Source organism: Macrosteles quadrilineatus, unplaced genomic scaffold (genome assembly GCF_028750875.1).
Source record: "Macrosteles quadrilineatus isolate MER2022 unplaced genomic scaffold, UCM_ALF_1.0 Scaffold_2__2_contigs__length_208266976, whole genome shotgun sequence".
NCBI lineage: Eukaryota > Metazoa > Arthropoda > Insecta > Hemiptera > Cicadellidae > Macrosteles > Macrosteles quadrilineatus.
In genome coordinates this window covers 48,269,519-48,557,876 of record NW_026542595.1, presented here as the reverse complement: position 1 = coordinate 48,557,876, position 288,358 = coordinate 48,269,519, and the positions used below count along the sequence as shown (strand labels likewise).

General features: G+C 34.1%; 7 protein-coding genes across 8 annotated transcripts; all 7 read left to right on the top strand.

Annotated features, from left to right (window-relative positions):
* Positions 1-144,037: 144,037 nt before the first annotated feature.
* LOC128986799 (elongation of very long chain fatty acids protein AAEL008004-like) lies at positions 144,038-153,184 on the top strand. Its single transcript, XM_054407322.1, has 8 exons — positions 144,038-144,098; positions 144,917-145,001; positions 145,358-145,548; positions 145,854-145,940; positions 147,454-147,510; positions 147,626-147,731; positions 148,125-148,261; positions 152,422-153,184. The coding sequence occupies exons 2-8, from the start codon at positions 144,920-144,922 to the stop codon at positions 152,581-152,583; spliced, it is 822 nt and encodes a 273-aa protein (XP_054263297.1). The 5' UTR covers positions 144,038-144,098; positions 144,917-144,919; the 3' UTR covers positions 152,584-153,184.
* A 1,892-nt stretch (positions 153,185-155,076) lies between these two features.
* Positions 155,077-167,048, top strand: LOC128986800 (elongation of very long chain fatty acids protein 4-like). Of its 2 annotated transcripts, none has more exons than XM_054407324.1 (8): positions 155,077-155,183; positions 157,405-157,468; positions 159,472-159,662; positions 162,539-162,625; positions 163,037-163,093; positions 165,265-165,370; positions 166,082-166,218; positions 166,460-166,642. In XM_054407324.1, the coding sequence occupies exons 2-8, from the start codon at positions 157,405-157,407 to the stop codon at positions 166,562-166,564; spliced, it is 747 nt and encodes a 248-aa protein (XP_054263299.1). In that variant the 5' UTR covers positions 155,077-155,183; the 3' UTR covers positions 166,565-166,642. The 2 variants fall into 2 exon arrangements, with proteins under 2 accessions (XP_054263299.1, XP_054263298.1); XM_054407323.1 differs by lacking the exon at positions 166,460-166,642 and adding an exon at positions 166,670-167,048 and having other exon boundaries at positions 155,084-155,183.
* Positions 167,049-175,282: 8,234 nt separating this feature from the next.
* On the top strand, positions 175,283-183,689 carry LOC128986694 (elongation of very long chain fatty acids protein 1-like). The gene is made up of 7 exons (XM_054407184.1): positions 175,283-175,472; positions 176,266-176,456; positions 177,980-178,069; positions 179,134-179,190; positions 180,344-180,449; positions 182,372-182,508; positions 182,954-183,689. The coding sequence occupies exons 1-7, from the start codon at positions 175,373-175,375 to the stop codon at positions 183,149-183,151; spliced, it is 879 nt and encodes a 292-aa protein (XP_054263159.1). The 5' UTR covers positions 175,283-175,372; the 3' UTR covers positions 183,152-183,689.
* A 777-nt stretch (positions 183,690-184,466) lies between these two features.
* On the top strand, positions 184,467-213,181 carry LOC128984752 (elongation of very long chain fatty acids protein 7-like). The gene is made up of 9 exons (XM_054404106.1): positions 184,467-184,553; positions 189,630-189,723; positions 191,205-191,282; positions 193,232-193,422; positions 194,769-194,858; positions 198,790-198,846; positions 210,711-210,816; positions 211,127-211,263; positions 212,363-213,181. The coding sequence occupies exons 3-9, from the start codon at positions 191,207-191,209 to the stop codon at positions 212,585-212,587; spliced, it is 882 nt and encodes a 293-aa protein (XP_054260081.1). The 5' UTR covers positions 184,467-184,553; positions 189,630-189,723; positions 191,205-191,206; the 3' UTR covers positions 212,588-213,181.
* Positions 213,182-215,599: 2,418 nt separating this feature from the next.
* Positions 215,600-227,527, top strand: LOC128984158 (elongation of very long chain fatty acids protein 7-like). Its single transcript, XM_054403450.1, has 7 exons — positions 215,600-215,922; positions 216,876-217,063; positions 218,107-218,208; positions 220,358-220,414; positions 225,460-225,565; positions 225,973-226,106; positions 227,342-227,527. The coding sequence occupies exons 1-7, from the start codon at positions 215,847-215,849 to the stop codon at positions 227,525-227,527; spliced, it is 849 nt and encodes a 282-aa protein (XP_054259425.1). The 5' UTR covers positions 215,600-215,846.
* A 1,886-nt stretch (positions 227,528-229,413) lies between these two features.
* Positions 229,414-236,393, top strand: LOC128984754 (elongation of very long chain fatty acids protein 4-like). The gene is made up of 7 exons (XM_054404109.1): positions 229,414-229,538; positions 231,841-232,031; positions 232,447-232,536; positions 233,811-233,867; positions 234,538-234,643; positions 235,405-235,541; positions 236,072-236,393. The coding sequence occupies exons 1-7, from the start codon at positions 229,478-229,480 to the stop codon at positions 236,258-236,260; spliced, it is 831 nt and encodes a 276-aa protein (XP_054260084.1). The 5' UTR covers positions 229,414-229,477; the 3' UTR covers positions 236,261-236,393.
* Positions 236,394-251,075: 14,682 nt separating this feature from the next.
* Positions 251,076-269,065, top strand: LOC128984753 (elongation of very long chain fatty acids protein 7-like). Its single transcript, XM_054404108.1, has 7 exons — positions 251,076-251,201; positions 265,324-265,514; positions 266,256-266,345; positions 266,701-266,757; positions 267,456-267,561; positions 267,942-268,078; positions 268,641-269,065. The coding sequence occupies exons 1-7, from the start codon at positions 251,123-251,125 to the stop codon at positions 268,818-268,820; spliced, it is 840 nt and encodes a 279-aa protein (XP_054260083.1). The 5' UTR covers positions 251,076-251,122; the 3' UTR covers positions 268,821-269,065.
* The last annotated feature ends 19,293 nt before the right edge of the window (positions 269,066-288,358 follow it).

The window sequence follows — 288,358 nt, the reverse complement described above, 5'->3', positions numbered from 1 at the left end:
GAAAATTTTGATTATATCGACCTTTTATGTACATCGTGAGTATTTCCATAATCTTCGAGTTGACTCCTTTAAAGTCATCGGAAATTATGACTACTGTAAACGTGATGGCGTGATTTAAATCGTAATCATTAAATTCAATATTTACTGGTCGTTCTAGATGTTGTGTCTTTTATATCTCACTAACACCTTCAAGGATCTCTTGTATACATCTTGAACATGTATTTTAATTAAGACCAAAAAATATTAGATTTACATTGTAAGGGTTTTAAACAGTTATCTCAAAAGTAATGACGAGACATAGCTTAGAGCAATTAATTTTAATAATATGTATAATAGACAATAATAGTATTTAAAGAAGCATTAAACTTGGTAGAATAATTTTGCATAGGTATTGCATTTGAGCTCATAAAGTAATGAAATATTTTTTCATAAAATCTCGTAAAGGTGTTAGGGGCAATAATTTCCCAAGAGGAAAAGATATAAAACAGAATTGAGAATATAAACCCGACTCAGTTTATTTCTTTATCGTTTTTTAACAACGTTAGTCTCTTATCCATCGCTTCAAGGCCAATGGTTTTTTTTTCAATTATAAATTAAAAAGTCATTTCGGAACTACTGCCTATTTTGCAATTGTATTGATTTACACTAAGGAAGTTTGTGGAGTAAATTTAAAGATTTTTAACGTGGTCTACTCCAATAATGTACTTTACGGCTCACCCAAAAGGCAACTTGGAGTTTCTATATTAAATATACATAGGGGTTTGAACAATATGTATGTATGAGTCTTTCAATAAATGTTTAATTTCATTTTGCTGGAGCCTTAATAAGCAAAGAATTACAGCAGTGTGTGCCACTTTAACTTTTTTTTTACCTTTACATAAAAGCAATTTGAAAATCCACCCCAATATATTGTCTACTAGCAGAGTACCCGTCCTTCGTCGTACGGGGTTGGTATATGTGTATAAAATGCTTATTGCAGTTATACTCGTCCTTTGCGTTTGTAATGTGGGAGGATATGGTTTGAGAATATTTTGTTCCTTAAACTAACGGTATGATATAGTACAATACATCGACCATATCCATAATGTTCTACCACTACACCTAAACAATAGAAAAAGTTAATTATGAAACATACGCACAATATCACAAATTATTTATTAAATTAAAAATATAAACATAACTGTAAACAGTCATACTTTCACAGTTATTATTATATATCACATGTTTTTGTTTCTGCTTTCAAATTAGCTGTTGTCATAAATGTACAAAAAAAAATAGTAATGCTGCACCCTGTTGGTAGACCTTATAACTTTTTAATGTTATTGAATATCATAGATCCAAGTTTTTAGTTGAAACAGCTGACAAAGTTCTTAAATTCCTTTTTAATGTTAACTAGAGGTCGTCCAGTGGTCGAGAACTCGACCAAAAATTTGTAATGCGGTTGTTCAGAAAATCTGAGAAATGCTTTGCACCTTGTTTTTATTCTCTAATTTTACCTTTTGAACTATGGTATAAGGTTGTAGTTGGTTGTTTGACGTTTTGGTATTGATAAATGTTTGCTGTTTAGAATAAATAAAAAAAAAAAAGAATTATTTAGTAAATATTTCAAACACGATATAGACATAAAAGAAATAATAAGGAAAAATAAAAGTAAAATATATTTATCTTTACGTTTAATTCACATTAATAAAAATAAACTATATTATTTATCTTCATGTTTAATTCAACCACTGGCCTAGATATATTGAACATAGGATGGAATGCTCTTACCGAAGATCAACGTGAACTAACAAAACATAATATTGCAATTGTACTTAGTATAATAATATAAAATATAAAATACCCCCGCCGCAGCAAACCTGCCGACTAAGCGAATTTCCATTTGTCTGAATTGATTTTCAGTTAAATATATTTTTATAACATTAGGTTTAACGAGTACCTAGGTTTGCTGCTACAAGGAAACTAATAAAGTGTGTTTTTGAGTAAAATATTGATAGCTTAGTACAAAATAAATAAATTTGCCAAGTTTGATCAAAATATATCCATAAACAAGCAAACTACAACATTTCACAATATTCTCCATAAGAATAACATGGGAATTTTAAATTTACAATTTTTTTAATTTTCTCCGTTACTAATAATCGAACAAAAATACTTTTATATACTAAATTATTTGTTTTTTTAAGCTCTTTAAAAATGTCTAAAGAGAAATCGGGAAATTTTTTGTTTTGAGGGTCAAAAGTGAGAAAAACCAATTTTTACCCCATAAAACCCCCCGTAAAGCCCCGTTCCCATGGTCCGATCATGCTGGTTCGCGAACTCATTCAAGTTTATCCCGCTTTACACCTTTAAACCAAATTTCATCAAAATCGGACAAAAATTACTCAAGTTATCGCGTTCACGGACGTATATATATATAAGTCTATATATATATATATATATATATATATATATATACATATATAAAAATTTGAACGAATGGTGTTTTTGGCCTCTGGGGACATCAAAATGAAAAAGTAAATCGGTCCCGGGTCTAGGTCTTACCGTGCCACCTACGGTAATAGCTACTTCCCTATAGGGAAATTCGCTAATAGTGTTATTTTCTAAGAATCTATCTCAATAGTAAAATTTCTTCTGTATCCAGTTTCCGCCATTTAATTTCCTAAGCAGCGTTAGTTTATTTATTCTACGAATAATAAATTGAAAAGGCCTAGATTTTATCATGGCTTAGCAGTTTTCTGTTTATAAAAATCGATCATGTATAATATAAAAGTTATGTATGTAGATATTCAGACTATAATATAAAATGCTAACGTGCATTTTTGTTCAAGGTTGATATTCTCTTTCAATGGAGACATGGGTAAACAAAGCCCTTTCTATTTAACTATATACATCATCATTAGCCTCTCATCTTGAAATGACAACATGTTTCCAGCAAAAATGACCCAAGCGACCTTTTTGCCTAGTATTTAATTGCTATAAATTACATCAATACCACTTTTACTCAAAGATACGATTAGAGTAGTTCTAGAAACAGTTTAGCATTTTTATTGTAAATTGGTTTTGTACAGTCATGAATATAAACATAATAGCCCTGTTAATACTCAGAGACGCTGGGCAACATTTATTTTTTGGAACCATCCATATCATGATATTAAATTGCAGTTGATTTACTAGTAAGACATTATGAGAAGTTAAGGAAGGCCGCACATGTAGACTAAACATGTGAAAACAACAAAACAAAGTTAAACAGTTGTCAGTCACGAGAGGCCATATTTTTCTGGAACTACGTGCTTTGTATGTTGTATCGTGCGTAACGCGTGACACAACAGTTCAGGTTGATACAATAACGCTTTGAGATAAAGATAAAATACATGCGTATACTTTCGTTGATATAAAACTCAATCTCTAATTAATCTTACTAATATTATAAGTGTGAATGTTTGTGTGTTTGTTTGTTCGAAGTTCAATCACGCAAAAACCACGGGACGGATTGGGCTGAAACTTGGAATGATGATAGCTCACATCCCCGATTAACATATAGGCATATTCTTATCTCAAAATCTTTTCGAGCTCCGCCCCAATGGCTCTGTAGTTCCCCATGTTAACCGTATGAGTATTCATATTGTAAAGGGAATTAAAGAATTTAGTCAGCTGTTTCAACTAAAAAAGTTGTAAGCATTAAAAAATTATAATATTTAAAATTTGCAGTACTATAATTTTCTTTTGCATTAATGTAAACAGATAAAGCAACAACAAAAAACTGTGATACGCAATGAGAACTGTCAAAGTAGGATTGTTTACAGATACAGTATGTTTATGTTTTTAATGTCATGAATAATTTGTGATTTTTTTGCGAATGTTTAGTCATTTATTTTTCCTTATTGCTTAGGTGAACATTATGGCTATGGTAGATGTGTAATAACGCCAATTTAAAGAAGCAAATGTTATCAAACTTTCTCCTCCCCCATTGCAAACGAAAAGCTAGAGTATAACTGCAATAAGCATTTTAAATTTATATGCCAACCCCGTACGAAGGACGGGTACTCTGCTAGTTATATTATAGTTTTTGGAAAATTGTTTAAAGTTTTAAAATACACCCACTTTTAGAGAACTGCAGTTCTAGTTTGCCGTAAAATTTATTACTCCATTTTATCTGTGTTCAGCTTAAGTAATATATTTGCATGTTTATGTCGAACTAGGAAAGGAATCAAATACCCCGCCGCAGCAAACCTGCAGACTAAGCGAATTTCCATTTGTCTGATTGGATTTGCACTAAATACAATAGCAGCATTACATTGGAAAGTTTAAATAAATATATATTGCATTTGTGTTTGTTTTCTTATATATATATTATATTCTATATTTGTATTCCAAATTTATGCCTTCAAAGTTTTTCAAACTTTGTCTAACGTGAATGATGGTAGGCTTTTGTTTTTAGCGAATTTCCCCTATAGGAAATAAGCTATTATCGAAGTACTCATGGTAAGACCTGGACCCGGGACTATATATTTATGTGTCCGTTAACGCAATAACTCAAGCAAAAATCATCCGATCTTGATGAAATTTTGTAGAAACATGTAAACCCACGTTTATTGGAACGAGTTCGCGAACCAGCATGATCATATTATGGGAAAATGGGTTTATGGGGGGTTTTATGGGGTAAAAATTGGCTTATCCCATTTTAGACCCTAAAAACTTAAAATTTAGCAATTTCTTTCTTAACCATTTTGTAGAGCTTAAAAAACAAATAATATTGAAGTGTTATTATGCGCCTAATGGTTACGGAGAAAATTCCATAAAACTGTAAATTTAAAATTCCTATGTTATTCCTATGGAGAATAAGTAAACTGTTGTAGTTTGCTTGTTTATGAACACATTTTGATTAAAATTGGAAAATGTATTCCTTTCATACTAAACTAATACCATTTTACAAAAAAAAATCTTGTTACCACTCCTGTTGCAGCCAACGTAAGTACTCGTTAAACTAATGCTATTTAGTTTAATGAGTACTTAGGTTTGATGCAACAGGGAGGGTAAGAAGGTGTTTTTTTTTTAGTTAATAGCTTAGTGAGAAATAAATGCATTTTCCATATTTGATCAAAGCTTGTTCATAAACAAGCAAACTACAACGTTTACTTATTCTCCGTAAGAATAACATGATAATTTTAAATTTACAATTTTATAGAATTTTTGCCGTAACCATTAGGCGCATAATAACACTTCAATATTATTATTTTTTTAAGCTCTACAAAATGGAAAGAAATTGCTAAATTTTATGTTTTTTGGGACAAAAATGGGAAAACCAGTTTCTACCACATAACCCCCCCCCCCCCCTATCCCCCCATAAGCCCCGGTTACAATAGTTCGATCATGCTGGTTTGCGAACTCGTACTCTCTTGAACTCGTAAATAGGTTTACACCTTCATGCCATATTTGATCAAAATCGGATAGTTTTTGCTCGAGTTATCATGCTTACGGACAGCCACACACACACACACAATGACACACACGCTCAATTATTTTGAGTCAATTCCCTTTAGACTTAAACCCACGCGTAAATTGTAGGCCCTCAATTTTAAACAACCTAATTTACTTCAATTACTTATTGCGTCTGTCCGAAGTTCGCCTGCGGTTGAATAAGCGACAACCCCTAAACCCTGTACTGGCTGGGAGTAACGCTGGTCGTCAACGCAGCATCCCCTGGAGTTTCGTGGTTTGCTGTCCTCTTGTCCCTGGTTGCACCCTCCATGTCCTCAGGGGGGTATGTCTGGCGGCAATGAACTCCAAGAAATAAAAAAAAATAACTTAGAAACTCCGCTCTGCTGCCCAGCTATTAGTCCAGTTAGCTATTAGTTTAGTTAGTAGTGAGGCGATTCGCCTCATCCCACGTGAACCTGCACTTGTGCATGGCTATACACTAAGGGCGTCCGCCGGTGTCCCTCTACCTTCCGACCTCATTTTACACAGACACCAAAACTTTATGTTAAGTAACCCGTATTTTTAAAGTCTTTAACCCACGTCATAATATAAAGTGTCCGATAAGGCAAGTAAACAATTATTGCATCTTTTAGGTTGCTTAGTGAGTGGGTCCCGTTAAATATACTTACTACGTACTTAATTACACTTAAGGACTGTAATTTTTTCGCCCCCCTTCCCTTGGGTATCAGATTATTCCTTCTCAGCGGCCTCCTAATTCTTAAAGAACGTCCTAAATGATTTTATTTTATTGCTTAGATAACCAAATTGTTCATTATGGAAAAGGGTTTCTTCTTTTAACTCTTCCATTTTTTCGAGAGGCTATCCAAGTAATATTTTATAGCATCTTGAATAATTTCTAATCTAGGAGATCGGACATAAAATATCTCAGAGAAGATGTCTTTAACTGTCGATTGGTTAGCTAACAAACTTTTTCTTCGTCGCTTTTAATTTTTTCCCCATCATAAAATCTGTAGAATCCTCTGGTGATGATGGTGATGAAGTCGTATTGTCTTTATTTACATGCATGGATTAAGTAAAGAAACTAACCGCTGTTAATTCAGGTCAAGAAAAATCCAAGGCAGACGTATAGTACAGATAGTTAACTGATACAAAAGATGTCATAACTTTGACATATTTTGTTAGCCTTATCGACACAAATAGATCTATAGGCAGACATGGTTATACACTTATTGTTTACCACCTTGTATTTTATTTTCCCCATTGTTTTAGTTTTTAATCTTGTTTTTACCTAATACAGAACTATCGATTTGTAAAGTTCAAGTGGGTAATGTTTGGACGGATGAAAGCTATCTATCTTGTTTACATACACAACACCCGAACAACAGAGAGGCGGTTCTGTTATTTCAGCTGGTTTTGCTTGTGATACATCCGTTTGCAAAACTAGACCAAAATGCAGGAATATGTTTTTCGATGGAGATAATACTCTAGCAAACAAAAACTTATGGGTATGAATAAAAAAATATAATGTGTGTGTTTATTAAACTGTTACAAAGTATTCACCAAGATAAACTTGCATGTAAACATAATAATTAACCTGTTTTAAACCCTTAAGATATCAAAATTACTCTTGTTGTAAACACGTTATTCTTAGTAAATTAGTAAGTATTTAGTAAGTATGTGTATGTTTTACTGTTGTTGAAAATCATAAAAACGAAGATTCCACACTAAATAACGTTACTGTACTTTGAAACCCTTAAAATTGTAACTTAATATATATTTTTTATTTTAACATATGAAATGTTGTAATTGCCCCATTGGGGTATGGGGGAAACCGCTCTATGGCACAACAATTATGGTTTTATTACGTTTGGGAATTATTGCTTTGTGCACAATCAAATGTTCGGCTTTGATTTTGCTATTTAATATATTCGCACTATGGTCAATCTGTGCTTACTCGTCCATGTTGCTCGGGAAACCACACTCGACATATTCGTTTACTAATATTTCGATACCATATTCATCGGTCTTGTAGCAATGTATAAATTATATGACTTTGCAGGGAAACATAAATCAAAGTACAAACACTTAGCTATCCGATTGATATTAAACCGCGGATATTTGATCAAATAGTAACACACATTTGGTAGTTTTTTTTTTATACTGTAAAGGTGGCTACATATATCACGATCCTGTGCCTTTACAAATAATAGGTATTAGTTTAAAGACAACTATTTATCTAAACTAAACCTAGAAAACACATGCGTGTTCGATACGTGTTGCCCGTTGATGAAAAAATAACGACCCTGTTCAGTAACAAACAGATGACGGATTTTAACTATTTAAATTTTGGTCGATTAATTAATAGTTGTGTAAAGATTGAAATACACTATTATATTTGTTTTATTTTAATTTGTACCCATTTCCATCGGCAAGGTGTATTTCAGCAAACAAATTAAATTCACCTTATTCACTTCATTGAAATTTTGGTAGGTTTTATTATTGCGAGTTTGATTGTTTTAACGGGCATTTCTATTCAAATCAGCAACAGAAGATTTACATGTTATAATCTCATAATTATAAATATCTAATCACGTTCTAATGGATGTAAACCCAAAATTTGAAGTAATTCACAAAATAGTTTCACTCTTCCTAATATATTCTATTAATTTGCCCTACACTTAAATAATCAAATCGCCAGTCTATCAAGTTACGAAATTCCTTAGACTAATTGGTACGTTCAGGAAATGTTTGATGTGCAAATACGTATTGTCTTATTTATAATAATTCAATACAACATAAGTAAAGTAGTTTCATGTTAGAAATGGAATAAATCGGAATGGGAAAACTTTACACAGCAACGGACGAGACTTGTGAAATGCCAAGTTAGCCTCTCCCATCAGTCAGGCCGTGTTTGGAATCTTTGATAGGCGCAAACAAAAGTCTTTAGTTAGTTAGCTATAAATGTTTCAAGAAACATATAGTTTCTTGCCTCTTATTTTAAATAACAATTTAAAAATCGTATTTTATATCCTACTAATATTATAAATGAGAAAGTTTGGATGTATGGATGTATGTTTGTGACAAGTGAACGCGAAAAATACTGGTCGGATTGGGCTGAAATTTGGCATGATGATAGCTCACATTCCCGATTAACATATAGGCATATTCTTATTTCAAAAATCCTTTCGGGCTCCGCCCCAGTGGCTCTGGAGTTTCCCATGTTAACCTTATGAGAAATGAAATTATTGAATCTTAACAGCTGTTTCAATTAAACAAGTTGGTTCTGTTCTGTGATGTTCAATAGCATTAAAGTTACAAAAATTACCAACAGGGTGCAGCACTATTATTTCTTTTACATTTATGACAACAGCTAATTTGCAACCAAAAGGTGAGTGAGCGTAGCGAACGAACTTCAACCTGGAGGCAAGTTAGCGTAGCGAACGAGCTAACCTGAAGGCAAGTGAGCGCAGCGAACGAGCTCCAACCTAAAGGTGAGTGAGCGTAGCGAACGAGCTCCAACCTAAAGGTGAGTGAGCGTAGCGAACAAACTTCAACCAGGACGTGATTGAGCCATGCGAACGAGATAATCTTGAAAATTAAGAAGTTAAACGGGGCAAAGCCCGCGGGTTACAGCTAGTAATAATATAAGCTAGCCTTATATGTGAATGTTTACTTGACTATACGTATGTTTTAAATGATAAAACTATTAGTACATGTAGACTATAATTTTCAAATATGTGCCTTCAATAACAGTTATGTCACAGGTTCACACAGTTCGAGTTATCGTGTTATTGTACATAAAATATAGTAAATAAAGACGTTTATTTATTATTGCATTAGTATTAATTTATTTGTGGATTCATACAAGAAAATAACTAAAAGAATGAATTATGATGGTACTTTTGCATAATGACAAGTTTATCACAGTCCGATTCATAAAACTAGTACTTTGACTTCATGATAAATTTCTAGGTAGGGATTTATTCTTTGACTTCATGGTAAATTTCTAGGTAGGGATTTATACAGGATGGTCATAAATTATCGTTTATATTTGACGATTAAATAAATAAACAACCAAGTAACTTAGAATCATAAGTTTCATTAAATAGCAAATTTAAATCAGTTTTAGACAGTAACTGTACATCTATTTTATTGATTTTCTCGAAGAACTACGGCTATACTCTAAAAGAATCCTTCTTCGAACAGCCATTAAAGATCTGCTGTCAAGAAACCAAAGAACACAACTTGCTTTTTCCCGCACACCCTTAATTTTGTACTAAAGCCAGTTTAATTTTATTGATTCGTTAAATGTCATACACAGCTGGTGTAGAAATGCTCACTGTTGGCTATCTGACTATGCCAACCCTTTTAAACATTTTTATTTTTGAAGGTGGTAATTTGATGAAATTACAAAGTGCTAACCCAGTGGCTCTGAAACCTTACAAATATAGCCAGCTCTGGACACCATGTACACGTCAGAGCAAACAAGCTTTATCTCATATTTTAACGATTCTTCATTGTTTGATGGTGCCGCGCGTCGAAAGAGGGCTTCTCTATTCATGTATATGTTCAGCTCATTAACTATTGTTTATACATCTTAATGGTTTTTTTTTATTAAATTATTCATTACATTTTTGTTATCTTTACTGCAGCTCGGTTACTGGCTTTACTTCTTTTGGTTAGCTCCTTATTGTTTAATGAACATACCAATTACCTAATTAATTTTCTCTTATCAAAACTCAGATGTGGTTGATGACGTATATAAGTTTTTTTTTGTAATTTTAAAAATGTATAATGGTGTATTACATTGTTTTTATGGAGATAATTCGTACTTTAAAATTCTGGACTGCTAAGTTTTTTTTACCCAGACCTGCAGTTTATCATTTGTCGAGAAACTAATTCTCTAGGCTGTTCTCCAAATTTCTGTCTTGCTTTCAATATTGAAGTTCCTACGTGGTATTACCCATGTTACGTATTGGTCGGTCGCATGAAGCACATGTTAACAGTCCGGATGCATCACCAAACATAGATGCGGAACGACGACTGAACCGCCTCTTTCGTGTTTTGTGTCTGCGGAAAAAGTTACCTCAGCTAAGATTGATAGTGTATTTGTTTAAGTTTTCTTCTTGCAGTTTTACTCTAAAACATATCTTAGGACTAATATCCCAGCCCTTGGACTGTGGGAACCACTGAAATAAATAAAACATGAATGCTGATCTTTATTATGAGCTAATAAATTCAAGTATGCAATATTCTTTAAGTTGCTGGGAGGTACTTGAGAAACATTAATAGATAAGATTATGAAAATCCAGAACTTTTACTTGTGTATAGATATCAAAACAAAAACCTAAACGAACAAGCTTTTTTTCATTGTAGTAGCAGGTAAGCACTTAACACGTGCAAAAAATTATTATGTTTAAGGCCCTGATATTTGTATTTTATTCGAAAAGGTAATCGAGAAAATATAAAGCCATATCATCATTACAGTACAAAATAAAATCTATACCTATGAAATGCAAAGCTATCACTGACTGACTGACTCACTCACTCACTCATCACCAATTCTCCTACTTCTCATTTATCTAGAAGACTGAAATTTGGTACACTTATTCTTTATGCATTCAATAGAAAAACTAAGTAGTTTTTATTCTGATCTGACTTTTGGGCTTCGCCCCAGTGGCTCTGGAGATTCCTATGATAACTTATAGGTTTTCATATATAAAAGGTATTAATCAATCTTAACAGCTGTTTCAAAGTAAACAGGTTAGATCTATGATGTTCAATAGATTTATAAAGTTACAAGGTTTACCAACAGGGTGAAGTCCCATTAATTTTTTGTGTGAATCATCGATCTCTATTACTACAAAGATGGTGTGAATTTATGATAACAGCTAATTTGAACAAAGCATCAATAAAAATCTGTGTTACACAATGTGATTTTCAAACCCGATATTACAGTCTATATACTGACTGTTGGCAATAATACAAAGAAATATAAAACCGATACCCTTGTCAAACTTTTTAACTTGATACAAAATCAGCTAGATTAACAAAGGAACGCCTTTTTTAAATCCGGTATTTCCAAGAAGCCACACATCAATAGATGATATTTTTCCCCTCAAAGTAAACATGAAGCACAAACAAAACCCCTCTCGAAGTCAACAATTCTAGTCAAAGTCACAGTACACAGATGCAGTACACAGTGTTCTTGGCTAGTTGTAGACTCACCGAGTAACGCTTTTAGCATTGATTGTGTAAGGTCACTAAAGCTTCTTTTAGTATTGTGGTCTCATGTATCAGTTATTCTTTAGACATAACAGTAGACATTCCAGTAACATTCCTTTTATTAACACAAATATTTTTTTACTATGACCTACACATATTTTCCATCATTATACTCACTTATTCTTTTGACTTTGCTACAAAGTAGATATTCCATTTCCATGTAAATTCTAAGCAATTCAAATCATTCCAGTCTAAAAGGGTGGATATTTTCAAAGCAATCGTCGTATATCCTATCAACTATTATGATAATATGAAAATAAAAAAATAAAAAACTAGTGGCTTGTAGGGACATAAGTCCCTAAAAAGCTCAAATGTAAAACAACATATTGCAATTCCGGTATTTAAACAAACTCAGAATAACATTATCTATGTGTTAGAATAGACATCCCTACACCATATCTTTTGTGTAAACACCAGTTTGTTGTTCTTCTTTGTTTGCTTTTGTTGATGTCATTTTCAAAAAATAATTTGAATCACTCCAGTGGTTTTACATGAAAAAGGCAGCAAACATATCATTGTTTGTGAATAAATACTGGTTTACTAAGGTCTTTGGTCTTGTAGTTAATGAGGATAAATAAAAGCTTCCCTGTTTGGAATTTTAAAAATTAATTGGAGGTACACCTTCAGATGAATTGAAGACGCCTGCAATTTCATCTGCAGTAGGCTTATTATACCTAAGACGATCCATATTTATCCTGTCTAGAAACCTAAGTTCTAATTCACTGTCACCTTGTACTACCATTACTTCCGAAGCTCTTTTGTAAATTTGTGTAAATGAATTTTCTAAAAGAATTTCAGCTAGTTTTGACAATATTTCAGGTTTTAAGTCACTATGTTCTCGACGCCTTTGACGAATTTCCGTTGCTGTTGATGTGTCAATAATGTACAATTGGCCATACACGGGGTCTTCATCATGTTGAGGCAGCAAATCTGAGATTGAACGATAATTCTGTCCTTGAATTTTAAAACAGTATGGTCCTTTTCCTGGAATATCTTTCTTACTGGCTGAAAAATAAGCAAAAGCCATCGCACTGTTGCATTGTCGAATGAATTTATACAGTTGTGGGCTCTCTTCAAACAAATTTTTAAGTTCTACATTAGTTTTTGGCTGAGGAAGGTTCGTTATGGGAACGTGTCATAAAATGATTATTCGTTTAGTTCTTCTCTAAAATAAAGAGCACTACATTGAATGCACTCTTGGTCCAGTAATCCTGCATCATGAATATTTACATTTCTCTCGTCTACCATGGGTCTCCAAAAAAGGGGTTGTAACATCTTGGGGGGCTCTATCTTGATTAAGTTCGTCATTATCTACTCTTGCTCTTCTACGCGCACTGTCATTGCTATGAACAGTTCCCCGCCTTTGTGGTCTACCCCTGGCGTTCATATTAATTACAGTACTTATAATGAAAAGAATACATATCCAGCAGCCTACATACCAAAACATCTTGAATCCCTGGTGATTTTATAAAAGTATGATCGAATATGATTACTCTACGTTGTATATTCACTGCACTAAAAAAATATTTACTTACGAAGGAATGCAAATACACAATTTTAGAACCAATAACATTTATAGGTTGTTTTAGTTGTATTAAATTAACACAACCTTAACCTTAAAATGTGTAGAAATATAAAGAAACTACATCATTTAAAATGAACTTGAACATATGATTTAAAAATAAAAACAAAACAGAAGTTAGATTTAATTTTGACTCTTTGATTATTTATAAAGAATATTTATTCTATGTCGTTTATTCCTTTAACACGACAATAACGTAAAAGCATGAAAAAATGAAACTTGAGTATATGATTTAAATATAAACAAAGAATGCAGACGTTTTTCCGATTAATCTTCAAGATTTCAGTTTTATTATGGTATACATTTCATAGTTGACTGGCTAAAAGTAAACCAAATGCGTGTATTGATCACTGTTTTCAAGATATAGCACGATCAGCTGTATTGAAGTAAACAGAAATCAGCAATAAATGACTTCTAATGCTATTCTTATGGAGAACATTTTACGTAATATCTAATTTTGTATCAAGATTTGGATAATTTCACTATTTTTCCCGCCGTCACGGGGTCGAGACCTTTAATTTGAGCCCTCTCCCGTCCTTCTACGACTTCCCAGTCGCCCACAATTTTGACGCAAAGAATCGGCTTACGTAATTAATACATACATAGATTAAATACTATTTCATCAATGATAAAAAATTTATGAGAGGCTTATTTAATAACTATAAAATATGTTTAAAAAATGTAAAATATAAGTGTACAAAGATAAGATAAAAGCAACATTACTTTTTGTAAGTATAGTTTTAAATACATGAAACATAAACTGATATAATATGGCAAATTTATAGAAAAGTACGATTGTTAACCTTGCCCAATTACAAACTTTTTCCAATGGTGTAACACTTGCGCAGCACTATACTGAGTGTGCGAATTTTACAGACGAAGATTTGGTCTTGTGTATTTTACTGTGATATGACCTTGTATGTGACGTTTGAAAGTGTCTGTTTTGTAAAATAGTTCATAATTAAAAATACTTTGTAAAATGCCACGTTTTTAAACGCACTAAAAAGTTGAAAATAATTTATAAATATGTCGAGAGAATAAATACTTTTAAGATTTAAAACAAAAAACGTGGGGCGCATGCTAATTTACAATTAACTTCACCTATTTGAAGTATTATGATCTATTGCATGCACCCCACGTTTTTCCTTTTAAATCTTAAAATATTTATTCTCTCAACATATTTATAAATTATTTTCTACTTTTTAGTGCGTTTGAAAATGTGTCATTTTAAAAAAAGTATTTCAATTTATGAATTATTTTTTATTGTTAGTCTTTAATGTGTAAATATGTTAAATCTATTTTATATGGCCTGTTAATACATAACCAAAACCGTATTATCTGTAATAAGATGTTTAATTTTTACTTTGAAATGCTTGTTTAATATTTTTAGAATATCTCGGGATCAGAACCTGTATCTCTTAACCTCTGCTCTTCTAACTGTCAAATTTAAGTATTTACAGCTGACTTAAATTAGTTGATATTTTTATATTCTTTCAAAATCTAAACATGGAAAATTTGGAAGCCCATGGGGCGTAGTCCAAAGTAAATATAAAAATTAAATGATATTATATTTAATTGTCATCCATTTGTGAGCTATGTTTCAAGTTTCAAGTCTCTAGCTAATCTGGAACTTTGTTTAAAATTTATATCAAAATTTGAAAGATAGCGAGCTAATAAAACAAGCCCGCGTAAAAAGAAGGAGGGGAAAAGTGTTAGATAGTTAAATCTGTAAGTGATTAATTCATCAGCTTTTTTATTATTTTTAAGTTTGTTAGTAAATATTCTGTTTACATTGATGTGTTTAAGAATGAAATAAAATGGTTCTTTTGTATTTTGAATTTCATTTAGTGTAATTCTATAACTTTTTATTGAAAAAATCCAATCTATTGTAATGATACTTATAGCTCCAGATATGAAAAAGGTTAAAGTACTTTGAACGGTGTTTACACGCCTTTTTGATTTAAATAAACCTTTGTTTTCTAATAACACTGCGTTTGGCATTACCAGCAGCAAAATGTCTGACTAAACATTTGAAAACAACAAAACAAAGTTAAACAGTTGTCAGTCACGAGAGGCCATATTTTTCTGGAACTACGTGCTTTGTATGTTGTATCGTGCGTAACACGTGACACAACAGTTCAAGTTGATACAATAACTGGTATACCACGTCAATACTTTTTTCAGTTTGAAATGTGAATCATTTATACTGCGGATTTTTACAAATCACTTTTGTGGAATCGACAAAAACGTTTTTAAACTAGGTTATGTAGCCTCATAAATAAAAAAAAAATTTAATTATTAAACTGAAAACAGGTGCGTAATTAAGATTAGATAAACCTGTACAGCTTAGCCCTACCTATCCATTTTCAAGCAATTGTTAAATACTACTGCAGGAAAGAATAATTGGAAACTTTATAACTTGGATTTTAAATAACGTTTTATTTACTTTTTTACAATAATCTGAGACTAAAACATAAAACAACATTAAACATATATTATTGAGCATATGAATACAACACGATTAGTTCAAATTATTAAAATACATCCAGTCTTTTAATAGATAGTATAATTGAAAAACACTTACCCGCAAATCTACAATCTGAACTATATCCTTTGATCTGACCATAGACTTCTTTTTGTCTATGATCTGACACAGTTGATATACTACAGTAACATAATAAAAATGTTGGTACAAAAAGTCACCAACCTGATTTTCACTTGCAATACACTTCTTTTTTGCTATTAGTTCCTTAATGTAGTGGAATCGCATCAATGTGTTTGACTTCTTTGTCTCCAGAGTTTTCCCCATCTTGATCCATGATTTATTATCTTCACAAACCAATACTGTTAAAATTGCGTTTCTTTTAATGAAATATCATACATGAAGCGGGTGATAAATCGCATTCATTAGCACAAGAGCGATGTACTCCAAGTAGATAAAGTAACGACAGGTTGTTTCTTTGTTTTACATGCAACTGTTGGCACCAAACACCTTAAATACGCAGCCACTAATACTTTTGAATGTTATTGCATTATCAGAGTCGCAGTAGCATTCCTAATCTCTACTGTTAATATTTTCCTCACAATGCCTTTTGGAAATATTGGTAAAGATACTGGTTTTGTATTTTCCATCCGGAAATGTGGATTATTCTCTTAATTAACGCTAATTGATTAATCTTAAAACCATGATGACATTTTAAAATTGAAACAACTAGAAAAATTCGGTGATTTTATTAGTAAATGCCTTAATGTCAAAGGACAACTAAAGGTTAACAATTAATTTTTTTTCGTCTTAAGATAATCATATATTTAACGTATATTACAAGATATAAAAACATGGATCAATCGGCCAAAGTCGTCGAACCTTCCAAAGACGATTGAACGTACCAGTTTTTTTTTTTCTTTTAAAATATTACCATGATAGAACTACCAAACGGGTGAAACGACCAGCTAACCTGATGCGTGTTTAAAATTATGTTGTAGTTTATGATGTTTATAGTGTAAAAATAAATTCTTTCTATTTTGGACTTTCTTCCAAATTCTAAAAATCCATATAAACTGTTACATATATTCATCAATTTATCTAGTTTGAAACTCCTATACATTTATGTACAGTTTAAAACGGTTGGAAATTAATTTAACTACTGGACCAGTACGGCTCGAATGTTTTTATAACTTTTGCTATAATTAAGGCTTTCTTTCCAGATTGAAAGATTTTCTGAATGTACGAGAAGTCTGTGGATAAGCCCTTGCTTACAATTATATAAACTACCTAAGGTTATGATTTTTGAGGATCTTGAGAACCTACTTTACGTCGAATTTCTGTTGACATAAATGAGAATTGTTGTTTGTAGGCAAGGGCTATTGTAAAGGAAATTATGTCATTTCAAGTTACAGCTTACAAAGCTTGTATCCAAACTTGGCCGGTCGTTCCTCTAAAGTAACCTGTTTGAGTCTAAGTTTGCATAAAGCCCTGATTAAGGGAAAACTACTTTTAGCGTATAACTTTATGGAAAAATATGATGCAGCCTATGTACTTATGCACAAACGAGCTTATATTTGTATAATAGCTAAACCTATATTTATTATTATAACCACGTTATCACAAACCTTTTTTATGAGCTTAATGCTAAAGCAATATTTAATTTAATCACCTACAAACATATAAATTCATGTAAAATCAGTTTAATTAAATAACATAAATACAATAAATAAATACGGTAAAACCACATAACTTTCCGGAATGTGTAACATTTATTTCGATGCTGTCTCAGATTATCAGAAATTACCTATTTTTCCTGCAGATGTTTCAGTCAATGCAATCTAATGTATTTTACAGGACTTGCTTTTGCTTTGAAAAGTGCTATAATCTGAGGTGGGAAGCGGAGGAACAAGTACTGTATTTAATAGTTATCTTAATTTAGGAGAATCCGTATTATTTTCATTGGGGGTTTTTATGCTTTCCACACAAGGGCTATTCTAATACAGCATATTCTATTCACAACTAATTGTATACTAGTACTCTCACTTATTCGAATATTCAAAGCAAACTAAAATCGAAGTAACACATAATGGGCTTAAACTAAGAGACTTTTATATAAAAATTAAAAAGTTAGTCATATTGTAAATTTGCTTTAATTGTAAAATATTTTTGACGTCACCCTGACGTAAAATCAAAACTTACTTTAAATCGATGCTGTTTTTACTGATGCAAGATAAGGTTCAAAATCAAAATAAACTTCCATTGCTTCTATTGGTTAGTTCAAATACACTGCTTCTACTGGTTGGTTCAATCCATCTTACTCAAGCGATCAAATTTCCTTGTTCTTGCCAATCAATTTCTCTTCTAATTCTCTCTTCCTCTATTTCATTCAACATGGCTACCAAACCAATCACACTTTCAAATTTTCAAAGGTTTACTCTTCTAATTTAAAAGTCTTTTGAAAAATTCTGAAATCAGTCAAAGAGCTATTTCCCTTGTTCTTTTCTCTCCCTGACACAAATCAAAACTTGAAACAACTTCTTCAACCAATTAAACATGGAAAATGCAACCTATGAAGAGAACCTGGAAAGAGCCTTGGAACATATATCAGATGACTTGGATTTGGGCATAGTGAGTGACACTGAAGCTAAACTACGATTGCTGTCCATCCAGAAAAAAATCTAGCATTGTAGCCCTTCTCCAACCGCAGTCGCAGGATGTTTCAGGAAGAAATAACGACTCATAATAAAATAATATTTTTGTCCTTTAAGTATTTTTCAAATTTGTGCTCAAAATGTTCGTAAATCTAAATATAATAATATCGCAGAGGAAAACTATGATACCACTATGGATTTGTTGGTTAAATAAATAACCAGGCTCTTGTGAACAGAGACCACCAAACATTGACAAATACATGGTCATATAACGCCATGTGATTTATATAACTGATTGTAACGTTCACCATGTGTCCGCGTTTGTGGACTAAAATCCACTTCATCATACTGTTCGTTGCATTACTCCACAAGGCAACAATGTTTTTAAATATTGTTTGTGTAAAACATTCTCACTCTATTTATACGACTTTCGTGTCTCACTTAATATATTGTTTTATTAAAGTTTTTCAAACGAGAAGAAGCCAAGGTTCTTAAATGGCGAGGTTCCCTGTAAATGAGCGAGGGTTGCAAGGACACTTTTGCCCGTGTGACAATAGTTATTTGTGTAACTAGTGGTGAAAGTGGCACTTTGCTGTACACGAGAGCAATGTTTACGAAATGATCTCGAGTGCAGCAAAGGCCTTTTTCACTCGTGTTGCACATTATATTTTTCCTACAGTCACTATAAAGTATATAAATAATTAGTCTTTCAAACATTATACAACACTTTTTTAGGTTCAGCTGGCAACACAAATGGTGCCCTAGAGAAAGTAGTACCCGCGGTCCGTATCACTCCGCTATTTTTCCTCCGCAAGAAATGTGCTCAGCGTTTTGAGAATATAGTTCCGTATGTTTTAGTAATTTGAAGTGGTTTCCGCACCTAAAAAATGCTTTAAATGTATTTTCTTGTTTATTAAGATCGTAGGAATGTTTTAAAAACGTTTAAAAGAAAAGTCCAGAAAGTTCAGAAATACCGAAACTATAAACACGAAATGACAGGTTAAATCGTAGTTATAATAGTCAATCAGCTGCTCATAGTATAATTATCTTTAAGTGTTGCCAACCTATTTCCAAGCGTACACGGATTACGTGCATAATGGAACCACGCTGTTTTGTGTTGTTTCGTTGGAATCCTGATGTGCGGCAAAGTATAAACCGTACGGCAAAGTATAAACCGTAAGGCAAAGTATAAATATGCAGCAATTAGCAGCTTTCTGTACTATAAACAGTACAAGGAAGCCAACTTTGTCGGGTGACTGTAGGAAAACAATATTTTTCACCACACTATGATGTTTTTGGCTGTATTACATACGTTAATTGGTGGCTGAAAGTTACGTTTTGCTGGCCATGCCAGCTGTCATCGTAATTTGGGGACCGAACAGGTTTTTATAGCCCTGGGTCGCAAAATCAGCTGTCCGCTCACTTAAAACATGAATGCATTTTAAATACACAATCAAAATCCATAGCATTGCAATAGAATCGTGTTATTGTCACCGTTGCCTAGCAACTATTTATTTTTATTTTTGCTGATTCCTCAAACTATTTCTTCACATAACCTTAAAGTTGTAGTTGTGTTGACTATCAGTGTGCATTATTATAGTGGTTAATAGTGGTAATAGAGTATAGTGTGGTAAAAAATAGCGTTCGTACCACGGAACGAAATGGTTTAGCAGCTCTCGATTGATTTAACTTCTCGACTTCGTCTCGCAATTAAAAACTATCTCGAGCTGGCAAAACCTCATTTTCAAATGTTACTTTTATATATTGGGAAATACGTTGTCTTCAATCCTTTCGAAAGTCGTTCTATAACCTTCTATTCCAACACTTCTGTGTAACTACAGAAGTTCACGCTCGCGCTCATTACATTTAACAACCAGAAACAAGAACAATTTACGCCAACAAGTTTGTCGCATAACAATTAACCGACAACTTTCCTCTTACGGTGGGATTAGTGGAACAAGGAACAAGCTACATTATTTTGTTTACTCTTAGTTTGCTACAATTTGAATGCATAACTAAGTTTATAGGTGAATATAAGAAAGCCTAATGGATACAATATTTTAGAATGAGACGTGAATTGAGACGTTTTATGGTGGTTAGATCATAAGGCTTGTTAATACATATAGCACCACTTCTTTACCTAAAACATTGCTACTGTCTTCATCAACAAATTTAAATAAAATTTTAAACAATTCACAGTTATTGCAAAAGAAGAAGACAACGTAGATATATTTTTAATATTATATATATTTCTTCTTAATATGATATGTTATGTGACATTGTTCTTCAATATGTTTTAAGTGACCTCTACTCTATTCAGGGTTAAATTTAACACCTGCTTCTTTTGTTTTGTGTCGTTACAAAAACAGTATGGGTAATTCATACGTAATTACATATGCCGTGTTATGAATTCCAATCATTGATATTTATAAAATTATTAATCCTAGTGACGACCATTGGAATAACCTTACAATGCATTCGTTTATGTATATGGCACATAGTTTGATTTTTAAATGTTACAATGTGCATGACCAATTTTACACTACACTTCATTTTATTTCAATGAATGTCTTTAACGAATACGTTTTATAAAGGTCCATCGTAAAAATCTCAAGAATTTCAGTTCAGTCGCAATACCGAAACCAACTGCCTCAAGTTGAAATATGTTACACTTTCACTAAAATAAAAGATATCCAATGCAGGTGAGCTCTAGGAATGAATAGATCATATTTTACATGTGCTGGTACAATTATCGGTCCATAACTCCCGGTTAACATGTGAAGTACGTCCATTTAATGTTGAAATATGTGCTACAAATAACTTTATTGTTATTGATGACACCTCTATGTATATCGTATCATTATTTATAATTCATCTTTTAATTCGCTCTGATAACAAGAGAACGGTAAAGTCTGTACAAAATAGTATTGTTATAAAAATGTGTAAGTCTTTTTTGGCCTCCTACCTTTTTACCCCGGGCTAGGATGAGATATTATGCAGCATAAAGGACTTGTTAAATATTCGCGAGACCTTGGCGGCGGTTAGCCGGACCCGGGTATAAGCTCTATTCAACTTACATCAGCCTGCTTTGTATTGGCTTCGGCCATTTGCATATGTTTACTTTCTTGAAGCAGTCTAACACTTTTCTTCGTAAACCTGATACAAAATGTATTTTTGCTAGTCTTAGAGATATTTCGATATTTCTAAGTTGTAATAAACTTGTAAATGAAATGAATGAAATGAAAAATGAAACTCCGTCAAGGAGTTTAAAACGTGTCCTTTTATTTAAATTGCCCCATTCTCTTTGTAAAATATAAGAGAACGTTGTAATTTCTCTTGCTGATTTTTTATTTGCTCATTTAACTATGTATATCAATAAGACATTTTTATCCGAGCAATATATTTTTGTCTGATATTTGTTGTGAATACCAAAATTGTACAGAATTTGTTTAATTACGTTTACTTGTAAGTGGATAATTTTCCTTTGGCAAGTAGTAAACAAAAAACCAAAATTTATAAATGGCAAACACGGGGACGTGTTCAAGTGAAATTATGGGAAGGGTTACAAGTCGTAGGCTTTCCAGAACAAGGGAAGATATTAAACGGAAAGTATAAAATAACAATACAACTTATCAAGCAATATTTCCCTATTCTGTAGTAAGTAAAGAATGTTTTCTTTAATAGCAACCCGAATTACAAGTACTGTAAGACACTTTTCAATGACAAAACAAGCTCATATTGGTATAAAGGTTTTCTTAATTTTATTTCCCATAAGCTGAGATTAATGGTTGCATAGTTCGTTCTGAGCTTTAGTTTTATTGATAATTTACAGTGTAAAAAGTCACAACATTGTTTCCGCAAGCTCAAAGTATGTGTATCGTATATTAAAAGTAAATCATTGTTTTCATGCCAAGATAGGTTTGAAATTAATTTTCCGTTTGATTGTTAAAATATGTATGCAACAGAGCATTAGCTGATCGGTAAAGAAGTAAATAAAACAGGGATACAAAATATGAGCTGGTGTTTTCGTACAAAATGTCTCACGGTAGTTGTAATTATTTGTGTTGCGTAAAAAAAAATCCTTTATCTAAAGCCATCGGCGTGGCGTCTCAGACACCAGATACTATGGTTTTATACATTTTCATGAATACTTGGAAATATTTATTGTCGCCTAATTAATTATGGTATAAGCTTCTGGAAAAGATTAAAAAAAAATTATTAATTTAATTTAATTTTAACTGTTTTAATTATGATGTTTGTATTTTAAATAATTTTCTTAATACTAACCTATTTGTTTTGTACAGTGGTGAAACCCTCTATGGAGTTGTACTAAGTACTATACACATAGCAAAGTGCTGAGCATTCAACGTAGAATGGTCACCGCCTACAAATCATTTAACCCTATCACCTTCCACTACATTAGAAATACATTAACCTGACCTTTGCAGAAATTCTCTTGTCATTGATCATTACTAAGTCGTAAATCAGGTTTAAAATTCAGATGTAACGTCTATGTCTTGAGTTATCATTGGTAATCATTACTCAAATTTACAAATACCATGCATACAATTTCCCAAATAATATATTTGTAGAGTTTATTCGTTCAAGTCTCAAAACACGCAATTCGTGATCCAGTATTTTACTTAATAGACTCCGTATACCGTAAACTAATCGAAGAATAATGGTAAGTCACTAACCATTAGTGTTTCAATAACATTTTAAGACATATATGATGTATCAAAGAAACACAAAACACTCTTCGTTTGCTACAATCTATATTTATAAAAGAGGAAGTTTGTTATATTTGAACGTTATGGACTCCGAAACCGCTCTACAGATTGTAATGAAACTTTCAGGCATTTTTAAGCATTATTCAAGGATGGTTTTTGTGAAGTTTGGTGCAGATCCGTCAAAAGGGCTCCGCTCCAGTGGCTCTGGAGTTTCCCATGTTAACCAACCTTATGAGTACTCATATATGAAATTAAAGAATCTTAACAGCTGTTCCAACTAAACAATTTGATTCTGTGATGATCAATAGCATTAAAAGGTTACAAAATGTACCAACAGGTTGCAGCACTATTAATTTTCTACAACCAAGCAGCGTGATACAAAATTAGAACTGTCAAAGTAGGATCGTTTACAGTTATGTTTATGTTTTTAATTTAATAAATAATTTTTGATAATATGTGAATAAGGAGTTTTATTTTTAAGTTCGTAATTCATTAAGTTATTGACTTTTCCAAAATGTCTATAAAACCTATTGAATTTGTATGATTTATATCCCCCCAAAAAATGTCTGGGAAACGAAAGTTGCTAGTTAATATTTTAAGTTATTACTTTTAGTGGATTACTAAAAGTTTATCTACATAAAGCAATCTATGGAATAGTAATTATTCTCTTAAGCGTTCTCTTCCCGTTGCGAAGCACGGGTATGGTGGCTAGTTGTTGATAAACGCCGTCGTAGATTTAAAACTCCCTAGTTTTGTGCCAATGGCATGATTATCCTTCCATTTATATTGAGATCATCATAATGAGTAAATAACAGCATACGCTTTCCAAACAAATTTGTTGTGGGCTTAATTAACAGTTTTGAATTTAGTTTAAATTTGTTTTTATAAGGGTTTTCAGTGTAAAATAAAATTTTATTTTAGGTCCAAAGTTTGTATAATTTAAATTAATATAAGCTTAAGTTTTCAACCTTTTTCATTCAGTTGATTAACCACATTTTAATATTATTCTTTATTTACATTTTAATATTTGAAGTGTTATTAATTTTAATCAAAGCTTATAAACTCTCATATCCAGCTCTTATACACTAATTAATGTTAACTACTTCCAGTATATCTTCCATTGTCTGATGCCCTTTTAACTATCATAATAAACGCCCAGGTTTTAGCCAAGATCTAGTCACGAGCTGATATCAGGAATTAAATATTCCTGGTGTAGGCAAATGTATTAATATTGTTAAAGTTTTATGTTTAGCAGGTACAACAGAGAGAGAGAGAGAAACGGCATGAATCGAAACTGGAAAACTTTACACAGCAACGGACATTAAAGATAAGTTTGAGACTTGTGAACTCACAAGTGGAAATGCCAAGTTAGCCTCTACCATCAATCAGGTCGTGTGAGGAATCTTTGAACCAACACACAAGCAAATGTGCTTAGGTAACTAGATATAGGCTACATTTTATCAAACCTCTTTTTTGTTCACCTATTTCAAATTACAAGTGAAAAATCTTATTTCATATGAAATTATTTGCTATGGACGGTTTGCTATTTTTTCATTTTTAACATTGGAAAAGAATGAGTTATGATTGCCAAATTTGCTAAATAAAAAATTAACAATAACCTGATTATTTTATCTTCAGTTTTCTACCTTTATAGGTAAGTGTTTGCAGGGATACACATTTCCAAATACATTTATTTTCAAAAATGTGTTGATGTCACAATCGCTAACCCAGTGGCTCCGAAACCTGATTTATAGAACATGGAAAATGTAATTTTCCGTCAAAAATAATATAACCTGCTCTGACCACAGAGTATATGTCACAAGCAAAAGATTCTTGACTCTTCTCTCAATTATTCTTCATCGTTTGCTAACGACGCTCGTTGAAAGGTCCCTGATTCAAGTCCTCCAAATGCGATTGGTGTTCTTTCTTAGTTGTACGATACGGTTCAGGAATATCTTACTTTTCCTTGTCTTCGTTCCGTAAACTGAAGATAGAGTCTGCATTACAAAAACAAGGGAAAAATATAAATAGTATACATTTTGTGATAATAGTTTCATAATGTAAAAGACGTTTAAATTGATGTGAGACTAGTGATGTAAAATTCCCAGGAATTTAAAATTGAATAAATATTCCCAGCTGTTACTCAATATGTAAAAGCCGTAACTATATGATCAAATTAACCACAAAAACTCAGATATATGTTTTAGTTCAAAAATGTAAATGAAATAAATAACTAAACATTTATAATTTTATAAGCTAAATTGATCAAATTATTAGGCCACTGTGGTAGTTGTCTGATAAAACACAAACACTCTAATGTGTTTAATAAAATTATAATTGATTTCATAAAAAAAATCTGAAAAATAACCTAGTAAATTACCCCGGAAAAAAATTATAGGTTACATATTTAAGTTCCCTGGTCATTTTTTCTATCTATGTCATTTACATTTCCTTTTAATCCTTCTCTTCTACTTATCCACAAAAATCTTCTTCATCTTTATTTGACGTTGACTGGATCTCATCCTCTTTACCTTCTTCGGTCTCAAGGATGTCTTCATTTTCTTCTTGTCCTCCTGTTTCCTTTGGATTGCCTTCTGATTTCTTACTTTTCTTATTCTCTCATGGAAGATTCGTGAGATTCCAGTTATAAGAAATAAATGTCAGTTTTGCTGATCGCTCAGATGAAAGTTGGTTTCTTGTCTTGGAATGCATCTACGAAAACGTACTAAATGTACGGTCTGTGGCAGCCGAAGCCCCTAATACTCCCATACTGGTGCCCCTAATATTCCCATGGCCACAACTGCCAAGTACCTCTCAACCTCCTTCACCATGACAGAGGCCTGATAATTGTATCCCCTTCACCCATCCCTTCCCAAAGAAATTTTCTTGAGAATAAGCCTTCCTTTTCTCTGTAGTCAGCAAGACTTTTTCTTACTTTTAAGACGTTTAAATTCATCTGCTGATTCACAAATTCTACTGCTGAGCACAATCACAAACAAAACCTTTGGCGCCAAGTAGTTCGATAGGGTCAAGCAAACTACCTCTTATATTAGGGTCAAGCATCAATGCTGCGAGAGTGCGAGATGGATCGGCCCACTGGCACATTTATTTCTCTTGATACAGTGATGCAGTTTTCAAGGTAGGGGAGTAAAAGATTCCCTCTTTTGCCTCGTAAGAACTAAATTTCCCCATTTCAGCTCATTCCAATTAAATTACTCTTAAGAGCTCAACTGGGGATATTATAAATTTTGATTCTCATACTTTTCTTTTACTAGAACATGCCTACATTCTGTTCTAAGTTGTAGATAAAATATAGCTTATTTTTACTGATCTGGACTTAACCTCCTTCTTAGAAAATTTTATAAAATCGTCGGTTGTCAATGTTTTAAAATTCCAAGAATCAAGTTAATATTATATTTAGCTTTATTGCCCTTTTGTTTGTTAAACTTTAATGTAATAGTTCTAGTATGACAATGTAAAAAGTTGTGGGCCCAGCTCCTTAACAATACCAAATTGTTTAATATGGATTGTTATCAATATGTTAGACAAAAGAATTTTTAAACATAAGTTCTAAAAGAGTCCTTCGTATATAAATAGGCCTATACCTTAAGTTTTTTTACGTTAGTTTAAGAATTAAATTAATGTTTTTTTAATCTTCATAAATTTCAAAATGTTTATACAGGAAATTAATGCATTGAATAAAATCTCTTAAACGTTAAAAATTAAAAATTGTTAATAAACTACCAATATTTGGGAACCTTCCCGATCCCGGGCCAATGAAATATTCCCGGTCCAATGAAATATTCCCGGTCCACATCACTATGTGAGACACATATTAATGAAAATTTTAGAATAATAATGTGTTTCAACATGAGAAATACATTTACATGTTGGTGATGACTGTGGCTCCAATACATCATCATTGTCGAAATCATCGTCAGGATTATCCAATTCAATGTACCACACATGCTTTACTGCTGTACCCTCTCTTGCATTGGCATGATTTAATGCCTAGTAGTGTTTCAGGGGCAGGTGGTAGTGCGGACTTGGTTGGCTCGAACCCTTTAGGTGTTTATTCCACATAAAATTGTTACGCTCTTGCTCGTGCCCAAGCCACAGCTACAGCTGTATTTAAAGGCAAACCTGCAGCAGATGTTGTCGGGCTGCATCGTGGGTTGGAGGGAGTGACTCCAGGACTTGAATACTGCACTCTTGTTTATTTGGTACCTCTTCTCGTTAATAGTACGTTTTCCATGTTGGTCACTGTAGGCAGCTGCTATGAACTTCTCCCAAGTGCTTAACGTGGTATCCACCTGGCAGTCTTTAAAGGGTGTTTTAAACTATTGTAGGGCAAGAGAAAGCTCCGGGGTTTTTTCAGTACTTTGAAAGACGATTTCTTCATTCAGAGAGGACGTTGTGTCGCACGCTGTGACTGTAATATAAAATATCATGTTTTGAGGTATAATCACGTGAACCAGTTTCTTTGGTTGGTACTGGTACTAGTGTGATGATGATTTGATTTTCTTCTCCCTGGTTTGAGAAAAAAACACGTTTTCGGGGGCTGAGAGGCCAAAAAGCAACTCAATCAGTTCGACATCTTCGTCAACAATAGTCACTGTCTGGTAGACTGGTGATATGTCAATGGTTGGGGTGACAATGAGCCTATCGGCATCTTCTTCAGCTTGTTTGGCCGGCATTTGGGCAGCAGTCAATGTTTCCATAAGAATTGTGATAAAACGGATTTTGTTTTTTCATTCTCCAGAAAATGTTCTTAAGAGGCGCTGGTTATCATCTCCCATATCAAACACCACTTCCATAGAAAACTTGTTGGAAGCAATCCTCCCTCTCTCTACATGCTTCGTGCTACTATAGTTTTCTGGATACCCACCAATGATAACAATAGGCTGGCTATAGTGGCACCTTAAGTAGTAACCATCGTACGAGTCACAGATGTTTTCAAAAGTTTGGTTGTTTGACCAAACAACTCGGTGTAGAAGAAAGCCCCCATATATTACAATTATCGTATATTTTGGAATTCCTGACTCAGGAAAAGGATGGAAAGCTTTGACCGTTCATTTTTGCATCACCTGCAATCCCTGTACTGAGAGAGATTAACTGTTTTCTAAATATATAAAAGGCAAAGCCCTCACTGACTCACTCACTCACTCACTCATCACTAATTCTCCCACTTCCCATTTACCTAGGGGGCTGAAATTTGGTACATTGATTCTTTAGGCATTAAATAGGAAAACTAAGCTGCTTTTATTCTGATCGGACTCTCGGGCTCCGCCCCAGTGGCTCTGAAGTTTCCCATGTTAACCTTATGAGTTCTCATATTTAAATGGAATTAATGAATCTTAACAGCTGGTGCAACTAAACAATTTGGTTCTGTTCTATGATGTTCAATAGCGTTTAAGTTACAAGGATTACCAACAGGGTGCAGCACTATTATTTCTTTTACATTTATGACAACAGCTAATTTTCAACCAAAAGGTGAGTGAGCGTAGCGAACGAACTTCAACCTAGAGGCGAGTTAGCGTAGCGAACAAGCTAACCTGAAGGCAAGTGAGCGCAGCGAACGAGCTCCAACCCAAAATTTAGTGAGCGTAGCGAACGAACTTCAAGCAGAACGTGATTGAGCCATGGGAACGAGCTCACTTATAAAGTTAAATGGGGCAAAGCCCGCGGGTACAGCTAGTGTATCTATAAAGATAGTGTCCCTCCAACCATTTCAACATTTTGATGGTGTGCGGTGTTGTCCGTCTGAACTCGGGATACTCTGCTGTGTACATGCTGCTCATAGGTTTCGAAGTGAACACAGCAAAACCTTTCCACCTCTTCAGTAATGTGAATCATGGATGCGTGCCTTTGTAACCATCTAAAGGATACGCTGTCAGAAATATTACACATTCTAAATCCACCATTTTAGTACTTCTCATGATGAATTGTTCTATTGTTTGGTCTATGAAGGTGTCATACAACGGTTTATCGGGACGATGGACTCCGAATGCGCCTCCACGAGTGAAATTGACGTTTTATATCACGTCTTTGTTTGTAAACAAATAAAAGGAGAATATGTCGCAATTAGCTGTTAATGTTAAACCTGTGTACAATAATGTTATCTTTTTCAACTTACAGTTTAACCAACTATACTGTATAGTTAAAAAGAGATGTCTTTGGCATGTTATGTTTAGCACAATATTTGTTCTTGATTAATTTAGAGTGTTTTTGGTGAAAATAATTATTTGAGAGTGATTTTCTGAAGCTAGAATTAAGTTAAATAGGCTGTAAAATGAGTGAAAGAAGGGAAGTTGAGTGGAAAAACTTGTACTTTCAATAATAAATAAAAAAAATATAAAAAAAACGGGGTTTTACAAAACTCTTTAATTTTTGGAATTTTGGAGTGCATTATAGCCGGCTAACATTGCGTTTGATAAAGAATGACATGAATGTATTTAGTAGGAAATTCCATGACCTTTCATTTTCATATTTAGTAAAATTTAGTAGAACGCACAGTTTCCCAATTATAAGCAAGCAACTGAAAAAAGTGCCAAGGTTTTCATATTTCGTACGTGTACCTCAAAACGCACAAAGAATTATTTTTGAATCCCTTACGATTCAAGTATAGCGCCCAAAAAAACATAGAATCAAGAAAAAATATCGTTGCAGTTATCTTTTGCAACGTTCAACTACAGTTTGATTGGACTAAAACCACATATCAATACGTAAACATTCTTTTCTCGAAATAAACGTTAACACAAACAAAACCCCTCTCAAAGTCAACAAGTGATCGGGCAATTCTAGTCAAAGTCACAGTACACAGATACAGTACACAGTGTTCCTGGCTAGTTATAGACTCACCGAGTAACGCTTTTAGCATTGATTGTGTAAGGCCACTGAAGCTGATTTTAGAATTGCGGTCTCACGTATCAGTTATTCATCAGACATGACAGTAGGATCGTATTATTCATTACTCTTTTATGAACTTGTCAACTATGATATTAGGAGAATCGGAAAGAGCAAATAAAATATTAGTATTTATTGACAATACGACCAGATTGTGATGAGGAAAGTTTATCTACTTGAGTACTATGTGAGACAATTTCGATACCGTAACATTCCTTATAAAATAAATGTTGGATCGGTGGTGGTATGGAGAATGGTGAGTTTATGGAGATTCGGTGGCTCAGACGGTAGCGTCGCGGACTTCGGTCCTAAGGCAACGATGTCGTGGGGTTTGATCTAGGTCACTCCTATAATGAATATAAAATCAATCCCAATATTTGTCCAAGATTCGGTGAAACACCGGAGTAGCTTCCCTGTTTGTAAAGTTGACGGAGGAAGACCGGTGATGTGTATTTCACCTTAATCTGTGCCTTTTGTAAGCTATAAATAAAAAAGAACATTAACGATGTTTTAGCCACTACGTGAATCCAAAAGGTAGTCATACGTCTTATGATTGTCATTTACATTACCATAAAGTGTTTGATTAAGTTTAGAGTTCAGTATTCACTAGCAGGCCTGCTGATCATTGCGTGAGAGAGAGAAAAGGTATATTGCCAAATCCCCACGAACAGTACAAAAATTATTTAATGTAAGCATTCCTAGTTCCAAGTGTATTAGCTTCCTCGTAAATCGTTTCTTTGTGTAGCATCGTTTATTTCTCTCTCTCTTTATATAAGACAATATAAAAGTTTAAATTTAATATTTCTTTTGTGCATTTAATTAGTCCTTTCAATTTCACTGTAAATTGGTTATACTAAATTTGAGAACTTGAAAGAAATCTTCTCCACAGGACTACATGAAGCCAGGGAAACATATGGCCATACAACACTAGATCAGATCTTCCTCCAAGACTCATAGACATTGTGGTAATATAACTATTCAGTGTTAAGATAAAACAACTGTCCACTATATTCTTAAACAAAAATTAAATTCAACATTCCTCTCATATAGTCCACTTTATTTTTAAAGAGCCTTTATAGGCTTACGCAACATTTAGTTTGGTATGAATAATATATTTTTAAATAAAAAACACTATTAATAATTAATATAATTTAACAAACATTTTTTTTTGTTTTAGCTTTTGTGTATTTAGTTTAAAGGTGTATATGAAAAGACAATATCTAAAAAATAAACTCGTTATTTCTTGTTTAAAGACTCCACAATATTTTGGAAACCATCCCTAAATCAAGTTATTGATTATCTTCAAGTACTTTAAATGGCGTCTTCATATTTTCGGATGAATATTGTAAATCCTGCGACCTCCGACTTTGGCATATCGAGATGTACACGTTAGCCTAAACATGTGAAAACAACAAAACAAAGTTAAACAGTTGTCAGTCACGAGAGGCCATATTTTTCTGGAACTACGTGTTTTGTATGTTGTATCGTGCGTAACACGTGACACAACAGTTCAGGTTGAAACAATAACTACCACATCAATCGTTACTGAGGGATTTTTAGTATAAATAATGTTTGATGAATTAATCTTCACAGAGTACTTGTAAGAGAATTGACAAAAAACTGAAGATACTGTACTGATAAAAATTCAGTCACTAAACCAAACACAGGTAATTAATACAAAATTTGCCGTTTTAGGCTAATTGTCCATTTCTTTTTGCAAGCAATTTAATAATGCTTGATTTAGATCAGCATTTTTATGTTATTTAATGAATACTACCAATTGGGTTTAAATACAAATAAAAATGTATTTTACAATATTTATACTGAATGAAAAAAACTACAATTCGAAGATTGGATGAAGAGACAGGGCTACGATATAAAATTTGCATCACAAAAGGTTGTTTTTACTAAATATAAATATGTTTGATACTTATGTCTCATGTGAAACACGTACTGTGCTACAGTAGAATTTACACATAACTAATAACCATGAAACGTATAAGGCATCAGTTATTTAAGCCAAACAAGAATATTAATTAAATATTCACCGCTATAACCGTTTGTTTCAAATGTTTATTTCAACTATACAAATTGCATTTTCACATATAAAACGCTAAATTAAATAACTGCAAATCCAAGAAAGAGCAGAGGAACAGACCAAGCAAGGTGAAATATTGATATCATAATACAAAAATACATCTCAAGAACATATTTAAATGTTTGTTTATCTTAAAAAAGCTTAAATCGGGGTGTTTACTACTGCAGGATACACAGACTACTAATATACAGGGTGATCAACTCAAGTAGGCCACCATTGGGATATCGGAAAAGAAAGGAATTAGAGTCTTTAAATTGGGGACATTCCTTTATTTTTTGTAGAAGTTAAAAATATGAATTTAGTTTTTCGAAATTCTGCCACCATTTCCCGAAATGGCGGCCATCTTTGAAATTTCTTATGGAACACCCTTTTATGTTATCATGTTTTCGGATAGAACATGCAATTTAAAAACTTTTAAATCTTTATCCTTGACATTTTTTCCATTAACTCACTCGTTTAGGAGTTTAGGCCTATGAAAAAATTGCTTCTGGTGTACATTTTGTATCATCTAGCTCCTAAACGATTAGGCTTCTGGCTGCTATTTTCCAAAATGGCAGCAAACTTGAAAAGTGGAAAACTGTGTATTTTATAGTCTTTTTAGAATATGGATGCAATTTTAAGACTTATTTACTCTTAAGCTCCAACGAGCCCCGTTACGTTGGTTGGATATAGTTTTATATCTTTACCGATCTTACTGAACTCCCAACATACCTCCTTAGTGATGCTTTATAACATAAAATATGGTCATTTTTTTAATACATCCACCTTGTATATTAGCTGTCAAAACAAGTTTTTATAGTAAATGTTTTCTTTCCCAAAAATTTACATTAGGTTTACTAACTGCATATTTGGAAGGAAATGACTTGCTTACAATCAAAAGAAGGGAAACATTGATACTGCCGCTGTCAATGTCTGCGGTAAACAGCTTTAACGACCGTGTCAAATGTAGCGGTATTCTCTAGCCCCATTTAGTCCTGCAAATTGCGATTTCTTTCTTTTCTAAGCTATTAAGCAAAGTTTGTGTATTTACTACGTTTGTATTTGGTGTTTGTTTTTAACTGATATATTTTTATCATTCGTTTTTTTTTCAAGCTAACACACCTTCTTTTTCTAACAGCTATTAAAAAAACACACACATTTTATAAATGTCCTGTTTGTGTAGTAGGATATCTGATGAGCGTGCTGTAAGTACAGGTGTGCTACAGGGGTCCATTCTTGGGCTCGTCCTTTTCTTAATGTTCATCAATGATCTGCCTCCTGTAGTCTCAAATTCAAAGTTACATCTGTTTGCTGATGATATTTCCCTCATTGTCTCCAGTCCAAACATGCACAGCTAAATCATGAGCACAACAAATCATTGCATTTTGTTATCCAATGGCTATCCGAGAACTATCTACATGTTAATCCTCAGAAAACGTCACTTTTAGACTTCGTATACGACAGAATTCATCTAACACATCTGAATCTTTAAATTTACCCCTCGATAATGTCAACATTGTTTCTTATTCTTGTGTATCATATTTAGGAGTAGTCATTGTGTCAACCCAGTAGTGAGTAGTCAACCCAGAAAACCTTAATCAAAATTATTCTTCTTAAAAGACCGAAACATTATTCAACGAATTTACTTTTTTCTGAATTCCCAGTTTTAAACATTAGACAATTGTTTATCAAAACACTATTACTTTTCATTAAGAACAACAAGGAAATTATTTTTTCTAACTTACAACACAGTTTTCACACTAGACACAGGCATAACTTTGGATACCGCACTCCACAACTAGCATATAGTTCGTTGAAAAATAACGTGTTTTACATAGCTCACATCCTTTATCGCAACTTGCCGCCCAACATAACTGATGCTGAATCAGGCAGTGTCGCTGTGTATAAAAGCAAGGTCTGTGAGTGGCTGATGACTGTGGGACGAGAGGCTGCAGAGGCTTTAATTCGCTCGCCTTACATTTAAATTAATCTCAGACATCAAACACCGCCATAATAGTTATCAAAATAAATTTGTCTTCATAGATCAATATTTTTATTGTTGCTTAAGGCTGTTTATTGTTAACTAATTCTAGTATACAATGTATTTATATAGCATATATATATATTTATTTTATATTTATATATATATTTATTAGAACTCCTGATAAGTATAGATATACACATTATTCATAAACAGTGTGCACATGTTTTTGACCAATGGACAATAACCAAAACATATTTCCTGCTAGTAAGAGCTCTTCCCTCGAGCACGGACTTGCAGTCCATTCGGGGGAATACTATTCTTACCCTAATAATGTATTCCTGTATTTATAAAGCTGAATAAAGTGATTTTTGACTATTGACAGCAATCTGAAGTTTTCCAAGTCACATCGACAAAATTCACAATAGACTTAGCACAAGTGGTTTCCTTCTTCGTAGGCTCTCCTGTTATCAAGACAGACGCGTCCTTCTGACCGCTTATTACGGTCTTGTTTACCCCTTTCTTACATTTTGTGTGCCCGTTTGGGGTAACGACAAACTTCAAACTAAAAAAATATTCAAACTGCAAAAAAGAGCCATCAGATTAATCTTCAACCTAAAACCTAGAGTAATAATATGCTGGTCCTTCCCATCAATTTCCGTTTTTGAATCTTTGACCTTATAAACAAAATCAACAATGTTTCATATTAGAGAGTAATTTCACACCAGCTTCAATCTTAGAAGGAACTTTGACCTATTCCACCATATCGTACCACTTTTCATAAAAACCAGTCAAAGGCGAACACGATTTTAAATAAATTTAAGCATGGTCGAAGGGAACATTTAGTTGATGAGAAATTTTACAGGATTTCTTCGTTTTTAATATGTAAATAGTTTGTACCTTTTGAAGTTTGTATCTTTATTTTAATCGGTCTGATTTTACTTGTTTATTTTTAGAAACTTTTGCCCTGTACATTTATGTATTATTAGGGCGATAAAACATTCTGATTCTGATTCTGGTTCTGATAACCTTCGCTTTAGCAGTAAACCTAAGTACTTATTACGATTAATGTTATTTAAATGGCAAATAAATTTAAAAATTTTAAAGGAATATTTTAGTGCAAATTAAACCAGGGAAATTTAAATTTCCTCAGTCTGCATGTTTGCTGCCACGGAGGTATTTATTTGTAAAATAGCTAAATTTGTCATAAGGGCTTAATTCATGCCTCGATTTTAACATTAGTTTTGTTTAGCTTTTCTACCAGAGGTCTCTCAAATAGTAGTTTTGAATGAAGTCTTGACATTCAAAGACCGTTAATATTATTTATCTTTTAACAGAACGTTTATCCGAAAATCTTGTCAACCTGGCACAACCTGTCTTATGACCATTATGGCTTTTAAGTGTTCATCTTACTTCATTTAGTTCTTGTTTTACACTACCCCGTACCCCTGTATAGGCCAATCACCGGAGAGTAGGTAGGCAAGATTTAATTTAGAATTATTATCCTTCAACACCAAGCTAACAGCTAAGATGGTGTTTGCTGAGATAACCTATCATTTGGTGATTTCCCTCAGATGGTAGGATGCTGCACAAATTACTCCAATGCATGGTAATAACAAATTATAATTTTATTCTTCAAAATAATGAAAATCCTTTATAATCTTCCTTATAAATGATACCTAATATTACTATATCAGTAATTAAATGGCAACAGTCTTACTTGGTAAAATTCCTACGATTTGACTGGCTTAAATAGGCTGTGATTCCCAGTTCCTACGGACTATGACTGTTTCAAGTACAGTAGGCCTAATGCTTGAACTCGTCTGTAACAATTTCAAAAGAAATAATAACAGGTAAACTAAAGTAATACTAGTTTCACATAATTGAGGCAAACATAATTAATTTAAGGTGATTTTACAATTTATAAAATATTCTCAGAACATGTGCTTTTTCAATCCAAATGTAACATGAAAGTTGAGTATTTAATATTTGACATTTACAAAGTTATTAACTGACAGACAATCAAAAGAATATATATAATCATAGGTAAAAACATGGTAAACAAGATTATTAACAATACAATACCACATAAATCAATTTTCTTATTTTTAAAATGTTTTCTACTTACATTTTCACGAGTTTGTACAATTTTTAAGGGAATCAGCCAACTAAGAAAGATTTGAAGAAACAGCTCATTACAAAAATGACTTTAGTTAATTAACAGCTGTTCTCCAGTTCTGCCAACAAGGTGAAGTGTAATAACAGTCAAACTAGTTAGCCATTGATCATGATATTATATGTACATTATATATTCTGTGAATTAAAATAATTTAAATTTAATTAACATTTCCCTTACATCAGTATATTGTTATGCAGAAGATTATGTTTTTGTTATTAGTTACTGTGTATCATATAGCTTATGTTTGTGTTAAAGCACATTTTCATTTCATTTAAGTCATTTCAATATAATTAGTCTTTACCTAGTAGCCTGCACATCAAAACTGAATTTGTACTACAGTAGTATACACTTACTAGAAATTCTACCAAAGTAAACTACCAAGAAACCCACATTTTGGACAAAACTTGTAGTGTTGTATGGAAATAGATACCTTTTTTGTGCACTAGTTCGAGCAATTACCAAAATCTTAATTTCTAATCGCCAAATAAGTAAAAAAAAAAAAACTAGTAGAGCGTTCAGTATAATGTAAAAAATTTATAAGGTAAAATAACAATGGCCCGAAATCACAGAGAGAACGAGTTGTTTGTCAGACGAATATTGGCGCCAAATGATGAGTTTGTTTACGTGTTTGTCAAATGTTTTCCGATAGTCTGCACAAGTTTAGATCAATATATGTTTTCTACAAAGGATATAATATAAAACCAGAAAATAAAATTGTTTTACAAGTTTTAGAATCACAGTTCTATTATATTGAGTGCATTTCAAACAAAAAGAGCAGAAAAAAATCAAGATTATCTTTAATATTTTTTCGTCATAGACATAATTTGACATAAGTTTATCTCTAATAAGATTTTCTTGATTACAACCTGTTACAAGCTAGGTCTAACACATTTAAGCTTATGTTTATAAAATGTTGTATGTAAAATCAATAAAAGATTGTTGAAGCTCTATTAAAATGGGTATGTGACAAAATACATCGACAGTTTCTCAGTAAAATAATTCTACACATGACAGGAATAGCTTTAAAGTGTTTTTGACAAACCAAAACTTTGTTTCGGTGACACGAATATATTTATATTTGATATGATGATGACCAAAATTTGTTTTCCCACTAGAACTTACGCCCAGGCTAATTTGTGCAGTATTAGGTCTACACAAAGTACAAACAACTGTAAATTTTAATATGAAAGAGATAGTTCTGGACCCATCGCCATTTGGCTATTACTTGATGATGCTATGTATGCTATGATGTCCTATTATATGCATTATTATTACATTTTTAGGTGCTTCGTTTGAGTTAAGCTTTTCGGTCGAGCTCATATAAGGCTACCGTGTTAGGTTATTATCATTTCGGTACTTAATCAGGATACAGTAATATATATACATTTAAGCTAATAAACAAACGTTTGCCCTCATGGATCTATTTTTTATATTTTACATACTAGAAATTGGGTTTTCCTTAATCAATGCCTTTTCTTATAATTAACCTTAACGTGTTTTTTTTTTTTATAAGAAACTAGAGCCAACAAAGTTTTGACACAAGTATTGTTAGCTAAACTTGAAATTAAATAATTCCCATCACAATAGCCCTAACCTTGAGGCAACAAGTCCCAATTATTTTAACAGAAATTGAACGTAAGGTTCGCTAGATTCCAAAAAATTGTATTTTATTACTCTCAAGGTTAACTTACCTCACAGACTTTTGAAACATTTAGAAACGTAAGAAATGGAAGAGAAATTTCGATCATAAAGACGTTTGATAAAAGTACAGTAATAAAGTGACAACACGTTTGAGCCAAACTGTTCTAGTAGTTGAAGTGATTTCTGTCTTAAATACTATTTAAATGTTATAGGAATTGTATACACAATCTATAGCTATCAAGAACTATAATAGTTTTTACAGTTTTGTAAAAGAGTGGAGAACAGTATTGTCGAAGCTCTAAGTACAATATTTGCATGTTTAATTATTAGATAGTGTTGTACTGTACCGATAGCATTGTGTATGATGGAATACGGATGGGTTACATGGAAGTTAGGAACATGAACATGAGTTACCACATAAGTGGGTAACGTGTTGATCAGGTTAAATTAACTGAGGGATTAGGAAGCGCTGCAACTGTTTAATTTAAAAGGATAAGGCTGTATCCTGGGTCTGATCGTACCCATTGTCGTAAACACCCTAAGCCAGCTTTGAAGAGCTGTGATTAAGTAGTTTACAAGATGCACAACTTGTTATCACTACCTTTGATTCTCAGAGCAGCTGCATTGATATAAATAAATTAATAACTGCCTTACTGTTGGCTACTAAAATCTTTACTATGACAGTTTTATCAACTGATTAATAATACCTGGATGGGCAGGAGAGAACTATTGATCAATTTAATAGCATGTGATTTATTGTCCAAAAAAGTTTGATGTCGGTTTCTCTCAAGGGGTAGGCGACGTTAAAAAACCCAAAACTACATCCTAAACCCCTGTTTTCTCCCCGGCAACCCCCGACTAAAGCTAACTATTTCATACTATATAATTTGGCAAACTCAATAACATAATATATCATATTTAGGTATTTATCAAACCGGCGTTTTCGATCGTTCAAGGCAGGAAAAATAATAGGCGAGACGAGGAAGGTTAGATTTTTCCCTATTTGTTTTTGCCAAAATCCGGACGTTCATAATCTTTAGCATAATTGCTAAACAAACATTGGATAAGATGAACTTTTGACCACTTTTCTAGCACTGTTTTAAAAGGTAAATGCGTGAGTAACATTAAAGCTGATTTATAAAGCCGACGTAAGTACCTTAATTCGTCTTTGAAAGGTCCAACGACTTTGGACGATTACATAAACAGTTCTTCTGCAAGAAACTTTAGAAAGTTATTTTATCAGTTCAACAGAGATAATTCCAGATTTATATTTTGGTTAAAAATTTTACTTAAATTGGCCGTAGATTATGAAACTTAATTCAACTGAATGTTGCAATAAGTATGTTTCATTAAGTATGAATTTATGTGTGGTTTGCTCGAGAATGTTTTTAATAGAGTAAAATCTTTGATATGTCTTCTACACTCTGGACGCATATATTGCCAGAAGAACATCATATGACTAAAGTCTCTGCTTTGATATGGTTGTAGATCATGATCTGAAATTTAAAACTATTAATTAACGATTAAAACAACGTTTTTGAAGTGGAATTTAGAGGCTTGAAAGTACACAAAATAAGATATAATTGTCTATACAAATTCTGGTTAGTAGATCTAGTGGTTTTTTTGTAATTTTGAGTGTGCTTCGTATGTTTGGCCTGTTCATGAGTGGACAGATCTATCATGTCTTAAAACTGTCATATTCACTTGTGAGTATGTAGAGAATGCATTTTTAACCAAGCACAAGTATCATTTAGATGTTATTTTAATATTTTATACGATGCGTCTGCAATCGCTTCAATTATTAATTATGAATGCAAGAGAGATGAAAATTTAATGAAATTTACATTGACCAGATTTCCATAAAGTGTGATGAACAAATTATTTGATGTTTATAAAAAATCAATAACGAACACAACATAACGGCCGACGAGTCATTCGACGTGTTATATAATCCATTCTTATTTCTTACGGTATACACGCAAGGGTTATTCCAATACAGCATATTATATTTATCACAATTAATTGTAATTACTTTCTTATTATAATGTTAAAACAAACCTAAATCTAAGAAATATAAGTATAACTAGCAAAGAGGTTTTTATCAAAGAATCAAACAACTAGTCATGTAGCAAAATTGTTATCAAATACAGAATAAAACAGTTTAAGTTGTTTCACTAGTTAACAGAAATGACTTACAATTGTTATATTGCTTTCAATTATTATATAGCACAAAATAAAGTTAAAGAATTGAAAACAAAGGAATATCAAATTAAAATTATTCTTACAATTTCTAACAAAGTCGAATTTTTTCCACTCCATTGTTTCGAGGGGGAGGTGTAAATTATTAAGACTAATTTCGTAACTATATTAGTAATCAAAAATTTCTGAAGCATGTTTTCTGATGTTTTCTGTATGAAATATTACTGCCCGCGATGGTAAGTTACTTTTATTTGCTTACATCATTGATAACTTCATTTTTGCTAGAACGAATTATAGTAAGCAGTTATATTGGAATGGTAAAACAAGATATACAATTTTTATACATATAAAGAAAATCTTTGTAATCTGTTGAAACTAGTAAACGTTCAAACAAGTCAATAAATGATAGCGACAATATCATTTCGTATTACCTACTTTAAGGATCGGCTATAAATTTTGCCAGGCTATTTTGAGGCTAGGCTGAAGGGATGCTATTAATTACGTTCTTAAAGAAACAAGGGTCGTTTTTCAATCGCGCGACAGAAGAGTGGGCAAATGGAGAGAAATGGAGGTGACTGAGCGACATTCCCGCCATTTGTTACTCTGCCTTTGATGACTACAACTCACAGTGTTGTAAAAAATATTACATACCTTAGAAAGACGTGTAGTAATACCAGAGCAAAACTAAGCTTTATTTTTTTTAATTCTTTTATTTAGTATTATTTTGATTTTTTTAATGGATAGTAATTAACCAAAAAAAATTAAAAAATTACCCTTGTCCTAATTTTTTTGTGATTCTTTTACATTCACTTTATTTCTAGAATTAAATTTAAAAAACGCAAGCGGAGCAAGACAATATGTATTTTAATCGATTGTATGATAGGACATATTTATTCTCTAACTAAATATTGTTTTTTGATCCTGGTTCTTTTGTTAAAACCCAGAGAAATTAATAAGCTAAATACGAGTTTATTGATTTGAAGAGCTTCGTTCCTTAAATCTCATTACATTAAGTCAGAGTGCAGAGGGATATAGCCCTTTATCCCCTTAACTTCAATGGAACGTAAAAAATATAACACATTTCAATTAAATTATCATTAATGCTTATCTTTAACCTTATTTTGGTGTAATTTTAACATTTTGCAGCCAAGCAATATTTATACAATTGTTTACTTAATAGAACTTTAAACAATAAATAGGGCCTTATTATTAAATACTTTTAATCGGGCTTAATTTCAATACATACATAATTTAAAACATAATCATGTGTTTGATTATGTTTTAAATTAAGTTGCTAATTTACAGCTTAGTTGTGATTTGGTTAACTACAGTTGCTATTTTATCAAGCTATAGCTATAGATGAGGGATTTACCACTACTATTTATTTTTTAGAAGTTATTGAAGTTCTAACAACCAAACCTGCAACATCTGTAGTAGTACAAAATTAAAAAAATCTCATTATATTTAGGCTGTAATTTAATATTTTGTCCATGTAAATTTGTGATTTTGTAATTTCAAAGTAAAAACAAAAAGGCATCTCACGTAAACAGTCTACATGTAACAAACGTACCAAAACAACTTTTATCTCTCAGTAAATGAATTCAAGTAGGTTGATGCTCAACGCTTTGACTGGTTAACGCGATCAACAGTGTAAGATATGTTATGTACATTTACCCTAAAACGACTCAGCATTGGATTAGATAAATCTTTGACCTTTTTGTTTATCAATACCATTTAGAAATAAATATCTTATGTAACTGAGGAAAAACTGAATCCATCAATTAAAAAATAATGATAAAATTTAAACTTCGCCTGGAACATTTTTACTAGAATTATATAGCTTGTGTGTCTTTTCAACAATGATGTTCTAGTGCACTTATCGAAGGTAATCTAGTGCCTTGTACTTGGCTTGCACAGACTCCCATCATTGTCCAAGTTAGCCAAAGTAATTACCATAATATCTCTTGTCACTGACCCTAGACGTGGCTTGACTATATGTATAACACTTAAACTTGGGGTAATTGCTTTAGTAAGGTACTAAACTTTAGGTCCGTTGTGCAAACATAAAGCAGTAGGGTCGATTAATTAAGCTGATGGATCTTGCAATAAAATACTTAATAACGTAGAAGACAGTTTGTTTTAGTTATTTTGTTTCTACATGATTAAGATTACACCATACTATCGCTGATTACTTCGCCCTCGTTTTGCGATGACCTTGATTAGTTGGAGTCTCTGATTACTTGGAATCATATCGCTTAAGATATAATTTTCTGAGTTTTACCTAGACCCGAGGCCGATTTACGTACGTCTTAAGCACAATATCTTGAACCGAGTGAAATGATCATATTTTAATTTAATTCGGCATAAATCTATAAGGCTGTGTTTATTAAGAACGAGTTGGCAAAACAGCTTTGTAATAGGAATGGCCGAATATTGTGAAGAGGGAGTGTTTGCCATTGTTGTGTAGGTAGGCTAGAAGTTTGTAAAAAATATTAACTACCTCTATAACGTGTTTAAGTTTCCGTTTACAAATAATTGGTACTTTGTCAGTAGTTTTCTTCATTTTGATGATTCCTGTATCTTTCTAAAATACTGCACAAGTAGTTACAATAGTGTCCTCATGATACGTTAAACCTTGGCCGACAGTTTTGTTTTTCTGTTTATTATTTCACACCTTTACCTTTCTGAAATGACAGCACTCAGTACAAGCCTACATTAACCTTGGTCGAGATTTGCGTACGTAGTCATAATTCCTTTGTGATAGCGACGTCAGAAAAGCGGCCTTATGCTCCATTAAACCTTGGCCGGTATTTCTGTTCCTTCTCATGGCACCTTTGTGTTGTGACGCCACAAAGACTGCCTCAAGCTTCATTACTCCCGTTGGTCCGATGTTGAATCGGTAATGACTTGCCTACGTCATTACTGAAATCGTATTTTGAATCTTAACTATTAACATTTTTTTGTTATTAGTAGGATTACATCACTGTACATTCGTTTATGTGTTTGGCTCTTTGTCTGGAAAAAAATGATACAACGTACAACAACATTTTACACTACACATGTGACTATTTTCTAACGTATATCATACATATTCTTACAGTTGCATTAAGGTTGTGCGATTGTAATATCGTTATAGCTTGTTTTTATATGAACGGAAATATAAAGAGATATTACCAACCAGTTTTTTTTAAGGAAGACTTTAAAACCCCGTGACTTTTGTTAGGGAATAAGTTCATTCTGGAGAAGTAATTCAGAATATTTTCTTATTCCTCTTGGGAATTACCCCTAATATTACAAAATATTATAATTGTCTGCAAAGGTATTTATTATGCTTACAATTGAGAAAATAAAAGTAAGGATCCAATATTCATATATCATACCGGTTTAATTTCCAACATAGAAGTAATTTGTAGCATATATTTCAACATTATCAAGACATATTTCACATATTAACCATGAGTTACGAACCCATAATTGAACCATGACATATAAAATGTGATCTGTTCGTTCCTAGAGCTCCGCTGCAATGGACATCATAATGGCAGGTTTTACTGTAATTCTACAAACATCGTGAATCTATTTAACTCGTACGACCATCAGCTTTAGGCAGTAGCTTTATTACCCTGTTGAAATTGGTCGAATTTTGATTATTTACCTTTATAAACATAATCTTTTTATTAAGATTATGCCCAATCCTTCGTACCTTAAACAAGCTATAACGATTTTACTTAATCCATCCTAGTCTAACAAACAGACTGACACTTTTGAACTTAAGACGTAATTGACAGACAGGAATGTTACTGACCTATACAAGTATATCCACTTCTTGCGCGTTTGGTCAAATTTGACACAAGGGTCAGACAGGGGTCCTGCACTTCGCAGGATGTTAAAAGCTCCGTTAACTATAGTCTTTAATACTTTGTTAGACGCGCTCTCTACGACGTACTGACTGTCTCTCAAAAGTTTTAAGAGGTCTGACTTGGTGCCCTCACCATTGGACAGCCTTGCTATTGTGTCCCTAACTGAAAAGTAACAATAAATTTTTATTAAAAAGACAAATACCCCCACCGCACAGTATTTAATTATTTTAATTACAGTATTTTATAATTTAATTTTTCACTCTCTATTCTGACAAATATAGCCTGAAATGTTGAGCTGAAGTCACTTACCAAGAATCTGTTTGGTGATTAAGTCGGGCCTTTTGGTCAGCACATCGTGGCCGTTAACATGTGTGCTTTCGGTTGCTATTATTGACTGCCCTATTACCACTGGTCCGACCACCGACTCGTACCCGTCCGCGTAGTCGGTATGTGAATGCCTTGTCTGGGTTTTGAAACCTAACTCGTTCCTGTAGCAGAGGGAAAATTTCATATTAAAAACTGCAAAAGGGTTCGTAATAGTCAGCATAGTAACACAATTATTACAATAGAATACAATTAGTAAACTTGAAAATTCTCCTAAGGAACACAAAGTAAAGAAGTTTATGAAGCTACTAGCTCCCTTTTCAGTTATATTTTTTAAGTTGGATACACAAATTTAAACAAGATGTTAAGAAATATGAATACAATTTGTTTGATTTTTTTCTGTCAACACTTTACAAACTACGCTCTTTTGAAGCAGAAATGCCTGCCTTCTATTTAACTCAAATCTGTGAATTGATGTAACAAATGTCTGTATTATGTTTTCTTCAACACTTTTTTCAATGTAAATTACCTTGAATTTAAAATATCTCCATTAGAGATTCACACAAATGTATAATACAACAATTTTATATTTCCTATTTTGTTATCAAAGAACCACCAGAATACATATTTCAGGGTTGGTTGAGGTTTTATACAAAGGGTTTTTTAACCATCACCACAGTTTAACACAAATACTTTATTAGCCAGGATCAAAAACCCCAATGATCCAACACAAGCTAAAACAACACTTCATAAAACGTAAACATTATCTGTATTCAGATTACGTAACATAAAATTACGTTGACAAAGCCGCTAAGAGAGTCGCTGCCCTCAGTAGACTTGAGCTAAATGTCGGTGTCCCCCGCTCCTGCAAACGCGCGCCGTCTACTGATGTCTGCTGTCCCATCAGTGCTCTTACACATTCCTGAGGTCTAGCTAGATCCATGTGCTGGAGAAGCGCGTCTTCCGTCACCGGTTTTCCCGCGTTCAGTGTCAGGGGCCTTGTTAGTTCCTTCTGAATACAGCCCGGTATCCTAACCTGTAGTCATGGTGATTGTCTGTGTCATCCTCGTCTTCCATCTCCCGAGGGAGTGACAGGCGATCTACCGAAGGAGACTTGAATTTGACAGTAGGTTTGACAGGGAGAATGCTGCTAGAGAAGAACGCAACTGCAGTATCAACAAGTGGTGGAGCGAATGGGTCGCCGAGTTTATGAGACTTTGGCCCTCGAGGCTCATTCCTAACATCGGACAATGGGTGTGAAATGGGAGCATGGTGAGGTTGGGTATTTAATGGCCCAGTGTTTGTCGGGTCATGGGTACTTCCGAGCCTTTTTGCACGAAATGGGGAAGGCTCTGACTGTCTGTACTTTCCCGGCATTTCAGACACGTCCAAGCACACCACCTTATTTTGCGACTTGTGGAATGTCTTCCAAACCACTTTTTCCTCCTAGATCAGCGTCGACATCACTCCCGACAACATCTTTAGAGCTATGCTCCACGGAGAGGGCACCTGAAACTGAGTCAAGCAGTTCACCGAGGCCATACTTTGGGCTAAGAAGGTCGATCTTGATCGGCCTTTGGAAGTAAATGAGAAGAAAAGCCCAAGTGACATAGTAAAAAAGGCCTAGCCCGAAGTAATGTGTTAACCATTTCCAGTCCTAGGAGAAAAGGGTTGTTTTAGTTGGTAGTTTGGGGACATTGAACCAGCGGGAGTTCGGCATTTACTAAGAGGACATGGAGCATTTTAGTGTGCGTAAATGCAGTTTTACCTCCTTTCCCCCACACCCAAAAATTCAAATAACTTACTGTGCTTAGGGTGATAAGATTAGAGAACACGTAGTCCTGACTAACAAAACGTTTGATTTAAAATCCTGCTAAAGTCTGAACAAATCACCGATGTTATAAAATATTTAAAAGTTTTGCTTTAACCTGCTACCTTTTTACCCCGGGCTAGGATGAGATATTATGCAGCATAAAGGACTTGTTAAATATTCGCAAGACCGCGGCGGTTAGCCGGACCTGGGTATAAGCTCTATTCAACTTACATCAGCTTGCTTTGTATTGGCTTCGGCCATTTGCATATGTTTACTTTCTTGAAGCAGTCACTTTTGTTCGTCAACCTGATACACAATATTATCTTCCAAGTTCTAGAGAGATTTTCTAAGATGTGTTATAAGGTGTAGAAATAGTTATTTGTGCAACTAGTGAGCAATTGCACTTTGCACTCGAGTTGCACATTATATTTTTCCTACAGTTACCATAAAACAAATAAATTGGTAAAGAAACGTAGCATATTTTTACACAGAAGTGAACTTTTAATATGACATTTAATGTGAAGTAACAAATACAACAGTACAACAGCTGACCAGCTGATTTACAGCCAGTGCTGCCAACGTATTTCGCGCGCATACGACCTTGTCTGCGGCTGAAAAAATACATCCTTCATAACTAAGTGAAAATAGGTCAACAATGAATGGTGGTATCCAATGATCTTTATCTAACACTATTTTGAGATTGTGGCCTTAGTTTGTAACTGCACAATGTTATAATGGGCTAAAATTAAAGTTATAAAAAGTTCTCATAACTTTAGAACGGATCAAAATTTTTTTAAACAAATTGCAGCATCGTATTCAGCGTAAAAATCTAATTTGAAACGGTGGGTCACAACCCTACCTTTACGTTTGAAAAAATAACTTTGTATCCAATATGGCGGATCCAAGATGGCGGCCAAAAATTTAAACCCAGTCAAAATGAAGTACTTACTACTCTACAATGATCTGACGTGGTCCTGAGTTGATATCTTAAGAAATGTAGAAAAAAGTAAGGGGGAACTCATTTAAAACTCACCCTGTATATAACTCTTAAATGAGTAGTTTTTCATCTTAATGTATGTATTTCCTTCATAAACAAAATGCATTAAATGTAATAAAATGGCATGTTTTAGTTTGATGTTTACAAAATAAAAATTTATAAATATATTATTTCTTCTGATTCATGGTGAAAACAATTCATACAATGGTCTACAATCATATGTTGTTTACAATAATTGTCCATGTCGGCCAAAATTAAAACCAGTTACATTGACTAGCTTGAATCTTAAAATCACAATTAGGTAAATGTCTGCAATACACTTTTAGATATTGATGTAAATAATTAAATACACGTCTACTTATTCAGTTTTTACTGTCATGTTAGTTTTGATTGTTTATTTTTTAATTTTATCAATTTACAAACATTTTAGTAGTCGGTGTGACTTTAAGCAATGCATTGTTTTACACAAAACCCCTTGCACAGAGTTTGGTTTCCATTTCCCCTGCGAATTAAATACTATTCATCCTGACTAATAATGTCAGGCGGAGTCTTTACCACCAAGCGCCGGCTGCTAACACAAAGCCACTAATTGATCAGACGATAAGCCCAATTAGCCCTAACGCTGGGCTTGCGTCCAATACGATGTACAATGTAGCTGTGCTGTTGAGAGATCATTAGAATAACTTACTTGACAAGACAACGCATTTTAAATGTTCTAACTAAATTATTGTGTCAAATAATATTGTAGGTTTTTTCTTAGGTATTGTCTCTTCTGTCCTAGTATCGTGACATCAACTGTGCAAGTGTGCAATCTTGTTTCTTTTTTAATCTTTGTATCTTTGAATCTTTGTGGTTAAAAAATTACGTAATGCTGAAAATCCGTAGTTAGTAGCCTAAGTTCTAACCAAAATGGCACATCTTTTTCCTAAAAGCCATTTCGTTCACTGCGTATTATGAAAGAGTATCTCACAAAAGTAAGAAAAAAAAACTTTATTAAACACTAAAAGCTAGTTATTCCATCCAATTGATAGACACAAAATACACAAACTAGAATAGGCCAATAGGATATAAGAAGATTTATTAGTTATTGACAAGTTTAAACAATATTTCCTTATCAGAGCGGTTCTTCAATTTAGGTGTATGCCGAGGATCACATTACGCGTTATAACTGTATAGTTTATTTATAAGTTACGCGCTCACTATTTCGTGCCTTCACGTTGCAAATCTGGAGTGAGACAAAGTAATTAGAGTGAGACAATGTTAACATTGTCTCACTGATGAGCGAATTGGCCACTTTGCTTTCTCAAATCAGTGAGAGAACATGTACATTGTTAGGTAACTGTAGGAATAACTAATAATTCTGTAAAAATTACTGTTCAGACTGTTATTGGCCAATCTTTATCTATATTTTTTTTATTTGCAAAATACAAATTAAGTAATGGCTTATTTTGTTAAGATATTTTTGTAGGAATATTAAATAATGAATAAAATATAAGTAAATACAAATAATTACAAATAATTACAGATAAATAAATATTTCAAATTGTTTAGTACTAAAGACAAAATTTACACTTATGTTTAAATGGAGAAAAGTAATTTGCCCTTGTTGAATAGAAACAATCTAAAATGTATAATCTAAAATCTGATCTTATCTTTTTCACTAAGCTACCTTGCCTCAAACCCCAGGTGCTAAACTCGTTTTACTTTCTTAAATCCTTGAAACTATTTAATGTAGGCCTAGTCCAAATACAATAGTATATACCGTTGCACTAAACTTTAAGTGTCAGTTATTCCTAATATTAATGCTATGTTTTCTATATTAGCAATTTTATAATATTCACTTATCTATTTTGTATAATAATCCATTGACGTAGTTGTTATTACAAAAAATACACATAGCAAAGTTCTGAGCATTTAACGTAGAATGGTCACCGCCTACAAATCATTTAACCCTATCACCTTCCACTACATTAGAAATACATTAACCTGACCTTTGCAGAAATTCTCTTGTCATTGATCATTACTAAGTCGTGAATCAGGTTTAAAATTCAGATGTAACGTCTGTGTCTTGAGTTATCATTGATAATAATACCCAACATTACTAGGACGATCTGGCCAATTCGGCAAATGTTTACCGTGCAACTCTCAAAAAACGTAGTTGCCAACATAATTAGTTATTATAACTAAAGACTCGATCTAAAATTAATAAAATACGCCTAGCGCAGCAAACCTGTAACCTAAGCAAATTTCCATTTTTTTATTAGTCTCAGGTAAAACATTCTTTTATTTAAGAAAAATAACAAATGTTATCAATGAGTTCTAATAATTTCTAGCTGATCATAATTTAAGATTCATAATTTAAGCTTTTTAGTGCTTAGAGAAATGGTACCCTTGAACTAAAGTTCATTTCAAATATTCATATTGGCAACCGTGAGGATTGAGAATATTTTTCTTTTTGTGCAATACTACTTACTATTGCTTGTGAGCTACCATGGCTTCATGAGAATAGGTAAAAGTCAGCAAAGTCGTTTGGAAAATGGAAGAACTCCAGCAAGAAACATTATGGCGTAAGGTAAGAACTTGGAAACTGCTAAGAAGTTGGAACTAACAAGTTGGCCTCAGTTAAAAGTCGAAACGTGTGTAGCGTTCGGCATAGAAAAGGGTTCACTTTGATGTTTATTTTTTACTGTTATTATTGGAGTTTTCCATTTTCCCTTTTGTAAATGCCGTGGTTGATTTGAACAAATTTTGAACTCTCTAGTCTTTTTCAACTGTGTTTAGACTTTCGAGGTTTAGAAAGAATTTTAAATAGGTTAAAAATCTCATCGTCTTAGCATGATGATTTCATAAACATGCAATATAACATTTTTAAATATATTATCTTTATCATGTGATAAACGTCATAAGCCTTTTAAATAAAGTAAATATGGGATGAAATGACAGTTTAAAGGTCAATAAGTTTGAAAATACGTGTAATTGGCTTAACAAGGTAAATTTGAAAAAAATAAATGTTAACCTATTTTGATTTGTATACGTACTACGTTTTCAGTTCAATAGGAATATTTTCTTAATTTTGTTTTTAATACTTGGTTGGCGTTTCTTTAATCAAAGACACTCGTAAAAAATTAAAAGCTGTAAGCTACCAAAAGTATAAATTACTGTATATTGTGTTATACTCCCTCAAAAACCCTATAATGCCTTGATCTAAAACTTTTAGAACAGTCGCCATTAGAAGATTACTAAATGAAGTAATTTTGTCTGTAGTAGATAGTTCTGTACTTTTCTGTTGTAGTAACCACACCTCGATTTTCTGTTGAACCGATCTCAGGTATACCTGAAAAAGTTGTTGGTGTAAACTTACTAACCCTAAGGCAATCTAAGGTACTGACAATAAAGGTATGACAGAAACCAATACAGGTACTACAGGATATTTACATGTAAAAACTAACTTTGCATCCCTCAAATTAACTTGAGATTAAAGAATAAAAATATTTAAAAACTAATTTGTAAAAATGTACATATTTTACTATACATGAATAACTTTGAGTTAGGGATAAAGACAAAAACTACTACAAATGATTAGGAAAAAGTTCCAAAAGCTTTTAATTAAAAATTTCCATGTTATTCTTATGAAGAATAGGTAAAAGGTTGTAATTTGCTCGTTTATGAATATATAATGTGATAAAGGCATTTATTTTTATTTTCACTCTAATCTATTGACAATCTACCAAAAACACACTTTATTAACTTTTCTGTAGCAGAAAACCTAAGTACTCATTAAATCTAATATTATTTTTTTAAACAGTATATAATTCTTACATTTTTTAGGAAATATTTTTGCGTAGATCAAATTAAGCAATGGAAATTCGCTTTGTCTGCAGGATTTCTGCTGCGGGGTATCTTATTTAATAAATACAGTTTTCCATTAATATAATAGCGGCAATTTAATTTATTTAATAATAAAACAAAAACACATACACACTTAATTAAAAATAAATCTGGCGGATATGTGTAAATGATCAGTTACTGGGCTATTAATCATTGAAGTAATTCTTGATCTAGGTAATTTATCTATGCCACAACTATTATATCATTGAAGCGATTCATGCAGCCAAAGGTGGTTTGAACTAGTTTGTTTCAAACAAGTTTCAGTTGCACTATAATATCGCTGTTTACGTCATGCAACATTGTTATCGAGAGGAACTTGTCACTATTTAACTACTTTGTACAGGGGTTAGTTTAAGGCAAAGAATAACAAATTACTGGATGTTTGTTCAGTTAAAATTTACAGTACATTATCTTTTCTATTAATAGGAATGAATACTCACGCAGCAAACCTGCAGACCAAGTGAATTTTAACTTGGCTGATTAAATTTTAACTCAAATATTTCTAGATATAAGACAGATTTTACTCTTATTTAAATAAAATTAGATTCAACGAGTGCTTACGTTTTCTGCTACGGGGAAGTTCAAAAGTGTTTTCGACCAAGCGTTAATATTACAGAATGATATAAAGAAAATTGATCAACATATAGTCATAAACAAGTTAACTACAACAGTGTTCATTGGCTCCATAAAAATGACATGGGAATTTTGAATTAACATAATTTTAGAATTTTCTCTGTAACCGTTAAGCATACAAACACCGTAATATACTAAATTATTTATTTTGTAAGATCTACATAATTGACTAGAAATATTGTACAATTTTATATTTTTGGGCTATCGTGTTCATGGACAGATATATATATATATATATATATATATATATATATATATATTTGAACGAATAGTCTTTTGGCCTCTAGGAACATCAAAATGAAAAAGTATATTAGTCCCTGATCTTGTGAACCACCTACGGTAATAGCATATATAAAGCACAGTCTCTTAGAGATATTCAGTAAAAATATTTATGTTATTTATGTTTAATTATAAATATTATTATCAGGTTCTTCAGTTTTAATCAAGTTGAGGATTAAAATGTGTTTTTCTCAATTGACTGTAAACTAATAAAATGTTTCACACTTGACCTTACCATACATACCCTAATATCATGCAAAAAAATAAATTATATAAAAAAACAGTACGATTTTGTCAGTTTAGCTACAAATATAGTGACAGAACAATAGAAGACAGAACAAAATTATAGGTAATATAAAGTTACTTTCTAAGAGAATGATCTCTCGTAAAAATGTTAAGGCGCTGTAATTTCCCCAGGGTGAGAAGCGATAAAACAGAATTGTTAATCTTCAACCAATCCAGTTCATTAATGTATAACTTTGTAAGCCAATTTACCTTTATGAATAAATACATTTTTAATGTAATTTAATGTCTACATCGTGTTTTATTCTTTAAAATACGCCACAGAAACTGACACTTTGTATTTCTTAGCTCCATATGGATGTATTATCTTTTATTTTTAGATACAAATGTTTAATGAATTACTTCTGCAAACAATTGAGGAAAAATACTGATTAGTTGGTACAAAAATGTTTGTATACCAAATAACTGTTATGTTGTGATACACTTGCGAATTACTTTTCCTGCACGGTAGAATATATATGTGCGGTCGCAAACGTTGCTAATATAGCTCAGCCTACCTTGGGTGGGTTTATTTCCAGGTTCTGTCATGAAGAAAACGCTAGGCTAAAACATGGGTTGACTGGTATAGGGCTGGCTCATACACGGGTATTGTGAACAAGTAAAAACAAATCACCAAACAATCGGGCACTAATCACCACCAGAGCTACGCCGATTCTCAACTTAGGGGGTCGTTGCTGACTTTGCAACTCGGGTTTCGTCCTCACTATCGAATAACTAAGCCCAGAGTGCCTAAAAAACGTGAGTGAAACGATAAATTGCCAATAATAGCATCAATGCTCGTTATCACCAGGAGGGGTCTACTCGGCCACTTAAATAAAATAAAATATTGGATGTTTATTAGTCTAATTAAATAGTAGTTAAGTAGTCTATAAATTGTAACCTATGTCTAAAATTGTCAAAACAGTTTTAAAAACTAGATTTTACCGTTTATTTTTGGTTTTATGGGCCCAAGCTCTCAGAGATAAATATCTTGAATCTTGATGACTATTTTACTAGTAACATAATGAATAACATAGTAATATAATGAATCTTTCTTTCGGCTAAAAACTTTTGGAAATATACGTAACGTAAATCCACTCATTTGATTTATTTATTTTACACACCATCAACATTTTCTTTCATACATGCTTATAGTTACATTCGTAATTAGTACTAATGGTTTTGTTATTATGATATCGTAACGCTACATTTGATTAATGTTACCTAATACAGTCGAAGGCGTATTATTAAGCGTATCAATGTTGAAAAATCAATGCACACTATCTAATTTGATAGTTTTTAAATCAAGGGTTTCTCCAAAATAATTGAACAAAAAGTATCGAAATAGTTCATTAGTTACTTAAAATATAAATAAAAACAAACACACCGACTGTCACAATTTAAGAAGAATGTATGGATGGATGCAAGCAAGCAAGAGTCATCTTCATTTCTGTCAGTTGTGTCGCGGTACAAGGAAAGGGCGGACTCGTCGGGCGGGTCATGTTTTGTACTTTGTGAACTGAACAGACAGAAACCAATCGATCTATCAAAGCGAGCTGGAGAAATATTGTCTTCTCAACAAACCGATAGCTCATCCATGTTGATGATGGCTAACTGGCAACGGATTGTAGGAATTGTAGGAATTACAACTACGGTTAGTAAGGTCAGTAAATTATCTAAATTGTATGATTTGCTCACTTAATAGGCTATTTGATTGCAAAAATTATTTATAAAAGTAAATAAATGTATTATATTCTGTTGCCCTTTCGTAACGTTCAAAGACATATGTCTCTAAATCCGTCTGCCAATCCGATCATTAAACGTGTATTTCTTTGTTTTGAATTAATTGATATAATGATATGATGAATTATTATTATCCTATGATTTGATTGTATAGAATTGAAGAATGTATACATAATTTTATTTATTTTTTAAGGCATTTAAGACGATAATGGTTTGTACCTTAAGTTGAGCTTAATACCTTTTAATTTTTATAAGTTAATAGGATATCGATCCTAATTTGTAAATTCAAAAGTCAATAACGTACCTTAAATTGAGGCTGGATAAGTATCCTTTTAAAATTAACAACTTTTTCCTGCGATTCCATAAACAAATTCGAATATGGATACTGGAAACCCAAATGCGAAGGTATAAGATTTGTTTTTATGCTGTGGCCACAAAACAGCTAAGGGTTTCCCATATATCATTTTGAGCTTATCAGTGCATGCTACATTAGGTTAGGTTGTTGTTACTCTCACATCTAATATCCAGGTAACCGTAGTTCGCGCAGTGGGGAATTGAAACCTGACTTTGTGTTAGAAACAAACATTTTTAACTCAAGGCTTGTCTGGTAAACGTTTGTTATATAGCCAACCTGTTAGTTGCTCATTAATGTTCAGTGCTTATGACTTTCAAGATAATACAAACATCTTATTAAATTTTGATTCCTTGTAGCAGAAATAATTTCTGCAATGCTGGTAAATTAGTTCTTTAAATTGTTGACGATGCTCAAAATGAAATGTGTTACAAACCACACACATTTTAAAATCAGAAAAGTCTTAATTACCTTATTACCATCTTCTTGGTCACTGACCCTTCGTCTGACGGGAATCGACTGTGTAAGCGTGATCGATTATATATATATAATCGCATATATATATATTAAAAAATACTCCATCAATTCATAAAGATTATAAGCCGCGTCTTTTTTTTCTCTCACTTCGGCGATTTTTCCTTCTCCTGATCTATCCTGCAAGGAGTTTTTTGAGAATCATATCCCAGAGTTTGAGACGTAGAAGTTTGAGTGAGGCAGACGCTCACTCCCGGCAAAGAATTATATTTTACCAGACGTCTAAAAGTACTTTTTGCCCTGAGAATTTGATATATTAGAACTCCAAGGTTGTATTTTAGATTTTGAGGAGAGAACAGAATTTCGTTATAATTTTTAACCACTTTCTCCAAGTCCTTAGCCCTGTTTATAGCTGATCTCACTCACCGATCACAGGCCATACAGAACTGCCTCATTTTATCAGCAATACAAATTTTGGCGTCTTACTCTTATAGACTCATGTACAGTAAGATACTTATGTAAAGTATCAAATAGACTTTATGTAAAACCACGACCAGCAGTAACCTTCACATTCTAATGCGTTTTCACAGTCTTTTACAGTTAAAGGGTACACTCCACATAAGAATTCATTTTCGCGATCGCCATGTAGGTTTAAAAAAAACTTTTTAAAAGTATATGAGTCATTATATAATAGGTTACATACGTTTGTCCTTCTTCAGTCTTTAAATAGGATCTGAGAATGACAAGTTTTGGGTCAAAGACCCATTTTTAAATCCACGTCAAATTAGCACATGAATCTAAGGGAAGTCTGCATCCTCTTGGTAAACAAATTCGTGCTTTTGGACCAATAATTCTATTTAATGTTTGAGGTTATACAATATTAGGATCATCACATAAACGCACGTCAACACATAAAGTGCACATTTAAACACAGAAAACATTTAAATAAACGGTAGGCCGGCCTCATTTAGTCGTAGGAAACGTCGCAGCTTGTTCGGCGGAAACGACGGAACTAACTTCTTTGTTGTATACTATGATTTTTTTGTTTTCGTTTTATGAATTGTACCATACTAAATACCAAGAGACACTTGGAACGTAATGGTTTATGTATCAAGTACAAAAACTATAAATATGAGTTCACTGTAATGAGCTTGTCAACTCTTTGGCAATCTTCTGGTTTACGATGTAACGACGAGTAAACACCTTCTCATTAGGTGTAAAATTTTCGTCGCTATCCAAAGTCAATCTTAGACGTGACATTTTTCAATTATCATGGTGAATCACTGTTTATCCTAAATATAACTTGTTTTGTATCATATTAACATTCAAAGGTTATCGGTTAAGTTAGTATCTTTATAATCATAGCCAGAGAATGATTTACAATTATTTCCCAGACAGCACACTTGCTCCTCAGGACATCCCACGGATATTGCGTCAGGATATGCAAGATATCCCATAGTGGTCCTATGGTCAACCTGGGATATCCCAGGATATCCACAGGAATGCGTAATGTCCCCGCCCGGGGATGTCCTACGGATAAGCTCACAGCATATCCGTCGGACATCCGAGGTCATCCCAGGGTAGTCCTCAGGACATTCTCAGGACATATGGGACTACTATGGGATGTCCCTGGGATAAAGTGTGGTCTGGGCCTGAACATAAAAAACACAAAATAATATAGATTTAGTATGAAAAGCTTAATTATAAGTTTAGTAAATTGATTAAATAGTTAATAAACACAAATTTTGAAGAAAAAAACGAGAAAAAGGTTTTTGGCCCAGACGGGTCTCGAACCTGGTACCTTCGCCTTATGAGCCTCTTACCTTTCCTCCTGAGCTATCTGCGCTTGATGATTATGGGTGTTTTCAAGTGGTGAAAGAGTAGCCGACAGTTGCGATGGTCGCAATACTTATATTTTTGATACTACAGTATATAATATGATTCTGTTAATCTGTTTAGGCCTCAAGTAGTTGAATTGTTTTTCTGGTAGTTGGAGAGGATACTGGTATTTGAATATAGATTATTTAATTACCATTAGATTAGCACTGTTATAACTGATTGTTATATATGATTAAAATTAGTTTTTGATTATTTTATTAATTTAAAGTTAGAATTAAATTCACATTTCACAAAACTATGATAGAACTCTAGTTTTCCTGAACTCAGTGGTAGTAATATGTCAGTAAAGTTAAGTCAGCCATTGCTAGCCACAGTATTAACAAGACATATTTTCAATCTGGGAAACCTTAAACTTTTAAAACAAATTATAAAACCTCAACATCTTAATGCGTGGGAATCTTATTTTTAGAAAAAAAACAGACCAAAATTATTTGTTAAATAATGAAGACGGCCCAATTATAAATTCGGAATTACTGAAAATAATTACATCAAGAACAACACACATTGATACATCCAAAATTCAAAAGATTATATTTTTCTAATATTATTTTTTATTTTTCCAATATCCTTTATATTATATGTTTTAACTTTGTTTAAAATTAATTTATTAAGTAAATATTTACTTTTTGTACTAGTGTAAACACAGCCTGAAGATGGAAACCTAGCTTCTGAAAGCGCTAGTGAAAAAAACAAATTATTATACAGGGTGATTCGTGCTCAGTGTGACAAAATTTTTTTGATGTAAGTACAAAGTAAATGAAGTGTGATGATGCATATCAAATGTTCCAAGTCTCAAAATTAGCGTCCCAAAAAATTATTTTATGTTTTTCAAAAATAACCATGCTTTTAAACATAATACAGCGATTTCTCAATTACCTGTATATGGATTTGAGTAGATAATGTCATTTTCGTGTTCTACATTAAATTTTGAACAAGAATAATGGAAAATGACGTAGGATCAGTTGTAAAAACTCCATTGTAAATAGGTTCAAAGATAAAAATTAAGGTATTTGATAAAAATTTTAAAAACAATGGTCTATTGCATTTTTCACACCCTGTATACAAAAAGTGTCGGAATATGTTAAAAACTGCGCCATTTTATAAGCTTTTTTTTATAAGCTTTTTTCTTTTTTTTGTGTAGCATACGCTCAATTGAGGTTAAGATATTTTTTTGTTTGTTTTAGTGGTTTGAATACCAGAAAACAGGGAACTTTTTTACTGTTTTTACTGTTCAAGCTGAATCAAAAATACAACTTTTGCTTAATACATGCCGACTTTCTATGTTTTAAATGTTAAAGACACCATGCTTTGTAGTCTTCAAACCATTAAAGCGTACATAAGCAGACATAAACCTCAATAGTGTAGCATATCGTTGGAAAGCTCATAAAATGGCGCAGTTTTTAACATATTCCGACACTTTCTTGTATACAGGGTATGAAAAATGCAATAGACCATTGTTTTTAAAATTTTTATCAAGCATCTTAATTTTTATCTTTGAATCTATTTACAATGGAGTTTTTACAACTGATCCTCTGTCATTTTCTATTATTCTTGTTCAAAATTTAACGTAGAACACGAAAATTACATTATCTACTCAGACCCGTTTACAGGTAATTGAGAAATTGCTGTATTAAGTTTAAAAACATGGTTATTTTTGAAAAACATAAAATAATTGTTTGGGAAGCTAATTTTTAGACTTGGAACATTTGATATACATCATCACACTTCATTTACTTTGTACATACACCAAAAAAAATTTGTCACACTGAGTACAAATCACCCTGTATATTGGCCTTGTTGAACATTTAAATTTAGATATACATTTCATCAGTGGTAGTATTTTTTCTTCAGTTTGTTACCGGGACATTACAGGATATCCGGTGGATTTTGTACATGTCCCGGGATGTCATGGGACATTCTGGGATATCCTATGGCATTCGTACATATCCCGAGACTTAACAGGATATCCTGAGGTTAACTTACAAATCCCGGGACATTACGGTATATTGTAGGATATCCTGTGGATTTCGTACTCGTCCCGGGTTTTTCCGGGATATCCTGAGGATAGCGTACATATCCCGAGACATTCTCAGGACATATGGGACTACTATGGGATGTCCCTGGGATAAAGTGTGCTGTCTGGGTTGTTATTTAAAATTATTAATAAAAAAATATGTAATGGAAGTAAGTTACATGACCATACGCTAAATATCTCTCACAAAATAATTAATATCTAGTATATTTCTTAGTAGTCCGCTTCATTTGTTGGAATTATTCATATTTTTTCCTTTTTAAACGGTCTTTGAAAATCATATAGTTGTTGATACTTTTAAAAACATTTTACCCTCATGTAATGGTCAAAACTATGAGTTTATTCAAATAAATTAGATCAAATTGAATTAATATTGGTCCACAATAAACAAATTCTTATAAGTTAGTAAAGGATCAGAATGCATGAGATGATAGCTGTGTAACCGACGTATATCTGGTCCGTAACCAGGCAATTTATTACAAGCCCAGCAGCCAATCACAGCTCAGTATCTATTCGGATTCCTTCTGATTGAAGTGAGCGTAAGACACATGCACATAGGACGGAAACATAGGACTGGCAGTGTCTTGCTGTAGTAATGGTGCCAAATGACCAGAAAGTTACACTAAATCAAACGGTTTTTTTACCTTGTCTGTATTTCCATATTTATATTTCATAATAAAACCAATTGTAAAAAAATGTCGGATTCAATATTTAATATATAGTGGTTTAGCGAGAAAAGCTAAGGCTGATCCCTATATCGAACCACAGTAACTAGTGCTGTACCTTAATAAAACCCAGAAGCTTTTGTCCCTTACTTTGAGCCTTTGATGTTTTTAGAATCAAATAACGTGTATGAAATTGCAAAGCCGTCAAAAGCAAGGAACAATACATAATCGTTGCCTTGTACTGCCTCTTGGGGTTTATTCTACATGAGTTTTCAGTTCTTTTCCATGCATACACTTTGATCAGAAAATACGTTGGCGTTTTTATACCTAGAATTAATAATAAAAAACATATTTTAAAAATTTCGGGAATTATTATACTGTTGCACGTAGGCTAAATCCACATATCATTATTAATTTAATCTTATAAATATTCAGGGTGTCCATAAAAAAACGTTTCAGAACTTTGGGAAATGAATCATCATACTAAAAGGAAGAAAAAAGTTTATGTGAAGGTATGTCCGAAAATGCATATGTACCCAGTTATCCGCCATTTTGTTTTTTATACAAAAATATTTTTATCTGTAAAGTTTTTCATTTGATGATTATGAAATGTGGTAACCATGTTCACATACACAAGACCTATAATAGAAAAAATATTAAAGTTGTTCCGATCGTAAATTTCAAAATGGTGGCCGTATTCAATGAAAAAATTTAAAGAATACTTTTTTTTAGCATTTTAAATTCCCTATCAAACGATCAAAAGATCAAAAAGATCAGACAAAAGATAACTGAAATATAACGTTGTTTGTGTAAAAATAAGGCAAAGTTAGTCCGGGAACCCTTAATTTCGCCTTATTTTAACACAAAAAACGTTATATTTCAGTTATCTTTAGTCTGATCTTTTTGATCTTGGTATTGTTTGATAGGGAATTTATAATGCTAAAAAAAGTATCCGGGACATTTTTTCAAAGAATTAGCCATTTTTGAGTTATTTAAGTTAGAAAAATTCAAACGGCCGCCATTTTAAAATTTACGATCGGAACAACTTAAATATTTTTTCTATTATAGGTCTTGTGTATGTTAACATGGTTACCAAATTTCATAATCATCGAATGAAAACTTCACGGATAAAAATATTTTTGTATAAAAAACTAAAAGGCAGATAACTGGGTAAATATGCATTTTCGGACATACGTTCACGTAAACTTTTTTCTTCCTTTTAGTATGAGGATTCATTTCCCAAAGCCCTGAAACGTTTTTTTTTGGACACCCTGTATATATTTAACTATTATAAAGGGTGTTTATAAAAAAACTAATTGATGTTAGCCTTGTCTCACGCAACCTGTGTTAGGGCAAGGCCCAACTAGAAAAACAGGCCATGCTGCAGGATCCATGACGCCACACTAGTGGATAGATTTCATTGATAAATTCATTGCCATTGCCATTCCCATATGTTTTAGGTAAATAAACAAGCTGGCTGTTTGTAAGATGTTAATGGTAAGAGTTTATTACAACTATCCACCACCGTGACGTAGTGTTGCGCTGCCCGTGCTGCAGCATGGCCTGTTTTTTTTAGTGGGGCCTGGGTTAGGGCAAGGCCCCACTAGAAAAACAGGCCATGCTGCAGGATTCATGACGTCACACTAGTAGATAGATTTCATTGATAAATTCATTGCCATCACCATTCCCATATGTTTTAGGTAAATAAACAAGCTGGCTGTTTGTAAGATTTTAATGGTGTTGCGCTGCCCGTGCTGCAGCATGGCCTGTTTTTTCTAGTGGGGCCTTGGTTAGGGGTAGGAACTTCTAGTTTTCATTATTTGTTAGGAAAACTCAACAACTTTAATAAACAGCTTTCTTGATAAACAGTATCTTCTTCATTGTTGTGGGATGAACAAAAAAAGTAACATATTGCGATGGATCCTCGAGTGAAGGCGCAGTGTGTCGAGTGGTTTATAGAACCTAAGTTTTCTATTGCTGTTCAGCGAGGATTTCGAAGAAGATTTATCGGAAATTCTCCTTCAAATAACACGATAAAACATAATATGAGAAGTTCATGATCAATGGAAGCATACACCACGGAAATGGGAATAGTCTTCCAAGAGTAAGTGAAGAAAATATTCAAAGAATTCATCAATTAATCTAGAACAAAGACTTGATTATTAAGAGCTAACAATGGAAACGTGTAGAAACAAAATAGTACGAATGTATGATCATTAACTTAAGAAAATTATCTGTAATTTAACAGTTATCTTATAAAGTTGCGATGAAAAATAATTGACCTATGACTAATTAAAATTGATCAGTTTTTTTTATAAACAGTATATATATTTTATTATAACCGAAAAAATATTATATTTGCTTGTTAAGTAAACTGTAAGAGCATTTATAACAATAATAGGTGTGTGTTAGAAACCATTATTGTTTAACTATAATGACATATTATAAGTTTGCTTGTTGTAATAGCCACAAGTTTGGCTCTTGAAGATTAGTTTGTCAAACTATACAAGTAATCGCCTGCATTATATAGTCAATTATTGAACTTGCTATAGAATCGTGCTTCGCCAACATTCTTCTCATATTCCTACTCCACATAAAGTAAACGCCTAAGAGAATCTGCATTTTTGATTTGACTTCACAACGAAGCACCAATAATCAGTTATCAGCATTCGTTGATCAATAATCAGTTGGCAAATAAACAAATATATCAATGATAATATAATAATTATACAATTATAATATAAATGATTACAATCAATAATATGTTGACTCGAAGATATCTTGGAAAATACATATTGAGGCAGTTAGACAAAAATTATTGAAATACATCCGGATATTTTATATGTTGAGGCCAATCTGTAGGAAAAATGTTTTGAAATATATGTATATTATGCTCTGACAAGTTCGAAAATCGAGTATGGGATTGAGGTGTGGGGAGGAGCATATTACTCAAACCTTAAACCAATAATAACCATACAGAAGTATTTTGTCCGCATAATATCAAACAAAACAAAATCCGAACACTCTGAACAATTGTTTAAAGATTTACAAATTCTTACATTTAAAAATTTGTATATTTTTAAAGTTTTAAAAGCTTTCTTTGATAAAAGTGGGGAAGACCGGCACAATATAGGATCTCAGGCGTTGACCCTTCGAAGATGTTTCAATGTGTCAGTCCCTAAACCAAATTCAACAGCTTTTAAAAACTTTTATCTTTATCTTGCTCCAACTTTCTTTAATTACTTGCCAATTGATATAAAAACGTGTTTCAACAAAAGACGATTTTGTTATCTCACAAAAATGTTTCTATCCTCCAACGATTCTAATGCATATTATCGAAATTGTTGCCAAGTTTATCTATGACGTGTATCCATTTCCCAATTTATCATATTATTTTATTTCTATATCTTAATGATCAACATATTACTTCTAAACCACATAGTTTTTATATCCTAAATGCATCTAGTTACTCTCCCTTGTTATTTGTACGGTTTTTTTTCATATTTATCAGGTCTAAGGTATTTAGTCCCATTTTAACAATGAAGCTTAGTAATGTTTTTTTTTTTTGAGTTGCTTTAGAGTGTAACATTTATTGATGTCGGCGATCCCATCTTTTGAGCTGTTTTTATATGTGTTTTTTCGTAATAGAACATTCCAAACAGGTCTTTGACCTAGGGATGAATTGTTTCATAGTTATAAATAAGTGTGTGAGTTAGTTAATCTAAGTTATTCTTAAGTACTCTGTGTAAAAGCTTGTAAACAAATATGAACCATAAAGATTTTCTGATTTTCTGATAATAAGCAAGTCTTGCAATCAATAATTAGTTAAATTTCAAATTATTTCACAATTATCTTTAAACAAATATCAGCCACAAAGAGATTGAAAACGTATATACAAAAGTCATAGTTCGCTCCCATAGCAAAATTACCCAGGTTATACTGATATCACCGCGTCATTTATCTTAACAACATGAAACCCTCCAAGCGTCAAGCAAAAACGCCTTGGCGTCAAGCTGTTTTTGACTGATTTGCAGGATTTCATTAAACATTACCTAGATCCTATTTAAATGTCAGGAACTATGATGCTTTTTATATCATTTTGTTCACAGGTTCATGGGCTACAATAATATAAGCGTTATTTGCAATTTCATAAAAAAAAAAATAAATAAATAAAACTTTTAGCTTCGCGCTAAGTCAAAATAAAATATTTCTAGGCCTACAACTGTTTGAAGATAGCCACATTGTCTGAAATTTTATGTAGATTACAAATATTTAAACATTATTATAGATAAAGTATAGTAACAAAAAGTTACAGGTGTAAAAGTGATTTTCTGCGCCATGCTAATATAGTCAGATTCTCAGGAAGTCGAGAAGATATTCAAAAAAGTATTTGCAAAAACATTTATATACTCCCAAAACACATTATAATACATATTTTTATGCAAGTACATGCTTTATTTAGAAATATAATTCACAATCTTACCTTGTATGGTGTGACATGTTACTCCATGTAAACAGTTGCAAAAACATAAATTTGAAAAAATCTTAGGCAGGGTGCACACTGGAGAAACCCGTTTCAGGAAACTGGTTTCATCAAATTGGTTTCAAGGAAACCATTTCTTTAACAAATGCACACAGAAGAAACGGGATTCCATCAGTTTCTTGATATGAATTCGGATGATGATGATGTGACTTATGAATTCGAATGATGATGATGTGACTATATTGGTGATGGCTAAAGAAAACTAAAAGAAGGAAGTATTGGGTTCACCCGTTGATTAGGGATGGTCAACACAGTACTTACATTGTAGCTCGTTAATTATGCAGTAATCCTGTAATATTTTTAGATTTTTAAGAATGCCAAAGCCTCTTTTAGCGAATTTCCCATATAGGGAATAAGCTATTACCGTAGTACTCATGGTAAGACCTGGGCCCGGGACCGATTTTTTTTTCGTTTTGAGGTCCCTAGAGGCCAAAAACACCATCCGTTCAAATTCATATATATATATATATATATATATTTATATATATAATATATATTTATATACAGGGTTAGGCAAAAGTCTGGAACCTACCAGTTAACTTTTTAACGCATTGCAGTAGGATAACCCAACTCGGCACATATTTACAACATAAGAAATTGCACTTTTTCATCAAAGTGACAACTTTGCTATGGGGTATTTTGGGGGCAGCTCCAAATTTTCGAATGTAAACACCTATCAAGTGACCTCTCATTGAATGGCGCAATCCAGAGGTCAATATCACACCCCTAATCAAAATGGCAGCCATTTTAATTTAAGATGAGCAAGCAAGATAAAGTCTGGACACCCCCAGTTAACTTTATAACGTGTGACAGTGGGAAATCTGAACTCGGCACATGTTTACAACATAAAAAAAATTCACTTTTTCATTAAAATTAGAACTTGTACATGACCCCCAAAATGGGGTATTTTGGGGGCAGCCCCAAATTTTCAAAGCAAAAACCTATCATGTGACCCCTAATTTTAAAGGATTTCTCAAGACAAATTAAATGGCGCAAACTAAAGGTCAATATCACACCCCTAATCAAAATGGCAGACATTTTGAAGTATCCCCTATTATCTTTTTAACAGGTTATAGCAGGAAAAATAAACTTAACATACCTTAATAAAAAAAGAGAATTCACCTTTTGGTCAGTATTAAAATATTAAATTTTTAAAGTTAACTGGGGGTGTCCAGACTTTATCTTGCTTGCTCATCTTAAATAAGTAAAATGGCTGCCATTTTGATTAGGGGTGATATATTGACCTCTGGTTTGCACCATTCAATTTCTCTTGATAAACCCTGTAAAATGAGGGGTCATATGATAGGTGTTTACATTTGAAAATTTGGGGCTACCCCCGAAATACCCCATTTTGGGGGCTGGGTCAAAGTTGTAACTTTGATGAAAAAGTGAAATTTCTTATGTTGTAAATATGTGCCGAGTATGGTTTTCCTACTGCAACGCGTTAAAAAGTTAACTGGGGGGTTCCAGACTTTTGCCTAACCCTGTATGTGTCCGTTAGCGCGATAACTCGAACAAAAACTATCCGATTTTGATGAAATTTGGTACAAACGCGGAACCTACGTTTATTCGAACGAGTTCGCGAACCAGCATGATCGGACCATGGGAACGGGGGTTTATGGGGGGTTTTATGGGGTAAAAATGGGGTTTTCCCATTTTTGACTCAAAATACATAAAATTTTGGAATTTCTTTCCAAACTATTTTGTAGAGCTTAAAAAAACAAATAATTTAGTATATTGAAGCGTTATAATGCACCTAATGGTTACGGAGAAAATACCAAAAAAAGTAAATTTAAAATTCCCATGTTATTTTTATGGAGAATAAGTAAACTGTTGTAGTTTGCTTGTTTATTATCATATTTTGCCCAAATTTGGAAAATGTTTTTATTTCTTACTAACTATTAACATTTTACATAAAAAAACACTTTTACCCTCCCTGTTGCAGCAAACCTAAGTATGTGTTAGACTGATTCTATTTAAATAAGGAATGTGATATTTTTAAGGAGACATTTTGTGTAAATCCAATCAGGCAAATGGAAATTCGCTTAGTCTGCAGGTTTGCTGTGGCGGGGTATTTGAACTTTTAGTGGAATTACTTAGCCCACTAATAAAAAAGAAGGACACCAACCGGAGGTTAGCTCTGTGAGCTGAGGAAAAATAACAATACATTGAGGTAAGTCAAGAAAACCAATAGAAACGTGAAACTTAAGCCTATACGAAATCTGTTTTTTGGATTTCATGTAAACCAGTTGCAAGAAACAAATGAAATTACAGTTTCATGCAACGCAGTGTGCACTATCCTTTGTTAAACTAATCCATCTGTTGCGAGCAACTAAAGTTTCACGTTTCATGAAATTGGTTTCCTGAAACGGATTTCTCCAGTGTGCACCCTGCCACTGTGTTCCAAAAGTTTTACACAAAAGAAAAAGTGTATAAATGCACTTTTAGGTGGTTAAAACTGTTCAATTAATCACTAGCAATAGTTGTAATCTAAATATTTACATGTAGAAATATAAAAAGGGTCTATGTACATCAGTAGGCCTACAGATAACTAGGCTAAGTCCTCATCACTTTCGTCACGTGTACGGGGCATCCTCTTGTTTCCCCGATTAGGCCTGCAGAAATGCTGCATTTTATGATAGTATTCTCTATGTACCCCCTGCATTACATCCAGTGCACCAAAATCTTGACCTGCTCACTTTTTGGTTTTCTTTGTGACCACACATGACACATAGCCTTTGCCTTTTACCGGATAACTTTTCAAGACGGTGCTCTCCGCAGTCACCTTGGGGTCCAGTTACAGGTAGAGAAACATCTTCATCAACATTATCCACAAGTGCTTCTACAACTTGTTCGTGAAACTTCCTTCGTGATAATAGTCTGTCTGTATTCTGTTTGTACAACAGGTAGGCGTTTCATAGGCAGATATCGACAAAATTGAAGAATAGTTTTTTCCAATACTTCGAAGTCTGCCTATTGCATGACATGTGGTAGCAAGCCTTATCACTTACATCGACACCTCCCATGCACGGATTATAATGGTGAATCAGCAGTGGTTTGACGCCTCTTAATCCCTTTTTACTGGTGATCATCTTATCTTCTGCATGATAGGCCGTTGAGAGAATATATACAGGTTTTCGACCAACTTTCTGTTTAAATCCAACTAGCAACATTTCTCCCTTTCTGTAATAAATACTCTCTCTTGTTTCAAGTGTGGCATTCTTTACCGATTTACTCAGGTATTTGGATCTTTTATTAATTGTACCAGTGAGGAAAGTTTCCCGTTGAATTAAATGCTCAGCCAGGGGAATCTTCGTGTAGAAATTATCTGTATAAATGTGATAGCCTTTGTCGAATAGCCCACACTTTCCTACTAGGTTCATAACAACCCTCTCTGTAAACAATTCCTCATCATTATTTGCCTCCACAAGATAATCCCTCCCACTATATACCTCTATGTGCAAAACATAACTTGATAGGCTATCGCAAATTTCAAATTTTTTGATGCCGTATTGATATGTTTTTTGTTCGGCATATATTGAATAGGTATAGGCACATCTGTTCTTCATGCCTACAACACTTTCGTCGATACAAACGTTTTGCGATGGTACAAAATGTCGTTTGGAACAGGCATTTACATGGTCTAGCAACCATCTAATTTTAACCCAAGGGTCATGGCCAGGTTCTCCTCTGGCGATTGGTTCAGCTGATGTTAGGTGGAGAAATGATGTGATTGCATAAAACCGATTTATTGACATAGTTTTGGAATAAAATGGGATATATTGTGTTGAACAAGTGCTCCAATAGTCCCTCACATTCTTTCGCACAGTCATTCCCATGTTAAAAAATATGGCAAAATACTTTTTCATTTCTTGAACCGTCACATTGGTCCACTTTTTTAGTCGAGATTTCGGGCTCAACCTATTCCTCTTTGTTCTAAGGATTTTTTGGGCATATGCATTCGTTTCTCTAGTGATTAAATTCCAAAATGCTACATTCAAAAATAGATAGAGATAGTCAATGGGTTTGGAATTTCTAGCTGGGAGATCTTTAGGCCCAGTAACCCTAGCTGGAATCTGGGTACCGTACAATGTCCTTCACTTGCTCAGGAGGATATACTCTTACCCAGGGTATAACGTTTTGTCGTATAGGCCTACCTTCAACTGGTACATCTAAGTCCTCTTCATGTTCGACATCTGAGGTATCTAGTTCATTGAAATCTGGCTCGAAGAGTTCGCCACTGCCAGATGAAAAGTTTATCAACGATTCCTCTGAATCTGATATTGGAGGTTCATTTATTTCTAAATCACTGTCTATGTCCACTTCATCAGGATCATCTAACTCATCACCACTCTCAAATAAACAATCACGAATGTCACTACTATCCATATTTAGGAACTAACACGACATCTAAAACAACAATCCACCATTTACCATTTATTTACCATTTATTTCATAGTGGCAGTGGTACGCCCACTACATTGAGCCAGTAAGACAATGATCACATAGGCAGTGGCAGATGAGACGGAACGATGTTTACCTCTGCTCAAGAGATCGTTAGCGGTGTTGACGCTCCCCGATTGTAAACAAACTCGTAAATCTCTATATTTTTCATACAATTTCTCATAAAAGTGCAAATGACTCGAGTATTTATTATTTTTAGACACTATTTATAATCCATTTAAAGGTAAGTTTGTGTTTTATAATTTGATTTTAAATGACAAACTACAATTTGTCAATAACACCTATTTATCCTCTTTCAATATAGTCAGTTGTGGAATCTTGTACGTGTGGTGGATTACTAGATCTGCATTCTATTTTAATATGATAGGTTGAAGGTTTTTAAAGTCAGTTTTTTAGCATTTTATCCTACCCTTATCTCCTAATCATTTACTTAAGGAATATAACCTATTAATAAAAAAAAAACCTGTTACCTGACTGTAACTATGTAATTGTTAACAACTTGTAAGCCATTCGAAATATTTTTATACTACCAAAGTGATAATACTATTGTATATAATACTGTATACATTGTACATAAATGTTATCTTACTGCGAATGGTTATTCGTGCATGGTCAATGGTATTATGAGTTTTTTTTTTATTTAACATTGTGTTATCCAAATAAATAGCTAACCCACCATGTAATCTTTTCATGAATAAGTTTAGCATTTAAATTAATTCTATCTCTGGAGGTCTTTGTCGAACTCGTTTGACATTTTAAAATATCAGTTCACCCACTACGTCAAATTTATTTGCCTCAGAGTAATTTACCAACCAAATAATTCATAAAAGCGTTTAGTTTAATTATTGTATAGTAAACAAAAACCGTAAACTTGAAATAAAATGGATATGTAGGTGGTTCTTGCCGATATCAGTTATGAAATTTTGGCCACATATAGCTTTGTTCATATGTTGAGGTATAGTATGGGGTTGAGTTAAAGCGAACACAGGGTAACTTAGGAATGGTTTATCTACCAATACTGAGTAATTTGATCGATTCAGCAGAGGTCAGGATGATGCCTTGCTAATGTAGCGGAAACTAATAGTGTTAAACGACGCGTGAACCGATGACCGGTCTGGACTGGAAGTATTGTGTTCGCTTAACTAACAGTTGTGTACCATCATAAATAAATTTATATCTTAGTTTATTATGCATCGATCTTTCTCAAGCTTACACCTGTATGAAAAATTCATCTTTGTAGATGCATACAAGTTTAGTAAAAACACAGTTGTGTAAATCTCCTTCTGCCGTTACGAACTCCTTAATAATTCTAATTTATAACAAGTTGAGAAAAATTAATTTATATCGTCTTCTTCTTCTTCTTCTTCTTCCGCAGCTCTACAGGCCTTAGTGTCATTTGGCTTCCGCAACAAATCGCTTCCAAATGGCTCTCAACGTCCTCAGGTCATCTTCCACTTCTTCAAGCCATTTTCTTCTCGGCCTACCCCCTTAAATATCATTTCCTTTTCTGTTTTTGAGACAATTAAGCATTTTCAAGTCCGGAACCTGTATTTCCATCCAATCTTCGAGACTCATTTTGTTGATTCGTACCAATGTTGTTTTTGGCAGGGTGAGGTTTGTCAAGCCCAAACCCCAAACTGGAGGACCAGGAGTTTGGTTAGAGGCCTCTTTTCCTAGGCCGTTTGCTTCCACCAAAGCTTCCAGACCCCGACCTGGCCGAGGTTTGGCTTGGGAGTGTACTTCTCCTAACCTTTGTGTACTCAAACTTTCTTTTACTTCAGTACGGGCAGTGCTTACTTGATGGCGGCACTTCCTCGCCTTGACACAGCACTAGCATCAGGCTCATGAGGACTTGCTAAAAGCTACCCTCCCACACCCTCGTGACGTTGCCACATCGGTCCGGGACGGGTGGCGTCGTCCTTTAATCCAGCTACTAGGTGGTCACGAATTGTGGATATTTATAGGGATGCACTGTGGATGCGATGCTCCCTGGTGTAGATTAACGTCCGCGCTAGTGAGTACTACGACTATCCGCAGTACTATCCTAATAATTAGACCAATTCATTAATTACTAGGAAAAATGTGGTTCGGATTCCATAATAAACTGTAGGTCCCTTAGTTGCCATTAGCTGTATGGGCTATTAATTAACAGCTGTGTCTAAGGAAGATGTCGGCCTTAGTCACTAACAAGACTATAAGATCGCACCATTCATCCTACACTCATCCTTCACTCATATTTGGGTTAAAATACGCACATAGTGGCGTCCCCATCTTAAATAATTGATAATTGATTGATTGATAATTGACTGCTTACTTGGGTTACCCCTTATTCGCAGCTGTCCACCACTGTCGTGCCAGATGCGACGGTTCTAGATGCGACCCGTGCCAGATACGACCCGGTAATTTTCTATTGTGCCGCTAGCGACCCAAGAATTTGGACTGGGATGTCAGAAATGAAAGCTATTCTACAAGGACATATAAGATTTTTTTACACAGTGTAAACTTCTATTCTTAACAATAACTTAACTTAATTTCACTCTGAAAAAATTAAAGCAATTGTCTGTAAAATAAAATGCACAATAAAATACACCCCTCAACAAAACTGCATTCCCATTTGTCTGATGGGATTTTTGCTCAAATATTTCTTTAAACATGTCAGATGAATCCCTGTGAGAATCAGATTAGGTTTAACGAGTACTTAGGTTTGCTGCTACAAGGGAGAAGATTTGAAGAAGTTTTATGACGGGCATACATAACTTAGGGATTCAAGCTTGAAATGTTTAAATACACATTTTAACCTTAACAGAAACCTAAATATAAAATCAGTGCTAAGTAGAATGTTCAGATTAATAATGTATATTTGATACATAGCAGTTTTTGGAGTGAAGATTTGATTGAGCATGTGTAACACTTATAAATGTTGTTCGTGAAGTTAGTTTTAGAAATGTATGGCGACGAAAATACCCTTCAATCATAGAAAGTCGGATTAGTTACTTCTCCCCTACAATTCCACACACGTAGTGATTTATGACAAAGGCAAACTTTGTATTTCCACTTCTGAGACCCAAACTTATGGTTAATGCCTTTGGCCAAAGTTTTCCCATTCCATTTAGGCACATTTTCTCGCAAACACCAAACCTCTTTGAATATTGTAACTATTAGTCAACTAGACTAGTGACATTTGCAAACATGTTGGCACCTTAAACATGCTAATAAATATATTTTTTAAGCCATACAAATGTATGGATAATCTATGTTGCAGGGCCAATAAGCTTTTTGGACAGCATTTTGTAAAATGTGTTATGACTAATTTTTAATTGTTACGTATTAATAGCCATACAGCATAAAATCTAAATATGATATAACATAGTTACAACTCAACATTCGTCCCTATAAATAATTGTATTGCTAACATTGGTTTCGCCCATAATTATGTAGTATGCTCGTTGAAGTCAGTTACATAATTATAACTTGGCTACAATCAATCCAAATAAATGTGTATAGAATAACCCAAACGCATGCATAGGTTACGATACAGTCTTAAGTAAATTTAGATTTGTAAAAGGTAGTGATTGTACAAATCACACACAAAAAATGTATTAATAAGTATAGACGGTGAAAGACGATTTTTTAAGTTAGCATCCTTCGATAAATTCTTTTTTTGATAAAACTATTTTTGTAACATTAAATACTAAGTAGCTCGTTCATGGAAGCATGGAGTCCTCAGAAAAGCCTGTCTGGCGTTTATGATGTTTTATCGTATTGTTTTGATTTAATATTTATTAATAATCCTCCCCTTAGTTGCTCTACTGCCCTTGCACCTTCATATGTCAGTCTAAAGACTCACACAAAAATCACACAACTGCACGACTCATCATTACTTATCATCGGGACAAGTGGATAGCAATTATATACTGTACCTCTCTGGTTTAAATTGATGTGTGCTACGAACTAAACCAATAAATCGCTTTAGATGACGTATAATATTATCATTGCTATTACTATACATACAATTAAGTGGCCTAATGGAGGTTTAAGCGTTTTAAATGTCCGTCAGTGCAATTGTGGGTGAATTAATTAATCACCGTCCCAGTTTTCCTCTTGCGAATACAATAGACGGTCTATCAGGAGCAGCCGAGCGGCAAGAAGCTGGTTTGCGCCCGGTAATCTATTGTGGACAGTTGCTATTGGCAGGTCCGTCATGTCCGCTTCTTGTCTCCTAAACCATGGGACATCTGCAGCGTACACAATAGTATTAGTCTGAATAGCAACAGCATTCCTGAATATCGGATCTGTTGTAGGTGTAGAAAAACTGAACAGAGATACCTTAGTTCAAGGGTTGAGATTTCTTAGACCTTTTATACTCCCTTCGGGGTTGACCCGTTTTGGCCAGTATAAGCTATGGAAATATGACTGTTTGGGTATTAAATGTAACCAATTAATTGAGTTTCCAACGATATATATCAATATACGAGAGGTGTCATATTGTATCTGAGAACCCTTAAAATATGATGTATACAGTGGCTTGAATATTGGATAACACAGGGAATATTTTTACTGTTTTGAATGTTCAATATAAAACAAAAATAAAAGTTTTGCTGAACTCATGTCTACTATCTATGTATTAAATGTTTAAAAATCTGTGTTTAGTGAAACCACTAAAACAAACAAAAGCGGATCTAAACCTTAATAGTGTGGCATATGGTTGGAAAGATTTTAAAAAAGCGCAGTTTTCAACATATGTTGCTACCTTCTTGTTTACAGGCTGTAGAACAATCTTTTAATTTTTATCAAAAACCTTAATTTTAATCTTTGGAACTATTTTAAAGGAGTTTTTAATATTGATACTCCCAACATTTTCAATGGTTCTTTTTCAAGAATTTAATGTAGACACGAAAATGACATCATATACTTAGTAAAAATTTAAATAATTCTTTGGGAAGCCAATTTTTATACTTGTAACCACTGTGGCGTCAACTTAGCCACAGCTGTGTTGCCTTTGGTCTATGCTTTGTTTTCATATTTGTTGTGTAACAGCTGTTGCTTGTTTTTGTACAAATGTTCAGTTTTGATTATGTTATGATTCCACACACAACTTAATTCGTTTGTCAATAAAACTTATCTAAATATTCGTTCATATAGTGTTGATATTATTTCATACAGAATAATCATCACTATATATTGGTGACCCTGAATAACGACAACAAGAAGCACGACATTCCTACATCAATATTACCAATGTCGCTAGAAGAAATCGAAGCTCAATTGGCGAATCTACGAGAGCATCAAAATGAACTTTCGACCAACGTTCAGCAACGCAACGAACCTGGTAATGTATCAGTTAGTCGAGTAGCAGTAAAGCTTCCACCATTCTGGGCCGATCGACCTAGTCTATGGTTTGCTCAGGTAGATTCCCAGTTCGCCATCTCAGGCATCACAAATGATGACACTAGGTTTCATTACGTCGTTTCTCAGCTTGAAACACGTTACGCAGTGGAAGTAGAGGACTTAATCACAAATCCGCCTGCAACGAATCGCTACGCAGTACTTCGTTCGAAGCTAATTGAGAGGCTGTCTAATAGTGAAGAAGAATGTGTTCGCCAGTTGATAAGTGACGAAGATATCGGAGATCGCAAGCCATCGCAGTTCTTGCGCCACCTACGTTCTCTGCTCGGTCCAGCCCAACTACAGGACAACATCCTTCGAGCACTCTGGCTACGTCGTCTCCCTGTTAACATTCAAGCGATTCTCACAGCTCAAAATGAACTTCCACTTGATAAACTTGCGGATATAGCGGATAAAATCATTGAGGTTTCACCACAAGTATCAGTAAATGCTACGGCAACTCGTGAACACACAAAGTCAAATGACGACCTCAGTGCTGCTATTGCAAGACTGGCGCAGAGGATTGGCGCACTCGAAGTATCCCTACGCATCAGAATACATCAAAATACGCAAATCAAGATCAGCACAAATCTACAAGCCATATCTGCTGGTATCATGCCAAATTTGGTGAGCACGCGTCAAAATGTACATTTCTCCTTGTTCTTACGCGGGAAACTCCAAGGACGGCCAGTAACAGCGGCGACTGACTGTCAAGCACCCATCCGCAGAATTTTTGTCTCGGATCAAAAGTCGAATCTCCGGTTCTTGATCGATCCCGGCTCTGACGTATCATGTTATCCCAAACGTCTTCTACGAGACCGTCGCACATCTACAGACTTTGAACTAAGTGCCGCCAACGGTAGTACTATCAAGACTTACGGAACCTGTTCTATGACATTGGACCTAGGCCTTCGCCGTAGTTTTGTATGGCAGTTCACAGTTGCAGATGTCAGTGTTCCAATCATTGGCTCAGACTTCCTCAGTTACTACCATTTGCTTCCTGACTGTCGATTGTTGCGACTTCACGATGCCACAACTGGACTTGTTACAGGAGGACAACTTTCCGTTACGACTCAAAGTAGCGTAAAATCCGTAGAAATATCACAGAATGGCAAACAAGTGCGAGTGAGCTTAGTTAGACAGGGTGAAGCATGCATATATGTTACCCGAAAAGTGTAATCACCCAACAATCAAAGAGCCTCAAAATATACAACCTCCAAACACATCCCTCAACCCTCCAAACCCGGCATCATTCAGAAGCTATATAACTCGGTATGGACGAAATGTTAAGCTCAAGCTTCCTGGACTTCCAGTCTCTGCGGGGGGCTGATGTGGCGTCAACTTAGCCACAGCTGTGTTGCCTTTGGTCTATGCTTTGTTTTCATATTTGTTGTGTAACAGCTGTTACTTGTTTTTGTACAAATGTTCAGTTTTGATTATGTTATGATTCCACACACAACTTAATTCGTTTGTCAATAAAACTTATCTATATTCGTTCATATAGTGTTGATATTATTTCATACAGAATAAACATGACTATACCGCTTATATGCATCATCACACTTAATTTACTTCAATTTTCATACTTGTAACCTCTTACATGCATCATTACACTTCATTGACTTCAATTTTTATACTTGTAACCGCTTATATGCATCATCACACTTAATTTACTTCAATTTTCATACCTGTAACCTCTTACATACATCATCACACTTCATTTACTTCAATTTTTTACTTGTAACCGCTTATATGCATCATCACACTTAAGTTACTTCAATTTTCATACCTGTAACCTCTTACAAAAGTCTCTATGCCTGCAATAAATTAATGAGCTCAAAATTATTATCCCACACAACAAAATTACGTCTGTATAAAACAATAATCCGACCAGTAATTTTATATGGCTCAGAGACTTGAATCCTGAACAAAAAAGAAGAAAGAAAAATAATAGTTTTTGAAAATAAAGCATTGAGGAAAATTTTTGGCCCAACGCTAGAAAATGGAGAGTGGAGGAAGAGGCACAACCAGGAAGTAAGAGAAATGTACAAACATGCAGACATCATCAGAGAAATAAGAAGTAGGAGACTAAAATGGGCAGGACTCATACTAAGAAGAGAAGAAGAGTCAAATCTGAAGAACATTCTGAGGGGAACACTAGAGGGACGAAGACCCGGGGGACGACCAAGGACTAAATGGTGGAACCAGGTGCAACAAGACATGAGGCGGCTGGGAATTGGAGAGGTGGATGCTGAAGAAATAGACGGATGGAGGCGCTGTGTTGCTGAGGCCAAGTACCGACTGGGGTACAAATGGCCAGGGCAGTAAGTAAGTAAGTAAGTAACCTCTTACATGCATCATCACACTTCATTGGCTTCATTTTTTATACTTGAAACCGCTTATATGCATTTTCACACTTTATTTACTTCAATTACATGGATAATCACACTTCACTTAATTTGTACTTAAACCAAAAACAAATTTGTAACACTGATGGTTAGCCACCCTGTATGGATGATTTAACCATAGGATTTTGTGGTGTTTCAATTTCCCCCTAAACCTAAACTACCTAATTTACCTCACTAAACATAAGTTTTAACAACGACACAAAACTGTACAGTTTGGTTTTCCGAAATCAGCATACTAAACAGTACTCAGCAGCTACTACATTTGTTTTAAAATCGGCTTCCACAAATTAGTTCTCGGTACCCCAGACCACTCTAAAACGTTAAATAACTCACTGAATTAATCGGATTTTTTTTATTGTTTTCTAAGTCAGTATTAAACTAAATGCATACTAATTTACGCCTCTCATTCATTTTTGTATATGATAGCCTAACTAGAACTTAGATAAGATAAAACAAATACGATATTTATTCCAAAGGTAAAATAATTGAGTGAAAAGATATTTAACAATACAGTGGAGCTTTTTTTTTCAATTAATATTTCGTGAGAGGCATACATTGTTCGGCAAATGACAACATGGCCGAATATTTTCTGTCAAAGAATTATTTAGATTGACTCCCAAGCATAATATTAACCATGTAGGGCTAAAGGATGATCTTCGAATGAAATTTAATTTACGAATACAATTAAAATGTTATCTCTTAAGTAATTTAACTTGTCTTATACTAAGTCTCCTCAAAGCTCGCGTCACTAGATGAGGTATACAACTGAAGGTAAGAGCAAAGTTGCAATTTCATTAACATAATGCTTACAACTTAGATGTTTCCGTACAACTTTATTTCAAGATATAATGAGTTTACTCGTCAACACTGTTCATTAAGCCCACGCTTTGAGTAAATAAAGCCGCGAGTACGGTACTTAAAGGCACAGGAAGGTTATTGACCATATTGACTTAAAAAATCATCATGAAAGTTTTAAAAAAATATTCTGAAAATAAACCGAACAAAAATAATTCAGATTATTTTTAGGTAATATGTAAAAATGAAATATTTATAAGTTATATTTTTGTCATTTAGATAATTGGCATCCCAACGGACGTATTTAGATCATGACCACAGTCTGATTGTTGTTATTTACCTCAAGAAAAAATATAACGAAGCGAGTTTCTTATTTATGTTTATCAACACCATAACAATTTTCAGGTTTTTAGTAGAATTGTCAAAACCCTCCACCATTATTGGTGCTGTTGCCATTTAACATCCACATATAGTTAGAAGCACCATAGCCATGAGTGATAGCCCAATGCCAAATGTATCTGGACCCAGAATTAATCTCACTTGGAATTGAATACACAGATTGGCAAGTAGCCTTCTATATGTCAGACAAAAAGTTTTGTGTTTTCATTCTGCCTTGGAGACCAATCAATATTTACTTTTAAAAAGCTCACCTCTAAACTGTAGACATCCACGGGGCGAAGACCGAGGGGAATATTGGGAAGAGAATAGGATAAAGGTATTCCTAGATATGTGGATCATTTTAGTGCTTATTTTGGTTTTATTGGTTTAGTATTTTAGTCGCTCATACAAACAGACAAATAGACAGACAGACACCACCTCAATTTTATAATAGTATATATATAATTCTACACAATAAATTTGAATTGTTTGTAAAAAGTATCAATTAATTATAATGTATTTTCAACATTCCCCATTAAGCTACCATGTGATAGTTTTATAAATCTAGGCGGAAAGATTATTTAGTTTTTAAAATCAAAAGTGGTTGTGTATATGTTTATTATGTGTTGTTTGATAGGAGATTTTGAAGAACTTAAACGGCAATGATCCTGCAAACAGCAATCCTGGTGAGAAGAAGCTAGAATAAATATGAAGGTAAAAAGGGTATCTCCATTTTATGATTTTGCTTACCAGAAGATTAATGACATATAGTTTTTGTGTAAAAACCTTTTTCACGTACTTTGCTCTTCTGTGTCACAATGATAATATACAAATCTGTCATTCCAGGCTTATTGACCAGTAGTCAACAAGACAGGAAGAAATTTACACAACAGAAGCAAAACATGTTTTCCATTCAACAAAGCAATTACATTGATAATTAATCGAAACGCTATTTCTATATAGAGGTGGATTATGATATTCGTCCATTGGAAACAATTTAATTCAAGCAAAGTTGATTTGAGAGTGAAGTAATAAGAAACTGAAATAATTCATCAGTGAGTAGATGACTTAAAGAATTTAGTTGAGAAGGTTTTCTAATCGACGAAGTATAACGACATGATAATCCACTTATAGCGACTAGAGCAGTTGTCGAATTTCTCATCCTTCTCTGCGTTTATGTCTCATGAATTATTTACTACTTATAATTGTCACAACTTTCGCGATGGAGTGTGATACAGATTATAAATTATTATTTTAGAGCCATTATAAAAACTGAAATACTAAAATTAACTTTTAACTTTGTATTTTCTGGTCCACCGTGTGATTCATAATTTTCTTCTGACAAATAAGTGGGGTTTTGCTTACGTGAAACAGGGTTTTTTTTAATAGTACCAGAGCATTAATAACTAACTTCAAGAAACACGGACCCATTAAACGTAACCGATGCTAAACAAACCTCTAAAAAAATGTTTTATTCGGAGATTACAGCAATAAAAAGTATTTTGATGATTTTAATTGAATATAGTGTATATTACAATATCCTTATATTACCTTAAGTACTATTATCTTACCTTACTACCTTCTTATCTTAATACATATGTTGCCCTACTATCAGCTGTTACCTGCATTTTTTATCGATCGCGACCCTTTGTCGGTCAATGTCATTTGTATGCAGGGAGAAGGAACTTGGAGCTAATGCACTAGAAACCGATAAGCCGCGCTGATATACGCTGCCCTAACTTGCAATCGCGGTGATGCGGTACATACAAAACAGGGGCCGGGTAATCGTTTGTACATTTACTTCATCACCCCGGCCTAACTTGGGTGTTCCGTATTGTATGTTGAATGATTTGTTGTCAGTGAACAAATCCAGAAAGGGACTCAACCAAGAATTTGTAAGTAATGTAAATTGTTACAGGTATGGAAATCAAACTTTGTTATCATATTTCCCAGCCTTAAAAAACTCATGCTGGTGATTTTTATTTTACTTTAAATCAATTTTTTTTAAAGTCAAACAAGCAAATACATGTTGAGATTTAAAATCATAAAAATCAATTAGCTTGTGAAACGACAACTTGCGCGTTGTTGCAGAAACCAGCTAGTTTCCGTTTTATGCAATACTGTACTTACTTGATTGATGTTTGGAAACAATATAACAAGAGATTCACGTTAGATATTCAATTGCTAGGTGTGTTGTTCACGAAACAAATTAAATAATAATAGAACGCAAACACGACTGGGAAATAAGTAAAAAATTAAATTGTGCACTTTCTGTGATAAGGGAAATAGGAGTAAGAAAATACCGATACGAAAACATTGTAGAAGAAGACGCTGTCTCAAAGGGTGTTTTACATACAGATGTGTTCAATACATTCCCATCTACACTTTGTATCTCACTAAAACAAGATTGTTTCCTGTAACAGCCCCTTACCGAGGTAACAATCTGATATTTTTCAAGAAACTATTCCCAACCTTTCGAGTGTTCTCCGTGAGAATAACTTTGCTATTCAAGCGAATTTCCTAAATGTGAGTTCGGTATATTTGTAATATTTGTTTGTTCAATGTAGATGTATAATCTATGTTCAATGTATAATATAGCCTTACATCAAGACTGTTTACATCAGTAGGGCAAACACTCTCGTGTCTAAGGTGAAAAACTAAATATTGCATTTAATTACTTTTTTGGAACATCGGTAAGTTATGCAAAACAACAAGTGGATATACCCATTTAGGTATTTTAAGGGTAATCGCTATTGATGTGATTTAGTTCGCTAAATATTATAACAGGCTGTTAAAAATAGTAAAATATTAAATAACATAAATTTATTTATTTATTTCAACAGCAATCGTCATTATACAAAATAGTAATGTAGAAATAGTCTTGATTGACTTACCGTACATGTTCGCCCGTACTTAAACACCATAGGCTTCCTAAGTTGTTATCATACTTACTAAAATTATAATTAAAATATTACATAAATTATCTTCTGATAAATTTTATTTAAAAAAAGATTGAAAATCAAATGCATAAATATATCAAGAGTAACTTAGCACTAAGACAAAATCGTGCCAAATTACTTTTAGATGTGCATAAAGAAATCTTTGTAATATCAAATTAGATATTAGGTCAAGTTTCCTGATTTGTTAGCTAAGTGCAGGATATTTAATCTTCACACTGTAGGAAAAGGTATAGTAGAAGTTCAATTTGTAGACGCTCATATATTAATTACTTTAGGCAGTCAAATTAGATATTAGCGATTAATTGATAATAAACTAAAAAATGCTAAGGCGTCAGATATTTATTTCAACTCACTTTTGGTTTGACATAGACTTAAGATCAATTTGTATTCTTTAGAACTTAAATTACATAAGTCATTGGAAACTTCTAATTCTAGAACATTATGAAATATACATTAAAAGATTATTATAAATAAAACAATTCCTTCAACATCATATGAAACAGAAAAAGAAATACAAACATAATGTGTCAGGTGACAATTGAAAAAGTACCTGAAACTCGCCATTTGCAATGGATCACCCCATTATCATATAATTTATAGTGGGACTCAAGACGGAACCTTGTATGATTTTGCGATTAGTTTCAATAAGTACTTTTAGAACTGCGATATGAACAAATACAGCCTACAAATCTGTAGCCCATTTAGAAACTTGACGAATTTTCAAATAATTTCGCCCGTGTGATGAACTATATTTTTTGCAATCCTTCACCACTATTCAAACTAAGTAATAAATACCCCCGCCGCAGCAAACCTGCCGACTAAGCGAATTTCCATTTGTCTGAATTGATTTTCAGTTAAATATATTTTAATAACATTAGGTTTAACGAGTACCTAGGTTTGCTGCTACAAGGAAACTAATAGTGTGTTTTTGAGTAAAATATTGATAGCTTAGTACAAAGTAAATAAATTTGCCAAGTTTGATCAAAATATATCCATAAACAAGCAAACTACAACATTTGACAATATTCTCCATTAGAATAACATGGGAATTTTTAATTTACAATTTTTTTTAATTTTCTCCGTTTCTAATAACCGAACAAAAATACTTTTACATACTTAACTATTTGTTTTTTAAGCTCTTTAAAAAGGTCTAAAGAGAAATCGGAAAATTTTGTGTTTTGAGGGTCAAAAGTGAGAAAACCCAATTTTTACCCTATAAAACCCCCCGTAAAGCCCCGTTCCCATGGTCCGATCGTGCTGGTTCGCGAACTCATTCAAGTTTATCCCGCTTTACACCTTTAAACCAAATTTCATCAAAATCGGACAAAAATTACTCAAGTTATCGCGTTCACGGACGTATATATATATATATATATATATATATATATATACACGTCCACACCCGGGAAGTCAGTCACATGAAATATACACTGGAAGTCAGTCAGTTGCGACCCCCAATATATTTCAAGACTATGATATATATATAATATATATAGGTAAATATCTTAAGCCTAGACATTTCTGAATGTATATATCTCTTTTTTTTCTTAAAAATACTAAAATATAATTACGTAAAAACTGCTATGCTAATGCAGTCACCACCGCATTTGCACGGGAAAGCCAGTCACGTAAAATTTGTGCTGCTAAGCCAGTCACTATATATTTTACCGCATACCACTGGAATCCAGTCACTGAAAATCCACCGGGTATCCCGTCACTTCAGTCAATTTCACCCCTGCCCTTCTACTTTGTATAATATTTATTTGTTCTACAAGCTTGAAAATCCGCACCTCAAACAAACGGATAATGCTTCAAGCATTGAGCACTCTCATAACCAATCTTTCGCACTTCATTTTAATTGGTTGTCTTCCAGATTACTTAAAAATTACTATTCTACAGGTTAAATACCTAAATGCCAATGTAATCTTTGGTCGTCTTAATGGCTATTGTCCTGCCAACTGTGGATAAAAATATGTACCGAGCTAATTAGCAAGCGCAAGGGGGGGAGTTATTGCTTTATAGTCGCACAAGTAGAACTATTGTTGAGTCCTTGGAGGCAAGCGGCCATCTTGGATAATTTCAAACATTTGCAAAATTTATCGTCCAAAAATATTTGTTCAAACACCAAAGTGTTTATAGTTTAAATATCTAGTACCTATACTGTGGGATTAGAAATGTTCTTTGCAGTTTTGAATTATTCTCCAAGGGAGTGCATAAAAGCTAACGTTCACAGTTATAATACGAAAACAATATCCTGTGTTGCGCGGGCCGTAGCACATAGATAGTTTTCCCGCCTCAAACAATCGAGGGCGGGGGGAACAAGGCAAAATTCTTGTCTCTCTTGCGGCGAGAGGCAGGGGCGAACCTAACGGGTTCCATTGATGGGCTACCGACCGACCTGGGGTAGCGACTAGCGAGCCAGTGGATGGTTAAAGGTTCGGCCGGTTATTTCCAACTTATTGCTGGTTCTCGAGCTTACTGAGCTCGTTGTACAGTGAAATCTTACTTCCCTATTATATATAGCCACAATCGAAGCGATTTTTACATGAGAATGAATATATAGACTCAGTGATGTGTGGTTACTTAATCAAATCATATTTCGTGATTGTTTATCTTATAACGGCCAAAAATCAATCAACTTATATTTGCTTTATTTTTCGATTTATTATCTATAAAAATTCAAGAGGTAGCCCTGTACCAGGTTAACACATATACCAATTACTTTTAACGTGTTTTCTTTGAGTTACGCCTCATGGGATTTCAAAGTTTCACAATGTTTACATTTTTGAAGAATGTAGATAACAGAATGTTAAACGAAGTCAGAAGTAAATGCAGTGCTTTGATTTTACGGTTTAAAAGGTAGATACTATTCGAATTGTGAAACTTTTAATTTTTGCTACGAGCCTGTTAATTGGAGATTGTGACTTTCTTAATTTAAGGAAGTAAACGTATTAACATGACGTGTTTGGAGTGGGATTTGATATATGTGACGTGTTTCAAACTTTTTCTCTTCAAAATCATCTCCGATGCAAAACACGGGTACAGCAGCTAGGTTTATTGGAATTCAAAAGTTTTTTATGATTAAAATTGTCCTCCAATGTTAAGAAATTATTTTCCGATCAAGTTGTTTAATGAATAAATAATTGTTTTGCCAAATTATGTTTCGAAACCAGGAACTCAAAATAGATCAGAAAATAGATATTTTAGTTCAGAAAACAAAGCCAATCAAATAGGCCTACGTACTTTTTAAATAAAAACACTGGTCGGATGGTTTGTAAATTGTTCTTTATTTACTTCAATAAACTTCTAATAAAAATCACCAGAGGTACAAATCTATATAAATAAAATTAGAGTTTTGTCTGTACTTTTAGGTTATTTTTACGTTTTATACATTCAAGAATCCGAAACAAGTCTCATCTCAATTTCTGTATGTCTGTCTTCCGTCTGTCACTGATCAAAGGCCATTTTACACGGCCTTCTACTGAAAAACAAGAGTACCTATCAAAATCCAAATAATTTTAATGTGTTCACTGGATTGGCAAAAGTGTCTTTAGCTATTAAAATATGGCCTCACTAATTTGTAAAAAAACTTACGGACGTTTAAAAACCCAATTTTGTGTGATTTTTGTCAAGTTTTCTCACAATGTTTATCACATAATCATCTATGAAATAGCGAACAGCTGTTCGGATCAAGATTATTTTTCTATAGCTGTCACTGATATGTTTACATTGAATGTTGTTTACAAATACCGCAATCATTTCCGATCACGTTTCAAAAGCAAATCCAAACATAACGGATTTAATTAATCGCAAGAGCAATAATGTGTAGGGTAACCGTAAATGAAAAAAAGAGCTTCTTTGTGTATAACATTTTTATTGAGTTTTGATAACCGGGGAAAAGACCTTGAATCAGTGTTCTATATGGCTGGGAAACTTATATTTTTTACATAAGCGTTACCAATAGCTTACACAAAAGGTTTCAACTCATTGACGGCACTTGAATGGTGGTTGTGTAAAGTGTACAGTGACAACTGCAGTGGGTGATTGTAACTGAGGTTTACGGATTATGCTCAAATCGCTTTTCCAATGTGTCTTCTCAACGCTATGTGCTGCTCGCTGGACTATACAGCCAATAGACCAATTGCCCATCTCTTGGGTTCGTAGGCCTAAACAATTATTTATAAGTTGGTAGCGCATATTACTCAGTGTTCCGTACAGACAGGAAAAGAGCACCTTTGATAGTGAAATTTCCAACCTGAATGTTTAATGGCGAGGTTGAGGTATAGTATTTTAACTTTATGTCGTTTGGTTAGTTAGGTAAGGTTAACCTAACCTAACTAACCAAACAATATATTGAATTAAACAATCGAATAATCATTTAGTTGTTTGTGCCATCAGATATAAAAGTGTACCCCACATAGATCTATTACGCATTTTTTTTACTTGAAACTGTCAGATACTGTATTTGTTTCTATATAATAGTTTGGCCAGTATATCTTAAAATATGCAAACCATCTGCTGTTCTTTATATAGGTTTCAACTGACCACTATAAGAACCCCGTGCGTAGAACGGGCACACAGCTAGTAATCAATATTTAATTAATACATCTTATCTTACTAATCTTACTAATATTATAAACTAGCTGAGTACCCGTCCTTCGTACGGGGTTGGTATACAATGTTTATTATAGCTAAATACCCGTGCTTTGCATTTGCAATGAGAGAAAACACATTTTGAGAAAATTTGGTTTACTATAATCTACGGTATACTATAGTATATAGAACATCTACCATAGCCATAATGTTCTACCACTTCACCTAAACAATAGAAAGAAGTAAAATTCTCACACTCAGGTTTTTGTTGCTGCTTAGTTCAAATTAGCTGTTGTCATAAATGTATAAAAAACTAATGGTGCTGCACTCTGTTGGTAAACCGTATAACCTTTTAATGCTATTGAATATCATAGAAACATATTGTGTAGTTGAAACAGCTGGCAAAATTATTTAATTCCTTTTAAATATGAATACTCATAAGGTTAACATGGGAAACTCTACAGCCGCTGGGGCGGAGCCCGAAAGGATTTTTGAGGTAAGAATATGTCTATATGTTAATCGGGAATGTGAGCTATCATCATACCAAATTTCAACACAATCCGGCCAGTAGTTAATGCGTGATTGAACTTCAAACAAACAAACAAACAAACATATAAACAAACAAACACACAAACTTTCACATTTATAATATTAGTATGATGTGAAAGATTGCGTGTTTGTTTGTTTGTTTGAAGTTCAATTACGCATTAATTACTGGTCAGATTGAGCTGGAATTCGATATGAAGATAGCTCACAATCCAGATTAACATATAGACATACTCTTATCTCAAAGATCCTTTCGGGCTCTACCCTAGTGGCCCTGGGAATTGCCATGTTAACCTTATCAGTATTCATATTTGAAATCAATTAAAGAATTTTACCTGCTGTTTCAATTACACAAGTTGGTTCTATGATATTCAACAGCATTAATGATTTATAGGGTTTACCAATAGAGTGCAGCACTATTTTTTTTATTTACGACAACAGCTATTTTGAACCAAGCCGCAACAAAAACCTTTGATACACAATTGGAAGTGACAAAATAGGATTGTTTACAGTTATGCTTATGTTTTTTATTTATAAATAATTTGTCGTATTGTGCGAATCTTTGGTGATTTACTTTTTTCTGCTGTTTAGATGCAGCGGTAGAACATTATTATGGATATGGTTGATTTTTATACTATAGCATACCGTAATCTAGTTTTCTCGGAGTAGGCAGTGTAAATTTACATTTTGTCGGTACATACAGAATGACAGAAAGACAGACAGACAGAAATTGAGATGATACTCGTTTCGGCTTTCTTAGGCTATGAAACGTAAAAATAACCAAAAAACTGCATGATTCTACGCAATGGACAGACAAAACTGTAATTTTATTTCTATAGAAGATGACTGCTACTCTACTAGTCAAATTTGCACAGTTTCGAGCACTCGACACACGACAAGCTGGTCGGAGTCCCCAGGCGCATATTGAGCTGTGCGGCACGTTCCGGGCAGTGCAGCACAGCACAGGGCAGCATTGGGCAAAAAGTCTGTGTTGCGCAGTTGACATCGCATATTGAGAAGCAGTGTCGTACAGTTCTCGTATAGGATTGATACAGTTTCTTGTGTGAACATGTTGTTAAATGTTAGGATTTGAGTTCTGAGTCAGATTCAGATGCTGATCTAGATTTATTGTTACTTCTTCACCAGGGAACAAGAAAGAAAGGGCGAAAATATTTTATATGTTTAGTGATTTTCGTATTTTCTTCCAGATTTCATTCTTGTAATTACTCTTTATATACTTACTATGACTGGTAACGTAAAAACTGGATAAAAACGCACAATTTCTATAAATTATCCTCTAGATCCGCCACAAAACACTAGTCAACCCGGCGCAGGTGAGCAATGCGGCACAGACACTTGTGACTCGATCAAAGTGCGCGCAGTCCACGTGCGGGACTGCACTGCCCTGAACTGCGCTGCGCCACAATATGCGCGTGTCCTAGCCTGGTCCTAGCAAACACGTAGTTTACAAAACACTGCCCTGCGCTGCGCTGCTCCGACTGCGTCTCAATATGCGCCGGGCACCATTGAATCACTGCAAGGGATGCGCGCAGAGGTAGAGGAACATTCAGATGAGTTCTGAGAATTTCAACTTTCTCGTTTTGTAATGTGCCGTTATAGCCTTACTTGGAAGAGGGGGATTTTTGGACCACGAATGAGTTCGTATTTGTTTAGTTTTAAAAAAATCCGACCTGAATATAAAATAGCAAATGCAAGTCCACAGTTTGCGTTTTTGATCAGTAACGTAATTAAAAGTTACCAAAATAAAGTAAAGTGTCTAAATCTAGTGCAACAAACCTAAATATTGACTACTGGTTTTGATTAACGTCAATTAGTAATAGCCTACTTAACGTTATTTAAGGCTATTGTAATGTTTGATAACTGACCTCCTGAATTTTATTTAAGTTCCTAAGTACAATATTATTGTCAAACAATGCAATAATGTTATTTCATAAAATTTGTACCTGAGAAATTTAAAAATGGAAAATGCATTTCTCGTGTAAGAAAATCTTAAAATGATACGATCTTAAAACGAGCAATTCAGTATTCGTATTCAAAACACCAAACACCCGCCACTGGATCAAAATATGTCCGCTACAAAGCATTAAAACACCATAGTACAGTGTATGAAAGAGGTGTGATTTATTTCTTGGTACTAAATTAAGTCATTCTTCAAGTATAAGTAAAACTTCAGCATGGGCATATACTCTCTAACGTACTATCATATGATGGATTAGCTTAAGGCAGATAAGTCCGATTCAAGCTTATATTGCTTACTATAAAGATTGTTGTAATGCAATTATATTTAACTAGTGGTCGTCCAGTGGTCGAAAACTCGACCAAAAATATGTTATGTACAGGTTTCAAATTATTTAGGCCCAAAAATCTTTAGCTGTGTGAGTAACTACGGACTTCTGGAAAATTTAAATATGATATTTAGATATGTGCTTACTCAGGAACAATGCCGTTCCGGGACACTCTGTAAAAATGGACGTTAACGTGATTATAAATTTGCATTTTACATAGTCAAAATACAATAGGTATTGCGCAACCATGATATGTTATGTCATTAACCTTGATTCAGTAATAAAAACTACACCGTGTGCTTACTCAAACAAAACAAAACTTGCTTACTGTACAGCAATAAAACACGTAAAGAACAAAACAAAAGGAAATCTAGACTAGTAGACTACTGATACCGTAGTCATCATAGGCTACTACTACATGATGTTTCAGAACAGAAGTATGGTGATAAAAATATTAAATAACTCATAAAACACTATAAAATCTACTGTACTTAAGTCTTTCTGGTAATAACAACAGTGATAAAAATAAGATAAAGATAACAATGATGTAAAACCCCTCTTATTATTTCTCTTTGTTCTATTCTTTCTTTGGTTTCTCTCCATCCACAAGTTGTCATGGTTACTAATCACCCAACGACCCAACCACAAAATGTTGTAGTGTTGTGACAGCAGACAGGAGCAGACGATTGTCAGTATGTCAGTGTCAGTGCAATATTTTCAGTCTGTAGGTGCGAGCGTATAGCTTGACCTTGAAGCTACTGATCGATATTTCTCCGTTTTGCTTCCATCTTATTTTTGTCAAATGAACTGTAATGTTTCAATAATGGGGAACCTACTGCAGATAAAAATTGCCGTAAATAGATATATAGTTCATATCGAAATATTAGACTGAAAAACACAATTCATAAAACATTTTCTTGGGATTTCTGAGGTTATATAATATATAGGCATCATGTTGATCCGATCCCAGTTGAGCGAGGTTCTTATGTATTTGCAAGTTTAAGCTACAAATGGAAAACCCCATCACATTATAGTTGGTATTCAATGACCGATGTATTATCAAAAATTAATCCATAACTTATTTTGATATTAAACAGAAGCATTCATTACAGCTTGCAGCACTTATTGGTATATATAAATATCCAAGTTACTATTACTAAAAAAAAATATAACACGAAATTGTGAGGCCGTTCAATTTTTATAAACACAGTGTTAAACATTTTACTCTGCAGAATACCGGATGGTAAAGAGTGTTTGGTTTCAAGAAAACAAAATAAAATAAACGGTATCAGCATTCTGACACATACTTTCTCCCACAAGTTTGTCTACAACCTTTATTATGTGTAAGCGGTGAGAGTAAATATACGGAAATGGGATTTGTACAATTTTGTTCAGAATTTAAAGGACTATAACATACAAAATTTTTATCAAAATTGTTTTGGCCATTTTCGGGAAAATCCGATTTTTCTGTTATTTTATGGGGGTTTTATGGGAAAATGACATAATTTACAATAACTTTTGAACCGTAATTTTTACAGAAATGGGATTTGTACCATTTTGTTCAGAATATAAAGGACTATAGCATACAACATTTTTATCAAAATCGTTCGAGCCATTTTTGGGAAAATCCGATTTTTCAGTTATTTTATAGGGTTTTATGGGAAAATTCCCATAAAAAATACAAATTTTTAAAAAACTATGAAAATTGTAACGACCATAACCTACTATGTTAAAACAAAACAGGATTTTTTTCTAAAATCCTATTTTTTGTTATTTTATGGGGTTTTTATGGGAAAATAACATATTTGACCATAACTTTTGAACCGTAATTTTTACAGAAATGGGATTCGTACCATTTTATTCAGAATTCAAAGGGCTACAACATACTATATTTTTATCAAAATCGTTCGGGCCATTTTTGAGAAAATCCAATTTTTCCTGTTTTTTATGGGGTTTTATGGGAAAATCCCCATTAAAAATCAAAATTTCAAAAAAATGAAAAAAACGCCTGGAGATACCATGGATTAGAACCTACATTCCAAATTTCATTGAAATCGGACCACAGGTGTAGTCTCTAGCTCTGTACACATCCAGACACACAGACACACAGACACACACACACACACACAGACATCACTTCGAAAACCACTTTTTTGGGTCCAGGGGGACCCAAAACGAATATATCCACTCAAAACTCAAACTCGAAAATTTTGACGAAAACAATACTTTCTCCATATACTATTTTCTAAAATCCTATTTTTTGTTATTTTATGGGGTTTTTATGGGAAAATAACATATTTGACCATAACTTTTGAACCGTAATTTTTACAGAAATGGGATTCGTACCATTTTATTCAGAATTCAAAGGGCTACAACATACTATATTTTTATCAAAATCGTTCGGGCCATTTTTGAGAAAATCCAATTTTTCCTGTTTTTTATGGGGTTTTATGGGAAAATCCCCATTAAAAATCAAAATTTCAAAAAAATGAAAAAAACGCCTGGAGATACCATGGATTAGAACCTACATTCCAAATTTCATTGAAATCGGACCACAGGTGTAGTCTCTAGCTCTGTACACATCCAGACACACAGACACACAGACACACACACACACACACACACAGACATCACTTCGAAAACCACTTTTTTGGGTCCAGGGGGACCCAAAACGAATATATCCACTCAAAACTCAAACTCGAAAATTTTGACGAAAACAATACTTTCTCCATATACTATGGTATAGGGGGAGAAAGTAAAAATAGTTTAGCCAGCTTTACTATTTATAAAAAAAAAAAAAAAAAAAACAATAGAAAGGAAACCATAAGGATAGGTATAGGATTGAACTGAAATAATTGCAGGGAAACTTAAATAGTAAAGTCCACAAACTGTACATCGTTAGAGAGAGAGAGGGGAGAAGTGAGAGAGAGGGAGGGAGTGAGAGAGAGAGAGATTTGATAAGGAATCTGAAAAGTAAACAAATAATCGTTTCTGGCGTTTGTCATGGTGTACCCCCCCCCCCCCCCGTATTTGCACTCGTGACCACTTTTTGTTGCTTCCTTATCTTTCATCCGTCCCAAAATAGAATTCCTGTAATGGTTTGTTTGTCAAATTAAAATTATTATAAACATCTTTTATCTATCAAGTGTAGTTTTGTGGTTATTCTTATCAGATAGAATAATATCGTTGCCACATGTATTAGTTCCTCCTTCGCGTTACGCAATAGCGTAAAAAAAACAGTTTCCGTATCTCGGAGAAGATTCACGTATATTTCCTGAGATAAAGAAAATCCGTATAATTCCCGATTTTCCCGGTCCGTGGACACACTGTAAATATTGTGCGTCAATAAAGGAGATATTGACTAAAATTTCTACTGAAGGTGAAAAAAAATAAAACTTAAAATTTGGGATTATGACCGGGTAGAAAATTATTATAAACATCTTTTATCTATCGAGTGTAGTTTCGTGGTTATTCTTATCGGATAGAATAATATCGTTGCCACATGTATTAGTTCCTCCTTCGCGTTACGCAATAGCGTAAAAAAAAACAGTTTCCGTATCTCGGAGAAGATTCACGTATATTTCCCGAGATAAAGAAAATCCGTATAATTCCTGATCTTCCCGGTCCGTGGACACACTGTAAATATTGTACGTCAATAAAGGAGATATTGACTAAAATTTCTACTGAAGGTGAAAAAAAATAAAACTTAAAATTTGGGATTATGACCGGGTAGGTTTTTAAGATTCAACCATTTATAATTAATTAATATTCGTAGTTCCTTATTAGAGGTGCATCATCTTTATTTGGAATATGAACATGTTTAAACATTAACACGTAGTCAATCACTATCCCAACATCAATAGTAACAAGGAGTAAACGAAGGTTACCGACCGCTGGGTGTTACCGCTACAAAGTAGGCGAGGAGGGTGCCGTACTGGCTACACTACTCCACGATAGAACACACGATGAGACAGTCTCCGCATTGGTATTGCAGTTACGCTTATCGACACAGGCAGCAGCACCGGTTAAGCTGTTTTCAAACGTATAAAGTGCACGGGAAGCCATACCTGACTGGCTTTTGGGAGAGCTGACTGGCTTTCGGGCGGGTGACTGCCACACCGAGTAAATTACCAGCGCGGTGACTGCCTCTCCGGGTGGGTACAAAAGTATATATATATATATATATATATATATATATAAGTCTATATATATATACATATATAAAAATTTGAACGAATGGTGTTTTTGGCCTCTGGGGACATCAAAATGAAAAAGTAAATCGGTCCCGGGTCTAGGTCTTACCGTGCCACCTACGGTAATAGCTACTTCCCTATAGGGAAATTCGCTAAAACCCAAAAAATTCGTGCATTGTCAATAATGAGTTTACATCTAGATCTGCTTAGAAAACACGAACACGTTACAGTTATATTTCTACATGTAGTATTGTATCACCCCATCAACACTGTAGGCCTACCACGTTCAATTAATCAATGAAACATCTGCACATTTAAACTTATGTAAATGTCTATAAGAAAATATTTAGCATGGGTAAATAGTAGATTATGTAACACAGTGATAATTCCAAATAAATTAACTATACATACGATACGGTTTTGAATATTCGGGACCATTATCTTGATGAATTTTGCAGTTTGTTGTAGCACAAGAAAAAAATTATATTTATGGGTATGGAGTTGGTTTTCAAATTAAATTGAAATAATAATATTGGTCAGTGCTTGATAGTAGTTAGGTAAAAGTTTGTAACATTTGGACAGAGATTCAATATAAATAACGTACGTAATGTGACTGTTGATAGCCAGAGCCCGCTGATAACAAGATACAGCTAGTGGTACAAACCTGTAGAGAAAGATGCGTCACCGAAAAGTACGGCGTCAAACAATCCAATCAACAACAGCAGGAAAGTAATGTTGCATGATGTTACTTAGGCAAATCATGAATATCACAGATAACAAAGAGTAGATGTTTCTAAAAGCTTTTCTTTTTTTTATAAAAAAAAAAAAATTTGTTCGTGTTGAAGTTGAAACTGATATCCTTTCTTAAAACATTAATCCGCTTTATGGTATGGAAATGTTTGGTGATATTCATAAGTTGTTACATAAAAGAAGGGTCTTATGTAGTCTGACTCATAAAGTTGATAATTGTAACCTATTTTAAGTTGATTTAATTAACTGTATTTATTATTCAATCTCTTTCAAGTGAGCTCTGTTTATGGTCACATTATTTCAACAAAATCATGTTTGTAACGAAATGCATCGCAACTTTTGAAGTAATGTTAAAACTTGAATCGGAAACCAAGCAGGGTGTGTACTGTATAAAAATCAAATATAATAACATCGGAATATTCTAATTTCAAAATGTTAATAAAGTGCCTTTCTTAAAACCTACGGCACTTAAAAAAAGACGCCACACGATAAACCAATATATCACAACTAGCATTAGTTCTTTATTATTGGTATTTGTTTAATCATTGACTATTGGAAACAGTTGCTATAGCAAGTCATTCCATCAGTTTGAATTGGTAAAAACCATCGTGTAATGGGCAGAAATCAGTAATTTATATCAGCGCAATCTGTTGGTGGCTCACAACAACTAAGACAAATTTTATTAAAAACCTGGCTACAACTTTAACATGGGGATTGAATCTTTATTTGTTGTTTTAATAGTCAAAGGTTTAATGTAATTAAGAAAAAAAACTATTATTTCTCTAATCATGGGTCAGCGTGCCATAAAATTACACTATATTATAACATGTAACAATCGAAGAGAAATAAATAATTTGCCCTTTGTAAGTAATGCAGGGGTTTACTACTAGTAGGAATGAAATCGTCTAACATCTCCAGGTAAAACATTACTCCATATTTTTTTAGTTCATTAAAATTCCAAAATTTAATCCCTTGTTTGAATACAAGTCATTTAGAGATGTTGTGATTTCAATATAACTATATTTAACTAGTCAGTCTGTGATAGTAGCATTGTATTGGATTGTAATATAGCCCGGTAAAGAAAATCATATGATAGTAAAAAAATTAAAAAAAAATTAAAACAAAAACGGAAAATTCCGCAAAATTCTCTTCCTTTTATTTATGTTGTAATTCAAGAAGTTTTAATGTGATGGTGCTATGTTGCATGTTTTAATAATATGTAATTATTTGAAATAAAGATAAGATTTTAAAACCACCAAAACAATATAATTCAAGGACCATTTAAATAATAAAAGTATAACTTTTGTCTGCAACTAGGGTCCTGTAACGACGCATTCATATGTAGTATGACGCTACCAACAACATGGTAGAATAACAAGGTTATGGTTTGTAAGCTTGTAGATATGATAGGGTTTGTATACATGTGAACATAACACAGATGCAGCTTGTCCTTGCAATTATGGTAATAGGGATAACTCTAAGAACTTTACCCGTTGTTTGCTATTGTAGTAGGTTACTTGGATTATTGTATTACGCTCCGAATCGTTGCTGAAATTGGTTTTCAACTAATTGGTTAATAATGTAAGGAAACTTTGTAAGATAAAATATAATACTTCTTAAACTTAGCTTTGTGCAATATTTTAAATTTTATCCCACGTGTTGCTTTGTCATCTTCGTGTTGAACGTCATCTATGAAATACCAATCAACTACACTATTTCAAGTTATGTAATACTAGTTTTCCAGCTGTTTTAAATGATTTTGTAAGTTTCGGCTCTTACATGGTTACAAAGCATGATTACAACCACTAATAAACTACTACTAGTCAGACAATATTATTAAAAATAACTGACATTGAGGTTGTTTTATTAACCTAGTACGATTGAGTCTGAACCCTCAATTTATATTTTTCGTAACTAAAAAGACTACCTTTTGGCTAGTAACACTACCAAAACCTTTTAATGACAAAAATGTAAATATAGGTTTAGTTTTTTACATGCGATTTTGTTAAATATGGTGTTTTAAATTATCATATAATAACGTATATCAAAACGGGTACGGTAAAGCAGAAACTGTTCTTACAGAGAGAGAAAATGTATTTGGAAAATTTTGCAAAACCAAAACTATGAAATAACTGTTAAAGTCATTGTTGGAAACCGTTTCCGACCGTTGGAATAAAAACTAGAGAGAGAATGGTAATGGTTGCAAGATTATAAGGTGAGTACAGATTCCGGTTCAATCGTAGCAGGTATCCTCATGCATTTGATATTACCCTGGGGTCAGATGTGCTTAGCGTTCAAAGCTCTTGGTGCTCAAATCTCAGCAAGCATTATACAATGCTTACAAAGTCATGTCATCCACACCTTTATATTTGCTTGGTTCGAAACTGTTATTTTATCGTTACACCTTGGGTCACGCGTTTGTTGTGTGAAATGCTCAGACAAATATAACTAAAACTACTGGTGTTCGATTATCCCTTGACTTGTTTTGTTAAAGACGTAAAATTTGTTTTGATATTTGTTTTGATAAAAGTTTAATTTAAGCTCTTTGTGATCTTGTCAAATTGGCCATATTATGAGAGACGTGCCTTTTTAAGTTAGTTACTAGGTGTTAACGGGATCTATATATTAATAGGCAATCATGTTTCTTAAAACCGTTTTTCTCAGCTCGTGTGCATCACAGAGAAAATTGACGCATACTGTTATAAATATATTTTCCTGTAGATGTGCAGAATCCCTTTTTAAATTAAAATAGGCTCCAAAATAAGCACAAAAAATGATTTAAAAAATAAACATTGACTTTATAGATTTCCATGCTGGGGACGAAATAACAACAAAATACAAACAGAATATCAAAACAAATTGAAGACATTCCAATCACATGTTTCTTTACAGCGTGGGGTGCAAAGAGAGAATCCTGTACATAACATATTTTGGTCGAGTTTTAGACCACTGGACGACCTATAGTAATGTTTAGACTATTGACGATGCTAGGTTGTGGTATTTTGACTTGTAAATTCAGAGCATTAAGATATAAAGAATACTCTATTCATGACCAAAATTGTATACGCAATACACTTTTTTACGATTTTATGTCATTAGATAGACGTATAATTGATCAACATTTATTGTAAATACCCCTTAAGTGATACCTATACTGCTAAAGTACATTAAGTGATACCTATACTGCCAAACTACATAATATGAGTAAAATATGTTAATATCGAAAAACTAAAATCTAATCGACGTAAGTACACAAAAAAATATTTCAAATAAACTATAAAAAGTTAAATGAATTTTTCCTTCCTCTATCTAAATTTCCACTGCTAGAATCAGTTACAGGTGTAAGGAATGGCGTAGTAAGCTTCAACACCGATCTGCGGTGTGAATAATAGCGGATGATCTCTAAAGGGAGGAGCGAGATTCCTTTTATCCTAAATATGTCATTAAATCACGGAGATAACGGTGATTTCCATGTTATGTCAGGGATGCGTGCAGCAGACATACTGATGGATCGCTGCATGTCAGACACCTCACAGCTCAATCAATCGATTACCTCTTCAACATACACTCACACTAACACGGCTCACGTCACGAGAACAACAATATACTAGCGTAAACTAATAAAATAAAACAATATACAAGCGTAAACTAACAATAAAATAATATACAAGCGTAAACTAACAATAAAATAAACTTTTTCCTACAAGTTATTGACCACTATTTACTTCCATGTCTTTTGATTTTGACTTGAAACTCAACCACAATTTGACTTTGTAATATACCTCACGTTCACGCTTTTAATGGAATTTTTTATTAAGTAAAAATATATTGTGTGAATGAGTTCGCGAACCAGCATGATCAGACGATGGAAACGGGGTTTTACGGGGTAAAAATTGGTTTTTCTCATTTTTGACACTCAAAACACAAAATTTCCCAATTTCTCTCTAGGTTTTGTTAAAAAGCTTAAAAAACTAAAAGAATTTAGTATAACTAAGTGTTTTTGTACGGTTATTAGTTCCGGAGAAAATTAAAAAAAAAAAAAAATTCCATGTTATTCGTAAGCAGAATATTGTAAAATGTTGTAGTTTGCTTGTTTATGGATATATTTTGACCAAACTGGTAAATTTATTTATTTCATACTAAGCTACTAATATTTTACTAAAACCTAGGTACACGTTAAACCTAATGTTTTTTTTTTTTTTTTTTATAGGTTTGATTGAAAATAAATTTAGACAAATGGAAATTCGCTTAGTTGGCAGGTTGGGGGTATTTTATTCAATGATCATCACAACGAGGAGTTAAACAACAAGAAATCTTAAAATGTCAAATGTCAAACCAATATAGCTTTAGTGCCTACTTATGCATTGTTTTGAATCTTAAAAGTATTTTTATCTAGCTAAGACTTACAAAACATATACCAGCCAAAATCCAAGTCAAAACATCCAAATGGAGGAGCCTTGCTAGGAAAAGATGTAAAAATAAAACTATGTGCAATAAAAATATATACTTAATTTATAATGAATGAGGTTGATGTGTTGTTTAACCTGACAACACTAATAGACGTTTCAACCTGGTGAGGTATATGTAATTTCATTGGTCTTAATTTCATTTTGATAGACTTTTAAAGAAAAAAAACTTGCTCCCAAAAAGGTTACCTATTCAATCATAATTTATACATTCACGTCTGAACCATTGTCTTGAAAATAGCTAATATAGTAATTACTCTGTACCAACTGTTTTCTAACACTCCGCCAAACAATTGTTATAAAACAATGTAGCATTATTTGTTATTGGTTTCTCAGTGCAAGCTTAAACACATTCATTGTAAAAAATCTTAGGAAATATAACTTAAAAGTAAGTTTATCCTTTTTTATAGAAACATTATAAGAACAAAGACAAAAATTGCCTAATAACAATGTACAAAATGATAAAATCATACAATTTAAAATCTTGAGGCTACAATTTTACTGGCAATATTCTATAGTATCAGTTTCCACCCACGAAAGTAAAGGCAGTACCTTTCCAATTGTAATATAGCATGGTACTACAAAATGACATCATACCACAGCATTTAGAATCACATCTAACCGTCTATTGCCCATTAACCAATAAAGAATCGTTTAAACCACAAAGGACTCATTAAGAAAACTTGTTGAAGGAGATTGGAAACAACGATGAGCCCAATTTCTACTTTCATCTCGTGTTACTCTTCTCAGTATTAAACTAAGTGAATAGTTATTTGAATCATCAATAAAAAATTGCTCGACAGTCTTAATCCTGGCACTTATACCTGTGATCAGAAAAACTGATTCCTTAGACATTGAGATATGCCGTAACGGAACTATTTCCAAGTCTATTGGCCTTTTTAGGAAAACCATAAATGCAAACATTTCACACTTTCTCATTGATTATCGAATCCTCTAAATTTTTCTCTAAAAAGATTACCAAAAAAATAATTCACACATTACCTTACCCTAATGTTGTCTTTTAAACGCACCTGTGAATTAATTGTATTGGTTTTTAAGAGAGAAAATGGAGTTTTTTTAGAAGGAACCGAATAAGTTAAGAAAAAGCTTATGGCCTTAAAAAACCATCCTAGCATTGTACATATGTATGGAAAACATATGTCAGGTTTTATTTTTCGATGTCCATTAACATAAACAAACAAATATACACGTCACAAGTACAATTGTTCATGCGTTCTCTGAAACCTTAAACATTTTTACCTGTGTGGAAGAAAAAAGGAAGTATGCTCTAAATTATAGTAGCTTATTATCATAGTAAGTATCGAATTTTATCATATCGATTGTTAAATGTTTCGTCTTATATTGTTATAAACTTTATCGTGGGAGGAGTTTTATTGACAACCTTAGGGTGGCATTCGTCGCTAATTACCCAAGGTACATAGTTAGTAACCCTACAATTACCCTATGTCAAGGAAATTTCGAGGTGTCCCTGCCACACGACACTGGTGTACAACTCTTCATGCTGTAATTCACTCACCTTCAGTCATCCTTGACAGAATACAATTAAACACTCGTCGTACTAAACGTTCCGCTTCTTGTAAAGCTGTTTTTCGTTCATCACGCCGGTAAAGATTAGGAGGCTAGTTTAACCTTACCACCTCGGTCAACAAGCTAAAAAATCTGCAAAATTATCTTATGGCAAATTTAAAAGCTACTATGCTGTTCTTTAGTTTTATTTCCTGATAAAGATTTAGTAAATACAATATATTCAATTGTTACATTACTTTGTTACATTACAAAGTTAACATTACATTACAAGGTTAACACTTTCAGTAATCTCTGGTATTATTTTGATGTAAATTATCTGTTGTTATAACACTTTAATAACTTTAATATTTAGCATTTAATAACTCCAGCATTCTCCTGAAGAGAGTGGATTTGGTCTTTAGCTGCAATTTCTCACTATAGTTTGTGCTGTGTAAGACGCTATACAGGGTGACCCGTAACTCTCTGGACACTTGTATATAGCGTTATTCCTTAGGTCAAGACAAACACATTTCACCATAGGAACATGGGTCTGTGGCGTCTAGTTTACCGACTGTCGGCATTTATGTGTTTTTTACAAAAACACCGTTTAACTCCTAAACGGTTTTAGATACAGCTTTGATATTTTGCAAAAATGTTAATCTATTTAAGACCTATTATCTTTAGAAGTTATACTAAAAAGTCATAAACCATTTCAAAATGGCGGCCATTTAAAATATTTAATGTCAAATTTCACAAAAACCGTTACTTTTACAAAAAAATTGCAAGAGAAAAAAGTTTGTGAATTTGATGTAGTTTTCAATAATACCTTATTTGTTAAGATTGAATAAATAATAACAGAGAAACGTGTTGTTTTCGTAATGTATGACCACTTTTCTCCATTTAAACAACGCTAATATTCCTTTTACGTTGTTTAGCATTGTTTAAATAGAGAAAAGTGGTCATTCATTACGAAAACAACACGTTTCTCTGTTATTATTAATCCAATATTTTTGTAAAATTAACGGTTTTCGTGAAATTTGGCATCATATGTTTTAAATAGCCGCCATTTTGAAACGGTTTATGGTTTTTTAGTATAATTTTTAACGATAATAGGTCTTAATAAGATTAAAATTTTTGCAAAATATCAAAGCTGTATCTCAAACCGTTTAGGAGTTATTAATGTTTTTGTAAAAAACACATAAATGCCGACAGTCGGTAAACTAGTCGCCACAGACCCATGTTCCTATGGTGAAATGTGTTTGTCTTGACCTAAGGAATAACGCTATATACAAGTGTCCAGAGAGTTACGGGACACCCTGTATAACACTATTCGCTCGCTTTTTCGTTGTATACACATATTCATGCTTTACAGATATATTAACCTTGAAAGAGAGGGAAAGCTCTATGTCCTACGTCGGAAGCTTGGGGTGTGTGTCTGAAATTATAACCTAGGAAGCTTTTTCACAACCCACAACATGTAAGCCAACGCTATTTCCATAGCTGGGAATATTGCCAGAACAATTACTGGTGCAGCCATCATTAGTATAGCTAGAGTTTCATACGTAAACTCAGGTTAATCTTCATAATCTACTTTAATCTCTTAATACGTAATGAAATATTTCTACAGCACACTAAAGTTAGAAACTAAATCACTGTATAGAAAGTTTTTAAGGCATGTTTGAGTAGTTGAATAAAGTGTTATTGTTAATGCTTCGAGATTTATAGTAACGATTTAAAAACTCATTTTAGTTTTGTTGCATTGTAGAGTTGATTCAAAAACTTCTATTTACATAAATGTTTTACCAGAGTTTTCTGGTATGAAGGTATCAGATAATATTACAACAATTCCATTTATCTTTAAGTTTTTATGCGAATAGTTTTTGATTCCATTATCAATTTCAACTAAATGTCTTAACAGGTATTAATACAAGTCTAAAAGTGTTAAATTCATTTGTAGCTTTATAGGGAGTTTTTTTTTAACTTGCATCTTTATTTATGTTAAAACCGCGATGGATAGATATGCAGTTTGCGGGAATCATCTATTGACGTAGGGGGCCCAATTGTTTTGAATTCAACGTTACATTCACATTCCCCCTCTTTCCCCCCTGCCCCCAACTTATTTTTTAAATAGCAAGGTACCCCTTGTGATATATCAAATGAAAGAGCATGAAAAAATAAAATGTTTAGTGAAAAAAAAAATAAAATTGGCTCGTAAATTTGTTAGATATCCCCCCCCTCCCCGGAACTTATTGTTTTTTTAAACAAGGTACCCCTTGTGACATATCAAATGGAAGAGCATGAAAAAAGAAAATGTTTGGTGAAAAAAATTGAAAATCGGCTCATGAATTTTTGAGATAACCCCCCCCCTTTACCACTACCGATAACTTTTTTTATAATAGCAAGGTACCCCTTGTGACATATCAAATGAAAAATGAATTTCACGAATAATTTTTTTTCATGCTCTTTCATTTGATATGTCACAAGGGGTACCTTGCTATTAAAAAAAAAAGTTATCGGTAGTGGGAAAGGGGGGGGGGATTATCTCACAAATTCATGAGCCGATTTTCAATTATTTTCACCAAACATTTTCTTTTTTCATTTGATATGTCACAAGGGGTGCCTTGCTACTTAAAAGAATTAAGTTGGGGCAGGTGAGGAGAGGGGGGGGGAATGTGATTGTAACGTTGAATTCAAAACAATTTGGCCCCCTAGGTCAATAGATGATTCCAGCAAACTGCATATTTCTATCTATTGCGGTTTTTACATAAATAAAGATGCAAGTTAAAAAAAAAAACACCCTGTATAGTTACACGGTAAAGCTGAAAAAGTAGTAAATATATTAACTCAAAAGTTAAAATTAACTAACAGGTTAAAGAATTACGTGTTATATTTATATTTTCATCAACGATTGTTATTTAACAATTGAATAGGTAATAAAATCCAAACAAGCATAATGCTGGAATTGCTATAGATGAATTGCTAAAAGACTGTTTATATGTACAAGGTGTCGTGTAAAATGGCTTTATTTTTTTTTACCTCGATTACTCTCCAAAGGCATTGAGTTTTACCCAGAAGATATTTTCTTCAACCCCTTTTACAACAAGAATTGAAAGCCAGTCTCAGTTTCTTAAGATCGAGCCACTTCCGAATAAAGAACCGCTTTGAGACTTGCAAAACAAAGTAGATTGTTTACAAACGTCTGAGTCTTTCTTCTATCCTCAATAGACCCTCTTGTTTATAGACGCTTTTCATTTAAAGACGTTGTTTTAATTGAAAAGTGTTATATTACAGCAGAAAGTATCGAAGACATAAGTGCTCTGTTTTAATGAAGCAAACTTTTTGTTGAGATTTTGTTTCTCAAATCAATAAACGCCTTACATAAATAGCAACAGTAGCCAATAGTAGAGTTTTTAATACAATAAATTTGTTCGAATACAATCTTTATGTTAAATGGAACGTAACTTTAAGTCTCTCAGTTCTCTTTGATGTCCTTGCTGATCTCTTTATTATTACATTTCCTCACTCGGCGATATTCGAAAATTAATTCACTTTCAATTATTTTAAGACAAAGGCATCCCTAAAGACGCAAGCTCTTTAACAAACTGCAGCAAAAATGATTGAACGAGGGAAATATTTTATCTACGGTTACTAATTTCCCTCGAGACGCATTTCCTCGCCGCTGTGTCCCGCTTGAGCCGCCACTACAGATCTTTTGATGCGATTTTAACTGAGGAAATTCAACTAAATCCTATCGGGCTGCTATAAACAGTTATATATCAAGTACAGAGCTTTTAATGTTCAGTCATATAATTCATATATTGCAGAAATATGCTATTTCAGAGCTATAAGAGATAGAGCTGTGCTATAAAGAGCAAATTCAGTACATACATAAGGGTTCAATATCTGAACAATAATGTAAGTGCCTTGGTATCACTCGAACTACCTATGGATTAATATATCTAGCATTCTTTTAAAAAGTACCAATAAAATAGTTCTGCAGCTGTATATACAGCTGTGTTGTATGTAAGATAAACTGCACGACTTACCTTATACATATAATTATTATTTTATAGATAAATATCTAGCGTTTAAATATAATGGTTTTACTTAGGAAACATGAGAGGAAATGTCTTGTCGTAAAACAAATGTTTCTTGTGAAGAAAAATATGATTAGCTATTAGATTATATTAGTATTAAATAACTGCCAAACTAAGTTTGACACCTCCATACAAGCGTGCGTATTTTTAGATTAGTTAAATCTTCGAAGAATAAAATAAATTTATTAAAGATTTAAAATTTTTAAGGTATTTAAGGGAACAAATAAAATGCCTGGAGTACACTAGATACACATACATTTAATATTTTGGGTGAAGGTTTTTACCAATCTTCAAATCTATGGGTATTGCTGAAGTGTGAAGCAGGAAAACGAGTATATTTGTTAAAGCTTTGGTGATACATACCTTTAGATAACTGTCCTCGAATTCAATACTTGATTGGTTTTGTCAGATATTGGCTTGGCTAATAGCGCCCGGAAACCTCCCTCCTGTGATAACGTATCAGGGATGTTCGGCAGGAAAGCCCTCTACATCTTAGCCTCTGGGGTGAAAGGGGACTCCCGATAGTAGCGGGATGATACCACCACACAAACAGCCATCTCCACTACGGCAACGAGGCGACGACAGCGGCAGTGGCCATTACATATAAAGGTAAATGCTACTTGGCAATCAAACTATTAGTCACTAATCTAATGCTGATAAATATTCAACATTTTGTTCGATTATTTCAGGGCCATGAATAGGATTTAATCATTATACTTGTTTTTTATAGTAAAACCTGTTAAAGAATTAATTACTTTTAATAAGAAACAAATTTATATTTTCCATACAATACGTTCACCAAATTGGTTTTCCAGGGTATCCACAAATTTATTACATGTGTATCCAAATGTGTGTTAGCGGTTAGCTACATTTTTTATAAAATTTTCAAATAAACAGTTATTTGTTTTCAAACAAGTTAGATTTTCCAAAAAATAAGTAGGATAATGTGTGCTTGAATTTATAAAATACGCTGCTTACCTGAATGAACCTCGTGTAATCTCTTTGATGTATCTCATTTGATTGATTCTGTAAAAACAGTTGCAAAATCAAAACCATATAAGAATAGTTATAAGAAAATCTGATAATATGATATTTCCAAGATTTCTGAATAGTTTAATGTTTAGATATGGAATTTAATTGAACCATGTACAACTGTTAATGTGAAAACATGCCCTCCAATCCATTTCTTAAATTTGATTTCAGTGAATGATTCCAATATTTTAATGTTTTAAATTATATGGGTTAAGGGGGTTGTATTTCAGAGGCTCAGTATTTGTGATTTGGACTCAGGCTTAGGAATATTTTAAACTTTTCCGCTAAATGGGCAAAGTCTCCCCACCCATTAGGATTGTTTGCTCAGAACAACATCAGTAGAAAAGTTTGGAGTTGTGGGCGGCTCGGGCGGATATTCTTATTTGCGTTTTAGATCATAGGGTTTTCATATTCAAATATTTATCCCTCTTATATGTGCCGCCAGTTGTACTAGGTATCATTATACCATTTACAGATATAGTAATTAACTTTTAATGAATTTTTTATACAATATTTTTAAATATTGTACTTGATATACCATAATTAAATAGAAATAAGTGATATTATTTTATCATTTAATCTGGTCCGAAAAAGGAACTTAAATCCAAATTGACGACATATTTTTGTATTTGCAATTTGTTTACAGTTAAATGCCCCCGAAAAATATTTATTTTTCAATTGAACATAAAGGTAGCAGTTGAAGTGAGGCCTTTCTTGATTGCCATTGCTGTTGATTTGATGTTTGACGAAATACAAAACTAATTTGAACCAGGAATAAACAGTTTGTTGTTTCCGATTGACGTTACTGTAATTCACTGTAATCTGTGAATCTTGCACATCAAACGTGGCATTGAAACTGAAGGGTAAACCCAGCCAAGTCAGTAATAGGCAGAGGACGTCCAGCGAACCCATGTAAACAAATGTGCGATAAAGCATATCCAAATGGTTTGGTATCGACCACTTATCATCGTAAACAAGACTACTTTCCGACTCGCGATTAAGTGTAATCTTTATCGCGCTCTATAACTTACAGGTCGATTTACGAAACTACTAAATAATAATTTTTTTATCTTAAACAATTTTATAATATTATGTAAGAAAACTATAAATAATTTATATATGATTCCGCCTTATGGTATAATCATATATACATATAAAGGATTTGCTTGGATTTTAGTCATATTTTACAATTATAATTTATTCATATTAACACATTCTTATCTAGATTAGATCTAGACAGATATTTACTTCTATAGATCCTCAACTCGTATTATCGGTAGTATTGGTAAAATATTTAATCCTCTGGTGTCGTAAGAGTAAAAATGTATCTATGCTGTAATTATATATATTTCCTTTTGAATAATTGTACCTTTGCAAAAACAAAATAAAGATTTCAGTTCCGTAGATTACAATATTTGCAGCATTATCTTGGAGCTTATCCGCTTCATAAATCTTGAAAATCTTTGGATGCTGAAGAAAAAGTCATCTTAAGGTGAGTTTTATTTTACATCTTTGAAAGCAATTACGGTAATCGGCTTCCATTAAAATCAGACCAATTTATTTCCGAAAGGTAAGCAGCTTCGGTTGTTCATGTTTAATTAAATCCTATCGAATATCTCTTTAGTTTTAATTGGTTTTACAAATTAGGACCTGAAGACGCTGATGTTTCTTATGGATAAATCTTTTCTCATACGAGATATTAGTTTCTTATTCGAGATAAAACATTTGGTATGAAAGATTATTTCAAAGCGAAATCTTTAATATTTCCTTAAAATGAAATGTAGTTGGATATTAAGACTTAAGATTATACTTTTAAGAAACACAATAATAAGTTATTTCCTCTAAACAAGCAATTTTTTTGTTTAAAACACATCCCTGATAAATATAATCAGTTTTTACAATTGTTTATGTGACCTTGAAAGTTAATTTTTAATGTTACTCACGCATAACTCCTGAACTAATATTCGTTGACACAAAGTGTAAATAGATAACAAGCCTTTGAAAAATGTTTATAATTTATTCGGCCTACGGATCTAAAATCGGAAAGATATTAAATATTTTGCAAGAATAGTAGACACTGAGCAACTATGCGTATTTTAAGCCTAATAGTAATGCAAGATGGTTGTGTGGAGTGAAGTAGTTTGTGTGGTAATTTTACTGATTGAGATTGGACGTTTCTTCAGGCAGGTACTTTTATTAAAAGCCTAATGATTAAGGTCAGACTTCGTTTTAGAACCCTCTAATAGCTAGCTACTGGCATTGATTATTGGATACTGAATTAGACATCCCTACTATATCAACCAGCTGTGATATTTTTTTTAAGAACGTTGTTGTGTGAGTCAGTCACAGAATGAGCTAGTGTCTAAAATACTATTTACCATCTAATCTTTTGTTGCAGACATAGTTAATGGGTCATAACAGTTGCTTTAGCTCACAATAAGTGATTGTGTCATTTTGAACTGATATAATGGTATGACAGAAATTTACATCTGCACAGTCTGTCTGTGGCTCACATAAATTACGATAATTTTATAAAAAAAACTGGCGACAACTTTTACATATATGTCTAGTTGTATCAATAGTCACAGCTATTGACATCACTCAGGGTAGAGCAGAGCCGGTAAATGTTAGTTACACTTTAACAACGCACCAAACAATACAAATATTAAAATATCTAAACCCTACTTTGGCTGTTTTTTGGACTATATCCTCTTCAGCCAAGGAAAGGACTGCAGCTGTGGCAGGTGGTTTATGCCTAGTCGGGTGGGTTGTTGGGGTTGGGATGGTTGTTGTGAGTTTTTTTTTTTTTAATCATGAGGGTTTCTGTAAATCTATTTATTTATAACTGTTCATACTATACATATAACTTACAAAATACAGGATGAGACAATAATTAAATCACCAGGTTCTTGTGAATACACATTTATTTGTTAGCCCTAAAATAAGGTTTCTGTCGTACCCCGGTAGTGCTGGATATGTCACCCTGAGGCAACCGCAGCTGCCGGGGCCCCGACCGCCTCTCTCTCTACAGATGCTACAGTAATTGCTACACACTGTTGCGACTACGGTCCAAGTTTGCCTACAATTATAAAGTTTAGTCTGTCACCAGCCACTCGCTACTTCACCAACCTAGGTGAGTCTCTCGATTCAAAACCTGCCTTGGATTTTAATCACTGTTTTGTAATTTATAAATCATCTTTCATATTTGTTGATCCACACTTGGTTACAAAATGTAAGAAAGATATTACGTGATTCCTTTCACAGATTCTATAAGAGAACAATTTATAATATTTACCTAAACTACAGTCACAATTCAATTCAAAGCAGTGGTTTGCGGCATCACATGCAGTGTTTATAAAATAGATCTGAATTAAACTGTACCACCTCGTAATAGTAATGATGAAATCCTTGATTTGAATAACATATTATGAACATCGTACATGAACACTTTCAAACATAATTTGGTGCGTCTTAAGGCTTCGTCTACATAGGATATTTCCTTATTAACAACACAGTAAGATTACGAGAAAAACTTAATTCATATGTACATTGTTAATTTTAATTTAGTTGTTTCAGTTGATTTAAATAACTAAAAAATATTATAAATTCGCATCGTTTTACCTACTCTTTGAACTTTTTCATCATTAAGTTTTTTAATACTAAATACAATATTTGCATTGTTGTTTAATATGCTGACTACTCAAGACTATTTCTTTATTGGCTTTAAGCAGGATTAAACACATAATGTAATAACTCACATTATGATGTGCAGTGTGCAAGAGGTTTCAGTTGAACACTAATGTATACAAAATAAACTAACCCATCTAACATCACTTTCATTGAAATATTTATCGTCCTGTGCCAATAGTTTAACTAATTGTCAGTGTTTTGCTAAAGATTGGGGTTAGTCTTTACCCGAACAAGTTTTTAAAGCAATTTCCCGACTCAATGCTTTTTACTTGTTTTAATTATAACCTGATAACTAAATCATTGAATAGACTGGAGCGACTGAAGTAGTTACGGAGCAAAGTCATTAGCAAGTCTTAATTAGGCAATCAATTATTGACAAAGCATTTAATTGCTGGTCAGATTTTCTCTCACTTGGGGAAATGAAATCGTAACATGGACATAGCTTTCGCGTGTAAACATTTCAATTGTCACTTTTGACAGTAGATTTTCTAAGGGATTCGATAATGTTTTGCTATGGTGATTCTAAACAGCTTAGCCGTAACTTTCTGAAATAAAACAAATTTGTAATCTCATTTGTACTCTTATGTTTAATGTTTGTGTTGTATTATATTGTTTATTTTTATATTTATACACCTATGAACTTATTTTAAACTTGCGTGCGAATGATACTTCTAGGCAAATGTGCAATATTTGGGTAGTGTTCCGGATAAAGCAAATTTATTTTTAAAAGGGAGCAAAGTGGGACAGAGACATATATTTATTTTCGACTTATTGCTGCAGTACTATTAAATACAATAAATATAATAGATCAAAGGAGATTCTTAAGCTATAAGTTTTTGGTAATATTGTTATAACTGCAAAAATTGCTAAATAAACATGCTTGTACAAATCTAAAATGCGATTATTCCATGTTCGACAAATTTGACAAAAATAATGCAAGTTATCAATAAATAATGAACCGATCAGAGGAAAATGGAATTACGAATGGGAAAGAGAGTTTCCGCAAATTAATATTTATAAATCCTTCGAGCCGTATAATTCAGAAGGACTTTCTTCCAGTTAAATGAATTGGGGCTCCGTCAGAGTATAACTTGTGAAAAATGCTGCTCTGCTTTCTCTGTGATATTTTTGCATAATCTGCTTAGTCAACTGATTTTTTTTTCAACTGTAGTTATTGCATTTAATCGCAATTGATAAACTCACCACAGTGCGCCATAACTTTAACGGCTTTTGTATTAGAAATTTTGGTAAAAAGTCAAACTATTATTCTTGTTAGTTTTTCCGTGGTTGTGTTTCACACTATTATTTTATTAGTTGTGTTTTTACGTGGATTATTTTATTTATGCAAAAGTTTAACTTGATTATTCTTATCACAAAAATTATATTTGTCAAAATGATTTTATTTCAGCCAATCCTTTCTATATCCAAGCCTACAATGTTCTCTTTTAAGAGACTTGAAGGCCTTTAGTAGAGGCTATTGTAATGGCTATTGTTGTTGTATGGTTTTGCAAAAGTGACACTTGGTCAATGAATGAGCTGTAGAAATATTTATGATGTTTATTAGAAGATTCAGTAACAATAACATTTTTTTCAATTGAACAAGTTAGGAAAACAATCCATATTGTCAATTTTGATAAACACACACTTATTTTAATTGAAGTAAATGACAGATAACCGTATATATTATAAAACACTGCACGTGATGCCACGAACCACTGCTTCAAATTGAATTGTGTTATAATTTAAGTAAACTGTATGTTTTGTAAAAATATAAAATGAAAGAGTATTGCGAGGCTAAACAAGCAAAGAAAGTTTAATTTCAACTAATTACAAGTAAGAATTATAAAGTAAAAGGTTAAAAGACCGATTCCTTTTATTTTACAGAAGTCACAGTGTTGTTGACTATTTTAATTAAACTCGCCTTAAGGTTTCCTATTGATGGTAACAAGTTGAACTTGTAATGAAAAAAAATCAAGTGATATTAAATTTCTCCTTTTAACTTTTTAAGTTAACTCTGATTCCAAGACACAAGTCAAGAACAATAAATTAGTCAGTCGTTGAACTGTTTGAAACTTGTTTAATTAAAATCCAAAATGAATCCCACAGAGTATGTCTCTGTCCTCTGTAAACTTTCTTTGCGATATAATGAAATTTATCTATCTCTACGAAGAGACAATACTTCATGGCCTGTAATTAACAACCCCACAACATCAACCACATGTTAGCTTCGAATGTTGCTACCTTACACTGCCAATAGAAACGATACTCAATAAATAAATAGATAACAGGGGGTGCAAATCTAAATAATAGTTTCAATGTATTCATAGATGTTTAACTAACTGAGAACAATCAACGTGCTAACGAGTTTATTTACATAATTTAAATGCACTAATGAAGTTGTGGTTGAAAACTCATTATGCTGCAACAATGCTGAATTCCAAAGAAGGCATGGAACTACGACATTTTAATAAAACTACTTACGATCATATCATATATGAATTATTGTACAACACGCATATCTACTAATACAAAATATTTAAGATGATTTGAATTGAAAACATACGTAATATAGATGTTTTATTTTTATCAGTAATATTACTATCGAATGAAATTGCTTTTTTATTATCCCCAAAATTCTTATAACTTCAGATCATATAAATTCGTAAGAACGACAGGAGTTCTGAAACTAGTAAAATCTCACCTAAACAAACACGTTAGCTATTCAGATCTGTCAACAAATTTCTGATAATTAAGGTAGAATTCTACTTTTACGGCTATACTATTTAAATTTAATTTCAAATATTCTTTAATTGTGTATTTGTACAATGGTACAACAAATAGTGTCAACGTTAACAAAAAGAAATAATAATGACAATCGTCCTATATATAAAAAATATATTAACATACAATACTGTATAAACGTATACAAAAACCGTTAAAATAATTGTCTCTAAATTAATGGTACTAAATAGTTAATTTAATTTGTATGGTAATGTAAATACACTTATTTATTAATTTTCTAATCAATTAATTTTAGCTTTTTTCAATCGGTTAAAAATATTCATTTAAGTCATTCTTACATTTACTTATGTTTAGTTGAAAAAGAAACGACTGAATGGATGGAAAAGAAAGTTTCCATATATTGCGTTTTCTTTTAGAAGAATTCTAAATTGTATGGTTCTACCGGTTTATTTAAACTAGTGTTGTACGGGTGAACATGGTTTACAAATTTCATATTTTCTAGTTTTTTTTACATACATTACACTCTCTACAATGTAGATAGCATAAACAGTTAGTATTTTTGTGAAAATAAATAAATGTTTAACAGATTGGCTCCTTTTCAAATTATACATAAAACGCGTTTTTTTGTTTCCGCAATATTTTATCTAAATTTGTCTTAGTAATAACATGGTTTGTATGAGTATGCCAGGTCAGATTAACGATAATGAAAAGTCCCAGAGATGTTGTCACTTCGATTTGGTCTAATTGTTTGTCATCTAAATAGATTTCTGGTTTTAGTTGTTTGTTTCGTACAAAAGGTTATGAAATTTAATTTACTTGAATTAAGAAGAAAGTTGTAAACATAAAGGCTTTTTTTATAATTGAGAGACTAATAAATAAGGCAATTTCGATACCCTCCTTCGAATCCCCTGTCACAGTGGTATTAGAGTTATCGGCATATAAACATACGTTACCGTTGCGCTAATGGAGCTATGCACTTTCCACATCATGCAATCCATCCAAACCCCACATTTGAATAAGTTTATAACATTTCTATTCACAATGTATTTGTCGGGATATTTGTAGACTCTGTATAATTACAGGTGACATTGTATTCCTCCAACCTTGAAACCATAATATTATTTAACTATCCTCGTCAACAATATCAATGTGTAGAAAAATACTAATTACTAGATAATAAACATAATGAAAGTTAAACTTTAATGGTAAACAACGATGCTTTAAGGTTTTAGGGTTACACAATTATGTTAAGAAACTGTTTTAAAATATAGTTTTCAACATCAGCGTAGTATCGCTGACAGATATTTACATAAAATTAAAACCGAATTATTATTTAAAACCGAAACAATTGCTAACTACCGAAACCTCGGGTCAAATGAATTGTAAGGTAATAAAAACATAATGAGTTGTAAACCTCAATAACTAAAATTGTTCTGCATTTAGTAGTATTATATCGCCGTCACGCTTCTTTTCCTTGACAATTTTCCGTATTCATGATCTCTGTGACAATGACTCAATTACTCTAGCGATCTGTGGTCTGTAGTTGAAGGACGATCTTGATGACGAGCTCCATAGCTGAGGATGAGTCATCTTCCATACTATCCTCCAGCTATGTCTGCATCTAAATAAATATACTCGGAAGTCTATGCCATGCTGCTATACCTATCATCTGTTACTCTCCAGCACATTACGTTTTCACACTGCAGTTATAGTAAATACGAATTACCGGAAGACCTTTGTTATACAGGGTGTTCAAAAAAGGTGGGGGGATATTTTACCTAGTGATTCCTTGGGTCAAAATAAAGAGAAAATTAAGAATATCATTTTTTCCAAAATAGCTTCGTTAACCAGATATCCACCATTTTGTATTTTTTATATAAGATTTTAGGTTGAATCAAATGAACTTTTTTTCTAACACGGGTCTCTTGTATCTTAACATACATACCAAGTTGCATAAAGATCGCTTAACAATATTAAAAGATAAAAATGCTTATGTAAAAAATACTAAATGGCGGATATCTGGTTAACGAATATGGAAAAAGCGATTTTGGAAAAAAAGAATCTTCTTGATTTTCTCTTTATTTTGACCCAAGGAATCACTAGGTAAAATATATCCCCACCTTTTTTGAACACCCTGTATAGTAAGTCATAATAGTTTTGAAAATCACCTAGTTTGAACTCACTAGGATTCCGACGTACATGTTAAGAATACTCATAAAAATGCAATTTTCCCCCCTCTATGTAATACCGGTGTTAGTGATTCACAAGTGTTATTTTACGTGATGAGTCTAGTTCAGTCCACTAGTTGTACCTAAGTGAGGTCACTAGGTAAGTACACAGATTAATCTACCATCAGACACGGACGTGGCTGTGATGACGTCATCAGGTTGGCTAATGGCTCCAAGATTGGAGGGTCCAGACATTTCATTCTGGTTAACGCGGCAACCCTGTTACAGTTACCATCCAATCCCGCAGGATTGGATTACACGAACATTGTGTTGCTTGTACACGATGCTATTGTCAGAAAGTATCTAGCACGTTAAATGTTAACTAAGTGGGACATTTGTAAATGCGCTTGACCAGATTGAAAAAAGTTTTAATTTTAAGGATTAAAAGGATATTAAAAATCCTTTTACATTTCTAAAAACAATTCATGGTTTATTTGAGGAAGATTTATGTTTAAAATACTGAACGCTTTGTAGCTGTATCACTATCCAAAAGCTTGGATTTGTTTGTATACTTTATAGTTTTGATCTCAGAAGGATTATAATTTTGAGCAGAAAAAATATTTTGACATATTACTATTAAACCTTTTACAAATATGACATATTGATAAAAAGGTGTATTTATACATCAAAAGTATAGGTTAATACATCAAAGTTTATGTACAGTGTGTAAATTGTCTGGCACACATTTTTTATCTTTTTTTCTATAGTAGATAGAAGAAATCAATTTGCGGAACTGGTTAATAATAAATGTTAGGCACTTTTTACAATTTTTGAAAATAGAAATTCCCTTAAAGGGAAGGGGGGTGGGGGTTAACTAAAAATTTTCAAATGACAACCGCCATCTTGTGACCCCTCATTTTAAAGGTCATTGGAAGACAAATCCAAAAATGTGTCTAAAAACTTTTTCGAGCACCCTATCCAAGATGGCGGTTTAAAATGTACTTAGGGTTGAACGGGTAAATTAGGTGTGGCACACATTTCTTATTTTTTTACTCTTTGTAGATAGAAGGAATTAATTTGCGGGACTGAGTAAGAACAAATGTTTGGCACTTTTTCATAATTTTGAAAAAAAATCCCCTTAAGGGTAAGGTGGGGGTCAGGGGTAACTAAACATTTTCAAATGACAACCCCCATCTTGTGACCCCTCATTTTAAAGTTATTTGGAAGACAAATTTAACGATGTGTCTGAAAATATTTTTTTTTTTTACTCCTGTCATATTAGACGGCGGCTTAAAATGTACTTAGGATTGAACGGGTGAGTTAAGTCTGGAACACCTTTTTCCTTTATACTCTAATGTTTGATAGTGTAAAAGTTGATTACCAATACAATTAGAGTACCAAATAATACAATAAAATAGAATACCAAATAATTACAATAATACTACAACCCTATAAAAACAAAAACACAATTGCCATCAAAATTAATAGAATTCCTAAACTAATTAATAAATGTAATTGCAATAATCTACTTTACGTACTTGTTAATATTCACAAATGCTCAAACTGATGCCCAAGAGAAACTTGACAGAGCCCCAACCGATTGTAAAATTCATTTATTACCCTGGACAGCGTAGTGCTTCCATTATTATTCTTGCTGTGAGGTCTTGGATGTTTTCTGGGTGGTTTACAAATACTCTACTTTTTAGATGGCCCCACAAAAAGTAGTCTAACGGTGTCAAGTCGGCTCATCTGGCAGGCCATTCATTAGCTCCCCGCCTCCCTATCCACCGATCTGGAAAAACTTCGTCCAAGTAATTTCGGACTTCAGCGTTATAGTGAGGTGGTGCGCCATGTTGCTGAAACCAAATGTTCTCGTTGACAACATTTTCTTCGTCTTCCGGAGGAAACTCATGGGCAATAGCAGGTACTACTCGACTCTCGCAGTAACTCCTGATAACGGTTTCCGTTTAGATTTCTTCGATCACGAATGGCCCTATTAAATTGGTCCCGACAATGCCTGCCCAAACATTGACTTTTTGGGGATTTTTAGTATAGCATTCTTGAGCCCAATGCGGATTTTCAGGAGACCAATACCTATAGTTTTGTCTGTTCACGTGGCCATGAAGACTAAATGAAGTCTCATCTGAAAATACAATTCTATTTTTGAACATTGGATCCAAAGTACACCGTTGCATCATGAGTTCACAGAATTCAATCCTGCGGTCAAAATCGTCCTCGTTCAATTCATGAATTAACTGAACCTTAAAAGGATGAAACTTCTCGGCGTTAAGGGCTTTGTGAACCGACATGTGACTTATCCCAAAGTCATTTCCAATTCTACGTGTCGATGTGTGATGATTTTCTTCAACGCTAAGAAGTATATTCAATCTCGTTTCTTCAGTGAGTACAGATTTTGGCCTACCACTTCTAGGTTTACTTGCAACATCCTCCGTTTCAGCAAACTTATTACATATCTTAGATACTGTAGCTCGATTAATTTGGCGATCACGGTACAAGTTGTTAAAAATATCACATGCTTCAAGTTGAGGCCGTTTTTTTTATCTCCATAGCCAACAATGACAAGTATTTCTATCTTCTGTTTTGTTGTTAACAAAGCCATGTTAAAATAAAAATACCCCCGCCGCAGCAAACCTGCAGACTAAGCGAATTTCCATTTGACTGATTGGATTTACACTGAAATGTCTACTTAAAAATATAACATTTATTCCCGATTTAAATAAAATTAGTTTAACAAGTACTTAAGTTTGCTGCATCAGGGAGGGTAAAACTGTTATTTTTTTATAAAATTTTAATAGTTAGTAAAAAATAACATTTTCCAAATTTGATCAAAATATGTTCATAAACAAGCAAACTACAACAGTTTACTTATTCTCCATAAGAATAACATGGGAATTTTAAATTTACAATTTTTTGGAATTTTCTCCGTAACCATTAGGCGCATAATAACGCTTCAATATACTAAATTATTTGTCTTTTTAAGCTCTACAAAATGGTTTGGAAAGAAATTGCTAAATTTTATGTTTTTTGGGTCAAAAAACATAAAAAATACAATAATAATAATAAACTGTAACTGTGTGTAACTGACTCACTCACTGGGGATACAAATTCTAGACCACTTCTAGATGAGCTAGAGACTTGAAATTTTCGGTGGTTGTAGGTCTATTGCCCAAACCCCCGGGAAAATTCCAAAAAGTGACATTTTTAAATTTTAACCCCCCCCCCCCGTAATCTCGAATTTCCCTCCCCCCATGTATTCTTATGGGAAATAGCATTAAAAATTGCCGACTTTGGTAAGCTCATCTGAACCACTTAGAAACATGCTAGAGACTTGAAACTTGGTAGTATTGTAGTATGAGATCCTAAGTTATGGGTAAAATTTGCAAAAGTACCATTTTCAAATTTTGACCACCCCAAAAATCCAAAATGGTGGACCTCTGAAAACGACAAAACACGTTTTTTTCAAAGGGCTATAGCTCGAAAACGGTAAGAGATAGAAAAGATTTGAAAGAATCTTTACGAACGGAATTTAAATTTTTAACAAAACCTTCTTAAGCGTTTTCCAAAAATCGCATTCCTTAACCTTCAAAAAACGCCCTACCTTCCAAATTCGGTCAATTCCTTTTACATTTTTACCGGTTTCGCCATTTTTTCATACTTAAATATTTTTTTTTCAAAATTATTATTGCTTTGTACTCTCCTAACTTTACTTTAAATTTTACTCATTACATGTTTTTTCGTAACTTTACTCCTTGACCCCCAAAACTTAATTTTAATCTCAAAATTTGAAGGTTTTTTGCCACTTTTACGAGGCCCATGTTATTCTTATTGAGAATAACATTTAAATTTAATGCCTTTGGTATGGTCATCCGAATCGTTTAGAAACTAGAGTCTTGGAATTTGGTAGTATTGTAGTAAGGGATCATAAGCTAATGGTGTAATTTCCAAAAGTCCAATTTTCAAACTTTAACCACCCTAAAAATCCAAAATGGTGGACCTCCAAAAACGACAAAACACGTTTTTTTCAATCGCCTATAGCTCGAAAACGGTAAGAGATAGAAAAGATTTGAAAGGATTTTCACAAACAGGAATTAAATTTTCTACAAAACCCTGTTAGGGGTTTTTGAAAATCGCACTCCTTAACCTTCAAAAAACGCCCTACTTTCAAAATTTGGTAAATTTCTTTTAAATTTTTACCGGTTTTCGCCATTTTTTCATACTTAAATAATTTATTTTTGCAAAAAAATAATATTGCTTTGTATCCTCCTTACTTTACTTTAAATTTTACTCATGACATGTTTTTTCGTAAATTTACTCCTTGACCCCCAAAACTTCGGTTTAATGTCAAAAATTACTATTACGAATTGGTGATTTAGTTCTCGCTCTTATTTCTGCGTTCTTATTTGACTACCCTAGTTGAATTTAGGTTGCCTCTCTCTAATTTTTCGAATTTCTTCTTGTTATTTGAGTATTGCTCACTTATTATGGATTTTACGTGCGTTGCTTTTGGATCCTTTCACCAAGGAGATCCAAGATTCACTGACAGTAACAACTCTCAGTGTGTGGCCAATGCGGCCTGCGCTCTAGCTTGGCAAGTGTTCCACGGTGGTTTCAACACTAATGCTATCGATGAAATACTCATGGCCGGTGATCGCTTGTACAGAGAATCTCGCCGTGAGTATAACGTTGTTAGCCGGTACTTGTTCCCCGAGGAGCTTGCCAGGCGTTCCGAAATTGCAGATAGGGACGTCACCGACGAGGAAGTGTCGTTCGTCTGCAACGAATTGTACCCGGCTAATGTAGATAGCCTTGATGAGGCAGTGCATCACTGTCAACTGCCAGAAAGTTCAATGCCCGTTGATTCTCTCGACGGCGGGTTTCTGTTCACGGGGCAATTAGTGACTGTGGCCTTTTGGCGTCACCGAGAACTCTTTATTTCTCTTTGATTCCCACGCCGTGAATAATATCCGCCGTAGAGATGTTGTCCCCGATAACAACAAAGCGAGGCTATTTAAATGTGGGAGTTTCACTGCATTGGCCTCACTTTTATTGGCAAATTCCGCGTTCGTCGGTGGAGAGTACAGCATCATGAGACTCAAGTTTTCGATTGACTGTACAAACCAACCGATCGAACATGCGGTTATTGATCCAAATCCTATTCCCCCTCCCCGACAGTTTCAGATCCCATATTGGATGGCAAAAAAGGTCCTTGTAGACCTAAAAAGGTAAAACGCTGGCGTCCGAAAGTTTTGGACACTACGCATGACAAGCAAGTGCAAGCAGCAAAGAAGAAGTACATAGAGACGCACTCTGATGACATCAGCGAAAAAAATAGTCAGTACTCCCAGAACCATCCTGAGGTGAACAGGGAGGCTGTTGGCCGGTACAGCCAAAACCACCCTGAGGTCAACAGAGCTGCTGTTGGCCGTTACAGTCAAAATAATACTGACATACACCGGAAGGCTGTTCGAGAGTACGACTTGCGTCATCCCGGAGCTTCTTCTGGAAGAGTGCAGATTTTCCGTCTGAAAAATCCTCTATTTACTGATCTTCGTCACTTGCCAGCTTCACTTGCTCGAAGTATTTCTGATCACGGTCCAATGTGGTCTTGGAAGGGGGAGTTCTTATGCAACATTCCCGCTTTTAAACTAAAAAAAACACTTCTCTTTTGGACAGTAGTATTTTCCAGGGTAATCACTGTGGTGCCAGGCTTTTTGAAGAGGAAAAGTGTCGGAAGAAGTGGTGTTACGGACAAGGGACATACAACGTCCTTGATCTAAGTCCTCTTGATGAATCCTTCTATTCGGATCGGCGTTTTCACGATAGGGCTCGTGCTTACAACGACCTGTTTGCGTTTAGTGCCTTGGAAGTATCTGGTGGGTACAGACACCCCAGTGATCTTTCTTTAAGATCGAAGGAAGAATGTACCACGAGATATACAATTTGTCCGATCCCGGTCGAAAGTTCACCACCAAGGCTGGAGACGTTCAGTTTGTGAATCGGTATCGTCTTTACATCGACGACGGTGAAGAACGGTGGAACATTGCCTTGGGTAGATCACTTGATGGTGACATTGTTGACTCTATCACTCGATACATGTCGCAGCAGAATCCATACGTCGCTCTCTATCGGCGTTTGGGTAGTGAGCCAGCTGTCAACGCTCACTTGGATTTCCAAGTGACAAGTAGATCTACCCATGGCCCCGTTCTAGGCGACAGGCAAACAGGCGTTGAGGTGCACGCTGTCATAAGCACCGACGAGACAGTGTACGAGCCCCGCAAGCTTTCCGTTTGGAAAGTTGGATCTAGACGACCCTTTTTAGTCCTCTCATGGAGCCCTTCCAATACCCTCTGCTCTATCCTCAAGGCACTTTGGGCTGGCATATTGGTCGCCGCGACAATTTTAACAACAAATTGTCCCAGTATGATTATTCCCGTTGCCTTCTGCTGTCTGAGCCTCGTTTCTCACACTTTGGCCGACTGTTTCAAGCATGGCAGGTCGAAATGTCTGCCAGATACGAGGACGAGAAGCTCAACTACATCAAGTTCACGCAGACGAAGGCAGCTGAAAATGCCATGAGGTTGGATGAGATTGAAGCGGCGAATCGTGGTGGACGTCAGGTTTTGAACGACATCAACAATGACGAGACTGTTCAGGGGGAGGGTGGGGTACAAGCTGGCAAGGTTTACCTCCCAAGTTCGTTTACCGGAGGGGCCGAGATATATGAAACTTCGATATGAGAATGCTATGGCATTGGTCTCTCGTCTCGGCTTCCCCGCATTTTTCCTCACTTTTACTTACAGTGCGACTTGGGAGGAAAACAAAAAAGCCTGTCCATGGAATAGCGGTCGCAGTGATCCCAGCACGGCCTGCAGAGTTTTCTATATCAAACTGCTGGAACTCCTCCGCGATCTGCGCAGCGGAGCTATGTTCGGTCGGTCTGTCTACATAGTCCACGTCATCGAGATGCAGATGCGGGGTCTTCCACATGCCCACATCGTGTTTAAAATCGAAGGCGATGGACCTGTGCAGGCTTCCGACATAGACTCCCTCATCCGCGCTGACATTCCATCTCCGGAGGAGGCAGGAGGCCGATTAAGGGCGTTGGTTCTGCGGCCTTGGTATCCACGGCCCTTGTGGTACGGATCACAGGACCGACTTCCCTTGCTGGGACACTGCCAAAGGAAGCTGTTCTAAATTTTTCCCCAAACCTCCCTGTGAATCAACCCATGTAGACGAGAGGGGTTTTGTAAATTATCGAAGTGATCATGGTAATGAGGGAGTATAACTTCAAGAAACAAATCGATTCCTGTACATGACGGCTGGGTCGTGCCGTACAACTCAGCATTACTTCTTAAATACGAGGCACACATCAACTTGGAGGTAGCTTCCACTCGTCGGGTGATCAAGTATCTGTTTAAATACCTCATGAAGGGTGGCTCACTTCAGAACGTCAAAGTGACTCCTCTTAGTAAACAAGACGATGAAGTTGAGCACTACGTCACGAAGCGTATGGTGGGAGCCAGCGATGCATGCTGGCGTCTCTTGGACTTTCCCATCTCAAAGTCTGAGCCCACAGTTGATTGTCTCCCTGTCCACCTAGAGGGAAAACAGACTGTGTGCTTTCGCCCTAACAGCTTGACACACGCCACTTCGGGAGCTACCTCTGACCTGCTCTTGTATTTCAATAGGCCTCTTGACTCGGTATTCGACGATTTAACCCACCAGTCTTTTTTCGAGCAGTACGTTATTCATAACAAACGCCCTTTTAATGCTGAGGTGTACGACCATCCAGACGCCAAGCATTTCCTTACCTCAAGAAAGCGTGGTCTCAAAAGATCTGTCGTCTCTTCTGGGTCTCGCCAAACAGAAGCGAGCAGTATTATTGTATTGTTAAAATGGTCTTCGCACAGTGCATCATCCCACAAGAGGGCCGCAGGAGCTCCCATGTTACACAGGACAAAGAAAGAGCGGAGCTTCGGGCCGACCATGAATCGAGCTGCTTCCTTGAGGGCTTGGTGGTACTCGTCCTCGTCCTCAACAAAACCGAGGGTGCGCGCTACCTGTTGATATGTCGTGCAACCATCACCACCACGAGCAAGCAGGTCGGCGTATCCACGGCATGGCATGACCATTAACAGGAGTCAAAGAAAGTACTGCTCGCTTCTGTTTGGCGAGACCCTGAAGAGACGACAGATCTTTTGACCACGCTTTCTTGAGGTAAGGAAATGCCTGCCGTCTGGATGGTCGTACAACTCAGCATTACAAGGGCGTTTGTTATGATTAACGTACTGCTCGAAAAAAGACTGGTAGGTTAAATCGTCGAATACCGAGTCAAGAGGCCTATTGAAATAAAAGAGCAGGTCAGAGGTAGCTCCCGAAGTGGCGTGTTTCAAGTTGTTAGGGCGAAAGCACACAGTCTGTTTTCCCTCTAGGTGGACAGGGAGACAATCAACTGTGGGCTCAGACTTTGAGATGGGAAAGTCCAAGAGACGCCAGCATGCATCGCTGGCTCCAACCATACGCTTCGTGACGTAGTGCTCAACTTCATCGTCTTGTATACTAAGAGGAGTCACTTTGACGTTCTGAAGTGACCCACCCTTCATGAGGTATTTAAACAGATACTTGATCACCCGACGAGTGGCTCCAAGTTGATGTGTGCCTCGTATTTAAGAAGTAATGCTGAGTTGTACGGCACGACCCAGCCGTCATGTACAGGAATCGATTTGTTTCTTGAAGTTATACTCCCCTCATTACCATAATCACGTCGATATTTTACAAAACCCCTCTCGTCTACATGGGTTGATTCACATGGAGGTTTGGGAAAAAATTTAGAACAGCTGCCTTTGGCAGTGTCCCAGCAAGGGAAGTCGGTCCTGTGATCCGTACCACAAGGGCCGTGGATACCAAGGCCGCAGAACCAACGCCCTTAATTGGCCTCCTGCCTCCTCCGGAGATGGAATGTCAGCGCGGATGAGGGAGTCTATGTCGGAAGCCTGCACAGGTCCATCGCCTTCGATTTTAAACACGATGTGGGCATGTGGAAGACCCCGCATCTGCATCTCGATGACGTGGACTATGTAGTCAGACCGACCGAACATAGCTCCGCTGCGCAGATCGCGGAGGAGTTCCAGCAGTTTGATATAGAAAACTCTGCAGGCCGTGCTGGGATCACTGCGACCGCTATTCCATGGACAGGCTTTTTTTGTTTTCCTCCCAAGTCGCACTGTAAGTAAAAGTGAGGAAAAATGCGGGGAAGCCGAGACGAAGAGACCAATGCCATAGCATTCTCATATCGAAGTTTCATATATCTCGGCCCCCCGGTAAACGAACTTGGGAGGTAAACCTTGCCAGCTTGTACCCCACCCTCCCTCTGAACAGTCTCGTCATTGTTGATGTCGTTCAAAACCTGACGTCCACCACGATTCGCCGCTTCAATCTCATCCAACAGCCCTATCCTCATGGCATTTTCAGCTGCCTTCGTCTGCGTGAACTTGATGTAGTTGAGCTTCTCGTCCTCGTATCTGGCATACTTTTCGACCTGCCATACTTTTCGACCTGCCATGCTTAGTCGGCCAAAGTGTGAGAAACGAGGCTCAGACAGCAGAAGGCAACGGGAATAATCATACTGGGACAATTTGTTGTTAAAATTGTCGCGGCGACCAATATGCCAGCCCAAAGTGCCTTGAGGATAGAGTAGAGGGTATTGGAAGGTCTCCATGAGAGGACTAAAAAGGGGTCGTCCAGATCCAACTTTCCAAACGGAAAGCTTGCGGGGCTCGTACACTGTCTCGTCGGTGCTTATGACAGCGTGCACCTCAACGCCTGTTTGCCTGTCGCCTAGAACGGGGCCATGGGTAGATCTATTTGTCACTTGGAAATCCAAGTGAGCGTTGACAGCTGGCTCACTACCCAAACGCCGATAGAGAGCAACGTATGGATTCTGCTGTGACATGTATCGAGTGATAGAGTCAACAATGTCACCATAGAGTGATCTACCCAAGGCAATGTTCCGCCGTTCTTCACCGTCGTCGATGTAAAGACGATACCGATTCACAAACTGAACGTCTCCAGCCTTGGTGGTGAACTTTCGACCGGGGTCGGACAGATTGTATATCTGGTGGTACATTCTTCCTTCGATCTTAAAGAAATATAGACCACTGGGGTGTCTGTACCCACCAGATACTTCCAAGGCACTAAACGCAAAAGCACGAGCCCTATCGAGAAAACGCCGATCCGAATAGAAGGATTCATCAAGAGGACTTAGATCAAGGACGTTGTATGCCCCTTGTCCGCAACACCACATCTTCCGACACTTTTCCTCTTCAAAACGCCTGGCACCACAGTGATTACACTGGAAAATACTACTGTCCAAAAGAGAAGTGTTTTTAGTTTAAAACGGGAATGTTGTACAAGAACTCCCCCATTCCAAGACCCCATTGGACCGTGATCAGAAATACTTCGAACAAGTGAAGCTGGCAAGTGACGAAGATCAGTAAATAGAGGATTTTTCAGACGGAAAATCTGCACTCTTCCAGAAGAAGCTCCGGGATGACGCAAGTCGTACTCTCTAACAGCCTTTCGGTGTATGTCAGGGTTATTTTGACTGTAACGGCCAACAGCAGCTCTGTTGACCTCAGGGTGGTTTTGGCTGTACCGGCCAACAGCAGCCCTGTTCACCTCAGGATGGTTCTGGGAGTACTGACTATTTTTTTCTCTGATGTCATCAGAGTGCGTCTCTCTGTACTTCTTCTTTGCCGCTTGCACTTGCTCGTCATGCGTAGTGTCCAAAACTTTCGGGCGCCCGAAAAAAAAGTGAGGCCAATGCAGTGAAACTCCCACATTTAAATAGCCTCGCTTTGTTGTTATCGGGGACAACATCTCTACGGCGGATATTATTCACGGCGTGGGAATCAAAGAGATATAAGAGTTCTCGGTGACGCCAAAAGGCCACAGTCACTAATTGCCCCGTGAACAGAAACCCGCCGTCGAGAGAATCAACGGGCATTGAACTTTCTAAGACAGTTGACAGTGATGTCACTGCCTCATCAAGGCTATCTACATTAGCCGGGTACCATTCGTTGCAGACGAACGACACTTCCTCGACGGCGACGTCCCTATCTGCAATTTCGGAACGCCTGGCAAGCTCCTCGGGGAACAAGTACCGGCTAACAACGTTATACTCACGGCGAGATTCTCTATACAAGCGATCACCGGCCATGAGTATTTCATCGATAGCATTAGTGTTGAAACCACCGTGGAACACTAGCCAAACTAGAGCGCAGGCCGCATTGGCCACACACTGAGAGTTGTTACTGTCAGTGAATCTTGGATCTCCTTGGTGAAAGGATCCAACAGCAACGCACGTAAAATCCATAATAAGTGAGCAATACTCAAATAACAAGAAGAAATTCGAAAAATTAGAGTTAAATGATGCAACCTAAATTCAACTAGGGTAGTCAAATAAGAACGCAGAAATAAGAGCGAGAACCAAATCACCAATTCGTAATAGTAATTTTTGACATTAAACCGAAGTGTTGGGGGTCAAGGAGTAAATTTACGAAAAACCCATGTAATGATTAAAATTTAAAGTAAAGTAAGGAGGATACAAAGCAATGTTATTTTTTGCAAAAATAAATTATTTAAGTATGAAAAAATGGCGAAAACCGGTAAAAATTTAAAATAAATTTACCAAATTTTGAAAGTAGGGCGTTTTTTGAAGGTTAAGGAGTGCGATTTTCGAAAAACGCCTAACAGGGTTTTGTAGAAAATTTGATTCCCGTTCGTGAAAGTCCTTTCAAATCTTTTCTATCTCTTACCGTTTTCGAGCTATAGGCGATAGAAAAAAACGTGTTTTGTCGTTTTTAGAGGTATATATATATATATATGAATTTGAACGGATGGTGTTTTTGGCCTCTAGGGACCTCAAAACGAAAAAAAAATCAGTCCCGGGTCCAGGTCTTACCATGAGTACTACGGTAATTGCTTATTCCCTATATGGGAAATTCGCCAATAATAAAAGATGTACTTACGACTACTCCAAAGAAACTACCTACACAGACTGAAGGGGAATAAGGAAAAACTGATAAGATTGTTACCTGATTAGCCTGCAGTCTTAAGAAAGAGGATAGGAATTCCAAGTGAGTACAACGTCCAAACCTGGAATCTCGATTATCAGATTTATTCACTAAGTCATAAGAGCTACATAAATTTGTTTATTGCACCAAAAGTAAATTTGTTCGTCCTATTGTCCAAGTTTTTTCTTATATAAACTATCAAATCTATTATAGCTTTATTTTTGGTAAAAAAATAAAAATCTGTTTCAGACTTAATTTACTTGTTCAACCCCAAGCACATTTTAAGCCGCCATATTGGACAGGGTGTTTAAAAACATTTTTAGACACATTGTTAAATTGGTCTCCCAAATACCTTTAAAATGAGGGGTCACAAGATGGGGGTTGTCATTTGAAAATTTTTAGTTGCCCCCCCCCCTTACCCTTTTTTTTCAAAGAAATAAAAAGGTGCCTAATTTTGGCTCAGTCCCACAAGTGGATAAGTTCTATCTATTAATGGCAAAAAAGATAACATTGTGTTCCAGACCCCACCCGTTTAACCCCAAGCACATTTAAAGCCGCCACCTTGGACAGGATGCAAAAAAAAAATTCAGACACAAAATTCAGGCAATTGTGTTTTTGTTTTTATAGGGTTGTAGTATTATTGTAATTATTTGGTATTCTATTTTATTGTATTATTTAGTACTCTAATTGTATTGGTAATCAACTTTTACACTATCAAACATTAGAGTATAAAGGAAAAAGGTGTTCCAGACTTAACTCACCCGTTCAATCCTAAGTACATTTTAAGCCGCCGTCTAATATGACAGGAGTAAAAAAAAAAATATTTTCAGACACATCGTTAAATTTGTCTTCTAAATACCTTTAAAATGAGGGGTCACAAGATGGGGTTGTCATTTGAAAATGTTTTGTTACCCCCCACCCCCACCTTACCCTTAAGGGGATTTTTTTTCAAAATTATGAAAAAGTGCCAAACATTTGTTCTTACTCAGTCCCGCAAATTAATTCCTTCTACAAAGAGTAAAAAAGATAAGAAATGTGTACCATACCTAATTTACCCGTTGAACCCTAAGTACATTTTAAACCGCCATCTTGGATAGGGTGCTCGAAAAAGTTTTTGGACACATCGAGGGGTCACAAGATGGGGGTTGTCATTTGAAAATTTTTAGTTAACCCCCACCCCTCTTGCCCTTAAGGGAATTTTTTTTATTAAAATTTGTAAAAAGTGCCTAACATTTGTTATTAATCAGTCCCGCAAATTGATTTCTTCTATCTACTATAGAAAAAACAAAAAAAAATGTGTGCAAAAAAAAAACTTAATTAAGTCTGGCACACATTTTTTATTTTTACACACTGTATGTATATATGTTTGTGTAACGATTTTGTGATGCTAGTTAAAATCAGTTTTGTTTACGGTAATGATTGTTTGTTTATTTCTATATATCTAGTTAAATCTTTAACGTAAGAAAAAGTTAGAAGAAAATGAAACAATAACCTTATGCACACAAGCAGGATCCTAGTAACGCTACAAAGGTCCGCGTCTTTAATTAAAGTCTCTAATGAAAATACTAATGTTTTCTACGCAGGAATGTCCTCCTCTGCCTTTATAAATGGAGCGTATTAAACATTTGCATATCTTTTATTTTAAGGATCAGGACAATTATCATCCCGATAAAATCGTACGTCGTAATCAGAGTGGTGGAAAACTCATTTTTATAAAAACGAGGTTGTTAAAACTTGTTATTTAGGAATACAGTACTTTCCCTTCTACTGAGGATAAATAATAGTATTACCCTAGCAATGAATTTCAATTTTTTTTACCATACTCCATCATAATAAATCCCGCCCCGCACCTCACACAATACATGTAAAAACTATATTAAACTATATTGGAAGGTAACATCTAGATGCTTAGTCCATTACATAGCCAAATACAGTAAACTTATTGTCATGATAAGTTGGATTTTTATATTTCGCACCAATCCTTGATTCGTGTGAACATAATTGGAACGGCGGCCCTCTACTATCATCACCAACCTGTAAAAAACGTTGTATTACGTACTTTTAAATTTTGTTATTTATTATTTTATTTTTATGATTTACCAAACATGTTATTGTTTTTTTTTCAAATTGCTGTCAGGAAATTGATTTGTATATAGTGAAACGATCACGAGTGTTCAAAATGTGATAATTAAATAGATATTAATAATAACTAGTAAGTTACTGAAGATTGAATTATGAAACCCTAGGGGCTTTCATTTACAAAATCGCAGTTAGTAACGATAAGAACTGACCTGACTGGATAATAAATTTGCTGTTGTTTTCATATTGAGAGCAATTAACTAAACGTGGCCAGTGAAAGGTTGTTTCCATTATTATCGCTCGCGAACAAATTTCGTGTTTACTTAAAATCAGTCTATTGAATTAAATGTATTAATTTACTCAGGCTCTATCTAATTTTGTTAGAATTAAATTTATTGAATGTTAATTAATAAATAAATTATATAATAACTCACGTTATGAGTTATCTCATTAATAAGAGTCTTTCCATAAATAAATATTGAAATCCATGTAATAAACCAATAATTGAATTGATCATAAGCCACTGTTGAAATAGTTATTTTGTTTCAAAATTACATATATTTAGGAAGTATTACTAATTAGATGTGTTAGCCGTTTATAATAACTAATTCTGGGTTCTGAGCGATGTTTTATGCAACGCTTTTTGATAGATAAAACAACACCAATAAAATAAGATAGTAAGGTAGCGCTGGAATGGTTCGGATGGATTAGGATATAACTGAAAGTATTTTGAACTAAAAAGATTATATAGCAGTGGTTTAAATTCATGATATAATTTCTGTGTACGCGAATTTTCAATTGAGTAGTACAGTATCATGTTTTTCCACGAGGTACATAAAGCCGGAACTTGATAGAAAGTTATACAGGGTGACAAAAAAGTCTGGAAACGGCTTGATATCTTTTTAACTAAATTCGGTAGAAAATTGAAACCTTTCACATCAACTTATATGTTTGAATGTATGATACATGTAAGTTGATGTGAAAGGTTTGACTTTTCTAACGGATTTAGTTAAAAAGATATTAAGCCGTTTCCAGACTTTTTTTTCACCCTGTATAATTGGCATCGAAAACTTTATATCAAGTAACTGAGGGAGATAAAACCAAGATATAATTTAAGTGGCATGTGAATAAATACGATATCCCCCAGATAGCGAAATTGATGTTTAACAATATTTACTAGCTTTGTATTAATACTTACTCTTTTTTATTTACATTCCTCATATGTTATATGTGCTCAAACGTATTTTGTAAACTACTTGTTAAAATATTTTCAAATGATTCAGTTGTTTGTATACGTCACATATATAGGTGGTCTCACTGTTAGCTGCAACCCAAAACTTGGCTGGCTGTTGTCAAGTAGTGTAAAGTGGGATTAAAAGTTAGGAATTATCCTTGCCGTTCTAGCAACTAAATATAACTAGCCGCTAGCTACAAAATCATTTTATCTCAAATCACTGATGCTAGAATCGTGTGTTTACGAATTAAATATAATATTTGGGTCAGATATTAGTGGCTGTAATTTCCTTAATGGAGTAATCGTTCATTTATATACATGAAACCTTGTTAAAATTCCATTTCGCATTTAATTTAATAGTGGATATTTAAATATAAAGTAAATTACATGTTTATATGAAGAACATATTTTTGATCTTGACTCTTCTCCTTTAAAAAATAGGTTCAGTAGTGCATTAACGATTTTATATAAAAAAAAAAAAAAACTATTTTAATCTGTAATTTTTTTAATCGTTATACACTTCAGACCATAATGAAATCAACGCAAAAGAAATATTAACATCCAACATCAAACTATTCAGTCCCTATTTACAATTTTGCTTATCCTTTTTTAATTGAAAACAATGTTTTAAAAGGTTAAACATAAATTTATTTATACCACACCACATTTACAACGAATCATATTTTTACTTTGTATTACAAAAATATTGACTTCTTTCAAAACTATAAAAAAGAGACGATTGGACCTTGCAGTTCACGGTATAATTTAATGAACAATATTTTACTTAAGTGATTCTTTTTCATTAGCTTCCATTATGATCTTATGTTTGGTGTTTGGAATCAATTGGATTGGCTCTGGTAGGGAACAATGTTTATATGAATCAAACTGGCGACTCGACAATTTCTTAACAAAAAATATTCAGACCTATATTTTTATAGTGGTATCACAATAAACGTGTATCCAGGTCCACAATTGTTTGTTTATATTGAGAATCAAACAAATACTATGGACTCACTTGAATAGATTTTTTAGAAAACTGCTAAATCCCCCACTATGTACTGAGCCGTGACTATTTCCACCGGGCGAATGTCACGACTCATGATCCATGGTTCTCATTTTGTCATGTAATGTTTTGTGAGCCGCTCCTCGGGCCTGCGCATGGATCACGCTTCCTTTTCGTTAGTCTGGGTGCAGGCGCGAGGGCATGGTTCATCTGTCACATCTTTCACCATTTACATTTAGTTCCAATATTTCACTGCTTTAGGCCTAACATATCATTTTCAAGTTTCTAAATTTTTTTAAAAGGTTTGTCTCTCTATCACAGCTCTCTATCAATATAAAACATTTCAAACAATAACAATATTTTAAACATAACAATTAACAGGTTAAACAGTACAAGAACGGTAACATTAATATTTGCGGTAAAGGTGTCAGCAGGCTAGACGGGTATGTGACAGTGATAAATTTCACCAATAGAGAGAAAATATTTAAATTCGCACGGTGGAAAGGGTCCAGATGAACCATGCCCTCGCGCCTGCACCCAGACTAACGAAAAGGAAGCGTGATCCATGCGCAGGCCCGAGGAGCGGCTCACAAAACTTTACATGACAAAATGAGAACCATGGATCATGAGTCGTGACATTCGCCCGGTGGAAATAGTCACGGCTCAACCTCCCTCCCCAAAAGAGGACACTCCTCTCCAAAAGGGACAAACAAACAAGCCTCTCCCCCACTTCCTGAAAAGAGAATGACCTGAAAGACAACTCAAGTGTCTGTGGTGGGGAACGCCAAGGGACTTCCAAACTGAGGGGAAAACTCACCCCCAGGGTTTGCTCTGGCCAGAGCTGGAAAATTTTGTGAGGGAAATTCCTTCGCAGAACACAGGGGACAGGAGAAGTGATCAGGTTCTCTGGCCCAGTGCACTTCCCACCCAGACACAAGAGGAAAGAAAATTGCCTACGGAAGAGTTCCGCGGAAGGGCTTGAGATGAGAAATGTGCGCCCTCCGGAAAACTTTTCCAGTCCGCGGATCTCCAAGCTCCGCCGTGACAGGCGTCAAAAACCTCAGGATGCGGTGGGGACCTGACCACCGATGACACAACTTTGCAGCTCTCTTGTCCACAGCCGAACTGGCTGGATGAGCTTTACAAAACACCAAATCCCCCACCTGGAAAGGGTTGTCTACTCTACCACGATTGTGCTTCCTCCGGACCAATTCCCTAGCTCTGATCAAGTTTCTCCTGGCCGCTTGCCAAGTTGCCTTGACATCAGCCGCACCAGGAGGTGGCAGAAGGTCGCCAATTCCCCACACATTCGCTAACGGGTTGTTAGGCGGATAGCCTAGAAACAGCTCGTAAGGGACCGCCTTGTGACTCTCATGGTGAGCAGTATTGAAAGCAAACTGAAGCCAAGGGAGTTCCTGATCCCAGGTGGTCTGCTTGTCAGCATGGAAAGCTATGAGAGCGGAGCGAAGATTGCGATTGAACCTTTCAGCATGAGAAGGCTGTGGATAGTAAGGGGAAGTAGTCACATGGCGGATTCCGTGCCCAAAGCACATTCTTTTGAACAGATGGGAAACAAACTGTGTTCCGTTGTCGGAAACAATGGTGGCGGGTATTCCAAAATGTTGGAAAAGGTGAGTTCGAAGTACCTGCACGGTGAGCTGTGCAGTGGCATTCCTTAAGGGGAAAAGCCAACAAAACTTGGAGAAGGCATCCACACAAACAAGTAGGAACTTATTTCCTGACTTGCTACGCGGGAGAGGCCCTACATAGTCAATGAAAACCTTCTCCAAAGGTCTTTCCGCCACCTCAGATGACAACAAACCAAACTTAGAGTTTTGAGCGGGCTTGCTCAGTGAGCACGTTTGACAAGAACGCACCCTAGCAGCAAGATCCCGATCCATACCCTTCCAGATGAACATTTCCCTAACCTTCGCAATGGTCTTGTGGATACCTAGATGCCCACCCACAGGAGAAGAATGAAAATACTCAAAGACCATAGGGATTAGAAGACTAGGCAGCACAACTTTAGGTTTACCTCGCTGCCGAGCGCGACAGCAAAGGGCACCCTGGGACAGAAAATATGGGGGGTGGGCTCCCCCATTTTGAAGCTCACCAATGATCTTTGCCAGCTCAGGATCCTTCAGCTGATGGGGAATGAAATCAGAAAAGGCGAGTGGAAACTCCAAGAGCACGGCACAACCCGGTTGCTCTTGGTCAGAAGGATGATCGTCGGGTGAATGGTACATCCTAGATAGTGTGTCAGCAATCACATTCTGAGTGCCTCGAACGTGTTGCACTTGGAACTTAAGGGACGATATTTGGACAACCCAACGACCAATTTTCCCAAGCTGGCGTGGATGTGCAAGAAGCCACGAGAGTGCCTGGTTGTCGGTTTCCAATAAAAACTCCTTGTGCTCCAAAAAGCGTCTGAATTTATTGACTCCAAACACGACAGCCAAACACTCGAGTTCATACACCGAAGAGCTTTTCTTTTCGCAGGGACTCAAAGTGCGTGAGGCGTACGCAATTGGCTGCCTAACACCATCCACCTCTTGTGACAACACAGCCGCAATTGCGACGGAGGAAGCATCTGTTTGCAAGACAAAGTTTTGATTGAAATCCGGCATCGCCAAAACAGGGGGCTGCATGATAGCCTCCTTGAGAAGATCAAAAGACGTCTGCTGCGCTTCACCCCAGACAAACTTGGCGCCCTTCTTCCGAAGCTCATTGAGAGGAGCTGCCAATTCAGCAACATTGGGTATGAAGCGTCGGTAAAAACCTACCATGCCGATGAACCTAGCAATACCCTTGACATCTCTGGGAGGAGGAAACTCCCTGATAGCCTGGGTTCTAGCGGGGTCGATGCAGACGCCTCTATGAGAGATAAGATGACCAAGGAACGAAATTTCCGGCTTTGCAAAACTAACCTTGTCAGGATTCACGGTAAGGCCAGCCCTATTCAATCTACTCATGACTTCTTCAAGATGAATCAGGTGATCTTCAAAGCTCTCACTGTACACCAAGAGATCGTCGAGGTAATTGAACACAAACTTGAACTTGACATCATGAAAGATGGAATCAAGGAGTCTGGTGAGAGTCTGGGCCCCCACAGCAAGACCCATCGGAACTCTTGTGAACTGATACAAATTCCACGGAACGCAGAAAGCAGTGAGAGGTCGAGACTCAGGTTTCAAAGGAATCTGATGATAGGCCTGATTCAGATCAAAAACAGAAAAATACTTGGCCTTACCGAACCAATCAAACGCAGAATGCAAATCGGGGAGAGGCACAGAGTCGATTTCAATTTGCGCATTCAATTTGCGATAGTCCAAAACCATTCGGGACTTGCCATTGGGTTTTGGGACGAGAAAAGCTGGACTAGCGTAGCTCGAACGGGAAGGTTCAATGACACCATTTTCCAGAAGTTCGTCAATGATTTTTCTGAGAGTTTCCATTTTGGGTGGAGCTAATTTGTATGGGTGAGAGCGAACGGGACGGGTATCTGTTAGACGAATCTCGTACTCCAACAGGTTAGTGACTCCAAGCTTTGGCGTCAGCACATCTGGGAAACGAGAACACAAGGTTCTGATGGCTTCAGCCTCGCAAGTAGTCAGATGCCCTAACGGATCAATTGTTGGCTTGCTGGGTATCTCAGGCTCGACTACCGCAGCACCACCACCAATTTCATCAGCAAAAGATATTAATACCCGTCTCGCAAATCGGAAAAAACACTGACCTCTGCCTAAATCCAAAATTAGGCCAGTGTGCTTGATAAAATCCGCTCCCAAAATGACAGGGAAACAAAGGTCCTTAGCCACCCAAAAACTCCAAACCCAAGAAAAATGTTCAATTTTGAACTTGAAACGGGCTTCATAGATGATGGGAAGGGGTGAATTTGACGCAGTCCAGCAGATAGGGGTTTTTCGCTCAACTTGCTTGATAAGCCCAGACGATTCAAGTTTTTCAAAAAGGGACAAGGAAATGAGGCAACGGGCTGACCCAGAATCCACTAGGGCCTTCTGCATCGTGGAACCTATGAAGATGTTGAGACGTGGGCAAGTTGAGCGCGCCGCTTTCACGCCCATGGTAGCAAGGCCCGCAATCCCCCGCAGCAGAGGCTCGGTCACAGGCACAACACTCCCAGAAGGGGAGGCAACAGAAACATTAACTGACTTTAACTTCGACTTAGACTTACTTGAAAAAACATTCAAATTATTGCCCTTTACATTATCACCAACAACCTCACAGGAAGGATTGGGCAATTTTTCCTCCTGTGAGCAAACTAGTTTTTTGGACCACGTCCAAAATTTCCACCTTGACGGCAATGCCGCCGAATGTGACCTGGTTGCCCACAACCAAAACAAACAACAGGTTGCCTCTGCCACTGCGGCGGTTCAGGACCCAACACTCCCACGGGTGCTACGACAGCATGATGACCAGCTAGGGGAAGATGCCCCGCCGCTTGGTCTCTCTGAAAATCAGCGTCCTGGACAGATCTCGAAAGGATGGAAAGTCTGTCCAGATCCGCAAAAGAAGAAGGCCGTGGTGCAAAAACCAGACGGGAGCGTTCCTCAGGCTTCAACCCCTGAAGCACAATGTCAATGAGCTCAAGCTCACTGATCCCCAAACGCAAGACCCTTTCCACCGTGCGAATGTCCCCCACGTACTGGCTGAGAGACTCGGCTGGCTGCTGAGGACGAAAAACTCTCTCAACTTTCAGCTTCTCCATGACCCGACGGGGCATGAAAAGCTCCAAAACTTCTTTATGGAAAACATCAAAGGTGACGCCTCTGCGCAAACAATCAAGCAATCTGTCCCCCAACGGTTTCAGACAGTATGGAGCAATGAGTTCCATCAAAGTTGCGTCTGACATGCCAGGGTATTCACGCATGCGCAAAACACTCTCCAGAAAAAAACAAAGACCATTCACATCTAACCCGTCCACCGGCCGGAAACCACTCAGGACAGAAGCAAGGGGATGGGGAAGTTTGCCAAAGGAGTTAGAGATGGAAGGGGAACTATGAACTTGAGAAGGAAAGGGAGATGGGGACTGGACATTCAGCGTAGCCGCAGCCAAGGTGGACGTGTGAGAGGGGGACGGTGTGACATTTGCATTTGACATTTGAACATTTGCAGGCAACTGGAGCAGTGTACTTGGCGTAGGCGGAGCCTGGGGGGTACCCACTGGAGCCACAACTTCAACAACAGACTTTGGCACTTCGTTTGAAGTTTCCGAAGAACGGTTGTCTTCAAAAATTTCAACTTTCTCCTTGACAGACTTTCCTGCCTTAATACTCTCCAAAATTCCTTCCAGCTCAAGAATTCTGGCTTCCACCCAGCTCTTGTCCTCATCTTGGATTTCAGGTTGCCCTGAAACCAAGAGCAGACGCTTACGCCAGTGCGTCAGCTGTGTGATAGCCGAACTCTTAGCTGAGCCCATAGGCAAACTACTCCAACTATCAATTTCCCCACTTAGCTCTTCCATCCTCTCTTTACATGCCTCCAGCTCCTCATCCAAACTGAGCGACTCAACCCAAGCTTGAGGCATGCTAGCAATTTGTCTGAACTGTGTACGCAAAGTGCGTACATCAGTTCCAGGAGTCTCCCCCCCGGGACCGCACCTCGTACACCAGCTCCGGCTTCCTCAAATATTCCGGCACAATTGACGCCATACCGAGTCTCAACCAGCACTTGACTCAAAATAACAGCCAACAAAATTTTTTCACAAAACAAACACAGAAATTTAATTCCTAAGGCTTCTGGACGTTGATGCCTACGCACCTGATGGGGCCCAAAAGAAGAACCTGCCCATTCATACCGCAAGTACCGCAAGAAAAAACAACAACAAATGACCCACGAACGTACACACACACAAACATACACCGATACATACACTAGACAACACCTAACACTTGTGTGATGGGGGGTACACACAAACCTTATTATTTTTTTTTTTTTTTTTTTTTTTTTGACACATGACCATGCTTTTGACACTCTTGCTCCCGAAGGATGCAAGTCATTACCACCGATTCCACCCGGTGCCTCGGCCAAAGGGCGAGCTCCTAATAAAAATGTGTTTACGCCCCACCACAACAACAAGACCTTTTTCCAAAACTGCCAGGCCAGAACATTTCCAAGAAACCAATCCATCCACGGCTCTTCAAAACAAAACAAAAAACAGAACGCGGACAGTGATCGCATCTCTAAGTATCCGAGCCGTGAAACCAAGTTTCACGACAAGGCACCCAGGACGCAACCCACTAACCACGCTCTGCTACCAGATGAACCATGCCCTCGCGCCTGCACCCAGACTAACGAAAAGGAAGCGTGATCCATGCGCAGGCCCGAGGAGCGGCTCACAAAACTTTACATGACAAAATGAGAACCATGGATCATGAGTCGTGACATTCGCCCGGTGGAAATAGTCACGGCTCAGTACTGTATATACTTTCCCTATTTTTTTTCTAGATACAGTTACATCGCCCTAAGTTAAAACGTTATAGCTTATTATGTTTACTTGTACGACCCACTGCTTACATACGATAATACATGCAGGTACGGGAAGCGGTATTAAGGGTAATGTTACCCTCTGCAGGGGGTTGTTTTCATTTAAGGAACATTGCTTGTTTAATGAAATCGTGTGTTCCTGCTGCATGGTAAACCTTTCGTTTTTCAGTATTAACCTCGCTTATGTAGGGTCGTGATATTGCGTAGATACCTTTAGAAACAAAACATTTTAACAAATATTATTTTCTTAATCGCCAAAGCGTTTCTCGACTTGACTCTGTGACTGTTGTAATTATAAACATAATATTAACATGACAGAATAACATGTACGGTTTTAACTTGGAAGCTGTTCTAAATAAATATTTTTTATACGGTGTATTTTTTGTCCTAGGACTAAAAAACGAGCCTTGAATTGTTTAACACATTACTTTAGGCTAGACCTAGGGGTTGCAGCATTATCACTTAGATCCATTGGTGATTTGGCGGGAGTTGAACCGCAACTCAAGGGAACCGAAGTCCCACACTCTTAACTACTAGACCAGCTCGCTTCCCTTCGGTGGTGTATTAGTTGTAATAAGTAGCTTTTCCACAAAACTATCTCGTAAGGACATTGTCATGCGTAGGTTGCCGGTTGGTTGTTGTGGCAGTAGAGTATTGGATCTACTATTTAATCTGTTTGCAATAATTTTCACCTCTAAAAGTTTGTAGTATATGGCTGCAGCAAATTTATTTAAAATCCTGTTACCATAAATTGTAAGGACGAATTATGCACCGGAGGTTCAATGTTATTACTTTAGTTTTTCACAAAGTGAGGAAAAATGCTTACACATACTTTCTCCCATAAGTTTGTCAACAACCTTTATCACGTGTAAGCTGTTCGGAATTTAAAGGACTACATACTAAATTTTTATCAAAATCGTTCGAGCCATTTTTCTAAAAATCCTATTTTTCCGTTATTTTATGGGGTTTTTATGGGAAAATGACATTTGATAAATAAAATAACTATAATAAATAAAATAAATAAAAATAACTTTTGAACCATAATTTTTACAGAAATGGGATTTGTACCATTTTGTTCAGAATATTAAGGAGTATAACATACCGATTTTTTTATCAAAATCGTTCGGGCCGTTTTTGGGGAAATCCTATTTTTTTGTTATTTTATGGGGTTTTATGGGAAGATTCCCATTAAAAATCAAAAGTTTTAAAAATTAAAAAACTATCAAAACTTTAACGACCATAACATACTATGTTAAATTAAAACTGGATTTTTTTTAGAAAATCCTATTTTTCGTTATTTTATGGGGTTTTTATGGGAAAATAACATAATTTACCATAACTTTTGAACCGTAATTTTTACAGAAATGGGATTTGTACCATTTTGTTCAGAATATTAAGGAGTATAACATACCGATTTTTTTTATCAAAATCGTTCGGGCCGTTTTTGGGGAAATCCTATTTTTTTGTTATTTTATGGGGTTTTATGGGAAGATTCCCATTAAAAATCAAAAGTTTTAAAAATTAAAAAACTATCAAAACTTTAACGACCATAACATACTATGTTAAATTAAAACTGGATTTTTTTTAGAAAATCCTATTTTTCGTTATTTTATGGGGTTTTTATGGGAAAATAACATAATTTACCATAACTTTTGAACCGTAATTTTTACAGAAATGGGATTTGTACCATTTTGTTCAGAATTTAAAGGGCTACAACATACTAAATTTTTATCAAAATCGTTCGGGCCATTTTCGAGAAAATTTAATTTTTCCGGTTTTTTATGGGGTTTTATGGGAAAATCTCCATTAAAAATCAAAATTTCTAAAAAATGAAAAAAAACGCCTGGAGATACCATGGATTAGAACCTACATACCAAATTTCATCGAAATCGGACCACAGGTGTCCTTTTTTGGGTACAGGGGGGCCCAAAACGAATATATCCACTCAAAACTCAAACTCGAAAATTTTGACGAAAATAATACTTTCTCCATATACTATGGTATAGGGGGAGAAAGTAAAAAGTTAACTATGGTTTATTTTTTAATTTTTAGTAACACAATGGACTGTTTACAACCCAATATCCTGTGTGATGGTATATAACCTAATTACAATTTCTGTAAAAAAAAAACCAAACAGACATGTTTGTCATCGAAATCACATGATAAAATGTCTCTTGCCACCACAGCAGCTAAGGAACAGACCAGGATTAACATTACATCGTTGTTCCTGGTTTAGAAGGCACACAGCATCTAGATTGTTAACCCTGGTTTAGAAGGTACACAGCATCTACATTGTTAATCCTGGTTTAGAAGGTGCACAGCATCTAGATTGTTAATCTGCTTTAGAAGGTACACAGCATCTACATTGTTAATCTGGTTTAGAAGGTAAACAGCATCTAGATTGTTAATCCTGGTTTAGAAGGTACACAGCATCTACATTGTTAGTCCTGGTTTAGAAGGTAGACAGCATATAGATTGTTCTACATGAGCAGAAAACCTTAACACTTGTGTGGCTCAACTGTGTTAATATTCCTGATCGATTCCCAAATTAATAGAGTGTGAACAATTACCGTCACTCTTTTAGCAATCCCTCTCTTCTTGCATATTCTTGGAAATAATTATCTACTAAAAATCATTCCTTAATATGCTTCACTTATATTGTAAAAAGATCGTACACACCAAATCCAAATTTCTTTCTAATATTTCTGGTTATTCCATTTAGGTTTCGTATAACAACCTCCCGAAGTTCGTGACAGAATAAAGCCTAAGGTTAAAAATTTCGTCCGCTCTTTTATTTTTTTATCTGGAGTAGCTTTTTTATATCCAACCCAACTGCAAACTAAGGGATCAAACCCTCCTATAAAATAATATTAAATTGTTTCTAAACTGGAGTTGGAAGTGTATTTGGGTTTTGATTTTAAATACAGGTTAAGAGTCTTGTACGTGTGGAACCAAACTTTAGAGCTCAATAGTCATAATCAATAAATGCGGTAAGGGTAAAAAGATTGTTTTCTAGAATGGTTTGTCGGTTTTATGCAAGTGGGTTTGTCACTTTGGATTCAGATTTGTGAAGTGAGATGGGGCTTTCTGCAAAAACACATAAATTTCTTGTACTTCTTTTTAATGATTCGCATTATTGATAGTTATGTAATAATTAATGATAGTCCAGGTAATATAGTAAATAATAGCCTCTAGGTTTACTCTATTTGATATTTTGATTTAAGAGGTAACTGTATTTCCTTATATTAAATTAGTTATCTAAAGTTAATGCAAGCCATTAGCAAAAACATCACTTAAAAGTAGTTATAATTAACTGGAAAATATCTATATTTAAATTAATTTAGAAACAAGAAAACAGATCGTTCATCATGCTGGATTAAGTCTAGAAATGGAAAGGCTTTTAGGGCAAAGATAATGAATTTTATTATTAAACGTCAAAGATAACAGAAAGTGATAACAGACTTACAATATTGTCTTTAATAATCCGAAGGGCGAGAGGAGGGGGCTGTGTTTGATCGTTCTGATTGATGGTACAATCTGTGTAAAGTTTAGCGAACTGTAAAGACTTAAAGCGGGCTTATTCCCCCTCCACCCGACACCACAACTGTAGGAACTAATTAATATGGTAATAATTAATTCTCAGCAGATCTCCTCCGTCTGATGCCGCGTCAGCAGCTGATATTTCTTGATAAATGGGTTTGCATTGATTGGACTCTTCGATCGGTTATACAACTCTCCTTCAATAACCAGGTGGCAATAATAGATGCGCTATAATTGAGGTGCAATATTAATGGGAATTTCCTGTTGAGGAGAGTTTAAGCGTTATTGCTCAATTATTAGGTTCTCAATGTCCTATATAGACTGTTAATTACACCTGGTGTATGCAATTCGTAAAATTCAACACTAACTGTGAGATTTGGGAATTTAAAAGTTTACAAAATAAAATAAAAACACACTATGCGTGGAATCAAATGTGTTGAAGTTTTTATTATTGTGTTTAACCAACCAAAGCAAGAATACCACATTGCCAGACAGTTACAGTAAAATTTTAGCTATAAGTTTCAGAACCATTTGATTTTACTGTATCAGTGTGCGCAAAAATAACGTTCATCGAAACAGATTGCTTTTAAAATTAAGACTCAAATGAGTTTGGTCTTGTTGATAGCCCATAATCCATAAATCAAACCTATTTAAATTTCTATATAAACATGGCTTTGGACATGTCTATTGAAATCAACTAATATAATTTTCCTAAACTTATAAAGCTGCTATGGGATGGTTTTAAAAGGGTTCTTTTTCAGGAATCTTTAAATAGGATTATGTGGCAGCTTTTGAATACTTTGTAAATATGTCAATTTCTAACTTAAGGTTTTGTCCGGTTAATAGTTTAACAAATATTAATGGAAAATTTATTACCACCACTTATTAATAGAAAACATATTTTAAGTAACTCCATGCCAAACTAACCTTTAATAAATGTTAAAAAAGTATGGGTAGAAAACCTACATTAAAAATAAAGATGAAATAACGCTATGAAAGTATATGTTCTAACTACAAGTGTATATTCAAATCAAAGAAGCCTGTAGAAGTATTTCGTTCAATATTTATTTGCTTATACTATATTGTTGAGTTTCAAAATAGTTAGAATACATTTTTCATTATAGTTCATAACTAAGCCCAGTTTTACTGCTATAAGAATAGCTGAACAAGAATCGTATTATTACTTGGAATGGAAATGATTCTTTTGTAAGCTGCCTCAGCAAACAATTGAGCCGTCCTATCTTTTGTGTAGTTCCTGGACAGGCTCCTAATTACTTGAGCATACAAGGTGCTGAGCTATTGTTTGTGATGCTTCAGCACATGCGGGATGTTATCGGCACAAATCATGCGGGTCTGTCTGTCTGTCTGCACCCGATAAGACAATAGGGAACCTACCAACTTCAAAAGGGCTAATTACCTAAGTCTTCAAAAGTTAAGCTTTTGTTGTCTTTGCGTTAACCTCAGACTTCTATTGTTCTAAGAAAGATGTTTATAGTCTCGACTTGTTTGCAGTGTAATGGAGGAACGCATTTATTTATCAGTTCTGTATTCAGTCTGCTAGAATTAGTAACATTTATCGAATTATATCTCTTTAATCTATTTTAAACATTACTTTAAATTTAATAAATATCTACGGACGACTTTATTATGAAATTGCGTTTTGAATGGTATTAGTTCTAAAGGTCCCAAGATTGAATTATTTTTATGAAATTATGAAAATGTAACTTGAGAATTTGTTATCATTGTTTTATTGGCCCCGAAAAGCTACACATGTCACTCAGAGATCTACGTATTAATCATCGAGTGGATTTCCAAAGAATAATTAGAGAGAAGATTTAAAAAATTTATAAACTTTTTTTACTAGACATATAAAATTTGAATGTATGTAGTTATTAAGTCTAGTGTGGTAGCCAAATCTTAAATAATCCAGGCTATGTCAAATGCTCTTAAACGTCATGATAATACAATAAAAATTCATAAAACTAACTATAACTTAAAATAAACATTAAAACAAATATTTAAAGCTTAGAGCCAAAGTTTTGAAATAATATGCTACTATAAGCAACAAATCTCATGCATAGTAACAGTACTAAACGAGGCCATTTCATCCTGTTGATTGGTAAGGCACTGAATGAATCAGTTCAACACTGTATTGCCAACTAGTTAATAACGATATAATTCAATAAGTGGCTTAAATGGAATAATCCGTAGGATAATGTTCCATTACGGCCACTAGATGACGTGTCTCATTGCACACTGAGGTAAAATGCAAATTTTCGTGTAGTGTTTTTGCAATTTCGCTGAAAGAGGGGGTAGCTGCCTACGTTGAATTACGTATAGTTATAAAAATCTGAAGTAATACGAGGTAATATTTCTTGCCACAGTTACCTTCACAACACAACATTGCGGTTTTAATTTCTCGCTTCTGTCGCGCTGCGGTAATGACCACAATAGGGAAAGTCCTGACAATAACTTTGGCCTTCCACTAAACACAGGTGACTTCTTCTAGGAGCTCTATATAATGCCTTTGCCCTAGACTGGAGGTGAGATTGAAAAATGTCGAATAAATATCAGATCGTCAATGGTAAAATACTATACGACGCAGGTTAATTTTACTGTATTGCTATTTCCAAACATTCTGGAACATTGATTAAGTATTTATTCAGATTTGAATGCATAAAATTCGTAAGAATAACATGACTTTTAATTAATAAGGTCATATTTCTAAAATATGACTGATATTATGTTTAATACCAAAGATAGTTAAATTGTAGGAAGATGTTCCATTAGCGAAGCAACTAGACTACAGTATAAGGAGTATGAAATATTAGGTGATTTTACCGACAACTACTACGTCTTACAACAAACACTATAGTTATAGATTCAGTCACGTTTATTTTTAAATAAACCAGTTAATTAACAATTATAATGTTACTAATCTTTTGTCGTTGGTAAAAACATCGATTCAATTTTTCACATGCTGAGTTTTGTATTTCCTGCAAAAGCACGCAATGCCAGCCTAATTTTTTTTAAAAACTAAGTAACAACTGAAAACCAAAGAAAATTGTAAAAAAAACATTCTTGGGATTTGAATGATTTTTATAAATGGATCAGTGTTTGCTGATTTTGAAGCATTTTTTAGAACTTAAGTCAATTTTGCATAAATGTTTTTACTAAAAGAAATTATAAATCTTAAAAATGACTTTTCATAGATGAAATAACGAACAATTTTAAGCAATTGTTCATTTCATACTCGAAATGTTTTTACACCTGCACTCATGACAATCTGACTATTTTTACCAGTACAGTTATTAGTGAAAATCAATCGTTACCTATGGGTAAAAGTGGAGCAATGCCTTGTATCCGAGCCTGAGACACAGACATCTCAGTGAAGACCTACATGTGGTGTAAAGGAAGGCCAAGGTAGTCTGTTTGGCCACTTTCACTTCGCTTGGTCGTTGACCTCCTTCTTCTCTCCGCAGAAGTGCCATCACAGCTAAACGTAGATAACGCTTCGGTACACCCTACAAACCACTGCCACCGAACGTTGGGTGAATGGATGAAGCAGGCGATAAAGGGGAGAGATAAAGGTGATTTTTGCGTATCACATTCATGTCAACTTATTTTCACATTATTTGAAACAAGGCCCGAAACGAGGCAGGAACCGTTTTCACTTACGTTAAGCTCGGTCTAGAGAGTTGTGATATTATAACACTGTGAAGACCCGTTGGCGATTAGGGGGATTCGAATCCGAGACGTAGAGGAATAAAGCTCTGCTCTCTTTCACTTGACCCACTCCTTGGAGTGGGAGTAGTTTTTTTATGTCCCACCTGCACATCCTGGGCCGCTAGGCTCTAACCCGCTGTTTTACACATTACTTTAGGTTAGTCCTAATGGGTCATATAGATGAAATCGATTGGTCATTGGCGGTATTTGAACCCGGAACCACGGGCTCCTAAGCCCCACACTCTACCACTAGGGGGTTCAATAAGGGGTTCAGTAATGAGTGGGAGTAGTATGGATAACTCAACCCACTTCAATACCACGTTCTGTCTAAGCTGTTAAATAACTAATTTTTATTAAACTAATTCTAATTTGTTGTTTAAATTTATCAGATGAAACCACTTAGTTGAAATTTATGACATTATTACATACACATGATTGAAAATACAACTTTAAATCCCTACAACTTTCGATATGCTAACTAAGCTGTATAAAAAGTTCATTGTTTTTAAATCTGAGGTTTTTTCCAATCTGAATTCATTTATCCTCCGGTTGTGTAGGATTATTTGAAGGATATACGTTTCCTCGACAAATAGATCATCCCTGATTATGATATTACTTACAAAATAACTATTTTTTACTAAGTGCAATTCGTGTAAGCAACGCTTTCAACGTTGTAATAAGACGATTTGAAAACACATTTGGAACACTCCTTTATTATACTTTTACTGTCTGTATAGTTCACTATAAAAAATGAAGTACTCTAACTATCAACAGTACCTTGCTTACGTATTTCAGTGCCAAATAATCCTCACATATATCTAAAGCTATTTTAAACTACAACATTAGCACTATTTGCTTCGTAATTGCATCTCGTAGACATAGAACAAGTTTACTGTTCATCACTTTGTTAGTAGATTACATTTTTCTAACGAAGTGTTTGGGAAGTTTGGCTGATACGAAGCAGAATTTACTGGGTCTTTTGTTATCAGCTGCGGTCTGATGCGGGCCGTTATCAGCCTAGGGATGCGGGTCTCTTTGAATCCTGCTTGGCTCCCTTTGCTGATACCTTATCCAAGTTCTGCAGGGTTAACTCAAAGGAGCTTTCGCGGCTCCTTTCTTTCACAAGGAACGATCTTAATTTGCAAGTTTGTTTAATTAAAAGTTTTAGTTATACCGGTTATAGATCCGTGCATATAAAGTCTTAACACTAAAAATAGCAAAATATAATTCATATTAAACGTTAAAACCCTGAAGGATCCAGTTTATTTGATTTAACATATCAATATAAAGAGAAAGGCCCGGCCAATGTAAAGGTGTGAGATCTTGAGTGTATTACCAAATCAGTCATTCAGTCAATGGTATGCGAGAGGATATTTGCCAACACTTAGACCAGGTCATGTTTGATCTTATCAATAGTCAGTTGTACCCAGGCTCTATCACAGGTTCCTGCTAGCTCCTTTACGTCTCTTTCAGTAAGTCTGTTATTTATTTCAGTTTTAGTTTTATCTGAGCCATAATATGGGTCAATGTTTTTTACCTTAGGTAAAAAAACAACCTTTTTCAAAAGTTTTAATAATGTACATTTGAATCGCAATCGGAGATAATTCATAAACCTTTATTGATGATATAGTTTCGCTATTTTCTGTAATCAGTATAGACATAAAGGTAACATGCCTAAGACAAAACGATTACAGTAATACATTTTCTAAAATACATTCTGCAATAATCAAAGTCGTACACAGTTTTCTAAGTGTTTTAATAACCAGGGTGATGTTAAATCAAGTTTACAAGCAAGTGATTTTGACACCACATGTGGTCCAGCAGGTTAGGCAAAAGATCTGTCTCAGAAACCAACTGTAATCACTGTATTGCCATAGGCTAATTAAGGCTATTCATTACAATTTAAAGAAAATTAAGCTAGCTAATAAAAAAATGATCGTTATGAATTTTACTGACTTATAATAATATAGTATATTCGAAAGACAATGATTCAATCAATCAATTAAAATCAAATATTTAAATTCATTGATAACCTAGTAATCATTTTACGAGAACCCTTGAATTTTTTTAACGTAAATTTCTCTATTTAAGTACATGGGTTGAAATCAAAGTAAAGTGTAAGTAAAAATATTAACATACATTAAAACAATCAGCCAACGATTAAAACAGCAAGTATCTGAAATAATTAATGGTGATTTAATATTTATTTAATTGGTAGGATACTAGTCTGGTTGCAAAATAAGGTATCTATGAGGTCCTTGAAAGTAATACATAAAATGTTTGATTGCAGAAAATGGCCAACTGTACGTATGACTTCTGCCGGATCTATCCTCATCTCTTCAACGAAACAACTGAGAGCAGCTTAAGAGGCAATGGTAAGCTAACCGAATTTCTGTAATAATAATTTGGATTCAGTGATACATTTGAAATCAGCGTTTGTTGGCGGTGGCTTACGATATAAAATAGTAAATGAGTATATTTATTTAAAATCAACTGTGGCAAACGTTTATGTAATGCGAAAAACATGTATTTAAATAAAATATTCAGCTCTCTAAATACCCTTAAATACTTTAGTTACTAAAAACATGTTTTAAAAATATGTATTTTATAAGTTATTAACTCTTAAACGTAGTACCTTGAGTTAATCAACATATTTTAACCCCTGAGTTAAGGTAGTTTTGCTGTTTTCTTTTTTCTTTTAAATTAGGTTGATATTTTTGTTATGTTTCAGTTCACGAGATAGATCAATGGGTGTTCATGAGCAGTCCGTATCCCATTGTAGCGCTGCTCGTCGCATACCTGTACTTTGTGCTCAAACTGGGCCCCGACTACATGAGCACGCAAAAGCCGTTTGAGATCAGAAACATAATGATGGGTTACAACTTATTTCAAGTACTATACAATTTGAGGATATTTGTTAAGGTGAGTTTATTTTAAGCCATGAAGCTAAAACATGAGTATGAGACGCTGAAAGCACATTCTGAAATATAAGATAACAGGTCAATCGTGTCATTAGCTTGTGTTATATATATTTTTAAATCAAAGTGAATTATTTTCAATGAGTGCAAACTGATAATATTTTGGGAAATTTTAACACGTTGCTTTTATTCTAACAGTTACTAAACTATTTAATTATATATACATTTATAAAACCAATTTTAGCTTAACTACTCATATTCGTCCAATAAGGTTGTATTTTTTAAGGTAACTATACATGTCTGTTTCAGTTCTTTCTCGTGGAAGGCGCCATCTGGTATGTGTTGAACCACACGTGCCATCCGATACCTCAAGACATCAACCCGCTAAAGCATGAGGTATACAGTTCAAATCCACTTAAAATAACATTGCTTCTGTCAGATTATAGCACTAATCTGACCACGATCGATGTTGTATCGAATACACTGAGTTGAAAAGTGCGTTGTGATGGTAGGATACCAGGAAATAAATGGTAGTTAATATACCTAAAAACAACTAACTCTGACATTTACGATATTATTTTTGTTTCTAGTTTTGGCTGATATTGTATATTTTGCTGGTTTGAGGCCAGTGATTATCAGCACTATCTTAAATCGCTGCGGACACCATGTCTTGCCCGTTTGACTCATCATCAAACTCATCATATTACTTTGCACGCATCAAACGTCTTGATTAATGGGAAGTGTAGATCTTCAACTAACGTCACAAGATTAAGAATTGAAATTAATCACAAAGAAAATACAACTACATAGCTACAATTAACTACTGACGTCTATGACAAAGTTTGTTTACAAATTGTACAGATATTACAATAATTAATCATACACCTAAATCCTCTCTAACAAGATAATACGCGATTCTCGTCAGTGAAATCTCTAGTTTAGTGTAACACGAGACACGAGTGTCTTAATTACCGTTAAACACGCTAAATACGTTTACCACAAATCGTTGTGACAAGACTTAATACAGCAGCAGACATTAATTACCTTATGAGTGACAGTGACATGTGTGAGGTTAAACTGCCATCTATCTCACGACCGTACAAGGGGAGGCAGGGATGTAGTGGCGAATAGCGTAAAACTGCAGGATAAGTAATTTACTCATCCATATAAATAATTTTGAGGGTTATAATAGCAATCTATCGCCCTATTTATCATTAATTTGCATTGGTTTTTGTAGTAATACATGATTTAATCATATTCAGCCTTGCTCACTTAACTTAGAAGTTACAGTGCTCGTCTCACAATAAAAAAATCGGGTTGATCGTGACGATAATTAATTGTCGGTAGAGTTTCTGCAATTTAAATCTAGGCTAAACTAGTTAGGGGATGGAGCAGTCTGAAAAGTATTTAATTGTTTTTGATGCTTAGTGTGGCTTCGTCAGTGTATTCTTAAGTGCTAACCTGCCTGCTCTAACATAAAAAAATTGTAAGAAAATAATACAAACTTAATTGAGGTCCCTCAGTTACCATTATGTGAAACATACCTTGGCTATGTTATAATTTCTGTTTTTAATCTTATAATTTGTTTATGAATCATAATTTTGAAGATTTAACTTGGTGGTATTGTATTTCCTCTTGGCGAACAACAGCAAATTATTTCCTGCTTGTATTTAATGTTGTTATTTCCGAATGTCATTTCCAACCAAATTCTGCTATATAAGCACGTAAAGGGGCCCAAGATGTTAGATTGTTGATTGACTAGTAATTTAGATTAGTGTGACATTGTATTAGTGAGGGAAATGAACCAATGAAATGTGATGTTATTTAATTGGATAGGACTAAAAGAGGTGTAAATTACATTGGCCACTTATAAAATATAATTTCACTTAAATATTGTTTTTTTTTTCAGTTCTACGCGAACTCATGGTACTACCTTGTTTCAAAACTGACGGATTTACTTGACACAGTAAGTATTGGTTAATATCGTTACTTTCGTTTTTAGATTACTTCAATATTTCAGTGGTAGAAAAAACATGTGTTGGCTTCGAGCAAACTTTCTGAGTTAAGACTAATTTTTTCAGGTCTTCTTCGTCGTCAGAAAGAAGCAGTCTCATGTGACATTTCTCCATGTCTACCACCACACGATCATGGTAGTATCCACGTGGATATTCTTGAAATACGTGAGAGGTGAGTAGTATAAGATTAATATTAACATTATTGTACAGTCTTTCGAAGTTCATTGAACTTTAATTGGTTATGTCTTTTCTTGTCTTGCGTGATCATTACGAAGCTATTAAGTTTCAGACCTGTCCGGTGTCGTAGGAGACCCGTCCATTATGGATTTTAGGAAACTCATCAGGGAACTGCAATTGCGAGAACAATCGTTACTAAAAACTGAATGAACACATTAATAGACCTGGTACCTGTTATTAACCTGGTATCTTTTTCGTGTACCGTATTTTCTATTTCGAAATAATATTCATTTAGAGGACTTGGAATAGCGCCATAGTAGCTAAGTAACACTTGGTAACTTAGAAGCTAGTCAACGTATTAATACAATATGTTACTGATATGTTATAGGAGAGCAGGTGGTAGCTGTAGGTCTAGTCAACTCGTTTGTACACGTGTGTATGTACAGCTACTACTTCCTAGCAGCTCTGGGACCGTCTGTACAGCGGTATCTCTGGTGGAAGCCATACATCACTAGGTTACAGCTGGTATGTTAATAAGTGTTTGTACAAATATTTAAAACGGACTTTAACATTTCGAAGACTGAATGTTGGCAAGTAAAAGAAATTACCGGTAATTTTAGTTTTTTTTTTTTTTTTTTGTTACCGGCAGAGTACTTATTTTCTAATGGTTTACTTCGTTACTACGATTTACCACAGCATCTAGACTATGCGATGTAAATTATGATTTAAAAATGCGTGTATATACTCCTGAGAAAATGTTAAATTTTGAAAGAAATAACTACTAAAGAATAGTTATGTATGTAAAAAACTTTTGTTAAATGTGCATGATGACTAATAATAGTATTTTAATAGAAAACAATTAATTCGTGGAATATCTGTTTGCATTAGTATACATACGAGTATTCTTAAGGATTTAAGGATAGTAATGGGCGCGCCAGGTATTCATAGAGACTGTACACTCAACAGTGATGGTTAAGTGGTTGTATTCTTAGTTCTGAAAGGTTTAACGTTGTTTACAGTTATAATTGGTTTGCAGAGGTATTATTGCCACCTGGCTGATATAAGCCGGAACACCGAACCGATTCGAAGTCACATTAGGATGTTTTTGTTGAATACGTCAACAGACATGTCATCTAACTAGCAATAACATTCCACCTGTTGATACTGAGTGTTGATACTGTTCCCTTCATTCAGACTTTATCAGCTGACGTTAAATCGCTAACGTTTCCCTTTTTCCTGTTCTAGTTTAGTTTAACTCTGTTGTTGGTGAACTATTGATTCGTATAAATTTAAATTGTCTTTAATTTATTATCATAACAGTGTTCGATATTCCCTGGAAAAAGTGCTACATAAATAATCGTTGATTTATGTTTGGTACTAACAAGACAAAAAATGTATAATATGTTCGTAACATTTGTTTATTATTACTTTATTGGATGTGTATTGGGTAAAATATAAGTTTAAAAAAATGTTACACTAAACTATCCGAAAATCTAACAGTCAATTTCGAATTATAATTAGAACTGCAATTTTATGAACATGGGCAATGCAATGTATATGTTTAAACACTTCCTCATGGGATTTTTAGAGTATAAATAATAGTGCAAACATACTCGAAATACATGTTTATTATAGAGTCAAAGTCTATATTGAGATGGTTGCGATGTGAGGGAAAGTAATCTGAGTCATTGGGATTCTATGGTATTGTCCTCTAATCGGCTTTGCGCATCTAGAAATAGCTTAAGACCCAAATAAAACGTGGGAGTGTAGTGGCATTTGTACCGGGATTGTACCAAGGTCAGGCCAGGTCGACTTTTGAAGTCTAAATAATATTATAACAGACACTTCAACAACCATCGTCTTCGTTTTAAATTGGTCTGTTCTTAGTTGACGTTGATGTAATTTAATTTAGCTTACATGTAACACTTAGTGGCATTAAGTTAAGCGGCCCACACACTGGGGCGCTTGTGCGCGCACATGTGACGCGCGAACAGCTCTACGCACATGCGCCTCAATGTGTGGGTAAATGTGCCCATGCTCGCGACGCGCATGCGAGGTGCCTGGTGCCTGCCGCCGGACCTTCGAGCATCGTCACAAGTGCGCGAGATATGATGCGCGCCAGTCTGTGGGAAACCGAGGCATATGTTCGCAAGCTAGCAGTACTAACCATAGCTGCATATACTGTAAATCGGGAAATACAAGGTCTGCGCCTGCGTGGCACAGTGTAACATTAACTGCCGTTGAGTTAACGGCATTAACACTTGCCCCACGTGTTGTATTTTATTTGTCCTTGTTTTTAGGTTATGAACTTCTTTGTTGTGCGGTTAAGATGTCCTGTAATGACATAAGAAAGTTTTGGTCTGAGTTTATAGAGCTTTATAGATCACAAACGTGTTATTGGGACGTGAAAAGTGTAAACTTTTCAAACAAATACATGAGAAAAGAAATTAAGGAGTTATTAATAACAAAATGCAAGGGGGTGTTTCCTGACAGTGGCGATACGTTTGTGGAGACTGAAATCAACTCTTTGAGAGCTTCATATCGATGTGAACCAATTAATTAGAACTAATTAAACTAATTAAATCTAAGTCTATAACCCTAATAGGCTACTCTAAATACGACCCTTATACCCTTATATTAAATAATACAACCCTCATATTCTTTAATACCTTATTTCTCACTTTTTTAGGCCCATAAGCTTATTGTAAACACAAAAACCATAATACAGTACATACAACTAATAACTCACCCTATCAATTGAAGTATAATCACGTCTAATGTATTTTTTGAAGGCAAATTTGATTCTTTAGTGACTTTGCTTGCAACTTAAAAAAAATTTCCTTGTTAAGAAAAATCCAAAATGAAAAACAAATAGTAGGTAAAAATTACATGGGGGCGATACAAAGGGGTTTATTAGAATGATTTCAATAAAACATATAATATATGTTGAATTTGCTGTTATAGCCCACTATTTGAATCGCCAAAGACGGTGGTTTGCGCGCATGTGTCTTTAGTGTGTGGTTACCAATTGAATCGCACATGTGCCTAGAGCCGCTCGCAGTCACCTCACCACGAGCCACGCAAGGCACATGCGCGCTAGTGTGTGGGCCGCTTTAGAGTATTCAGTTATCTTATTAGATGATTTTCAAATGACCTTTGAATCCTGGTTGTAGTTTGATCCAACGGGTTCTATTTTGAACTCAGGTATCATCTGTCGTTGGAATATTTATGATGCTTACAAAAGGTCAATATTGGGTAGTAACTAGACCCCTACTAAAGAAAGCCGAAAAATCCAACACCGTAAAACATTTTAAATCAAACTAAAGACTGACAGAAGTTTCAATTCTCTAAAGGGAATTTTACAAACCTATGTCTTTTGATTTAAGTAGTATTTCCAAAAACTCAATATAGTCACGCCGAAATCACGGTTACTAGACACATTATGATAACGATATTCGTTAAGGTTCGACATTTATTGTAAGCTTTGAACTCTACTATTAAATTTGAATATACTATTATTTTACTATCCAAATTACACATACATTTTATAATATGAATTGTTTTTATATAAAAAAACTATATCACTATAAATAGTGTACGGGGATTGATTTAATTTTGATAAAAATATCATGAATAAAATTTTGTCATTAGGCATAAAATATTGTTTAAGAATGGTAATGTTGATCTGTTTCCAAGGCTAGATATATATATTTTGTTATCATTAATTCTTTGAAATACTTTGAAATTAAAAATAAAATACATACAATACTTAACAATTATTTTATATAAATAATGTATTCCGCGTTTTACTAGGGTCAAATCAAAATTGATAAGACTCAAACAAATGTTTAAATGTATAACCTTTCGAGAACTTTGAACTTTAAATGATTTATGAAGTATAGCAACTTTTTAGATGCCCTCCATAAGAATAACACGGGAATTTTAAATTTGGTTTTTTTTATCCTCTCCGTTACTAATAACCGAACAGAAATCCTTTGATATACTAAATTATTTGTTTTTTAAATCTCTTTAAAAAGGTCTAGAGATGATTGGGAATTTTTTTATTTTGAGTGTCAAAAATGAGAAATACCAATTTTGACCCCATAAAACCACCCGTTAAACCCCGTTCTCATGGTCCGATCATGCTGGTTCGCGGTCTCAGTCATGTTTATCCTGCCTTACACCGTTACACCAAATTTCATAAAAATCGGACAAAAATTACTCAAGTTATCGTGTTCACGGAGTATTAAATCAGTATTAAATGAGTTCCCCCCTATGTTTTTCTACATTTCAGATATCATCTCCGGACCATGTTAGATCATTGTAGTGTAGTCAGTACTTCATATTGACTGGGTATAAATTTTTTGCTGCCATCTTGGATCTGCCATATTGGATACAAAGTTCTTTTTTTTCAAATTTAAACGTAGGGTTGTGACCCATAATTTCAAACTGAACATAAATAAATACTCATAAATAAAGATTTGATCGAATGGTGTTTTTGGCCTCTGAGGACATCAAAATAATAAAAGTAAATCGGTCCCGTGTAAAAGTCTTACCGTGTCATCTACGGTAATAATTACTTCCCTATAGGGAAGTTGGATAAACGTTATGAAACATGTATGATGGTGTGAACTATAGCGGATACAAGTTTTCATCGCACTGATGTTATTCATTGTTGTTTGCAGGCGCAGTTCATATTCATCGTCACCTTCCTACTGAGTCTGCTGGTCCGAGACTGTGAGGTGCCAAAGTTCTTCACCACCTACACGATGCTCAACGGCTTCGTCTTCTTGTACCTCTTCTCCAAGTTTTACATCAACGCGTACATAAGGAAAAAACAAGATTGAATATTTAAACCACCATGTATTATTAAAAAAAAATCTTTTTAGTGTTCTAACAAGTCATAATTTGATTTATGTACATACGTGTCAAGAATTAGAAAATCTTTTCTAAACGGATTCCTTAAATTTTTGGTGCACTAATGGCCTTAGCCAAAAGTCTATGTTTTAGATAAATAATTTAAACGGTTCCATAATCAAAGAAAATACGCGTTCGTTATCAAAGTTGTTTCTTTGTAACTTTGATATTTAAAGTAAAATCACGATTTTTATTATTGAACTGTATTAGTATAGTACGTCTTTTAAATTTTGTATTTATAAGTTTTAATTTATACTCGTATTTATTGTTTGAAATTGCATGGCAGTCACATATTCTTATTAGACTAGATGATAATCTTCTTTGTTTAGTTGAAACACCCTGCTTTTACGAGTCAAGTTGTACATAAACCAGAAAATGTAATATTATATTACCAATTTAGTTTTGAAAAGTGTTCATGAAAATCCTACTTCTAAAGTTAACGCATAATAGAAATACTCTTAAAACACCTAAGTATGGGTACTACCTACATAAAAATACAGTTTTGTTAGTTGTAATATTTATCAAGTATGTTTCCCTAGATATAATTAGTAAAATAAAAAATGTTGTATAATATAAATAAAATAAATATGATCATCTAGAACCTTTTAATTGGTTTCTGTTTTACACAGCACCTTTAAACTGTAGAGCTAAAAAAAATAAAACTATTAAAATTATAACGCTTAGAAAATGCCGTGATACGTAGCTATCACTAATTAATTCATTGGGATGGTTGAAAACTTTGAAAAGTAACCATTAAAAAATACATTTGGAATGAGAAATGTGTAATTCAAGAGGCTCTAAAGTGAAACCAGGATTCACGCTTTGGACTGAATCATAACTCGCCTCAGTCAATGAATGAATATCTGAGGCGTTAGGCGGCATGAATAATGCAGTTGTGGTTATGTTCTGAATACAGAGAGCGGCGGCGGCGGCGGCGGTGGGGCAGGACAGACGACCAAACTGCTCTAGTTGTGAATACACACTGCACTTGATGGCAATTACTTCTGGGGCTAAAAAGTAGATGGTGACATCAGTTTACTCCGTTTATCTCCTTATGTTAAATATCTTCTAATATTATGACACAAAGCATATATTTTAAGTTTGTTATGACACATAATTGAAGGATTAAAATAATATATTTTCCCCTTTACCAGCATGGTGCTAATTTGTTAATTGAATTAATAAACTACCTATGATTACGTTATGACACTTTTAATTACGTTATTATTTTACTTTTTTTAACCAGCCTTTTTAATGTAGTTCTTGGAATTGAAAGGATTCACTTAACAGTATTGTTTACTTACTTAACAGCATTGTTTTTGTTACTTTGCAGTACAAGATGGACCAATAAGGTTCAAGGATTGAGAGAAAAGAAGTGAAATTGCAATGCTGTCAAGTACAATCAATTGTTTATACAATGAGTGAGTGGTTCGAACAATGAGTCGTTGCATCACAATCAGTGGCAATGTGAGGTTATAAACGAAAATGTAACCTCTCTTAGACCTTATGAGTAGTGATTGTTAGTAATTAAACAAAAACGTGTATTAGCCTTTACGACACTCGTAGAAGTCACTCGCAAACGTTCGTACCTAATTTTTTTTACTCGTGTCTTAAAGACTATCTTATCTTGTATAAAGTTGAACTATAAACTATAAACCATATAATGCTATTGCATTCAGAGTAACATCAATTATCGCCTAAAATGTTTTAAAAGGCAGTACTTTAACTTTTGTAACTACACATTTTTTTAAACATTATAATCAAGATTGATATTGGGATTTAGCGTGCCCATTGCCCAATTATGTTTCGTGGTGTTACCAGTTTCTCGTGTTTTACTCTTAAGTTAAAGTTATAAACATATCTCATTCACGTCAGTCGTACTCAAATTACAAATAAAATCACAATGCAGTTAAGTGATCTTCTAAAACCCATTAAAGTAAGAGTTTTGTCTTTCGATTGTTTGGGATTAATTAGTAGCCTAACTAGGTTAACCAGCACAAAGCAATCTAAAATGTTAAGTACATACAGCACCATCAGTCATAATATTCTGCAGTATGCAGTACTGTATAATCTAGTTGCCATTTTAGTCACGTAGTTAGTGCACACTCATTCATTTTAATGTAAGTAATTATTTTTTTGCCATAATAATAAATTTTAAATGATAGGTATATCGGTAGATATGATATATGACGATGTTTTCATGCTGAAGACAACGGTGTTACGGTTTGTTTTAGTTAACGGTATAATATGAGCCTATTCTTACCACATTAGTACGGTTGGAAACAACTATTCTGGAGGGTCTCGAATCTTGAAACTTGCATAACGGGTATGTATGAGTTTGTATCCCCCAGTACAAAGACTTTTAAGTATACAAAAACCGAAGAATCCAGTACTGTCAGTTTCCTCGTGTCTCGAGGCCGTCTGCCCAAGCCCAGGTCTGGTGTAGCAGGTCCCCGGCCTTGGCTACCTGCCTCACGGATTTGCTCACACTGATTTTTTCCCAAACGCTTAGTGGTGTGCTCGGCTTACGGTAAGTACCGTTTTTAAGTTAGTTTTTTTGAGCAACAGAGTTAAAGCTTTATGTTATTTGAATGGTATCTTTACTTCAAATCTGTTGATTACTAGCAACATGTATTTTTTCGCGAAATTCTTTTATTTCATATAGTACCCCAAGTAATTTGTGCCCAAGCTACTATTGTTTTATATTATAATTTATAACTTGCATCGTTTTATTCCTTATGATTCCGTGCAAATCCTACAAAAAATGTAGGTTTGATTTTGATCAGCTACGTTTGTAACTATAGCTGTAATATTTTGGTGTCTATATAGGATAAAATGGGATTAAATCCGGTTTTTTAAATAAAGTACAGCTGTTTTGTTTTAAAATACGTGTATGTTCAACCACAAGTCTCAACAGCATTGAAATGAAATAGTAGAAATCATCAACATATATTATGCTTATAAAAATATCGTCTTAACTGACACTAACTTCAAATAAGCGACAGTCCCAAACTTAGCTAGACTGGTAACACTTAATTAGGTAACACTTAATTGCGTTTAAGTTAGCTAAAGTATATTTTACACGGTCTAAGTCTAGGAAAACACTACCTGTAACGGATTGGGACATTTCATAATAACAGGTTAGAGTAATATTTAATTTACCTCAGCAATACATTAGAATCCTCTTCCACATGTCTACAGCTATTAAGGTAAAGCCAAGGTTCCAGCACAACTCGATCAAACACTAGATAACCGTTGTTTGGTTGGGAAATCGTTTTTCCATTAATCTATATATTAATTTGAAACTGTTTTTCTTTGTCACAGCTATTTTGAGAGAATGGCTGGGCGTAGAAACTCGGTAGAGGTGTCTAAAGAAAGGTCTTGGTCTGTAGATGAGCCATCAAAAGAGAAACATGGTGAATTCCCTTGGGGCTCTGCCCCCGTGTTTTTTAAATTCCCATCCCATGTTATTCTTATGGAGGAAAACGGGGTTTTTGTCACAGCTAATTTGAGAGAACGGCTGGACGTAGAAACTTGGTAGGGGTCTCTAAAGAAAGGTCTTGGTCTGTAGATGAGCCATCAAAAGAGGAAAGAGGTAAATTCCCTTGGGGCTCTGCCCCAGAAGCCTTTAAAGTTGCCTATTCAGATTTGCTTACATTACGACCATATGCATAATTCTACACTACTTTTTAATGCAACAGCTGTTAATATTTAAATTGTGATTTATTGAATTTGTCAAAATGAAGTACAGTATTTGAAATGGATTTTTCTGATTTTAAAATTGATTTTCTTCTGCATCGTGTCATGTTTTGCAATATAATGTTCTATTACCAAATCAGTGGAAAATCCTAATATCACAGTAACTTTTAAAGTTATATCTTATGGAGTTAACTTATATCTATTGTATGGGTTGGTTTCTGCCTTTTTTACCACTTCTTGGAGATTAATGTCTGTATCCAATAGGTGATATTCTCTGGCATATTGCATCTGTAGACGAAACTTGGGTTGGTGTAATTATTAGAATGGAAAAGAATGAGAAATCCTGGACAATTTGATATAGGCTAAAAATAAAACTGAATGAACACTGTTCTACATTTCTTGAGCAATCATTGAAATAACCAATTTGCAAACAATGAAAACATAGAAAAAGTCATAGAACACAACCAAGTAGAAGAAATAGAAATAATGTTTTTTTTCTTTTATAATCGTTATCATAGACAACCTAATGCGGCTATGAGAGGGAAAAATTTGTAGAAAACACTAAAAAAAAACAAGATCAGCTTTTTGAAAAAAGATAAGATATTTACAAAAGATTTTGATTATATCTAACTGTTGTGTAGATTGTGAGTATTTCCATAATCTTTGAGTTGCCTGTAATGCAATTGCTCGAATTCGAGCAACAGGTACACTAGTATAACTTAACTTGAATAGTATTGTTTAAATCAAAACAAGCCCATGTAAATGCAAAGATTTAGCTACTGAAATATAAGATTGATTATAATAATAAGACTGCTACAGCTGCATGCTAGAAAGATACTGGGGCCTAGATACCCAAACACGTATATTATTTCGTCATTTGAAGGCAATACACAAATCGTTATTTTGCTATGTATTACTATTTCAATGTTAATTATGACTACATTAATGCCTAGTAAACGCTTCCTAATAGTGCTCAGGATGGATTAGTAAACACGGCGAGCTATTCCTATAAGGTTTAGTCCATAGTGTATACAAGTTAGCTATGATTTTAGATGGGGACGATGACCGCAACATCAGCGACCCTCAACGCAACCCAGGACATTCCGTTGGATGAGGGTAAGTACCCCACAGTCGTTACAAAATCGGAATTCCATCCTTCGAAGTTTTTCATATGGAGTATAAGGGAAATTCATATTATTGGGGGTCTTAACAGAACCATTTTCTAGAAAAACAAGAGTACATAAATACATTTTGCATTGTTTTCCTTACTTATATAAGTCGTTTAAATTAATTAATATTATTTTTCGTCATACTGCAGCAACAACAGCCGTTTATAATCTAAAGAAGTTCTTTTACCAACTAGGCTAAGGAGTAAAAATGCTTTTTAGGCCCTAGTCAGCAGTTGTAATCACAGGTAATCTTCTATCGTATTAGATCGCATGATTCGATATTAGGAATCGATCGGTTTCATCAGTTATCGCTATTGTTGCATTCTTGCAGACTCGTCACGCTTGAGCTCGGGTCGAAAAGAGTCACTTTACGCCCAAGTGATAAAATAGTCAATTTACAAAGGAGCAGAAACATGATTTTAACATGATTACCCCTTAAGTTTAAATACGGACCTGCCCCAAATCCGTTGACTGAAATGGCTTACACGTACATGCTTATGTAATGTATTTTGCCCTATGCAATTTATCTTCACAATAAGCGTGTAATTAAGGTCGCTATGCAAGCAATCAAAACAGTCGTTTTTGGAGCCCACAATATGTACAGTATAGTAGTTATCTGAGTCTAATAAACCTACAGGCTACATTATTCGACACATTTAATCTTACTATATACAATGTGTCTCTCGATTTATCTGGAGAGTGATCAACAAAGTGACGATCTATGTCAGCTGTCGAGAAAAGATAAAAATATTCGTAGTTTTCATGGATTACTTAGACAATTACCTGTTTAACCTTGAAAACAACCCAAATCACAGTCAAAATAGTCTATATTCACATGCGTTAAAACCATACTCCAACTTCAAACTAACATTTTTATATTTGCAAGGTAAAATTTAACTTATTTATTCTGTAATTAGATTGTAAATCTATAGACTTAACTACATAAATATTATACGTTTGATGCTTCGAATGCATTATACTTTCATGTAACGCCTTCAAAGACTCAATAACTATTTTTGGTATCACAATGTCGCACAACAAACAGATACACGTTATTAAGGCTGAACTTTAGTTTTACCTGGTTTTTTTTTCAAGCAATTCAAACTAATGTTTTTTTAGCGCTTTCAACTTAATAAAAAAAATTTAAGTGTTTATTCTACTTATGCTGAAAAATATTTCAGACCTAGGACTAGGATCTCACAAAAATACTGGATAAAATTATTCATGTTTAAAAGAATCTTTTAACACTAATTTCTCTGTCACAGTATTCTAACAGTAGGATCAATGTCTAATCAAAGTTGGATACATGGGATGAGTGTAAAAACAATTCCAATCCTATGCAGGAGTTGATTTAATCTGTAGGAAATAAAAAAACTGGATTTTAAATATATTATGTGGTTATTGACACCGAATAGCTATTGTGTCTTCGAAACAATCTCAAACCAAAAGAAATACATTTAATTTACCTGACCTCAACATTAGTATACTAATAACTTTTATAATTTATGGGAAATATGTTAATGCTCGTTTGGATCGTTTTTGTTGCTTTTAGAAAATATTAGTACTTACTGAGAACATTTACTATCCTAATGACTATGCAATTGTAGGTATAACGAGGTGACCGATTTTTATTCTTCTAAACGCAAATAATTGAAATAAAAAGACACCATATCTTATTTAATTGCTGTAAAGAATTAAGTACCAACTTAACGTCAAAAACTTTCTTTACTGAAGAGACTTTACTATGACCTAATTAACAGCTAGTTGATGCCCAGGCATAAGTAAATCTTTAGTAGAAAATGCCGTTAAAATGTGTATCGTGTCTACGAAACTGTTGTATCGGCCAAAGAAAGGCGAAAATTCTGATCAATAATATCAAACAAATTTTAATAAGTGCATAGTGGGAACACTGTTAGTAAATATGATTGATTATTCTGTGTGTCTGGCCAGAGTCCATGCTCAACTCGTGGGCGCTGCTGGCCACACCATGGCCTGTTCTGGCCATTCTCAGTTCCTACCTGGGGTTTGTGCTGTGGCTGGGCCCCAGTATCATGAGACAACGTAAGGCTATGGACCTTCGTCACCTGATGATGGTCTATAACCTCTACCAGGTCATCTACAACGGAGCTCTCGTTGGATGGGTGAGACTCATGTAACTTTTTCCAACCATATAAAATCTATCTGATAGCGATAACACCATTTCAATTTTAGTATCGTTGTATGGATGTTGTTTTAGAGTTAAATTAACAAAATTACTACCTTTTATTGATCACGTTACATACATTTCAACACAAAATACACTTCAATCAAGTTTTGCATTTTTTTATATATTATTATTATTAGTTTGCACGATGGCTCGATAAAGATTATTAGATTTAAAAAAATATTTAATTCAAACGTTCAAACCTATGTTTATTTGAGGACTTCGTGAACCATGGTCGGAATATTCGAACGGGGATTTTTTATATGGTAAAAGTTGGAATTTCCATTTTGACCCTGAAAACACAAAGTTTGGCAATTTTGTTAATATCAATTTTGTAGAGATTAGACAAAAATATATTAAAGCGGTGTTAACAGTTATTGAGAAAATTAAACAACCTGTCCAAACAAAAACAAATTAAAAAATTTGAAATCCCCATGCAAGCTGTTATAGAGAATAAGTAAAGAGTTGTAGTTTACTTGTTTATGCAAATATTTTGATACAATATGGAAAAATCTAATTTTATAGTAGGCTTTTAATATTGTATAAAAAACACACTATTAATTTCCCTGCAGCAGCAACCCTAAGTACTCATTAAACCTATTGCTTTTTTACCTAATGCTTAATATGACATTTTAAAGAATATATTTAAGTGACAATCCCATATAAGCTAAATGGAAATCCTCCTAGTCTAGGTTTGATTGGCTGGCAATTGTGGTTATTTCTTCCCGAACACTCTATTTAAAAAATACACAGTGAAGGAACCTCAAGAATTTTCCCCAAACAGATACTAATTACCATCTACCTAAGTAAAAAATGTGCATATCACCTTCATTGAACAAACATGCTTATTTCCCTCCTGTTTTAGTCAATACTTGGCAATTTGCAAACCGGGTAGAACAACGGTTTCCATATATTTAGTTTTATTACTTATAACTTATACCTTATACTTATAGCTTTATATTCATTGAAATCAAGTATATTTGTTTTTCTTCATTACTGTGGATTTCAGTGCACAACAACTCGTAAACAAACGACTAATGTTGTAAATAATTTTCAATGTATCATTTCTTCAAAAATACTATACATAAATATCCTGTTCTCTTGGCAAGTGAGGGCCAAAGTGCTACATTATATTTATGTCTCAAATAAGTTAGTTAAAACTTCACTATGAGTAATTGCTTGGTGGGATATAATCAAAACTTCAACTCATCTATTAAGCTGTTTCACTACACAGGAGAGAAGCTCTAGGAGTGTTATAGCTATTTACATTACAAGTGTAGTAAGAGCGTTTTTACATCACGCAGGTGAATGTTGTGCAACGAGCGGAAGCGAGTTGCATAATTCACCTAAGAGATGTAAACACGCTCTTGCGCAACGTGTAACGTACACGATTTTACCTGACCCGACAATATACATGGGTTTACGTACAATATTTTTCATTATCCATTTCACTCATCGTCTAACAGTAACGTTCTTTTACAAACAAAAGCTAGGTTAGGAAAATACTTTAAAGCATAACAATAATATTCAAGCGCACAGCTGATTTCTAGCTTTGAACGTCGTTGGCTCCATAGAGGTATATTTTTTTAAGTTAAGCACTCAATGTTATTTAAATGGGTTTCATTACATCACCGAGTGAGTTTTTTTCAACTTTACATCACTCGAGAAGTAAGGAAGTTGTATACATCACGCTTGGGATAGGGAAGTTTAACATGGCGGGTTAGGTAAAAGGATATTACACTATTCAAAGCTAGATGATTTTGTATCGGGTTCCGATAAATACAATATACCTAAAAAGTTATGAGCTCTGAGTTCCCTGTGTATCCAAGTGGTTATAATCTAGCCTTCAAATCTGAAATTTGCTATTTTGATTCTGGACTCAGATGTAATTTGGGCTATCAATTATTAGTACAAAATGAAACAAAATTATATTCTCTACCAGAAATTGCCATTGTTTATAGCTGTTATTATAAAGTAGCTGACGTTTACAATGGATGGATCGGGTTAGTCAATTGGCTGTGAGTCAAACAATGGAACCTGTCGGGTTGGTCGAAAAACGGGACCGGTCGAGTGGAAGGTTGTCCCAAGGTGACTTGGTCGTTTTCCGGGTCTGCAGAGTGCTGAGTCTGACAGCCCGCGCCACAACCTGTCTCCGTCCACACTTTCACTCTCAATTACAAGATGTCCACGTCCAGCACTGTGTAGACACTCTCACCTGCTATGTTTGATTTACACAACACTGCCCAAGGCTGACAAATAGTTTGATGCAACGCATTGTAATTAGGACGGATTCTGATTGTTAACTAGACGCTATCACTGTAGCCTCAATAACAGTTCCTAGGTTTGTGGAAATAACTCTAAATAGTCTTTATTTACGAAGGGGTATTAAGTTAAACAATACGTTTGGATTTTTTAACCTACATAGTTTATTCAGCACATAATATTTAAAGTTGACTGGTCTCATGTTTAAAATGTATAACCCAATATAAATCATTTGTAGATACTGTATTGCAAAGTCTTTTTTGCAAAACTCAAAGAACATTATTGCAGTTACAGGCTATGCACTTTTTTATAGAGCTACGATTTGTTTCTATAAATTTAATATTGTAACAATGAATAATACGTGGAAACAATGTTTGGTTTTCTTTGCAAAACATTTCTTAAAGCTTAATGACCAATATAAATTACAGTATATTGGAAGCTATTTTTAGCAAAGAGAGACAGTAACGATTTCCAAAAATGGTATTATATTTATCTCATGTGTGGGTTACGGTGTTAGCGACTTTTAAAACTCAATTTTACAATGTTTTACAGTTCTTTACGCACAGTACTGCCATTTCGTATGTAATCGAACATGGATGTCATCCGCTGGACCCAAAGTTGAATCCTTTAAGGACCGAGGTAAGCAGTCATCAATGGATAATATTCAATCCTTTTTTAAATTGGACTAAACATATATAAAGCATATCCCAAATATTAAATAAGGAGACTTTAAATAGAGTTGGATCTGTTTTGATCATTTATACATTTCGTATATTCAACTAAGTTTTACCTTATGTAATCTAACACATGATTTTATGCTTAAAATTCAAGCTTTATATCTAATTTTATGCATTGAAAGATTAATCTAAACGTTTGTTAATAAAACAGTCAAATAGTTGTATCAAAGGCATTTCTTTATTAAAACGTTGTAAAAAACAGGACTTCAGGCTTAGTTTCCTTTTCAAGACATTTATAAAGGTAAACGAGATTCCACAGCTGACTATCGGCCTACTGAATATGTATCGTAATGGATATATTCTTTGTTTCCAGCTTCATCTCGCATCTTGGTGCTACTTGTTCGCTAAGATCGTTGATATGATTGATACTGTAAGTAAATAATGTTATATATTAAAGATTATTTTTTTACCGCCATCGAGGAGTAAGAACTGCTAGGAATGTACCAGCCCTACTTAACGCGTTAAAAGTTGATGTTAATAATCTTTTAAAACCCTTTGGGGAAAGCGGGCTTTCCTGATTAAGTTAAGAAAATAATAAAAAATAACAGTTTATCATAATTAAATTGTACGCGTACCTGTTTTACAGTAACATCAGCAAAATATATTATTCAATGAAATAGGAATATATAGTTTTGTGGAGGTAATTTGTATATGTTACATTTTGAATATACTATAACGTTCAGTATAGTATTTTTTTAGTCATTAAAATTGGTCACTTCATAAATGAGTACCTAATTAGTTTCCTAAGTTGAATGTTTACAGTGAAGCTCCGTTTAAAAATACGATTTACGTTTTCGCATAAATATTCTGTAAACACATTTTCACTCGCATTGTGTATATTGAATAACACTTATGAAATTGAGTGACTTAACTGACTGAGTGACTTAAAATCAATGCGTTGACGATTGTTACCCAAAGTAGTTGTGTTAACAAATAAGCAAAAAAACCAAACACTTTGTAGGTAATTAGCTCAACTTACTTGATCAAGGTTAACCATTTCCAGAATAAACCTTGGACTTCCATTGTATTCATCAGTGGCACATTTACAACTCATTTCAAGCACATTGTTACTCGTGCTTGCCGGTCGTGTCCATTGGGACACCATTGAAGTAACATTCCAACCTACAGCTCTGTTGCTCTTGACTCACGTTGTTGTAATGCCATTCAAGGTGAACTTTCCCAAACCGCCCAAACAAGGGAAGAATACTGGCTTGGGTTACTACTCTTGGCTACTGCGTGTTATTGTTTACTCTGAATATATACATAGACGAATCTGTTGGAGCCAACCAAGCCATGGGGCTAGTCAGTGGATAGTGGTCAATGTCAGTGTGTCAGTAGATTTTTGTATTTACCAGATAGTTTTAGTCATTAAAAGAAAAAAAAACACATTTGCGACAATTAGCCCCTCTATTGTAATCAACAGGGTACCCGTAAGAATCATAACTTATGATTAGTACAACTTCAAAGAACATCTTTGGGTCAGTATAAAGTTGAAAGCCGCGTAACGTTTTGGAACTCCTTCGTTGTTTAAAGAAACAGTGTACCCTATACAGTCTTTATTCTTGATTAGCACAGCTTCAAGTAACATCTTTGGGTCAATATAAAGTTGCAAGGCCCGTAACGTTTAGAAACCCCTCCGATTTTGAAGAAACAGTGTACCCTATACAGTCTTTATTCTTGATTAGCACAGCTTCAAGTAACATCTTTGGGTCAATATAAAGTTGTAAGGCACGTAACGTTTTGAAACTCCTCCGTTGTTAAAGAAACAGTGTACCCTATACAGTCTTTATTCTTGATTAGCACAGCTTCAAGTAACATCTTTGGGTCAATATAAAGCTCTAAGGCACGTACGGTTTTGGAACTTCTCCAATGTTAAAGAAACAGTGTGCCCAATAAAGTATTTATTCTTGATTGGCACAACTTCAAGTAACATCTTTGGATTGATAGTGATTTCTATGGCACGTGACGTCATATACGATTCCGTTGTTATCGCACATTATACTAAATAACACTCTCATTTTTAATTAACAAAACTAAGGCAAACAGTTTAAGCAATTCCTATATTATCAAGTAAAACTACCAGAATCTCACAAATTCCTAAATCACAACACTGACTGGTTTTATGATTTCATTATACTACTATAAACACCATAGGTTATCTTACACACTAACGAATATTACATTTAAACTATTTCTATAACGTATTTGCCATGACACTGGGTATTTAACACAATGTAAGAGAAAATATTTGTTTTATGTTTTAAATATGTTTTTACAATATGCTATGCATTAGGTGTCATTTTTGACAAACAGAAAAGATCCTCTAAGACAGTCCTTAGTATTCATGACACAACTACGTGGTTGGCATAGCCTCTGAGATATTATAATTTGTATTCATCATAGCTTACTTTTACTAAACGTTATCATCAAAGTTTCATTACTTAAAAAAATACACTAAATCAACACCTAAAACACTTAATAGTCCGACATACCTGTACGGCAACTGGTTTTTATTGTTGTCCAATAATAAGGTTTGTGCAGGTGTTTATGATTCTACGAAAGAAAGACTCGCACGTGACTTTCCTCCATCTCTATCATCACACCAGCATGGTGGCGTTCTCTTGGCTCAGTGTCAAGTATATACAAGGTATGACATCCTACAAGATTAACTTTGCTTCTACAAAGATGATAAGTAATTTACGCTTATTTCGTGATACGTTTGTTGATAAAATAAATTGGGTTTGTGCTTAAATGGAAATTTTAAATATCTTAAAACAAGTGAGATTTATGACTCATCTTATTTTACTAGAATGGATTTAAAGCTGGGTTTTCCTAGACGCGGAGTCGGCCAGTGGAGAGCGGACAACGGAGAGCGGAATTGAAATTAACATGGCATTCCGCTCCGCTGCTAGGAAAACAGTAACATTAAATTACCTAAGACCAGCTGAGTCCGCTCTCCGCGTTCCTCTCTCCGCTGGCCGACTACGCGCCTAGGAAAACCCGGCTTAATCAATAAGCTAAACAGAACTTTTTTTCATTTCATAGCCAAATGTAATACAACAGTCACATAAGCTTAGTTAGTCTTGACCTAGGAAACAAATTAAAACATTATTTTTGTATACTTTGGGGGTTTTATACGCTTGGTCCTCTTCATATTTAAGTGTTATTAAATTGTTTTATATTTTTGATTTAATTTAATTAATCGATTTTGAAAAAAATACCTCTTTAAATAGTTATTACTTTTTAAGGACATGCTTAATATGATAGCGTTTAAACACGTATCATCACCGATCTTGTTATAAATATAAAGCTCTTCATATTATTTATATTATATCTTACAAACGAAATATATTTTCAGCTGAGCAAGGAATAGTTCTTGGTGTGTTAAACTCATTCGTCCACGTTGTCATGTACACTTATTACTTTCTGGCTGGACTAGGACCTGAAGTTCAGAAGTACTTGTGGTGGAAGAAATATATCACAAAGTTACAGCTGGTGAGTGTAATACATAAATAAATACCTATACTTGTAATCGAATATGAAAACCGAGCCATTACTAATTCGATGCACACTAAAATAAATGTTCTATAAACGACCGGACAACTGTGCTATTATTGGTTGATCCACAAATTAACTAAACACCTGATTAGTGTCATTTTATTTACTGATTAGTTCGAATAATCATTGTACATTGTCGATCTACCATGTCTTTACACTAACGTTTGTGTTTGTGTAGACCCAGTTTGTGTTCGCCATCAGCTTCATGGTTTACCTGTTGTACAACCAGTGCTCCGTATCTCAGGGCTACCATGTCTTTACACTAATGTTTGTGTTTGTGTAGACCCAGTTTGTGTTCGCCATCAGCTTCATGGTTTACCTGTTGTACAACCAGTGCTCCGTATCTCAGGGCTACCATGTCTTTACACTAATGTTTGTGTTTGTGTAGACCCAGTTTGTGTTCGCCATCAGCTTCATGGTATACCTGTTATACAACCGGTGCACCGTACCTCAGGTCTACAATGTTATTTGGGTCGTCAATGTTGCGGTCATCATGGCACTCTTCGTTAACTTTTACATCCAGACTTACATCAAGAAACCAGCTCAAATCAAGAAGACCAAATAAGAACTAGAAGCTGCACTGAGATGTGACCAACACATGGTCAATACATTAGCTTTATACATTGTTATTCCATAGCATTTTACATGTTATTGTAAGATTGGATTTTCTATCTATTTTTTCTATAAACACAAATCCGTCCCAAAATTAACGCATATTGTGTTATATTTATGTGCTTAATGTGTAATAAAGATTAACTTGTTACTAATATGTTAGTGCTTAGTACCCTTGCTGAGGCTTTTATAGTATTTATAATGTGGCTAAAATTCTCGTAGTGAATAAGCATTAGACTTATATTTTTACTGTCGATCCTGCATTATTTTTGCATTTCTCGTGAGCTGTGTCAGTAATGTCAGTCAAAATTTTATTTAAAAATTACACAACGACAAGTTCTACTAATAGCATCGATACTTAAGTATGATGATGTGACATGTTCTCATACAATTCTTTTTATTGCATATTTATTTTAGACAGTACGAATGATAATAAAACTAAGAAACCTATACGGAGTGTCCATATAAAACGTCTGAGGACTTTGGGATATGAATCCTAATACTAAATAGACAGAAAAAGTTTATGCGAGGGTATGTCTGTAAAAGATAAATACCCAAAAAGGTCGACATAAATGACCAGTACAGGTTTTGACATTTCCTATACAAGAAACGCTGTGCATAATGCCAATGTTGAAGAAAAGAATTATTATTATCCCGCTGTTCGGAATTAAAACAGTTTTATTCCGTGCGTAAGATGGGACCACAGCTAGTTTTAGTAAATATTTGCTTCAGCGACCAGTTGTCGAACATTGTATAATCACAGGTGTTGGACAATGTTCTCACGACATAACAATCTGTGTTACTGCTTTTGTAACTTTCACATAGATTGTAGTAATCTTTGGCTCTGGCCTGAAATTTCCAAATATTAGTGAGCATTAATGACTTTCACTTGGACTTTTACCAACTGGTGACAAAGTATTTGTACCCACAAATGAGGAATTTCTATCACTGCTTCAACACTGTCAAATGTAGTACGAAGTCTGATCTGTTATTTCAATCGGTTCTAGTTTCATTAAAACAATGCATGTTGTTTCTAATAAATATAAAATTAGAATTGCTTAGTTCTGTAGCGTTGGCAAAGGTTTCTTGAGTTTCTTTTTTCCAACACTTTCTTAAGAGTCTGAAATAAAAGTCTGAACTATAGGCGTATTAGATACTCGTTACCGTCCATTCTCTAAATAAGAAACCATTATTCACTGTTCTATGACCACTACCAGCATTTAAAGGTCATTGTGGTCCACCATTATTCACGACTTCCAACCAAACGAGATTGGTAATTTACGTGAAGCGAGAAAAGAGAGGTCAATCGGCGTGAAAGCTCGAGCGTCCGTACAACTCATTAACGAAACGCTTTTACAAAGTTGTAACAAGATTTAGTCCGACCTCAGCCGTAAAACTTTTCGTAAATGGGCTGACCCACTCGTGTCCAGGTGCGCTCTCTACAACGGTGCGGATTAAATAACGTTCTCTTGTTCCTTCCCAACATAGGGGGGAGGGATCTTTAATGGAACGTATTAAAAGTATTAAAGTACAAACCGTTGCTTCAATTTTTTTTTAGTATCAGTATTTATATTTTGGTGTATGCTACTTGTTGGTATTTGTAATGCGAGGGCTAAATTCCTACGAAACTTATCAATAGTACTGTATTTCTTTTCTACCTAAAGATGTAATTAAATAGCTGGAAGCATATAATAATCACTCAAATGACTCTCATTTCGTTGATTGAGGTAATATTTTTCATTTTTGCCTTCAAATCATTTTCATAAGATCGTTGGGCATTTGTTACATGTATAGATTTTTTTTGTCCTAGGGCGCTAGGCACGAGCCTGGGATTGTTTTTCACATTACTTCAGGCTAGATCTAAGGGTTGCGGCATTATCACTTAGATAAAATCCATTGGTGATTTGGCGGGATTTTAACCCGGGACCTCTTGGACCGAAGTTCCGTGCTCTAACCACTAGACCATCGCGCTTCCCCGCAATAAATATTGTATCAAGTTTGTACATTTATCGAATAGTACAATATAAAATTTTATTAGTATACGTCGTTTCCTGTATTGAATTATACATCCTATTAGCTATATTTTTACATGGTTTGGACAGATGATGTGATATTATACCTAAGAAGTACTTACCTCTAGGAATATTAATTGTAACCTTGAAAACTTGCTTCGTAACAAAAATTCTGACTTCGTATTTAAATAAATCCCTGTTACTAACAACCCTTTAAAATACCCGTAACCCTCTTTTACATAACTTTAACGTAATTTTACATAAATTGCACTGATATTACAGTTTATCTATGTAGTATTCTAAAAAAAAAAAATTGTTACCATCTATGTATTTATATAAAGCTATGAAGGATCTGAACTTTTGAGAAAACCACATGCCGCACACCTGTCAACCGTATACTTGAATGAAAGGTCTTGATGTAAACCTTCCCAGAAAATTGCCCTCTCCTAGGGACATGAACCTTAATTATTATTGAAGAGCTGTATTTAATCACATTTAAAATATTAAAGGGACGTCACCTTTTAGATTTGTTATTGTTTTAGTTTGTTTGTTTACTTTTCCTTTGATAACCTTTTGATTCTAGCATAGATTTCTATATTGCATCAAGAGAAATGACAGTACGTTTCTTATATAAGTGTTCAACCCTCCTAATTACCCTTCGATTGTTAACTTATTAGTTCAGTGTTACATATTTTAAAAACATAGCAGTTGATGTTGCAGATGAATGTTGTGTATATAATTAAAGTGACACAAGAACCATAGAGTGAGGACGGAGCATTACGTGTTCCTATTGGGGAAAACGCACCTGTAGAGTATTTTTCCTTGTGACATGGACATTGATAAAATAAATCGACATCAATTGTACAAGTGCTTAATCAACTAGCAGTTTGCATTGGACAAGGAGGATAAGAATTTCCACATCTTCTGTGCATTCTCTCCCCGTGCCGAGCCATGGACCGAACAACATAGTTTTTTTTTTTAACCTACTAATTTTACTATGCTATTAAACTTTGCTTATTTTTGAAGCTGTGGTCATGAAACGCTTTAACAATATCTAACTGTTTTCAGCCTTGAGGGCTTTGTTCTATAATATTAGATCAATTTCTTTTAAAGAGTACCACACGCATTAAAAAAATTATATATACTACTTAAGCCAGGCTTTAATATAGTACGCTACTAGTCCGGGAAATAGCTGTTTACCGGACGACTGGTAAACTCATTTTGGACGAGTGACGTATTTTATTTTTTGCCATTACTACGATAATAATAGAAAACTTTCGTAATTGGCAATTAATATTTTCCTACCAATTTAATGACTTGACAATTACTGACCATAACTTCTCTATGAGTTTTATGTTTTCGTTTGTAACCTCTTACTTTCATTATCATTATAATTTGAGATGGAGACCTAGGTACGTATTTTAACCAAAATATGAGCGAAGAATAGGTGTAAAACGGTGTGAGGTGATATGTGTTATGTGTAGCTTTTGTTGTTCCTGACTAAGATCAACTGTTCCATCAGTCAGGATTATTTATTCTGACTTATTTAACTTATTTCTGGATTAGTTGGTCTGATTTATTTATTATTTATTTTCTCTGCCAAATGATCAGAGACAGCTGGGTCTAGTTTTTATATACAATTTATTAATGAGAGAAATTGTATACAAACATGATTTGTAAGTACAACAACATTAATGTGAACCAGTGTGTATTTTATAGGCCAATTTACAATAATACCAGGAAAAGAAGGAAATGCATGGAGGATAAGGAAAAATAGAGAGTTAAAAGAATTATATGGTGAACCAGATATTGTGGGAATAGTTAAGAGTAGGAGGTTGAGATGGATGGGCCATATTAACCGTAGAAGTGAGAGAGAGATGGTAAAGATGGTATTCAGAGGTATACCAGAACGAAGGAGACCATTAGGTAGACCAAGAATGCGATGGGTTGATGAGGTGACGAAGGACTTGAGAGGAATGGGAGCAGACTTGGAGCTGGCAGAGGATAGAAGAGCTTGGAGGCACATGGTTGGCGAGGCCAAAAACCACCTAGGTTTCCAATGGCCACAGGAGTAAGAGTAAGTAAGTAATTTACAATAATAGACCTGTTGCCCGAAATCGAACAATATTATCAAGTGTCACATAAGTTATTTCAAAAATAACAGTCATAATTTTCGACGAGTTTATTGAACTAAACTTAAAGACTATGTAACTTATGGAAATACTCACTCGGTTTATAAAAGTTGGATGTAATGAACATTTCTTGGAAATAAATATTTTATTATCTTTCAGATATATTTCCTAACTTACCCATAGCCACATAAAGTTGACCATATATATATTTGGCCTATAAAGACGAAGCCTTGTATAAAAAAAGAAGTTTCTTTGCAAAAAAAGTAATTGTTATTTAATTTTTACATTTTACTAGGCCTACATTGATTATTGTTTATCTTCATAAAATACCTAAGGTTTTAAGTAACAAATTGTTATTAGTATAATAGCTGATTAAAATAAGCCTATTGGCCAATTATAATGAGCTGTTGTCCGGTAATAATATATTATGTTACTAGCCCTGAAAATAGGTGTTTATCTGACGAGTGTGGTCGTTCCTGTTGGAGACGAAGTCGAGTGCGGGATTCCCATACGAGTTCGGTTAACACATTTTGGACGAGTGACGTACAATATTTTAGGCCATAATACTCTAAGCTAAGTTAACAATAGAAAATCAAAACAAATACTTATATATTCCATCCAAATAAATGACTAACAATCACTACTCATAACATCTATAAGAGGTTATGTTTTTGTTTATAACAATACATTACTCATTGCCAAACATAATCAGCTAGTTGGTGTCTGGTAAAAACTCATTACAGTACAGTAGTAAAAAATGAAACCCCATTTGATTAAGCTGGTGGCAAACAACTCTTTTTGGACTAAATCCTTGCATGTACAGTGTATAGTGTAGAGTGGCGTAATAGCTATTTACCTTACAAGTGTAGTAAGAGCGTTTTTACATCACGCAGGTGAAGGTTGTGCAACGAGCGGAAGCGAGTTGCATAATTTACCTAAGTGATGTAAACACGCTCTTGCGTAACGTGTAACGTACAAGATTTTACCTGACCCGACAATATACAGGAGGTTACGAACAATATTAATCATTATCCATTTCACTCATCTTCTAACAGTAACGTTCATTTACAAACAAAAGCTAGGTTAGGAAAATTCTTCAAAACATAACAATAAAATTCAAGAGCACAGCTGATTTCTAGCGTTGAACGTCGTTGGCTCCATAGAGGTATATTTTTTAAGTTAATCACTAATGTTATTTAAATGGGTTTCATTACATCACCGAGTGAGTTTTTGATACTTTACATCACTCGAGAAGTAAGGAAGTTGTATACATCACGCTTGGGATAGGGAAGTTTAACATGGCGGGTTAGGTAATAGTATATTACGTTACTAGTCCTGAAAATAAGTGTTTACCGGACAAGTTTGGTCGTTCCCATGCGAGACGAAGTCGAGTACGGGATCACCATACGAGTCCGGTACACACATTTTGGACGAGTGACGTACGATAGTTTAACGCCATACTACTAAATCCGTTCAACTCCTTGTATATTACCACCAACTAAAGGACTAAAAATCACTAGTCATAACTTTTAAGAGAGGTTATGTTTTTGTTATAACCACTCATTGCCACCCAAATACAGTATAATCAGCAGATTGGTGTCCGGTAAAACTTATTACAGTACAGTAGTACGGAATGAAGCCTCATTTGATTAGGCTGGCGGTAAACAGCTGTTTTCTGTACTAAATCCTTGCATGGGAAGTTCGTCAAAATAGTGTAGTGTGGCGTAAAAAACATTAAGTAGTAAGTAATAATAAAAATCCAATTCATCAAACAGGTGGCAAACAGCTGTTTTCCGGATTATATGCTTAAGTGTTAAGTCCATTAAAATAGAGTAGTGTGATGAAAGATAAATTAAGATCCTTCAAAAAGTTTGCAGAAGAGATAAAGGTATTTTATGAGTAAATTTTTATAATAAAGATGACTGCGAAAGTAGTATCAGATAAACACAAGAAAGGTAAGGTTTGTAAATAACAGGATAGACAATGGAAAGCTGGGCGAATGTCAGTAATTGAGCAAGACTAGTTGGTCTAGGTGTCCCGTTAGAGCACGGACAGTGGCAAGGGTTGCCTAGAGGGGTGTAGTCTGGTCACTGCTGCTGAGGTGTCAGTAGTCGACATTCTCACCATCCCACCATGAACACGCCTCCACACAAAGGTAATCTAGTAACTAGTACTGTTAAACGGCCAGTTCAGTAGTCTTAAAACTTCTATTGCGTGAACATTTGCGATCATCTTCGGAAAAAAAACAATAGTCGTCTATTAATATACAGGTTGAATGATACCACCCGTACACGTACTTTTTCTGGAGTACGTTTTCACCTAGAAACGCGAAATAAAATTATTCCCGTCTATATGACATACGAAGAATCCATTTAAAATACTTAGAACATGAACCAAGTACAAGGTATTCCAGAAATGAAGGTCACGGGTTCGAATCCCCGATTTATGTCTAGTTATTCTTTGATCACATTGCGTATACCTCATCATGTGACCACAGCTTATGGCAGAGCTTTTGTTGTTACCGCTTGTCGTTTGTGGCGGCACTGAAAAAGCTTTATTTTTAGAAGATGGTTTCGGCTGGCGTGTCCTAGGGCTACTGTTTCATTGCGCGTTTGCTGATGCGTGTATGCGAGAATGTGTGAATGTGTTTTTTTTTATTTGTTAAATTTGTATTTTTTTCTTCTTTTTTTCTGAGAAATGTAGGTACTTGAATTCTTAAATATTTTTATGTTTAATTAGATTAAGTTATCCCAATGTTAAATTATTTTTATTATATTTATGAAAGGGCCATGTGGCCCTAACTTTGTCTAAAAAAATAAACAATTTTCATATATTTTATGCTGGTACCCACACATTACCACTTTCAAACCCCTATTTTACAGGGTAAGACAGACTAAATATTTTTCACTAGGGTTTAAAATATTTAACATAATTAGTTCAAGGGACTACCAAAACCGCATGGCATTTTATACGTTATGTTTCGAGGATTAATTTCCGCAGCAATCCTCCAGACTAAGCTAATATCCATTTGCCTGATTGGACTTTCTCGAAACAATTCCGGGAATATGTTTCAAATAGCAATTGGTTATTAGTATTTAGGGTTGTTGCTACAAGGAAGGCAACAAGGTTAGGTCTTTCGTTAAATGCATATCTAAAAATCTTGCAAACTGGAACAGTTTACTTATGATAAGAATAACATAATAGTTTAATATATACAGTTTTGTGTAATTTCCTTTGTAACTATTAAATGTACAACAATGCTTTAATGTAGTTAATTAATTATTTAATAAGCTCTATATAAAACCTTGCAAAATAATTGTAAAATCTCTTGTTTCGAGTGTGAAAAATGGGGGAACCACATTTTAACCTCATAGATAATAATTCTGGTTCACCAACGCATTTGAGTTTATACAACTTTCCATCAGAATAGGATGATTTTTTACTTGAGTTATTGAGCTAACGGACACACATACTGCTTTACATAATAGATTAATTAAACATTCAAAATATCATAACAATTCTGATTATTATTTAACAGTTTAACAGATAAATTTTCAAAAAGGATAGCTATCCCCACATCTACATTAAGGAACAAATTACAAAACACTCTTTCCTTTCATAACATGCATTTATGCGTATCATGGCATTTGTGGTCTTTAATACGTTATATACATTGAAATATTCATTAAGAAAAGCGTGTTTTTGCTGATTTTTTTGCCTATAATTTTAGTAAAACTGTGTACAAAATTCCAACTTTATGAATGTTCGGTTTTATGATTTTAAATGTTCATACTTTCCTGAGATATATCTGTTTAAATTTAAGTTTGTTAATATTTTCAATGCAACAATTTCCACTCTAATTCAATTCTAAGAATACCTTTTTTGCTGATAAAAGGCGGTTAATGGTTTTCCGTCACTTCTAATTCACTTCATCTGAAATAGCATCATTCCTGCATGCAGCTGTTAATATTAATTCAAAGGTTTGAGCTATTGAGTATTATTCTTGCTCTTCTGACCATATATTTGTTTTAGTGCTACTTTAAATGCAAATCAATCTGGCATCTTTTAAATTAAAGTCAAATCAGGCAGAAAAATTAGCTTAGACTACAGGTTTGCTGCGGAGGAGGTTTACTTGTTTTACTAGTGATTATTCAATATTACAGTCAAATGCATCTCCACTCGGAGTTCTCATTTGATGCTCGTATGGAACATATGGTACTTAATTATTGTTGTTATGTAACCGTGGTTTAGTAGCTCTGTTACTCTTCCAGAGCTTAATACTAGTACAGTAGATGTACTAATGTGCCTTTATTATTTATTAGTGTTACTGTGAGTATGTTTGCTGAATTACAATCTTTTATTCTAGGATCTTTTTCGAACAACGGATCATCTATTTTAGAAGAAATATTGTCACACAAGTTTCCAGAATGGGAAGGTAAATAACATGTCATTTATATCTTAAAAAGTTTGATTCCAGCATAATACTAGTTGTTAAGATTAACTTTATACTACATTTTATCATTGTATTAGTGCATATAGTAAGTCTAATTCTTTAAATATTTCAAAACTAGTTCATTTAAATAAAATCCCAAAACCTTTCCTTAGTCAAAGTCTTCTCTTAGTAAATTTATTTAAAATCCGGTATACAAAACATAATTTGAAGAACATAGGATTGGAATTAATTTAAAATATTTGTAGATTGTTTTTTTTTTCGTTTCTAAGCCAGGCATAAGCATCTAATTAGTATATTTGTTTTATGCTTGATAGTTCATATTGTTTTCAAAAACTAGAATGGGAACCACTTCAGGCCCAAGCTTACTTCCTTTCCATCTGTTTGTTTACAAGTAATTTTACAATGATATTGTAATTTACAGTTTTGTTTTTACTACTAATAGTAAGATAACACAAATTAAAAGTACTGTTAATAAAGAAGTTAACACTGATATTAAGTAGATATTTTAATAATATAATTTAATACTAATAATTCATTACGAAAAAAAAATTATATTATCATAACATAGGGTGAATTTCAAAACAAAATAAAGATGGTTAAGAAATCGAATATTAATAAACATAACGTATATATTTTCCTTCACAATGTTTTTTTTTTTTATTTCAACCAAAAAATATAAAATTAAACGGATATGAAAAGAAATCTTTTAAGTAAATGGTTTCATACAAGTACTTATTCTCAATTCATTATACATTTAAGTAATCGCTTGTTGCAGAAGAGGCAGTCTCCAACATGTTGTTCATGGACAGCCCGATATACATAGTGACATTGTCAATGTTATACTTGGCGTTTGTCACAACAGTGGGACCCAAGATAATGAAGCATCGCAAACCCTTCAGTTTGAAATGGACCATGATGGCGTATAACTTGGGCCAAGTCGCGCTCAACGCTTGGTTCCTCATCAGTGTAAGTCAATACTTGATTTGAAGTGGAATAATTTAGTAAGTTAGAAATTTAACTATAGAAACATTAGCGTCAATTAGTAATCTCTTAACCGTTAATAAGGTAACAAGTAAGGGTTATTCGGGTTAAAAGAAAACAAGAATGATGTTTAATTTTACCACCGAGAGAGTCAAACTTGTGAAACTAAAAGGAGACCGTATTCGCTGTGGAATCGTTTATGTTCTAGTCAACTTTAATCGTTGAAAAACACTATGAGAATAAATATAACCTCAGTTGTAGAACATTAGAGACTTATTTAAGTAGGTAGTTTTTTTTGTTTTTTTTTAATACATATTACAACTGTAAGTGGTTTTGTATGTAAACATATATTAGGCCCTATACCACGATTGTTTATTACATTACTTACTCCAGGTTGGATCATGAGGTTGCGTCATTATCACTTGGATAAATCCATTGGTATTGGAACTGGGAAGAACCGGGTCTATAGAAATATCCCCGCAGGAATATAAGATAAAGCTGTTCTTATCAAGCTTTTGTTATATAACATGTTAATTTATAGGCTAATGACAAATGGTAGCTAGGTAAAAATAGATCTCGGCTGAGAATCAAACCAGCTCTCCAGGTATCTAAGGAGAGCACTATAACAGGGCTATTCAATTCGCTGATCAGGCAATATTTGTCGCTGTTGATAAACTTGTTAATAAAAAGGAATACGTTTGTTCTTTGGCGTTTCTTAAAAAAAAAAAAAACATGTTTCGCTGAATATTAGTGGAACCCCTTATATTTAACGTTTGAGATAAATGGTTATTTAAATAATTGATCATTTCTCGTTACATGAACGTCATTCTGTAATATCCTGTAAAACTGTACGTTAGCGCTCTCTTTTAACCGTTGCTGAACTTTTAAAACCCCCTTAATGTTCCGACACGAATTTGAATAAACCAAACAAAATTTAAATTCACTGTAAATACTAATGAAACGAACTGTTCAATGAACTAACAGTAATGTACCACTCCAAGCTATACTAAAACTATCAGGAATCACATTCGACGTGAACATCGTTATCTCCTAGTTTACCTTCTAAATAAGGCAAAATTTAGCTCCCTATTGGATACTGTTTAGTTTCATATCATTCATTTTCAATCTATATAGCATACTTTCAGTATAGTAGAAGTATTTGATAGCGATTAAATTATAGATAACACAAATCAAAATAACGATTCTTAATAGACTTGCATGTTCTTGTCAGATTTCTAGTAAAATAAAACTAAAACACAACAATAATAATAAAATAATGAATTTCAATGCCGTAAAGTACCACCTGTTATTTACAATACAGGTTTACTTGTAAGGAATGCTTATACCAGATAATTAGAGAAGTTCAAATAACTGTTTACTTTAAGTATGATATACAATATAATGTCAGGAGTTAACTAGATGACCGGGAATAGTCGTTTAGTTCTTTTTACTAAGAACAAATTCAGATTGTTTTTACTCTCTAGTAACATGGATGTTGTTTTTTTCAGTTTTTTAGTGAAGAGGGAATGACAGAACATTTATTGAAGGAGACATTCCAGCCAGTTATTCCAGCCAGGAGCAAACGCCTTAGATTGATTGTACGTATATGTTAATATTAGCTCTTAAATAAACAATACCTTTGACTATAATATAATGTTTAAGCATAAAAATCACCCTTTATACTCTTTTTAATAATATACGAATGCATTTATAAGTAGGTAGTACGTCCTAGTTCATTAACTACACTCTGAGTAATATTAGTTTACGAGTGCAGACTTGTGTAATGAAAGGAGAGATATTACTGACACGTGTAAGATCAAACAATGATTCGGTATTCAAGTCAATATCATATAGACTGTTTCCAAATTCTCCATTAAGTTGCTTTTTCAGAAGAAATGTGTTTGTAATTGCTCATGTTATGCAAGTTTTTAACCTTCATAATCAATATAATTTCCAAAGATAATTAAATGACGATCATTAATTTTAATTGGATGTGTGTTCATAGTAACTGAATGTGTCTATCTTTTATATTGATACGGTTTTACTAATACTGTACTGACATTGTACTAATAACGAATAATGTAATATCTACTTGTAAAATATTTTAAGCCGTTCTCCGGAAATATTATTAACAGTGGTAATAAATAATTAGATTGCATATTTGAAAGTAGCTGTGTAAAATATCACTAACCTCATGACGGTTGGTACACGTGTGTTGTTCTTTATTATGAATTTAAAACCCTCAACCAACAATTTCAGGTGAACTGTTAAAAATAACCATTTTGAAATATGGAGTACCTAATATTAGTTTGTAAGCAAAGGCTGTAAATTGTAATCAAGTTCAATGAATCGCCACGTGTACCGACTTGTTGAGAATGCAGCACTACTCATGTACCTAGCAACCCCTCAAAGGTAATAATAGTACTTGCATAGCTTGTACATTATAACCCATCCCATTGATTATAAGATAAATTGCGCCTTAGAGGTTCAGTGTAAATCGCTAAATCCTGTTCTTCATTAATGCTGAAATAGTTATACTAATTGCCAACCTACACAGGACCATGATAGTGAAGCGGCTTTAGTATGCCCCATATTTTATCGATACTGATATTAACTGTTGTTAGTTTATTCGTATATTATATGTTTGAAATGTTTGTTTCAGAGCCTCAGGTACATTTGGATATGGTGGCTGATCAAAGTTTCAGACCTCGCTGACACGGTAGGCATCTAGTTTCTAGGTTTTGAATTTATTTGTAAAAAGTAAGTTAAATTACCTACAATGTGTAACAGCTAGGATGGCTTCTGATCTTAGAAAACTTAATAATGTCACATAGTTACAGTGGGCACCGGTAGTGTTATGATCATATATATATACTAGCAGAGTACCCGTCCTTCGTACGGGGTTGGCATATAGGAATAAAATGCTTATTGCAGTTATACTCAAGCTTTGCGTTTTCAATGGGGGAGGAACAGTTTGGTAAAATTTGCTTCTTTAAATTTATGGTATACATAGTATTACACATCTACCATAGCCATAATGGTCTACCTCTTTACCTAAACCACCTAATCAATAGAGAAAAAGTAATTATAAAAAATTCGCAAAATATCACAAATTATTCATTAAATTAAAAAAATAAACAACTGTAAACATTCTACTTTGACAGTTCTCATTGTGTATCTCAGATTTTTGTTGCTGCTTAGTTCAAATTAGCTGTTTTCGTAAATGCAAAAAAAAAAAAAATAGTGCTGCACCCTGTTGGTAAATCTTATAACTTTTTAATGCTTTTTCATATAATAGAACCAACTTTTTTTAGTTGAAACAGCTGACAAAATTGTTTAGTTCCCTTTAAATATGAATACTCATAAGGTTAACATGGGGAACTACAGAGCCACTGGGGCGGAGCCCGAAAGGATTTTTGAGATAAGAATATGCCCATATGTTAATCGGGAATGTGAGCTATCATCGTGCCAAATTTCAGCCCATTCCGTCCAGTAGTTAATGCGTGATTGAACTTCAAACAAACAAACAAACAAACAAACAAACAAACACACAAACTTTCACATTTATAATATTAGTAAAATATGCGTTTTAACTATAACCATTGCATAAAAGCCTCAATGTGTAAATCGGAGTATGCAAAGCTATAATTATGCATTCTACAAGTAACGATGTTACGTAATTAAATTCATTCCACACAGTTGGTCTCCAAACCTAAAACTAGCAAAGTTATTTACATTATTTCGTACAGTATTGTTTCAACGTAGGTTACTTTAATACAACACATTTCGTGAACGAAATGTTATGGAAATGTATGAAGCACTTTTTATTAATTTTGAAGCCTTAAAACAACCCGTGATAATGAATGTTACAGGTTATATTTGTGCTACGGAAGAAACAGACACACGTATCCTTTCTCCATGTCTATCACCACTTCAACATGTCGTTCTTCTGCTGGCTCTATTTCAAGTATATTCGAGGTAACTATGAGTGTATTTTACTTGGTATTGTTTTCAGTTGCATTTACTGGCGTCGCCAACAAATTATGCTTTAAATTACCCTACGTCATTTGATTTCTCTCACAATGTTTAATTCGTGGAATAAACTGACACGAATATTTATATCTAATATACAGGGTTAGTAAAAAGTGTGGAGACCCCCTGTTATTTTTTTAATGGCCCATACTATAAAAACTAAACTCGGGCACACCTTTATGACATGTTATGAAGTACTTTTTGGGCATATCCGTCACTTGGTGTACATCCCCAAAATGGGGGATTTTGGGGGAAACTCAAAAATTTAAAATACAAAGACCCATCAAATGACCCCTCATTTTGAAGGTCCTGGTAAAAGAAAACCAACAACGCAAACTAGAGGTCTTTATCTCAATCCAGTAAAAAATGGCAGCCAATTGAAATTCTCAGAAGTTAAATTTAACTTACAGCTTTCCAAGTCTGGAGACCCCCTGTAAATTTTTTAGCGGCTCACACTAGGAAAACTAAACTCTACAAACATTTTTGGCATGTTATGAAGTACTTTTTAAGCTTAATAGCTTTTTGCTTACCAAACCCAAAATGGGGGATTTTGGGGGAAACTCAAAAGCTTTAAACGATAAGCCCCATCGAGTGACCCCTCATTTTGAAGGTCCTTGTAAAAGAAAACTAACAACGCAAACTAGAGGTTTCTATCTCAATCCAGTAAAAATGGAAGCTGATTGAAATCTTTAGATATCGGAAATAACTTGCAATTTTATATTCAATTGGCTGCCATATTTTACTGTGCTAAGATAGAGACCTGCAGTTTGCGTTGTTAATTTTCTTTTATTATGAACTTCAAAATGAGGTCACTCAATGGGGCTTATCATTTAAAATTTTTGAGTTTCCCCCAAAATCCCCCATTTTGGGTTTAGGAACTTATGAGAATTTTAATTGGCTGCCATTTTTTACTGAACTGAGATAGAGACCTCTAATTTGCGTTGCTCGTTTTCTTTTACCAGGACCTTTAAAATGAGGGGTCACTCGATGGGTCTTTGTATTTGAAATTTTTGAGTTTCCCCCAAAATCCCCCATTTTGGGGATGAACTTCAAGTGGCGGTTATGCCCAAAAAGTACTTCATAGCATGCCATAATGGTGTGCCGAGTTTAGTTTTTCTAGTATGGGCCGTTAAAAAAATAACAGGGGGTCACCACACTTTTTACTAACCCTGTATATTCTTTGGTACATTTATTTAAAGCATATCATTTTCCGTTTTCCAAATCAATTAGATTTAAGATTACTCTAACCGTTTTGAGATGAACAATAATGGTTGTTAACGATAGTAATCCCATTTACAATTGGCTGCTTTACCCTTGTTTCGTAATAAGGCGAGCACCCATAAATTTAATAACGTGGATTTTTAACAATACCTTAGAAGCCAGTTATAGGCCCACAATTTATCAAAAGAACATAACCTCAGTCTAACAAAACCCAATTTAAATGTATAACTTGTTTTATAAGATCATATTTTCCTATTTTCTTCAATTAAGCTGTACTGTACTATAGTATACAATCAATAACTATATGAAACTTGTACACCAAATAGAATTAAATGGAGAAAAAATTATAACTTTTATATTTTTTTTCTAGTGCAACGAATTGATATTAATTCCCAAGAGTTCTACCGTAAACCCTTTGGATGACCACGGGAAGCATTATAAGGGGCTTTTAAAAACTATTGAGTCTAAGTGATGGCCGAGTACGTATTCTACTTTCTGCTAAGCTTCAGCCCAGCTGGTTCTCAGTAGTTTTCTTATCATCTTGGAACAAAGACATACACCTAAACTACTTATTCTGTACAAAACAATTTACAGATGGGTAAATTAATAACGTTTTCATGAATAACGTGATTTTTTTGTTCTTGTAGGAGAGTGGCTGATATTTGCTGGTCTGATAAACTCTCTGGTCCACATCATTATGTACTCGTACTACTTCCTGGCAGCTCTGGGACCCAAGCTGCAGCCGTACCTCTGGTGGAAGAAGTACCTTACGAGGATGCAGCTGGTGAGTAGTCCAACATCGACATCTTACAATACTCTACTAATTGTTTAAACATCTCATTGCAATGTGGTCGCAGAATGATACATATCAAATATGAAGCAATTGGTGCAAACATGATTAGTTCAAGTTTAATAAGAATATCTATTTTCAGTGTAGGCTGGACATAAGATGAACAAACTGGAATATATCTTTTTCCTTTTAGAGAGTGGCATTATTTTCAACATTACACCTTTTGTTTAAACGATTGCACTTAAAGTATAAACGGTAATAATCAATGTTTGTACAAACTGGAAACCCAAAAATGACGTTCAGTTCTTCATTTACTGATCTAGCAACTAAATTAACTTGTAGAAGTTGAAGGAATATTTTGTTTATATTTTATTTAAAGTCTTAGTGCACATAGGATGGTTGTCGGATAAACAATAATAATCCTTACCTTTGTTTTCAGGTCCAATTCATGATCATATTCTCCGTGCACGTCTACCTTGCAATCTTCCAGAACGTCCCAACTCTTCAAAGGCTCTTCCTCTATTTCGCAATATCTCAAACCATCATCTTTACGATTCTTTTTACAAACTTTTATATAAAGGCATACAAACGTCCTTCTTCAAAAACGCAGACCGGTGTGAAAGTCAAAAGTAATTAAGTAGTTTTTTTTTTTACAATAATAGGTTTTTACGTACGTAGTGTAGGCAAATATTCATATAGTCCAACGATTAATATTGCTCAGTTGATTACATGTTTCGTTGCGAAGACAACATTCTCAAAGCTTGCAACTCGCCAAACTACAATCAAATCAAGCACGAAACAAAAATAACAAAACACAAAAATGATAATTTAGTCCAGCGCGATGTGGGGTCGGTAGCGGAAAACTGTAAGTCGAATGTAAGATTGTAAGCTTGCAACGAAATATGTAAGCTACTGAGCAATTTTAATAGTTGAGGTATTTGACCACAGGTACGTGAAAACCTATTAGTGTCTAAAAAAATAGTCCAGGGGACAGAAACACGAATTTTGATAGTTTTTTGTTGTAATATTTTTGTTATGCATATTTTGTCCTTATTAGGTAAATATTGCATTTATACAATATTATGTTTATATAATTACCACATCGTCGTTGATTTGAGTCCTCTTCCTGTTTGATAAACTAAATAAAATGTTGTCAATAAAATGGTTACAACTTTTCTTCTGCATTCTACTTCAAATAATGAACATTTTTCAGATTCCAGTGAAGGTCGTCTACCTAAACTGAACTATTAACATTACGCCAGCCTACTTACGATATTATTTAACATAATTCCTGATTAAACAATGGTTTATGGAAAGTGGCTAGTCCAAATAAAGCGTCTAGCCTGGAGAAGTACTGTTCAATGAGGGGTAAAATATGAAACGTGACTTTTTTACTTAGTACATTTTCTATTCAATATTTTAAGTTGCAGCATTGTTGATGCTAATCAAAGCGCATAAAGAAAAATACTTAAACGCTGCAGCATGGTAAATGCAACAAGTGAAGTTGAGGCTGAAGTTTCTTATCTCAAAGAGTGATTTTTAAACGTATGTCTATTTAAAACAAACCCAAAGTTTCATAGAACATATTTGTTAATATACTGTAAAAACCAGTAATAGTATTTATCTCCCCGGCTTCCTCACATCTTTATTGGATAATAGTTTCTTAGAAAAAAACTGTATATAAAAGCCAAATTCAAGTTGAATCCATGCAAGTGTCACACTATCCTGTTGTATCTGCGTTGTAGTCACAGTGACTACATCCCGTATACACTCTTGCGTACATCACCTTATCCAAACCCGTCTATCAGTGTAGTAGTGTCTCGTAGTTAGTTGAAGTAGTACTTAGTGTTTTAATATATCGGACAAAACACACTATAAAAACACACGGAAAGGACAACATTAACTTTAAGCATTACAAAACTACCAAGGATTCTTAGTATTGCCTTGCCTTCCGTCATTGTTGCACTAGGTGTCTAGTAGTTATGAGTACAAAACATCCATAGTCACTCCAACTACCCAGGATTGTGACAACAGTACAGGTAAAATAAACAGACTTTATTCTTTTTTTCAATTATCCAGGTTTAATAAAATAACAACGTAATATACTCATATTTTAACTGAGTATGACCAACACGCCGAAACATATTTATTGAGAGACATACGTATTATTTTTCAATATTAATGCTGCGTACTCGGTTCTCTTTCAAACACTGATATTCATATTCACCATGTAAAATATACCTCATAATCATCACAACTAACCTCCAAGTCTAAGTCATTAACGTTTCCTCCATTTTAAATCTGAAGCTTATATTTAATTAAAGAAATTTCATATAATCGTTTTGAACTTTCTTTTATCTCTTGATTACCCTTGTCAAGAGTAACTTGTATAATATAATGATTCCATAGCTTCTAAACTTACCAATTGGATAAGAACTCATGCTAGTTATTTTTTATATCTGACTTTAATGAGTTTCTAGTTATAAAATAACCCAATATTGATCCAACAAAAGGCCAGTCTGGTGTACAGGTAAAGATGAAAATCAATTATATGGGCTAGTAAATGTAATTTAGACAGCTTCATTGCAATTTATGAATGTTACTTCAGTATTATTAAAAAAAAGTTAATAGTTTACGATTTCCACCAAAGTCCATTCTTTTCATATTCAATAATGTCATTAAATGACAGTAACTATGCTATGCTTATCTCTAGATTTCCTACTGAGATGGTGCACTATTGCATTTGCCTCATTGTCTAACATGTTTACCCTTAAAGATTGATTTCACCCTTTCATTGTGGCACTAAAGTATTCAGTAAAATTACAAGAACGTCGTTTTCTCAGTGCAGATGAGTTGAGTCAATCATGTGAGGATGATGAGTTGGGTCTTGCAGCCTACTGTAAGTGTAGACTAAGTGCTAGGTAAGCCGCAGGTGGTAAGCCATAGTAAAGCTTGTAATTACCTCCTGCAACTCGGCTTAGACTAAGTGGGCTCAAGCTTGGCCCCGGGTACACGCTTACAGATTTAGCTGGTATTTGTCTAAGTTTAATCTTTTGAGTCTAACGCAGACTAATTATTGTTTACAATTTGATAATGTTGGGCTATTTTATTTATCCTACGAATGCCGCCATTATTTAATTTGTTAAAAGGAAAATTAACGTAATTTCAACGTATTTTAATGCAGTATTTACAAAATACATTTCAACGATCACATTATGTGTGTTGGTAACTGCAGGACAATTCGCTTGAACGGGGTTTAAACAAAAAAATTAATGTGACTTACACAAACATTTTTATCCGTGACTTTGTGAGTTTATGCTTGAACGTTAAAGTAAAAAGGTTAAAATAAAAGGGTACACGTTAATTTTATTTTAAGGTCAGTACGAGGCTGTCAACTTCAGACAGTGAAACAGTTGAACCAATGCACTTCTAATGCTGATTTGGTACATAAGTATCTCGATAAGTTCCTATTAAATTTAATTTGGATAGGATTGTAAGTTATAAACATTATTAACTAAATACCTAATAAAACTACGTGTCGAATTACATTTTATGCTACAAGCTTATAAAATAATGTCTAAGACAATTACTTAATTGGTTTAACATTGTTAAATGTATTAAAATATCTATAGATATTCCAAAGACTGATAATTTTAGAAAACCTTGACAGTTCCAGTAAAAGTGTCATCATTAGTTGGCGGGAGCGTCGACTTTATATAATGTCACTGACTCTTGTCATACACAGACAGTTATTTCAATAGTAGATAATGATCAAACAATGGATGGAAAGAGAATCCCCGTACGTATTATGGGAAGGCATTATTTACTTTGAAACTATCAAGAGTAATTGCCGAACCTAATGAAGTTAATTTAAATTTATATTTACGAAAATACTTATTGCTCGAGGCCCTTGAACTCAATTAATTAAAGCTATCTGACAATCTTTCTTATCGTTTATTGACAATTACATGAATGAACACAAATGTAGGTAAGCCAACAACACTTACGAAAATATAGTTAAACTTACACCTCCACAAACACAAATTAAACACACATAAACGCTTGTTAAAGGCCAGACAGCGCAAACTCAAGGTAAGAATCAGTCAATTGAAAAATTGAGTCTGGGGTTCACCTGATTAACCTTGGATTCTGAATATGTGATTCACTTTGCATACGATTGTTTCTTACTTGTCATCCATTCCCACACGTGTCGAACACCGTTTGGAAAGAGATTTGTCATTTTTGGTAAGTTGAATATAGAAATATTTCATTTATCAAACATTTGAAAAATTCATGAGCTAAAAGAATGGTGACGATGTGATAATGGCCGAGAATGCTTAGTCATTCTTACTTAGACTGTTGGAGAATATTCACTTCATATTTTCTGAGGGAAATATCAGAAGACCTAGTGAATTACACATCGAGTTAATTATTTTGATTTAAAACCATTTATAATGCCATAATAATGCGATGTACTTATAAAGTATAGTTGAAAATTTTCTTCAACGTGTTTTAAAATAATGTTTAAAGTTGTTTTAACCAGCGTGCATTGTCCAAATACTTTTTAACCATTACAAATAAATCGCCCATTTATGAAATCAACTATTTTGTAGACTACGTTGTTTGTTTTACCATTGCTTGTTATCCATGCATATATATACACAGTAAATATGTATTCGGATATATATTATTGGTTGTAAAAAAATAAAATACAAGAAGCACAAACTAAGTCTTGAATTGCTAATGTCATATTTAAACAACATCGATACAAAGATAAATTTATTAAATTGAAAAAAATTGAATATTTTTATTTAGTTTAACTTGAACTCCAGGGTTGGCAGCACTTTCCTAAAGTCACCATCAGATGTCTACAATTGCAGTGTGCAGCAAGAGTGCCAGAATATTTAACATTTCACCCTTTATGTTTATAACCTCCATCAATATGTTCAGCTTGGTTCAGTGGCCTCTTTTGGTCCCCTAAACAAGAATATAACAATATTCAAAATACCAGGGAATAGAAGTACTTGTCTTCCATTAACCGAAGTATTATATAATATTTTGAGTAAACCTTACAATACTTGAGGTTAGGAATAATCAGGTTTGAATACAAACAAATTAAATTGCTCATTATGTTTTACAAGAGATATTCTATAATTATAGCCATCACCCGTCCTTTTCACATTCCACGGAGCTTTATTTAATGTTTGCCAAGATTTAAGTCTAGTTAATAAAACTAATTGTATGGTACAAGACTTTGGCTTAGGAGAAAAACATGGTCATTCATCCTCTTCATTGCATAAACATTTAACATCTATAGTTATAGATTATTTTTGGCCGTATTAATTAGATTTCCAGTTTGAATCGGTTTTTGTAAGTTCAAACAAAGAATCATCCGTTAGCTTATAAAACCCATCCACATGTTCAAAAACTAACTTTAAAAATTGACTATGGTGTGGAAAATCAAAATTATGGTTAAAATGATTAGGTTCATAATGTTAATTCGTTGTAAAACGTATTAAAAGCCTTAGACTACGTAAAATAGTATGGAAAATGTTGGCTATGAGAATCAATTCGACATCCAATTTCTAACAGATGTTTAAAACTTGAATGTTCTTGAATATTGAACTAGAAAGTACATATAAAAGTAGAGTACATGTAAAAGTAGTGTAGTTATATTAAAAGTAGTGTACATTTTTAAAGTGCCAAAATTAAAGACGAGCTTTTAGTGGCTAAATTTTACTTTTGCTGGAAATTCCAGATTACAATCCTTCTTTTATTTAGGAATGTGTAATTTTATAGTTTGCTGTTTTGTAAGCTTTTCATTCGAATTTAATTTTAACAACTTGTTTTAATGTTTAGATGAATTACCAAGCCCAAATATAATTTAGTATAGAAAATCAGTATTATGTACGTGGCAATTAGGGAATATTAGTATTTGTTTAAACAGTATAACTTTTAAGTGTCATCACTTCAACAGTTAGTCAAAGGGTAAAACACAGAGTTTAGTTACAGGCCTTCTACAACAGATTGTTGCTGTTTTTACTTCTGCTACTCGTTCAACACCATCCTTGCTGGAAAAAAAACTTAGTTACTCTTGTTAGGGGTCATTGAAAAGTTGGCCTTGTAGATTGAATTATGACCAGATCGCCAATGTTTATGTTCTTTGTAGACTTTGTCCACTTTGTTCGTTGTCGCAGTGTGTGAAAATACTCTTTTGTCCATATTTTTCATGTGTTCTGAAATAATGATTGACTAATTGGCCAACGGTTCAAACGATTTATACTTAGGTACAGTTAAGATGTCATCTTCAGGAATTAAATAACAGTCAGAAAATGCCCAGGCGTAAGTGCTGAACTATCTGAGGGGTCGGCAGAGAGTGTACATAATGGTCTTAATTTTAACATAGCCTTGTGCTCAATTCTAGTTGTGAGCGTAGTAAACGCCTGATATGCAAGGACTGAAGAACCGATAACTCTGTAAATATGGTATTAAGAACTTTTTATCGCTGACTCCCATAACTCACCATGATGACGTGAAGCAAGTGGCTAAATGAATAGTTAAACCATGTTCGATGGTGAATTTAGTTGAGATTCTTCAGATTTGAGGTTCTTCATTATTTCTGTAGTTTAATATTAGCTCCTATGAAATTGGAACCACAGTCAAAGTAAATTTGATTACAACGTCCACGTCGGGAAATAAATCTGACTAAAGCAGAGATGAACGCAGGAGTAGACAAGTCATGCTCTACTTCAATGTTCACTGCTTTGGTTACCATTCAAATAAAAATACAAATATATACCTTTATTTGTTTAAAATCGAAGGTAAAAGAAGTGAACAAGTACAGTATAACTAAATGAACGTCTTTAGTCGAGTAAATTCGTAGTCGAGTAAATACTTAGTCTAGCAATGAAATCTGATGTTCATCAAATATCTAAATATTCCGTACTATGTTCTTACTTGAATATTTAATCTTTTTATAATAAATAATTAAAATATGAAATAATATACCCACTCTGGGAAACGTAAGAATTTTGCAAACAAAGACTTAGTCTTGATATAATTGTTATTAATATTTCAATCTCGATCCCTCTATTAAAGCTCTGGACGTTTTTCAGAAATATTCAATAATGTCCTAACGACAAGCTCTGGGAGTGGTCCGCTTTTAAATGACCAGTTAAGCGGACAAACTACTAAGTGCCTGAGAGAAAAGTAAGTCTCATTCAATACATACTTAGCATACGTAAATGTAATAAGGATTTTCTGAAGACAGTCGACTACAACATATTATGTAGGTCTATAAAAGTGTATATAGGTACCGTTCAAATATTTTTTTTCCTTATTAATTAATGCAATCCAACCTCTTTATAATATGATTTATTAAATTAGTTGAATCAATAGAACGTATCATAAAAGAAGTTTTACGTTTTCATTATATATAATGTAGGGTACGATTTCTTAACTGGGCTACGGTACAATCGGATGAAAATATCGATCAGTAATCGAAATTGCGATCATTACAATTTGATTTGACTCACAGTGTTTCGTGGGTATTCACTATATTTCCATAAATCAAGATTTTTCCCCGTATTACGTAAGACAATTTCCATATTTAGGGTATCCATCCTGGTTTTTTTCCAGGATACCCCCACTACAGTTACTCTTTTACCCGTCTAATTAATTACGTGTTCCTCAAGATGATTAACCAGGTTTAGAGTCTCCCTCAAACGAAACCCTGAAGTTCACTAGTTAGTTTTTAGACTATTTCTGATATATTTAATTAGTAAAAAAAGGAAGCCTCGCCTCCTAAACAATCATTGACAAAGTTGTAATGTTGATATCGAGAAATAGTTTCAAATCGTTTTAAGGACGTTTTATGTGATTTGGGGGTTAGAAGCAATAAACCGTCAATAGTTAATCGGCATAGGCTTAGACCTTCCTTCACCACACGCCTTTTCCAATTTAAACCAGGTTTTTCAAATATATTACAGCAAGTTTGGCTAGGTTTGGTTGGTTTAGAACAGTTTTTACTTATAATCCGTGCGTATTAGTTCCGCTAAATGTTGAACATCTCCAAAAAATTACATGGTTATAAATAAGGCGCTATACTTATCTATTACAATCTGACCGAGACATGGTGGGAGTGACGTGAGATGTGAGATCTGAGGAGAAACAATCGAACTGAAAAGACCAAACCAAAGAGAAAGAAGAACAAGATAGAATAGATAAGTAGAGCAGGTAAAATACGTACGTAGTGTAGTATAAGTAAAATGTCTACGTTTTGGGTTTGGTTCTTATTTACACCGCATTATATTTGAAAGTCGGGTAGATTTTCTTTGTGTTACGAAATTTAATAATCCTGGGGGCGTGTTACCGTTCAAAAATGGTTTGTACGATGAGGTTTGGAAGAACTTTGCTTTTTACTAGATCGGATTCGATTTGAAAAAATCGAATCGATTATGGTCTGAATAGTGGACATGCAATTATTCAACAGTCGAATCAAATTGTAATAATCCGATAGTATCGTAGCCCATTTGAGAAACTGTAAAAAAGTATTTTGGTGTCTAAAGTATTTTCATGTGTAAAAGTAAAGCTAACAATGAATTATGATACTATATACAAATATAAAAATAGTTAAACATTAGTTGTTTTTGTAGGTCCTTTAATTATAAACATATATTCGAATGTTCTAGGTATGGTTAGTTCTGCTAACGTTCTAAAAATGACATTCCAGGAGGCTTTGAAACCGTATGAATTTCAAGAATGGGAAGGTGAGCAAATCTAGTTATTTTGATCATTCTGGATTATCCCATCAAAAACTTCTTATACGTTAATACTTTCCTATAAATGGTGACCATACGAGTGTAGGTATTTTAAGCCAAGTATGAATGGATATGAGTTTAGGGCGAGTGGCGCGATCTTGTAGTCTTGTTAGTGGCTAGGGTCGACAAGTTCCTTAGACACAGCTGTTAAGGTACATAATGTTTTGTCGTTGCGAAAATGTTATGTTAACATATATGATCCTATTTTTTAAACCCTTTTTCATGGTCTGAAGCAACCACCACAAATAAGGTAAAACACAGGAAAAAACAATTATAAACCAACAACTTTATTTGTAACATAATATAAATAATTGATACTACTTCCATATCTAATCAGGTGACAGGTAAGTACTACGATGGAGATATTTGGTGCAGAGATATGTTGCAGAGGTATGCGGTCTGAGGGGTTCATGAACTGTGTGGTATGCAACGCACTACTACAATCAGAAAGTACAATCATGCCTTGGCGAGGTGCAGGTGAGGCACAGATGATTATGTAATACACATGTTTAAATGGAGCACCACACATTGAGCAGCCTCTGTCGGTCCTCCACGGCGTTGTAGTTGGAATACAGTGCTTGCTTCTTGCCCGCGCCTGCGTTGGTTTTCTTGTGTTTTGTGAGTGAAAGATATAGTAATGGAGCATTTAATTCAGAAGGTTATATGTTGTTGAGCATTGAATTCCATTTCGCTAATGCAACTTTCAATGAAATTAATGAATATCATCATACTGTTGTTTGTTTAAACCAAAATATTCTCTAGAAGACCTGTCTGGCAGTTCAGTAGTTAAAACATACTCTCCATGGCTTCATCTTTTTTATGTAATCACATTACCAAAAATATTTTTACGTTTTTTGGATAGCGAATAGAGTAAAACTTAATTATTCAACTCACAATCAGAATCAGTTAAGGTCAAAGAAATCTTCCTCTACTCGCGAAAGTATGACCAAAGCTAGGAAACCTCTTTCCGCCTCGCTTCAATGTGCGGTGTCACGAAAAAGTCCTCTCTTCCGCCTGCACCTAGCCTGCACCTCGCCTCGCTCCAATGTGCGGCGGGCCTATGGCCTGGCGCTTGTCATCTGAGTGTAGGCAGAGGGGGCAAAAGGTGGAGACTTGATCCACCTGTACAGAGACATAGCTCACAAAAAGAGTTTAGGGTTTGGTAAGTAGTCGATGGTTATGCAAAATAATCTACACTACCAGTACACCAGTACAATATATTGGTTTATTTCCTATGCATACAAGCTACTCTGTAGCCCAGACACTTCATAAAGTCTATCGATTTATTTACTCCGACTTTAGCCAATCTTGGGTCGACTCGGAAGGGTGAAAGTACAGGCGAAAGTCAAGCAAAGGTTTCTTTAAAACATATTTGTCAGATGAAAACCAATTTTTTGGCTATCGTGGCTGAATATGGTGCAAAGGTGGAAATGTCCCTTATACATCCCTTATGCCCCTTTGGGGTCTATATAACAGAAAACCATGAAGTTGAATAAGCGGCAGTCGGATATTTTCTTTTTGTTTTTTTTACGCTAGGAACGAGCCTGGGACATTTTCACATTGCTTCAGGCTAGAACTAGGGGTTGCAGCATTATCACTTAGATAACATCCATTGGTGATTTGGCGGGATTTGAACCTGGGATCTCAGGGACTGAAGCCCCGCACTGTAACCACTCAATCGGATAGTTAAGACTACTGTATTTTATAAACAAATGTGAAAACAATTATCAAGCTTGAAAAATAATTATAACCCATTTCTTTATATTTTATGGACGTAAATATTGCTTATTAAATTGAAGTTGTAGTCTTCACCCTTTCACTGTTCTCATTTTAACCTATCTCAGATTTGTCATGCATTTTTGACCTCGACTAGTAATTATTACCTCTGTTATCCCCAGATGAAGCTGTAGATTCGTACTGGATGATGTCCAGTCCCTACCCTGTAACTGTCCTCATGGTAGGCTACCTCACGTTCGTCACGTATCTCGGACCTCACCTCATGGCAGAACGCAAGCCCTTCAATCTAAAGTATACCATGATGGTGTACAATATCGCACAAGTCATATACAACATTTGGTTTCTTCATTTAGTGAGTAGAATACTTTCACGTTTCATTAATTATGTATTTCTTACACTGTAAAGTAAGCGAATAAAGGTGAAACAGTCTTGATTTCCTAAAGATTGATTCGTGTAGACTATACTTCCATTTATTTTACTGAGAAAAATCCCAATGAAATAAATATTGGACATTGACGAATTCTGTATTACAGTTCCATGATTACGGTACTATTAGGCCTAACTGACCTTACAAAAAGTACAAATTAGTAACGATAACAAATTTTTTGTTTGATAAAGTAAGTTTAATGCAAATAAAATAACAATATTATATTCGCATGTATTACTTAGATATTTTAAATAAAAAAAATCTATGTCATGGAAATAAATGTTAAAATTACTTTTTACTTTATTTTGAATCAGTTAAATTTGCTACTAGGCATTTGGTAATGTTTAGAAGACATTAGACCAAAAGAGAGGTGTTCTCGTGTCGTAACCAAGTTAGCCGTGATTGAGCTGGATACTCTGACCACACTGTCCCCGTAATGGTAAAGTTTTTGTACAAACTTCTGCTCCAACTCTGTCAATACCTCACTAACTTGATAAACATGGTCAATCTACCTTTGCCTTTGAAGGTCTACAACGTCTATCTAACTACAACTAAGTACTTTAATATTGCAAGGAAAACTTACAATTTAATTGTTTAAGGTTGTTTAGATCTCTAATCCTCTTTTTGTTTGATGTGTGTATACTAAGCTTGTATTTATTTGCAAGTCCTCCTACTGTCAGGTTTGTTGTTTGTGACAAAAATAGAAAGCCGTAATTTCTTCGTTATAAATTTAGCCTTGTACATTATACATCCTACTTGTACATTTATGCTTATCATGAAATGACTAATGCTAAAGACAAATCGTAAAATAAAAGATTCATACATAAAACATAAAGAATTAATATTCAAAAATACATGCGTATTATGTGTACTTATGCTTAAATTAAGTACATACATAATATTAAATACTATGTATGTACTTATTTTTAGCATAAGTACATATAATAAGCATATATTTGTATCTATAAAGATTTTTTATCGCACATTTTGCGATTCCTTGGGGTGTGCTGTTACGCGAGAGAGACGGGTTTGGTTTTCTGCAATCAGCGGGTTGGAAAGGAATCCTTCAAAGTTTTTTGTGGTTCTTACGTTGATACGCACGTTCTTACGTGCTTCTGGCATTTGTTGATATTATCAAAAAATCATAAAATTTCTAAAAATTATCTTATAACCCTATTAAAGAATAATTTCCATTTTGTCCTGTTTATTGTACTTCTATAACTTTACATTATTATGTTTGGTTGAAATATAAATGTTCATTATAATTTTAGTATTTCAGCGAGTCAAAGATGTTTGGTTACATGATGCAAGAAGCTTGCAGTCCGTCCTATCCTCCTCGGAACCAAGCTCTCAGGCTGTTTGTAAGTACAAATGAAGTACCTCCTGTTTGCTAATAAAGTCCATCCTCGTAAACCACAAACGTCGCAACACGAGAACCTGTTATCGTACTAGGCTCTGTATTGACTATCAAGTATTGACTTTGTATTGAAAAATGTAGACTATTTTTAAAATCAAGGTTCAATGCTTAAGCTATTAAGAGTTGAAGAGTTCAAAATATAAACACATTACAGGAACCTAATTAGAACTGGCTAAAATCCTAAAGCCATGCGTCAAGAGCACTACAAACCATCCAGATATTAAAGATTTACCATTAGCCAAATCATGCCTAACAAATCCAACATAAAACTCATAAGACCTACTTGTATTAAATATTTACTATGTTACTGGACAATATTCTACCTAAAGCAGACACAGTAACAAATTTATTCTTGGGCCCATATATATTATTATTCTTTGACAGCAAAATAGGGTTAAAATTAGGCCTATGTTTATTCTTGCCTATAACTAACAAAAAACTTAATTTACAACTTACCAACTTAAGTAATGATAAAATGTTCCTCACTATACTATTTACAGTTTACTCACTATTTATCTCACTTAGTTTTTTTTTTTCAAATGTTTTTCCTCAACATCTCCTTCGTGGGTTCAAATTTGACACACCCACCCACACTTTCAATACCTTGTTTTGCTCCCATGAGAGCCACAACAGTCTCAGTTTTTAATTTATTCATGTCATTAGTTTTGCATCCGTTTAAAATTGCTGAAAACTCTTTCTACAGGCGCATTGGAGAAAGGAAAAACCAGTAATAATTCTATAACTTTTTGTAAATTTGGAAATAATGTTCACCTACTGCATTTTTTACTTTAAACATCTTACTCCAATATCTGTCAGCATGTTCATTATGTGTTACATTTTGTGTTGCTGCTTCGAGTTCTTTGATTTCCTTCCACTTCAATGCATGTAGCTTCCACTCTGAATCAACTTTTTGAGGATCAACTATATTTTTCAGGACTGGGAATCTTTGAAAAACATGAATGAGACTCTTAATTTTGAATTCTTGGGGAGTTTTGGGATCTACTATTTTTATGCGGTCAAAAACACCGTCAGAAAAGTTGAATCTTGATTTGATCTGTGAAACCAATTCAGTGTAGACATTCATGCAGTTTATTAAAAAAGCTTCTATCAGTGACTATTCCTAAAACATATGCCAAGAACTCTAAATAAACATTTGTGAATCTATTGTTCATACACACAACCATGCTCCGAACTGTAGATGAAGGTTCTTCAAACAAAAATAGATTTAAATAAGCTTTCAACGGCTCAAACTGTTCTATCACATGATCCACACATTGTTTTAAGGATAACCAACGAGTAATCGAAGGTGACAGTATATTGTGTACCTCAGTTGCAAAGAATAATTTAAACTCTTTTAGTGCTAGGAAAACTTTTGTTGAAATGTGATGCCAAATTTCTCAAGAGATCTTCGATTTCATTTGGTAGTTTAAGACAAGCTTTGCTAGCTGCCAAATGAGCCATATGGCACGACCATTTGACACAAACTACTTGCGGGTACTTCTCTTTCAAAAAAGAAAACACTGAATGGTGCTGTCCCACCATCGAATTGGTGGTATCGGCACTAGAACCAACTAAATTTTCGATTGGAATGTTCTTTTCTAAAACACAAGTCACCATTGAATTGAAAAGGTCTTCAACCTTACTGGACACTGTTTCATACATGTCAAAAAACTGGTTTTTACTGAACCAGTTCTTTTGTCACAATACATTACTGACAGAGCACATTGTTTCTTAGTTCCAATGTCTGTTGTCTCATCCATGATTAGAGAAAAAAAGACCCTGGCTCACCTAATTTGTTATAGAGAAGCTATAAAAATGTCCTCCCCAAGGTTTGCTTTATAACATTGGTAGTTTTTGTTCATCTCTTTGCTAATTTTTCTGCAACTTTGGAATCAGGGCCAATATCTTGTATCATAGGTGAGAGGGTATCCATTACAGAGAATGGTAAATTGTTCACTGCTATAAGCCCTGCTAATCTTATTTCAGCCCTTTTAATTTGGTCATCAATTTTCCCTTCTGCAATCATTTTCGTAAAATCCTTGTTTGACACAATTTCCCTACTCCGCTTAACATGCCTTGCACTCTTTGAATGCCTACGAAGCTCTGTCTTATGGGCTGTCAATTTAGTGTCGCATATCCTGCAATAATCCATGTCATAACCTTTTTCTTTTGCTTTTTGCTTTTTCAAGCCAGTTGGTAAAGAGAGGTAACTTTAACCAACATTGAACAAATCTTAGCTCACTGGCTTTGTATTTGCTTTTCCCTAAATTTGTCTTTTTTCCTTCTGATTCCCCGACAAAGGCTCGTGGGTATCAATAGAATCAAAGTCAGAAATTGGTGCCGGATCATCCGGGTCATCATCGTCTAATTCAACGGCCGGTAACACATCAGGTGTCGAACTTGTGCCAGGTTTAGGTTCAGGCGTTTTTGTGTTTGAGGATCCAGGCCTGCCATCCTCTTTATTACGATCTTGTTTGGCTTTTGAAAACTTTAAGAGGCAGTTACGCATTATACCGTAATCACTATTCAATATTGCTTGTTAAAAAGATGTTTACACATTAAAGAGAAGGTATTAGGCTTAGTTAGTAGGCTAGGGTCAAGTCTTAGATAATGCTAGAAGTCTGGTGGTTAATAAATATATCTGTTGGTCAGTAAAAAGCACCTTCACTTATCGCAAAGTTAATATGTCAAAATCACTCAACCTTTTACAAAGTCTACTAGGCTAAGTCTACAGTAAGCTAGGGCCTACTTATTACGATGTTCGTTAAAAATAGGCTATTCATTAAACTACCAAAGTTTGTTGGTTCTAGGTCTACACAACAGAAAAATACAACCACAAGCCAACTTTACATACTGAAGTAGGACTACATTTAAAACCTTGAGTTTATAAAATGTCTAAATCATCATCATATAAGTAGCCTACATTGGATAAATACAGTCCAAACACATATCTGGTCCAAAAAAATTAGGAACATCAACGAATAAACTTAATATACCGCTTCACTAATCTCCAAAAAAGAATCTAACAATTCACTTTACACTTTACTGCTTCAATTTTCATTTTCACGCTTCGCCAACAAACAAACAAAACTACTAATATTCTATCAACTGAACTACGAAAGCCGGTTAGCGAACGGAGTGGAGACTGGAAAGACAACGGGAATGGGAATGAATAAGCAAATTCCACAACGTTTCAATTTCACGAATCCCGATGGATGACGAAGACGGGACGACGAGAAACGCCACAGAGTTAAACACTCATGAATCATGCATCAGACTGTGCAACACATTCCTGAGTAATAACAATAATTATGGACATAAATACATTAATGAATTACTAATTATTATTATTATGATTATTATTAACATAAATGAATTATTATTACGGTATTAATATATGTTGGACTTGGGTTGTTGAAAATACCCCTTTTTACCCTTAAAAATTAATTACCCTCGAAAATACCCTCGAAGGCCCAAATTCCCTTCGAATTGGCAACGCTGCAAAATTATGAAACCAACAATTTATACTATAGTGTATAAGTAAGGTTGTGTTCTGAGAAATGTATGAGACATAAATTTAGAGAAAGACGTTTTTGTTAAATAAACAGTGGCAAAACTATGTCTTGAGCGCAGTTTTGTTTCACTATATTTTTACTTATAGACATCCGAAGAACAAAACAACCTGCGCAGAAACGAAAAGATCACGTGGTTTGGGCCAGTAGGTGTGGCGTACCCTTCAATCGTGTGCGGGCCGAAATGGCCCAGGGTTCTTTTGTTTCTGAGATGTCTATAACATACTCAATTATTCGTAACATATAATCCCATCTGTGAAGATTACTGTCTAAGTTTTTAATATGTGCATTTGTATTTTTCAGTCATTTAAAGTGACATGGGTGTGGCTGATGTCCAAGGTAGCCGATTTAGTCGATACGGTAAGAAAATATATACATCTAAATATAATCTAAATCTAGACCATTAAAAACATAACATAAAAGAAGATTTACTTAACTTAGAAATATCCATAAGACAACAAGAAGACGACCGACAAGAACACTTTAGACACAACCTTATACATGAAGTAAATAAATTAAAATTGGAAAACAAACGACCAAATTCCAAAAGAAAAACCAAAGAAGACCTATCTCTTATTGATTCTATAGCTGAAAAATTAAAAGAAAATAATGCAATATTAACACAAAATGACAAAGTAAATTCAATAGTTGTTATAAAGAAAAATGATTACCAACATAAGGTTAGTACTTATCTTGAAAAGGGTAAATTTAAATTATTAACAAAAGACCCAACAGAAACATGCACAAAAAATACAAATACAACAATATCAAAATGTAAAAGCTGTAACGAGTTATTATTCCTAGGGGGGTAAATATTTGCTATTTGACCGCGCACCTATTGCTGGCATCAGCAAGCGGCGGCGGCGAAGCTAGCGAGCGCCCTTTGACCCGGCTTTTGGCCTAGTGGTTTCCCTGACCTTGTCGCAGACCCTGGAACTTTACCCAGCCATTGTAGGCTGAGCTATCCCCGGCAAACGGTTGCGACTGCATGCACTTTTAATTTTATTATTTTTCCCAGTAAAAAAAATCTCGTCTCAAGATTACGCCTGCGAACAGGGACTGAGGTTGGCAGTGGTGCTGAGTTGCTGACGTATTAACGGCGCCCGAACAAAAGAATTTTATTTGTGCAGATTTTTCTGCGGACTTGTGCAGATTGGCTGCGGACCTGAGCTGTTTAGCAGAGTTTTAGGCAGACCTGCTGTGATTTTATAGTCGGTTGGGTAGGCCTAACCTGTTTTCTGTTACAGTGTGGTGTGTTGTAAACCCTAATTTATTTAGTGGTTGTATACATAGATATTAGTTAGTAAATATTATTTTGCTAATTAATTGAGCTTTAGTGTTGAATATTATTTGAGTGAGAACCCTTTTTGTGTATTTGTGGTTGGACTTTCACACCTATAATTGGTTTGATTTAATGGTACGGTGTTAAATACATTTTAATTGGTTTCGCTCTTATTTTTGCGGATTTGTCGTGGGATTTGAGTTTTAAATATGGTTGCGACTACAAATACGACGTCTGTGCTGGGCGGTACGCCTATCACGTCTGCTATTGTTACAACTAGTTCTGGGGTTAGCTCCGAACTGTCGGTGATGACGAGGTCGTCATTGTGGCCTGCGTCTTCGCCCGTTTGGCCGACTATTTCATCGGTCGTGGGTACGACGGTGACAACGTCTTTGACCTATTCCACGCCAGCGACTATGTCCTTGGGGTCGCAGCCCCGGGGCGGTCGCGTGGGTTGGATCTATGACCTCTCGAAAGGGGAGCTCATAAGGACGATGGACCAGTATGGTTTGGTGACCACTGGTACTTCTGCGGAATTACGGCAGAGATTCTCGTCGTTTTGGAAGCAGCGGAATGCCCGCCGGTACAGCGATGATAGGCTGTGTACGATGGCTGGGGCTGCTGCACCGACATATTTACCGCCGGCTATTACCACTATGGGACTTTCTGACCCCCCGAGAACCGTACCTCAGGTACTGGTTAGTACTGCATCGGGCCAAACAGAGATATTTGAACTTGGCAGGGAGTTAGAGGCGGTCAAAGAGATTCTTGGGTTGTCTTTGGAGACTGATACCCGGACTCTTCGAGAATATCTGGCATCGGTGGTGCGACAGGCGAGAGGCTCGCCGAGTGATGGGGTCGGCTATGGGTTCGGAAGACCCGCCAACCCTACGTTCCCTGTTGTGGCTGCTCCCTTGCCTACCTTTGGGTTACCTAGTAGACCCGAGGGATGGCAGCGGCCCGATGATAGTTCTGAGAGACCAGCCCGGCCTTCTAGCTTGGAGCTGCCACGAGGCTCGGGTATGCTCTCGAATGAGGCCAGCAGGGTGGAGCCGAAGAATTGCTCCAAGATATGTGACATGGTCCGAAAGTGGGGTTTGAAGTTTGATGGACGTAGAGACCCTGTGTCATTCCTGGAGCGTCTTGAAGAGCTGATGGTCTCGTACTCTATATCGTCGGAGGACCTGCTCAGAGCGCTACCGGAGCTGCTGCAAGGTTCAGCACTTCTTTGGTATAGGAACTGCAAGGAGCTCCTGTATTCTTTTGAAGCTTTCCGGCATCAATTTGAGATCCAGTTCCTTCCACCTGGTTATCAGAGGAATTTGGATGAGGAGATCCGGAAAAGGACGCAGGGTGAGACCGAACACTTCCGAGATTATGTCGTGGCCATAAGTACCTTGCTTAGGCGTAGCGGTACGTTGTCAGAGCATGGTAGATTGGACTTTTTTTTAATCTACAGCAACATGCGTCCGGAATACAAACTCATGGTACGCCGGCGTGACTTCAGGAACCTGGCCGAGATGGTTGAGTTGGCCGAAGATTATGATGCTTATATGCGCGAGAAGGCGGCCTTTAGACCTCCTCCTTCCCCAAACGTAGCGCTGGTTTTGGAAACCGCCTATGTTCCCAAGAAGAAGGCTGAAAAGTGTTTTGAAACGGCCGCGGTTGAAAGGCATAATTTTTAGAGACCATCCCTTGAGGCCAAGTCGATTGGGCAGCGAGTACATTTTAACGATAACTTGGTCCGTGAACAAAGGCTGTAATGGCTGAGAAAGTGGTAGATGGTGGAAAGGATGTACGTTGTTTTAAGGTCAGGGAAACCACTAGGCCAAAAGCCGGGCCAAAGGGCGCTCGCTAGCTTCGCCGCCGCCACTTGCTGATGCCAGCAATAGGTGCGCGGTCAAATAGCAAATATTTACCCCCCTAGGAATAATAACTCGTTACAAAGCATCACACAAAAAGACAAAATATCTTTGAAAATGCCAAATCCAAAATCCCTTACATTACGAGCACAACCAAAAACGCACAAACAAGACATCCCAATTAGACCAATAGACAATTTTCGACAAGCCCCTACTTACAATTTATGTAAATATTTACACAGTAAAAAAAATCAATATAAATTTGAACAAAACTGTCAATGTATCTAATACATACGAATTGATAGACAAAATTAAAGATATTAATATACCACAGAACTCATTGTTTCTTTCATTTGATGTAAATGACATGTATACAAACATACCTATAGATGAAACCATTTAGATACTCGAACAACAATTAATCGACCATGGAACACTAACAAGACCTCAAATTAATGATGTAATCAAACTAACAAAAGTTACACTAAACCAAAATTATTTTTAATACAACAATTCATTTTACATACAAGAAGACGGTTTACCCATGGACTCTCCCCTCTCTGGACTTTTAGCAGATATTTACATGAACAATCTAGAAACAACCAAGATTTTAAACGAAACAAATCCTTACAAATCAAAAATATTATATTGGTACCGATATGTTGATGATATTCTTTGCCTATTTGAAGGCACTCAAATTGAAGCAGAAGACTACATAAACACATAAATTCTCTTTCATCGCAAATTAAATTCTCTAATGAAATCCAAAATTCACAAATCAACTTTCTAGACATAACAATTTCGAAAGAAAGACACATGCATAAGTTTAAAATATACCGAAAACCATCTACAACAGTCATAATCATACCATCAAATTCAAATCACCCGTGGCAGCACAAATTGTCAACTTTTCATTCAATGACACATCGATTAGTAAATATACCAATGTCAAGCAAAGATTTTGAAAAAGAGAAAAACATCATCCTATATTTAGCCTTGAAAATGGGTACAAATCTTCTATAACTGAAAAAATGATTCGAAAGAAAATTTAGAAGAAATTTGAAACACAAAGATTGATTGAAGAAAACAATAGAAAAGAATATATTTGCATACCCCATAGTACAACCATAAAGAAAGCAACAAGATAAACCTTCCAAAATTCTAATTTGAAAATAAGTTACAGAACAAAAAATAATGCCTTTCAGATGATAAAAAACAAAATTTCTAATGAAGCATATAACAACAACCAAGTTAAAGATATAAACAAATCAGGCATTTATCAAATTAAATGTTCAGACTGTAATAAATCCTACATTGGCCAAACAAGTCGTAGCTTTAAAAAAAGGTTCAAAGAACATATAAAAGAGTTAAAATCAGGTAACAAAACGACAATGAAATCAAATTTTGCAGAGCACCTAATCGAAACTCGACATGAATACAAAAATATAAATGAAAATGTAGAAATTCTAGAATATGAAAGAAATAAAACAAAATTAAATGTCAAAGAAGATTTTCATATATACACAAATTACAAAAGATTTTCTCAAAATTTACTGAATACCATGATCATCAACAAAACAAATCCGATATTCGAAAACATCCTACAATTGCAATAAAACAGAAATATTACATAATATATGCAAAATTAAACAAAGAGTAGATCAAGATCCTCTAAATTTTAAGTTAACTTAACATATGACTATATTTATTCCTTTCATTAATTTGTTATTGTATTTGTATAAAAACACGACTATGACCTAAGTGTCGAAACATGTCGTTTGTTAATTTAAATGAATTTAAAAGGGTACTTAATGTTGTTATAATGTTTTCAATTATTAATATAGTAGTAGCCCTAATCATAACCATACTTATTATAATAATATATGTATATTTAACTGAAAATCAATTCAGACAAATGGAAATTCGCTTAGTCGGCAGGTTTGCTGCGGCGGGGGTATTAATAAAACGTCATAGATAAACACTCCCTTTTTCAGTTTTTCTTTCGTAGGGATTGCCGAATATAATTGTATTTGGTATGTTTTACAGTAGTTAAATATTCCAAACAAAGAGAACTAACTAATCTTCATACAGTAAAATAACGATAGAAATAATAATTTACAATTATTCTGAACAATTAATAAATATTATATATTTACATGGTTTTAGCGAAATTCCCTATTAGTACAGTGCAATTAGCTTAAAAAAAGAGCAAACCGGGACATCAAAAAAAAAAGTTTCAAACCAGTGCCAAATTGTTGAATACACTTTCCTCAATATGTAAAAAAAAGTTACACTGATTTGAGTGTCGGATTTGGGGGGGAGGGGGTGAAAATGAGGTGAAAATAGGACTTTTTTTACTTTTTCGCAAATACCTCAAAAACGGTGCGTTTTTCTTAAAATATAATGAATTACAAAAATAATCTACATTAAATTTCGAACAAAATGATACCATACAATACCTATCTACTATGAACGGTTCAGGTAATATTGAGGGGTAAATGTGATTTTTTTCTTAAAATTCTAAAAAAGTTGTTTTTTAAATGGAGGAAACCCATGGACACCCATTAAAAAAGTTTCTTATGAGTGCCAAATTGTTCAATAAACCTCCCTTAATATGTATAAAAAAGTTACACGGATTTGAGTGTCGGATTTGGGAAGGAGGGTTAAAAGAAAAGGGGGGGAATGGGACTTTTTTAAAATTGAAATTGCTAGAAATGGCTAATTTTATGAAAAAATGTCTGTAACACTTTTATTTAGCTTTTAAAATAATAAAAAATAAATAAATATTACGATTTTTATTTGTAAAATGAGGCAACCCTGAATAGCGTAGCCTTAATCACAATAATTTTACAACTAAAAATCGTTGTAACTTCAGTTATTTTTTATTCCATCTTCTTAAGAATTCAAACGGTAGAAAGTTCACCATGTTCCCGTATCTAGGTAGGTTTGTCTTTTTTAGGTAGGTAAGTCATATTTATTTATATTGTAGTTATATTTGTGATAAAATGGAAAATAAAACGTGTTACTTAACAAAATTTACAAAATTACTTATGAATAAAATTCCCAACCCCGTTTTCACACCCTCCTACCCAAGACCGGCACAAAAATAAGTGTAACTTTTTTACACATATTAAGGGAGGATTATTGAACAATTTGGCACTTGTTAGAAACTTTTTTTATGGGTGTCCATGGGTTTCCTCCATTTAAAAAACAACTTTTTTAGAATTTTAAGAAAAAAATCACATTTACCCCTCAATATTACCTGAACCGTTCATAGTAGATAGGTATTGTATGGTATCATTTTGTTCGAAATTTAATGTAGATTATATTTGTAATTTGTTATATTTAGAGAAAACGCACCGTTTTTGAGGTATTTGCAAAAAAGTAAAAAAGTCCCATCCACCCCCCCTTTTATTTTAACCCTCCTTCCCAAATCCGACACTCAAATCCGTGTAACCTTTTTATACATATTAAGGGAGGTTTATTGAACAATTTGGCACTCATAAGAAACTTTTTTTTATGGGTGTCCATGGGTTTCCTCCATTTAAAAAACAACTTTTTTAGAATTTTAAGGAAAAAAATCACATTTACCCCTCAATATTACCTGAACCGTTCATAGTAGATAGGTATTGTATGGTATCATTTTGTTCGAAATTGAATGAAGATTATTTTTGTAATTCATTATATTCTAAGAAAAACGCACCGTTTTTGAGGTATTTGCGAAAAAGTAAAAAAAGTCCTATTTTCACCCCATTTTCACCCCCTCCCCACCAAACCCGACACTCAAATCAGTGTAACTTTTTTTACATATTGAGGGAAGTGTACTCAACAATTTGGCACTGGTTTGAAACTTTTTTTTTGGATGTCCCGGTTTAGGTCTAATTGCACCGTACTATATAGGGAAGTAGCTATTACAGTAGGTGGCACGGTAAGACCTAGACCCGGGACCGATTTACTTTTTCATTTTGATGTCCCCAGAGGCCAAAAACACCATTCGTTCAAATTTTTATATATGTATATATATATATAGACTTATATATATATATATATATACGTCCGTGAACGCGATAAGTTGAGTAATTTTTGTCCGATTTTGATGAAATTTGGTTTAAAGGTGTAAAGCAGGATAAACTTGAATGAGTTCGCGAACCAGCACGATCGGACCATGGGAACGGGGCTTTACGGGGGGTTTTATGGGGTAAAAATTGGTTTTTCTCACTTTTGACCCTCAAAACACAAAATTTCCCGATTTCTCTTTAGACCTTTTTAAAGAGCTTAAAAAAACAAATAATTTAGTATATAAAAGTATTTTTGTTCGATTATTAGTAACGGAGAAAATTAAAAAAATTGTAAATTTAAAATTCCCATGTTATTCTTATGGAGAATATTGTCAAATGTTGTAGTTTGCTTGTTTATGGATATATTTTGATCAAACTTGGCAAATTTATTTATTTTGTACTAAGCTATCAATATTTTACTCAAAAACACACTTTATTAGTTTCCTTGTAGCAGCAAACCTAGGTACTCGTTAAACCTAATGTTATAAAATACAGGGTGATTTGTACTCAGTGTGACAAAATTTTTTTGGTGTAAGTACAAAGTAAATGAAGTGTGATGATGCATATCAACTGTTCCAAGTCTCAAAATTAGCTTACCAAAAAATTATTTTATGTTTTCCAAAAATAACCATGTTTTTAAACTTAATACAGCGATTTCTCAATTACCTGTATATGGATTTGAGTAGATAATGTAATTTTCGTGTTCTACATTAAATTTTGAACAAGAATAATAGAAAATGACGGAGGATCAATTGTAAAAACTCCATTGTAAATAGGTTCAAAGATAAAATTTAAGATGTTTGATAAAATTTTTAAAAACAATGGTCTATTGCATTTTTCACACCCTGTATACAAGAAAGTGTCGGAATATGTTAAAAACTGCGCCATTTTATAAGCTTTCCAACGATATGCTACACTATTGAGGTTTATGTCTGCTTATGGACGCTTTAATGGTTTGAAGACTACAAAGCATGGTGTCTTTAACATTTAAAACATAGAAAGTCGGCATGTATTAAGCAAAAGTTGTATTTTTGATTCAGCTTGAACAGTAAAAACAGTAAAAAAGTTCCCTGTTTTCTGGTATTCAAACCACTAAAACAAACAAAACAATATCTAAACCTCAATAGTGTAGCATATGGTTGGAAAGCTTATAAAATGGCGCAGTTTTTAACATATTCCGACACTTTCTTGTATACAGGGTGTGAAAAATGCAATAGACCATTGTTTTTAAAAATTTTATCAAATATCTTAATTTTTATCTTTGAATATACTTACAATGGAGTTTTTACAACTGATCCTCCGTCATTTTCCATTATTCTTGTTCAAAATTTAATGTAGAACACGAAAATGACATTATCTACTCAAATCAATATACAGGTAATTGAGAAATCGCTGTATTAAGTTTAAAAGCATGGTTATTTTTGAAAAACATAAAATAATTTTTTGGGGAGCTAATTTTGAGACTTGGAACATTTGATATGCATCATCACACTTCATTTACTTTGTACGTACATCAAAAAAATTTTGTCACACTGAGTACAAATCACCCTGTATATACAAAAACTTAATGATAATAAAGCAAATGAATTTAACGTGCTAAAGAGGAATATGTATTGTATGCTGTTTGTCTAAAATAGTTTTTATGTGTATCGGTAAGGGCATTTAAAATCTACATTTATTTGTTAAATTTTTCAACTGTAAGATATGTTCCCTTTTTAACCGACTTCCCCACTACCAACAAAAGGAGGATATTTGTTAATATCCTTGTTAATATCCAAAACAAATATATAATATTTGTTTTGGTAAAAAATTCTGAAAACCTTAAATATTCAACATTTATTTTGTTTACATTTGTGCAGATTGTTTACATTTGTGTAGAGAAGGCAATAAATAATAATAACATTCCTACAGCTGTTAGTTGAAACCATTTAAATGAAGCTACAGACAATTCTTCATGAAACAGTTGCTTCATATTGATCAATAAACTATTTCTTGCCATGGAGCCTAAATGAATTACATTGAGAAAAATGCATTTTGTTTTGGTTACTATAAAAAAATGTATTTAACGTTTGACCTGATTTGTGTATACAGTAATTCTGTTTTTAGTATTGAATATTCTGACTTACAAAAACATATATGTTTCAGTGAATAGCTGTATGATATTGACAAATAAAGGTGCATTGTGAAAACCAAAGCATTCGTAAAACAGGTCTAAATATAAATTAAATGCAATTATTCCTTACACGACCTAAGAAGTGTGACAGTGCATAATCGTCAATTGTCTTAAAAGTGTTAAATATTTTAATTACTAAACATGCATTTGCAGATGTGGAATGTTTATTGATATTCTCTACCCAGTTACTATATCATATCAATACTATTATGCCTGCTTCGGAAAGTCCTAGAGGAAGATGATTTGCAATTTCTACTAGGCTATATCTTGATCCAACAAAACCACCTACATGGCTTGCACCACGTTTAGCTGAACCAATCTTTCATATACATATTTCATTTGCAGATGTGGAATGTTTATTAATATTCTCTACCCAGTTACTATAACATATCAATACTATTATGCCTGCTTCGGAAAGTCCTAGAGGAAGATGATTTGCAATTTCGACTAGGCTATATCTTGAGCAAACAAAACCCCCTACATGACTTACACCACTTTTAGCTGAACCAATCTTTCATATAATATTTTCCAAAGGGACTATACATGTTAACGACCAATTTTCCACTTTTGAGAGATTTTTTAGTGCTGGTGGCTGAGGAATAACTTTCATATTGTTCCAAAAGGCTTGAGACGTTACTGTATTTCTTTTTATAATGTAGAAGTACACCGATTGCAGGAAACGATGATGTCTGACATTTCAATGTATCTAGAAAAGACAATTAGTTTTTCATTAGGCCTAATGTAATGGACAACTCTTTCTTTCTTAAGGAATATCTAAAACTGTGTATTTTCATACCCATTGATTATGTAACCTGAACATGTGACTCAAGCAGTTAAAAAAAAAAGATTGTTCTGTGGAACTTTTGATTGTTTCAAACAGTTTTGCTTATCAAAAAACCTCAAGTAATTAATATATAAATATATACAGTCACTAAAAATCATGAAATAATTTATTTTTGTAAAAAATACAACCGACTTCAAAACACTTTAAAAAGAATGAAATAATTTTAATAAAGTAAACTTTTGTATTAGGCAAGCTCACGTATTTCAAGTCGGCGCGGCTCATACTGCAAATATGATTGAATGAAATATTGTGTGTGTATTTTGAAAATCAATAAATTGTAGCTGGATAACATGAATATATATAAAAACATACTGAACTGTTTTGTTTATATATTAAAGGAAATACGAGCTGTTGGCCCGTCCTACGTACGGGAATCGAGTAGTCAATTAAAATTGAATATGATTATGAATATGAGCTAGTTTACAACTTGGTGGCCGATTCACACACACTGGCTTTGAGTACAGTACCTAGCTACATACCACCTTCCACTGCATACTAACACTTACCGTACCTTATTTTACCACATTGACCACTGAAACCTTCCAAATGATCCTGGCCTCACGTTCTCTTCTATCCCCTGCCATTTGTAAGGAAGATACCAGTCTGAGGATGTCTTTCATTACTTGGTCTTCCAAGTGGTCGTCTACCTTGTAGTACTTCTTGGAATACACTTTTAAAAGTTGAAGTATCTTCTCCCCACCATGAAAAGCCTGCCCAGCCCATCCGAGATCCGAGACTTTTGGTCTACTTTAGGAATGTACCCCTTTATCAAGTTTCTGAATCATACAGTATTTATGACAAAACTTGATTATACGTTTAAAATGTTAAAATGTACACAATCTACTGATAACATAGATCTTTTACGGTAGGAAAGAAACTACATTTTAAAGTGAAATAGTGTGTAGTCAAACTCTGACTATCAATATTTTTGTATACAAACAACTTTTAACATAAACATTTCAATGACAGTTAGCAACCAGCTGTTAGTTAAACCACCACTAAAACGACTTAAACTCGTCCGTCAACTGCTAGACTTTTTGAAAATTAAAACTGAATTTCTAAAAACTGAAACCCTAAACTAAAATTATGGCTTCGACAATCCCTAGTTCTCAAAATTATCTTTCTTTCAACACAAAAATCATGAAAATCCGTCAAGTGGTTGATTCAGAATCGTGAAATAAAAAAAAAACCCCTGTTTCGTTTTAATATATAGGAAGGATTTTCTTGTATTTTATGTTTAATTCAGAATAAATGCATTATGAAAATAACACACACAAATGTTCTATATGAATAGGTAAATAATTTAGGTTGATATTATGATAGGGAAAAGAAGCTAGTTTAGTATTAAAACGTTACTTTTCCAAGTTAGAAACATTTAAATGCGTTATAATCTTTTTAAAGATACTCGTTAATACCACTATAATGCCGATCTCTGATTACGGTAATAAAATAACACTTAACGCATAACTATGAAAAATACATGCAGATTAACACCTTTAGTTATATATAGTCACCTGCAATATGGACACCCTCTTTCAATTTTGTATCAAAAATCATCATAGAGCCGCGCCGACTTAAAATACGTGAGCTTGCCTAATACAAAAGTTTACTTTATTAAAATTATTTCATTCTTTTTAGAGTGTTTTGAAGTCGGTTGTATTTTTTACAAAAATAAATTACTTTTTAGGTAAAATAGCGAGGTCTAGAAAATGGAAAGAAGTCTCAAACTTTTAAAAATAGGCAATTACATTCATAGCGTATAAGACAAATCATTAAGGCTTGATTTATAGGTATATTTATGTGTTTAAAATGCTGTTTAATAAATCACTGACCTTAAAACATGTTGCGTGAGTGGTTATTACCGACTGGGTGTCTCACAAGACTGCTAGCGGAATGTATTTTAAACAGCTCCTATTTATCATAGAAGTATAAATTTGTATCTGGTTTGACAAACGAGGCCTTAAACATAAAGAAAACAGGTTTTTATAGTTTCTTTATTTTCTAGATGTTTTTTGTGTTGAGGAAGAAGCAATCACACATATCATTTCTACACTTGTACCATCACACGCACATGGTAGTTATCGTGTGGTTGTATCTAAAATATGTCAGAGGTGAGTCCCCGATATAATTTCCGATACAATTAACTAAATATAGAGTTTTATTAGTGTTTTCGATTATATGACACCAATCCACGAATAACGTATACTACACGTATACTTTTACGTAGTCAAGTTTAGTGTAATATCAAATAAAAATAAAAGAAATGTCCAAGTTTTTATTTGATTAACAGTTGGGTAAGTTTTGTCTAACAGTTGAGTATAACTCAATATTTATAAGTGAATCCTTATGGATCTAAAATAATACTTTTCACTTGGGAGTATATAGCCTAGAGTGAATGCATTGCAATGTCGACTGTTACAGGAGAGCAAGGCATCATGATCGGGCTGGTCAACTCAGTTGTGCACATTATCATGTACAGTTATTACTTCTTATCAGCTCTGGGGCCCGGCGTTCAGCGATATCTCTGGTGGAAACGATACATCACCTGGCTACAACTCGTATGTATCTACCTTATACATGGACGCTAACAGTTAATTACAAATATCTATCTTTAATCAAAATACTATAGTTGAAATCTCAGTTGGTTGGAATCGAAGTTTTTGCAAGTGTCCAGCCGTTATGTTTATGCATTTTTGTATAATTACTGCATTTGACATTCAAAATATTAGTTTAGTGTACGTGTACGAAACTATCTATGTTTAGTAAACGGAAAGACTATTTAAATATATTAGTTAAAAAACAACCCTTTTATCTATATAATGTGATCTAGACTACCTAATGCATGTCTAAACAATTTTAATCACAGGATTTCATGAAAATACTGTCATTAGAATCTCAGGAAACTTGATTTAAAGCTTTTTCCAACCAACCCTATACTATAAAGGTTTCCCATACTAAGGTTTTGGTTTATGCTAATTTGTATTATTTACACTTGTTGTTCTGCCCGTGTTTCGCGCAAACAAACATTGCAAACCTATTTGTTTGGGTTTTATTATTTTGATTAGGGCTTGTAGAAAAATACATGTTTAACTGTTTATTATGACAGTTGATTTGGCCATTTAACTTTTAAATTTTAGTTGCCTCTCAGGACTTGTAACATTTCGAAAACCTAGCCATTGTAATCTATTTGTTAGTCATACTCTTAAATGTAATATTAAGACAGCACGTTTCAATGCAGGATTGTTTTAATGCAATGGACCATTTGGATTATTATAAGCTTAGGTTTTTTATGAACTGCTGTGTGCTGAAGGAAGTTAGTTTTACCAAACAATATATAACGTATTGCAAAGGATATGGCTTTTGTCAAACATATTATGAACGGGATACTAAAATCTTACACTAACTACGATTATAGACACTCTTTTTTTTTAGTACACAAGCCCGTCCTTTTGAATCTCCAAAAACATTCCAGAAAACTAGCGCAAAATCCTTAATTGTGAAGTTTTAAAAAACTCTTTAGCTCATAACTCAAGTCTATTGTTTCCCATGTTTACGATTAGAATTTTATAGAGATGTCCATAAAAACTTTGGATTGTAATAACGAATATTTTTTTTTACATTAAGTAGTCTAGATTGTAATCGCTGTGTCGGTGACAGTTCCAGTTCTTCGTGCTGATGGTGTTCTTCGTATCCCTGTTGGCCATGTGTTCTACACCACCACTTCAGACCGCCTACAATGTGTACGCCGCTCTACAGGGCGTCATATTCACCGTATTGTTCCTCAACTTTTATTTCAAATCATATAAGAAAACATCGAGAAAAAGTTCAAAAGTCACAAAAAGTGTTGAAAATAGTAGTAAACATGTAAAATTAGGCAAATAGTTTAGGTCTTATTAAATATAGCTTAGTTTACTTTTTTACTTTTTATACTAAATACATGTTATTACTTTTAATCTGATTTAAAAGAAAACGGGTATTTTGTTTGATCATCAAATGTGGGTTCTGTAAAATACATTATGTCAATCCACGAAAACTCATTTAAATACGTAATGTCTGCATTTTTGCTACAATTATCTTGAGATTAAAAAGTATGAACTCTATGGCTTACAAATAGGGGCTATTTATCGATCTTATTGTAAATAACATTAAAAACCCACATCAATGTAATACCACTAGATGAAACACTAATAATATTCTATTACTAAAATCGGCACAACGTTATGTTGCTTCATGGGTTTAGAGCAGTTAAAACTGTTATTTTTCATTTCAAAACCTGAACCACAAGTATCTAGGAGGACTAAACTATATATTTGAAGCTATACAGGGTGTCCCACGAAGAGGTTCAGACGTTTGATTTGGTATTACTTGCCCATTTATGTACCGAATATTTTGAAACTTTTCACAACTTAGTTTTCTGTGAAAATTTCAGCTCCCTAACCCTTGAAGAAAGAACATTTTTGGCATATTAAAAAATGATACTTTAAAAACATTAAACATTCTGTTTTTGGTTTTGTAAAATGTTTTTATTCACATTCTAGGGAAATAATGCTTTTAATCAGGAAACTCTAGATTAAAGCAAAAGCTAAAAGTAGAGTCGAAAATTATTCAACCATCCTTCCACAGTGACACACTAATAACAGCGCTTAACTGATGAATCATATTAAGCTCTTACAAAGAAATTCTGCTGTATCTAGAATAGTTCCCTTTCAATTGGTTGTTTTAGTTCCTCATCATTATTGAATCTATAGGTATTAGCTTGTTCCTTCAAGTAAACCCATGAAAAAGTCACACAGTTTAATTTGGGGATCGAGATGTCTAATTACAAAAAAAAAAAGCTTCCACGATCAATCCAATGGCAATGAAGGTTGTCATTTAGTAATTGCTTGACATGATTTGCACCATCTTTTTTGAAGATTGCTTGATACATTTCTGGAACCGTAAAATGAGTCAAGACAAGTTCATTTAAAACTTGTGAATGCCTATTTCCAGTCATTTTAATGTCTGAAATGTCGTAGTACAGCACACCATTACAACTGACAGCATTCTTATAGGAAGCAAATTGGTAACATTTTAAATATGCTACCATTTTTATTCCACAACATTGTTATGGAACTGAAATTTTCCCAGAATATTTTTTAAATCTACTTCATAAATTGTGTAAAGTTTCAAAATATTCGGTCTATAAATGGACAAGAAATATAACATCAAACGTTTAAATCTCTTCGTGGGACACCATGTATATTTCACTCAAAGTTTTTTTAACGTGGCAAATGTCTCGCCGGCATACTGATTAATCTTTGATAATTATAAAATGAAATAGTCTACAACCATCCCCTTGCGAAAAACTTAAAATTGGCAATGGGTATAAAGTTACGTACAAAGTTATAGGTATAAAATACATTTATATTACGACCCGAGTGTTTTAAATATCACCATGACATTCCGCCGCCCTTTGCCAGCCGCTCACGAGCCCCGAGCGTTATTGGCTTTGTCGACCGCCGTGTCATTGTGGATTAAATGACGTGACGATGAGAGTGTTTCTAACTGTTGAGTAAAAGTATTCATAAAAAATATGGTATAACCTTAGTTTACTCGCAATGCAACAATTCAAAATGCACAGTTGACGAATAAAGTAATACTGCTCCAAATCAAATTATTATGTAACACGATTGTATATAATAGTGCATTTTAATTTTTGTTTTTTGAATGTGTAAAATAAATATTTTGTACACGTGCAAACAATTGTATTATTTTATATTTCCCTTCGACTTTATACATTATATGAAAACAAGTGTTGTATTTCTAATATTTAACTTGTTTTGAAATAATTACTACTTATATAAACTCATTTGTATTAATTTATCTTATGAATAATAGTATAAGTTACATGTTAACATATAGATTAGAGGAAATATTTTTTTTCAATTCACGTAAATTTGTTGCTCTTTTATTTAAATGTGTTGTTGCAATATTAACATTAAGGAATTAAATACCTATCAGTAATACAATATACTAACCAGCACGAGGGAACAAAAAAAAGGGGGGGGGGAAATGGGGTTGTTTGTTTGATCACAAGGGGGTATGTTTTTTTTTATCCAAGGAGTGTATGTTTTTTTAACCAAGGGATATGGATGTTTGTTTGATCACAAGGGAGTATGTTTTATCCAAGGGATATGGATGTTTGATCACAAGGGAGTATGTTTATCCTAGGGATATGGATGTTTCTTTGATCATAGGGGAGTATATTTATCCTAGGGATATGGATGTTTCTTCGATCACAAGGGAGTATGTTTATCTTAGGGATATGGATGTTTCTTCGATCACAAGGGAGTATGTTTATCTTAGGGATATGGATGTTTCTTTGATCACAAGGGAGTATGTTTATCCTAGGGATATGGATGTTTCTTTGATCACAAGGGAGTATATTTATCCTAGGGATATGGATGTTTCTTCGATCATAAGGAAGTATGTTTATCCTAGGGATATGGATTTGTGTTTGATCACAAGGGAATATGGCAATACTACCCAATAAAATGTTAATCTTATATAAAGTATAAGGGATGGTAAATAAAATATTTGAAAACCTGGCTATTTTCAAACGGAAATAGTTACAAAAATCACTAGAAATAAAACCACTTGCTGATGGGTAAATTTTCCAAGAAAGTTTTAAAAAGGCAAATTTTGTTAAGTTGTTATTGTTAAGTTTCCACCAAGTGGTGGGTACAGTATCAGTTGTTAGTTGCTGTGCTCGTTAAGAAGAGTTTCAAAGCTCTCAAATTAGTTTCCGAGGTCTTTTGCATTATCATACAATTCAATAGCCTTGCTTACGTTTGACCTTAACTCGAACACATTGTTTTACTCTTCGTTTCCACTTCAACCGTTCTATCGAATTGCGTTAATTGTTATTTGAAACTAACTAATCATGTAATTAGGTTCGTGAAGCAAAATAAACATTAACTCTAATTGAAGAAAATGTTTGTGTAACGTGATTTTGAAAACCTTGTGAACTGTGGTGGATTCATAGATATCATTGAAATACATGGTTATTAGTGTGTTATAATAGTATGGTTCAAAAGTGATGTTGCCTCTTTAATACGTCTAATTGATTAGCGTTACAGTAACGTTTATCGTTTAAAGCAAAATGACAGTAGAAGTGGAATACATGATTCAAAATGTTAATCTTACAGACGAATTTTATTCAAATTTGATTGATCCTGGTGAGTACAGTAAATTAGTATATCGTATATTTTAATACTACATTTTATGCATACCTATTAATACTGTGTTTTTATTTGGGTAAGATGGCGTTTAAGAGATGGTACCCTTTCTTTGACATACTCAAATGACCACCAAATATTAGGGATATTAAATAATTATGTAAGAATTGTTTAAATGTTGTTTACGATTTACTTGAAATTTAGTTTTTGACTTTATTTGGGTATTTTGCAGTACAATATGTGTAGTTACAACTAATTTCATTAAAAGCTTATGAGAAAATAGTTACTAATGTTTTATATGTTAAACATGTTCTATACACACAACCATTTCAAACTTCCCAATAATGAAAGGATATTTTTTACCTGATAAAAATTAAAATACCTTATAAAGTAGTTGAGCTAAAGTAAAACTCAAACATAGTATTTTAAAAGTCAGTTCTCAAATTTTCCTTCGGCTATGAAGCATTAGAGGTTATTAATATTTAAATGTGAAATCAATTTTAAATATTACTTTTTTTATTAAACAACTTCTCATAGAACGAATATTTAATGTGGTTAAGGGTGAAGAAAGTGTACTTAGAGGTATTTCCGTAAAAAACTGGTATATTTATTATATATGTTATTGGCCTATTTACTATTTTATTAGTTACTATTTGAATTCAATGACTTCAATAAACTCATGGTTCTGTAAGTAACATACCCAAACAATATTCTGTGCAATGTTTTGTGGCATTAATTATTTTTTTTATTTTTAAATATCAATTTGAATGCCAATTACTGTCGTTAATTACTAACATAACAAAAGCCTTTACTGAAATTATCTTCAAACAAATATTTTTAACAGTTAATTAAAACGTTTTCAGAAATACTATTTGTTTACACACTAATGAGTATGTGTAGTTTACAAAACAGTTAACAGTAGCTTATTAATTATGATTTAATTGATTTTTCAGATCGGTTAATGGAAACATGGATTCTGTTCAGCACTCCTGTTCTTATCATCACTCTCATTTCCTATTTTTTATTTGTATTTAAGTTAGGGCCAATGTACATGGAAAAGAGAAGCCCATACAAGCTAAAGACTGTGATGCGATTGTACAATGTGGTTCAAATAATTTATAACTCAACTATAGTTTACAACGTAAGTTATACTTTGATACTTTATTCCACCTCAGAGTGTTGTCGGTTGATTGACTTATCAACTATTGTCCGTCTTTTAAGATTACTACCATAAAAAAATCACATTAAAATTCGACTTACAAAAGCCTAAATATAAGGTTTTGTTTGAGTCATGAATACTTATTAGAGTTCGCTAAATGTGACTGGGCTAAATTCAACTTGGCCTCTTTTTATTTTGGAACGGGTTACAAATGTATTTAATCTAATCAGACGTCTATTTCATAACAGTGTGTTTAGAAAAAATTGTTCATTCCATTACAAGAAAAACGTTATTAAATGGAAGAAGCAAGTTCGGAACATTTTTTTCTTAGTTTTTAATTGTTAAGCCTTTACGTGTAATAATTAGTATTTTCAAAAAAAAATGTTTTTACAGCTTAGTGAGCTGTATCTAAACCAAGCAGTAAATAACCATCAGCTTACTATATTTTGGAGTGCAACAATTTCAAACAGTTTTTCCCTTGAGTTTATTTAGAAAAAAGTCCCAACAGGCTTATTTATTTTTTAGAAAGTAAATTTTTACAGCAGGTTTAGAAGTATAGAATGGTCTATGATCTACTTAGGACTATCAGAAATTAAAATTATTCAACATTCGAAATTTTAAAACACATGACTTTATTATTGCATGTAAAAATTTCAAAAATATTTAAAACTTTTAAGCGGATATTTTGTACCAGATTGAGATACACACACCCCAATAGGTTAAATTATTCTGACTATTTAAAAAACCTTTTGAATGACGTTTAATCTCTTGTTTGCAATTAATTGACATTTGCATATTGATCGACAAATTTGACTATTTTGCCAAATCATTATACTTTATGTAACAACAAAGGTTATCTGAGTTTGTTTTGCCAAATAACCTCATTACAAACTAAATACTGAATATTCAATTCACTTTCCCTACACTTTGGTCTTTGTGGAATACTTTTATAATTTATAATGTTAATAGTTACTCGAGTATGAGCATATTTATAAATGGTCTTTTTATTGTATGGGTTTGTGTAGTTTTTAGTGCCTCAAGTGGGGGTTATGCCTCTGCCATTCCTGACACGAATAAGCTGTTCAGTGCCAAAGCCTTTCGAAGGCCTAGACTACCTCAAGAGTTTGGTAAGTGACTAAGTTTATATTATACTATAAACTCAAAAAACTTTTGAAGTGACAGAAACGTGACTAGTGTCGTGAAATAATACCAATCTAACAAAAAACCACTAAGTGGTAACACTTCCCCCGCCAAGTCAGCAACCCAAAAAAGACAATAAATCACCACTTTTCCGCCAAGTAAAACAATGTAATGTATGTAAGTTTGGCCACTTGGCGGCAGACTTTTGCTTGTTTTTTTTCATTAAAGTTACGTTGGTGGATAATTTCACAAATCAACTTCTCTAATTAATTAGTCCAACTAAGTATAATAATTTCGAGGTAATCAGTAAATATAAAACCATCACTATTATGATTTTATGAAATGTGACACAATTAAGGTCAAATTTTGTAAAATAAGCTCTCATCTAGCAATGTACTATTGGGAGAGATACTTGCTCAATGAAACTAATTTTATGGTATTTTTTAAAGTGATCAAGCAAAAGTCTGCCGCCAAGTGGCCAAAATTACATACATTACATTGTTTTACTTGGCGGAAAAGTGGTGATTTATTGTCTTTTTTGGGTTGCTGACTTGGCGGGGGAAGTGTTACCACTTAGTGGTTTTTTGTTAGATTTTATTTATTTTTGTAGAAAATTAACAGTTAAAATAAAAATCCTCTTTTCTCTTATATATAGACCAGGGCACAACTACATATAAAATGCATTGGTGTTACATAAGTGTTCCGATAATTAAACCCGTATATCTAAAGACTAGTGTAAATTGAGCCCTTATTAGAGAAGTAAAAATGTAATCAAACAGATTAGGTTTGTTAGAAATAGCATAAGGCAAAACAAATATTGAAAAACTCATTTTTATCCTAAATTTACATATCACTTTTTACATTCACTTTTTTGCTTGTTTAACATACGTAGACGGATTTTCCCGATTGTTGTATTTGTTTTAGTGTATCAAAACATAAAACTAACCTTAGTACTAGTACTAAGTTTCAAGTTCCTAGGTTTCATATGTTTTGATAAGTAGTATTAAACTGTTAAAAATGACGAGCTGCTGTACCAGTGTACCATCAGTACACTGCATTTTTCAATGGAAAGTATCGGGGAATATCACTGCTCTAAGTAATTTTATATAGTAAGTAGCTCAAATCATTCGGTATACCTGAAAAAAATACTTTATAAAAGTTTTAAAATAATGTTTCAGCTGTTCCTATGAATTTCTCTAACATTTTAAATTAATTGAGATTTAATCGCAGCTGGTCCTTGTTTTGTTTTGATTTTAATCCCATGTTATTTAAATGGGCCAAAATCGTACTTTGAGGGCTTGCCAAGGGTTTATGGGTCAACGCACCGACTTGAGACCCTCAAAAGGCACATCTACACGCTAAGGGCTTTCAAACAACATAAAAAACATTAAAATTGAGCCAGTGGTTTGGGCTGTAGGTCCGTCAACATTTAAGGAGAAGAAGGAGAACACGGAAAATTTGTGAATTTTCAAACTAGTTTTTCTTGGCTCAAACACAACCTTTTTTTAAATTCTTTTGTTTATTTTGCTAAGAATGATTGCCCCTATCCAGTGGATGAACAATTATTTTAATAGCTTTTGTTTCTTCAGAGCTATAGACGAGTAAAAAAGCCACTTTGTCACGTCATGTATATATACACTGCAGCAGCTGAGTACCGCTGGGGGACTTGGCGGGGCGGAACGCTGCCGCGTTCCTTAATTATCTTTACTATTAATCGATCGCTGGTACTAGCTTAGAAATTTATGAAACATCACCATATTTGATTGCACAATTAAAAATAAATATTCGTTGTTATACTGAAACAGATTCCTACAATGAAGTAAACTTCAATGCCCATGAATGACCTGGAATAAAATAAATGAAGGTTCTATGAAGTTACACTGCCAAATTAAGATAAAAATCAATATTTGTGCTGGTAATCTAGGATCAAAAACTATCTTATTACTTTTAGGGGGTTCTCTATAACATTCTTTACACCAGTCGTGCCTAACTCATTTAAAATTACTTCATGGTATACATCTACAATCGAGATATATGAAATACCATAAACTAGTCGTGTTATTATAATAATTGTCTTAACACAAACATTCATATTACCTTTGGCTCATTGGTTTATGATTTACTTTATTGTTATAGTACATATACGGAGCATGGCACTTTCAAATGTTGAAGAACCTGGATTTACTTGATACGGTAAGTATATGAAATCTTTACCACTTTATGTTGTAACTTCTTAGTGTATGGGATAGTTGAACGCATCTTCAAGCATCTATAGTTTATTATAAGGTTCACAATGTCAATAATCAGAGTTTGGTTACCAAATACATAAAAATCCACCTGACCTAGGATTTAAAAAGGAATCTAAATATATAAAAGGCAAAGCCCTCACTGACACACTCACTCACTCACTCATCACTAATTCTCCCACTTCCCATTTACCTAGGAGGCTGAAATTTGGTACACCGATTCTTTAGGCATTAAATAGGAAAACTAAGTTGTTTTTATTCTGATCGGACTCTCGGGCTCCGCCCCAGTGGCTCTGGAGTTTCCCATGTTAACCTTATGATTTTTCACATTTAAAAGGAATTAATGAATCTTATCAGCTGTTTCAATTAAACAAGTTGGTTCTGTTCTATGATGTTCAATAGCTTTAAAGTTACAAGGATTGCCAACAGGGTGCAGCACTATTATTATTTTTTTAATTTATGACAACAGCTAATTTGCAACCAAAAGGTGAGTGAGCGTAGCGAACGAACTTCAACCTGGAGGCGAGTTAGCGTAGCGAACGAGCTAACCTGAAGGCAAGTGAGCGCAGCGAACGAGCTCCAACCTAAAGGTGAGTGAGCATAGCGAACGCACTTCAACCAGGACGTTCGCGTTTGAGTCATGCGAACGAGCTCATCTTGAAAATTAAGAAGTTAAACGGGGCAAAGCCCGCGGGTACAGCTAGTACAGTATAAAGCAATGCAGAATACTACTTTTGTTTGTCGTTTATTACTATTCATTGTCACCCTTGGTTGGAATATATTATTGATCAAATAAAAGGATCACCTTATCAAACCACAGTATGACAACTAGTTTCTTTCCTTAGAACTTCGTCAAGTCATTGTATGTAACCACATCATCAATGTATTAATACATTGAGGTTTGTCAAAAGATTCTTTTAAATTATGTCAAAATCACAATAATCGAAACTTGTTATGTTGATCAAATAATTAAAATAAATATAAAGTGATAAAACTGGTTGAAACTGTAAAGGCTGGCCAGCACTGTCTTATCGCTGTCTCTGACTAAATCAAACATCCTTATTCTAAACATATGTTCTAGTTTATCCCCTTAATGGCACATCTTAATCGCTTAATCAGTCACCCTTAACATCATCTAATTAGACGCGGTTGTGATTTAAGAAAATATGGTTGCCCAAATAGAGTCAGGTCGGGTGTAAATATCCAAGCTACTAGCTCAAGTCCCTAAATTAACAAAACAATTAATGAATATGCTGCAAATATTATCTATATAAATAAAATTAGAGTTTTGTCTCTACATTGCTCAGAATTATATATTTTTAGGTTATTTTTACGTCTTATACATTAAATAAGCAGAAACGAGTCTTATCTCAATTTCTGTCTGTCTGTCTGTCTGTCTTTCCCTTTGTCTGTAACACTCAAGATGGCATTTTACGCTATCTTCTCCTGGAAAACGAGAGTACCTATCAAGATCCAAGTCATTTTAATGTATTCACTGGATTGGCGAGATTGTCTTTAGCCATTAAAATATGGCCTCACTACTTTGTAAATAATATTACGAACGTTCAAAAATGTAGTTTTGTGCGATTTATGTCAAGTTTTCGTCCAATTTTTATTGCATAATCATCTATGAAATAACGAACAGCTGTTCGGATCAAGATTATTTTTCCTAGCTGTCACTGATATGTTTACAAATGTTGTTTACAAATACCGCAACCTTTTTCAATCACGTTTTGAATGTAAATCCCAAGTGATTAAAAACGTTTTTCTTACATAACGGATTTAATTAATCGAAAGTGCAATAATATAGTGTAATAGTGTAACCGTGTAAATGAAATTAAATAACTAGGCATCATCCAGTTCAGGAACCAGAGATTCTTTGTGTATAAATTGTTCTTGAGTTTTGATAACCAGAAAGAAGACCTTGAATCAGTGTTGTATACGGCTGGGAAACTTTAAATTTAATAATGATCGTCGCCAATGGCTTAGAAATATGGTTTCCACTCATTGACACGGCGCTTCAATGGCGGTTGTGTAAAGTGGTAAGTAAAAAATCACAACTGCAGTGGTTGATTGTAACAATGTGTTATTTTCTGTTCCTACCATTGACTATATATATATAGTCAATAGTACCTACTCACCGTGTGATGCAATCGCTGGACCATACAGCCATGCTCTTGGGTACGTACACCTACCCAATTATTCATAACAAACTGTTCGACGACGATCCTTGATACCGGTACTTTTCCCTAGAATACACGGCCTACCTACTTAAGAAATAAAATTACAAACGTCCAAAAACCCAACGTTGTGTGATTTTTGTCACATTTCCTTCTAATGTTATTAGATAGGCTTTACCAATCATTGTTTAGAGAATAGGTACGTAGGGCCTAATCTATTAAATAACAAAAAGTTGTTTGTATGAGGTTGTTTTTTTTTTTAAAACTGACACAGATAAGTTTACATTAAAAGTTGTTTACAAATAAAGCAATTATTGGGAAATAACTTTGATTGCCGTTTTAAAACGTTTTACGAGAAAATCAAAAACCAAGAGATCAATAACCTCGGGACTTGATTAACTCATATAATTGGTCGGCTGTACTATAGTTCTCAACTGTGAACGTTGGTTTTTGGTACCGGTTCTATTCCTTAGAACCGTTGGTACTGTTGGTAGTAGCAAGAATCATTTTTAAGTACCAACACATCACTGTACTTTACAAATTAGTTATCGTTGGTGTTGCACCTTATTTATTATTACAGGCGTATTCAATTTAATTGATGTCTTAACTGTACAATTTTTGCTTTTTCTTTCTTGATTCCAAAATGTTAGTTTATGCTAAGAAAACGATAACGCACTTTAGTAAAACATTTATTCAACTAACCATAATGAATTGTTTAAACGCTTTACGTTGTTTATGTATCAATAGTTAGTGGCCTATTTTGGTAATATTTACTATAAATTACCAATCGTCTATACCAGGGTGGCTGGACCACCCTGGACCAGTCGTCTTCATTTCATATAGTAAGCCGTCATTTCGGGTCATCATCGGTCCAAGCAAATATACATTGTTATGATGAAATTTGATGACATTAACAAAATATTTTAGATACTAATTTTACAAGTACTTTGTTATGCTTAAAGCGTAGCAAACCCCCTAATTAAGTTCTGTATTTTTGTGTGTATGTCTGTTAGTAAAGCATTAATGTCCTTATTTCTCAGTGTTTCACGGAAAGGACAAAAGTACCTTTATAATGAAAATGTCAACACGAATAAAGTGTTAAATTGGGAGGTTGAAGTAGTACCTTAAATACTTTTAACCATTGTGGAAGGTAACTTTCAATTATAGGCCTACATTAGGGCTATGCCTCATAGATCTATAAAGCATTTTTTAGTTTAATCATTGGATTTAACATATGGACCAACACGACCCAGGTTACATTTAATTTCGAAGCATTTGTTTTGGCTTGAAACTGTCAGTTACTGTATTTGCGAAGGTTTATATACTGTATAATAGTTTTGCCAGCATATCTGAAAATATGCAAACCAAATTCTGTTCTTAATAAAAAGGTTTCAATAACTGACTACAATAAGATCCCCGTGCGTAGAACGGGCACACAGCTAGTCTTTAATACACTTATATCACTCACTCCCTTCTAGGGCCATCTTTTTACCAGCGAGAATTTTAACCATGCCAATAAAGTTTCTATTTTTATCTGCCGTCTGCATAATTTTCTAAGGCTTCTACACTCTACATGGCTGCTTTGACCTGGTCCTACCATTTATTTTGGTATCCCATTAGATCACCTTCATTCTGCATAAAATTTACTCATTTCCTACAATCAAGATTTTCTCCCCCTTCTTTACACGTGCCCAACTGATCTTTTTATTTTAATCCTTACCTCACTTACCAATCAATAATGTTAAAGCGATAACATTTGGGAAATAATTATTTATAAGCTGAAACCCTGTGCGTAGACTCAGTCATCAGTGACTTGCTTAACCCATTCAGCAAATAATAAGAACATAAACATTGTAGTAAAACTTTTGAGGAAAATGTAGATGAAACTAGTACATTCTTAATTGTAAAACAATATGGTAAAGTAAATTTGCTGAGTGAATGACACAAGACAGAAGTGCTAGAGGCCACTGACATTTGATATTTGAGTAAGTCATTTATGTGGGTTAACTCTGCTTGTACTGTGTTGTAATATGTTTTCTCTTCACCCCTTAATCCTACGTGTTCCTTTATATCTTCCATAAGAATTGGTTTCAAAAAACCATTATTAAGTAAAATAGTTTATTTTATCACTAGGGTGTAAGGTGATTCTTTTTGCCTGCGTGGTTAACTAGATGTTTCTTAATATTGCATAATCAATTAACAAACCAAGTTAGTAAACGATTGAAAACAAACTGGAAGTCGTTTTGAGAGGTTGTCTTTACGTTAACAGTAACTTCCAGTTTGTTTTCAATTCTGTTAATGTTATTAAGCAGTTGCTTAGTAGTGATTCAATCATTTTCGAATATTACGATTATGTTACTATACAATATACTATTGATACGTCGAACTATTTACAATAATGCAACTGATGATCTTAACCCAACAATTAAATCGATGAATAATTTCGATCCATGTGATTGCTACAATTGAAAGACAACTGTTTATTACAGCTGATTTTTACTCTCTACCGAGTACAAATGCTACTTTAGACCCACAATGCATGTATAAAAACGGTTGTTTTTGGTGCAGTAGAAGAAAACTTTATTATTTCCGTTTATAAACACTTCTTAAATTAATATAGCCGCATATTTATTTTTCAACATACACAGAAAACGAATGTTTATGTATTATATCCGTGTATGAACCATTTGAAAATATATTTGTCAGTACCCTATAAATAAAATATAGGTAAATATAGGTAAATAAAAATAGGTTATCGTTATATAGTCACTTTATTAGATATTCCATTAAACTAATCTGTGGTATGAAATAGGTATTCATGGTGTTGCGAAAGAAGAATTCACATATAACATTCCTCCACGTGTATCACCACGCAGCCATGGTGTTCTTCCCTTGGTTCTCACTGAGGTTCATTAAAGGTAAATGCTTATATGACACCGAGCTCTTATGATACAGCTATTTTATGTTTAATACATTATGCTATATGGTGTACATCATGTTTGATAGCTTTTGTAAAGGTAGATAGAGTAGGTTATTGATCTAATATTATTCCTTTGTTTCTTGATGCTCGATTATAAAAGCTTCAAAGGCCAGTGGTATCTAATAAATATATCGGCAAAAATATCTGATCACGCTAGAAAATATACATAGACAAACATTGTAAAAGTCAATATTCTTAACATCATAATATTATTAATCGTACAAACGCAGATCTATAGTTATTGACTAATACAACCCATATGAATACTGGTATTTAATCTAGTCATTTTTACGAACTGGCTTTTATATTAAATACATTATTTGCATGTTTTATCGTATGTTCCAGCTTCCCAGGGATCCATTCCAGTATTTATAAATTTGATTGTGCACGCAATCATGTACAGTTACTACTTTTTGACAACATTCAAAGCCTTCAAGAAATATCTGTGGTGGAAACATCACCTAACCAAACTGCAGTTGGTAAGTTTATCATTGACTGGACAGCTATTTCAATGTTTTTGTATTCAACAATTGTAGTTAATTAAATTTAAAATAAATACAAACCACCTTTGAAGACGGATATAGCGATTTTATTTTTAGAAAGCAAAATTTTATAGATTATTTTAAGATAACATTTAAACAATTGTTCACGTAGTTGAAGCTTGTTTATTTTTAAATGTTGCCTTGCTAAAATATCACTTTCATGGAACAAATGATTATATACATATTGGTTTCATCGGTATCACAAAAGGTTTGCTGAAAAAATATTAACTGAATTTTAAGCCAAGTGGTTATAGTGCTAGTATATAGTAGTAATCGGGGACAGAATTGCTCCCTAAGGTTCGTATACAAACTTAAAAAATATGATCATATAACAAGTCACCGTAGGATCTCAAATACAATGTCCGTCCGAGAGAGCTGTGATAAGCAGGTTGCATGTATCGTCCACAAAACACTGGTCACTCAGGCAATACAGTACTTGAAAGAAAAACTGAAAGCGAGGTCGGCCGTGAGAGAGCGCAGAACTAGACAGGACTTGTTGCTTGACATACCAAGGGTTGTTCTTGATGATGGTAGAAGGGGTTTTTCTTACTTCGGGCCGGCTCAGTACAATGCACTTCCTTGCAAGCTAAAAGCACTGTCTTACAACAGTTTTAAGAATCTCCTAAAGAGTTTGTAACTAATCTTATTTTGTTATAAGAGGTTTTATTTAGTTTAAGTCCTGACTTGAGTCAATTTGTAAAACAGTTTTGTAACTGAAATTCGCTCATTAATAAAGACCTTATTTATTTATTTATTTATTTTATTTATTTATAGCTGGTCTAGTGGTTAGAGCGCGGGACTTTGGTCCCTGAGGTCCCGGGTTCAAATCCCGCCAAGTCACCAATGGATTTGATCTAAGTGATAATGCCTCAACCCTTATGTCCTGCCTGAAGTAATGAGAAACTTTTCCGGGCTCTTGCCTTGCGTCCTAGGACAAAAAATATATGGTAATAATCAAAAAGTCACTAGATTAGATACTGAGAAAAGTCAGTATCTTTTAGATTTTTTCTAAACACGACCCAGCTGTCCCTGATCATTGGGTATTTATAAATGGTCTTGGCTGATGAAACAACTGGTATTAGTCGGTAAAGGTCCAAAAGGCAACTCATTTTACACTCATAATGGTAATTTCAGCTTGTATAGGCCTGTACTCATAATGTTTGTAACTTCAGTTCCAGTTCGTAGTCATCCTGGCCTACATCAGTATTCTGTACTACAAACAGTGTCCTATCTCTCGCTCCTTCACCTACATATGGCTGGCCAACGTGTTCTTTATTCTCTGTCTTTTTCTTAACTTTTACATAAAGTCGTACATCGTAAAAGGTTCTGATGTGAAAAATAAAGATAAGGTGACCTGATGGAAGGGTTTTGTTATTTATTTCCAAACAAATCTCCCTAGGTTAACTTTTTTGGTAGGAAATAGTACAAAAAATAACAAATTGATTATTTATTGAAACTTGTAATAGCCTGTGGCCTAAACATAACCGTTGTACATGATATATTCTTTAATAATTTTTCTAATGTACTCTTGATGGTAAAGCATAGGCTTACAGTAATTATTTGTGTAACTAGTGCGCAAAGTGGCACTTAGCTGGACTCGAGAAACTTTCCACACTTGCCTTGGAGTCATGCGTTAAAATCTCTTTCAAGTGCAGCCAAGAGACTTTGCGCTCGTGTTATCCATGATATTTTTCATACAGCTTCATAAAGCATAAATAATGAATGGGTAATGGTATGTATATATTAGTTAACTGTTACTATGCAATTTCACAAATTAACAAATTTAAACAAAAAATAAATCGTCTCACAATAAAATTAAAACCTTAATGAAATTGTTTCACAAATTAACAAAACAAGCCTTAAAAAATGTTCACAAACATAATGAGTCATAGCCTTAATATATTGTTGGTTTGTAATGCACAGCCCCAGCTGATCAGTTTTGCTATGTTGCAAACTTATTTTCAAGTATACACGTAAAACGTGCCTAATACAAGCACACTATTTTGTGTTGTTTGGTTCAAATACTGGAGTGCAGCAAAGTTAAATGAGTTCAACAAAGTGGAATGAGTGCGGCAAAGTAAGTAAACGCAGGATTTAGCTACTTTGCGTCCTATAATCAGTGCAAGAAAGCCCCCTTTGTCAGATATACAATGCTGTGATATACGGTGCTATACAATGTATTTTGTTTCGACAATAAACGATTTGATTTTATTTGATAACTGTATGAAAAGGTTATTGTTTGAACAGGTGAATTATACAGGGTGACCTGTAACAATCAAACACTTATATTTAGTATTCAAAAATTCCAATTCTAATAAAACATGACCAAAGTCAAAATATAGATAAAAAGGTGAAATACCAGGATTTTTACTCGTAAAATAAGTCTCAATGAGGTGTAACTACCCTTATTTGCCGAATTTTACAACAAACATTTTGGATTATTCTGCTGTTTGTTATATCATCATTTTTAGTATTGTATCGCTTGAAAGGAAATGTTGCGTGCTAAATGAAGATGTTCTTGAAATGTTTCTTAAAGTTAGCCATTTTTTTTGTCATTTAAGTTATGAAAATAAAATGGAAAAATCTTACTCTAACAGTAAAATGCTTTTTCTTAATACATTTTTTTATATTTTTTTGCAAATAACGCATTGTTATTTTAAATCTAATATTAAATTTAATACGGACACATTTAACAGTTTTAGAGATATAAAAATTGAATATAAAAGATTGCGGATATCTTGCTAACGAAGGATTCCATGAAACAATATAGACCTTTATTTTCGTTTTGTTATAACCAATAAAACCAGTTTCCGATCAACGCAGCACCATGGTTTTCTTTAGCGATGTACACCATATCGTAGTGGCATTCCACTGGCGTTATACTAAACGTTCAGATTGGTATTCCGTTTGTTAAGTTTTTTAAGACCTTGCTGCATTATTGGGCTGTAAATAAATGTAAAGTTTCTGTAAGTTTCTCTTTTGTTAATGGAAATTTGCTTAGTGTAGTTCCTTGTATGTATTATAACGTGCAATTGTTATAAACGCCCGCCAAGGAATTGCAGCTGTGCTAATTACATTAGTATTTTTCTATAGTAATAGCATATAACTGGATTTATATGTCCAGCTGATTGTTTTTATTTATTTGGTTTTTGTCTCAATACTTGTGAGTAGAAAAACCTGTTTAGGATCTTAGCCAATACAGCATCGTAGTTGCGACTCACATGGTACGGAGTCTACAGAGTTACACAACTACTGCTAACTCTCAAGTGTTCTTCTGTTAGAATCAAGTTGTGTTTAGTGGTTCAGAAATGGCTCTTTCCAATTTTTCGTCAACTGGTTCCGAGGATTTTTACAAAATGGTGGACAAAGGTAAGTTTATTGAAAGGTTTTGAAATTTCAAGAACTTTTTACGGCTTGTTATTTTAACTTTTTCCAAGATTATATTAACTTTACAAACTTGCCCTTTCTAAAACCTTTTTTCAAAAGCTTCAATAAACTTGTAAGACAAAGTTATGAAATCTCGAAACTTTTTATTATCTTAATGTAGATCAATAACATAGATTGACAAAGGACATTATTGTTATTGACAAAAGTGCCTGCATATGCTTTATTATTGTTGTCTAACAACTAAAGTAAATGTTATTTCTTAAGTATATGAGAAATTTAAAACATTAAACGTAAATGCCCCTTATCTAGAGAATCATCAACATGCATTCGAAACAAGGAAGAAATTACAAAAAAGCTTATAGAATTTTATTTTTTTATTTTAAGATATAGAGTACTACAGGATTGATATAGGGCTCAAAATAACTGTTTGTGTTTTAAAGATATGCTAGCTTGTTAGCAAGGTACTTGTTTTTAAAGGCCACTTGTGACGTTTCATATTAAACCGTTGATTTAGGAATACCGAAGTAGTGATTTTATATACGAGGACTAGCTGTACCTAATTTATTTTGACCAGAGCATAAATTCTTCTCCCAGAATCTTTTGATACTGTAATAAAACATAAAAGATGCTACAATTTACAATAGGCTGTCTTTTCAGTTTGGTTTAGTTCGGTTCAAAGATGACTTATTTGACATAAATCAGCAGGTAATATAATTCATTCTAATAGGCGTATTCTGTTGGTGGATGAGTTCATTTTGATTTCTAATCTTAGTTCTATAACTAGCTACAACTTAAAAACTATATTGGAATGATAAATTCTATCCGTAGTAAAAGGTAACACCAAGGAGGATAGTAATTGAATCATTTCAATAATTTTTTTTACGACGCTAAAAATTATTAAGTCAATAAAAATTACTCACACGTACTTGTATTCTAATCTATTAAAGTAATATGTTGTTAAAAACGTTAACATCATATCTATCCTACGATAAAAAGTACTTTTTATTAAAAAAAGTTTACTTTTGCTTGCCTTCCAAAAACTAAAAATTTCTTTCTAATGAACGTCCATGATCAACAATTTAAAACTAAGTGACTCTTTTTACACCTTATACTCAAATAGAGAATGATATTTCTTGTCTTTAGATTGCATGGTACAATCCTGCATACTTTGAGTTGATATAAGCAATCTCATAGCAATATCTTACAAACAATATGAATAGCCTGAAGACATGAAGCCACGCTATTTTCAATCGTGACGACTCAAAGTACCTTTATACATTTGATTTCTCTTTAATTTTAAACAGAATGATATAGTACCCCAAAATAAACGGAGGAAAAACCAAATATTTTCCTATTAGTTAAGTCACACACATAGCAGTGTTTAATCCATCTTGAACGTATACTGTAATCCTGTTAATTTGGTTCGTTTATCAATATGCAATATAGAGTTAACGCACATATTAATAACAGTTCATAAAATGCTACTTGTAAAAAAAAATAACCCTACATCCAATTGAATATTACTGTATTCCTTGCAAATATTACCACATATATTTTATTTAAAATATAAACGGTATTAAAATTAACATTGGCAATATTCCCGTGTTTTGCTATGGGAGAGAATGACATGATTCTTCAGATATTCTGTATGAAATGGTTATAAATCTCTAAATTATTTTTAAATGCAAACTCAATTTTACCGCTTAGTTTATTATTTATTTTCTTTTAATTCAGGTATAGGGCTCAAATTTCCTAGACCTAGACAACCTAGTTGAAGTGGTGCTGATGCGAGTAAAAAAAAAAATAAAAAAAAAATAAAAAAAACGCCAAACAAATAATTCAATTTAAAAAGAGGTTACTTAAACTGTACAACAAGTTTTTACTTTGAGAACCGTGCTTATATTTTAATTCAATATCCAAAAGAGTCTTACGGCATACCTATCAGCAATGAAACCAAAAACTTGTTATTGGTGTTACATAAATAAGAGGTGTCTTACAAAATGTGTCGATTTAGACAAGCCTCTTGACTTTCATTTCATTGTATGAACTAAAAACTATATGCACAATTACAAAACCTTTACTACTTAAAAAAAAAAAAAAAAATTATATTAAAAACCTAATTAACCTGACTAACTAAAAACCTTAATAATTAAAAACCTTTACTTTTATTATAAAACAAAACCCTACTATCCCCTAAAATCAACACATTTCAGTTATGAAAAAAAAAACAATACAATTATTTTGAAACAGTCAATCAGAATATAATACTAGAGGATTTTTTCAGAGAGTATTACCAAGACCTGGACACTAACCCACTCTCCGATCCCTGTATCGTTGTCTATACTTGTTTACCTATTGATTGTGGTACATTTTGGACCAAAGATCATGGCTTCGAGGAAACCTTATAATCTCAAGACCTTCATGAGAGTCTACAATATCATACAGATAGTTTACAACGCATTCGTTCTGTCCCAGGTAAGAAAAACACCGATGTTAATAATGGACGTATGGCAAGAATTTCTTTCATGAAAAAATAACCGTCGAATCAAATCGATGAATTTACATATCAGACACTCTTGTTAGAGAAAGTGTTAATGTACACGTGCTAATGATGTGAGGTACTTGCCGTACAGTATAGAGCCTCTGCTAGATCTATCTTCGTCTTTGAGACAACAGCACCACCTAGGTCCATATTTTAAGCTAGGTATAGTTAAAGGATGTTTGTAGAATGGAGTGAGATAATAACATCAGCACTCTATTACTTATACATTAGATGTTTCCTTAGAATTGGTGTACTGTAGTTCCGCTGCCTTTTCCCAGGATTATTATAAAACGGTTTTTACTATTTGATATGTTCTGTGCAGTTTAAAAGCAGAAGTGTATGTTACAGGTGTTTGTAACGCCAGGAGCAGTAGAGTATTTACTGGAACACAGTTGTCGTGTCGACGACCCCGACAATATCAAACATCTCAGACACACAGTAAGTTTTTATCACACACTCAACATCAACAATATCAATATCAAACGTCAACAATTGTTGGAAATGTTAAGTTGGAATTTACGTTAATTGTCTGAAATTCCGAAATACAAGGAACTTCAGGAAGAAGTGACATAATTTGAATAAGTTTAGGTCATGTTTCCACTAACTTTATAATAACTTTATATATAAATTTATATATTAACTTTATATATATTCTTTCTGGGATGTAAAGGTTTTAATAACTTTGAAAAGGTTAGTCTTCATAAGGGGATTGGTAGTCGTAGGTAGGAGCATACTTTGACCAAATCATCTTGCAAGTTCTTTATTTTAAAGGCCATCGTATCTTAGTAGGACTTCTACAATTCGTCAAACAAATTTGTGTCTGTGCTTTGGTTTCGCCAATTCTGAGATCCTTCACCTACACCAAACGAGGGCCATACCAAAATAAAATATACGATAAGCTGTGGAATGTAACACGTAACATTTATTTGCATGATGTGTAAAACCTTGTACACTAATTGTTTACTATTACTATTAGTTGACTGAACTTGACTTGTGCCCCTACCAGCATGTATTTATATAATTTGACTGTGTCTTATGCATTTATACAGGGTGTCCCGGAACTCTCTACCAATATTTTAGGGCATTGCTCCTGGGTAAGAAACATACCTAAATATCATATTTAAATTGTCCGGAAGTCCTTAGTTACTCACACAGCCGCCATTTTGTTTTTTTAAGTTATTAATTTTTTTCTAAAGAATGGTTAAACATACGAAATGGAAACTTTGCACAAACATTTATGACAACTAAACAAAGCTACCAAAAAATTATCACGATTTTTAAAATTCATAAAACAAAATGGCAGCCATTTAAAACTTATGTAAAATCAATGGTTTTTGAGTTATTTAAGAATGAAAATTTTAAATGTCCGCCATTTTGTTTTATGAATTTGAAAAATCTTCATAATTTTTTTGTAGCTTTGTCTAGTTGTCATAAATGTTTGTACAAAGTTTCCATTTCGTATGTTTAACCATTCTGTAGAAAAAAATTTATAACTGAAAAAATCAAAATGGCGGCTGTGTGAGTAACTAAGGACTTCCGGACAATTTAAATATGATATTTAGGTACGTTTCTTACCCAGGATCAATGCCCTAAAATATTGGTAGAGAGTTCCGGGACACCCTGTATAATGTCTATAGACGAATAAATATCATTTCATTTCCTCATTTCATTTTATGTTTATCTTCATTTTTATGTTTAGTTTTTTGTTTTAGTTCCTTTACTGTTCTTGGCATTACTTTGTTTTGAAACTTCTGGACTTATTTGACACGGTAAGTTCCTAAGTATACCACTTAAATACATCGAAATCTTTAACATTGTTATCATTGGTATGTAAAGTCTTATCAATTTCTATTGTAAAGGTATGACAAACTGTTCTAAGCGGCTAATATGCCATCGAACATTATCTAGTTGTTGACCAACTGAGTAAAGCATAGTAATGGTTGTAAATTATTCAAATTACCACATATTTATTTTATATCGACGTAAAACTTAGTTATTTTTACTTTAAATAAGGCACTTGCTCGTATAACTCGTATAACCGGTTCTGTTTAAATCAAGGTACCTGGTTACTGTCGAAACGAACCAGTGCAGTTTAAGCTACTACAACTATATTGTGCTGTAATTTGAACATGTTGTCAAGTTAGAATGCCAGCTATGGTATTTACGAATTCCACTTGTTTGAGTTCGTCATGGAAAAATTAACCCTTGTAAAAGAAGTAACTTATAGTGTTATTGTGGTGTAATTCTACATCAATAATAACAGGGATGTATGTTATAACAGTAATAATTTGAATTGTAACAATCCACATTGACTTAGAAATAGATTTACGTACAGGAAATCAGTTCATCAAAATGAAAGGAGGTTTCCGAAATGTATGTTTAAGGAAGATGGTTTGTTTATTCAATGCCAGTAAGGCTTACCATTTGTTATTGTTGCAGGTGTTTATGGTTTTACGCAAGAAGAACACACATATAACATTTCTACACATTTACCACCACTGCGCTATGGTGGTTTTTACTTGGTACAGTAATAAATACATTAAAGGTAAGTTTCCTCAACCATACCTTTTCATATGTAGTTTATATAGTTATAAGGCTGTTTTATATAGCTGTAAGTATATAACTACATAGTCCTGTAATCCAGCTACTTGGAAGTCACGAATTGTGGATATTTATAGGCATGATCTGTGGATGCGATACTCCCTGGTGTGGAGTAGCACAATGAGTACTACGACTTTCCGCAGTCTTATCATGATAATTAGACCAATTCGTAAAATACAAATCAAAAATGTGTTTCGGATTCCACTATAAACAGTAGGTACCTTAGTTGCCATCCTTAAGTAACACTCTCGTCTAAGAAACATGTCGGCCTTAGTCACTAACAAGATTGAGCCACTCAAAATGAGCTAAGTTTATCCGATTTTGATAAAATTTGGTACAAACGTGTAAACATATGTTTATAAGAACGAGGGGTTTATGGGGTAAAAATTGATTTTCCTATTTTTGATCCTAAAAACACAAAATTTAATAATTTCTCTCCAAACAATTTTGTAGAGCTTAAAAAAGAAATAATTTTGTATATTGATGCTTTGGAAAATTCGCTAAAACACACCTTAATATTATCCTTATAGCAGCAAACCTAAGTACTCAATAACATTAATGTTATTTAAATAGTAATGAAATCTAAACATTTTTAGGAAATATTTTTGTAGATATCCAGCCAGGTAAATGGAAATTCACTTAGTCTGTAGGATTGCTGTGGCGTGTGTATTACATTTTAGTTTTAATTGTTCGTCACATTTACAGCTCAGCAAGCGACAATACCAGCACTGATTAACACGGCAGTTCACTGCGTCATGTATTTCTATTACTTTCTCGCTACATTTGGCCCTGGGATGCAAAAACAGCTCTGGTGGAAGAAATATCTTACTACACTCCAACTGGTTTGTATCAATTGTTTAATCATTTATTCAATCAATTCGACTGACACTGGTAAAATAATACGATTTCATAGGTATTCTACATTTAAATGACAGTTTCCAAGAAAAGAGAAATATCACAAAATAAATAAGTATGTTTTTCTATTTATTACATGTATTTTGAACTTTGAACTTATTTCTTTTTTTTATTTATTTTTTTTTGTATTATTTTATTTTGAACTTATTTATTTGAGTGGGTTCGGATCCTGGTCACTGCCACTATCTTTTATCAGTACAGTTCACCTTTGTACTGTACCGGCTCACCCCTTGCTTTGCTGGATACGTTCCACGCACAGATCTGTAGTCTATGTGGACGGGCAAATGCAAGGTTAAAAGAGGCCGCCAACCTCTTAAAAAAAAATTCTAAAACACCATAAATTGATAGTCAAATGACAAATGACATCTGAGACTATGTGGTTACCCAGACATATTATATTTTTATTTCAATATTTAAGCTAGTATTTTAATATTGATAAGTAATAAACAATCCACAGGGACAGTTTGCAGTAGTGATCCTGTATCTGTGGCTTCTGTACCACCAGGACTGTCAAGTGTCACAGGACTTCAATGTCATTTGGATCATCAACGTAGCCGTGATTGCAGCCTTCTTCGTCAACTTCTACATCCAAACATACATTGTAAAGCCTCAGTCTCAACTACGGTGTAAAACAAAGAAACAGTAAACGCTAAGTTTGAATATAGTTAAAAACATAACATTTACATTATACTTTATTTTTGTATATATAAAAAAAACTACTCAAGACTTTTGGACATCGTGTACACACGTTGATAATAAATATATAACAAAACCTGTTATCTGCAGAAATTTTTTAGTTATGGACTGGTTTCAACGATGACTCAGGTGAAAAATAAAACCAATAACACAAAACTGATAATAAATATCAGAATTGGTATCTAGTGTTATAAATGTATATATAGGGGTATTACAAACATAACAACAATGACAATTATGATCGAAACCAAGAATAACAGTTGATTTTTATATTGTATTTTGTATCTAGCTTCAACATATTTTTCTTAAGGCTAATGAAGACGAGCGTTTTAAGGTTTCTGAGAAGGCCATTATGTAATAATGGCTCATTTTTCTATTGAGCCTCAGCTTCCGGAAGTGAAGCTATGGTTTATAAGTGAATGTTTCGAGACATCATCAAAATTCCATATCATATAACTTAAGTAACTGATATCCCTGAGTGTGAGTCTGGTTTAATCCAGATATTTTTACTTAGTTAATTAAAGATAAAATCAATGAAACAAATCTGAGAAAATATTTGAATTGGCTTATTAATTGATTTCATTTCATCTCAATGTGTTCCGTTAAAATGATCAGGATTTGTACTGCTATAAAGTTTTTGTAACACAACTAAAAACTGTTTAAGCTATTGCTTTAAGCTTCCATTACGCAATTGCATGTGTCATTTAGATGGAGAACTCCCGTTACAAAATGAACTAAAGCTGTTTAAAAAAATAACCGTATGTGTATAATTCTTAAATATAGGACAATTATATTTATTTGTCAGTTAATAAGTCTCTAAAACTTGACTTATATATATTTGATTCACGTATACATGAGGTTAGGAGGAACTTGGACTATGTTTAGGTAAGTTAATAGACCGACTTGTATGAAAGGCTCATCAGCGCTACGTAATGTGGTTGTGGGGCAAAACCACAGCACCGTTCAGAACAAGCAGCCCAACACAGCTAGGCTGGGCGATGGGAATCACTCTGACTCTACATGTTTCGAGAAACCAGTTGATTCTTTTATGAAATTGCGGTTTTAGTCGGATATAATACATATGACAGTCAGATTATAATAGAAAATAAACAGCCTACAGGAATTTATTTTTATGAACACAGTAATTAATATTGTTTCGATCTAGGCTTTGTTTCCATTTGCTATATCTAGGCAAGAGAACACATTTTCTAAGAATATACAATAACAGTGGTCAATAAAAAAGGTCTGTTTACGAGCTACATAAAACCTGTTATAGCACAATAAGTTTAAATTTAGTTTTAGTCAAAATTAGGTTGCAACTTACATGATCAAGAAGGCTACAGCAAATAAAGTAGTACTTTGGTAGTGTACGATTTATGTAAAAACACGGTTTTCAATTTGCATAGCCTACTTTAATTTCCATTACTTTGGGTTTTACTGATTTTTAAATGTTTTTCTCAATTTTAACCTTTTTATTGTAAACCTTTTTCTAGGAAGTTAATTAATAAATGATAGCTCAATGGTATTTGCCTTGTCACAATCATTAGACACATAGAAATTATCTATTTCTACATTATTTTAGCCTTAATTTATACACTTAATAATTCATAAATAGTACACACCTTTACTATTTGTATCCTGTATCCAAACAAAAACTACCTAACTTACAACATCAAAGGTAAAAGGGTGCAATAAATATATTCAAGAATCATACGAACCTTGAAATTCTATTATTCATAGAAAGACCAACTGAATCTACAACCTCTTGCCTTTCCCTGAAACTGCAAATGATTTTCCCTTTGTCCTTTATAAAAGGACTTACGCATAATCTAATCTGAGGGCTTTGGTCGTATGGCGTATAATGCAATAAGAGCCTGTGCTCGGCTAAGTGCACGGTTCTACGATGTGGTTCACTCTTTTTAAAAGTCCTTTTAGTCCCTTTAAACATTTGAAATCTAATTAATGAATAGGATTTTTGATGGGAGTTATGTATATGAAGGTTGCACAAAAGGAGATCAATAACTCACCTGTAACCGGTAAGTTGCTCTTTTAAAATTAACAATAAGACATTGCAAATTTACCCGATATTTATAGCATGAAAAACGTATACGTATTTTTTATCTTTATTATAGAATTTGAATATACCTTTCGGTTGATTATTATGAGAAAATGTAGTATTGCGGTTATATTAGTATTTAATTAATAGTACCCATAATATAAGTAAACTCCGTCATGGTTGTAAGTTAGGAACGACTTACTATACTGTTGATTGGTACAATGTCAACATACGAAATCAAGTGCGTTCCTATAGTATTGGAAAAGCATATAATTGCAGTATTTTGAAAAGGTATTATTGTTATTCAAAATTTTTTCCATACTTCATAATGAATATTCAATAATTGATAAGTGTTTAAAAAAATACCCGATTCAATTCCAAAGTAATTTATGCAATAATTAGTTTTGCGTGAAGCCCTTTTCAAAAGGGAATAATAATGTGTAATTAACACTTCTCAAAACTATATTTTTTTAAAAGCTATATTGCACCAATAGAAAAAGTCTAATTGTAATGTCGATGTAGTATCGGTGAAAAGCACTCGCCGCCAAAGCTGGTCTGAATTGAAGTTTATCAATTGGTACACAGGATGATCCCTTCTGTTTGCAGCCCAAAGATAGTGCATGTGTTTGTAACCAAATGTATCTAAATAAACACTATTTGCCTGATTCTGTTGGTGGATTACATAACAAACATACTAGCGTTGATTCAGGCATTTAAAACTTTCTTTAATTTCGGTTTGCCTATGTGATTAGCCACGTTAGGAATTGCAAACACACGTAATTTTAGTTAAACCAAACTAAAACATAATACACATAACTTCTGCAAAAGAAATATCACTTATTGTCTGTTGGTATTTCGAAAATACCTAACAGTTTTCACCTGGCAGAAAAATTATGAAACATTATTAGGACTTATAAATAATTTAATGTCATTTTGGTCGCTTCAAAGCTTGTACTGCATAATTACAGGTTACAAAACAAATGCGGAGTCATTAAAACACACACGCCGCACCAAAAGCTGCTAACAAGCGAGCCGCTTCTTTGACGTGTTGATTAAGCCTACACACTTAGTGCAGGATCTACACTTTGCAAAATTGAGTACCAACATTACCTTTCAAACTATGGTGGAACTTAGGAAATATATATAAAAAGCATCCACGTAGTAGACTACAATAAACTGTCCGGACCTTCAGGTAACACTAGTACGTAGGTATTGGATTTGTATTTTGTAGTTGCTAATTATAATTGTTTTGTAAGGTTATTTCTTAAAAGAATAAAACAATACTTCACAAGCTACAGTCCTCTATTACATTAATTTATTCATTTAAGACGACAGATATAATAACTATGATTTAACCTAAAGAATATAAATAATTGTAGTTCAATGATGTAGAATACTATACATATTAGTAATGTCATGTCACATTTTGCGTGGTTTGGCATCAAATGGTCTTTAAGGTATCATACGTAGTACTAAACTTCATTCATAAAAATTCAGGGGGTTTGAGGGGAAGCTTTCCTGGGTCCTCTACCACTTAGTTGAGTTATACACTTTTTTGTATAAGCCAGCTGATCAGATGTTGTTGTTTGAAATTAAAGGTGATGTGGATGGGATGAAATAACGTCCCTTCAAATGACTTAAATTTTGTGAACGGAGTATTGTGACCTCATTTGTATTTGATATGAGAAGGGGTGGCAAGCAGCATTATCATAGTTACAATTCCTGAAACTAGCCTTACACAGTCTGGGTCAACATTGCAGATATTTTAAGTGAGCTGTAAAGCATCATTCTCGATGAACCACTTATTTCTGTCCATGCATTTATACAGGAATGGTTCGGGTGCTCCCAGCCGTATCGTTACACAAGCCTAGATTATAAATCTGGGATCCTAATTATCACTGGTTTGAGAATCTGAAATAAACACTTAAAAATACTGTCCTATCATTTACATGTAGATAATGTTTTTTGGACGAGAGCAGGATTACCCGGGCATGTTCAGTGCATGATAAAAAAAAACTTTTTACCCATTACTAATGGTGTTATAGGCACTTTTCTGGAATAAAAATTGGTAATAAACCACAATAAGTTTGGCCACACAATTGATAATGATTTTATAGGTGATCCTTGGGATCTCACAAAGAGTAGGTAAACATTTTTAAGTGGATGTTTGAGACAGGGAGCATCAATACTACTATAAAATAATCCGAGGTAAATTAACAATTAAGACATCATACACGTACAATGATATTCCAGAAAATCTGCCACATAGTAATAAAATAACAGTCAAACAAAATTATAATCAGCCACACTTTTAGTGCAGATAAATTAAAGTGAGTATCAAAACTGTCAGCACACCATGTGATAATTCATAAAAATACAGGCAATAAAAAACAAATCATAGCAAGGTTATATCTAAATTTGAAATATCCACACTTATCCCAAGACGTTGTTGTCCGTAGGAAGAAATCCAAGCACAACTAGTAAACAATAAACAAAATGTCCATTATATATTCCATGTATGTAGTGGATCAAAAAGGAGTACTAACCATTGTCATGGCTGAAACCCAAGTAATAGACCAAACAAATATCAATATTTCATGTAGTTATTAAGAGGTTGGATTATAAATACTGTCGTGAAATAGTCCCAGGTAATAAAACATAAATTAAATTAACACAAAATTCTGTGGGTTATTGAGGGGGGAAGAGAAGCATTATAATTGTGCAATTCCAGGTAATGAAATGAACAAAGACTAGCCACACATTTCATGTAGACATAGTGAGGGAAAAGGAGCAGCATTGTCGTGGTTGAATCCCAGGTAATGAACCATATAAAGACTAGCCACACATATCACCGGCTTATGTCCATTCCCTCTGAGCTCTCTCAGTAGATTTATACAGAAGGTCTTTCAGACAATGTCAATTATACAAAACACGTACATTCTTAGTCATTGTTAATATTATGTTTTCACATCTTGTTTATGTAGGCCTACATTGTCTGTTACTGAATAACTATCTTATGTTGACATATAAATGTCACGTAAATATGCCATGGACATATAAAAACCGTTCAAAATTTAGAAACTTTGAAATTAAACTTATAATTTACATACTTTAAAACATTTTTTCCTACAGTTGCTAATTGCTGTATCTACTTACTTTTTCCACACACTTTTACTTTTGCTACACAGCTACGAAAGATACAATCAGATTATGATCAGCTGGTGCAGCGTTTCCTATTTCGATCGATGTTTGGATTTTACCTAACCTAAAAACGTGTTGTACAGTGTTTTAAAGACTACACAGTTACTAAAAAAGGAGTACTAAAGGCTATACAGTGCCACTTCACCCACTAGTTACACAAATAACTATGAATTGCCAAAAATATTTAGGATGGTTAAAAATGGCATGTCGGTAAAATAAGAACAGTCATAAAGTGATTATAAAATGAGTTCGACATGTGGCGGTGTTCAAAAGGGATATTTAACAATATTAATTTATTTTAAATGGTCTACTATACAGTGTCTGTATATAGTAACAGCATACATCAAACAAGGATGACTGTATGCAGGTATTGTAAGCCATTTCGAGTATAACACATGAATCCTGAGGCTTAACATCTTTTTGTAAAAAAAAAATTGTAATTTAGGACTCAATACAAACAGTTTTGTTAACTTGAAATTGATTTTACAGTTATTTTATTTTATTTTTATAGAGTGAGGTATTTAGTAGCGCGACATATAGTGACAAAATAGATGATCACGGACGGTGTAATATAAGATCATGATCGACTAACGTTGATAAACGCGTTGCTGGGGGACACTAGGCGGCCATTCTGCGGCTGATAGAGGCGGTAAATCTTACAAAGACTTCACAATCACCACCAGTCTGGTCTGACATTCTCAGTTTCAAAGATGTTTGATGAATAATCAGTCAAGAAATCCTAATTGTACCCTAAATATAGGGATGATGTAACTGAATATTTAATTGAGAATATGCAGTATTTTAAAGAGTATTTTCAACACTCCTTAAATAGAATTTCTTAGGCAAAATATTATTTATGTATATGACACTGGAACTAAGATCAAATTTAATCATGTCTAACAATTTTTCAACTTGGAAATTGTGATATGTTTGTCAGCAATTGAACCAACTGATTAAATTTCCATTTGAGTAATTAAATCAAAGAAATTAATGTTCGAAATCAACGTGTTTGCATCTTATGATCTATTACACATTTTATACTTATCTGTTCTTGTAATTTACTTAGGTTATTCGTATGAACATGAAGGAGAAAACATTAAATTGTTAATTTAGGAAAAAATATCTCAGTGTTACTCTCAACATGATACGGTAATCGTAAGAGATTATATGTGAGATAGATTTTACTTGTAAAGTATACAGATAAAGGTATTTTCTCAGTGTTGGAGATACTTAAGCATTTTATCTATATTTTCCTGCAATTTATTTGCACAGATTAATAGTCAAATTTGTTGAGTGTAATTTAATATTTACAATCAAACTGTTGCGGTTGCAAAAAGAAACAATTCTCAGTTACATATGTTAAAAATCTTTTGCAACACAAAGCTTTGTCAGCGTCTTCAACTGAACCAGATATGAAACTGTGGCATGACAGGCTTGGTCATTTGAGCTATGGTTGTATAAAAAGTCTCAGGTCGCAGGTAGATGGGATGGAGCTAAATACTTCAACATTACCCTTAGAAAAGTGTTCAAGGTGTGTTGAAGGGAAAAAATCACAATTTCCTTACAATCAGAACAGGAGACGAGCCACCAGACCTCTTGAGTTGATTCACAGTGATTTGTGTGGTCCAATCTCACCAGTTTCATTTGACGGTAAGAAATATATCATCACTTTTATTGACGACTTTACTCATTTCACGGTGGCCTATGCTCTAGAATCGAAGACGGAAGTCACAAGATACGTCAAGATGTATCATGCTTTGGCTACATCTCATTTCAATCTAAAGATTAGCAGATTTCGTTGTGACAATGGTCGTGAATACATGTCAAATGAGTTGAAGCAGTTTTTTGAGGAGCAAGGAATTCAGTATGAGTTCACAATCAGATATACAAACCAACAGAACGGTGTCTCAGAACGAATGAACAGGACTATTGTTGAAAGGGCTCGTTGTTTAATACTTAATTGTGAATTAGGTAAGACATTTTAGTCAGAAGCTGTTCGAACTGTCGTATATGTAATCAACCGAAGTCCGACATCAGCTTTAGGAGGAAAGATCCCTGCTGCTTTATGGTACAATGAGAAGCCTAACATTAGTAAGTTAAGAGTTTTTGGCTGTGCAGCATATTTGCTACATATTTGTTACATAAGGAATCAATATCAAGTAAATTTGACAGCAAGTGCTTGAAGTGTTACTTTACTGGATATTGTCCTAATGGTTATCGACTGTTGTCCTGAAGAAGGAAAAATAATCACTAGAAGAAATGTTGTGTTTTATGAGGAAAAATTTAACTTTGAGAGCACACCAATTGAAGACTGGATTACCAATCATGTACATGAATCCAGATCGAGAAAAAGGAAGACAAGAACAAAGAAGAACCCAGATCATTGTCTGATGAAAATCAAAGAATTTCTATACCAGATCTTGAAGAAGAGGAAGAAGAAATTGAAGATCATGTAAGTGAAGAAGAAACATTAAGACACTCTACCAGAAAGAGGAATGTGCCAAGATACTTACAGGATTATGCAGTTCTTGCTCTGAATGCTGAATCATTTGTCGATGATGTACCGCAAAGTTACAAGGATATTGCGACATGTGATGATAAGGATCATTGGTATCAAACTGTGAAGGGAGAACTTCTTCATGGGGAGCTGAAGGAGGAAATATATATGTCCATTCCTGAAGGAGTTGAAGGAACACCTGGCTCCGTTTGCAAATTGCAAAAGGCGCTATATGGCTTGAAACAGGTCCCATTAGCATGGAATCAAGCTATTCATTTTTTTCTCATTTTTTGAGCAAGATGTTAGGATTTTTTGTTTGTTAATTGTGTCAAATGTAAAATTATTAAATTGAGGAGGGGTGTTGAGTGCAATTTAATATTTGCCACATGTCTGTTTTTAATGTTATACTTCAATGATGAATACCAGATGGTTAAAATTGTTAAATGAGTTGTTAAAAACACATATTTACAAAATTTACTTGAAGAAAATTATATTCACGGGTCACACAGACTCACTTAATGGTGGAAAATTGTAGCAACGAGGTATATTTTTATTGAAGGGTTAAAAAGCAATTAGGTAAGCAATTAAAGTTAGCATTAGAAGTGCAAAGTCATTAAAAACACACACGTAGTTGTCTTTAAAGCCGCAGGTAGGAGAGTGGTTCCTTTGACATGTACGTTGATACGGCTGCAATGGTTTACTTCACAAGCTGCATGCTGTCACCCCCTCACATGGTAGCCAATACTTCAAAAACTGTTTTCCTGATACATAAAAACTGTGATTTTAAAGCTACTTTTAACGCAAATGAGGTGTAATATCAAAAATTTAAACGCTGTTGGCACCTATTTAGTTGCCATAACAGCTAGTCTTGCTTTGACACGCTTAAATTACTGAAAATGATAAAAGTTATGGCGATTGTTGCTGTTTCATTAAAGTAAGAACTTACAAAAATGGATTTAAATATTCAAAATCAATCAGGAATTAGTTAAACCCCCCCCCCCCAAATATTAAATCCCCCCCAATGTTATTCTTACAGGTGCATTATTCTAAATCACGTTTACCCATTTCTAGATTAACTGGATATCTGAAATTTGGCATGATTGTTGATCTTGCGCCCTTTTCGAAAAGTGACATTTTACAAATATAACTCCCCCCCCACGAAAATTAAAATCCCCCCCCCAATGTTATTCCTACAGGTGCATCGGTCTAAATCAATTTTACCCACTTCTAGATTAGCTAAAGATCTGAAATTTGGCTCAATTGCAGGTCTTGCGCCATGGCCCATTTCTTTTACCCCCAACCCAAAAAGGGGGCCTGGGGCGAGCCAAAGGCGAGTAGGTATCTATAAGGTTTAGTGTTATTGATAATCTCTTGTAAATAACAAGAGATTATCAATAACACTAAACCTATATGGGACTAAACTATATGGGAGACCCAATATAGTTTTTCCCCAGCTCAAATAGAGCTTGCAAAAACGTCAAGTTGAGACTTTTTCACAATAAATTCCTATTAACACTAAAATGAATAGATAACTATGCAACAATGCATATCGACTGATTGGCAATGAAATAATGAATACAGGGATACCAAAATGGGAGCTTGTTTTGACGTTAAAAAGTGTCTTATGCTACTTGTAATTTGGGTTGCGTAAAAAAGACTCTGAGTACAATATACTCTTTAGATAGAAACCAATCACGTACAGGACGTTTGTATATATGCTATATATTTTTTGTCTATATTGTTTAAATGGTAAGTACTATCATATTAGTAAACTTTCACGTCATCTAGTTATAGTCATATAGTTATAAAGAGTCATCTATTATTTTATAAAGGTAAAAAGGAAATAATTATGAGGATTTCAAAATTTTAGTAAACCATTCTTAATCTCATTTAGTAGAGTAACCCTTTCGAAATCACCTTTCATCATACTGTAAGTAAGTAAGTATTGTATCCAACATGGCAGTTTACGAAATGTATATAATAAGTAATACTCTTGCACTATGTATAATACGTATTTTATTATAAGTTGTACAGTAAATAGATAGTACAAATAAAGTCCTAACAAAAAAGAAACACAAGATGGCATTGTGACAGTGACAGTATAACTTGTGTCCGGTCCGGCCCCCAGAGGCAGGGTTTACTAATGTCGCCTGTAAATCTTGTAGTTGCCTCTGGGTTTACCTTCACTGCTTTTTGTTATAATGCTGCTTAAGACCTCAAAACTACATTTGGAGCCACACTCGAATAAAAATACATTGGATCGTCAAATGTTGAGCTTTTAAATGGGTACTTTTACCGGTTAGAATAAAATGGGGTGTGGACCGGTGAATTTAATGGGGTAGAAAAATACTTTCAGTTGCATTGTTTTTCGAATGTATTGACCATGCGTGTTGTATTGTACCATAACTATTCTGGCTTTACCTCCTTGACTTTATCACTTACTCTCAAAAACTTGAATTTACCAGAAGGATTAACCTCCTTTATTGTTTTAGCAGTATTAAAGTACTGACGAATTTAAAGTTTATGGTTCCCAATATCTAACTTCCCAAGCTAAAGTTCTTATATTCAGTTTCATGTTTCTTTGTGAGGTGGTTATTTTTACCCCGTCGTCTTCCCATTAAAATGGTTAAATACTACGCAATACCAATTGTTATTACTTGTACGCTTTTAAATAAAAATGCAATTGGACTATTTCCATGATATAGACCATTTCCACTTTCTCTCCCTAAACTGGAGGAAGTATTGTTGCCGTAATAGCTTTCGAGTTTCAGTTTTGGGTAAAACTATCCGTTTCAGGACCCCTGAACTCGAAAAATGGTTTCTAAAATGGTGTCTGTGTGTGCAGAACTGCAGACCGTATCTGTGGTCCGATTTACATAATATTTGGTAAGTGGGTACTAATCTGTATCTTTATCAGGTGTTTTTAATTTTTATTTTTTTAATGGTGTTTTTTTTCATAAATTCATAAGATAATGGATTTTCACTCATAGCTTAAACGATGTTTATTAAATTATTTTTGTTATGGTTCTTTTACTAGAAAGAAAATGGGTCAACCCCTAATGCTATGAAAAACTGTCTAAATGATATAGCGATATGTATGGTTTCCCCATAAAAAGCTTACTTTAATCTCTTGGTCATAAGTATTTTTATAGGGGCATACAGGTTGTTGACTAGCTAATGGGAGCAAGTATGTGTCAGATTGCTGATATCGTTTATTTATAATCCATACTATTTACACCGTATGCTACTGTCATTCATAGTTTTATCTTTATTGAATCATTGAGTGTTGAAAATTTACTACTTCGCATGGTTATGATTATGGTTATCAGTCCAAGAGTGTAGTTTGTACCTATAGTTAAAATTTTTAACCATAAAATACATTTTTATTGTACTTGCAATGACCTAGAGTGCAATAACCTCCTCTTGTACATGTTTAGAGTCAACGAATGTGCATGTCTGCAATATATTTTAGTGTTAAAAATACAGTATTGTTTAACACGAAAGGGTGTTATACTGTCGTGAACAGTGTGCAGTAAATGACAATGAGAGAGAAAGACGAGCCCTAACAGTGATGAACGCGGCGCTGCGGGGACAGTAGCTGGCCATTGTAGAGTCTGATAGTGGCTTTAAATCTTTTAAAGACTTCACATCTTCGGCTTTGCAGACATTTACTGATCAATGCATCAGCCTTAATGAAAATAATAGAATCACGTACAAGTCAGCGAAACTTTTATAGTTCTGTGAATCGTTGGTTCGTCGAATAAGAGCTTCATTATTTACCATGGATTTTACGATGGTTCCTCGTATTCTAATAAACTACATTGCAAACTTATTAGTTAATGAGATATTCCAGAAAATTTCTCAAATAAATTTGAAAATATCACACTATACGATTCTTGATGAATGGTTTGATAATCTACCACTAACACTGAAGTAATATTACGATTTTTATTATTATTAGTGTTGTTATTGCTGCCATGTATATGTGAGTTTGTTAACAAAAATATGAGTAAAGGATGAGTGTAGAGTGGAGTGTTATGCCTTGTGTGATTTATTTTGAAACTTTCAAACAAGCTACAGAAGAAAATACATTATTTTAATGTAGTGGGACAAAGTTAGAAACATTTGATATATTGACGAAGCTAGAAAGGACCTAAGGAGTATGGGAGCAGACCTGGAGCTGGCAGAGGGCAGAGGATCCTGGAAGCACATGGTTGGCGAGGCCCAAGACCGCCTTAGTTTTCAATTGGCCACACGAGTAAGGGCATGGAGTAAGTAAGTGGGACCAAGTTTAATTAATACAACCCCATTGTTTGTAGAAACCACTCTACGTTTCGTAGCTTAAATATTTTACAATTTTGCTTATTAAAACAGATTGTATGGATTAATAATAATTTCAAATCAAATTAGGGGTTTCCTTTCTAATATTCAATTTATAAAGGTCTTTGTCTTTTTTAATTTTTAGTAGATGTAGGTAATAGCATCGAACAAATTTTAAATACTTCGTATATTGCCTAACAATGGTTTACAAGAACTCTTCCCCCGACCACAGATCAACAGTCTCTCCGGGGGAATAATTCCATGTAATGTATTGTTCTATTATTGTACTGTTTAATTTTTGGAATAAAAGTATGTTGATTTGATTTGATTTGAATAGCCTTCTGGTTAGCATCTCGGACTGAGGGTGGGACAGGATTCGTCTTCGGCATATCCTTAAATGTGGGAAATAAAATAAAAAAATTCTGGCACTGTAACTACATTAGATTGTTTATCTCTGAAAAACACACCTGAACAGTCTGAAATAGCTGTGCCCTGCACGTGGCAACGTATAATGCAGCTTATAATTATGTAAAAATAAACCAAAATACATAGTAGAATTAATATAATTGGTGCTGACATTCACTATTTAGTTATTTGTTAGAATGTTTTCCTAGAGGAGTAAAGGGAATACACAATTACTTGTTGTAACGTCTATTCATAGATCCACGCCTGTTTTCATGCTCCGAATATAAGTCAATATTTCAGTATATGGCTGATTCCATTACCCATACATACTTAATACATTTTACGTGATTTTTTATTCATAGTATCTACAAAGGTAACTTGACTATGAACGATCCAAATAACGGGTATTTATAACACGCTTGAATTGGTAAAAACAAAAAACAAAATATACGTCTAATAACACTAGTAATAATATATTTACACTTATACTGTTGACTCACAAGACGGTAAATACACATGGAAGATGGTAAGTGGTGATCGATTTCGATTGGACACGCTAATCATCATCAGACCCAATAGGCGAGCTTTAGTCTTGTGAGTCAACTCAACAGTATAAGTGTAAATATATTATTACTAGTGTTATTAGACGTGTATTTTTTTTCAGGTAATGTAATAACACGTACGATGTTGATCAAGAAGTTATTCAATGAGTAAAATACATTGGTCAGAATTTAATCTTTCTCTGAGTGTTGAGTTGTTGAAATGTTAAATGCTGTCTTCTACCATAACTAGTTTTGCTTATGAGATGTAATAGTAAGTTTATTGGCATTAATTTGTAAACAGGCTGTCCAAAAAACATATCGTTATTAATCATTCAACCACCAAAACAACTAAATAGTAAAAAAGCAACAATTTAAAAAAAATCACATTTGACCACGCTCAAATTATTTAAATTATTTAAATTATTACTTGTTAACGAAATAACACTTTATTCACAATAGTCTTAATAACACACATTTTAACATGTATACAAAATCTATAATAGACGCTTTGCATTTGGTTAGTGGCGACATTGTTGTTGCGTGTTTCGCTTAGTTTTGAGCAGTAGATTTCCCGGGTTTGCGCAAACTAATTTGAAGCTTTCATTTCAAGGTGTTTAGCAGTGTGCTTTCGTAATTAGAAGACAGCAAAGAGAATGCGGAGTTTTTGAAGATACATACGTCCAACAGCAATGCAGACTATTTGATAAGGTTTTTAAATGAAATCTTACATGCTAAACGCCCTTATACCTAAAAATGGAAGGGAATTAAATTTAAGAACACCTTTACACAACTATATTATATGTGTGCGATACTTTGTTTGTGTTATTAGGATTATGATAAATAACGTACTAATATGGAGCATGTATTTAATTTGATAACAAAACTGTGTGGTAGTAATTTTTGTGTTGAAATTCCTAAATATATTGTCCAAGAGAGACAGTACATTTAGACATGTATATACTGTATGGTTGTTTAACATATGGTTATTTTAAAACAAAAATAACAGCAACATTAAAGGAAAACAAAATTTGCATATCGGTACCATAGTTATACCGTTGTCATTGATAGATCGTCATTAAATATCACTCTAAAGCCCTACTCTAATTATCTCCTATTCCGGAAAAATATAAGAAGATACTTAACAGATCGTAGCCGAGTGAACTAAAGTTTCTTAATGTGATTCTCTAGCAAACAAACGTGTTCAGAAAACCTATTAAAATTACTTGTTGAAAATATAGTTGTACGAATGGCCCGGGTACAATGCAATTCGTCCCGAAAACAAGGAATAGAGTTACTTCTTATACTATTGTTTAGGATTTCGATAACTAATTACACAATCTGTTGTCTAAAATACTTATATTGCCCTTAAAATTGTCTTAAAAGCAGTGTTGAACTACAAACGAAAAGGGCACTTTCAGTTAACTCAACCAATTAATCATAAATTAAATACCGGAAAACAGTTGGCAAAACATACCTTTATAACCTATTCAACCATCGCTACAAAACTCTTTCTACCAAAAAACTTCTTTGTACGTCACAGCCAAGTAGAACTCAACCGAAAGTCACTCTAGCAGCGCGTCGTGCCAAATTGTGCACAGCCTTCGATAAAACAAAAACTGCACACAACAATAAAAACTGGACCGGCTTGATTCCGGGTAGAGTTTTTCAAACAATTGGTCTTGGAGAGCCAAAATGGACCTTATGAATCTATTGTACTGATCTCAGCAGTTGGAGGGCAGATGAGGTAGCAGTAAGGTGCGTCTTGTCCTTAGTTACTTCACCCTTGTTACCATGGAGGTCTTGTCTAATGCCACGACGGCAGGAACCACCCTTATCAGACCGGAGGACTACTATCAGTATATTGATAAAGGTAAGATTGAGCGATTTTTACATTTTTAACTTATTTAAATGCTTTGAAAAACGTGTTGTGCTCCGGAAGTTGTGTTTTCTTGGCCTAATCTATATAGATTCTTGGCCTAAGTACATATAGACGTAGGGGCTGTAAAGGTAGTTTGATATAAATTATTTCAGATAAATTAGACACTCTCATTGACTGTTTATTAAATTATATACATCACATTACCATGTTAAATTGTTAGCCAGTTTTTTTATTTACGTAGTTGATTCAAACAACCGACAAAGTGTACTGCTTTGGAATGCATTTGTCCCATAACCTTCAACCAAGCTAATTGAGGACAACTTATTTTAAACTACAGTAAGCTTATGCCACACCAACAATCATAATTTTACTCGATGTGGGCTATTTATTAATTTACAACTAGTGCATTGTGTTAGAGGCTTATTCAACTACAGTATGTGTTTTGTGAATAACAATTATTGGCTACAGATGGTCTAAACGGGATGTCTTGATGTCTAAACCCTTTTATTTTGAACACTGGAAGCAGTGTTCAAAATAAAAGGGTATAGGCTAACCATTATAAGTGTACCAGTAAATTAATAAAATAAATCATCTAAGTACATACTGCGTAACATTGTTCACAGTATGTCGTGAATGCAGCATTAGATAATTTTGAATCTGCATTGGTTTGAATCGCACCTGAATGTTAAGCGAATACACTACATTCAGTTGCTTTACTGACCCAGTTTCCTGGCACGTAGTTAGCAAGCCATCACCACTAGGCCGACTCATGAACTGTAGCTTGTGTGCTCAAGGAAACTGTTCATACAGAACATTGCTTCGTTGCTATCTTTCATGTATGTAACCTTTGAGATTCATAACATATAATAAGTTTCGTGAGGTAAACAATAAAGGTTTTTTTAGATTAAAGTGATTTAGTGTTTCAAAAATATATCAATGAGTAATATGTTGTTTAAATGATATCAAATATAAATGGCTAGTAATACTTTTGTTCCGCTTAAAATACAGTAAACCAAAAATATGTATAATCATTATATTTAGACCTCTATAGGCCAATAATTTAGGTTGCATTACTTTGCAAAACATGTGATTAAAATAGTGGTTGGCTATGCTATAGCATACTTATATGATTGTCGACAGATTTTTTCAGCGAAAATACGAACTAACTTATCGGTTCGTCAAAATTTTGTTTGGGAAATTTTTTTGATAGCTACTTGTTAAGTTATATTTTTGAGATTCATGAAACTAAAGAGGTATAAACACGTTCAGTTACCTATTTTTAATAAATTCGCTGTAATTTTATGGGACATAAATTCAACCCAAATTATGATTGAAACATTAGCGGACAAATACTTTTTAATTCGCCTAATGTAAAGATAAAGTGTTTCATACATATAATCTTATGAAACGTACTAAAATAATGTTGGACAAAAGTGTTTAAATGTTTAGATGCAATCGGATACAGCAACATCGCAAAGTTTCCAAAATAATAAATATCATTAAGGTTTATTCTTTGAAAAAGATTTAAGGATTTTTGAATTGGATGTCCAAGTATACTTCAATTATAAATGACAATGTGTCTTTCTAAAGTTTACCAACCATAGAGGTTGTCCTTGTATTTTAATATGTCGTTGGGTTTTCAAAGCTTACCGGTCCTATTGTGCTAACAAACTTGTAAAGTTTTTGATAGAATCGGATGAAATTTCGATGATTTTGCAAAGTAGGGAAATATATGGCATTAAGGACATATTGTGTCGCTAGGGAATTGTCTGACGTTAAAGTTATATTGTGACGGTAGGGAAATGTATGTAAGACCATCTACCGTTTGTCTTTTCGCAGATAGTCGTCTTTAAGTTTAGGTTCCCACTCATAGTTATAGCCCAACAAACTACAACAATTCTTGAAAATTGGGTCTCGTTCTAATTTATGTATTTGAAAATGTATATAGATTTTCATAGAAACACTGGTACGATCAAAATAAGAAATTATATAAATCACTATGACTATGATATGAAGAAGATGAAAATGATATGAAGATGAAAACTAATTTTCTTGATAGCACTTCTTAGCGGTAATAGAGTTGGAAGACCTGCCTTCTGTGTGTAATGACTGTTGTGGATTGTAGGTCCGGATCTAACTTTTTATGGATTTTTTCAGATCCTAAAAAAACTTTTAAGGAATTGATCTCTTTAATTCCTAACTTTAGACAATAAGCGCAAACACATTATGATACATGAATGACTCCCGGATGCACAATATTGCCTAAACCATTTCATTTAGTCCTAATGCCCTGATCATAGAATTTAAACGAAAAATTATATTTTATCTTTGTTTGTAATGTAAACAATACAAAGTTTCATATTTCCTAGTAAACTTCGTTATATAGTATAGTTATTTGTGTAACTAGTGGTGAAAGTGGCACTTTGCTGCACACGAGAGCAATGTTTACGCACGAGCCGCAAGCGAGTGTGGAATGATCTCGAGTGCAGCAAAGGCCTTTTTCACTCGTGTTACACATTACATTTTTCCTACAGTCACTATAAAGCATATAAATAATTAGTCTTTCAAACACTATGCAACACGTTTTTAGGTTCAGCTGGCAACACAAATGGTGCCCTAGAGAAAGTAGTACCCGCGGTCCATATCACTCCGCTATTTTTCCTCGGCAAGAAATGTGCTCCGCGTTTTGAGAATATAGTTCCGTATGTTTTTGTAATTTGAATTGGTTTCCGCGCCTAAAAAAAAAATGCTTAAATGGTATTTTCTTGTTTATTAAGATCGTAGGAAGGTTTTAAAAACGTTTAAAAGAAAAGTCCAGAAAGTTCAGAAATACCGAAACTATAAACACGAAATGACAGGTTAAATCATAGTTATAATAGTCAATCAGCTGTTCATAGTATAATTATATTTAAGTGTTGCCAACCTATTTCCAAGCGTACACGGATTACGTGCATAATGGAACCACGCTGTTTTGTGTTGTTTCGTTGGAATCCTGATGTGCGGCAAAGTATAACCCGTACGGCAAAGTATAAACCGTACGGCAAAGTATAAATATGCAGCAATTAGCAGCTTTCTGTACTATAAACAGTACAGGGAAGCCAGCTTTGTCGGGTGACTGTAGGAAAAATATTGTAATTTGATTGTTGCTCATTTCATAATCCAACTCCTCTAGCTTTTGGGCGATTTCACCTGTAGGGCGCCGTCTGGTTAACTTCCGCCTAATGTTGGCACTAGCTTTCACGGCCGTTTTCAGTTTGTTGACAAACCGTAGTTTCTTTCACCTCTCTTTTCTGGCCAACGACCTTCTGGCCATTGTGTTGGCGTTGAATGTTGGTCGCCTCCTAACAGTGGAGACAATAGTCGTAGTGCTCCTACGACCAGGGCACGAAGGGGTTCCCGGCGACCTGCGAATTCTAGTCAAACTCGAACTTCTGGGTGTCCCTGGAACGGGTTGACAACCACCCGAATGGGGCGTCCTTGACCTCGGTGGCGAATAAGTTTGCCCGTAGGGTGGCGAATACGTCTGTCCGTATGTTACGTTGAACGGCGATCTGGTTTTATAAGAAGCTGATGGATACGCTCAATGTTCTTCCGAACAATAGGAAACGAAGGGGCAGTGGCAGGCTGTGGCCCGACTGGTCAAGAGTGAAGGGTTGCATAACCTCGAAGCAGGTGTGAACAGTTTCCCGAATTGGAGCACGGGAAGTTTGCTATTGTCGATGTAGCATGAAACCGTTGGTACGTCTGTACGGGCCTTTGGGCGACATGGACGAAGACCTACCTCTCGCAACCGTGGGCACAACTGCCGTTTGTCGTTGACCCCGTTGACATAGTGGAGGAAGGTGAAATGGCCAATCTTGCCACAGCGGTGGTGCTTCAAAGTCCTGCTGCGTTGTCTCCACCATCCTTAGGTTTGACGTCAAGACCAACTCCTACCATCGCGACACCGCCACCTGGTTGCTCGTTCTGGGCCAACCCTGAACTTCAATAACCGACCAGCACGCCGTTCAACGTGACCTACGGGCAAACATATTCGCCACCCTACGGGCAAACTTATTCGCCACCGAGGTCAACGACGCCCCATTCGGGTGTTTGTCAACCCGTTTCAGGGACACCCAGAAGTTCGAGTTCGACTAGAATTCACAGGTCGCCGGGAACCCCTTCGTGCCCTGGTCGTAGGAGCACTACGACTATTGTCTCCACTGTTAGGAGGCGACCAACATTCAACGCCAACACAATGGCCAGAAGGTCGTTGGCCAGAAAAGAGAGGCGAAAGAAACTACGGTTGGTCAACAAACTGAAGACGGCCGTGAACGCCAGTGGTAACATTTGGCGGATGTTAACCGGACGGCGCCCTACAGGTGAAATCGCCCAAAAGCTAGAGGAGTTGGATTATGAAATGAGCAACAAACAATTTACAATATTTACTATATAACGAAATTTAATAGGAAATATAAAACTTTGTATGTTACAAACAAAGATAAAATATAATTTTTCGTTTAAATGCTATGATTAGGACATTAGGACTAGATGAAATGGTATAGGCACTATTGTTCATCCGGGAGTCGTTCTTGTATTATGAATTTAGTGTAAGCTACATATTTTTCACAGCACGTGTTTATGTGTTTGCGCTTATTGTCTAAAGTTAGGAAATAAAGAAATCAATTCGTTAAAATAATTTTTTAGGATCTGAAAAAATCCATAAAAAGTTAGAACCGGACCTACAATCCACAACAGTCATTACACACAGAAGGCAGGTCTTCCAATTTTATTACCTCTTTGAAGTCGCATTCGAACTAAAGCGTGTTTGTCGTCATCTCATGATTAATTCCCCAGGTCCACGTTATCTCTTGCAGCGTTCAACTGAAGTTGTAAGTTTCATCAAACTGCCATAGACCAAACACGTAATGTAACATAAAATATACACATCATGGATATCTCAGTTAAAAATAGTTTGAGATAATATTGCAGTAAGAATGTACCATAAACAATATGATAATTTATGTACTGACACTGATACTGTATAACCTTTTGTCTAGGTAACTTACTATAAGATCAGTTTTGATTAGTCTCGATATTATCCATTTTCTAATATACAGGGTGAATAAAAAGTCAAGACCCCCCCCCCCCCTCTAATATTTTTCCAAGTAAATATACAGAGATATCCTAGTGAAACCTCATTTTGAAGGGTTTACAAAAACTTAAAGAATGGTGAAAACTAGAGGTTGCTATCTCTTCTCTATCCAAAATGGTAGCCCGTCAAATGTTGTAGAAAATCAATGGTAAAATTGGTTCGTAATTGTAATATTGGCTACCATTTTGGATAGAGAAGAGATAGCGAACTCTGGTTTTCACCATTCTTTAAGTTTTTGGAAACACTTCAAAATGAGCTATCACTTGGTGGGGGTTTACATTGAAAAATTTTTAGTTGCCCCCCAAATCCCCCCTTTTGGGGGGACACTCAAAAATTTTAAATGGAAACCCTAATTTTTTGATACTTTGTTTTGAAGTGTTTACAAAAACTTAAAGAATGGTGAAAATTAGAGGTCACCATCTCTTCTCTATCCAAAATGGTAGCCAATATTACCATTACGAACCAATTTTACCGTTGATTTTCTACAACACTTGACGGGCTACCATTTTGGAGAGAGAAGAGATAGCGACCTCTAGTTTTCGCCATTCCTTAAGTTTTTGTAAACACTTCAGAATTAGGTGTCAATTGAAGGGGGTTTACTTTAAAAATATTTGAGTTACCCCCCAAATCCCCCTTTTGGGGGGACACTCAAAAATTTCAAAATCATAAAATGAAACGGAGTATGTTTTATCTATGATGAAACATCCTGCTAAGATTGCACGACCACCAAAAGGATATGTCTGTATATTTAATGGGGAAAATATTAAAGGGGGGGTGGGTCTTGACTTGTTATTCACCCTGTATGTATTTATAGCAGCTTAATGCAAGTTGAATAAAATTTTTGTGTCAGTACATAAATTATCATATTGTTTATGGTACATTCTTACTGCAATATTATCTCAAACTATCTTTAACTGAGATATCCATGATGTGTATATTTTATGTTATATTACGTGTTTGGTCTATGGCAGTTTGATGAAACATACAACTTCAGTTGAACGCTGCAAGAGATAACGTGGACCTGGGGAATTAATCATGAGATGACGACAAACACGCTTTAGTTCGAATGCGACTTCAAAGCGGTAATAGAGTTGGAAGACCTGCCTTCTGTGTGTAATGACTGTTGTGGATTGTAGGTCCGGTTCTAACTTTTTATGGATTTTTTCAGATCCTAAAAATTATTTTAACGAATTGATTTCTTTATTTCCTAACTTTAGACAATAAGCGCAAACACATAAACACGTGCTGTGAAAAATATGTAGGTTACACTAAATTAAGGAACGCGGCAGCGTTCCGCCCCGCCAAGTCCCCCAGCGGTACTCAGCTGCTGCAGTGTATATATACATGACGTGACAAAGTGGCTTTTTTACTCGTCTATAGCTCTGAAGAAACAAAAGCTATTAAAATAATTGTTCATCCACTGGATAGGGGCAATCATTCTTAGCAAAATAAACAAAAGAATTTAAAAAAAGGTTGTGTTTGAGCCAAGAAAAACTAGTTTGAAAATTCACAAATTTTCCGTGTTCTCCTTCTTCTCCTTAAATGTTGACGGACCTACAGCCCAAACCACTGGCTCAATTTTAATGTTTTTTATGTTGTTTGAAAGCCCTTAGCGTGTAGATGTGCCTTTTGAGGGTCTCAAGTCGGTGCGTTGACCCATAAACCCTTGGCAAGCCCTCAAAGTACGATTTTGGCCCATTTAAATAACATGGGATTAAAATCAAAACAAAACAAGGACCAGCTGCGATTAAATCTCAATTAATTTAAAATGTTAGAGAAATTCATAGGAACAGCTGAAACATTATTTTAAAACTTTTATAAAGTATTTTTTTCAGGTATACCGAATGATTTGAGCTACTTACTATATAAAATTACTTAGAGCAGTGATATTCCCCGATACTTTCCATTGAAAAATGCAGTGTACTGATGGTACACTGGTACAGCAGCTCGTCATTTTTAACAGTTTAATACTACTTATCAAAACATATGAAACCTAGGAACTTGAAACTTAGTACTAGTACTAAGGTTAGTTTTATGTTTTGATACACTAAAACAAATACAACAATCGGGAAAATCCGTCTACGTATGTTAAACAAGCAAAAAAGTGAATGTAAAAAGTGATATGTAAATTTAGGATAAAAATGAGTTTTTCAATATTTGTTTTGCCTTATGCTATTTCTAACAAACCTAATCTGTTTGATTACATTTTTACTTCTCTAATAAGGGCTCAATTTACACTAGTCTTTAGATATACGGGTTTAATTATCGGAACACTTATGTAACACCAATGCATTTTATATGTAGTTGTGCCCTGGTCTATATATAAGAGAAAAGAGGATTTTTATTTTAACTGTTAATTTTCTACAAAAATAAATAAAATCTAACAAAAAACCACTAAGTGGTAACACTTCCCCCGCCAAGTCAGCAACCCAAAAAAGACAATAAATCACCACTTTTCCGCCAAGTAAAACAATGTAATGTATGTAATTTTGGCCACTTGGCGGCAGACTTTTGCTTGATCACTTTAAAAAATACCATAAAATTAGTTTCATTGAGCAAGTATCTCTCCCAATAGTACATTGCTAGATGAGAGCTTATTTTACAAAATTTGACCTTAATTGTGTCACATTTCATAAAATCATAATAGTGATGGTTTTATATTTACTGATTACCTCGAAATTATTATACTTAGTTGGACTAATTAATTAGAGAAGTTGATTTGTGAAATTATCCACCAACGTAACTTTAATGAAAAAAAACAAGCAAAAGTCTGCCGCCAAGTGGCCAAACTTACATACATTACATTGTTTTACTTGGCGGAAAAGTGGTGATTTATTGTCTTTTTTGGGTTGCTGACTTGGCGGGGGAAGTGTTACCACTTAGTGGTTTTTTGTTAGATTCATGATACATGAACGACTCCCGGCTGCACAATATTGCCTACACCATTTAATTTAGTCCTAATGTCCTATTCATAGAATTTAAACAAAAAAATAAATTTTATCGTTGTTTGTAACATATAAAGTTTTATATTTCCTATTAAATTTCGTTATATAGTAAATATTGTAATTTGTTTGTTGCTCATTTCATAATCCAGCTCCTCTAGCTTTTGGGCGATTTCACCTGTAGGGGACGCCGTCCGGTTAACTTCCGCATAATGTTGGCACTGGCGTTCACGGCCGTCTTCAGTTTGTTGACCAACCTCTCTTTTCTGGCCATTCTGTTGGCGTTAAACGTTGGTCGCCTCCTAACAGTGGAGACAATAGTCGTAGTGCTCCTACGACCAGGGCACGAAGGGGTTCCCGGCGACCTGCGAATTCTAGCCAAACACGAACTTCTGGGTGTCCCTGGAACGGGTTGACAACCACCCGAATGGGGCGTCGTTGACCTCGGTGGCGAATATGTTTGCCCGTAGGTCACGTTGAACGGCGTGCTGGTCGGTGATTGAAGTCCAGGGTTGGCCCAGGGTATCCCTGGAACGGGTTGACAACCACCCGAATGGGGCGTCGTTGACCTCGGTGGCGAATATGTTTGCCCGTAGGTCACGTTGAACGGCGTGCTGGTCGGTTATTGAAGTCCAGGGTTGGCCCAGAACGAGCAACCAGGTGGTGGTGTCGCGATGGTAGGAGTTGGTCTTGACGTCAAAGATAAGGATGGGGGAGACAACGCAAATAATAAGTAAAGAGTAAAGCATAGTATGGCGAACAAAGCAAATAAATATAAGAAATATAAATGTAAATTTATTAAATAAAAAAAATCATAATAATACAAATATAAATACAATTAAAAAAATAGAAACAGGAAAAATGTTATATACAATACTAAACTTCATTTTGAGGAATGTGTTGTCTGGGTAACTTACTATAAGATCAGTTTTTATTAGTCTCGATATTATCCATTTTCTAATTATGTATAACCTATTAATTATCTTCGTTAACTTAATCTCCGTTAATCTTCGTTCTTTAACTATTATCATCGTTAACGTTTTTAGATTGTTGTGCTGGAAGCAGTGTTCAAAATAAAAGGGTATAGGCTAACCATTTTAAGTGTACCAGTAAATTAATAAAATAAATAATCTAATTACATACTGCGTAACATTGTTCACAGTATGTCGTGAATGCAGCATTAGATAATTTTGAATCTGCATTGGTTTGAATCGCACCTGAATGTTAAGCGAATACACTACATTCAGTTGCTTTACTGACCCAGTTTCCTGGCACGTAGTTAGCAAGCCATCACCACTAGGCCAACTCATGAACTGTAGCTTGTGTGCTCAAGGAAACTGTTCATACAGAACATTGCTTCGTTGCTATCTTTCTTGTATGTAACCTTTGAGATTCATAGCATAAAATAAGTTTCGTGGGGTAAACAATAAAGGTTTTTTTTTAAATTAAAGTCATTTAGTGTTTCAAAAATATATCAATGAGTAGTATGTTGTTTAAATTATATCAAATACTAATGCGTTCACTTGTCACAAACATACATCCATACATACATCCATACATCCATACATCCAAACTTTCTCATTTATAATATTAGTAGGATAAATGGCTAGTAATACTTTTGTTCCGTTTTAAATACAGTAAACCAAAAATATGTATAATCATTATATTTAGACCTCTATAGGCTAATAATTTAGGTTGTCTTGGCCAAAGATGATTGTCTGAACCTAAATCATTTATAAATTTATCATGGTACCTTTAGAATCCGTGGGTTACTAAGAATTGTATAACAAGTTATGTTTTTGTGGCTTTTGTTCAAGCAATTTTACATAATATGATTTATTATTTAGGTGCATTTTGAAAAAAGTTATCTTTAACATAATTCTTCGTAACGTGTGGGAAGAATCTTTCAGCTTGACATTTGCCTCGTTACATATGCTTACGCTGAACAATCAAACTTATATTGCTTAAGCTAAACTATACAAGTTTCATTTTCGTCTGAAAAGTATTTTAATGGAGATTAACAAAGTAAGCTTCAAAATAAAACTTAAGCACCAATTTAAATAGTCATCACTAAATAAAAGTACAGTAGAAAGAACTCAATGTTTCGGATTAATATGTCCCTATCCTCAACTTAAATGTCCAACATCTTCAGAAAGAGTTTAGAAGTAAACATTTGCATTATAAAGCTAAATATCGGTAAAATGAAGTTAGATTATTATCGAAGTTTGCTTAAACTCCATGTTATACTAAACCGTTTATGTTTGTCTCAAGAACAAAAGAGGGAGGTTATAAAATGTCGTGCCTGAAGGATTGATCGTTTCATCAGTAATGCGTTGAGCGCGGAGACGATATCATCGCCTAATGGAGACATGAATAACACATGGCGCTGTGATTTGTGCCTTCGACACTATACGTAGACACCCAACTTGGCTATTTACGATCCTACACCTATACTTACTTCTTATGATGACACTCTAATAAAAATCTATCTCATGATATACAACACAGGTTACCACTTTCGCCAAAAAAGTTGTCGCTCTCTCATCATAGGCTATATCAAATACAGTATCTCATACCAAGACATTGTCATAACAAAATTACTTATACTGTATAGTTTGTATATAGAAATCTTAAATAGGTTATCTTGACTCACGCCAAATATGCACTCAACACAAGACATTGGCCATCATAGGCTATCTCGACTATCGCCTACTCTAGCATCACGATCAATGACCGTGCTCTGTCACCCTCATATTAGAAAGTTTACCTGATGTCTACATTAACACCAATTTGGATGCCACAAGGAAACACCCTAAAAGGATATCTAACCTGGGGCCCTATTTTTGAAATGGTTGACAGTTGACTCTACAGTCAACACTCAACTCAACCAACAACAGGATTTGGTATTTTTGAAATCCAACAGTTTGGAAGTGAGTTGGAAATCACTAGTTGAGTGACTCGTTTTGGAAATGTAGAGCATACGACCACCCGAAATTCAGATGACGTCATTTTAAACCAATCACAATGCAGAGTTTTTGTGATCTTCGATTTTACCTCTTCTTACTCTAAAATCTGGATCAGCTAATCTCAATCTACCATATTTCGAGATACTGAGGTAAACTGTCAACTCCGTTCTTGAGAGATTGAGGTTATGTCTTGCTTAATCTTAGTGATTGCAAAAGTACCTTAATATAAACTTATAAGTATTAACAATAAAATTTACTATGGATGTTTGATTATTTTATGGTGTAGCTCATTATAAGTTTAGGCATATCCTAAATACATTATTATTTGCTTTCTTCGTATCTATTTCAGGACACATCACCTTATTTTAGTTTTCTTCATAGTTTTGTTTCATGTTTTTATTTAGGTTAAAGCTTATGGCTATTTGCCATTGCACTGAAAGCTTATCGTAACTTAAATTAATTTGATCCCTTTGTTAGGTGAATGGTATTGAAACAAACTATGATATTGTTTCTCTCTACCAATCTTTAATACCTTAAATCATAGGTCTAATAACAATAATTATCTTTTAATAAGTTCAATTAAGTTAGTATGCCTAGTGTATTTCAAACAAATTAAATAGTCTTATAACAAAGTAAATAGATTAAATAGTCTAGTATTGACACAGTAAATAAAATTAACAATCGCATAAAGTATTGGGTGCTAAGACATTGACAACAAATACATAACCTCTAAATCACAATTAGTAAATTAAAGCAATAACAAAACAATATGGCGTCGACCCAAATAGAGTATTTTTTTGCCAAAAGAGAGGAAGAAGTAAGTGCAGTCAACCTCCACTCAACAGCTCGATAGGTGTTGAGTAGTTTTGGTTGTATAAGTCCACCGTCAATCGTTTCAAAAATACGAAACGATTGGAAATAGAATGACTCGACACTCAACTCAACAGTCAACCATTTCAAAAATAGGGCCCCTGTTGTGGTATCACTTTATTCGTTTAGGCGACTGGCTTATATGATTATGATCTCACACTACCTAATCTGGCATTATTATCGGCAGCATTTAGTTAAAAGATAACTAACACCAACACTGGTATTACTTTCAACACATTAGTGGACACCCACATTATGTAACCAGCATACGTTATCATTGGCTGTAGATACAGCTGATATTGGTCAATAACAAATATACAAATGTTATTTCAGTCTCTCCAGAGTCTTCCTAAATTGCACCATCCTTTTTATCCATTTACCATAAAATAATAACCACACGACCGATACGTCAATTATACAGGGTGAATAAAAAGTCAAGACCCCCCCCTCTAATATTTTTCCAAGTAAATATACAGATTTATCCTTTAGGTGGTCTACATTTAAAATTTTTGAGTGTCCCCCAAAAGGGGGGATTCGGGGGACAACTAACAATGTTTCAATAGAAACCCCCTTCAAGGGACACCTCATTTTGAAGTGTTTATAAAAACTTAAAGAATGGTGAAAACCAGAGCTCGCTATCTCTTCTCTATCCAAAATGGCAGCCAATATTAACAATTTTACCGTTGATTTTCCACAACATTTGACGGGCTACCATTTTGGATAGAGAAGAGATAGCGACCTCTAGTTTTCACCATTCTTTAAGTTTTTGTAAACTCTTTAAAATGAGGTGTCACTTGAAGGGGGTTTACATTTAAAATATTTGAGTTGCCCCCCAAATCCCCCCTTTTGGGGGGGCACTCAAAAATTTCAAAATGATAAAATGAAACTTCCTGCTAAGATTGCTTGACCGCCAAAAGGATATCTCTGTATATTTACTTGGAAAAATATTAGAGGGGGGGGTCTTGACTTTTTATTCACCCTGTATATTAATAAAAAAATAAGCACCATGAATATGGGTGTTATAATTCACTACCTATAGATTTACAATTTAAGACCTGACACATCAACTGTCATTGTCTAGGATACGAGCCATCGAGGCGATTGGTGACGTTATACATGACACCATAACTCTGATTTAATTCCGACACTATCTTAAACACGTTTCATGCTATAACACCAACCTTGATTTTCATAAACAATCTGACACATAACTCATTATTAAAACCTGATTTCATATTATCGTATATTTACTACCTCTATCTCAGTTTAGCACCAATACTTGATAAATGGGTTGTTAAAGAATTTATACTTTGTTTACTGCATACGTTAACAGTTTTATGTAGACTATAGGTATAAAAAAGTATCTCTCTTCACCATGACCTAAATTTTAAAATAGTAAAAATCACGCCTATCTTCACATATCAATTGGACCAAACAAACTGTAAAAGTAAATTGCCTTTATTTGTGTTTTTTGAGGCTGTGGACACAATGTGGGCCTAAAAATGGAAAATGTCTGCATTAAAACCACAAATAACAACGTACTACGTGTTTTAGTCCTGCACATGGAACCGGGTTTACTTTTGTCTCAATTTCTTCAAAAATCGATATATTTATTTATTCTACGGTAGTGTAATTTACAATTTATCTTCTATCTGTATCCTTATGCAATAATGGGGGTTTCTGTTACATTCCTTTTCAAGCCAAACTACTAAGCAGATTTTTACGATTGACGCGTCATTTTAAAGCTTGATACCTAGCAAAGTGACGAATGGTAATTAAAAAGATAATTTCCTTTAGGGCTTCACCTCCATCATGTTTTAATTATTTCTAGAGTCTAAATTTTCAAACATAAAGTTCAACTATATTGTCAAAGATATAGTTATGCTGACCAAGTTTCTTTATAGTGGTTACAATGTGAATTGTAACTTAACACATGTTCCTTCAGTTGAATGTTTATCCACAGTCAGATTGTAAACAAGAGACTAAACATCTTTTGACATTTATGTAAATAGGCTACCTTTTTGAAAACTATGACCTGAATGAGGTAATCACTCTTTAATTATATTTTAAATCTACAGTAATATCGAAAAATGTATTGTAAATTAGCAGTTCTATATACCTAACTATCATAAACAAACATATTGAAAGTTTAGAAACACTACAAGGACAAGATGTACATTACTACACTCATCTGATTGCAGAGGGAGTCATTGACACGTGGTTGTTAGTGAGCACTCCGCTGCCTGTCCTGTCTACGATAGTTCTCTATCTGGTAGTGGTGCTCAAACTGGGACCTAGCTACATGAGATACAAGGAACCAATGGAGTTGAAGCGACTCATGATGTTCTACAACCTCTTCCAAGTGGCCTACAATATGTGGATGCTTTATTTGGTAAATATATTTACAGTTTTGGTGTGAACAGAAATAAAATCAACATAAAATGAGGTTACTAAGCTGTCGTCAATCAATCATATATTTGTCGTGATGACTATAGTTTCGGGGCTACAACCCCATTTTCAAATATTTCCCTTCAGTCCTCAAATTGTTAGACTATTTTCCTGCAATTGCCGTTGTCAAAATACGTCACACATACACATGGAAACATTAAGATTTACAAAAATTATGTACAAGTGCGTGCGGCCAAGGACAAAACCAGAATAAAGTGGAAGATTTGAAAATGGGGGTTTAACCCCGAAACTACAGTCGTCACGAACAAATATAGGATTAATTGACGACAGGTTAGTAACCTCATTTGGTGTCAATTAATCAAACCCAAAGGCAAATTATGTATAAAACAAAATCAACTTTCTCAAAATCTAAACATTTAAAGGTACAATATTTCAAATGGGTTAAGACAAAAATCTGCAAACACGCTCCCACCACCCAAAAAATGTCATTTTACTGACGGTTTGTGAAAAAAACAAGTCCCCTTGTGATTGTAGATTCAAGTGCCTTCCTCTATTTGGTGAGTAATAGATGTTTTTCGCACAACAATAGCTCAACCAAAACCTTAACATTTATTTACGTTGAAATGTCTTCTTATTCTTGTTTTTGGTGCGTGACTGGCGCAATGTTGGAGCATGGGTCCTTTTAGCCAAGCATAATTTGTTTTATTTTTATTTAATTTCACAGGTGTTTTCCTCCAGTGCAGCTATCAGGTACCTGATTGACCACAGCTGCCACCCTACCGATCCTAGAAACACATTTGAGTTGCGATATGTTGTAAGTAATTGCAACCATGTTTTTAAAATGAATGTATATACCTTATTTTTTCAATTATAAAATCAATTCTTTCACTATTAGTCAGTAAATGTTTGGAATTAAATTAATATGCTGTCACCTTTTCTCTGTAATAGCATTATCATGTCAGTTTTAAGCGTTTAAAAGCCAAAGTAATCCAAATAAAGTGCACGTTCCTCATTTCGACCGACTTTGTTTGCACGTAATTGGGATAATGTGTGCACGTTATAGCATACATTATCAAACTAACAGTATTTGAGTAGCATGCAATATTTGACTTATGTTTGATTGAGTATCATTCAATATTGACATGAACGTGATGATGTTTGCGTTTCAGTTTCACCTCACTTCTTGGCACTACCTTTGCTCCAAAATTATCGATCTTCTGGACACGGTAAGCCTGGTTAAAGTTTACGTTAATACGTATGATGAATATTTTATATGATTTAATCTGTGTAGTGGCACTTGAAACAATGTTCTCTCTACAAATGTACGTAATCATACGTATTATAGTAGTTTATTAATTCTTGAAGCAGCATGAATGGTTTTAAAATTGTGAATCTCCTATTGGTTAAATTCACAACAGTGTTTTAGTTAAGTTTACATGTGTAAAACACGGTATCCGTTGTGATTGAAGCGCGAAAGTCACTGCCCTAGGTGCACGAGTTCATATTTAGTCAATAACTGTGTTATAATGACTTGATCTCGTGTTTAGACTGTAATATGAAGATCTACCTACAGTACTTAGGTGATGAGGACGTTGTCTGTGTGGAGAGATCCGTTGACTAAAAGCAATAACACTATTTTAACGTTATATAGTGCTTAGAAAGATCAAAATAACCAGGCAATTTCAATAGCAGAACTAAGCACTGATGCTTAGTTCTTTAATCGAAAATTGCCTTTGGCTGTTTATGAAACTGCAACATTAAAAAAGACTTGAGTAAGAGAACATAAATCCTCTAACCCTAAATTGGAATGTATTATAACTGTTAAAATCTCAATACAAACATCCAGCATTGTTATATATTCGAACTTTAAATTTAAAGTAAAAGTTATTTTGCAATATGAATTATAGTAAGCTGGATTTTTCAGTGCATAATGGTGCTTCGGAAAAAGCAGTCTCACATTACCTACCTTCATCTTTATCACCACGTGGCGATGGTGTTCTTCACCTGGGTGTCCATGAGATACATTAGAGGTATTGGCTAAGTTTTATTAGTTATTTTCTTATTCATAAAATACGATGTAATTTAGGTCATTTGGCTATTCGTTAAGTTGCTAATGATTGAGCCACTGTATTAACGTTGCCAGTGTAGGTCAGATGTATAAAACATTTTTTTTTTATTCAAGACAGTTTTTTTCTAGACTGTTTTCATTAAAAGTACACGTACAAGCACACGTGATTGAGCTATCCTATGAGAGATATCCTTAATATATTTTCCTGGATATTTTTAGGATAACATTTGTAAGATGTTAAGCACCCGCAAATTGATTATGGGATGTCTTAGTAGAAAAAAAAACAATTACTATGTGTTTGTTGTTATTTTACATAAGTAAATAGCCAGTGTTTTGTTTCAGCTCAACAAGGGACGCCACCTATTATCCTCAACAACCTAGTCCACGTGGTTATGTACACATACTACTTCCTGGCCAGTCTGGGGCCCGAGGTGCACAAGTATCTTTGGTGGAAACGCTACCTCACCAAGTTGCAACTGGTAAGGCAGGCAATCCAAGCGCTTTTGAGGCTGTAGTGAATATTTACAATTATCATATTTATGTAACAAGCTCAAAATGGCTCAATCGCCAACTGGTTATGGTGTTCGATATTACATCTGGTAACTGGTGTGATCCCAAATATTTGTCTAGGATTTCGGTGGCTTTTCTTGTTGAGATATCAATTAATAATACTTTTGAAAAAAAGGTCAACGTTAGAAGGTAAACCGACCAGGGTTTGAACGTTCCATCGCTAAAGACCGTAAAATTATAATAATTTGGACATACAAAAAAAGAAAATCAGACAACCGCATTCAGATAGTTTAGGGCTAAGTTGTTTTACTTGTATTTTGTGAGTTTTACCTTTGTTTGATTTGGATGACACATTCTTATACTTAGGCTCTGAAATAAAATACATATACTTGTTTTAGTTTGCATAAAATACGTTGAGTTTAGTTTCAACCTTTGGTTATCTTTCACAAAAAATGATTTTAATTTTATTGCCATTATCAGTTGAATGGCTAGGGACATCATGGAATACTAATTACTTCCATTGATTCACAGACACAGTTTGCCTTAGTGATCGCCTACCTGGCCTACTTGTACCTCAACAGCTGTGAAGTGTCTCAAGCCTTCAACGTCATCTGGATAACCAACGTCAGCGTCATCGCTGCTTTCTTTGTCAACTTTTACATTCAGACATACGTCATCAAGCCTAGGAGGCTTCACGTCAAACCGGAGTGAAAATTTGAATATACCATAATGCAGGGGCTACAGACATAACTGATTAGGAGAGCTTTAGCTGTAAGCTTCAAGATGACAGTAAGATTATACAGGTGTTTGTGAACTATCTCGAAAAAAATCACAGGATTATTCCTTGGGTTAATACATGAATATTTTACATTATAAACATGGGTCGCCGGAGCTTCGTTTTCCGTCTGTCTGTCTGTATGTGATTTTTATAAATAACTTTATAACTCGAGTTTGAATCGAGGTACAAACTTTAAATTTGACACACTTGTGTATTTTAACGTGTTACACAAACATGCAAAATTTCATTTCGTTGACTATAGCCGTTTCAAAATGGTGGCCATCTAAAATCTTTTACCTCAAATTACATGAAAACTACTAGAGTTAAAAAAAAAAAACACAAGAATAACAAAATTTAGGAAATTTTATACCAAATCAAATGACACCTAGATTTTAAAGATCGGACAACAAACAGCTGAGTTATACATTTTTAAAATAATTAATAATTTATTTACTGGCTTTTAATTGTTATTGTTTATTCTTTAAAATCATCTGAAACAGAGTACATTACGTAATCTTAAACAGATCTCAATAGTTAAGGTAAAAATAGGACACTTAATACATTTACCATCTAGTAAAAAAACTAAATGTTGTTGTTAGGGCAAACCTGTCTTACATTGTTGTAACAATTTAGAAAGGATCAGATGATTTTAAAGAATAGACAATAACAATTAAAATCCAGTAAAGAAATTATTAATTATTAATAAAATTAATAACTCAAAATAATCATGTGATCATCATCTCAAAATCATCTGTCCAACCAGCTGTCTTACGTTGTTGTGACAATTTAGAAAGGATCAGAAGATTTAAGAATAAACAATAACAATTAAAAGCCAGTAAAGAAATTATTAATTATTTAAAAAATGTATAACTCAGCTGTTTGTTGTCCGATCTTTAAAATCTAGGTGTCATTTGATTTGGCATAAAATTTCCTAAATCTTGTTATTCTTGTGTTTTTTTGTAACTCTAGTGGTTTTCATGTAATTTGAGGTGAATGATTTTAGATGGCCGCCATTTTGAAACGGCTATAGTCAACGAAATGAAATTTTGCTTGTTTGTGTTACACGTCAAAATACACAATTGTGTCAAATTTAAAGTTTGTACCTTAAATATTATAAGGTTATTTATAAAAAAACACATACAGACAGACAGACGGAAAACGAGGCTCCGGCGACCCATGTTTATAATGTAAAATATTCATGTATTAACCCAAGGAATAATCCTGTGATTTTTTTCGAGAGAGTTCACAAACACCCTGTATGTTAAAGTATCATTACAGGAAAGTTGTTTTAAGTGTCGTAAAAGTTTAAAGCTGATACGACTACCAGCAAGATAAGGTCACCAGTTTAAGAGTCTTATCTTAGTGCAGAGTTTTTATACAAATTGTATATATGTGGATATTTTAAAGCAAATAATAACGTCATTACACATCGGTTACATGTAATATATTTTACTTAAACTACATATTATGCTGATGATAACTAAAATACTCTACTCGTTTGATAAGTTTACCATATTGTAAAGAAAGGTATTTTATAAACGAGAAGCTTGTGCATTATGTGTTTTAAAACACCCACATCAAATAGTTTCGTAACTTAAACATTTAACCACTTCAGTAAATACAGACATTATTTATTTACAAAATCGTGTTTGTTTATGTTATAATTATCCTCATAAAACGATTGAATTACATGTACTCGGAACCAGGTTTCCATATCACTGCAATTTAGTATGATTATAAAATTTGAATGGTTGTAAGTTCCAACTTTTTTTTAATTTTACTTGAGATATACAGGGTTAGTAAAAAGTGTGGAGACCCCCTGTTATTTTTTTAACGACCCATACTAGAAAAACTAAACTCGGCACACCTTTATGACATGTTATGAAGTACTTTTTGGGCATAACTGTCACTTGGTGTACATCCCCAAAATGGGGGATTTCGGGGGAAACTAAAAAATTTCAAATACAAAAACCCATTGAGTGACCTCTCATTTTGAAGGTCGTGGTAAAAGAAAACCAACAACGCAAACTAGAGGTCTTTATCTCAATCCGGTAAAAAATGGCAGCCAATTGAAATTCTCAGAAGTTAAATTTAACTTACAGCTTTCCAAGTCTGGAGACCCGCTGTAAATTTTGTAGCGGCTCACACTAGGATAACTAAACTCTACACACTTTTTTGGCATGTTATGAAGTACTTTTTAAGCCTAATAGCCACTTGCTTACCAAACCCAAAATGGGGGATTTTAGGGGAAACTCAAAAGTTTTAAAAGATAAGCCCCATCGAGTGATCCCTCATTTTACCCCTCCTTTACGGTCGTTGTAAATGTAAACGAAAACTAACAACGCAAACTAGAGGTTTCTATCTCAATCCAGTAAAAAATGGAAGGTGATTGAAATCTTTAGAAATTGGAAATAACTTGCAATTTTATATTCAATTGGCTGCCATATTTTACTGTTTTAAGATAGAGACCTATAGTTTGCGTTGTTCGTTTTATTTTATTATGACCTTCAAAATGAGGGGTCACTCGATGGGGCTTATCATTAAAAAATTTTGAGTTTCCCCCAAAATCCCCCATTTTGGGTTTTTGAACTTATGAGAATTTCAATTGGCTGCCATTTTGTACTGAACTGAGATAGAGACCTCTAATTTGCGTTGTTGGTTTTCTTTTACCAGAACCTTTAAAATGAGTGGTCACTCGATGGGTCTTTGTATTTGAAATTTTTTAGTTTCCCCCAAAATCCCCCATTTTGCGGATGAACACCAAGTGGCAGTTATGCCCAAAAAGTACTTCATAACATGCCATAATGGTGTGCCGAGTTTAGTTTTTCTAGTATGGGCCGTTAAAAAAATAACAGGGGGTCTCCACACTTTTTACTAACCCTGTATATATATTTATACACAATACTTTTATTATCTAAACAATGAATATATTAAAAAAGTAATCTAAATACAGTTAAACTATTACTTAGCTCAAACTGTATGGGTAACAATGGTTTTTTAATATTTTTATCACATTTGAAAACTTTTACTTCTAAAGTGTTTGAACACTAACCATAAAGTAGGTTTACCTCTTTTTTTAACCTTTACCATCATTAAATTTACAGCCTTAACTTTTAATATTTTTTTTTTATTTAAAGTAATATTTTCATCTCCAGGTAAATTTTCAGTACAGTGAAACTAGTTACTTAAATACTCAATAACATACACTATTTTTAATGCCATTGTATACGGGATTGAACAGGTTACCGAGAAGTCGGGTGTCAATTTAAATGTTACACCGAGATATGGTGTTGTGTCGACACTTCCTGTAGTCCTGAGTCCTGACCTTGCCCAACCTACTGACCTTGACGTAACCTCAACACCTGTACCTGTCTTACCGGTAACAACTTGTGTGTGTGTGTGTGTGTGCGTGTAGGTGCGTGTGTAGGCATCAGTACCGTTGTGCTTTTGTTTTCGTCTACTGAGTATTTGATGTACTTCAGTTCAAGTATATTAGTTTTATAGATAACCTGAGGTTATGATAGTTGGTTTGAAACATCAATCCTGTATTATGACTTGAGAGTGCGTTATTCGTAATGTTTTGCTCCTCAGTTACGCTGGTGCTATTAGAACTGCTTGTTATTTTATAATAATCATGCTTTGATAGTACGGATAAAATGAAGCCAACTTATATCTGATGGATGACTAACGATAAATGGTTTGTAACAGTCAGTGTTACTAGTACCGCTACGTTACGTAATAAGTATGTTAATTCAATTAAAGTGAACACTAATTTAATTTTCATAAAACGTACGATGACCCTTACATACTGCATGTGTCTATTCCCGAGCAGAAATTGTATCCAATCATTAACATTCAATCAAATTTTGTATAATTATCTATGAAAGTTCAATATTCGAATAAAACTCGTCCTTCAGGCATTTCCAAATTATTAACGTATCCGGTGTTGGTAACATTTCCAGCAATTGGTAACGGTGGTAAATAAATATTGCGCAGTTTGGGACACTATTGTATTCTGTTTAATTAAACAGTATCCTATTTTAATGTAACAGAAATATGTTACGTTAGTTCATTGGAAACCTTTTCTCACAAAATTGTGTTAAATTATACGGTTATATATATATCTAATATATAAAATTCTCGTGTCACAGTGTTTGTCTGCAAACTCCTCCGGAACGACTTCACCGATTGTTATGAAATTTGGTGTATAAATTCTGTAGGTATGCGAATAGGAAGTAAACTATTTCCCGTTTCGAAATTCTTAAAAGGGCTCCGCCCCAGTGGCTCTGGAGTTTCCCATGTTAACCTTATGAGAAATGGAATTAATGAATCTTAACAGCTGTTTCAATTAAACAAGTTGGTTTTGTTCTATGATGTTCAATAGCATTAAAGTTACAAGGATTACCAACAGGGTGCAGCACTATTATTTCTTTTACATTTATGACAACAGCTAATTTGCAACCAAAAGGTGAGTGAGCGTAGCGAACGAACTTCAACCTGGAGGCGAGTTAGCGTAGCGAACGAGCTAACCTGAAGGCAAGTGAGCGCAGCGAACGAGCTCCAACCTAAAGGTGAGTGAGCGTAGCGAACGAGCTCCAACCCAAAGGTGAGTGAGCGTAGCGAACGAACTTCAACCAGGACGTGATTGAGCGATGCGAACGAGATCATCTTGAAAATTAAACGTACAGGGTGCAGCACTATTATTTCTTTTACATTTATGACAACAGCTAATTTGCAACCAAAAGGTGAGTGAGCGTAGCGAACGAACTTCAACCTGGAGGCGAGTTAGCGTAGCGAACGAGCTAACCTGAAGGCAAGTGAGCGCAGCGAACGAGCTCCAACCTAAAGGTGAGTGAGTGTAGCGAACGAGCTCCAACCCAAAGGTGAGTGAGCGTAGCGAACGAACTTCAACCAGGACGTGATTGAGCGATGCGAACGAGATCATCTTGAAAATTAAACGTAACGGTACTTTCTTTCCATCGGTCTGTCTTAGGGGAAAACCTATAACTTAGGCGATACGAAGTTCGCCGGGTCAGCTAGTATATATATATATAAAAAAAAAAAAAAAAAACTCACAATGATACAGTTTTACCAAATTATTTTACAACGACAGTTTTAATATGTAACAAGCTATGAATAGTACCTATAACTGAGAATGAATTTTCCTTTAATAAAAATAAATCATTGTGTTTAGACAAGTAGGTGAATTATCATCGTATGTAATTACTTACAAAAGTAATTGATAAGAATTAATTTAAACGCCTTTTTAATTTCTTTGTTTTTTTCTTTACGATGACTTGTTTATTTACATAATCACTTATAAAACATTAAATATTTTAAAAATTCAAAACTTGCCTTACAGATTGCTCACTAAGCCTAAGTTTTCAAAGTCTTTCATGGACTTGATCTTGACAGCTTTGGAGGTAGGCGTTATCCTGATATAAACGTGACCATCCTTCAGCCACGCGAAGCATATCTGTCTAGTCTCCTCTAACCGCTTTGCGCTCTTCATGAGGCTCTTCTTTGCGTTGCTCAGGTGTTCATTGATGTAAACATCAGCTCCTGGTATCCTGGGCAAACACTCAGCGCCTGGTATAACTATCAGGTCTCTGCCCTTCTTGAGCCACCGGTCCTTTAACTCACGAGACACAAACCTAACTATAATAGACTGTTGTTCCACCTTCTTGTAGTAGTTATCTGAACTCGATTCTTCTTTCCTCCATACTGCTGAAATATGGGACTCATTAAAGGGAATGTTGATCGCACGACTGACATTTCTGAGAATTTCCATGAGTTGTTCCCTGTCTGTTTTTGGAATACCTATAAGCTCAAGATTTTCGACCCTGTTGTATGTAACGACATCGTCAGCATAAAGCCTTAGCTGCCGGTATTTGTTATCCAGTTCCTTTTGATCGTGTTTAACATCTTTTAAAATACAACTGATGGTTTCTGTCTTCTTTTTTAATAATTCACAAGTAGCTTGGAGATCCCTGAACTCTGATTCGACCGACCCCGCACACAAAGTCAATAGTTTCAATAAACTACACAAAAGTAACAATCTTGCCTCATTCATTAAAATATGTTTGAAGTTACATCTACTTTAAAAATAAAATATGGCACGGTTGACGATTTTAAACATTACTAATGGAGTAATTGAACGCATCCACTGTCATTTAACGGAAGTCAAATCGTTATATTTATCAGTTTAGATTAGATCAACGAGATCGCTAGTGGCAGCGCAATGACAAATTATGAAAATAAACATATTGTACCAAGTGCTCTTATGAGCCATATAATATAGAACATAATTTTGCCTCGTATAGTTATTAATGAAATAATTTTACTAATTAGTACTCGATTCATGGTTAGGGTGTAATTAAAAAATACTAAAATCTACGAGCGTTGAATTATTTTTTTACAAACTAAAAGAGCAAAAGTAACGTCTTTAAAATGCGTAGAGCCATGCAAACCATTAAAAAATTATAAAACAAAAATCATTTTTTATTCATGTCAAACACTGGGAAACAGTCAATTGTGTTATTCTTTTAAAAATAATATATAAGCTTTATCATTAAAGTGAGACGCCATTTTATGTTTCCGCAGGACTTGTTACCAGTTTAAAATAATTTAATTGTATTTCCTAAGAGTCCGTCCGTGTGTTTGATATTCTTTCAACCAATTTTATTTCTGTAAAAGTAATTTACCTGGGCTAGCTCAATATAATTCAGATCCTATTATTTTTTGTTAAAGCAAACATGTACAATTTCCAAAGATATTGCTGTTTTCGAACTATTAAACGTTTATTTCTGTGTGGTTTTTTATATCTATTTGTATAAATTTAAACTATTTTTTTCTGAAATCTTTTATACTACCTTGTTAAATAAGAGCAATTACAAAAAAATATATTTTGTATGTTCTACAGATATGCTAAAGGTAATGGAAAATACTAACATTAAATTCATGCCATACCTACCATCAAATTAAACTTTAAACAAGTGAAACAATATTTGAACATAAAGAGCACATATTCAGTATTTAAAAGCTTTATTACTTTGACCTGTACCAAAAGGTTTAAACGTAACATTGACGTTTGCTAACCGTTCAAAGTCGTCGTAAGTCTTTATCCTGATTACGTCACTGGAAGGTGTCTTCCGCACATACACCTTACCGTCCCTCACCCATGCGAAGGCATACACCCCCTCTGTGGTCAGTCTCTTGGCCATGTCCATCAGTCCCTTCTTGTACTTGGTCAGATGCTGGTTGATGTAGAACCTGCCCGCCGGGAGGCTAGGAAACACCGCCTGTACCTCACAGTTCCTTCCCTTGACAGCGTTGAGCCAGCGGTCCCTCACCCTCCTGGACAGGAACCTCACTATGATGGACGAGTGACCGATCTGTCTCCGCGGGAGTCTGTGAACCTCTGAGATCTCATCTCTGTTGAATGAGATATCCAAGTAACCGCTAATTTTCTCTAAAATTTCTAATAAATCCTCCCCGTGCTGTTGAGGTATACCCGCAATCTCAATGTTGTCTATCCTTGTATATTGTTGCATCTCTCCCAAGTCAATCATTAGCCTACTCGCCTCTTCCCATAACTTCGAGTTGTTTTCTCGCAAAGCTTCACATTCGTTAAGTAGTTTTGAGTTTTCAGTTTGTAGTTCGTTCACTAACTTCTTAAAAGAACTTATTTCTTCCTCAGTTATACTAGCGGCAACATTTAAAACCATAGCTTTCAACAAACTGCAATATAAAACTAACACTAAACTAAACGAATTCATTGAGATTTCTCGGTAATAAATTGTGATACTATTTTAAACAAATAAATCTCCCGCCAATAGTGTGACACACTGTGTTCATTTTGTACTGAGGGAAATACTACCGAACGCTTTTATTGTTGCTATTAGCGAGATTCTCTTGATACTGCCATAGATTACAGAACATTGTATCAAAGCGATTGTAGACATATGCTATGTTCACTGAACTCTGAAAGTATCATGCTTTTCTTGTTTTGCGCCATACTTATTCCCATAAATTTGAATTACCAACTAAAGTAAATGAGTTGTATGTATTTTATCAAGTTATTGTAAGGTGTATTTTTTGACATTCTATGATTCTACTAATACTACATTTATTAGCTTAACTAATAATGTTAACATTAGAAGAATTATGTGGATAGTATAAACTTAATCTAAGAGTAGAGTTACAATATTCTATCAATAATTTAACTTAACAAAAAACAAAAAGAAAATTCGAATCCCTAGACACTCTACGGAAGAATTCTTTTATTTTTCATTTTAAATTCTTCAGAACTTTATCTACTAACAGTATGTCCTACGAACACCTGGTTGACTATGAAATATAAATTTTCACCACACTATGATGTTTTTGGCTGTATTACATACGTTAATTGGTGGCTGAAAGTTACGTTTTGCTGGCCATGCCAGCTGTCATCGTCATTTGGGGACCGAGCAGGTTTTTACAGGCCGGGGCCGCAAAATCAGCTGTCCGCTTACTTAAAACATGAATGCATTTTAAATACACAATCAAAATCCATAGCATTGCAATAGAATTGTGTTATCGTCACCATTGCCTAGCAACTATTTATTTTTATTTTTGCTGATTCCTCAAATTATTTCTCCACATAACCTTAAAGTTGTAGTTGTGTTGACTATCAGTGTGCATTATTATGGTGGTGAATAGTGGTAATAGAGTATAGTGTGGTGAAAAATAGCGTTCGTACCACGGACCGAAATGGTTTTGCAGCTCTCGATCGATTTAAGTTCTCGACTTCGTCTCTAACTTAAAAACTATCTCGAGCCGGCAAAACATCATTTTCGGCCCTAGGTACGAAATATACTATTACAGCTGTTGTTTGGTTAAATAATGTTAAAGCTTAGTAATTTAAAACATCATCACCTTTTAAATGGCTAATTATTGAAAAAAAAAACGGGTACTTGTATAATATATGTCGTGAGGCATACATAACTTCACAGCACAGCTCATCCATTGAAGGTGTGTTTTTTCTGAGTTTGGTTCTCTTTAAGAATGCAGCAACATAACAAAACTGATATTACAATAAATTATCAGGGTGATAACTTAATTCATATAAAGTAGAACAACCTTTACATAAACAATAAAACTATTTAAACTTAAACCCGTAGCAATATCATTGAATGTGGGAGACGTTAGGTCTTAATTAGTTATACCACTCATATTCTAATGTTATATGAAAGGATTTTTAAAGTTATCGTTTTGAAATAGAATCTTCACAGAGGAATAGATGTAGAATATTTTTGTTTAGAAGCTATTGTAGTTGGCCACTAGGCAGTGTAAGTATTTATTTAAAGTATGCAGTCGTTGTTTTACTAAATTGAAACTTTGCTTGATATTAGAGCAGAGTCCTATGGTCTTAAGAAAGCATCTAAATGAAAATATGTGACACATATGTAAAACTGTAAGTTTAGGCTTGGGATAGTATCTGTATGTGATACTATTGGCCCATTTAAAACTTAATTATGTTAACGAGGAGTAATGTACAACGTAGTGCACCTGAGGAGTTGGTAAATGTATAAATTGTAACCTAAGAGTGTTCTACAACGACAACGTTAGATAGTCAATGGTCAGAGCCTTATTAATGGTCCCTGCTAATACCACCAGTACGGCGCACCTGCCACCCTGCCGCAGGTATCTACGTTACACCATTTATGTTACTGGCAAGCTAACGAATCGTTGAATTGATGTAGTAACACTTCGGCCCAGTAACATTTCGGCCAAACTCAAATTTCTTATAAAAACAGTATCACTTCGTCCCACTCACTTTTACAGATGATTAAATAAGCTAATGGAGTAACATTTCGGCCCGACGAAAAATTGACAAGGGTTGAGGAACGCAGTTCAGGTAGTAAGAGGTACATGACCTGTATACTTTGCAACCACCCTCTGGTGGAATGTCTCCCAACCGTCACCCCTTGCATCCTCTGACCTCACATGACGGAGAATCGGTGGAATCTTACCTAACCTAACCTAACCTAACCTAACCTGTCAAATATTTTGTTGGGACGAAGTGTTACAAGTGGGCAGGTAGAGAGTTGGACCGTAGACCACATCTGAGGGTTTCGGGCCGAAATGTTACTGGGCCGAAGTGTTACTTGGGCCGAAGTGTTACGACACGGTTGAATTATGGTTCGTTGCATAAACCATGATTTCCATTCATAAACAGGACGTTGTAATATTTTAGAAAGAGAAACGACAACACCTACGATAGTGGTTACAAACATATTATAATGTCCTAGGACTCTGGTTTTATTGACTACAGATCCATTTACCCTTCCACAGTTTAAATATGGTACCTGAATACCTCGGGATGTAGCCACCACAGACTCGTCTAGTGGAAGAAGACTTTTGTCGTCAAGTCCCGCGTTCATATTACCAATGGTTTTTAGCCATTGTATAATACTGTGACCTGGGATGTTTGACAAAACCCAATGCTGTAGCTACTATTCGTGAGCTACAGTTTAGGATTTCATTCTAAATGTACTGTATTAGATTATTCCTTATTACTATTATTCTATTACTTAAACGCGCTTCTGTTTAAAACACAAGGATAAATACGTATCAATAAAAAAAAATTCAGGTTCATACAAAGTCATTAGACGTTATTACTTTTTTTTAAATAAGAGCATTTTTCCTAAATTTGTGTGTTGACACTAAGTAGGGCAAAATAAATACTAAAATTTAAAGTTGTTTATAACCTCATCAAATTTTGATACATTTCACCATAACTGGACTTACGCCGAGGAGCTATTTCATATATTCTTAGGCAATATAAACGTTTTTACCATAATTTAAGTTTTTTTTTTCAAATGAAATATAAAAAAAATATATGGAGAAGAAAGTTATTATAAATTATCTCTAGGTGTAAAAGGGACAGTTTTGCCATTCAGCAAGAGGAAGGTAGGATAAAAGATAGCGGTTACTCTGTTGACAACTCAGCAGATCTATCGCCTCCCCCGACCATAACATTGTCGCGGGGGGACTTTGGTACTTCGGTGTGGGGAAAAGTATCAGACATTTTGGATACTTGCCATTTGTCTTAGAGACTATTTATGTTTTTAATTGAATATATTACTACCAATGTGTAATTATTTTACATTAGATACATACCGTAATACCGCTATGTAAGTCAAATGCGTATTACCGTTACACATAAAAACGCAATTTTAAACACAAAAGAAAAAGTAATCTGCTGCATGGATTGGGTTACATCTTTTTTCAAACAAACCCATTTTTGTACAAAAAAGTATAATTTTCCTTAGTTGTTGGTATGATATTAGTTAGAGACACACACCTATGATTAAACTAAATCAGACAAACTATAAACTTTACGAGTATCAGCCATATACTTCGATGGTACCAACTTGGATACCAACACCAACGTTGACGCCTTCAGTATCTTGATACCACTTTCTAGCTTCAACGACACACAAGCTGCGGTGTAGTACGGCGTTAGTCTGCACTTTTCGATAAATACGAATAATAGCTTTTTAGGTGACAATTAAATGTCTTAAAATTAAGTTTAGAGAATTTTATTATTGATAAATGGAGCGTAAACTAGTAAAAGACAAATTTCATTTCTAATAAAAATACTGTTTGATGGTTTAATCGGCTCAGTATCTGTCTCAACGCAATGTTTAATGAACTTAATAACTTAATAATGCAATCTGAATAAATAATGTATTGTTTTATGGGTTTAGCCTAAGAAAAAAAAACCTTAACAAATGCGTCTTAGAATTAATCGCATTAATTCATAGTGTTTGTTAAAGAGTATCTGTATTTACTAAATTATAAGCGTCATTTAATCCGTGTATTTATTGGGTTATTTTGAACTGATGGACGTAAAACAAGGAACTAACAGTTAATTTGTTTGAATTCGATTCGTTTGAATTGTGAATAAACAAATTATTGTGAGGAAAAGTGCATTCACCCCCGCCTCCCCACCCCTCAGTAATGTACACTCAGCACGCTCGCTAACAATCCTTTGTTACTGAATTCCGGTTCACAGCTCTCTACCCTTTTATTATGAATTAAAAACAACCATTTTGAAGATTAATCTTGAATACCAATTTGTAAAGAACATTTGGACATTATGAACATCTCATTGCAATGGTGAATTTTATGAACATTTTTATTACATGTTTTGATCGATTTTACAACAGTATTCCATGATATTTGATTAATCCTACTGAAATTACTGCGTTCTATTTTATTTTAGGACAGTTAAAGTTAATCAACTGTTATATAAATAATCAATTAAAAAGTCAACATTGAAAACATTTAAAATAAGTTTTAATTCACTTTCCGTAAATTTAATGACATACACAATTATGATTAAAACTTCATTTACTTATATATCGAACATCTATTTCAATAGTCAATAATGCGTCAACCTAGAAGTTTAGTTTTCATATGAAAAACTATTTTTAATAAAGGTTAAAAGTAAAAGAACTGGAGGTTTTCAAATAAGCATTTTCATTAGTTTTTTGTTATATATAACTTATTTTAACTTAACATTTTGGTAAATTCATTGCCATTTCATAAGTATTATACACTGTTAACTTGACATATACTAAAAAAGTCAGGTGTTGTCCACTTTCATTATTCCAGGTTTCAACCATTTTCTTAAATCCTTCTATTTATATGTCCCAGTATTTCAAGGTCACCTTTAATTGTCTCGACTTATTGGTTAATTGTGTTTTTAGGAACCACGGGATCGGGGTTTGTTTGTGTAGAAAAAAATAGTTTTGCCTGTAAATGATATCACGGTGCCCAAGACAAAAGTTACTGAACAATAATCGCTGCGCTGCCGTCATAGGCTCGCCAATCGCTATTTAAAGCATCATAGGCAAACATACGATGTTGTAAAAATATGTGTTGCTTCATAACTAGTAAAATGCCATAATATACAGCCATGAAAATCCAAACCCCTCCCCCTCCCACTCGGGGCAGATACACGTATAATCTCCGTTTACAAAAAAAAAAAAAAAAAAAATGGTTCCTGTTAGTCACCCTGTACCTTCAAAGTTGTCGAGTAGAGTAATAATAGCCTACTAGTAGTTGCAGTATTTAGATTAAAATATAGTTATTCGAGTTTATTTGTAAAGTTAAGTTTTATTTCTTATATTTTAAAGTTATTATAATGCTTGCATTTAATTTTTTTTTAAATTTAAGTACAATATATTCTTTGCAATACCTATTAACTAATGTTTTAAGTCCTAGGGATAATAGATAATAACACATCTATTAACAAGGCTATAGAACCATGTCCCTCTGTGCTCTATATGCACAATAGGGTCTTAGGTGTACAACCATATGTACGTAAGAGGTCCCATTGTACGTAAGGGGGACTTATCCTTTGTGTGCAGTCTGAAATTAACCTGATTATACCACCACTATATGTACAGTGTTCTATTTATTTTCGGTTAAAATCAGTTGCTTGAAGCGACTTGTGTCTGTGAAATACGAATGACTCTTATTACATGACTTCTATAAAATTAGTGATTGTTTTTTTAGAGAGAGTTGTTAAAATGACAAAAACTAGGGCTATGACAGAATTGACTTTAGGTACTGATTACGAATATGCCATCGATGTCACTTATTCTAATTGATACGTCGCGTTGGATTTTAAGGGCTACCAATATGAGAAATTAAACTGTTATAATTTCTTTTTCAACTAAACATATTTTAGTAAGTATTTTTCATTTCACGTACTTTTTTAGTTTTTGAAAATTATAATGCTATCGTAAGCTAACCATATATTCTGCAATGGGCTTGGTTTTCTATTTTTATTATTGACAAAATAAGCAAAACTTCAAAAGACAATCACATCTCTTTAAAGTTAGAAACAGCTTTAGCTTATCTGATTCTCAGGTAACATTTACAGCTAAACTGTTGTGATAATTAAACTCTTTGTTTGTAACAGATGCGCTAAGCCACGTTGAAAAAAAGTAAACCTTTGGGTTTATTTATTTATTTTTAAACAAAAACAACTCAAATGATGTAATTGTAAAAATGTAAACAAGCAGAACTAACTGTCAAATGAATTTTGATTTCACAATTCCACACAGCTGGTTCAAACATATTAAATACTGCACGAATATTAGAACAGAGAGGGTAAGGATTATAAATTTAAAATAATGATGTCACTAGCCCGAATGTAAACATTATTTAACATCACCTAAATGGAGCTGTCAAACCATATGTTAATGTAATTTCATTAGTATATGATTCTTTCAGTTACATCATTTGTTTATGTTTATGATCTATTATACTGAGTTGGTACTAATATTTGTGAAATGCTGTAATAATATTTTACAGGAAATAATTCGTTGTAAAATAAATCATTCATGGATATGTATAAGAAATAATTGAGATTCTATAATCATTGCCAGGCCATTATCCTGAGTTTTATGAGGTTTATTTTTTTGATTTATTTCTGTGTAAACAGCAATATAATCCCCCTGTCGTAGCAAGTCTATAGACTGTGGGAATTTCCATTTTCCTGATTATAATTTCACTAAAATATTGTTGTAGAAAATTATCCTATTTTCCATATTAATTTATATTTTCCTATTTTTTCTATTTTTTGGTTTGTAACTGTTGTGATAGTTTTTTTTTTGTTTACAGTGCAAACCATTAAACGCGTTCTTTTACTGTACCTTAAAATCTATCATTGGTTTTGTATCGTAGTTAGCCTAAATAAGTATGAACGGTATTAGTTAACCAAAACGTACTATTATCGAGTTAAGTTATACAGTTATGTTTTGTTTCTGAATTAAATGGTAGGAGTGATACCATTTGGCATTTTCAAAGAACCAACATTGTCTCTTTTGCATGTGACAAATACATACTTAAGTAAATACTAAACCGATAAGGTTGAAATTTGGTGTGATGATAGCTCCCGTAACTGCAATAAGCATTTTATACTTCTATGCCAACCCCGTACGAAGGACGGGTACTCTGCTAGTATATTATATATCAACGTGTTCAGAATGAACTAAAGAATATAAAAACACCAAAATAAAAATTTTGAATTTTTTGAAAATTTTTAGTGTTCAGATCCCCTTAATTACCTTTGACTACAACTTTAATTCTAATATTACCTGTATTTCATTCTCAGCTATGAGTTCAAAGACTAATAATTTTGCGCGCTGAAAAATGAAGAAAAAAAACTTTAATAAAACATTTTTTCAGAATACAGGAAAAGAATGTTGTTTCGAAAGTGTGTTGTTTATTATTATTATGCATTAATTTTAAATTACAAATCAAGTTAGTAGGCCCTAGGCCTAACAGATGTATAATACATTTTTAACTTTTTTAAGCTTCTAGTCAATTAACTGAAAGTGCAAATTAAGTTACTTATAGAATACCTTTGTTTTTTGGACTTACTTAAGTACTGCAAAACAAAATTATCCGATGCTTTAACATAATTTTCTACTCAAAATTGTGAAAGTTGTTCTAGAAATTTCAAAATGCTTTTATTTTACAAGTGAATTTTAATCAGCCTCCCTTTTTAGTCAATAGTGGAAAAAGGCCGAAACTGGTTATTTTAAACAAAAAACAAGTGATAACTTAAGTATTGTACTAAAAATAGGCTATATTTAAAAAATAACAGAAATTCTACCCTACCTCCACGCTTAGTGGTTCTCCAGTTATTCTAAGACGTTTTTCCTTTTCCTGTGAAGCGCCATCTTTAATAACTACCATTTTAGCTCCAGACTTTTCTTGTAGTTTGTTTATAGTCTCACCACCTTTTCCAATTATTAGTCCCACTTTAGGGCCAGGTACCATTAATTCAACCTGTAAAACAAAAAGGATTGAATAAAATACTAAGCCTTTAATCAAATCAAAAGGAAAATACATATGTCTAATTGAGGAGCTTTTAGAGAAAGGAATTAGCCTATCAAAAGTTAAAAGTTACCGTACACCAAATACAAAGAATTTGATAAATTTTAAACACAACACTGATAATTCACCTTAGAGTGTATGTAGCCTATAGCTTACTACAGACAGAGAAAACTAGCAGAGTACCCGTCCTTCGTACGGGGTTGGCATAGAAGTATAAAATGTTTATTGCAGTTACGGGAGAGGACACGGTTTAAGGAAATTTTGACTTTAAATTTATACGGTATCCTATAGTGTAGCACACATCTACCATAGCCCTAATTTTCTACAACTGCACCTAAACCATGGAAAAAGTAAAGTTTTCATTGTGTACCACAACGTTTTGTTGCTAGTTGGTTCAAATTAGCTGTTGTAATAAATTCAAAAAACATAATAGTGCTGCACCCTGTTGGTAAGCCTTACTTTTAATGCTATTAAATATCATAGAACCGACTTGTACAGTTAAAATGGCTGATAAAATTCTTTTATTCCCTTAATATGAATACTCATAAGGCTAACATGAGAAAATCCAGAGCCAGAGCCACTGGGGCGGATCCTGAAAGTGTTTTTGAGGTAAGAATATGTCTATATATTAATCGGGAATGTCAGCTATCATCACACCAAATTTCAACCTTATCGGTTTAGTATTTACTTAAGTATGTATCTGTCACATGCAAAAGAGACAATGTTGGTTCTTTGAAAATGCCAAATGGTATCACTCCTACCATTTAATTCAGAAACAAAATATAACTGTATAACTTAACTCGATAATAGTAGGTTTTGGTTAACTAATACCGTTCATACTTATTTAGGCTACCTACGATACAAAACCAGTGATAGATTTTAAGGTACAGTAAAAGAACGTGTTTAATGGTTTGCACTGTAAACAAAAAAAACTATCACAACAGTTACAAACCGAAAAATAGAAAAAACAGGAAAATATAAATAAATATGGAAAATAGGGTAATTTTCTACAACAATATTTTAGTGAAATTATAATCAGGAAAATAGAAATTTACTCAGTCTATAGACTTGCTGCGGCAGGGGGATTATATTGCTGTTTACACAGAAATAAATCAAAAAAATAAACCTCAAACTCAGGATAATGGCCTGGCAATTATTATAGGATCTTAATTATTTCTTATATCCATGAATGATTTATTTTACAACGAATTGTTCCCTGTAAAATATTATTACAGCATTTCACAAATATTAGTACAAACTCAGTATAATAGATCATAAACATAAACAAATGAAGTAACTGAAAGAATCATACACTAATGAAATTACATTAACATATGGTTTGACAGCTCCATTTAAGTGAGGTTAAATAATGTTTACATTCGGGCTAGTGACATAATTATTTTAAATTTATAATCCTTACCCTCTCTGTTCTAATATTCGTGCAGTATTTAATATGTTTCAACCAGCTGTGTGGAATTGTGAAATCAAAATTCATTTGACAGTTAGTTCTGCTTGTTTACATTTTTAAACTTTGTAGGTTTGTTCTTTGTTACCATGGATACTATCAATTAATATTTATTTTTAAATCTCTCACCTCAAATTTTTAAATGCCCACGGGGCAGAGCCCTAGGACAATATCGAAGCGGGAATAGTTCTATATGTATCCTCGGAACTGTAGCTTCATTTGTGTGCAATTTGAGCCCACTAGGTTCAGTAGTTTTTGAGATTAGCTCATACAAACACACAGACACCACCTCTTCTTTATAATAGTATAGATAAAAACAACTCAAATGATGTAATTGTTCGAACTTCATTTAAATTAGTTTTCAAACCAGCAAGATGGGACTATTGGGATAGGGTTTATGGGTGGCTTTATAGGGTAAAAATGACCTTTTAACATTTTGATCCCCCAAAAAATTACATTTTGCAATGCTTTTCAAACCATTCAAAGAGCCTAAAAAATTAATATATTATTCTTATGGGAAACAAGTAAAAAAATATCGTATTTTTCTTAATTGTGGATATATTTTGATCAAGTTTAGCATTTTTTGTTTGGTTTTATACTTTTTTTTATTACCGAAGACAGACGTTATTACTTTCCCTGTAGGAGCAAGCCCAATCTAAGTTAATTAAAAAGGGAATCAATCCTTTAAATGAAATATATGAGCTGCATATACACGATCCAAACGCACTTATCTCTTTTGCACTTGAAACAATGGCTTAGTTGTCGTTATAATTTAAAATAAAAATACATTCATCGAAAAAACCAATAAAAAATCATATATTATATATAACGATTTAATTAAAATTCATTTTTATAGCCCCAGGATTGCGTAATATGACATATAATGGTTAAAACATACCTCGTCAGACAATCCTTAACATGTAGTGTCGAAGTTGCTACATATGTTTCGGCGGTTATTTACTGATCTCCGCCATCGTCAGGCAAACAAAAGGATCCACTTGATGTGTCGTCAGAATAAATAAATAATACACACATTTTACAAAACACAAAAACGAAAATGATAGGCCTATCAATTACACGCACTGCCGTGGACATGGCAGGAAGCAGACTGAACGTTATGTTGTGATGTGACTTGGCTCCGGGCTGTCGTCTGCGTTATCAACAGCTGATATTGGTCTATTGTAGTGACGGAGGAGAGCAATACATGTCACCAGCCAACAAATAATGATAATAACCGAATAACATATTGCTGTATTGAGTATAACCACCAAATAAACAACTACCTGAAGAAAGATCTGAGTAAACATGGTGTCAAACTGGCTTTTAAAACTTCCAATCGGCTACGGAACGTATCTAAAGGTGAACACCCACAAGGTGATAAGTATGAGAAGACAGGTGTATACCGTATAAAATGCGCCGATTGCCCGAGCACCTATGTAGGACAAAGCGCGAGGCCTTTTAAAACCAGGTATAAAGAACACCGACCAGCCCCTAAATTAAAAATGCAGAAATCTAAATTCGCTCAACACATCATCGACAACAAACATGATATGCTAGATATAAATGATGGTCTTGATATCCTTCATTACTGTGGGAAAGGAAATTTATTAAACACTCTGGAAGAATTCGAAATATATAAAGACATAAAAACTAAGGACAGCACACAAATTTTGAATGAAAAACTCAACTATGAATCTCATTATATTTTCAATACTCTCCTCCGTCACTACAATAGACCAATATCAGCTGTTGATAACGCAGACGACAGCCCGGAGCCAAGTCACATCACAACATAACGTTCAGTCTGCTTCCTGCCATGTCCACGGCAGTGCGTGTAATTGATAGGCCTATCATTTTCGTTTTTGTGTTTTGTAAAATGTGTGTATTATTTATTTATTCTGACGACACATCAAGTGGATCCTTTTGTTTGCCTGACGATGGCGGAGATCAGTAAATAACCGCCGAAACATATGTAGCAACTTCGACACTACATGTTAAGGATTGTCTGACGAGGTATGTTTTAACCATTATATGTCATATTACGCAATCCTGGGGCTATAAAAATGAATTTTAATTAAATCGTTATATATAATATATGATTTT

Excerpts from the sequence above, each read along its gene's own strand:
- LOC128986799 (XM_054407322.1), top strand. The coding sequence starts at position 144,920 with ATGGCCAACTGTACGTATGACTTCTGCCGGATCTATCCTCATCTCTTC. Across the intron at positions 145,549-145,853 it reads ATTTGAGGATATTTGTTAAG|TTCTTTCTCGTGGAAGGCGC; the intron begins GTGAGTTTATTT and ends TGTCTGTTTCAG. Across the intron at positions 148,262-152,421 it reads ACATCACTAGGTTACAGCTG|GCGCAGTTCATATTCATCGT; the intron begins GTATGTTAATAA and ends TGTTGTTTGCAG.
- LOC128986800 (XM_054407323.1), top strand. The coding sequence starts at position 157,405 with ATGGGGACGATGACCGCAACATCAGCGACCCTCAACGCAACCCAGGAC. Across the intron at positions 157,469-159,471 it reads GGACATTCCGTTGGATGAGG|AGTCCATGCTCAACTCGTGG; the intron begins GTAAGTACCCCA and ends GTGTCTGGCCAG. Across the intron at positions 165,371-166,081 it reads CAGTGTCAAGTATATACAAG|CTGAGCAAGGAATAGTTCTT; the intron begins GTATGACATCCT and ends ATATATTTTCAG.
- LOC128986694 (XM_054407184.1), top strand. The coding sequence starts at position 175,373 with ATGTTTGCTGAATTACAATCTTTTATTCTAGGATCTTTTTCGAACAAC. Across the intron at positions 176,457-177,979 it reads ACGCTTGGTTCCTCATCAGT|TTTTTTAGTGAAGAGGGAAT; the intron begins GTAAGTCAATAC and ends TGTTTTTTTCAG. Across the intron at positions 180,450-182,371 it reads CTATTTCAAGTATATTCGAG|GAGAGTGGCTGATATTTGCT; the intron begins GTAACTATGAGT and ends TTGTTCTTGTAG.
- LOC128984752 (XM_054404106.1), top strand. The coding sequence starts at position 191,207 with ATGGTTAGTTCTGCTAACGTTCTAAAAATGACATTCCAGGAGGCTTTG. Across the intron at positions 193,423-194,768 it reads ACATTTGGTTTCTTCATTTA|TATTTCAGCGAGTCAAAGAT; the intron begins GTGAGTAGAATA and ends TTATAATTTTAG. Across the intron at positions 210,817-211,126 it reads GTATCTAAAATATGTCAGAG|GAGAGCAAGGCATCATGATC; the intron begins GTGAGTCCCCGA and ends CGACTGTTACAG.
- LOC128984158 (XM_054403450.1), top strand. The coding sequence starts at position 215,847 with ATGACAGTAGAAGTGGAATACATGATTCAAAATGTTAATCTTACAGAC. Across the intron at positions 215,923-216,875 it reads TTCAAATTTGATTGATCCTG|ATCGGTTAATGGAAACATGG; the intron begins GTGAGTACAGTA and ends TTGATTTTTCAG. Across the intron at positions 226,107-227,341 it reads ACCTAACCAAACTGCAGTTG|TTCCAGTTCGTAGTCATCCT; the intron begins GTAAGTTTATCA and ends TTGTAACTTCAG.
- LOC128984754 (XM_054404109.1), top strand. The coding sequence starts at position 229,478 with ATGGCTCTTTCCAATTTTTCGTCAACTGGTTCCGAGGATTTTTACAAA. Across the intron at positions 233,868-234,537 it reads TTCTGGACTTATTTGACACG|GTGTTTATGGTTTTACGCAA; the intron begins GTAAGTTCCTAA and ends TTATTGTTGCAG. Across the intron at positions 235,542-236,071 it reads ATCTTACTACACTCCAACTG|GGACAGTTTGCAGTAGTGAT; the intron begins GTTTGTATCAAT and ends AACAATCCACAG.
- LOC128984753 (XM_054404108.1), top strand. The coding sequence starts at position 251,123 with ATGGAGGTCTTGTCTAATGCCACGACGGCAGGAACCACCCTTATCAGA. Across the intron at positions 266,346-266,700 it reads CATTTGAGTTGCGATATGTT|TTTCACCTCACTTCTTGGCA; the intron begins GTAAGTAATTGC and ends TTTGCGTTTCAG. Across the intron at positions 266,758-267,455 it reads TTATCGATCTTCTGGACACG|TGCATAATGGTGCTTCGGAA; the intron begins GTAAGCCTGGTT and ends TGGATTTTTCAG.